General features: G+C 41.6%; 4 protein-coding genes and 1 long non-coding RNA gene across 28 annotated transcripts; 2 read left to right on the forward strand and 3 right to left on the reverse strand.

The window, feature by feature from the left end:
* Window positions 1-14,823: 14,823 nt before the first annotated feature.
* On the reverse strand, window positions 14,824-20,882 carry LOC132592652 (uncharacterized). The gene is made up of 3 exons (XR_015947857.1): window positions 20,744-20,882; window positions 16,868-16,971; window positions 14,824-16,485 (listed from the first exon to the last, which is right to left on the reverse strand). It is a non-coding gene; the product is annotated as an uncharacterized LOC132592652 (long non-coding RNA).
* Window positions 20,681-130,616, forward strand: MTUS1 (microtubule associated scaffold protein 1). 11 transcript variants are annotated; one of them, XM_060278831.2, is made up of 16 exons: window positions 20,681-20,799; window positions 51,343-53,489; window positions 55,912-56,098; window positions 64,507-64,692; window positions 73,832-73,966; window positions 76,734-76,838; window positions 78,401-78,451; window positions 105,170-105,390; window positions 118,339-118,405; window positions 121,206-121,420; window positions 121,793-121,898; window positions 122,145-122,218; window positions 123,166-123,261; window positions 125,461-125,577; window positions 126,816-126,913; window positions 128,173-130,616. In XM_060278831.2, the coding sequence occupies exons 2-16, from the start codon at window positions 51,423-51,425 to the stop codon at window positions 128,387-128,389; spliced, it is 3,942 nt and encodes a 1,313-aa protein (XP_060134814.2). In that variant the 5' UTR covers window positions 20,681-20,799; window positions 51,343-51,422; the 3' UTR covers window positions 128,390-130,616. The 11 variants fall into 11 exon arrangements, with proteins under 11 accessions (XP_060134814.2, XP_060134816.2, XP_088515211.1 ...); XM_035112825.3 differs by lacking the exon at window positions 20,681-20,799 and adding an exon at window positions 20,957-21,081; XM_035112824.3 differs by lacking the exon at window positions 20,681-20,799 and adding an exon at window positions 20,958-21,232.
* A 502-nt stretch (window positions 130,617-131,118) lies between these two features.
* Window positions 131,119-150,575, reverse strand: PDGFRL (platelet derived growth factor receptor like). The gene is made up of 6 exons (XM_035112834.3): window positions 150,172-150,575; window positions 147,111-147,390; window positions 138,796-138,947; window positions 137,022-137,315; window positions 135,413-135,552; window positions 131,119-132,077 (listed from the first exon to the last, which is right to left on the reverse strand). The coding sequence occupies exons 1-6, from the start codon at window positions 150,227-150,229 to the stop codon at window positions 131,889-131,891; spliced, it is 1,113 nt and encodes a 370-aa protein (XP_034968725.2). The 5' UTR covers window positions 150,230-150,575; the 3' UTR covers window positions 131,119-131,888.
* Window positions 150,576-154,310: 3,735 nt separating this feature from the next.
* Window positions 154,311-203,292, reverse strand: SLC7A2 (solute carrier family 7 member 2). 14 transcript variants are annotated; one of them, XM_088659160.1, is made up of 13 exons: window positions 194,191-194,349; window positions 193,063-193,200; window positions 174,531-174,921; window positions 172,192-172,347; window positions 170,793-170,958; window positions 169,587-169,723; window positions 167,265-167,487; window positions 164,293-164,429; window positions 162,359-162,461; window positions 160,717-160,919; window positions 160,095-160,261; window positions 159,138-159,246; window positions 156,228-158,055 (listed from the first exon to the last, which is right to left on the reverse strand). In XM_088659160.1, the coding sequence occupies exons 3-13, from the start codon at window positions 174,904-174,906 to the stop codon at window positions 157,856-157,858; spliced, it is 1,977 nt and encodes a 658-aa protein (XP_088515286.1). In that variant the 5' UTR covers window positions 174,907-174,921; window positions 193,063-193,200; window positions 194,191-194,349; the 3' UTR covers window positions 156,228-157,855. The 14 variants fall into 14 exon arrangements, with proteins under 14 accessions (XP_088515285.1, XP_088515286.1, XP_034968724.3 ...); XM_088659159.1 differs by lacking the exons at window positions 193,063-193,200; window positions 194,191-194,349 and adding an exon at window positions 203,084-203,292 and having other exon boundaries at window positions 154,311-158,055; XM_035112833.3 differs by lacking the exons at window positions 193,063-193,200; window positions 194,191-194,349 and adding an exon at window positions 203,197-203,292.
* Window positions 203,293-219,657: 16,365 nt separating this feature from the next.
* On the forward strand, window positions 219,658-257,713 carry MTMR7 (myotubularin related protein 7). The gene is made up of 14 exons (XM_035114210.3): window positions 219,658-219,939; window positions 228,447-228,569; window positions 229,502-229,664; window positions 234,366-234,523; window positions 235,414-235,542; window positions 238,437-238,571; window positions 241,847-241,979; window positions 245,564-245,673; window positions 246,723-246,848; window positions 247,371-247,420; window positions 247,923-248,123; window positions 249,810-249,941; window positions 252,622-252,748; window positions 255,024-257,713. The coding sequence occupies exons 1-14, from the start codon at window positions 219,916-219,918 to the stop codon at window positions 255,387-255,389; spliced, it is 1,977 nt and encodes a 658-aa protein (XP_034970101.3). The 5' UTR covers window positions 219,658-219,915; the 3' UTR covers window positions 255,390-257,713.
* The last annotated feature ends 1,227 nt before the right edge of the window (window positions 257,714-258,940 follow it).

A 258,940-nucleotide genomic window follows, 5' to 3' on the forward strand; every position in this document is an offset into this window, starting at 1 on the left:
TACACTGTGATATTGAAAAGCAATCCAGTTCCTGTGGAGCTTTTGCTAAAGGCAGGGATGGGGAACTTCAAGACCTGGGACAAAAATGATCCCTGCACCCCAATAATGGTTGGCTTGCCCAGATGGAGGATTGAGAGGGGTGTAGAAAAAATTAAAATTTGCATTTGCTGCTCTTTCATAGTTTTCCTCTAGCTTAGGGCAGTCCAACACATGGCCTGGGGGCTGCATGCAGCCCTTTAAGCCTTTTTTTGGAGGCCCTCAGTAACATTACACCCACACCCACACACCCCTGCAGCCCTTGCACAGCCTTCCCAAATCTGGGTAAGGAGGCTCTGGATCAGGCACCCCCAATCTGCAGCCCTCCAGATGTTTTGGCCTACAACTCCCATGATCCCTAGCTAACAGGATCAGTGGTCAGGGATGATGGGAATTGTAGTCCAAAACATCTGGAGGGCCAAAGATTGGGGGTGCCTGCTCTGGATGTTGGGAAGGCGACATGAAGGCTCTGACAGGGTCCTCAAGTCCTCCCTCCTCCTTCCCAAAGTCTAGTTAGCATTTTCCCAGCTTTCGGAAGGAGGTGGGAGGGCCCTGGGGCCCTGCCAGAGCCTTGCACCTCCTTTCAAAAACCCAGCACCTTGCTTAGCCAACTTTGGGAAGGCAGCACAAAGGCAGCAGGTGGGGGTGTCAAATTTTGGCCTGGCCCCTCGCTCTCCCAAGTGACAAGGCTGCTCCGAACTTCTGGAACGAGGGTGGGGGCTATAAAGGGACCCCTGACCATTAGGTCCAGTCTTGACCGACTCTGGGGTTGAGGTGCTCATCTCGCGTTATTGGCCGAGGGAGCCGGCGTACGGCTTCCAGGTCATGTGGCCAGAATGACGAAGCCGCTTCTGGCAAACCAGAGCAGCACATGGAAACACTGTTTACCTTCCCGCTGTAGGAGTACCTATTTATCTATTTGCACTTTGACGTGCTTTCGAACTGCTAGGTTGGCAGGAGCTGGGACTGAGCAATGGGAGCTTACCCCGTCACGGGAATTCGAACTGCCGACCTTCTGATCGGCAAGCCCTAGGCTCTGTGGTTTAACCCACAGCACCACCCATGTCCCTTGATACACTTGAATCCCCACTTTACAAGCAAGCATGCTTATGAAGTATGGAAGCCTACCCTTTGACACTCCGAACTGAGAATATGAGAGTAGCTGAAGCATATTAAATGATAACTTCTCCACATTTAGTGGTTGTAGTCCTCTTTTTTTGGTTGTGCAACAGCTCCACAATCAGACCAAATTCAGATCTGTCTAATTCAGATCTTAATGTGTTATATCCACCAAGCTCAAGTATATACCACTCTTTGTACATGAGTGCGGGAAGAGAATGTTTTGCTGTTGCTTCCTGGTTTCCTTCCCATTCCTTCTGTAGGGTAAGGTGCTATTTATACAGCACACGCTATTGTGCTTTAGGAAATAAAGGCGAGTGGTTTTGTGATTAAAGAGCTGGCGCAGGAAATCTGGATTCCGGACTCTCCAATATACCGGTAGATTTGTAATTCAAGGCTTTGTATCTTTACTTCAGTATGAATAAAATGGGACACAATGCTTCTTTTACATGGAATTGATTAAAATTTGGTTTGGGAATGGTTGCAAGAAACTGTTTCAAATGTTAGCTTGTGGTATGCATATGAACCTATACAGTGCTTCCCCCCCCCCCTAGAAAAATAGGTGCCAGTACTCAGCATGAAGTTGTTACAGTAAGTGTCACACTTTTTAACAACAAGAAAATAGGTACTGGTACTGCGTACCTTTGAGTACCCCCTGAAAAACAACAACACACCGAACCTATACTGAACGTTCAAGATTCATCTGATAATTGTTCTGTTCATGAGTTCTTGCCCCGATGATACAAACTCTACAGCTAAGGAATTTGTGGCTCCTTCAAATCTAAGTTCCTTACAATGTACGTACCACAGAAGAGTGCAGTAGGAAGAATGGAAGGAAAACAATGTTGTTGTGATTATATAGCACCCTTCAATAGGTATTTTGGTTCACAACCAACAATAAAACACACATAAAAGTGTAATAAAATAATAACAATGTAGTGAAATAAAAGCAGCAATTAAAAAAATACTGAAATCTGGACAGATGTTTCATGGCATGGGGAAAGAAAAATGGTCTCTGCCTGTCGCTGAAAAGTTAGCATCGCAAGTGCCAGGTAAGCCTCCCCCATGGGAGAGTATTCCATGGGTGGAGTTTGATCATCCAAAGGCCCTTTCTCGAGTCATCACCTGCTTCACCTGAGCTGGTGCTGCACCTGAAGATCCATGTAATACACCAGCTGGTTGATATTAAGAAAGACCCAAGCCATATTGAGGTTTAAAGCTGAGCACCAGCACTTTGAATTGTGCTTTGAAGTTGGGCAGGCAGCCAGTGCTGCTCTTCAAGAATCAGTGAGATGTGCTCCCTTCACCTGATCCCAGCTAAGAGCCTATAGCGGCTGAGTGTTTGGCAATAGCTGATGTTTCCAAACACTTTCCCATCCAACTTGGAGCTTAACAGAGCATGGATAATTGTGACCAGGAGAGTTCACACAGCTTGCGTGAAGCTGCTTTAGCTAGTGAAACACACACACTTGCAGCCAAGGTCACTTAAGCCTCCGGTGGTAAAATTTGGCTCTAGGAACACCCCAGTCAATGAACCAGATCAGAACAGGAACAAGGGAGCTTGCTTGATATTGAGGCAGACCCTCACATAAGCTCTCCAGGTTTTCAGGCAGGAACACTTCACAGCTCAACAAATGTCATAGAGTCTGAATCTGAGACCTTTTGCATGCAACAACAACAACAACAACAACAACAACAACTTATTATTTATACCCCGCCCATCTGGCCGGGTTCCCCCAGCCACTCTGGGCGGCTTCCAACAAAACATTAAAATACAGAAATCCATCAAACATTAAAAACTTCCCTAAACAGGGCTGCCTTGAGATGCCTTCTAAAGGTCTGGTAATTGTTGTTCTCTTTGACCTCTGGTGGGAGGGCATTCCACAGGGTGGGTGCCACTACCGAGAAGGCCCTCTGCCTGGTTCCCTGTAACTTGGCTTCTCTTAGCGAGGGAACCACCAGAAGGCCCTTGGCGCTGGACCTCAGTGTCCGGGCAGAACGATGGGGGTGGAGACGCTCCTTCAGGTATACTGGACCAAGGCTGTTTAAGGCTTTAAAGGTCAACACCAACACTTTGAATTGTGCTCGGAAAGCAAAGCATGTGCTACCTCCTGAGAGCTAGAAATGTTTCTCTCAAGTGTCCATTGCGCTTTCTTTCCTCGGAGGAGAGGGTTCTATGGCTGCTCAGTGATGCTAATGCTCCAGTGACTTATAATGTGGCCCTCTTTGAGCTGGCGGCAAGAAAGATCAGGAAGAAGAACCTGGACAAAAATGGCAGACAACTGCAAAGGGGATTCCGGGGTCTGAATAGGAGAATATTGTGCGCTGTGTGGAGTCCCCAATCTGCACATGATCTTGATGGTTTGGGCAGTGGCTCTGCTTTTTATATGCAGTTATATAGTTAGATTAGGGTTACCAGATGTCCCCGTTTCCCAGGGACAGTCCGCGGATTTGCAAATCTGTCCCTGAACAAAGTCCGTCCCCGGATTTCATGAAATGTGCCTGGGAAACGGCACCCTGCTCTCCTGGAGTAATATGCAGCTGGAGGGGTGGGAAGATAGTTTTCGCATAGGCAGAGGTGGGGGGGGGAATCGAAGAGTGCGAAAGAAGGGCTTTGCACCTTGCCCAGCAGAGAAACCATGCACCTTGTGCCCCTCCTGGGCAACGGTTCACCACCCGCCCGTGACTCCTGAGCCTCCCACAATCTCCTTCCCCCTTCGTTTTAAGAGATCGCAGGTGGGTAGGAGAAGTTTGCACTAAAATGCTGGTGAATTTTGAGCAGGTTAGTTTGTTGTTATTGTTTGTTTTTAATGCAAATTGCAGGTGAAATGTGGAGAGCTGGATGAGGAAATGAGAGATCCTTCCATTCATAGCGACAGGGCTGGAGATGCGGCAGTGGTTATGCCACTCCATGATGGTTTGGCCTGTCAGTCACTACACCAGGGGTAAGGTCAGCAAACTTTTTAGCAGGGGGCCGGTCCACTGTCCCTCAGACCTTGTGCTGGGGCCGGACTATATTTTGAAGAAAAGGAAAAAAGAATGAATTCCTATGCCCCACAAATAACCCAGACCGTCCGCGGGCCAGATTTAGAAGGCGATTGGGCCTGATCCGGTCCCCGGGCCTTAGTTTGCCTACCCATGCACTACACACCAACTCTACTCATCTGTTAAGTTATTAAGTGTTCCCCCTCCCCCAAAAAAGGTGATACAAAGGTGATACAAGATCTAAATGAAAATGAGATCTAAGAAGACATTCCTTTCCTTGCTATTGCATTCTGCCTGGTATTAATTTCCTTCCTCTAAAAACTGAATTCTTGCAGGGCTGCCAAAGAAAGATCAGCTTACACCTTCCAGTGCAGGAAGGGAGACACACAACACCTATAAAGTGCACAAGCGTGAATTTATCCCTCAATACCAAGATCACATAACTGAAATGGGGAACATTGAGAAATAACAAAATAGAACGACCTGTCATTTGTGATTCAACAAAAGGCATTATCTTAGCCTGTTTCTAATCTTCGTCTACAAAAATCCCTTTAAAATTTGGTTATGCGACGTTTTAAAAAGATCAAAACAAACAGACAAAAATGGTTAAGCTCCATAAAGAATGAAAGAGTAGTAATGACATGCTAATGGGTGAATTAACTCTAACATTCCATTCCACAAACCAATTAAATTTGGGCTTTGGCAGATTTGTAGGCAGGGTTGTAAATAGGGTAGGGAGGCATGCACTTACACATCTTTCCTTTATACATTCAGAAATATGGAAACATGAGCCAACTTCCCCCCCCCCATGCTCAGGGAAATGAGGTGTTCAAGAGGAGCAGCACTCCATCATCAATTAAATCAAATGCTTGATTTAGGGAAGACTTACATTTTGGGAAATGGCTTCTTTGCTTCTTCCCAAAAGGTTTGGCCGCTTCTTAAGATATCATTGCCAAAGTAGGCATAAAGGTTCCTGAGGTGGGAGTTTTCACTGACATTGGGACACTGGCCACCATTTTGAATCAAGATTTGGCATGACTTTTTGGTGTGTCAGGTCCAATCTGCACTGATTTCAAACTAGTTACAAGGGTTCCCGAGGTGGTGGCTGCGGTTTTCATCAATGTCAGAATGCTGACCACCATTTTGAACCCAGATGGCAGGCCAAAACGTGACATTGGCATGGCTTTGTCCATTTTTTGGTGTGGCAGTTCCAACCTGTGTCCAGCCTTTGAAGATATTGTTGCCCAACTTGGCAGAAGGGTTCCCAAGGGGGAAGTGGCAATCTTCCACAATGGGGAAACAAGCCACAACATGGCTCAACAAAAACGTGGACACTGGCTTCATTTATATCCCACAATCCACTTTGTCCAGGCAAGTCACCTTGATTTTAATAGGACTATTACACAGTAAATGTCTTGTGGATTGCAGTCATGATTATACTGACTGGTTTGCTAATTTTGAGGACACAGGCCTTAGTTTCCTTGAGAGCTGAGAGTCAGTGTGCTTCATAGATTCTTTCCCCCCCTAGAAGTCTCTCCTAGATAGGACCTGACAATCTTACTGGCCACATGTAGCTCATAGCCGGTGGCCAGGGATGATGGGAGTCCAACAACCTCTGTAAGGTCACAGATTTCCCATCCCCGGCTTAAATCCACACCACAGATTCTGATGGATTCTAAAGGAGACGAGTGCTAGGAGCAGAATAGGCCAACGCTGAAGCATATTTTGTAGTATACTTAGTCTAATAATTAATCCAGTCCTGCCTCTGCTTCTACTAGCCCACCTAAGTCTTAATGTACTGTATATTCATGTGGCTCCCTTATTAGTAAGGATTACTAAGGGCTTTGATCCTGTATCGTTCTGAACCCACTCGATATAGGAGTGTCCTCAGGTTTTTTAAGTGGTTTGGAAATTTTACTTTTCTTATAGTACTGTTGGCAACAGAGCTCACTCCATCTGGGGATCTATTCCAGCTGTTGGTCCGTTACAAACAGCTTCCTCTCCTTGCTGGCCTGAGGTCGATGTTCCAGGTCATTGACTAACCCTCATTTCCTATGTGGTAACAAAATTGTATTCCTATGGCAGCTTCCCTCTCATTTGCCCATTTTAACACACCAGGGGTGTAACTGCCCATGTATAAGTGGCATGCGAAAGATGACCAAGCATGACCAAAACATATCACTTGCACAACAGGGTGCTTTGCTCATGACCGCTCTTTTTAGAGAAACTATTCCCGTGGAAGCAGACTTAGCCAATAGTCAGATCCAAAACAATGGTAGCCTATAGAAAGAGTTTAGCCTTTTATTACCCAAAGATATGCTTTATTAATGGGCAATGTCCATAATGCAGGGAATGAACTGACTGGTTGTGGTGATGATGGGTAATAGTCATTTCCTGCTTAGTCTTTAGGAAGAATAAACCAAGATATGAAACCTGTAGAATCCACACTTGTCCAGGCTTGCATGCCTGCTATTGGCTTCTTTCTTTTTTGTTCTGCTGAGTTATCTCTCCATCTTTTATGTATATTCTCCTCAGGGCTTTCAGAAGGCCACACACTCTTGACATAGGGGAATCTGTGCCCTCCAGATGTTGCTGAAATACAGCTCCCATACTCTCTAACCCTTGGATGGCTGGTCACCAACAACTTCTGAAGGCCACCAGTTCTCAAATTATATTCCAGAATGACTTATGGGGTGGGGTGTGTCACTGGCCACAAATAAGGTTGAATGAGTCACTGGAATATTTTATTTTCCTGCTGTATTTTCACTGGGTCAAACGATCTTCTTCAGATTTCATGCTGCCTATAAGTAAGCTCTGTGCAACCCACAATGCAGAAAGCGGTCTGGCAAAACTTCTCAAGAAAACTGTCTGTCTTTTATTACCGAGACTAGCATGGTGGCAGCTACCAGGGCTCCTCACAATGGGCCTTTCAATTACCAAAGTAGGTAGTGGCAGGAACTAAGTAAGGAAAGTCATTATGACAACAGCTGAGGGTTTTTGTTGTCGTCGTTTTGATCTATATCGAAGTTCACGAAGTGAGCATTCACAAAGTACCTGTGAATTATTTATCTAAGCCTGGACTTTAAACTTTAAAAAGAGAAGACGAATTCAAGAGTGATCTACAGGTATCATTGAAATACTTAGTGGTAGGTTACAGTTGCCAGCTGCCTGACTGTTGCCTCTTTCATTCCACCTACAGTATCTCCTTTCACCTAAGAGTACGGTATTTGGAACACCAGCCTCCAGAAATGTAAACTGAGACCCAAGAGGAGTCAGTTTCAATAAAGGTTGCTCTGTGCTCTGTTTTTTGCCCGCTCATTTCAATGCAAACCAATCTTCTGCTCTCTGCAAAAGGGAGCCCTTCATCGAGTTTCTTTCATCAGTCATTCAAAGCAAAGGCGTTTTAGTTTATGGTGGTTTGCCTTTAAAACTGATGTGACAGGTAAACGCTCAACTGCAACGGATCACCAGCTCAGCTTCTAAAATATCCTTTCCTTACAAACCCTACAATTACAGCTGGAAAGGACAAAGCACAGGCAGAACTATCTCTTTTAGCACAAAAGAAGCCGACCACTAATCATTACCTTATCACCATGGTGGTGTGATGAGATAAGATGGCAGCGGCTCGGAGGCTGAATCGAGTTTCTCAAGCCAAAACAAAATGGATTTGCAGCAACCATAAGCCACCAGCTTTCAGCTCTCCTAATTATTTGTGTTTTCTAGGATGCCCCATCCCCCTATGGCCAATTTTGTTAAATGGCAGGGCTGGACCTGTTGCCCCAGCCTCTTCTGGGGAGGAAAATATTTAAACACGACTGGCAACAGGTTGCGTGGGTCCAAATTATATTTGACAGTCTATTTCCTGCAGTTACTCCCCAGAGGAACGCTCTACCCATGTGTTCCACAATGGAGGCAGAGGGACACAATTTCCTCCCATTCGTCAGAGCAAAGGTAGAATGTGAAAGTAGGAGAAGCCTTGGTGCCAACCGGTTAAGGTTTAATATCCACTCTTTTCAGCTAGGCCTTATCTCCATCCACATCAGGAGATGTGAGGTGAAGAAGACACCCAGCAGCAATCTGAACAGCAACAACCACCACTTCACGGGATTACAGGAGTGCATCTTGATGGTGCTAAAATAGCTGCATTGGTTCTTAGTGCATCTCTGGGCACAATTCAAAATGCTGGTGGTTGCCTTTAAAGCCCTACATGGCTTGAGGCTGCGTACCCAAAGGGTACCACATTTTCCAGGAATAGGAAGCTGGTGGCCCTCCTGAAATTGTTGAATTATAACTCTTTCATCCCTGCCCATTGGCCCGGCTGGCTGGTGCTGTTGGGAATGATTCATGGTACAAGTGTACTTGCTTGTTTTGGGGGGGGAATACATTTGTAACCTCTCCCAAATGTCACATTGTCATGAAATATTTCGTCGATTCCTCTTGATAGTCCTTATTTTTAGCCTTGATATTTAGTCATTTTAAGTCAGCATTTCTATTCCACGGCTGTTTTGTTTAGGAACAGTTTATGTGACACACACAGTCCATTGTGCTCAGTGTAATAAGCCAAATTAAAGGGACTTTCGGTCTGCTGCGGAGGGAATGGTGGCATGCTCCGTGTCGTCCGAGTAAAGGATGACACGGTTCTGGCTGTCAGGGCTCCGGGGGCGAGCACTAGGGCTAGGCGCCCCCCGAAAAAACCCCACGGTTGAGTGGGGACCCCAGGGGTCCAGCAGAGCGTCAGAGAACTTGCCAAAACCCCAACCTCTTCGTCGCTGTTTCTGTGAGGAGGAAAGGGAAGAGAATTGAGTCTGCTCACGGCTTCATCGCACCCTACAGCTGAAGCCACATGCTGTCACTGTAAGCAGTGGATTTTAAAATTAGAGGTAAAAGCCAAATAAAGATCCAAATAAGAAATTAGGTATAAATTAATTGATTTGGCAAAACGGGAGCAAAAAAAGGAAGTCAGCTTCCGTTTTCTGTGGACAGGCTCTGCAACCCCCCCTCCCCCAAACCCTGCTTGGACATGGATATTTAAAGGGCAGACCTGTGCCTGGAAAGTGCAGTGCAAAAGGAAGTCTGGATGAACCTTTAGTAAGCAAAATCTCCAGACGTGTGATGAAATTACAAGCTTCAGAACAGACAGCATCCGAGGTTTTTTTCTGGATGACTGCTGTTCTAACAGAAACAGAAGCTGAAAGCAAGTTTGGAGCCACTAGATAAATGCCTGAAGGAATAAACTGTCGGAATCTTGAAGTTGCTGAACGCTATGGGACTGGAAGACACTTTGACAATTTTGGTCTTATTCCAGGATCTGCTAGAGTCAGTGTTGTAAGATGGAGGAGGGGTTATCCTGGGTACTGCTGTGCTTTATTTTGTAGCTCCACCTTCCTTCCTTCCTTCCTTCCTTCCTTCCTTCCTTCCTTCCTTCCTTCCTTCCTTCCTTCCTTCCTTCCTTCCTTCCTTCCTTCCTTCCTTCCTTCCTTCCTTCCTTCCTTCCTTCCTTCCTTCCTTCCTTCCTTCCTTCCTTCCTTCGCCAACCCTCGTTTTACAGCATCCTTACAGTCTGATCGCACTGGGGGAAAGATACACTGAATGCAACTGAGGTTGCTTCCAAGTATGTGTGCTTCGGATCAGAGCATTAGGGGCACTAGGTTTCTTCTCTCTGTCTGTATCTTCAGATTCTTAGGCTGTGTTACACACCATGCACTTAAACAACACAGACACACAAAATCCTGGGCGCTGCAGTTTACCCATCACAGAGCTACACTTCCCAGCACCCTTTACAAACTGCAGTTCCCAGGATTTTTTGGGGGGGGGGAGCAAAAGAACTTCCCAAGGGATGCCCATCTCACTTTTTGAAAACTATGAAGAGAAGAAGGATGCTCTTCATCCAAAATTAAGGGCTTTAGGATTCACTTAAATATTGAAATTTGCACTGAAATTGATGGGACTTGAATATGCCAAGTTGAAGCTAGATCACACCTCTTTGCATTTTCACTGCAATAAATCTCCTTTGCAATGATTCTGAAGAAAGCAGCATTAATTTGAGATGGACATTTTGAATGCATTTGAATGAATATTATAAATCTTTAATACTTCATGATAGGCAAGCAATGTACTTTCATGTAGCTTAATAGCCAGGGAGGTTTCAGAAAAGAGCTTCTGTTATACTAGAAGTTTGAGGGAGCTACAATTAGTCTAATGGCTAAAGATTTATAGTTTTTGTGGTCATTGGTCTATTGATTGTAATACTTGCTGCTGTTGTTTTGAATATTAAGGGGTGGGGAATATCCTTTACATTCTCAGTGTCCAATCCATTCTCCAGTTGTCTAGGGCTGAAAGAGTTTTTGTTTCTTGCCATAGCTTGCTATGGGCACCCCCACTATAGTAAAGCCCCTACCTGAACTACGGGTATTAGGGGGAAAAGTACATTTCTTTTATGAATAATACATTTGTGGGATTCGCTGGGGGATTACATACAAAATCTAATGAGAAAAGTATTATTTAAGACTATGTTCCCAAGTGCGTTTAAGATGGCGTGCATCCCACTAAATTCAGTGGGGCTTCTATTATTATTATTATTATGGTTGTAAGAGTTACCAGTGTGTATGGGATTAACATGGAGTAACTGTAACGAAAAAAGTATCTGCCCCAAAGAATGTACAGTCTAAACATACTTAGCTGCAACATATAGAATATTTGTGCCTCTCTCAAGTTTTGCTTTATTCCCCCCATGAGTAAAACCATGGGTAATTTCTCTGCACACCTTGAACACTTATTAAGTGTTGTGAAAGGGTAATAATACTTCTAATTGGCTGATATTTTTTCCTACTCATTATCTTTATTCTTTCCAAACCTCATATTTTTACTACATACTTTCTTTCTCTTGCAGATGTTCCTTTCAGGTTTTTTCTTCTTCTTTGTTTGGATTGCTTTGCCTGTTTTGAAATCTGTTCTGTTGTATCTCTGTGAACCTTCAAGACATTTTTTTTTTTAAAGCTTGCTTCAGCCGGCATTTTTCTAATTGCACCATTTTATTTCTTTCCTCAAAATTAGTCCCCTTTCCCCTTCTTCTTTATATTGTCTTCACTAATTCCTCACTAAGCTCTTGGGCAGGTTATTGTTCTTTTATAATTCCAAGTTATCATGCAGCACTACCCTAAGCATCTTATTCAGAAATATATTCCACTTGGGAGCAGGGCTTGCTCTCAATTAAGTGCAGTCACAGGTTGTTTAGTCCTTTAGTTATGTCCGACTCTTCGTGACCCCATGGACCAGAGCACAGGCAGTCACAGGTACTTGACAATTTTTATGCATGGCAGCTGAGGGCTGGATAGATTAGCCTTGCATATAGCTTCTGGCCCATTTGCTTCTCTTAACATAGGTCCCCTTTAGAAATCATTTTAACTGAACATTAATGATAATCAGCACTCATGTCGTTACAAGGATGGCTACACACAATCATTCCCTCAATACTACTTGCTCCTACTAAAGTTTTGAGCCAGTCAAACTTATTTCCTTTGCATATTACATAGGTTTTTAAAAATTGATTTTTACTGTGTTACAAAGCAAACAGGTAAACAGGAAATAGTACATCTATTGTCTCCACTTTCAATTCATATCCCATAGTTTGATGCTAAAATCCTGTAACTTTTCACACTGCAAATGTTAGCAAAAAGGTTTTGTCCTGCTTTCGTTGCACTATAGTGCAAATGTGCTCCTGCAGACAGCAATAATTGTTAGCATTAGGGAAGCACTGCAGAACAGCTAATAAAGTGGAATTATTGTCTACTATAAATCCACCACTAATGCACTATTATTGTGTTACTGACCTGTTGCAGAATATGCTCACATGCCCCCCCCCCAAATGTCTGGAGGGGGCCATACTTTTGTATCTTAGACACTGTTATGAAAGCTTCTTTGCTTAAAATCACGAAAGGATACTCAGTGCAAGGAAATGGTCTGAATTCCTACCTTCTTTTCACAAGGAAGGCTGCCAACATGCCCTCCCCTGTAGACAAAGCATTTTATATGCTCTTTCCAGACTTAGGTGAACTTTGGCAACCAACCCATGTGCAATAATATGTTCTTCCACACTCCTCTTTCCCCAAGTAGTAGGGTGTTCAAGGCAGCTTCAGATGACTCTCATTCCTTATCTGAGCTTCAGCAGGGCATTCAAAGCATTAGATTCAAAGAGCACCCTAGTCACAAAAAGATATTCTTCACCATTGGTAGTATAAACTTATTCCACAAATAGACCTGTGGGTTAAAGAGAACTAGATTTGTAGGGTGCATTCTTGTTTGTATGATTTATAATTTTAGATTAAGGTTTTTATGGTTATTGTAAGCCACCCAGAGGATCTGGTTATTGGATGGCATATAAATACTAAAAAGAAATGAATAGCAAATTGGAGTATTGCCTGGAAACCATACGTAGTGAGTTTCTCAGAGGGAGAGCAGCATAAAATTGTAATTATTAAATGTGTGCACATTTAGTTAAGATATATATGGCAACGCCAATCTCTAAAACAGAGGTAGATAACTTCTGGCCCTCAACATTATAAAATCAGCTGACAGATTGCACACTACTCATCAGTCCCCTGAAAAAGTATGGGCAAACAGGTGCATTATCGAAAGGCATCAAAAGGTTAACACTGCCAGTATCAGTTGTATAATGACAGCAGGGAGGGTGGAGTTGCACAACTGAGGTGCTACTACAAAGAAGGCCCTATTCCAAATAACCGCACAATGAGTTTGCCCAGTGGATGGGATCAAGACAATATACAAGTGCAGACAGCTCTGAGGGGGACTGAAGCCAAAATTTGCTTTGAATAAAAAGATTATGCACTCATTTTTTCCTGTTCTCTGATCTGAAAAGATGCTGTCAGACCAAAAGCTCTAACCCTATTTTGCCAAGGGGGTCTTTCAGGACACATGACTTCAAGTTCCCTTGTCAGTTTTATGTGCTTTAAAGTCATTTTTTTAAAGAACAAATATTACTGTCCTTTCCCTATTAATATAAGTAATAGAGGGAAGACAATAAGAATGACTGTGCACTAAAACTGTCAGATGAGATGGCTTGGAGGAAGATTGTGTAAAATGAGATATTTAAGGGGGGAAATAGAATGTGACAAGCTTTCAAGCCCTAAAAAATCAGGTAATATAAGGCTATCTTTGCACTAACCAAGACAGAATCCTTACATTAACACATTGCACACAGGAAACCATGTTTCAAACAGTGTGGCCCTAATATTTATAATTCTGGTTAATATGGACTTTGCAACCATGAAAACAAACTCCCCAAGTTAATAATGTGTAATTGCTCTTGCTGTAAGGCATAGGTGGCTAACTAATGGCCCTTCAAATGTTGTTGGAATCCAGAGCTCACCATCCCTGATCAGGGGCCATGCTGACTAGAGCTCATAACAGAGCTCAATGACCTCTGGAGAGTCACAGCTTGGCATCCTTGTAAAGGCAATGATTTTTATGGAAACAATTTGTATTGCTGCAGGTAGGAGAATGCAAATTCTGAATTAAAACTGAATTCTTTAGCAGGTAGACTAAAAGGGAATACAGACAGCAAGGATGACTAAAAGTCATTCCAGAAAGTGGCATACCCCAAACAGGGGAAAGGGAATAGAAAGATTAGCCAGCACTTCACCCTCAAAATGAATGCTCTACAACATTTTTACAAGATGTATATTGTATGCAAATGACAACTTGTTCTGTGTTTCTTGTTTTGTAGAAGAAATATAGAAACTTATACTGCAGGCTTACTTGTGTGTGTTTAAATACTATCTTAAGGTCAATGAGGCTTTCGTCCAAGTAAAACACTGATCCTAAACACATTTACTGGGAAGCAGGTCTTGTGGCTTCAAATGGAATTTAGATTCAACTCAAGGCCTTCAAGATCTAAGTGTAGATGTGTTTAGAAGAGGTGTTATTTGGGTTCCAGCATACTACCACTAATACATTGCAACATGATGAGTAAAACATTTGCATTTCTAAACCAGTTTCCTCTATACCTGCAGCTTCTAATCTCTCCTCCTGCCTGATAAGGATCTTATACAAACTTGAACCCTGAATAATCTTACACCAGCAGGCATTAGTCAAAAGTTATTGCCTTATCTGCTATGTACTTTTGTACAGTTTGTACTATGATCCAGAAAGTATGTGGTGTGGGTGGCAAATAACAGCATCAATGCAATTGCTCCAGCTCTTTGCAGCACTGTTTTGCCTTGACCCCAATCTCCTACACATAAAGGGTTAAAATAATGATGCCCAAATGATGGTGTTTGTATCTCTAAGGATACTCAAGAACCCATGGATTTGAAAACACTACTGTAATGGTTGTTTTACTCCCACATTTGCAGCATCTTATCCCCTCCACCTTTTATCCTTATGCTTGCCTACCAGTCTCTCTGTCCAGCTCTTTATTGTCTACTACAACAACAGGAGCGCTAAGCATTTGCAGAAAGAGATGCACACTCTGTATAATATATTGTAGATGCACTGGTTTTACCTACAAAGACAGTGATTTGGGGCTAGGATGTCTGAAAACTGAGTCAGTACCGTCTACACAAACTGGCAATGGGTTTCCAGGGTTTCAAACCAGGGACATTCCCGTTACAGGTAGGTAGCCGTGTTGGTCTGAGTCGAAGCAAAATAAAAAAATTCCTTCAGTAGCACCTTAAAGACCAACTAAGTTTATATTTTGGTATGAGCTTTCGTGTGCATGCACACTTCTTCAGATACACTAGAAACAGAAGTGTCAGACCCTATATATATACAGAGGGTGGGTGGGAGTGGGAGATGGGCTGATGGGAGTGGTAAACCTGTAGATGGATGTTAATGGCTGCTGATGGCTGCAATTAGTCCTGGGCTGAGGTGCTAAAGAAAGCTTGATCATGCATAATGAGATAAGAATCCGATGTCTCTATTCATCCCAGGTGCTTCCATGGTTTTAAGCTTGGTAATGATTTCCAATTCAGCAACTTCCCTTTCCAGTCTATTCCTGAAATTTCTCTGTAATAAAACAGCTGCTTTGAGATCTTGTATAGAATGTCCTGGGAGATTGAAGTGTTCTCCTACTGGTTTTTCAGTCTTATGGTTCCTGATGTCAGATTTATGTCCATTTATCCTTTGGCGTAGGGTTTGGCCTGTTTGTCCAATATAGAGAGCTGAAGGGCACCGTTGGCATTTGATGGCATACACAATGTTAGAAGATGAGCAATTAAATAGTCCTGAGATGGTATGTTGGATGTTGTTGGGGCCAGTAATGATGTTGTCCGGGTGTATGTGGCAGCAAAGTTGGCATCTGGGTTTATTGCAGGCTCCGGTACCAGTGTCCATGTTAAGTCTGGTGGTTGTATTATTGTGGGTGAGGAGTTGTTTAAGATTGGGTGGCTGTCTGTAGGCAATGAAAGGTCTTCCTCCCAGAGCTTGAGAAAGGGAGCTGTCATTGTCCAGGAGAGGCTGTAGATCTCTGATGATGCGTTGTACTGTTTTAACTTGGGAGCTGTATGTGATGACTAGTGGTGTTCTGTTATTTTCTTTTTTGGGTCTGTCTTGCAGCAGGTTCTCCCTAGGTATCAGTCTGGCTCTGTTGATCTGTTGTTTAACTTCATCAGGTGGATATTTTAGTTCTAAAAAGGTTTGCTGTAGATCTCTTAGGTGAGATTCTCTGTCTGTAGAGTTGGAACAGATACGGTTGTAACGTAGGGCCTGGCTGTATACGATGGATTGTTTGGTATGTTTGGGATGGTAGCTAGAAGCATGTAGATACGGTATGTTTGTCGGTCGGTTGGTTTTCTGTATAAGGTGGTGTCTATACGTCCATCCTGTATTTTTATAGCAGTGTCCAAAAAATGTATTTCTTGCATAGATTGGTTCATTGTTAGGTTGATGGTGGGGTGAAAGTCATTGAATGTCTGGTGGAAGGTTTCCAGGGTCTGTTGTCCATGTGTCCAGATAATAAAAATATCGTCAATGTATCGTAGGTACAAGAGAGGTTTGAGTGGGTAGGAGTCTAGGAAACGATGTTCTAAATCTGCCATGAAGATGTTGGCATACTGTGGGGCCATGCGGGTGCCCATGGCTGTGCCGCTGATCTGGAGGAACATTCCCGGTCTAACTGGAGATGTTGGGGATTGAACCTGGGAACTTCTGCCCACAAAGCCAGAGCCTCCAAGACTCTATTTTCCAGGGACACCCCTGATTTAGAGAAGCTGTCCCGGTTTATGATTTGATCCTGGAATGTCCCACTTTTCCTTAGGACGTCCCTATTTTCATTGGAGAAATGTTGGCGGGTATGGAATTATCCGACCCCTGAGCCGTCTGAAGGCAATCCTGTATAGGGAAGGTTTTTTTAAATGTTTAATGTTCTATTCAGTGCTCCCCCCCCCCCCAAAAAATGTTTAGGATTCCTACTCATATTGAAATACTGCCTCTCAATGAGCACTGGTTCTATTATTTTTTAATGTATTTTGGAAGTTGCCCAGAGTGGCTGGGGCCACCCAGTAAGATGTGTGGGATATAAATAGTAAAATTATCCTTGTGGGATGTCCCTATTTTCATTGGAGGGTATGCAAAGCAGATGCTTTACCACGGAGATATGGCCCATACAATCTGTCCACCCACTGCATTTGTTCAATGCTGGAGGCCCTGGTGTGCATTCCACCACCCTCAGAAGTGATTGGGAGCGAAGAAGCACCCATATTATGGAACTTACTTGCTAGGAAAGGGTGGCTGGCTCCCTCTCTTTTAAGCTTTGACGTCATGATGGCTTTTTCTGTTGGAATCCATGATCTATGTGCAGCTTTTCTCCACAGTAGCCTGGGAAGACAGAGCAACAGGCGAAAGCACTTCAAAAGTTCACCGGCTTCAAAAGTTTTAACATTTTCTAACTCTACTGTTGGAGGCATTGTGCCTCTGAATATCAGTTGCTGGAGATCACAAGCAGGGAGAGTGCTAATGGCCTAGTTGAAGGTTTCTCCATAGTCATCTTCCTGGCCCCTGTGAGCCCAGGATGCTGTGCTAGATGTGCCTTTCACCCGATTCAGCAGGGCTCCTGTTAAGTTCAAGTGTTCTGCTAAGCCCTTTTTATTCCACTGAACATTTAATGGCAGTTAATAATTATTTCTCCCTGTTCTTTAACCTCTTTTAACCTATGTTTGTTACATGAGACTGTATTTTTGTTAGTAATATTTTGTTAGTTATTATTTTGGTAATGCTATATTTTGGTGTATTTCAGTCATTTTGTGAGATGCTTTGAACTTATTTATAAAATTAAAGTAAGTGGGTAGAAATGTCTAAATAAAAACCCCAGTCCACCTTCTGTGTCAGCATTTTTGGGCTATTGGGGGGGGAATGCATTTTTGTTTCAAAATATATTATGTTTAGCTGTTCAGTTTCTGTTAATTGGTTAATTGGTTCTCATGGGAAACTTACAGATTCTGACTTCACACAATTAACTCAAGGCAGTGTCAATTTACTCTTGGCAGAAAGCCAAGGTCTGCCTGACCTAGAAACTACTCTCTCTGATTGGTTAACGACCAGCACTGAACTCTGTTATCTAGGAATGCTAGCACAGTTGGTTTTTGTTAGGTGTTAGGAGTAGAAGTGCTGTGTATATGGTTGGAGAGAGAAAGGATTTATTTTGCTTTGCTTTGTATGCAGAAACTCTGCTGCTTTTATTTTCTTTTAATAAATCCTGTAAATAGTTATTCTGCGTCTAGCCGACTAGTCATTTCCACCTCAACTAGCTTCTGCGCTGTGCAGGAAAACTCTGCTACGTTTGGGCTAAAGCCACTAGAGCTATGCCTGACACTTCAAAATTCTAAGATTAGCAACCACAGAAACACGAGAAATTCCTTTTTGTCTTCCAGATTTGGTGGAATGGTCTTCACCAACTTCAAGTTAGAAACTGAAGCTCAGATACCACGTTCCTTGGGTGATGATGTCTCTGCCACCCTTCATGTAAACAGCAGTGGACTAGTGTTAAAAGATCTATGTGATGTATTTCCTCTCCTTATGAGTTTGCAGACAGGTGATCAAGCAGAGCTGACCTTTAAGGCAACAGATGCTCTTCTAAATGTAGGTCTACATCTACATCTTCAGGTGCTAGCTTCACTGAATAGCCTGCATGAGCCACCTAGTTAATTTAATGCCCTGTAAGTACCATTTTCATCAATGCGATCTGAGTTATGTGTTTACTCACCAAACAGGTATGCATTCTCATGATGTGACAGCTTCTCTTATGGTGGTTTTTTGTGTGTGTGCTTTCTCTCCAGAGCAAACCATAATGAAAGTAAACATAATTTCCTTTCATGTGGCAATAAAGCAAGACGGCATTTAGCACAGTCCATTCATCTTTTAAAATACTTGGATCAAAGAGCACAATGCCCTCTTGACGTGCTCAGCTCAGTTACCTATTCATTTAAAGTAGTGCCAAGTCACCAATGTTCTCTATTATTAAGTCTTCCATGGAATTTAGATCCTGGATTGATGCACATGGAAGTTACCTTGAGTAGGGGGGAAAAACCTCCCCTATGTCTATTTAGGTGTCCAGGTCTAACAGAGAACAAATCTCTTGTCCCTGTAATAGTTGGGTACAAGACGGAATTTTGGAAGAAGTGGATGAAGTGGAATTTTGTCATGTATTGGGTGGAGAAAAGTTACATCTGCTCAAATTTGCCTCTTTTTTACAACAATTAAATGTACAAGAGCCCCAATCCCCTTTTCTATCTTGTCAGTCAGCCTCACTGGTAACTTACCATTTAATGCCAATAGCATACTAAGTATAGCACAGCGCCAAATACAAGTGGCATGATCCCAGCTTAGAAGATTAAGGCTGACAGCCTGGTCCATATTTTAGGCTGCAGTCCTAACCTTATTTACTTGGAGGCAAGTGCCATTGAGACCTTGGGAGCTATTGCCAAGAAAACACAGGTCAGGGCAGGCTGTTATTCATCTTCTGAACAATTCTGGGACTTATTCCCAATTTTAAATATTGTAAACTGGTGCTTAGAGATCATCATTCGCAAAAAGAAATCCCATGCATGCCTGCTCAAACGTTCCATGGAATCCTGTAGGGCTTACTTCCAGGATTGCAGTCTGAATGACTAAGCAATCATGCATGCCCATGCTCTTTATTGCCAGCAAAGCCCAAAGCAGATTTTGAATCTCTGTTTCCTTTTAGGAACTCGTGTATGGTTTGACACATTAAAAAAATTCTTTTTATTGCACCTTCAAACCACTGTGGTTTTGTGTTTTACCACTTCTTGCTGTCTACTTTCATAATCAGCAGCAATCGGTTTTGTGCAGTTATGACTCCAGATTCTTTTGTGTCAGTAAATGCCAAACCTACTTCTGTTCTAAGGGGATGAGTTAGCTGCATCACTGCAATTCCCCTGGGAGAGGCACCAACATTGTTTTCCTGAAGGGGCTCGGTTTAATTCATAAACTATGGAATTTGCTCCCACAAGACAATGGCTGTGTTTTGCCTCCATCTTGTTGTTGGGAATCCCAGATGTAGAGGACACTAATGGCTCAGGTCAGGGGTGCCAACCTGAATAAAATATTGAGGGGGCAGGTAAGCCCCCCATAATTTATCACATGATGTGGTGCACACACTATTTGAATGGCAAATAGCCATCAATTTTTTTGGGGGGGGGCTGGCCCCCTCAAAAACTTTCATTGGGGGAGCCAAAGGAACCTTAGAACCATAGAATCATAGAGTTGGAAGAGACCACAAGGGCCATCCAGTCCGACCCCCTGCCAAGCAGGAAACACCATCAAAGCATTCCTTGGGCCCTAGAAGTTGGTTCCTATGGCTCATGTCTTGCTTGTGGGCTTCTGCCTGTGAGAACTTGAAGCCAGACTAGATGCTACCCTCCGACATTTCTCCGATGAAAATAGGGACAGTCCCATTCCATAAGGACATTTTTTACTATTTCTACCCCTACATATCTGACTGGGTTGCCACAGCCACTCTGGGCAGCTTCCAACATATATAAAAACATAAGAAAACATTAAACATTTTAAAAAAAACCCTTCCCTATACAGAATTGCCTTCAGACAGCTCAGGGGTCGGATAACTGCATACCCTCCATGAAGGTATCTGAGGAAGTGTGCGTGCACAGGAAAGCTCATACCTATGACAAACTTAGTTGGTCTCTAAGGTGCTACTGGAAGGGATTTTTTTATTTTTTTGTTTGCATACCATCCAACATTTCTCCAATGAAAAGAGGGACACCCTAAAGGAGAAGCGGGACATTCCAGGATCCAATCGGAAACCAGGACGGCAATTAGAAAAATCAGTAACGTCCTCTTGGAAAATAGGGACACTTGCAGAGTCCGCCTTTGCCCTGCTCTAACAAAACTTTTATTAGCCTTTAAGAGCAGGCAGAAATGCAGCCAGTAGATGAAGCGATGGGGTATATGCCTCACCTGGTCAAAGGCTGTCGGCTTTGTTAAAGTCACAGCAACCGAGGTGGGCGGGAGTGGGCTCTGCGGGATGCGACACCCAGGAGGATCGATCCCCAAAGCGACACAGAACAAAGTGTACGGGTTTGTCCTGCGGCGTTTGCGCTCACGTGTGTCTTACTTGTTCGAGGGAGAAGCAGAGAGTCGAGATCTCTCCCCGCTCCGCTTCTGGGCCAGGTATTGAGGAATGCCGTGACGTCACCGGGGGGGGGGGAGGAAAGGCAGGTGCTGCGGCTCCGTCGAAGAAAGTAGGCGAGGAAGGCGCTCCTCGGCTGGTCCCGGCCGGTGCTGAGCACGCGCACTGGGCGGCGAGCGGACCCAAAAAGGGGTGGGGGGGGGGAAGGAGAAAAAGAAGAGCGCGAGAAACCCAGGGACGAGGAGTGCGCGCACAGACACACTCACATATCCAGCAGCTGCCTAAGGCGCACGAGGCGAAGCGTCCCGCCGCCTCTGCGGAAGGTAATAAAGCGCCACTGCAGGGCTGCTGCGCTTCGGCGGGAAGCTCGGCGAGGTGAGGGGGGCGAGGGGATGGCGGAGGAAAAGGGAAAACTGAACGCCGCTCGTCTCTTTTGCCCTCCGGCTCCTCAAAGCTGGAATTGCGGCGCAGCGGGTAAGCGAGAGAGAGAGCGCGGACTCTGAGCCTGAGGGGAGCCCCGAGTCCGGGGGCCGCCAGAGCCGCGGTTGGGCTTTTGTGGGGCGTGAGGCGCCGCCGCTGCACTTCGCGGGCGCCGCGGGAAAAGGTCGCGAGGGAACTTTGGGGCGCCGCAACTTCGGGTGGGTGTCCCGCGTTTCGAAAGTGCTACGGCAGTGGGGTCTGAGGCGAGATTTATAGATATATGTGTGTGGAAGAGAGTCGCTGTCAAGTTGGCGCGAGGAGCTGTGGAGAGCTTCTCCTCGTCTCCGTCTCCCCACTCTTCCCCCCCTTCTCCGTGGCCTCCCCCATTCCGGCGGGGCGCGCGGCTGGGCCAATGGGGAGCGCGGGCGCAGCGGCGGGGGTCTCCCCATTGGCCGGCGGCCTTGGCCTTCCTGCGAGTTGCTGGACTCCAAGTCGCTCTTGCCCTTTCTTTCCCCCTGGCGTTTTGCTGCTGTTGGCGCCGGCTCTGGCTGGGCTCCGCCTCGGCCGCATTGGCCCGCCGGCATTCTGCGCCTTCTCTCCGCCCTGCGCCCGGGAGGGAGGGGGAGGGAGAGACATGGCTTCACTCCCCCCTCTCTCCCTCCCCCCCCCCGCGCCGCCACCCGCCAGCTTTAGCTTGTGCCAGGCACTTAAGGGGAAAGTTGGCAAGGATGTCGCAGCTCAGGCCAAAGGGTTCTCTCTCCTGGCTGATCCCTGTTGCGCCTGCTCTGTGCTGCGAGCCCTTCTGCGAAGGGAACCTGGCGCGGGCTGTCGCTGATCAGATAGGGAGAAATCGCATTTGCGGACTCCAAAGAGTTTAGGCAACAGGCGTCCTCGTTTCATTGCTTGAGGGCCGGTGGGGGCGTTGCCGCAGCTGACAGTAGAAAAAGCCTATTAAGTTTTTTTCTTCTCTCTTGAGTTTTGTGCTTGATCTTACAGAATGTGGAAGGGATGCCTGATGCCCCTGGGTAGCTGCTGAGAGGTTTATATTTCACATTTCAGACTGGTTTAAATCTCCAGTCTGAGTGTTCCTTTAAAAGGAAAGGAAAGTGCGTTTCTTACATTTGGCACATCTGTAAAACCGATATCTAGTAGAATGTACATCTGGCTTTTTTTTGGGGGGGGGGAGTATCATTTGCTTTCTGTTCTGCCTTAACAATATGATACACAGATAGGTAGGCTCAAAGGTGCTTCTATTCGTTTGGACTTTGGAAAAACCCCTTACGTTGAACTTATTTCAAGACCTTATGGATTGTTTCACCTTCCTATCTGTAAAACAGGATTACTGGTTGGTTTGTAGAATGCTTTGAAAGGATGAATGGGACCCATTACTTTGAAACATTCTTTGTGACTCCCAGCAGCCTCAGGCAGCACAAGCCCAATGGCCAGGGATGGTGAGAGTTGTCATCCAGCAACATCTAGAATTTGTTATTAAGTAAAACCTTCTCACAGCCTACCAAACAACATAGCAGGATGTTAATCCCAACAGGCTTAGAATAGCATGCTATTTACGTGTGCACAACAACATTGAATGTTTGTGTCCTTAATATCATGGGTTCTGCTTTGGTTTATTTGCTTTTCTCTTTTGGTTCAGGAACTTGATCTGGACAGATTTGTGAATGTCTCTTAATGGGTCCCTAGCCATAGAAATCTCCTAAGGAAGGAACAACTGCTAAGGACCTTTAAGGCACACTGCAGTCAGAAATCTCTTTTCCTCACTCAGCCCCTCCCCTTCCCCCACAGTATTCCTGGCATCCAATTGTTCCTGTGCTGCTTCCTCTCTGCTAGGCTAATGTCTAGTGTCAGGTTTTCTCATCACAGGGAGAACCACTCTAGGGCTTGTATTGAATATCCCAGTGAAAACTACCAAGTTTATAGGCTAATCCTTATATGCTGTCTGGAGGGTGACCAACAACAATACCTAACTCTCTGCTGTTTCTCCCCCCTGCCCCCCCACCTCACTTACCTACGGTAGCAGTAGACTTCTCAAGGTCTGCTGGGCAACCAGAACTGCTGAACCCAGAGTGAAATCACCATATGTGTGTGTACTCATAAGGTAACCAGCTTATTCTGCAAGCCAGGTGAAGCCTTTCATGGGAAACCCCGTGCTGCTCTATTTTAATGCTTCAAACTCTGAAACCATCATTGAAGCAAGCGGTTGGAATGTCCATGCTTTATTGTTACAAGAGAAGCACTCAGATGTTTGTCTCAGTCAGACAGGCCGAACAGTGTCAAGTAGCACTCTGGCTTTTTTTCACATCCCGGAAGAAATGTCCTTTCTTTCTCCTGCGCAGACAGTTGCATTCTCAACACTGACCTCTCTTTGGTTTGCTAAGCATTCTGCACTGCTGTGACGGTTAGTATGACAGGAATAATGATTGGACTGCAGTTCCAGAAGGACAGCTAGAGGCGGGGGATCCTTTAAACTTCTCCCTTGAGGGGGAACGGCAGCTGCCCCCCTTAAACGAGAAGTGTGAGGAAGCCCGCACCTCCCCAACTTTGCAGCCCCCATCCTGCTCCTGCTGGTGTGCAAGCAGGAGCCAGATCAGGGCTCTCTCAGCTGGGGAGGGGAGCACCTTAACGGAGCCCCCACACTGCCGCTCGCTCGTGCAAGCCAGTGGCATGTCAGGGGCTTAAAAAAACTGCTTGGCTGAGGTGAGGGCAACAGCGCCCTTCTGCTGGTATGAGGGCAGACGATGGCGGTTTCACTCAGTGGTAAATCGCTGGTGAAACTGCTTGCTGCCTTCTGAGTCCCTCTGCCTCCAGTGCCTGGCTGCAGCTTGTTTCTCCCTTGGCACTGGTAGCAGAGGGATTCAGAAGGCAGCAGTTTCACCAACGATATACCTCTGGGTGAAACTGTCATTGCGGTCTGCCCCTCATACTAGTCTTGGGCGATATATTGATATATCGCCCAGGCCTACTGAACACCCAGCCCAAACCCCCTGATGATCTCTCCCAGCGGCTTCATATAGATGTTAAGAAGCATGGGAGAGAGGACAGAGCCCTGAGGTACCCCACAAGTGAGGGCCCAGGGGTCTGAATACTGCCCTCTCAACACCACTTTCTGGACATGGCCCAGGAGGAAGGAGCGGAACCACTGTAGAACAGTGCCCCCTCAGTTCCCAACCTCTCTAGATGGTCCAGAAGGATGTCATGGTCAGTGGTGTCAGAGGCCGCTGAGAGATCCAGCAGAACTAGGAAACAACTTTCACCTCTGTCCCTAGCCCACTGGAGATCTTTGACCAGCGGATCCAAGGCAGTTTCAGTCTTATGATGAGGCCTGAACCCTGACTGGAAGGGATCCAAATGGTCCGCATCCTCCAGACATGCCTGGAATTGTTCAGTAACCAACTGCTCAATCACCTTGCCCAAAAATGGAATATTTGAGACTGGACTATAATTGGCCATAATGGCTGGGTCCAAAGATGGTTTTTTAAGAAGTGGGTTTGTGAAGACTCTGTGAGGGAAGCATTTACCACCCCACAAAGCCCATTGCCTGGCTTGCTTTTATGAGCCAGGATGGGCAAGGATCAAGGAGACAGGTGGGTGGTTTCACTCATCTAAGCAGTCTGTCCACATCATCGGAGATAACAGATTGAAATTGATCCCATACAACCTGACTAGTCAGAGCTCTATCACTCTCCTACCCCAGCCCTGCCCCTATGGTGTGGTCTACCTCCCTTTGAATCTGAGTGATTTTATCTGCGAAAACCTTTGCAAAGTCACCACAGGAGATATTTGGGTCCTCACTGGACCCTGATGGTGAAGGTGGATCTGTTAAACACTGGGCCACTTGGAAGAGTCTCCTGGAACTATTTTCTGCAGATGCAATAGAGGTGGTGAAGAAGGTCCTCTTCACTGTCGCTATCACCACTTGGTAGACTCAACATTGAGCTCTAACCTGTGTTCGGTCTGATTTGGAGTGGGTTTTCCACCACCGGTGCTCTAGCCGTCTCAATAGTTGTTTTATCGCCCTTAGCTCTGGGGGAAACCACAGAGCCATCTGGGCTCCCTGCAATTGGAGAGTGCGCTTCGGAGCCAGACAGTCGATAGCCCTGGTTAGCTCTGCATTCCAGCGGACCACCAGGGCATCAGCCAAAAGGCCACCAGAGTTAGTTTCTCAAGCTAAAACTGACACACACAGTTGGTATAATATAAACTTTTGTAATAAAGCTGTCTGAAGATCAATAGTCATCAACCTGGTTGGACATGAGATGCACCTTTTTAGTTTTTAAAGGTCTTTCTTCTCTCATCCTTTCTCACCCCTCTCTATCTTTTCTGTTGAAATTTTTTATTTGGTGCTGGAGAACCCAAACCGAAAACAGTTGGTTGGTGCCACCAACTGTGGCTGCAACCCACGAGTTGAATGCCAATGGTCTGATAAAATGTCCCCAAATAATTGCTTTGGAAGGTGAACAAGTACATTTTTTAAAATGTCCAGTGGTCAGGACTGATGGGATTGGAAGTCCAATGACAATCTGGAGTGCAGCAGGCTCCTCATTCATGCTCAAGTGGGAAGCATGCAAAAAAGAAGCCATTGCCTTTACAGTATTTCAATTCTTGAAATTCAATTCAAGAATTATTTTGTAGTGTGTAATGTGACATTTTCATGTCAAAATGGTTGATGTTGGCATTGCACCGATAATTTTAACCTCGGTAGTTGAAGGTAAAAGTACCAAGGGGCATGGTGAAGAAGAGGTTGTAATTGGAGGAGTCATTCATAGTTATTTTTTTTGTCCATCTTGTCGGTAGCTGCCGGTCCAGGTACTGTACCTATTCTCAGAGTAATCTGTTATTAGTTACTTACTGTGGCCTTTAGCTTATTATTCAGAACACCCAGGACGGGTGTTTTCTTGTGGGAATACTTGGCCAAACAATGAAATGTTTTGTTTTGTATGTGTTTACTGTGTGAACTAAACATCAAACCTTAGGTGTCTTGTGTTTTCTTCAACAAGAGCAGGCATCATTTGGGCTGCTTAGTTGCCTCTTTTCTAAAAGTGGATATAATTGGAAAAAATAATTATTACTTTGCAGAAAATAATTACTGCATTGGACAAAATGTTGGTTAGGTGTAGGAATCCTTGTCTTTCTCAATCCTTCTCTCCCCCCCCCCTCTTTTTGTGGTATTTGACTTCCTCTCAGTCAAGGACCGTAACCTTGACCTGAGAGAAACCTCCATCAAAACATAACTGGATTAGCCACACAGTTTAAAGCCTGCCTCTCTTTTTTAATGCAGAGAATTTACATGTTGTGACTTGCTAGTTACTATAATGTGTTTTGTGACTACCCAGATTTCCAATAAAAATGGGGAACAGTAGAGTGTTTAGTTTCTTTTAAGAGCATGGGTGTCATTTTGAGGTATGCAGAGATCTGCTGGAGTCTTGCATTAACTAAATCTCACAGTGGTGGATGATGTCTCAAGACAGGAGTGGGGCTCCCAAGAGCACACCTGCATGTGTCAAAGTTGTGAAGAAGTCTTGGCTATTAGTTATTCTAATTTCCAATAGTGTGGTAACACTAGTCTGTGAAACAACAACAACAACAAGTCGTAGAAAATGTTGGATGTTTGTTTGACGGATTCCTTTGTAATAAAGGAAGAAAATCAGTGGTATGAACATGGAAGTTTAAATACTGCAATTCAAAACACACGTATAATTAAGTATCACGCCTCTCAACTTGTGATGTGGTTAAGCTCATCTAGCTTTGGAAAGATGCTCAGTAGTTTCAAATGCTTATACTGTACTTTTGTTTCTATTTATACAAAACACTGCTGGCAAAAAGAGGGGGACTGGAAAGTTGAATTCTGACACCGTTGTGCTGTGGTCAAGGAAAGGTGGTGTGTGAATGATTTCTTGAGGTTGATTTAAAAATGAAAGTATTTTAAAAAATGCTTTTTGAAACAAAGCATGCCCCAAGCAATCAATGGCCCACTAAAGAAATGTACAGGACAAACTCGACTGCTTGGAATGAGATGATGAAATCCCTAAGTGCTTTGCTTCAGTATGTTGGCATATAAAGTGCCACTGGGTTAAACGTTTTCCAGGCATCACTTGTAAAGTTTTTTTTGGGGGGGGGGAGGGAATCAGGTTACATTATAACAGATGTTTAATAAACCTTCATTGCAGAATGTATGCACCAATGAGCAGATTGTGTTAAGGTAGGAAAAAATATGAATCTCTCTCTCTCTCTCTCTCTCTCTCTCTCTCTCTCTCTCTCTCTCTCTCTCTCTCTCAATAGTTTTATTTGCTATTTGTATGGGAAACCTATAGTCAAGTTTAAGTCTTACAGAACATTTCCTTTCCTTTCTTGCCTTAAAAAAATGAAAGTTAATTGGTGAGCTGCCTGTGAGACTGCAAGCCTAAGCATGTTTGCTTGGAAATGAACCCCATTGAAAGCACTGGGACTTGGTTTTGACTAAGCAAGTTTCTTCTGCATTTGGCATAAAGAAACAACTGAAGTATTTGCATGATGAGGTATGTGTGCCTTTTTGATTGAACCTATGAATATGTAAAGTTAGTTGATGATGATGGATGCATTCCAGGGGTTTGGAAGCTACATTTCTACAATGAGTAGGTTTAAAAAAACCCTAAATTTTCTGCTTCAGTTGTAGTGTGTGATCTGTTCAACTACAGTAATCAGTTGTAACTGGTTGAGTACAAGGTGTGGGTTTGGGAGATTTTTTTTTTCAAAAGCCGAGGTATAGTAGAAAAGCCTTTGACTGTGTTGTGCTTTAATGACTGTGGAGCTTCTGGAATTGGAAATTTAACTGTACTTGTAAAATACACCCCCCCCCCTGTTTCTCCGAAAATAAGACACTGTCTTATATTTATTTTCCTCAATATTTTCGGGGGATGTCTTATTTTTATTACGCGTCCAGCCTCGTCGCTTCCTTGGCACCCTCCAGAACTGCGCCTATCACTATGTCTTATTTTTGGGGTATGGCTTATATAGCGCAAATGCTTAGAAATCCTGCTATGGCTTATTTTATGGGTATGTCTTATTTTAGGGGAAACAGGATATATATTATATAATATAATATATGATATGATTAATATAATATAATATAATATAATATAATATAATATAATGTCTTTCAACAAATATCTCCAACTTATTGTGCAGGGCAGTTCCAAACAGGAATACAGCATTTCAGCTTATTTGCTGCTGAACTTCAGGGTGGTATAGTAGTCACAAGCTGGGCACTTCCCCAATTCTTGGAGACTTCACAGTGAATACTTTTTAGCAAGTTGAAACTCATACTGGTGTTTCCATTTGAAACAGAGGCAGCTTTTCATAGTCAGCCCCAGAGTACTGTACTCTCATTTCCTTGGGTGCACAGGATTAGGTAGAACCAGCTAGGTAAAGAAAGCTTGCTTACCACAACTCCATGGATTTATTTCACTTGCATGAAGCTGTTGGTTAAACACAATAACCTTCATTGTGGGTTGAGGCTTTTGCCTGAATGTGTGAACTACATGTCTTGGAGTATGATGAAATATTTGTGTCGTTGGTTCGTTTACTTTAACGCATGCAATTTTCCATGATGAATATGTAGATGTGAACTCTCAGATTTTTACAGAAGAAGCTGATGTCAGTCATAATATTATGGTTAGCAGATTGCATCTTAGAGATCAATGCTTGAGGAGAGTACTGTACTAAGAAAACATTCTGACATTGAAGCTACATATTGGGTTATGCTGTTTTGTTGTAGGAAGCTGCTTCTCTGATGGGATAGAGTTATTGACTGCAAAACGATTGATTGAAGTTAATGGGATAATGCCACAGAAATGATTACGTATTTACCACTACTGAAATTTCATGTTGCTAGAGTAATCTTCAAGTCATGTGGGGTGAGGAGAGATGACATGATTGGTGCGGAGGTTAACTTGGGAACTCTAGAATTCCCTTAAGGGCATTTTCTTGAGTGATGGAAAGTGTTCTCCGGGATATGGAATGGTACCAAATGTTAATGAGGGGGAAATGGCTGTCTTTTGCTTACTCAATCAATATAGATTTGCCTTGCATTCTTGCATTGCAGACTGGGGGAATTCAAACATTGATCCGAGCATTGCTTTTAAACGTAAGGAGAGCCTGCTGCATCAGGCCAGCTTCTCATCTGGTTTTCACACTTGCCAACCAGATGCCTGTGGGGAAACCCACAAGCAGGATTTGGGTTAAGAGCATTCTCGCCTCCTGCAGTTTCCACCAACCAATATTTAGAAGCATTACTGCTGCAACTGTGGAGGCAGAGCATAGTCATTATAGCTAGCAGTCATCAATGACCCTCTCTTCCATGAATTTGTCAAATTCTCCATTAAAGCCACGTGTTCCCATTCATCCTTCATTTAAAGTCCAAGGGCTGAGAGCCAAATTGCATTACTGCTGAGAGGTATGTGTGACGGGGAGATACAGCCATTTCTATGTACATGTTGTATATTTAGGTAAGCATGTAAAATGTGCACAAGCTTCATGTTATCCTTGTAAGAACGTTAAGAGTCATGGTTTAATATATACAGAAACTAAATTGTATAATGTAGTAACTATATCAACATCTCATTGCGCTGTTGCTTGGACTACATCTGATAACTTCTTTTTAAAATCCATGTTAGCTAATGGCAGTTCTGGGTTGCTTCCATTCAAGTGATAACATAGCAGTCAGTGACTGCTATAAGAGAGCACTATGTTTTCCCATTTATTTTCTTGTTGGGAATCACTTTTAATATAAGCAGAGTGTTTGGTACTGTTATTCCTGCTTCTTCCTAAATCCCACGCTTTGCCAAAGGAAATGAAAATGTTTTCATTTCCCAGTGCTTTTTCAGATGAGACTAGTTACTCAGAATGGTTGTAATTCTCACTTCAAGCATGCAAAGACCTCTCTTCATATCCCAGAAAAGTGCAAATTATGAGAAGAGGGCTTTTCGTCATTACTTCTTTGGTGGTCAGCAGGAAGCATACCTAGCTGTAAGTAATAATAATAATAATAATAATTAATAAATAGGGTATGGTGGTGATTATCATTCCCACCATGGAGACATAGCATGAAGACATTGACATCTCTTTGGCGATCACTCGTAGCTGAGTAAGATTGTCTTCCATAAACAAGGTTTTAACAATGAGTCCGTAAGTGACTGTGGAGGCCAATTATGGATCTACATGTCCTTCCACAGTGGGGACATTGGTTTCTGGGCAGGAGTTGATGACGGTGTGGATTTGCCAAGTGTGCCTTCCTCTTAGCATGTTTCTCCCTTGCGTCCTGTGATTGAGTGTCTTCAAAGCCCATGACACCTTTGGTAAAGGCTGTTCTCCAACTGGAGCGCTCGCAGGCCAGTGTTTCCCAGTTGTCAGTGTTTATACTACTTTTTTTTAGATTTGCCTTGAGACGGTCTTTAAACCTCTTTTGTTGATGACCAGCATTACGCTTTCCATTTTTAAGTTCGAAATAGAGTAGTTGCTTTGGAAGACGATAATCAGGCACCCACACAACATGACCAGCCCAACGAAGTTGATGTTGAAGAATAATTGGTGATCTTTGCTTCTTCCAGTACACTGATATTAGTTCGCCTGTCTTCCCAAGTGATGTGTAAAAATTTTTGGAGACACTGTTGATCGAATCTTTCGAGGAGTTGGAGATGGCGTTTGTAAGTGACATACTTTAATGGGGAACAGCATGTTGAAGGTTGCAGGTTCAACCCTTAGCATCTACCACTGCAGGAGTCAGACTGTGGAAAGAGCCCTGTATGAAATCCTTGGGAAGACTGAACAACTTTGCAGAAGCAGGATTGTAACTTGATGACGGTGAAGGTATGAATGAGCCCATCAAATTGCACTTGTGGCTGGCAATACAGTGCAATCAGAGTTGTAGTTCACACTTTTAGCTGACAGTGTTTAGCTGCTGAGAAATCCAGCAATGTGTATCCATGTTAGAACCAGCCCAGAGGCCCTAACTACACGTTGCATATGCATGCATGTAACAAATGCCCAGTGGCTGGTTTCTCATTGAGAACCATCATGGTGTAGTGGTTAAGAGCGGTAGACTCGTAATCTGGTGAACTGGGTTCGTTTTCCTGCTCCTCCACATGCAGCTGCTGGGTGACCTTGGGCTAGTCACACTTCTCTGAAGTCTCTAAGCCCCACTCACCTCACAGAGTGTTTGTTGTGGGGGGGGAAGGGAAAGGAGAATGTTAGCCACTTTAAGACTCCTTAGGGTAGTGATAAAGCGGGATATCAAATCCAAACTCCTCTTCTTCATCATCAGGTGGGAGATTCGGAGCAGATAAAAGTGACACTTTATCCTTTCCCTGCACTGTGCTTCTGAACCCAAGCCACTTCCCCTGCATAGTTTCATTTTTTTTTAATGGTAGCTTACTTACACACTTACTGTATTGAATAATAAACAAATCAGTTCAGAACAAGAACTTTAAACTTGGTGATAAATAGCTTTCTATTTTAAAGGGGGGGGCTAGGAGACAGATGCAGACAAAAAAGCATGTTAGCAGGATTCCATTTGCTTCACACACAGAAGAGCCATTCACCAAGCTCTTTAGTCTTCCCAACCGGAGGAGCTGTACATGTCCCTAACTAACATATTCCTCTTGTCTCTACTCCTTTTCCCTTCATTTCCTGACAGAAACCCCCATTGCATTAGGAGAAGGAACTAAGACCAGAGCTGTAGCAATGGGGAGGGCTAGGCAGGTTTTTTGCCCTGGATGAAGCCTGCAGAGGGGTGCCACTGAGGCTCCCAACCCGTGTGTGTGTGTGTGTACACAAATGCATGTGGGGGGGGGCAGCGGCGTAGCTAGCCACTCAAGTGCCTGGTGCAGCTGTGTGTGTGTGTCCTGCAGCTGGGGGGCGGGGAGAGCCAAGCCTCTCTACCACTTGGTGCCTCTCTGCTGCCTCCCCCTCAGCTGTAGGGCAGCTGAGGGAGAGGCAGAGTAGGCAGAGGCAAGTCCCACGCTGCTGTTTCAGGCAGCGCGGAACCTGCAGGCACCTAAGCTGCCGTGTCACTCCTAAAAAGTTTTGTGAGCCCTTTAAAAAACAACAACAACCTCATTTTGTCACCCCCTCTGTGATGACACCTGGGATGGACTGCACCCCCACACCCCCTTCCTCCATCACTGGAGGGCCCCACACTGGGTCTTTGACCCGAGTGAAAATAAGCCTAGTTTCGCCCCTAAGACTTACAGCTTCTGAACTATATAGACCACCTCCGATCTTGCATTCCAAGCTCACTGCAAAATAGTTCGGTAAAATTATAAGGGAGGGGGCAACCTGCCCTCCATCCGTGTTGCCGCAACATTTTTGCCAAGTTTTATTCATTTTCTAAAATGTAAATAGTGAAATTCATTGTCTGAATTCTTGTGACACTTGTTGAAAAATTGTAAAAGGGAGTAAGTAATAGCCAAATATAAACTAGATGACTTTCTGTTGTTGATTTAAAAAACCATATTTCCTGTTCCTGAATTTACCATTTTTCATGCTTGTTGGCTAGTTCCCTCCTTGCTCCAAGATGAATGGTGGAATTATTCTTAATTCCTAGGGAAGGTACCCAAATTCTTGTCATTAGCTACCCCCCAGTTTCACTGTTAATACAGCACTTTCCTGTACTACTGTTTCTCCCCCCTGCCCTCAAATCTTATTCTAATTTAGGTACCATTCTATTTTAGTCAGCTGTTGTGTTGGTGCTCTTGCTCACTTTTGAATGGCTGTTGTTGTTTAGTCGTTTAGTCGTGTCCGACTCTTCGTGACCCCATGGACCATAGCACGCCAGGCACTCCTGTCTTGCACTGCCTCCCGCAGTTTGGTCAAACTCATGTTCGTAGCTTCGAGAACACTGTCCAACCATCTTGTCCTCTGTCGTCCCCTTCTCCTAGTGCCCTCAATCTTTCCCAACATCAGGGTCTTTTCCAAGGATTCTTCTCTTCTCATGAGGTGGCCAAAGTATTGGAGCCTCAGCTTCACGATCCGTCCTTCCAGGGAGCACTCAGGGCTGATTTCCTTAAGAATGGATAGGTTTGATCTTCTTGCAGTCCATGGGACTCTCAAGAGTCTCCTCCAGCACCATAATTCAAAAGCATCAATTCTTCGGCGATCAGCCTTCTTTATGGTCCAGCTCTCACTTCCATACATCACTACTGGGAAAACCATAGCTTTAACTATACGGACCTTTGTCGGCAAGGTGATGTCTCTGCTTTTTAAGATGCTGTCTAGGTTTGTCATTGCTTTTCTCCCAAGAAGCAGGCGTCTTTTAATTTCGTGACTGCTGTCACCATCTGCAGTGATCAAGGAGCCCAAGAAAGTAAAATCTCTCACTGCCTCCATTTCTTCCCCTTCTATTTGCCAGGAGGTGATGGGACCAGTGGCCATGATCTTGGTTTTTTTGATGTTGAGCTTCAGACCATATTTTGCGCTCTCCTCTTTCACCCTCATTAAAAGGTTCTTTAATTCCTCCTCGCTTTCTGCCATCAAGGTTGTGTCATCTGCATATCTGAGGTTGTTGATATTTCTTCCAGCAATCTTAATTCCGGTTTGGGATTCATCTAGTCCAGCCTTTCGCATGATGAATTCTGCATATAAGTTAAATAAGCAGGGAGACAATATACAACCTTGTCGTACTCCTTTCCCAATTTTGAACCACTCAGTTGTTCCATATCCAGTTCTAACTGTAGCTTCTTGTCCCACATAGAGATTTCTCAGGAGACAGATGAGGTGATCAGGCACTCCCATTTCTTTAAGAACTTGCCATAGTTTGCTGTGGTCGACACAGTCAAAGGCTTTTGCATAGTCAATGAAGCAGAAGTAGAAGTTTTTCTGGAACTCTCTAGCTTTCTCCATAATCCAGCGCATGTTTGCTATTTGGTCTCTGGTTCCTCTGCCCTTTCGAAATCCAGCTTGCACTTCTGGGAGTTCTCGGTCCACATACTGCCTAAGCCTGCCTTGTAGAATTTTGAGCATAACCTTGCTAGCGTGTGAAATGAGCGCAATTGTGCGGTAGTTGCAGCATTCTTTGGCACTGCCCTTCTTTGGAATTGGGATGTAGACTGATCTTCTCCAATCCTCTGGCCATTGCTGAGTTTTCCAAACTTGCTGGCATATTGGGTGTAGCACCTTAACAGCATCATCTTTTAAAATTTTAAACAGTTCAGCTGGAATATCATCACTTCTTTGAATGGCTACGAAGTCTCTAAAGTGATGCCAGCTTGCTATCAACAGAGGTGAAGTGTTCGTGCAAGATTCAAGTATTCTTCTCTGAAAAAAAATATACTAGCTGCTTTGTGTTAATCCTGTGTGTCAACAGTTCAGTGTTTGTTGGACACTTTGGGAATGAATAAGGGTGAACAAGCTGAGGCTTGAGCTGGACAAGATGGAAGTACCGTGTGTCAGGAAGACAACTGATGAGGATGGAGTTGCACTTCCTTAAGCTAAGGACCAAGTCCATAGCTTGGGGTCCTTCTGAGCTGAACACAGGTGGTGTCTGTTGCTAGGTGTGCCTTGTACCCATCTAGGTTAGTACAACTGATATCTCCCTATGTAGACACATTGGACCTTGCCGCCGTAGCCAGGTACTGTAATGTGCTCAGGGGTGTCAACAGGACTTTCTGGGTCTAGACTGTATGTCATTTGGGTCCTCTGCCCCACTCACAAACAAGGACACAAGTTTGCATAGTTTTTATTCGCTTTTGTGGGAGGGGTGGAGCCAGGTTTTTTTCTCGCTTCTCCCCGGCCAAATGGCTTAGGTGACGCAACTTACCAGGAAATATGACACTACTAATGTGAGCTTGTTGTGTTGTTGCATTGCCCACATTACTTTCCAGCAGATGTATATTTAGAACATTAAGACAAGGGTGTCGCCCAGCAAAGTACCTTGGTTGACAAACGCCTTAGCAGTCGAACGTTTTGGCTCCCGAACGCTGTAAACCCAGAAGTGAATGTTCCGGTTTGCAAATGTTCTTTTGGAAGCTGAATGTCTGGCAGGGCTTCTGCAGCTTCCGATTGGCTGCAGGAAGCTTGTGCAGCCAATCAGAAGCCGCACCTTGGAAATTGAACATTTTGGAAGTCGAACAGACTTCTGGAACAGATTCCATTTGGCTTCCAAGGTACGACTGTAGTTCTACATTGCCTGGAGTAGCTCAGTTGGTAGAGCACAAGACTCCTAATCTCAGAGTCATGGGTTCAAGCCCCACATGGGGCAAAGGGTTCCCACATTGCAGGGGGTTGGACTAGATGACCCTCATGGTCCCTTCCAACTCTACAGTTCTATGATTCTACTAGCACAAGGCTTTCCACTTGCTCCTCTCCCTGTGTGCCTCTGCATCCTTCCCAATTGTGTTGTGGAGGGTTAGAGGAACCCCTGAAACAGATTTAGGTAGGTGAGTGGGTTAGAGAAGAATGAATGTGAGCTCTATTGAACAACAAAAAGTCCTTGTGCTAGAGGAACTTCTTCTTTGGATAGTGCTCAATGCTTTTTAAAAATATTCAGTTGTAGGCTTCCTGCATATTTAGAAAGTCTATATGAGGAGGAGAAATAGGAAACATGGGAAATGTGCAGGGAGTGCATGTCTGCTGAGCATTTTCAGTATTATGATCAGGATACTTTGTAAATATGGCCAGGATCCAAAGTAATATGAAATTAGCTGAGTGAGCCAGAGATGGCTTTAGAATTATTGACGAATAGTAGCCCTCAATTCTTTTGTATGGTGAACAATTCTGAAATTGTTCTGAGTGGAGTTCAATGAAGGAGAAAACATTCCACAGGGTTAGTGCAATATAATTGTAAACATTTTCCACTCATACATTTGTATGAAGTATAAGTATACCCACTAGGAGTACAAATTAACATCTGGTAGGCTGCATTTCAGTACATGCCTGGTGGGTACAATTTCTTTATTTAAAAGATTTATGTCACTTTTTAGCCTCACAAGATAACTTCCATACTATATTCAAATGCAAAACAACAAATAACCAGAAAATAAAAATAGTAAAACGATCCATAATAATATTTGCTACGGGTAGTAATATTGCAACATAAAGGTAGCTGATGGCATCAACAAGGCTTAGTTGCTAATTTTGTTGCCAGAGGATCACTGCAAATGGAAACTGGTAACTCTGTGATATCACACTGGCATTTGCTTCATTTTGAATATTGGGAAGCTAACTAAACTAAAATCAGCAGGAAGGCACGATTGCAGTCACATCGAGCTGATTTCTTAGGCTAGTATATTGATGAGAGAACACTTCTGTAGAAGGTCATTCAATAACACTGGTGTAAGTTATATTTATCACTTGTGTACAGTATAACAGACTCTGGTTAGAGTAAAGCTACTATTAATACTAACTAGTTATTTATGTACAACATGAGGGGACAACAGTTGTAGAGAGAGGAAGCTTGTAACATCACCAGTTCTCTCCCACCTTGAGTAAATGGAAGCTTTCCTCCCAGTACAAATTGCAGGTATGTTTATCTCCCTCACTCCCAAATCCAGACCTACCTCCATTCCAGACTCCTGATATGGACCCTTCCTCTCTACCATGAATTTGGGAAAGAAAAAGTTTGCACTTGGCCCATAAACAATACAGATGTAATTTGGCCCTGATTTAAGAACCACTTAAGGATTTCCTTTGTCAGCATGATTGTGTAGATGTGAAACACCCCTATTAAATTGTAATAAATTAAACTGGTTGAGCAGGTTTGCTGCCATCTTCCATCTACAAAGTCCTGCTTCTAAACTTGTTGAAAGCAGCTTATTCACACGAATTGCTTTTATGAAGCATTTATTTATTTATTTATTACAAAAATGTTGCAGTGCGATATGCTCCTTGTTGAGGATTTCAGCTGCTCATTTGAATTCTCCCCCTCCTCTGGTTTCCCAGTAGCTCTGTATCTTATCCCTACCCTTGCTTTTCATAGCCTATATTTTGTGGCCATTGAACATGGTTGGTCCTTATTTTACCTATTTGGGAGGGAGCCCCCCCTTTTCATTTTTTCTAAACTTTTTTTCTTTTTCATGTGCAAAGCTTGGGATTCTCCTGAGGCTGCTGGTATTTCCCTCTTGTGTGCAGGTGCTGTTTTGGCTATAGAAGTAATAGCACTCCCAGTCAGATGATGGGAAATAGTGGGAATAATAAATATGGATCACTAAGGCAGAAAATAAGATGAAATATCTGGCCTTTTGTGAATGTTTAAAGACATATACAAGTATTATTCTCCTACTGGTATATATTTGAAGTACAGTGGTACCTCTACTTACGAATTTAATGCATTCTGAACTCACGTTCGTAAGTCGAAAAAGTTTGTAAGTCGAGTCCCATAGGAATGCATTGGGAGAAAAAATTCGTAAGTCGAAGCAACCCTATCTAAAAATTCGTAAGTAGAAAAAATCCTATCTAAACCGCATCCAAGATGGTGGACGGAGCTCCGTTCGTAAGTAGAAACATTCGTAAGTAGAGGTACCACTGTACTGTATAAGGTTAAAAATTATCATAGAATTGTAGAGTTCGAAGGGGCCCTGAGGATCACTGTGCCTGCAAAGTTTGAAGAAGCCTGTTGACACACTGAGAATATTTCCCCGGTGCAAGGGCCAGCAGTTGGCAGCCCCAGGGCCAAACTTACCTATCTAACCCCCCCCCAAAAAACTCAGTGACAGATATATTGTTGAGTAACATGGTGGCAAAAATACTAAACACCAACCACTTGCGGGGGTGGGGCAGACACTTTTAGTCTCCATTCACTACTTGTGGTGGTCCTCCAACAAGTCAAGATGCTGAGCAAGACCATTTAAGGCAAATACTGTACCTATTCAGCTTGGCAAATGTGTCATGAAATTCTACTCAGTATTGATCGAGAGCAAGATTCCAATGTAAAAGTTAGCTGAGTAACAACTTCAACACGTTTCAGGATACCAAAAAAATAGACCAGAGGCAAATAATATTTCATCCAAAATCACTGCTATGGAAGGCAAATGCGCATAGTGGCCACAAATTCAATCCATTCAGGATTGGCATTGGCATTGTCCATTAAAAAAAAAATCCAGCTGCAGCAGACTTGACTTAAACTTGCAATAACTTTTGTAATAAGACTTAACACAAAGCATACTATGTACAGAACACCACACCAGAAGGAAAAGAGATAGAAAGAGAAAGTGAAACCCAGGCTTCCCAGTTTAAGCCAGCTGTACCCAGCTTCTCTGAAGGAATAACCCAAACATCATGAATCTTCTGCTTGTTTCTTTCGTACAGAGAAGCTTCCAGAACCCTCTTGAATTAAGTAGAATAGGAAAGATCTCTACACATCAGATCAATACTTTCTGCACTAAGAAATGTAAACTGACAAAACGAACATTTTTTAAAAATGAATTTTGTATTTATTTAGAAGTTCAAATTGACTCTTGCCAGTAATTCAGGACTTGCGAGTTAAAAAAGAAATGAACTGATGAAGCTCTTACTCTGAAAGCAAGCAAGACGTAGCTGATGCACTAGACATTGTTTGTTTAACTGTCCTTTATCCAAAGATCCCAGGAGAACCTGAAGTTTGCAATGTGACATTCTAGAGGGGTTTCATGTATTCTATTATCTTCTGCTACTCAGTGCAAATTATCTGTATCCTTGAAGACTAGGAAGTAGCATAGGAATGTAGATTGTGTATTAAAAGGAATAGGAATGTAGATTGTGTAGGGTAGATTGTGTATTAAAACAAAAAACAAAAAACCTAGCAGACTATGGACCTTATTGGGGTTTATGACATCAAGGCACTGGGAAAATATTGATAGTGGAACCATTAGAGCAGGCACCCCCAAACTTCGGCCCTCCAGATGTTTTGGACTACAATTCCCATGCAAGTTATCCATCCATAGGAATGGACAACTTGCATGACTCCAGGTGTTTTAGAACTACAGTGTCTGTCGTCCTTGACCATTGGCAATACTGGCCGAGGCTAATGGAAGCTGGAGTTCAACAACGTCTGGAGGGCTGCCAATTTTCCCTTCCTGGAGTATTATGGTTATTTATTACCCTCGTATCAGAGTGACTAGGGAAGGTAAAATGCAAACAGATAAAATCACAGCTGAATACAAAATCCATAAAATGCAGATAGTCTTGTGAGCATATGGCTTTTACTCACTACCAGTAGTAAAATGGATCATGATAAAATGGATCAGCTTTTTTTTTTTTTTTTGCTGTAGGATGTTTGGGTAAGGTGTTCATGGAATACATTATCAAAATATAAGTTTTAGGCCATATCTGTGCTACAAACCTACATTTGCTGAATAGGCCCAGTACTTCTCCCACCTCACACTCAAGAGTTCTGTGGACCATAGTCAATTGAGAATGGTTAATGGCCTGTCATGCACTTCCTGTGGTACCCTGCTGCCTTCAGTTGCAGTAGAGAGGATGCTGTAGAGGATGCTGTCCATTCACCAGTGATTCAGTTGCAGGTCCAATCAGCTCTGAAGAAGAAACTGGGAGAGTGGGGACTATCTTTTCCTCTGCCACAGGCAGCAAAATGTCTTTATTTGCTCTCTCTGTGTGTATGCACACCCTGAAGCAGTCCTTTGTCCCATTATTATTATTATTATTATTATTATTATTATTAGTTGTGACCGACTCGGGGGTTGCGGCGCTCGTCTTGCGTTATTGGCGGAGGGAGCCGGTGTACAGCTTCCGCGTCATGTGGCCAGCATGACAAAGCCACTTCTGACAAACCAGAGCAGCACACGGAAACGCCGTTTACCTTCCCACCACCTATTTACCTACTTGCACTTTGATGTGCTTTCGAACTGCTAGGTTGGCAGGAGCAGGGACCAAGCAACGGGCGCTCACCCCGTCGCGGGGATTTTAACCGCCGACCTTCTGATCGGCAAGCCCTAGGCTCTGTGGTTTAACCCACAGCACCAACTGTAAACATATTGCAATGTAATTTTGTGCCATTGTTCAGTTGAATGTTTATATTAAATACCAAGCAGCCCTAAACACTTTGAGAGGATAGATGAAGTATAGCTTCCTCTTAATATGTCTGCTTTCATTCAATTTGAGATTTGTTTATATCGAACAGGTAGCAATTATGTAGAAATCTTTTCTGTTCTGAGTATTCTGTTCTGTATACTTTTACCCCTGCAATGTGATTGCAGGGGTAAGAGTATACAGTACTAGAGATAAATCTAAATCTGATGCTGAGATTTGTTGGTAGTTGGCAGGAGTCTTATTTTCTATTGTGAGAAAGCAAAGCTGAAATTCTCTTACCGCACTTTACAATGTTGTTCTTTAAGTTAAGGCATTTTTATATTGAGGTCGGAGACTCTGTATCCAGATTTATTTCAAAGCAAGTGTGTTTAAGGTCACAGCTCTGGTTGGTATGTCTACAAGATTATTATTTATAATGTTGCAGGGAGAAATTGGTGTAAAATAGCATTTTCCAATAATGGGTAGTTGTAGCTTAAAACCTTGCCGTTAAAGAAAAGACTGTCAACTCTTTAAAGCATTGCCTCCTATCCATAAAAACATGCAAAAATGGGCATGCTTCTGAAAGTGCTAGTGTTGTGACTCTCCTTGGATGAAACTTTATTGGTTTCCAAGGGCTGCTCTGCGCCACTAAACTACTGTGTATAGTTCCCTCCTCTCTGATTCAAAGGTGGTTTTTTTTTGCAAATCGTGCTCTCTGTCAGTTGCTAAGCAACATGGAATGCTAATAGCCTACAGCTCCTCCCACAGCTAAATGGCTAACCAGTTGCTCACTTTCACAAGCTGTGCTTTCCTTTTACTGTAAGTAAAGTTGTAGGGCTTGCAGGATATGTACATGCCAGCACCCTTCAAAAGCCACAAAAGGCTTGGCAAGAGCAGAGCGGTGCACTACTGGCAAACAACTAGCTCTTGATGCTTGGTTGGCAGCAAGTCCCAGGAAAATCCTTCAGCTAGGAAAAAGTTACTAAACTCTGCCCTGTCCTGATCTGTGAATGCAGCACTCGCATGACAGGAGTCTTTGTGAAAAGTCTGCATTTTTCCTTTTGTCTTAATGGATGCTAGGAACTGAATATGCATACCGCCGCACAAACATGGTGAGTGCCTTACTGCATTTATTTTAGTTCATGAGGAAATGGAAGTTTATTCCAAATGCAAAAAGTTTATTTTTAAGTGCTAAAAGTCAGAATAGTTTTCTTGTGTCTGGTTCATCTTATGGGAACTTGTTTTGGCCAAGAGAATATATATATATATATATACTATTTTTGTGTGCACACTCGTAAAGTATCTAGTAAGTTTTATGAAAGCCAGGGTAGATTGTGTATTAAAACAAAAAACAAAGAACCTAGCAGGCTACGGACCTTATTGGGGTTTATGACATCAAGGCACTGGGAAAATATTGATAGTGGAACCATTAGAGCCTTCCATTCTTGAGAGCAAAAACATTTTAATGCAATTGAGCAGCTGAATACACGCTTGCAATGAAATAGCTAGATGGAAGTCAAATGGGGAAATAGCAAGTTAGTAAATGGAGTAAAAGATCTCTCTTAAAAAAATTGTCAGGTTGGATTATAGGCATTTTTATCTGTGTTCTGCTTTCTAACCGCAAGTGAAACGATGTGGTTTTACATGCCGGATGAATGTAAACACTACTGTCACAACAACTACTAGGAATTCAAGTGCTTAACTGTGTCAAGGATGCTTCTTGCTTGCCAAAGTAGAAAAGGGGGAAGGGTTTGTGTTTGTGCCTGTGACTTTTGCTTGACTGGAATGTAGCCTAGTATACAAAGGTAAGAGGCACACCTACTGTTCTGCCATTTTTTGGGCTCTGGCCCCACCCACCCCTAACATGTGCCCCCCCTGCAAGTTGCCTATGAGGGAATGTGTCCATTGGACTAAAGAAGGTTCTCCACCCACGCTTCAAACTTCAGTTAAACTAAACTATGGTTTCAATGTGCATGTGTGACATACTAGTGCACCCTGCTGTAATGATGTTAAATTCTCGAGAATAATCTTTTGGAGAATGTTCTCGAATTTTCTCGATTAATGAGAATATTAGAGAATTTTCATTTAAAATAGGAGAATATTTATTTTAATGCATTGAAAATGATATAATTAGTTAATATACATGTTTAATCATGGGTAAACCTGTTCAGATGGCAACCAAAAACTAAATAAAAATATAGAAACGTCAACTGTTTAAATCAAGGCCACCTCACATGCTGTTACACATAGTTTTATAGGCCTAGGTACTTTAACTGTATAAAGCATTAAAGCTACTTTCTGTAAAAATAAATAAACCACACTGTATGGCCAAGGGTATAGAATTGCTAAGAATAAGGTCACACCAAAATAGAAAAAGGCTATTACATATAGTTAAAATACATACGAATTCAAATGTTCATCAAATTAAATGAATAGCATTTTTTTTTAAAAAAAAATGTTTTCTGTAGCTCACATTTCAGAACTCCCAATGGTGAATGACACAATGCCCAGTATTGTACTGTAACTGGATAAAAATAAAATAAAATAATTCATTACTTACACTGGCAATATCACAGCTTGACTTATTATTTACTAGATTTTTAAAATGTGAGTTGTAAAACTGGTTCTTACATTAGAATTTACAGTCTGTGTAGAATATTCTTCAGAGAATTTTCTAGCAGAGAATATTCTCGAGAATATTCTAATTCTCGAGAATTTTCTCCGGAGAATATTCTCACCTCACATCACTACCCTGCTGAAATCCTAGGCACAATACTTTGCTGCTCTCCAATTCCTGTGTTGTCAGGAAACAAGACATGGTCTCGTTTAGCACGGCGCCCTTGTTAAAGTAAATATAATATTGGAAGAGAAAAAAGATTAAGCTTTCTATTACAGGGAAATAATCGTTATGTAGGTTATTGGCCAACGTCTAAAAGATACCAAGCATCAGAACAACCTGGCCACAATAAGGAAATTCTCCTCTTGTTGTTCATTTTCCACCTTTCCATTTTGATTCTCTGGCCCCATATCTGCACAAACTTATTATCCCAAAATACAGACGTGCTTTTACACTTGCAAGACTAGATGTTTTGCCATCTGTGGACTTGAGAGTCGATTCCAAAAGATCATGCCTGAGAAACGTCTTTGCCCCTGTGGAGACGGTAGCACCGAAACAGTGGCACATGTCCTCCTGTCTTGTACTCTCTACAAAGACCTGAGGAACGAGATCATCACCCCACTCATAATAACCATCCCAGGGTGCTAAACTACTGCCACAATGTCCTTTCTTCTATCCGATCAAAATGAGCAGATAACAGCAAAGGTTGCTAGGTTCATAGCAGGGGCAATCAGAGTAAGGGCCACTAACTGACTGTTGATTCAGGACTTTAAATTGTGTTCTTGCTTATCTGATATCATGTGATGGCAGGTGGGTGTGGCTTGGCAAAACTGCCTTATGGGCCAAATTGGGAAGCCTTGCAGCCTTATTACACCTGTGGGTCATAGGCTCCTATTACATGGGCTTGATGTAATCTGGTTTCCCCAAGAGTGACCCATACCTGAAGGAGCGTCTCCACCCCCATCGTTCTGCCCGGACACTGAGGTCCAGCACTGAGGGCCTTCTGGTGGTTCCCTTGTTGCGAGAAGCCAAGTTGCAGGGAACCAGGCAGAGGGCCTTCTCGGTAGTGGCGCCCGCCCTGTGGAATGCCCTCCCATCAGATGTCAAAGAGAAAAACAACTACCAGATTTTTAGAAGACATCTGAAGGCAGCCCTGTTTAGGGAGGCTTTTAATGTTTAGTAGATTATTGTATTTTATTTTTCTGTTGGAAGCCGCCCAGAGTGGCAGATGAGTGGGGTATAAATAAATAAATTATTATTATTATTATTATTATTATTATTATTATTATTATTATTAATCAATTCTTAAAATGCTGTGTGCTTTTTAAAAATATAGTATTTGTTCTTGCACTCCCAAGAAAGGTGTCTCTGCCACTATCTCTGTGGTTTTGAAGCCCAAATCTCTTCAGATGTATGGGGTTTCTCGTGAGTAGGAAAGTAACACTCCAGTGCTGCCAGTCCTCACTAGCTAGACATAACCTGTTTATTCCCATTCATTCTTCTTGCAGATTTATAGTACAGACCCAGTAGTGTATGTGTGTGGTTAAGAGGATATTGAGTATACAAAGTGTGTAGGCCACTTCCTGCGTTCCAATTTTTAAGTATTTTATTAAGGAATCAAATTACAGTAAGGGTAGAAATGGTTGACAGCTTATATTTCAATGCAATATTGCCTTGTGTCTAATCCTTACACTTTATAGGTTCTGATTGCCCAGGGGTTCAGTTCTAGCAGGGAACAGGTAGAACTGTGCTCTAAATATTTTTAAAAGCTTCATTATAAATATTGAGGTGGGTGATGATGATGATGATGTAGTATATGCCGCCCATATGACTGGGTTGCCCCAGCCACGCTGGGCAGCTTCCAACAAATTAAAACACCGCAAGACATCAAACATTAAAAAACTTTGCTATGCAGGGCTGCCTTCAGATGTCTTCCAAGAGTCCAATAGTTGTTTGTTTCCTTGACATCTGACGGGAGGGGATAGTTGTCAGGCAAATGAAAAGAAACACAAGGGAACATTGTTTAGTAGGCTTATTCATGATTACTACTTTCAAATGCTTTAATATTTCTGTGTGTTTTCAAATGAGGTAATATTGCATTCTGGATAATTGTAAGCTGCTTCCTGCGTGACAGTGGCAATGTAGTACAGATGGCATGTACAGCTTGATATCTCTGAAGTTTCACATGCCTCAACATACTGCTTCCGATACTTATATTAAGCCAGAATTTAAAAATGTAACCTACTGTAATGTGAATGCCTGCCTGTCTGTGTCTTGGGCTCTTTTTGTGCAAGCGCTTAAAATTAGCATCTTGCTGTGTGGCCTAGATGGGTTCAGATTGTGTGCAATCTAAATTAAAATGCACCCTGCTTGATATTTTGAAGAAGAAAACGTTCCTCTCTTGTTCTGGCCTTCCCAAATAATTGGTGTTCCTCTGCTTAAAGATTGGCAGTGGTACAAAAACACATTAGCAGTAGCTGCTGAAGTGATAGTGTTAATATGAATCAGGTGTTTGCTTTTTAAAAAAGTAGTCTTGTGCCTTAATACAACTATTGATCTAAATACCCCAAGCCCTAAATCTAAAACATGCTGTGTCTCTCAGACAGCACCTACGCAATCTATTTGCAACTGGAATGCAGACAGTGAAGTGTCCCATGCTTCCAGCACAGTTATCCAATTTGCATGCTTCTCTAGCCTAGATATCTGGAGAAAAGTGCCCTCTTAACTAGAAATCCATTGTGGTTTGCAAGTGCTGAGTGTGGCAGGAAGTAATTGGATAGGGCAATGTTAACCCTTAGTTGCTGTGTCTAGAGATACCTATTACATTTCTGCTCAATAGGTAAAAGTAAGTTTGCTTCAAGATGCTGTTTTCTAAAGGTAAACAAAACAACTCCTAAGGTAATTCTACTCAGTTCATAATGGGATAACTGATTAGCAACTGCCTAGGATAAAACTAATGGAATAAATGCTGCAGAAATAGAACATGATCTGTACTGTGTTTGTTACAGCACTGCAAGTCAAGAGATGCTACTCTTCTCAGATAATTTTTTCATCTCCTTTATTGTTTTATTCTAATGACAAATTTTTCAGCTTCGGTGACTACTGACAATGAAAATGAAGTGAATGCATCAAGACAGTACAAACATCTAGCCGAAGCTTAGTCCGATAAAATGTTGCTATGTACTACATAGAGGACTTAAAATTTGTGGAATATTAGTAAATAACTTGGAACATCTGAAGAAGTGCGCATGCACACAAAAGCTTATACAAACTTAGTTGGTCTCTAAGGTGCTACTGGGACGCGGGTGGCGCTGTGGTCTAAAGCACAGAGCCTAGGGCTTGCCGACCAGAAGGTCAGCAGTTCGAATCCCCGTGACAGGGTGAGCTCCCGTTGCTCGGTCCCTGCTCCTGCCAATCTAGCAGTTCGAAAGCACATCAAAGTGTAAGTCCAGCGGGGAGGTAAACAGCATTTCCGTGTGGTGCTCTGGTTCACCAGAAGCGGCTTAGTCATGTTGGCCACATGACCTGGAAGCTGTACGCTGGCTCCCTCGGCCAGTAAAGCAAGATGAGCGCCGCAACCCCAGAGTCATTTGTGACTGGACCTAATGATCAGGGATCCCTTTACCTCTACCTTTTAAGGTGCTACTGGATAATTTTTTTATATACGGTATTTCAACTGCCTCAGACCAACCCGGCTACCTACCTGAATTTGGAGTATCCTGGTAACACATGCTGTGCTCTTGTAAATGCACACTGCCTCCTTGATTTATCCAAAGAATATATTGGCAAGATTTTGTCAAAGGAACACGAGGATCATTATGATTATAACCTTCCTTTTAGCATGTGCACGATAGTGAGATGCCAGTCGCTCTGGAAGGTTTTTATAATGTACATTTGATAACGTTTGTAGATGTGCTAAGTTGAATGTGCTTGGTTTCAGTTTTTGGCCCAGGGGGAACAAATGTCATGTTTTAGACATTTCCAGCCTAGAAGGAAAAATGTAAAAGCAGGAGGAGAAAATATAGACTTTTCTTTTCAGCACAGTAGAAACTTGAGGGCTGTTAGAAGCTCATATCTCTCTTTATTAAAAATAAATCTGGGGGTGTATGACTGCAACGAGGCCCTGAAGGGAATTTTCATGAGTTTCCTGGGGTCCAGTGGACTTTCAGCACTATTGTGCAAAAAGTTTACAGATTGGATGGATTTGCGTTTTATTAGATAAACATAAAATAGTTTCTGGCTGACTCATGGAGGAGTTTGTGACTTTAGTGCAGCTTCTAAGTTATTGAATGTTTTTGCAGTTTCTCTCTCTAAAATGTAAAAAATACTACTGCCGCCAACATAAATCGAGACCTCTTGCACTGTTGGGGTATTGTTCTTTTAATACTTAATAGCTAGATGTGGCGTGCTCAGAATGGTTGTGTAACTTCATTCCAGGAAGCCATTTACAACTCTTATAAAACTGGGTGTTTTTTTGGGATTCCTGACTCAACACTGCTCCCATACAGATTTTTTAGGCATTGCTGTGGTATGCAAACCTCTTTATATCTGTGTGTACTACACTGGCTCTAAAATGTTTAGATTAATCCCATGTGTGTGTGTGTTCTTTGTTGTATATTGTTATAACGCTTGGATTCTTACCATTAAAAGATAAAGAATTGTATTTGTATTGTGGGGGTGATGCAATATGTGACTTTCAAGTTGTGATGTGTGTCAAATCTTAATAGGCTGTGTTGTTTACCAGGATATCTCTCTTAATGAAACATTCAAGCACTTCTCTGTATGTTTCTGATCAGAGCTGCATAGTTCTAGGCAGCCAACGATTGCAGCATGTCCAGTCCTAGCCAAGCCCCTAATCAGCCAGAATTTCAGGATTAAACCTATTTCTTACTGTGGTCACAAGCTTTGTTGTGTGAAGATAGAAAATGGTGCTCTGCAAATGAGCCACTGCCCTCCTGAGGCACAGGAGAACCTTTGCAGTGTTCATGCAATTTTCATTTATTTCATTTCCTCAGACTTTTGTAACACTGCAGTGATCTGTGCTATGCCTGATCGAGGTGTTCAATCCCCTGTGTGTCATCTGTTGGCTAAATGGAAGGGCTGCAGTAAAATAAACTTCGAACTCTTCAGGTGTTTCATTTTAAGTTACCGAAACACTCTAGCATACTGTAACATTTACATTGCCTCTGTTTTCTGCCATGGGCATTGCAGAGCGATGCCTGCTAAGCATCAAGTATCAATAACGAGGGCCTACCAAAACAAACTGCTGTTGGGAGGTACTCCCAGCTTCTGAGTTTCATTCTTCAGAAACATCATAATCCTGAGCCAGAGTGTCTCCCAGAGGCAATAAAAGACTTTGGGCAGGTATATTATAGTTAAGGATGACTAAGCATACCATCAAGCCATCCTGATTTTATTTGAATGTTTTGTTTTTCCTGCTGTAAGCCTTCAGGGAAAGGTGGATTAAAAGTTCAAATAAACAGAGTAAGCAAGTGATAACGTTGCCGCCGTGCAAGGGTATTACAGTATTTCCAATAGTGTTTCAGGAAATGTTTGCCATAAGAGTGCCTTGGTCAAGTCAACAATATATAGTAGATGTTAGGGATGATACACCAGATGGACCTAAAGTCAACAGGGTGTAACGCAGTGTAAGCTTCATAAATACAGTAGTGCCTTGGGTTAAGAACTTAATTCGTTCTGGAGGTGCGTTCTTAACCTGCAACTGTTCTTAACCTGAGGTACCACTTTAGCTAATGGGGCCTCCCGCTGCCGCCGCGCCGCTACTGCACGATTTCTGTTCTCGTCTTGAAGCAAAGTTCTTAACCCGAGGTACTATTTCTGGGTTAGCGGAGTCTGTAACCTGAAGCGTCTCTAACCTGAGGTCCCACTGTAATACTAAGCAGTAAGTGTGAACTTGTGGGTAGTGTCATATACTCCCATCCTAAATAGGTTGCAGATTCAGGTCATCATCAGTCGCATCTCTGGCTTTTTTTCCATCCAGTGATGTTTAGCATCATGAAGTTATAGTCCAGCTACCTCAGGGTTGCCACAGGTTCCACATCCCTAATATAATGGGAAAATACAGTGGTACCTCGGGTTACAGACGCTTCAAATTACAGATGCTTCAGGTTACAGACTCCGCTAACCCAGAAATAGTACCTCAGGTTAAGAACTTTGCTTCAGGATGAGAACAGAAATCGTGCGGCCATGGCGTGGCGGCAGCGGGAGGCCCCATTAGCTGAAGTGGCACCTCAGGTTAAGAACAGTTTCAGGTTAAGAATGGGCCTCGGGAACGAATGAAGTTCTTAACCCGAGGTACCACAGTAAAGGTAATTAGAAGGATGGATTGATTTCTGAACTTTTTGCGTGCACCTAAACCTTTGGGTTTTTGGGGTGTGTGTGTGTTGTACTGTATTAAGACTGACCTGAAGCATAATGGGACGATAAATGGAGACAGAAATGTTAGGTAAAAGTGTCTCGGATATTCACGATGAATGGATAATGATGGATTTGTTTTTTGCCTGCTTGCTCTGATTACTGCGCACAATACTAAGAGTCCCTAATGAGTGAAATTGTAAAAAGAACCTAGCTTTGCTTGGAACGGCTTAATGAGTGAGGGGATAGATGCTCTGGCATCTTTGGAACTCCTGTCAATCAGAGGGTGCTGGAGGAACTCACTCTCCAACATTTTGGATCTTGAGCAACCACAAATGGAAGAAAGTTCGCAGAAGGAGAATCCCCCTTCCTCTCACCCTATGCCCCCTGTAAAAAGGTCTTGGGGGGGGGCAAGGGAGCCTCTGAAAACTGTGGGATGAGGGTGGTGCTTGGGTGGGAGAAAATATGGCTAAAATTGGAACAGGTTTCATCTTTGACATGGATATGCTCCAAACTGGGGGCTATGTACTGGTCCATTGAGTAAATGCAACTTGGAATGAATGATTAGAAGAAGAGCCTAGCAGGTATTAGAAAACTTACATTAGTTTCCAGTGGCTTTAACTAGGTTGAGAGCAGTGCCTATAGTTTTATACTCGGTTCTTGTTTTCATCAGTTCTAATGTGTACCAATTCAGCTACAGGTAGGTAGCAGTGTTGGTCTGAGTCGAAACAAAATAAAAAAATTCCTTCAGTAGCACCTTAAAGACCAACTTTGTTAATGACTGCAATTGGTCTTGCGGGGGGGGGGGAGATCAAGCTTTCGTTAACAGTCATCAACAGGTTTACCACTCCTATCAGCCCATCACCCATTCCCATCACCCCCCCCTCTGAATATACATAAGGGTCTGGTTACTTCTGTTTCAGTGTATCTGAAGAAGTTGGCATGCACACGAAAGCTCATACCAAAATAAAAACTTAGTTGGTCTTTAAGGTGCTACTGAAGGATTTTTTTATTTTGTACCAATTCAGCTGACGAAGCTTTCTTCGAGTATTTGGTTTCAGCCTGCCAGTGAGGGACACATGAGGTATTGTGCAGACTGATGCAGTGAGGAAAAAACATATACCTGACTACAGTGGTGCCTCGCTAGACGAATTTAATTCGTTCCATGGGTCTTTTCTTATAACGAAAAATTCGTCTAGCGAATGCCATAGGAATGCATTGAATTTTTTTATTTTTTATTTTTGCCCATAGGAACGCATTAATTGAATTTCAGTGCATTCCTATGGGAAACCGCGATTCGCTAGACGAATTTTTCATAAAATGAATTCGTCTAGCGAGGCAACCTCCGCTCGAAAAATCCTTTCGTTAAGCGGCAATTTCGTTAAGCAGGGCATTCGTTAAGCGAGGCACCACTGTACTTGTTTTATATGTATTTTAAACAAAAAACAAGTTTCAAACCAAACTGCTGGAAATATCAAAGCAATATTGTAGACTTGTAGAAGAAATGTGTAGGCCTAGCTCTCAAAAGCAAATGTTACAGGATACAGTGATGGGATCCACACCATACCTTTAAATCCTGGGAAGTGAAGTTTGTTAAGGGTGCTGGGAATTGTACCTCTGTGTGGGATAAACTACAGTTCCCAGGATTCTTTGGGGAAAGCAATGTGCTTTAAGTGTGTGATGCAGATGTAGCCAAATGTGCAGTATTATTTGTCAGTGCATGCTGTTGAGAAAAGTGCTTTACATTTTTTAGTACCTACATCCCCACATAGGCTGTCACCCTCCAAGTATGTGTTAATGATATGTTGTAGGGTTTTAACTACTTGGCATGAAGTTCTTGGTTTTTAGTCCTCAAGCCTAAAACATGCTTGAACTTTTCATATCAGCTGCATTTTATCTTGTTCTAATTTTGGTCAGGTACCAGGGCTGTTAAACATTAGTCCTCTTCCTCTTCCTCTCCCCCTCTTCCTCTTTTAAAAATGGGCCCTAGCACTTGTTTATTCCCCTTTCCCCAAAAGGCAGCTGTAGAGGCCCTGATCCAGCTTAGGACTTCATGAAAGGGAAGCTAACCATTTCCTGTACATTCTCAGCCAACGCAACACCCCAAGCTGCTATTTCCCTAAAGGGAAAAAGGAGGTGGGAAAGCAAGGAGTGTTCTCTAATTTTTCCATATGTTCCATTTCAGGTCAGAATTGGAAATATACTTGAAAAGTCCTACAATTCCAGAAAACAGAAACAAAACTGAGAGAAGCTTTTAAAAAAGTGATGGAAAATGCCTTAAATCCTGAGCATTCTGCAAATTGGGATGAGGACAAGCTAGAAACACAGTCAAAAATGAACATTGAAAGCATAGAGAAACAGGGCTTGCAGCCTCCTATAATCATCAGGGATGAAAATGGCAATAAATATGTGTGTAACGCCACGACGTCAACCTCTCTGAATGGCGGCCCTGTTAGCCACTGCCACCAAGAACTGGGACATGAAGACTATATCGAATTTAAGGATACAAGTGAGGCAGATATTTATTCAATTCCTCAGAGCTCTGAAGCAAAAGATCTGCAAAAGACTGCCAGTGACTATATCTGCATGGGGACTTCAGATCTGGAGGCCATGCACATCCCTTGTGCAAAGGAACAGTTTTACATGCATGCCTTCAATCAGAATTTCCAGGAGCCAGAGAACCCTCTCAAAGAGGGTCTTGCAATAAAGAGTATCCAGAATTGCAGTATGGAGGAATCTGTGCCTTATTGCCAGGCAGACGTAAGGCATCCAGTGCCCCTTGCTGCTGTGGAACTAAACACAACTACTGAAATCCAAGATGAATTAGATCATGCCCACATGAAAGAGGAAGGTGCTAGTTCAAGTAGCTCTTTCATTACCATTATAAACCTGGGGGATACTGTGGGAAGCAAGTGTTATGAGGTGGGATGTGCCCCTCAGATGCCTGCATATTCTGGGGACACTTGTGAAACTGTTGCTTACACACACAATGCTGATTCCCCTAAGCTAGATGCCTTTGGCAACCCAAATATGATAAGCAACATACAGCTAGATAGCGGAGTGTTACCTACTGCTCATTCACTGACAGGAGATAAGACCACCAATTATATAGATTTAGTATCACAGAGCAGTGAACAGCAGGGAATGCAGGATGCAGAATGTGGTGATTCTTGCTGTGGGAGCTCACCAGAAATGGAACCATTTAATCTGTTCAATGATGAGCACAAGAAATATATGCATAGCACACCTGAGCATGGTGAAGCTGAAACTGGAGTTGATGGCATGTGCCCTCTAGTAATTGAGAGCTTTGATGAGCATTCAGAACAGGAGTTTGACAAAGACAGGGAGATCTTGACCAAAGCACAAAATATTTCTAAAGAAGATCAGGTTTTGCTCGAAGGACATGATGATAAAATGTCCGAGACGCTACACTGTGATATACCGAAGTTAGAAAGTGCTGATCTGGCTAAGCCTAGTTGCCATGTGACTTTTGTGGTTCTTAGTCCCTCAGCTGATGAGCACAACTTGGCTTCTCCACCTCCTGAAGCAGGGTCAACAAACAAAACTTTTGTTGTGTTTGCTACCTCTGATGAAGTTGGTGATGGAATTTCTAAAGGTGAAAAGAATGGCCACTTGGCAAAAGAACACCCCAGGAGGACACCATTGAAAAGTAATGCTGAACGAGTTGCAGTTAAATTGCCAAACAGGTCTCCCTTTGCAGCTACCATAACCAAAGCTAGGAAAGCAGAGATAGTGAGCTTTCCAAAACCAAACTTCAAAAATGTCAAGCCAAAAGTTATGTCCAGGCCTGTGTCTCAGCCAAGAGAAAGTAGTGCATCAAAAGCTGCTCAAAGATCTCCTCAGCTGTCTACAGCTTCCTCATCCTCCCCGTCATCTTCCCCAAGGCAACCACCCTCTTCAGCTGCAGCATTGAGGAAAAAAATAGACTTGGATAAAGGTACAAAAGCAGAAGCACCAATGAATAAAACTCTCAAGCAACATTTTAATAAACACCTTCCTAGCCAAGCTGTGCATGCTGCAACTCATTCCGAAAACACTTCCCACAAGGCTCTAAAAACAACAGTGTCGAAGCAGAGCATGGAACAGGTCGACAAAGCAAGATGCCCTAGTTTGACATGCTCCCTTGTGGCAGTTACATGCTCCCAGAACTCGGGTGGGACAGTGAGCGACAAAATGGATAGTGCAGAGTCTTGGGAGCAGCCTTGTGCTTTGCGTCAGATATCTCAAGGGGAAGAGAAGCAGAAGCAGAATGGCTTTTGTGGGATTCCGGCAGAACAGTCTGCAAAAGATACTGCAAACAAAGTTCTCTTGGTAAGTTTCTTAAAACAACAACTTAAATGTGTCTTCAGGTTGTTTCCAGAACATGGACTGCATGTTTATTGAACTCAAACCTCTAGCATTTTCAGCATATAAACACATGGTGATAGCTGCCTTTTTGACTTTACAGGCAGATTGGGTAAGCAGGTAGAGGATTTATTACAAATATTGGGTATGGTGGTTTTTAAAACCTGACAGATGCAAGTCAAATGTGATTTATGTGCTGCTGGTAAGATCATAATGCTCCTAGTAGGTATTATGTGTGGCAGTGCCCAAAGTGGCGCAGGATCGTTCTTGGTGGCTCTTTCTTGAGGCAATTCCTTTCCCTCCTCTGCTTTGCTTATTTAGCCTTGCAGTGAGAGACTGCCACCCGGATGCAGCCTGTTGAAAATTTTATAATGCATGTTCACTCAAAACTAATGCAGGACAGCTTGTTTACAGTTTTCATCCAAATACCCCACCAATCGTACTTGTAACCTCCTGTTTATAGCTAGACATAGTCAGTTTGTTTGAAATTTGCAACTAGTAAAGCTTTGATATGAAACTATATTGCAACAAAATACAGCCTCTTTGCTTTCAGTTCCAACATTATTTAGTTTATACCAAAATGATCAAAACATCTTCACATTCTAGAACTGGAAATCTTGTTGCAGGGGCAGGGCAGTGTAGGTGTTGCTTTATCAAGCTCTCAGGATGACAGTTGCTAGCGATAATATTTGTAGAAATGTTTTCTTTTCAGCACAGCAATTAAAGTATTGTGCAAGAGCTGACTTCAATGAGAGACTTTTGAAAAGTTTAGGACAAACTTCCTGAAACCAGTTATAAAGCATATAAGAGTGTTTTCATCTCTGGAACTCTGGATTTTTTAAATATAATTTTTAAGGGTTTGTAGGCTTACTCTTTTGGGACGCAGGAGGCGCTGTGGTCTAAACCACAGAGCCTAGGGCTTGCCAATCAGAAAGTCAGTGGTTTGAATCCCCGCGATGGGGTGAGCTCCCGTTGCTTGATCCCTGCTCCTGCCAACCTAGCAGTTTGAAAGCACGTCAAAGTGCAAGTAGATAAATAGGGAAGGTAAAAGGCGGGAAGGTAAAAGGCATTTCTGTGCGCTGCTCTGGTTCCCCAGAAGTGGCTTAATCATGTTGGCCACATGACCCGGAAGCTGTACACCAGCTCCCTCGGCCAGTAAAGTGAGATGAGCGCCGCAACCCCAGAGTCGTCTTCGACTGAAACTAATGGTCAGGGGTCCCTTTACCTTTACCTTTAGGCATACTATTTGGTACAGATTCCCCAGACTTGAGTACATTGGTCTTAGTCTTGGTGTTGGTATTTGATTAAAAATTAAAGTGCAAAGTGAGATCAGACCTTGCTTCTCCTACAAGTTCTTTGCAGAAGACTCTGAGAATAAGTGAGACCTTCCGTCACTTTGTGCTGGGGTTGGAGAAGGCAGTGTGAATCTCTCTAGGTCCTTCTCCAAAGCTCAGCATATAGCATATGCACATGTCAGAGGACTGTTCATGTTTGTGTGCGCACGCTGATAGCAAATCGTGGCTTGTTACAAAGCCAAACCAAAACATTTGGATCCCTGCTTCTAAACAGGACCATTGAGTGAGAAAATTACCTTCCTTGGCTCCACTAGTAGGTTTGCATAAAGCTACAACCTGTCTTTTACCGGTAATTCACAAATTCTTAAGTAAGATGATAATACTGAAATAATAATGTTATGAGTGAAGGACTACTCGTATAGGAAATCTGTCTCAACTCCTGCATTGGTTTCATGCTTTTACCTCTGGATTGGAGGTTTTGACTTTACTTGCGGCTTTGTAAGGTGAGGAGTGGGGTTGGGTTGGACAGGTGCACACAGGGATGATGGGAATGTTGTGTGCCACATTTTGTCCCTCACATGTTCAGGCTGTGCACCTGAAGAGAGCTAATGTCAAAACTATTATCTTAGCTCTTGTTCAATGGCACCTCTTAACATCCTTTTAACATCTCCCCCCAAAATTTCATTTGAACAGTTCCCCTGATCCTTGTAGAAGCAGGGGAGCTTACACTTTCACGCAATACATTTTTTTTTTAAAAAAAATTCATATCATGATTAAATACCAGAAGTGATGTCCATAATCTTTTGACCACAGCTGTTCTGTCTTTCTAAATTAGAGCATGTGGGTGGCTGTCAGCAAGACAAATGTTTGCCTGTTGATGTTGGGATACTCTTAATTTGAGACAAGCCTTCAGCTCATGTTCAATCCAATGATTCTCCATGAGCTTCTCTCCATTATTACCTTAATGCTCCACATTAAAGTGAGGCTTATATCTATATATATATCTATATTGCTTATAGATTCACTTTGTAGTTTGATCATGACTGCTTGTTGTTGTTGTTTTTTTACTCCCCACATGCTCCTGAATCATATAGGTTTCTTTGCCTAAAGCAGAGGCAACGCAAGGGCAAAGTTTACCCAAGGACAGGCCTGTTGCCGTGAGGAATATGCCGGCCTCCAAGATTGCATTCCGCTCCAGGAGAGGAAGTGACAGCAAAAATGGCCACACATCTAAAATTTTATCTCCTCCAAGAGCAAGAGCAGTCCCGTCGTCAAATTCTGGTGAGAAACACTTTCGTTAGTTGCCTGTTTTGTGTGGAATGTCCCATGAGAGTGCATTGCAAGTAGCCCAATTTTGGAATTCTGTGCCTGTGCGAAATGCTTCCTGCACGTCAATGTTGACGCCAAGTCACAGCTGGTCATTTCCCCTGGATCTCCTCAATTTTGACTTTTCAGCTGCAAAATGCATGAACTCCTAACCCTGTTCCACAAGGAAAGAAATGGGAGGTTTTATTCCTTTAGATCTGTAGTTGTTGACTGTCCTTTACATGGAGCCCCCCCCCCCTTCCCCGGGCATGGCAGTTCTTTGGAAGTAGCAAATCTGCTATGAGGAGTAGATGGGTCGTGCATCTGCTGCTGGCGTGTGCTGGGGTCTGTGCAAATGGACTTTGGTCATGAGACCACAAACTCCTAATTACAGCAGACTTGCTTTTCAGCCATTTCTACGATCTCTGCAGAGATCAGATTATTCTAGTGGCAATTATGTGGTCCTTTCCCCCCTGTTCATAAAAGCTTGTGTGACTACTGGTGCTGGAGTTGGAGGAATGCAGAGTATTTTATAGCAGTAGAGGCTGTGTAGTTTGCCCCGGAGCCCAGTCATGTGTGCATGCTTTTAAAGTGTCTTGTCTATTTAACCAGTTCCCATCGGTAGCAGGATTGTGGCATGTAAGCTTTCCTATTATCCCATAGTCCCAGTTAACTTCCTTTTTTCCAAATATGGCATTTATGCAAAGACGGAAGTTTATCATTGCTGCCAATGTTAGCTTCTCTCATGGGGAGGATAATGGGCTCATTTGCTGGGACCACAATTTGAAGGGAAGTGAATAAAGCTGCTCCCTGTATGCTGCAGTTCTGATTGTGGACCTGGGGTTTCATTTTATAGAATAAAAATAAACACCTTAAATGTATACACATACTGTAAACCCATCTATTGATGATCTTTAGCAAGTCTCCAGTCTCATTGGATATACTTTCTCTTATTGGAACCCCAAGATCCACCAAACATGGCCAGATGCAAAAGATATAAAACAGGCATCCCCAAACTGCGGCCCTCCAGATGTTTTGGCCTACAACTCCCATGATCCCTAGCTAACAGGACCAGTGGTCGGGGAAGATGGGAATTGCAGTCCAAAACATCTGGAGGGCTGAAGTTTGGGGATGCCTGATATAAAATGAAAGCACAGCACATTCTGAGCCTAGGGATCTATTTTCATCACCAGAACTGAGCCCGCAGTGGGGTGGAAATGTCCTTCTCTTTGCTGTTGCTATTGCTAAACAACTGGGAATTGGAAGCCCCTGCCAATCTACTGCAAATCACCCAGGGATCTACCAGTAGATCCTGAACTATCTTCTGCCCACACCTGTTCTAAGAATTGCAAACTAAAAAGTCAGTCTGGACATGTAAAGTTAATTTAGAAAGCATACCATCATTTTAAAAGCATGCAAAACGACTAGTTACCCAGAAAAACCAGTTTTAATTGTCCTGACTTTCCCACCCTCTTTAAAGTGAGAAAGAACCCAAACTAACGTAAGTTTGTTATGTGTAAACAAAGTGCTGGTGATGTGAAAAATGATTTCTCAGTCGTTTTTCATGTGAGCTCCTTTGTAATCCTGGGTGTTGTTGCTTTTTGTTCTTTGATGCAACCAGACTTTTTTTTATCCTTCCATACATACAAAATCTTATTTAGTGGGAGGTAAGCATACTGAAACAAAAAGGAAAGGTTTTTTTTTGCTCTTTCAAAACAGTAATTTATAACTTCACAAAATCCACCAGTTTCAGTTAACTTGTGTCTGGAGGAGAGAGCTTCTCAGCCAGTGCTTTTCAGAGGGCGGGGGGGAAATATGCAACATAGAAAAAGCAAGTTCTTGGTGTCCATTGAGTCTAGCGAGAATAAAATCTTATGTGTACGCAGCCAAGTCTTTCTGGAGCCTTCTCAGTTTTCTGTTCTTAAAGGCTTTTTATCTGAGTAATCATTATCTGATTAGCGATAATGATGGGTGAGTGTCTTAGTTTCAGTTTCAGAGCTAGCTGCTCCTGGCATAGCACACTTTCCCCTCACTTAATGTAAGTGGAATTCCAAGCTAATAAATTGTTCTCCTCTTTCTTAATATCAATAACTTTTATTTGTATCGCATTGGTGAGGCTTGAGGGATGGAGGAACTTTAAGCATGTCTGGAACAGAGTCTTGTCACTGTACAGAATGTTTTCTCCATGATTTCAAGTATATAAAAAAGAAACATGAAATAGGATTTTGAACAAATACTCTGTCATTTAGCATCAGTGCCAAAGGTCATGCTTGGTTGCAAGCCAACTATAGATTATCTGAGTCATTCTTAAGAACCTGAATTGTGGCATGGCAAGACCACAGCATATACATGACAAAATTGTCAGGGAATTCTTGAGTGCCATGAATTTCCTGCTTCTCCATACCAAGTCATGGCCACACTTACATATCTGGGGGGAAAATATCCTCCAAACAATCTTCCATTGTTCCTATTTTGAGGAGGACAGGAGGTTGGAGATGTGACAGAGCCAAAAGCAGAAGGCACTAATGGTTCCTGTTTCCCTGCAGTATTATTACATAAGAATAATTATTACATAATACAGTTGTACCTTGGCTCCCGAACGCCTTGGGAGTCTAACATTCCGGCTCCTTCTTTTGGAAGGCGAATGTCCAACAGACCTTCTGCAGCTTCCAATTGGCTGCAGGAGCTTCCTGCAGCCAATCAGAAGCCGCAGTTTGGAAGTCAAACAGACTTCTGGAACGGATTCTGTTCTACTTCTGAGGTACGACTGCAATACGTTTATTGACATATGGCTTAAAACATACTTGATGAAGAGGAGAAAATATTTGCATTAGCATAATTTTAGCTGTTCTTTCCACTAAGGTGAGTCTGGCAGGAAGGGTTTGAGTAAGCTCAAAGAAGAGTTGGGGCTTGTACATTCAGGAACAAAACCCCATCGTCTGTGAGGCTTTACAGTAGCCATGTGAATAATTAAGGGATCATCCCCTGCTCGGTTTGTCAAGCTCCTCTTCCAGAAAGTATCCTGTGGCAGGGTAAAACTCCCATGAATTGGGAATGGAGTCAATTTTTATGGATTAATTGAAACAACTTTAATTGTTCTTGTGTTCTTCTTCTTGTTCAAATCCTTTCTGAAGATGGAGTGCCTAGGAAGGCTCAAGCCCATTCCCAGTTTTTCTTTTAAAATAGTCAGCTGCGGATGTCTAACCACTGGGGTGGTGGTGAGCCCCCAATTATAATCCGTCAATTTCAATATGTACTATTCTACTTCTCTTGCTAAAGGCCGAAGTGCTAGAAGGTGACAGGCCAGACACACTTCTGGGTCTGCTTAGCACACAGCTCAGTTGTGGAATGGGAGTCCCTTTCATACTGGTGGAGATAAGAAAGGCCACTTCTCAATGTGCAGGGCATCTAGTTCAACACTGGAAAGAAGAAAGGGCAGAGCCCAGGCTGTGTAGACATCATAGTGCTAGAGATGGAGGAGAAATTTGATTTGATATGAATTTAAAGCCAAATCTATCAAATCCACACTTTCTGAAACAGTATGTGAACTGAAACACAGCTATCCTTTGAAATTCACACTTGCTCGATGCAGTTCTCCAACCAATGTATTAAAAAATGCATATATTTTGGGGGGAGGGAAACTGTGCATAAAAATGAAAATATTAGTAAAAATAGCTTACAAAATGCACCATATTGGAGGAAACTTGCTTGCAAAAGTGTGTATTTCAGTCAAAACTGCCTATAAACATGTGTTAGGAAAATCCATTAACTTTTTAGTGCAGGTTTTTCTTGCAAATCACTGCAAAATGTGGAGAACCGAATTTAAGATTGGAAATAAAATGATAAACTGAGAGAACCAAAATGGACAGACCCTTCCTTCCTTACTGTGTGCTGAGTGCTGAGCACTGAGCCACAGACTGGTGGCTGAGGATAATGCATACCCAGTGATAAAAGTGATTCAGGAGAGATGTATACTCTGCCTTGAGCTAAGTACTCTCCTATGGTAGATGTGTGCACAATTTGTTGCGAGGTTGTTTGAGAAGTAGTTGCTGCACACCCTAATTGAGTAGGCAAATAGTGTTCTCCGTTCAAAGTTGACTTAAAAAATAACACACACATCCCTGCTTATACTGCCATCAAGCTTTTGCACTGCTAGCAACAAACCCTTTAATGTGGTTTGGGTTTCAGTTGCCATCCTTTATAAAGTAAACTGAGAGGAATTAAATCCAAACATGTCATCTGGCTTTTGATAATGTTGCCTGTAATTCTTTCTTTCATGATGGCCGAACAGTTTGGCTTAAACTGTGGCCCAAACTAGACATGTGGTGTTTATCTTTCCTTATCTTTTTAAAAAATAAATAAATATGTGGCTTAGGGAGGATGTGAATTGGATTTTTTTTGTGGTGGGTTGTGTAGTCTTTTCTCCTCTGTCTGATTTTTCTGTTTGAAATGGTCCCTTCTAGCTACTTTTCTGCCTGTGGAGGGGAAATATATAAGGACTTTATTTATTTCCCTTGGATGGAAAATCAGCTGGGGGGAAATAAGCGGTCCCCCTCCACATTCCTCTGCCGAAATTCAAAGCCTTCCAAGGTTGCTTTTGGCTTGAAAAAAAGTAGGAGGAGATGCATGCGATTGCATGTCTAGACTAGGTCTCAATTAGTATTTGTCTAGTCCAGTTGTATATTTACTGTCACCAAATATATTAGTTATATTCAAAATGCTGACTTTAGTAGAAGCAAAAGAGCAAATTAAAAATCTTTGCAAAGCCCTCAGCAAATCACATCCTAGGATGCAACAATATCAGTATATCATTTCTCATTATTGTCCAACGGATGGCTTGGGTTCTCATCAGCATTGTTGAGTATGTAAAGTTAGCTATCAGCATCATAAACAATGAAGCAAGCCTGTTTGCAGTGGACTGTATTGCAGGATGAAATAAATTATGATTGGCAGCTGCCTAAAAAGTTCTGCCCTGACTAAGGTGCTGAAATAGTGTAAGTATTGCATTTCTCAAACAGCAATTTCATATTCTCCATGCAAGATTTGGACAGAGAAAGCTTCGGTTGATCTATTGCATACCTTGGTGTTTCTTATCTGGAAACTGGATCTATTACATTGCCACCAGCAAGAAAAAGCTCTAAAATGGGATGAACACAGCGAAATTTCCCCCATCAAACCTAATGACTAATCCTCTTCATCCAGATGTCAAATGTTTGGAAGCATTTGATGAGCTCGGAAGTTAAGAAGGCTCATCAATCTTTCTCTATTCCTTTCCAAAGGATATTGTGATGCCTGTTTGCACGACAGGGGGCTGAAAGTCCAGTGGCTGCCAAGATTTTTTTTAAAATGGCAACAGCAATCAAAATAGCCCATGTAAACCATTAGAGTTTAATCTAGGCGATTTGGGGTTTTCATTTTGGTTTTTTGTCACCCATAACTATTTTTTGCCAGGGCTTGCCTTGGCTTGAATCCAGAGAGAATAAGATTTCTGAATGAAGTTGCTCATACAGTGAGTTTCTACCCTATCCCCATGGTCTGATGCATCAATAGAATAGAAACAGGATGCTTGTTTTAATTATTATTAGGATGTAGCTTGTCCAAAATATATCTGCATTTAAAATTGGTCATGCACCTGTTTCTGATATACAATTCCTACCAGTCATGTTTGCTGATACTTGTGCGATTCCATTTTCCGTAGACTTCCAGGACATTGAATTGACAACATGTGTGTATGGTTTTTTTATTTTTAGATGTAGCATTGGTAAAAGAAATCCATATAATCTGCTGCTTATTTTTAAAAGTGTGATTGATCTTGTTATATGCGCCCATAATAACTTTGTTCCTGGAGCACATAGCATCTTAGAGTGGATTTTAGGGGAAACTGGTGGTAGGAGGGAGGGGGTTAAAACCCAACCTCTCTTGGGGGCTTCTACACCAATGCTATCATACAGTTGATGTAGTGTCCTTTTTTAGTCATGCATGCTACTTCTGCTTTCTATTTTTCCAACAGCAGGGTTCACTGTCCACTCATTTGACGATGGTTTGCTTGGATAAAGTCAGTTTAGAATGTAGGAAGAAAAAACAATGAAATAGCTATCTGGAAACACACACCCTCTTGTTTTTTTGGTCTTATTTAATTTTTTTAGATCCACTAGTAACATATTTTATTCTTGTTTTTTTTCCCTGCCAGACAAATCTTGTAATATCTCTTTGCCACTCCTTGAAGCATTCTGTTCAATGGATCTGTTCGAAATAAAAACAGCATTTTTGATAGCACCTCCATCTTAATAACTGATATTCTTCCTAACAATGAGAGGTTCATAATTCCAAATTTCTCTTAATTTCTGTCCCTATTTAAATATAATTGTCCTTAAATATATTTATATTATTGGGTGTAAACCACACTCCTAGGTATTTGACCTTTTTCTCAATTAAGATTCCCGTTCTGTCTAGTAACTCCTTTTTTACTTGATCTGTTCAAGTTGTTGTAAGTTAAAACAACTAGTTAACAAATTCAAGTAGTAGAGGATTTTCTTTTGGGAATTATGGGGCTAGAGTTACTTAAGCAATATCAAAATGTATTTTATGTATCTGGCCACTGCTGTCCGAGTGATTTTTGCCCAAAGATGGAAAGAAGAAAATGTCCCAACTAAAGAAGAATGGCAACAGAAGCTATTTAGAATACTCAGTAATGGCAAAACTTACTGGAAGAATAAGAAACAAAGACGATAAACATTTCAATATAAGAATGGAAACCGCTAGTTGAATATTTACAAAATTATTTTAAACAAATTGAGACATTAGCAGGATTAAAGTAAAAATGTGCAGTGACAGAAAACATACATTGATTATCTGGGATAAATAATAAACAGGGTTAACTTGGAAATTCAGTAAAAAGTAGCATAAATATAAGAAACCACAGAAAGCGGGGAGAGGGAAGTCAAGATATGATGTGTGGAATAATTTGAATCTTTGTTTGGTGTTGGTTGTAAAATGAAAAGTATAAATAAAAATTAAAAATAAAAACAAATTCAAGTAGTAAGTAAAACTGCAAAAGCTATTAGGGTTCCTATGCTATCTTACAGTGCCATCTGGTGTTGAGATTTGGCAGCATTGTGTTGTTTTGTTTTAATCGCCTTTGCCAAATTTGTGCTTTTGAGATTCTGTCTCTCAAACAGAACTAATCTTTTAACCAGCTGACTTAAAAATGGAATTGGGCAGCTGATGATTTTGCAGGAGACTTTCAGGGCATGAAATGCCATCATTTCTAACTATCCCCCTACGGTGAGCAACAGCGTATCTTACAATCCTCTAAACTCCCTGAAGTCTCATAGAGTTGGCACAGAGCTCTTGAATCTGCACACCTACCCCTCAGAACGAGTTAAAACCTGCACTTTTGCAAATATCTCCGAGCCCACTTTTGGTCCTTGGGACTGTTTCTCAGAAATGGCAGATAACTTATGTCATTAAATGGCACATTTAAGAAACTGGCGGTGCATTCAAGAAAGGTGCGTGTGGGTTGGGTTGTGGGTGCCAAACCCAGCCAGAATGGTGTGGAAGCTTGAGTTACTGGAGTTAAAACCTGCACTTTTGCAAATATCTCCGAGCCCACTTTTGGTCCTTGGGACTGTTTCTCAGAAATGGCAGATAACTTATGTCATTAAATGGCACATTTAAGAAACTGGCGGTGCATTCAAGAAAGGTGCGTGTGGGTTGGGTTGTGGGTGCCAAACCCAGCCAGAATGGTGTGGAAGCTTGAGTTACTGGAGTTGTGCTGAAAATGTCCTTGCCATTGAAAATTCCTTTTAGAAAGTACTGGCTGGGGAGCAGGGCCGTCTTAAGCATATCTGGCGCCGTGGCTCAAAGATCCCTCCGGCGCACCCCCCTCCCTGTTTCCCAGCGCGGCTTTCTGGCGGGCGCAGCGTGGTGGCCCGGCGCCCTGGCGCATTGCGCCACCCAGCCTTGTCTTAGAGCTGGCACTGCTGGGGAGACTACATTCAGATCCTCATACAGTCATTTAAGTTCTTCTAACTTATCTTGCAGGGTATTTGTAGGATAAAATGAAACCGCCTAGGTGTGCCACCCTGAGCTTCTTCCAGAAAGAACAAGAAACAATGTGATAGATGCTGATATTTGCCTACATTGTACATCCTTATTTTGGGACATTTTAACACAAAACAGCTCTCCAGAATCACACCTGTTAGCTGCCATGATTTTTAGCTTCTGCCACATCATGGTATTTTTTCTTATGTGTGTAGATCTCCACAGCTTACTAATGCCTTAATGAGACAAAAGCAAGACTTTTTTATTTTAAAAAAAACTGTTTTAGAGATTACTACTTTTGTAATCTTTGTTATTGACTCTCTCCCTTTTTATGCTGGCAGGAACAGAAACGTGTTCTCCCAAGGGGAGGCTTGCATCTGTGAAAGCCTTGCCAGGATCTTGGACCAGTTCTGCTAAGCCGAATCCCAAATCAAAAGTGCCTGTCAAAGGACAAGGAATACGGAGAACACCTAGCATTTCCTCTGTCAGTAGCACTCAGAGTGACCAAAGTACACGCAGCAATAATTGTAAGTCATTTTTTGTTAATCCATTTTTTGTTTATTTAGTTGAATAAAACCCTAAAAGGCTTAAATCTGTCCTTATGGCACTGATGGTGTTGTGACTGTCCTCATCCTTGAGATGTTATCCTAAATAACAGGTAGAAAACAATAACTGGAAAATGCTCATGCTGTTGGACCCCTGATGTTTGCAAATGTGTACCTATGTCACTAAGCAGGCGACACACTCCACCAATGGCGATGGAAATAACTTGTGGTTTAAGACTAGCTTTCATTGTAGGACGCAGTCTTTATGTACAACATTGTTCCTTTCTGATTTTACAGCAGGTGTCTTCGTTTTGTTAGGCTTTCAAATAAGTTGCTGCTTACGAGCTTAGACCAATTTTTACAAGCATGCTGTTTAAGTACCATTAAGGAATTAATACTAAACAGCCCCCTGGCAAAGCTTAACTGTTGCCTGCTTTGAAACTGCCTTAAACTGTAGGGATTTTTTGGGGGGGGGTGTAGCAATGATGCTACATATTGAAGCAGCTCAAATCTTCTATATGGAGAGGAGAGAAGAGATATTATGCTAAAACCTTGTTGAGCTGAGGAGGCAAACTGCAGCACAGCTTTTTTTAAAAAAAGGTTTATTGCATTTCCCTTTACTTCCTCTTTCCTTTCAAACAAATATTCCCTGTGTACTATTTTCTTTAAAAAACATTTAAATTTTGCAGCATTCATCTCTCCTACAAACAGATTGGCTCTGAACAGACAGCCATGTTGGGGTTTTTTTTTTTTTGGCTGCACAGTTTACTACGGTGCCTGACTCACCTAAGGAGGTTGTAAATGCTCCGTTCCATTTTTCTTATACTCTGTTCGTAACAAAGGGGAGGTCTTTTGCTTCATAACAAAGAAATGTGGTGGTCTCCTTTTCAGATTAATTGACGACTCTTTCTTAGCTTGATGGCTAGTTGGCTTAATCTGTTTTGTCTCCTGCCTTGAAGCTTACAATTTTTTTCCACTCTAATTCACTAAGAGCAAGCGTGGGGAATACGAGAGAGGGTTGAACATGGCTGCAGTCTTTCGGGCTTTGAGCTTGCTTTGATCATTTTAAATGACTATACCAGGAGGACTTCGCAGTTGCACAGAAACTGACTTTTCTCCTCATATTTTCACCAATTCTACCCTAACGCCACCGGCAGATTCAAGGAGCCACTGCGATTTTACCTTATTGACCTTGCTGGTAGTGGGATCTTACAGCTTTTGTATAATCCCTTTGTTAGCCACATTTACTGGGAGAAGAAGTAGGTGATCATCCTTTTTAACAATATATATGTGTGTGTGTGTATATTCAGGGGCAGAATGTGTTGACTTATTGAATAAAATGAATGTGTTCTGCATGTGTTAATTCTGCATTGCTTTTTAAAATTGTGATTTAGGGAGGAGGGAGGAGGGAGGAGGAGGAATGTGTTCAGTTTCTGTCTAACAAATGTAAGCCTGACCTGCCGTCCAGAGCTATCTGGGGGATATTTTAGCCGAATGCATTTCCAACTGTAGAGCTTTGTTGTTTGGATATTGCATCTCCCCCCCACCCCTTTATCTCAGACTTAATTTCACACCCACTCCTTCCCAAATATGTGTGTGTGTGTGTGTGTGTGTGTGTGTGTGTGTGACTTTACTGAGCACAGTTTGGAATCAGAAGCATCAACAGTGCATGGGAGACATCATACAATCCCTGTTCAGTAAAGCAGTTGGAATTTTAAAAAAACAACAGTGCATATCTGTAATTAACTGTAAAATAACCTTTTTCTTAAAGCAAGTGCAAAGTAACAATTATGTTGCTTTGTGTGCCCAATGCTTTATGTCATTCTCTCTCTCTCTCTCTCCTCTCTCTCTCTCTCTCTCTCTCTCTCTCTCTCTCTCTCTCTCTCTCTCTTAATGTAGTTTCTGCAGTGTGTGTGTGTTTTGAGATTGGGCTGCTCTTTCTTTCTCTTCCCCCCAACCCCTGCCCATCAGCCGCCGCCACTACCAGTTTTAAGGAAACTGCCTTCCCTTCAGCAATGGTTGAAACTGAGTTTATGCAGAATTTTCAATAGAACTGTTCTTGTGCTATAGTCAGGAATGGTGTTTCAGATATGCTGGAGAGGGCAATGAGATGAGGAAGGAAGAATAAGGCCGCCTTATGCATAACTTGTATCAGAACAGCATTATTATTTTCATTGTTAGCCGTTTTATTGGGGGAGGGGGACTGCTGAAGTGTCATGAACAAAATAAAATATACAGTGGTACCTCGACTTACGAACAACTCGACAACCGAATTTTTCGACTTATGAATGGGGGTAATGGCCGCGCGCTGACGAATGTCTCGACATCCGGGAAAAAACCGTGGCGGTTTTAGATGGGGATTTTTCGAATTTCGAATTTTTAGATAGGGTTGCTTTGACTTACGAATTTTTCCATTTTCAATGCATTCTTATGGGAAATCGCGTTTCCAATGGCGTTTTTTGACTTATGAATTTTTCGACTTACGAAGGTGCCTTCGGAACGGATTAAATTCGTAAGTCGAGGCACCACTGTAAATGAATAAAATCAATTAAAAACCAAATTTAAACTATGTACCATCCAAGAATACAGGACTATTTCTCCCTCCTCTCCACTAAAATATGAGTGTCACAGCAGAGGGTCACATGCCCCCAAAGTGTGGGTAAAATACTACTACAACTACTACTACTTCTTTATACCCCACCTATCTGGCTGGGTTTCCCCAGCCACTCTGGGCAAATCCCAGCAGAATGTTAAAAACATGATAAAACATCAAACATTAAAAACTTCCCTAAACAGGGCTGCCCTCAGATGTCTTATAAAAGTCAGATACAGTGGTACCTCTACTTACGAATAACTCTTCTTACGAATGTTTCTACTTACGAACGGAGCTCCGTCCGCCATCTTGGATGCAGTTTAGATAGGATTTTTTCTACTTACGAATTTTTAGATAGGGTTGCTTCGACTTATGAATTTTTTCTCCCAATGCATTCCTATGGGATTCAACTTACAAATTTTTCTGACTTACGAATGTGCGTTCGGAACGCATTAAATTTGTAAGTAGAGGTACCACTGTAGTTGTTTATTTCCTTGACATCTGATGGGAGGGTGTTCCACAGGGCAGGTGCCACTACCGAGAAGACCCTCTGCCTGGTTCTCTGTAACCTCACCTCTTGCAGTGAGGGAACCGCCAAAAGGCCCTTAGGTCTCAGTGTTCGGGCTGAACAATGTGGGTGGAGACGCTCCTTCAGGTATACTGGGCTTAGCCTGGTGCCTCAAAACGGACAGTGATGGCGCCAGACATGGAGAGCAGTCCACAGACTGGGAACCATTACAGAAGAAGCTTGAATGAATGATTTATTTCAGCTTTAAGCTCATATACACATAAAAATAGGCACGGCAAACATACTTGCTTTACAATTAATAGAAATAAATATAGAACTAAAAATATAATAATTACAGATAATATAAAATTAGGAAAAACAATATGGTAAAAGCTTTCAGGATTCATGTAACAATCCATTTCGCCTCTTATAGGACAGAACAGAAGTTAAAAATCTTGCCACTTGCAAGGTTACGAACGGATCAGTATCTTGCAATAATAGGGCAAGTTGAGTCTATACTGGACTAATGGACTCAATAGGTTTTTTCGGACAGCACTATTCAGAGGGCATGTAAACACTATGTGCTGAAGGAATTCCATCGACTGGTTATCACAGGAGCATAGAACCGAGACTTTGTCTTTAGAGAATCTGTGGAGGAGGATGTTGGAGGGGAAAACATTGAACCGTGCTTTAATAAATGCAAAGCGATGGCTGGCAATAGAGAGGGCTGATAAATAAGCTGGAACATGATGTGCGGGAATAACGCCCATATGCTAGGGGGAAACATACCCCCCCCAGCCCAACATAAAATTACGTTGCAACTCTGTATCATCCAATCTCTGATTGATAATTTTTTTGCTGTGGTAAGATCGAAAAAGAAGCACCTCTCTTGGATGTGGCACACAGAAAAGGGCCTCTGATCAGGGCCGTCTTAAGCATATCAGGCGCCCTGGCGACGATCCCTCCGGCGGCCCCCCCCCCCGTTTCTCAGTGCAGCAGGTGGGAGCAGCGCGCAGCACGGCTGCCACAGGCACAGTCTTTGAGGTCCTAAGATGCACTTTGAATTGAGCCTGGAAACTTAACCGTTAGCCAGCACAGATGTGCCAGAAGTAGTGTCATAGGCTCAGATTTTCTGGTCCCAGTTACTAACCTACTCTCTGAATTTGCCCTAGCTGTAGCTTCCAAATTATCTTCAAAGGCAGCCCCACATATAATGCATTGCAGTAATCTAACCTAGATCTTACTAGAGCATATACAGCTGAAGCTAGATTATATTAACTATTGGCAAGCTTATAAAGTGTGTTTTCCTCCTTGCAGTGGAACAGTTGTACTCTCAACAAATAGAGTAAACTATGTCTTCATTAACAAGACTGAGAATGACCATTGGGCTTGGAATTCTTACAAAAATGATTGTTGGCATTTGCACAGCAAATTTGTTATCTTGCTGGATTAGCTTAAATTATGACGAGCCTGGCATGTACAGATTTTGCCTCCAAACAACTCAGCAAGTTTGGCCTTACCTTAAGGTAGTCAATTTCTCACATAAGTATTGGAATAATTTTTCTTATTCTTTTAGTGATACAACAATATGGAAAGGTTAAGCCTGAAAATTAACAGGTTGTAGGGATCATATATATAGGGACCCAGGTGGCGCTGTGGTTAAACCACTGAGCCTAGGGCTTGCTGATCAGAAGGTCGGCGGTTCGAATCCCTGTGACGGGGTGAGCTCCCGTTGCTTGGTCCCAGCTCCTGCCAACCTAGCAGTTCGAAAGCACATCAAAGTGCAAGTAGATAAATAGGAACCGCTATAGCGGGAAGGTAAACGGCGTTTCCATGTGCTACTCTGGCTTGCCAGAAGCGACTTTGTCATGCTGGCCACATGACCTGGAAGCTAAACGCCGGCTCCCTCAGCCAATAATGCGAGATGAGCGCGCAACCCCAGAGTCGGTCACGACTGGACCTAATGGTCAGGGGTCCCTTTACCTTTTACCTAGGGATCATATAGCCAGCTTCTGTCTTGAACAGGCTGATCTGTCCATCTCGGGTAGCAGGATACACGTGGAAGATGAAAGTCTGGTCCATTTTTCTTGCTATATTTCCTGGCCACTGAGAAGGTACAGAAAATGATATAATCCTGAAAAATAAGCCAAGTCAGCAGCCTGCATGCTATTAATTGGTTATTACCATCCTGGCATAGGCTAAATCACTACTGAGGATGTTTGAAAATGATTTGATTTCACATTTCATTCAGGCATATTAGTTTATATTACACTGTGCTAATTCCCTTTGAACAGTATCTTTAAACACTGTTATGGTAACAAGATCCCTTGCAAAGACCCAGTGCATTGCTATCACTAAACTAGGTCAGTAGACCACTCTTTCATCATGATGAGTTCTGACATGCAGCAGGTCTTGCAGACTTGTAGCATCAGATCTGCGTTGCCAGCAAACATTTATTCTAAATGTAATTAAATGGGCCTTCTTAAAAAAACCAAAACAACAACAACAACATCGACATGCATTGAAGGTTTTGTGAGTTAGGGCCATGGGAAGGAGAGTAAATTGTGAAAGCCCGTTGCCTTATTTGACAGACTTGGGTTCCGCTTGACTAGACTGTTGTACTCATCTAATCTGAGCAAACCTGTTTGTAATATGGTTTTAAGTCAGCTGTGCAGGGTGGTGTTTTTTAAAAGTGTTATATTTTGGATTTTTTTTAAAAAAAATGTTGGAACTGTGCCATCTTGAAGAAATAAAGTGCCATGCTGCCTTTCCCCATATGTTTCTATCAATACCATGAGATCGTTATCTGAGTCCCATCTCTATGTGACCCCTCTGAAGGAGGTCAGGAGGGTAGAAATGAAAGAATATGCCTTTTCTGTGGCAGGCTCTCCATTTATGAAATGCTCTCCTTAGGAGGTCTATCTGATGCCAGCCTTGTCATCCTTTGGGTGGAAAGCAAAGGTGTTTTGTTTTCCCAGGCATTTGTGCAGCACTAATTATATAGTTATACAGTTAAAGCTTTTTTTAACTGTATTATTTCTGTTATTTTTATTTATTGTTAGGTTCTTTCCTTGGTTGTAAATCACTTTAGGTGGGAAGCAATACATAAATTCAACAACCAAAGCTAACCTAACAAAGTGTAATGATAGAAAAGCCTAAATGTTTTTGCAGCAACGCAACTGTATATCACCAAGTGCCACAACAAAGAGTGTTTGTACAGTGGTACCTCTTCTTACGAATTTAATGCGTTCCGAACGCACATTCGTAAGTAGAAAAAAATTGTAAGTCGAATCCCATAGGAATGCATTGGGAGAAAAAATTCGTAAGTCGAAGCAATCCTATCTAAACCGCATCCAAGATGGCGGACGGAGCTCCATTCGTAAGTAGAGGTACCACTGTAAATAATTTTAATACTAGAGCCACTTAACACTTAATAGAGGTTTGTGTTATTGTCTGACCATATGTTTTCTGTAACATTCAAAGGGGTTTTACACATCACTGTAAACATGACTCTGGGGTCTGGACTAGTTGAGTGGTTGATATGCATTGCTTGAAATGTGAATGTCCTTCAAAAATTATAGCATAGATTTGCGTGGCCAGTTGTAGAAACTTGGGAACCAGTTCTATTCTGTAATTTGTGAAGTATCTCTTAGTTCGTTCAAAATGAACATAGTGCGGGGGGGGGGGACGCATACCCCTAAACATTTTGTGAATTGAAGTTTGGCCTCATTGAGGGGTAGTACTGTATTTCAGTATGAGTAGGAAAATGAAATTACCCCTAAATATATTTTAAGGAAAAAGCACTAATCTACCAGATTCTTCTGAAGTGAGTGGCTCTTAGCTATGGAAAGTTGCATGCTAGCGCTTTCATGCCTTCTTTAAGAATTATTGTCAAAGGGTTTTCATCAAAATCCCATATGCTGTCCAAATGAGCAGTTTCCATTATTGTCCCACATTCTGTATAATGTCCATCCTTGTGTTAAAAAACACTAAAACACTAAACATGCAACATCACAGTGAACAATAGGAGCATAGTGCTAGGATCTTACTGTGACCATAGAGAAAAAGAAGTCTAGACAGTACACTGATGCTTCCTTCTTTACAGGTGCTGTTTTTTTTCTGTTTCAAGCATGTGGTGTCTGAGAGTATCCATATGGAGGCTTTCATGGCTGTCTGCTTGACGGTTGTTGTTTTTCCTTCCTAAATCCAGCAGAACTAAATTCCCTTTCCCTTTTCTTGGTGTTGCTTTCCCTTTCTACCAAGGTAAATTGCATTGGTGGAAAATAAGGGTGTGGTCTTAAAATAAAGTGAGCAGGCTTTTAAATAGAGTTTCGGACTAAAGAATGAACAATGTAGAAGTCCTCAACATAACTGGATTGCTGTAGTTGTCAAATACCTGCAGTAAGGGGGCTGGAATTTGGCTGCTCCTGGAAATGTGGCTGCACATCTCCTGCCAACCCTATCAAGTAGGGTTTCAATACTGGCGTAAATCATGATCTAGTAAGAAGGAATGTGAGCAGGCTGAAGTTACGCACAGGAGAAGGAAGGGGCTGTGATCTCCCATGACTTAAGAGATCAGGAATGTTGCATGTACACATGCCTTTATATTGCGGCAGAAGCTTTTTGTAGGCTCGAGCGCATTTCATAAGATACATGTTTTATTTCCTTGTGATCATGTGTAGTGTATAGCAGGTATGAGCTGCAAGCAGTATTGTTCCGGGATTTTTTAAATTCTTCATTTTTGGTTAATGGGCAGCATGCCCTTGGCTTTGCAATTTGCAAGCAAAGTCCCAGTGGGAGATACTTTTTTGCAGTATGTTAGAGAGGAGTGAAGAAGCATCTCAGAAAGTGAGTGCTATTTTCATATGAAGCAAAAAATCGAAAGTTCCCCCCCTGAAATGACTAATGGTAGACCTGGAGTTGGTGTGTTTCCTCCAGTTTCCTCTTCTCCACTCCTTAGTGGTGCTCAGAGCACAGACAACAGTGGCTCACTTTGTTTGAAAATAGGAATGTCCCAACAGGAAAAACTTTGTAAAAACTCTGCCTTGTTTCATGAGGAAGTTATATGGGGAGTGGTATGAATAAAGATGCAGAAGGGATACACTAAATATTGGGCAGTCTCTGAGATTAAGAAAGTGGCTATATAAGCTAAGTGGTAAGAATAATGTAATGATACAACTATAGTGCCAAATAAATGAATGGTCCAGGGAAGCAGAGCTATTGTGTAGAGTAACAGGGAAATTATAAAGGAACAACAATTTAGAGGGAAGAAAATAGATCTGTAGGAAGAATAATTTTGGAACTCCTTTCGGGAGTGTACTGTAATGAAAACGTGGTAGCTTGTCTCAGTACTCTTACAATAGCCACCTAAAGTTAGAAAATACATTATGGCATTGTTAAACCAGATACGCATCTTTTTGTATGAGGGATGCCTCCCAACAAGTAAGTGTTTGTGTGTTGGAGACTGGTGGATTGACTAAATCTATGTACACAAATGGAGCCTATGCATGTTACATTGCAATTATTTACACAACGGTTTTGTAGTTGTTTACTTTGTGTCCCTAGGTCTAGGTATGAGCAGTTCATCAACAATGATAGATGAGGTTCCAATTATTTACACAACGGTTTTGTAGTTGTTTCCTTTGTGTCCCTAGGTCTAGGTATAAGCAGTTCATCAACAATGATAGATGAGGTTCCACTTTCAAACTTTGTGGCACCTGATGCTGAGTCTATCTTAACACTGTAAGGAATACCAGATTTTAATGTGCCTGTTGACTCTCCATGTACAGATATATTTCTAACCACAGAGGATAATACTTGATACATCGGAAAGTGTATACCATAATAAATTTGTTAGTCTTCAAGCTGCCACAAGTCTTGTTGTGTTTGCTGCTGGACTATAACATCAAGATTTCTCTGATAGCAAAAAGAGTTTCAAGTGTTGAATATTTGGCATATTTTTTTCTTGGTATGTGTTACTTAAACTGAATTTCCTTATGGCTTGTATTTTTCCTTTATAGCTACAAGTGCCACAATTATAATCAGAAATGGAGAGTGGCCTTCGAAGTCGTCTTGTCAAAATAGCACAGCTGAATCCATCTTTCTAAAGCCCATTCCTAGGCCGAGAGTGCTTTCCCTAAAAAGCACCCAAAAAGGTATCTCATCTCTTAAGCTTCCTGACTTCACTTTTATTCAAGCAGCTCCCAGGTCCTGGCTGCCATTGCATCCTTATGAACTTCCAGCCTCCCCCCCCCCCCCAGACAGGAATAAATCTGGCAGGGGTGGTGAGGCTCAATTAAATCTTAGATCCCAGGCACTTGGAATAATGCACCCTGCATTGGCTGGCCTGTTCCCTTAAAATTTGCTCAGAGTGTAAATAGAGCCCACAGCCCCTTGCCTCTCCCAGAGAACATCTGATCTTTTACAACCCTGATCCTAAGCTGCAGTAGCATGGACCAGAATGACCTTGGCATGTGGGGATTTACAAGAATTACTGAGCTTGGTCACTATACACATCAAACCCAGAAATCAAAATTACACAGTTTTATATAAAATAGGAAAAAAGGAAGGACACAAAGGGTCAAAACAGAATACTGAAAAATAATCAGAGTTCTGTGGCTAAAAATTTGACTGATCCCAAGCTATTGGTTTGATGATAGCATAAGTGTTCTCAGTCTACTTAGGAGTCAAACAGTGTGTTTGCAGGCTCTACAATGGTCAGTGATAGAGAAACGTAGAGTTGTAAGGGACCACAAGGCTCATCTAGTCTTACCAATATATTTCCTGGATCCCTACATTAGGAAGGGGACGGAACCTGATGTGTGGTCAGAGTGTCTCCAGTGAAGCAGAACCCAGACATTTTGACAGGTAGAGGTTTGGCCTCCCTCTGGGATCAGAGGAAGATTGTTATCTCAGGTGTAAATCGTCACCGGGATCTCCCATCTCCCTGCCAGATAGTTTAAAATATATATCTATTATGGCTCTGAAGAATTTAGTGGCAAATCCATGCTAGCCTTGCTCAGGAGAAATGGAGGGGCAGGATGAGACCAGTGCCTTACATGACAAGCCCTACGTATTAGTTCTGAGATTTATGACCCTTGCAAGCTTAAAAATAGAAAAGGTGCCAGTGGCAAGAAAGTGGAAGAATGAGACCTTACCCACAATAACGGAGTGGCAAATGCTAATGCTTGAATATCTACAGTTGGCAAAGCTAACTGACTCAATAAGGGGATCATCAACACAAAAAGTATCGAAAGAATGGAGTGTTTACAAAAAGTATCTAAAAATGTACTACCCAAATAATTCTTTATTAACAGATATAGAATAACGTTTGAGAAGATAAAGATAAGAATAGGAAAAAGTAGAAAATGAAAGTAGAAAGCTTACAATGTAGGCCCGTGGCACAGAAAGAGTTTGATATTGTATATATAATAAGGAGGACGGGAAGTACCTAAGAGGAAAAGGAAACAGGAAGAAATATATGGATGGTATACTGTTCACATTGCGAAGAAGAATTTATCTTAGATTATGTATTCTTTGTATATTTTCTGTATATGCTTCACTGAAGAGAAAATCTTATGTTATCTACGTTATATTCATGTTATATTTAGTGATTTTTTTAAACAATAACGTTTATTTTTTAAAAAATAGAAAAGATGGGATATTTTAATTTTTAAAACCAGGCATATGTTTTGCTTCAGTAAGCAATATGAGGTGAGGAAGCTACCAAATTGCCAGCAATGAAGCACATGCTGGAACGTTGATGGATGATTGTCTAACTGTAGCTGAGGAGTACGTCTGCTTGTTTAAATACCAGCAGTATGCTAGTTTCTGTACAAACCATAGAAGTGCGTAGTCCCAGCCAAGACTTCTTACAGGTCACGCTAGGCAGCTGAAATCAGTGGAAGGGAAAAAGGTCAGGGGCTAATTAAATGACTGCCATGTGATCTCTTCTAGCACAAGATTAAAATAGGTGATAATCTTTGTGGGTGGGGGAGGAGAACCCTGAAACTATTGCAGCTGCATTTCTTAGCCTTAAATGACCGGGGGGGGGGGGGGCTGCCTAATGTCTTCATAATGATTTTTCTAAGCTGGAAAGCAGTGCTCTTTCCAGTTCAGGCCAAAAACCATTATGGTAACCTGGACAAGGATTGACCACATCTACCAAAAATCTCCGTAGGCAGAAGAAATATCAGTAATCAGAATTCTGAATATGGATCCCCCCCCGATAAATCATATGGAATGTTCTTGATCTACCTGGAAAACACTTGATCAATTGTGGCAGTATTGTCACAGAACCTTGATTAGTTCCAGGTGTGATCTGGAACCTAGCAGAATGTAGTCACTTCCGCTGACAAATTAAAAGTACAATTAGTTGCAGTCATGTGTGGAAGAGAGAAAAATCTTAGGGCTGTTTGGATGATACCTTATCTTTATAGTGTGTGTGTGGGGGGGGGAGAATAAGCATGCAAACCCAACATGCTCTCCTGAACTTGCTGCACGTAAAAGTTGGGTGGAGAGAGAAATACTATCCAAACAGTCTTTCTAGGCATTGTGGGATTGGTGTTGCTACTCTGTGTTCTCCCCCCGGCTACCCTTTGTAATTTCTAGTTGAATAGAAAGCATGATGAGACTGGCACCATGTTGAGCATTGTCCCATCTCAGTGCTGCACAACATGCATTTAGGCCTTCTAGGGGGAAGGGGGTTGACAGGGTGTGACAGCAGTTTATTTATTTTTTATATATACTTTTATATACTGAGTCAAATCATTGATCCATCAAGCTCGGTGGCGTCTACACTGATGAGAGTGGCTTTCTAAGGTGTCAGATGGTTCGTATAAAGTTTACGGATGCATTGGATACTTTCATTATATCAACGTCTAATTTATTCGTGGGGGGGTGTCCTTTTTATTATTTTTAAAGGAGTGAAAAGCAAATTGAGCTCAGTGAGCCAATGTCTGCCAAAATATTCTGGGGCACTTCTTCCAGGAAGGAAAACCAGAGATGCAGGAGGGAATCAGCAGCTGGGTAAAGTATTAATCCCATTTTTCTTTGCTTGGTGTTATAGTTAAGTTTATAAGATCATCTGTGTTATCTTCAACATCATTTCTATCCAAATGGCTCATGGATCAATTAACTGGCATGGTGCTTACTCAATATATAGACCTCTGTTAGGAAACATGACTTGTCTTGGATTTTGCAGATTTTGCTCAACCCTGGGCATCTAAGCACTGGTGTTGACTAAGGCAAGTGTACCTGTGTGTGTCCCCCCCACCACTTTAAAACTTAAGTTTATGCTTATTCCGCTGAGTGGAAATGCTTATTGGTGCATGTAAGAATTGTTGTATTCTATGATGGCAGTATCCATTTTGCTATTTGTTCCACCTAGGGATGCAGTGAATGTCCAAGACCAGGCATCCCCAAACTGCGGCCCTCCAGATGTTTTGGCCTACAACTCCCATGATCCCTAGCTAACAGGACCAGTGGTCAGGGAAGATGGGAATTGTAGTCCAAAACATCTGGAGGGCTGAAGTTTGGGGATGCCTGTCCAAGACTTTTCCTAAAGTGAAAATTGCATGTTTATATTTGTAGATAAATGTTGTGGATAAAGCAATAGGTTTCCAAACAATTATTACAGACCTGCAAAAACAGTGCTGACTTTCATTCATTTAAGTTAATTGTGCAGAACGGGGCAGGATTTTGTAAAAGGAAGTTCAGAATGATGCATAGCAGCATGAGGAACCATGCATATATTAAACTAATTTTGTAACCTCGTCTCAGAATAGTGGCAGTGGTGGTTTGTTTTTGTTTTTTTAAGATGCATTTCTTCTTGTATAGAGAGAAAAGAGAAAATGTGCAGAAATCAGGGTTTATGCTTTTAAACATGGAATAATACATGATAATGCTAACAGTGAAACAGTATGCAATATTACAGTTTGGAGAAGCCTGACCTAGTGATAATTGCATATTCACATTTGCCGATAACATACCATGTCACTTCTCAGCAAGGCAAAATGTATAATTGAGAAGATTTAGCATATCCCTGCTTCTTAAATCCACTCACTGTATGACCAAGTACTTTAAAAAATAATCTAAAGGGAGCCTGAAGAGTTTAAAGATAATCCACTTAAGCCCAAATATATACGCTTCATACAAGCACATGTAAAAGTTGCCTGGCAGCTCCTTCCTAGCTGGAGAAACTACTTTGAGTAGTGTGGGCAATAGTTAGCTGCCTGCAACTCCAGCCGTTAGTTATTTGCCTCAACCCTACAAATTTCACATGCATGGGTTCCCTCCAAACATGCATATGAAATCCTATGGTGGTAGGGAGTTGCCCGGGTGAACGAAATAATTTGGAGTAGGAGTACAGTCCTGAGAGGGGCAAGTGTCGTCGTCCCCCAACTTACTCACCTTCTAAAGTAGCATTTTCTGTGTTTTTTGTTTGGTATTGGTTTTATAGAATGAGCCATTGGGCTACATTTGGGTATGTTTACTTTGAGGAGCAGCTTGATCCATAAGGCTAGTGTGTGCATTTTATTTCCTTTTTTAAAAGAGTATGACAGTTCAAGTTACGTTTTTGTCTTTTGCAGGACCTTCATGGCAAAATGTACCTCAAAGTTTATCATCTGCATTCAGTTCTGGTGAGTTCAATCACTCCCTTTTGTTCTGAAAAGTATTGCGCTAGCAAGGTCAGGAGTCCAGTTCTGATCTTAAGTATATTTTATGGTGGTGTCCTGGGTGAAGCAGTTGGTGAAAACTTCAGTGCACCTTTTTGATATGAGACTTTTATACTGGTAGTATGACATCTCTGTTGTCCAAGCATGGGAAACCTGTGATTTTCCAGGGGTTGTCTTTATAATTTGCTACAAACAGAAGTTATGGTTCCATTCCCCACTGAGGGGCATATTGTGTTGGGACTGTGACATGGGAGGAAAGAGTTAACAACTCCACTGCAACTCTGGCCCTGGTTGGCCCATCCACATGCACCTGCTATTTAATCTCTACATCATGTAGGTGACAAGTTTACCATCACGTTGAGGTTGACATACAGCTTAGAGAACCAAACATACTTTACCAACCAGACCAGCTAAACTGACATTCTGAATTCTGTGTAGCATATAAGAAAGTATTTGAACTAAAATGCTGGAGTTGGTAGCATCTGATGTAATAATTTTGTATGTAATGCCAAATTATAATTTTTCGTTGAGCAACATAGCCTTCATATATTTATCTTTGGTTGTGATCTGCAGTATAGAGCTTAAGCCAGCAATCTGCATGTAGCAAGGTGCCCACTTGCCATTTCCAAGTTTTGTACACCTGCCTTCAGTTTTAGATCTCAGCAATAAATAATGCATTTGGCAAAACCTTCATTTACCTTAATGGTTCAGTGTGTCAACGAAGAGTGATGAATGGCATGTGCTGAATTAGAAGTGCTACTTATAACATGAAATGTTAATTATAGATGTCTTAGTGATACTGGATTCCTCAATGCATAGGTCTAAAAAGGTTCCTAGCGTTGTCAATTGGTCTTGAAGGCTTCTTCCTGTTGACTCGGTAGTTCAATGTTAATCATGATTTACTCAAACTGATTCTCTCTTTATTGAATCAGGATTAATTGGTAGACCCAAAATACTAATGGACGTGAGCAGACTAAGAGTTACTCTGTATATGCAGCATGAGACAAATATTTGCACAACAGTAGCTCTGCATATGTTAACCACATTCTTGACACCTAGTAAATGCCTCATGGGGCAGTGTTGCAATGATAATTGTATAGGACTCCATACAGTATTTAAGCATTATGTTTACATCTAGGAATTCCTGCATTGCAGGGGGTTGGACTAGATGATCCTTGGGGTCACTACCAAATCTACAAATCTATGATTCTATAAGATCAAAGGCTCCTGTAAATGATGGGAATGTTTTTAGGTAAATTTCACATGAAAAGAGTTGCTGTGTCTTTAAATTCTGCTTCTTTCGGGTCATGTACTCAGATATGATTGGATCCCCCCCCCCAATATTGGATTGGATGGTGAAGTTCTGAGAGCAGCTCAGCCGTTGGTGTGAAGGTGGAAGATTCAGTTAGGCAGTTGGCAGCTGTGGGTTGATTAATGAAAACGGGAGATCTCCTTGGAAAATGAGGATAGGAGCATTCTTGTACCTAGTATATATTGACTGTGAGGTCTGGGTTTACAGAGGAAGGTAATGTAAGGAAGTTAGCAATAAATTGGATTGTTTTGTTTGGATTCCTTCCTTGGCTTGGTTGGCTCTCTATAGAATGATAGGAAGTTCTTATTTGAAATGAGAACTATATACTGTACCTTGTTGCTTTTCCAGTGGGTTTGAACAAATTGTGTCTTCAAGGCAAAGGTAGAGAAATGCCAGAAAACCACAGTTGGCCAATTAAATTTTATTGGGCCTATCAAAAGTGCCACAAAACAGTGAGCAAACTCATGTCCTTCATTGGCAAAAGGTGTTAAAGGTGGGAAGAGAGAAAAACTGACTTCGTATTAACACCATAAAGTCTGCATTGTTATCAGTCTTATGAAGCAGTGTGGGAAGAGGTAAAGAGCGAACAATGTTTTTCTCCACAGCTGAAAATATAAAATCTAGCAATTCTCCGATCTGTCTCCAGACATAAATGAAAGATGGGTTCCTTGTGCCAGAGAGCAGCAGTAAATAGTAAAGAAAGATGAGTCTTTTGCTTGAGGCTGGAGACAGATCTAGAAAACAGCTAGGTTCTACCTTCCAGACCCCGTCCCTGCATGCAGCATGCTTAACCCAGGATGAGCCAGCAGATTGAGCTGGTTGATACAGGATTGGCACCCAATGTCTAAGCCAAGAACATATTTCATCAGTAAAGAATAAAGTTGTGACCTATTTAATCCAAAGAGCTGGCTTGTTGTGTCTTTATTACTTTGCCCCTGGTTTTGCTTGGGCATTTGCAGACTCACTGCGCCTGGGCCTGCAAATACTTCTTTGTAAAGAAAGATCTATCTTTCACTTGAGGCTGGAGACAAACCTAGAGAACAGATTTTATATTGCTTTGTTACTGTTCTTGAGGTCAGGAAGTTTCACAGCAACCATTTGTGTGTTTGTTTATTAAATTTGTATACTGCATCTGAAGGTCTCGGGGCATTATTTTAAAGGATGTAGAATGTTAATCAGCCAAAGGGCCTGATTATAGAGAAATGTTTTGTAGTGAAGGTGCCTGGCCAGCCTCCCTGGGGAGAGCATTCCGCAAAAGGGGGAGCCCCTGCAGAAAAGGCCCGTTCTTGTGTTTCCACCCTCTGGTCCTCTCCAGGGGTGAGGCACACAAAGAAGGGCCTCAGATGATGAATTCAGAGTCCAAGTCGGTCCTTGATATATTGTGGTCTTGAGCCATTAAGGCTTCATAGGACAAACCAGCACTTTTAAATGGGCCCAGAAACTAATTGGGAGCCAGTGTAGTTGGGTCAGGATCAGTGTAATATGCCAAGAGTGCTCCACAAAGCAGAAGAGGGCATTCAGGAGTGATCATGTCAATGGCTTGAGCCATTCGGATGTTCCAGAAGTTGGCCAGGGCTTTGACAGGAGCATCAGAGATATCAGCTGGATAATTCTGCAGAGCCATCTGTTAACCCATTGGATCCATTAGCCTCCAAGGATAGACCATCCTCATAGGTTCCCCTGCCCTCTGCAGAGGGGAAAAGGCACTGAAAGCCTAAATACCAGCAGGAAGTGATCTGACCATGACAAGGGGCTGATGTCAATATCCCCCCAGTTGAGAAAAGAAGGTCCAGGATAAGGCCTGCCACATGCATTGGGCCAGTAAGATGTTGGGACAGCCACATGGTGGTCAAGGCAGCCATGAAGTCCTGAGCTACCCCAGAGACAGTTGCGTCGGCATGGATGTCCCAACAGTCTGGGAGTCCTCAACACCAACTCCAATACCAGATCTGTCAGCTCAGGCAGGGAGATAACTGGGCAGCAAGGCTGGCGGCAAAGCAACCAAATCCCATATATGTCCTGACGGCCCGATGCCAGGAAGACACCCTCTATCCCCCCCCCACAACCAAACAGAGAGCCTGGAGAGAGAGAGAGAAATTCTGTAGACCACAGCAAGTCCCCCTCCCCAACTCTCAGGTCTTCTCTGATGCTGCACCAAGTACCCAGCTGGCCATATCTGGGTGAGACCAACTCCACCCTTTTCACCCACCCAGGTCTCAGTGATACAGAGCTCCTCATCCATAATTGGATCATGGGTGAGGGAGGTCTTGCTCAGAGCCGACCTGCGCATTTAGCAACAGCAGCCGCAGACCTGAGAACAACTGCAGTTCCCCAGGTCGGAGGAAGGGCTGGCACAGTCACTAACTGCCTGTGCTGTGTGCCCTTTACCTGACCTTTCCCATCTCCCACACCATACCTCCCCCTACCCTGGACCACTGCAATTGGGGGCCCATGGTCTCCCCAGCTCCTCTTTTTCCCAGGCACATATTACGCCCCTTTATTAAAAAACCAGCAAAACTCCAAAATGAAGAAAACAAACAAACCCGCAGATAAAAAGCTGTTTAAAAACAATTTAAACCAAGTCAAACAGTTAGGGCAATAAAAAACAACAGCAGAGTCCCCAACAGAAATCCCTAGACAATACCCAAAATTGTCTTTGGGTGTCGGGTAATTGAAGGAAAGCGAAGCACAGTCTTCTGTAAATCTGATGTTTTAGGTTTAGAGTCACACCTACATGTAGATAGATAACTGTTGACTTGTAGGTCCCTGCATGATGTGACATGTTGGCTCAATAGCAGATCTTTTTTCTTTAAAAACCCATCTATCTCTTCCTGAATGGGCAGGCTTCCTTTTTTTTATTTTTTTATTTTTTTTTAATTATATTTTTTATTAAACATTTTATCAACACACATACAGAACACAAATACAAAAAGTAAACATCAAAATACAGAAATACAAAAATACAAAAATACAACAAAAAAAAAAAAATATCATCTCTAATCCATTTTAATATTCATTGTCCTCTGGCTTCCCCAATTCCCTACTATCTGATTTTCTTTTTTATAAACTTCTGTAGCAGTTTCTAAATCATCCTTCTTACCCATCATATAGTCTCTTTAACACTTCAAAAATTTCATCTTTATATCATCTATCATATTTTCTCCCTTTCAATCTTCTATTATTTCCCTATTGCCTTAACTTCTTTATTTTCCTGGATGTTCAAAATCTAATTTTCAAATTCATACCCTATGTATATTTTAAATTTCTTCCAATCTTTTAAAACTTTGTCATTTGTTTGGTCCCGGAGTCTTCCTGTCAATTCTGCCAATTCCATATAATCCATCATTTTCATTTGCCATTCCTGCCTCGAAGGCAGTTCCTCTTTTTTCCAATATTGTGCTATTAAGATCCTAGCGGCTGTGGTGGCATACATAAACAAATTAACATCGTCCTTGGGGATTTCTTCCCCAATTATTCCAAGCAAAAAGGCTTCCGGTTTTTTCAAAAATGTGTTTTTAAACATCTTTTTCAACTCATTATAAATCATTTCCCAGAAGCCTTTTATCTTAGGGCATGTCCACCACATATGGTAGAATGAGCCAACATCCTGCTTACATTTCCAACATTTATTGTCGCTTTTGTGATACATTTTAGCCAGCTTGACCGGCGTCAAATACCATCTATACATCATTTTCATCAAATTTTCCTTCAACACAGTACAAGCCGTAAATTTCATACCCTTCTTCCACAATTTTTCCCACTCCGACATCATCACATTATGACCCAAGTCCTTGGCCCATTCAATCATCACTGATTTTGTTTGCTCATCTTTCAAATGCCATTCTAGCAACAAATTATACATTCTAGACAAATTCTTGTAGTCTGTCTCTAATAACTCCGTTTCTAATTTCGACTTTTCTGTCTGGAATCCTATTTTTTTATCTAGCTTGAATGCTTCATTTATCTGCACATACTGAAACCAGTCACTCAACCTATCTTTCAGTTGTTCATATGGCCTTAACTTAAAGTGGTTTCCCACCTCCATCAGGATATCTATTCTCATCCATATTTGTCCTTTTAGGTTTCTTTGCCTCAAGTGGTGAGATCCACCTAGGAGTTTTTCTTTCCAATAGATCTTTGTATCTAATCCAAACATTAAACAATGATTTCCTAATTATATGGCTTTTAAAACCTTTGTGTAATTTTACTTTATCATACCATAAATATGCATGCCAACCAAACGCATTATCATGGCCCTCTAAATCCAACAAGTCATCATTGTCTAACAAAAACCATTCCTTCAACCAACAAAAAGCTGCGGCTTCAAAATAAATCTTTAAGTCTGGCAAGGAGAATCCTCCTCTTTCTTTTACATCAGTCAAAAGTTTGTATTTAATCCTGGGTTTCTTCCCCTGCCAGACAAATTTAGACAGTGTCTTCTGCCACTCTTGAAAACATTTCATTTTGTCAACTATCGGTAGGGCCTGAAATAAAAACAACATTCTCGGCAATACATTCATTTTAACAGTTGCAATTCTTCCCATTAAGGACAATTTCAACCTTGACCATACTTCCAAATCTCTTTGGATTTCTTTCCAAAGTTTCTCATAATTGTCTTTATACAAGTTCAAATTTTTTGACGTCATATTAACTCCTAGGTATTTCACCTTTTTTGCACACTTCAGTCCTGTGCAATCCTCTATATTCTGTCTCTCTTGCAATGTCAAGTTCTTTTCTAGTACTTTAGTTTTCCCTTTATTTAACTTAAAGCCTGCCACACTGCCAAACTCTTGAATTATCTGCAGTACTCTCACTGCACTCTGTTCAGGGTTCTGCAAGGTCAGTACTAAATCGTCTGCAAAGGCTTTTAACTTATATTGTTTTGTACCCACTGTAATTCCTTTAACACCATCATCGTTCCTTATCATGTTCAACAAAACCTCCAGAACGGAAATGAATAGCAGGGGGGAGAGTGGGCACCCTTGTCTTGTTCCTTTCTCAATTCTTATCTCTTCTGAGACCACATTATTTACAATAATCTTAGCTCTTTGCTCAGAGTAAATACCATTAATCCCATTAACAAAGTTTTGGCCAACCTCCATTTTTACAAAATTTCTTTTCATAAAATTCCAAGAGATATTATCAAAAGCTTTTTCGGCATCTACAAAAATTAACATTGCTTTGGTGTTTATTTTCACTTCCAATCTCTCAAGAATATCTATTATAGTTCTCACATTGTCTTTCATATGTCTACCAGGCAGGAATCCTGCCTGGTCTTTATGAATTAAGTCTTTCAACACCCTTTTCAATCTTGATGCCAAAATACTAGCAAATATCTTATAATCCACATTTAGTAAGGAGATTGGTCTGTAATTTTTAACCTGAGTCTTATCCACATCCGGTTTTGGTATCAGAGAGATAAAAGCTTCTTTCCAAGTCTCTGGGCAGGCTTCCTTTGGATGCTGTCTAAAGCATGCACCCTCTTATCTTAGGCTGTGTACACAATGTTGAAAGCACACCTGCTCCGCCCCCCTACAATCATGGGAATTGCAGTTTAGCCCTCAGCGCTACAGTTTTGCCAGCACCCTTAACAAACTACAGTTCCCATTATTCTTCTTTGGGTGGGTGTGTATGGAATGTGATTTCAATATATGGTGTGTACACAGCTTTAATCATCATGGCCTGGTTTGCATGTCATGCTATGCCAACATATGGGACCATGCAGGCTCCTGGAGATGAAACTGGCATGCACTTGGCTCCTCCCTGATCCTATTTGCTGCAGAACTGCACAGAACAGCTAAGCAAACATTTGTTCTTGGTTAGAGCTGGTGAATACTGAGCGGAGACCTTAATCACCAGGTCTGGATGACACACTAAGCCAAACCTTGGCTTAGCTCAACACCAAAATGTACAGGGGGCGGGGGAGATAAAGGGCTGCAAGCACCTTTTCAGGAGCACACAGATTCATGTGGTCTTCCTAAGTACTGGCTTAGCTGTTGCCCATCACTAAACTGGGGCATTTTTAGTGCCATGAAACTGCACAACCAGCCTGACTTCCCTCTCTGGGCATTTCTCTCTCAATCCCATTTAAGTGAAGAATTTCATCAAGAACTCATGTAAACAACAGTAATACGTAATATCAGCAGAATCCCGGTGAAGGTTTTTGGGTTTTTTTTATGCGTCTGGTTAGAAAGTGCTAAAATGTGTAAGTGGCTATGATAGCTGGGAGTAAGCATATTTCAGAACTATGGAAAAGGATAAAAGGCCCCTTGGTTATATGAGGAATAATCTTAATCCATTTTGTGAAACATTAAATCTTCTCCTCTAGCGGTCTTGCAAGAGAATGAGATGTGTGACATTACTGGGTGATATGTTCAGCTTGGGAGACCACCCACTTCCTCTTCCTCCTCCTCCTCCTCCCCCTCCCCATCCCTCCTGGGTCCCTTCGTAGATTAAACATGAACAGTGTGATGTAATTCAGAGGCTGCTTGTCTTCTGAATCACAGAGCAGTTTTATTCTAAGGGTGAGCTTTGTTTTACATCATCTGGTGGGGAAAGACGCTGCCAGCAGCGTTTATATTGTGGATATAGTGTCTGCCTTCTTGGATTCTCCTGGCTTTTCATCCGTTTGTGGAATCTCGGTGAAGAACCAAGGGGAGGTGGGGTTTTTTTTTATGTACTGTGTGCTTGTTTTTCTTTTTCCTCTGGCCAACTACTGCATGGCCTCAGTGCTGAGTTACAAAAATAGTATGTGACAGTACATGGAGACATTTTCCTGCTTGGTTTTCTTCCAATTGCTCTGAAGACATGTTATGGTCCCCGAAATTCTCCTTATCCAACATGCATGTTCGTCTAACTGCAAAAGGGTTGCTACAAAATCTTCGACTTCCTGCTGGATTTGGGAAAAACACAGTTATTTTTCATGCAGGTTGGTAATTTTTCTCTATGTATGGGGGACATCTTGTCTTGTTTACTTCTGCTGCTGTAGCAGTTAGGATTTGTTCAGAGTGCTGTTTCCTTCTTGCAGCATTAAACCTTAAACTGCACCATGTCAGACAAATTAATCACCATTTTCTTAGTGTGTGCATGCGTGCGTGTGAGAGGGAGAGAGAACAGAGGTCTGACAGATGTGTAATCTATTTATAAAGTAAAGAATGTGATTTTAGGATCAGGTTCTTAATTTTTGTTTAATTATATGGCATATAGATTCATATGTTCACATATTAGAAATCAGACTGTATTTTAAATAAAGCTGCCTTCTATACAGTTCTGAAATGTATTCAGCATAATAAGCAGAATGTGTTCTAAATGGAATTCTGAGAGATTATTGCTGAATTTGGACAAAAAAAATAATCTTAGTTCTAGTGCACATAGATAGGCAGTAAAGATATAGTAAATACTGTTCCTGGAAAGAAACAGATAAGCATAATGTATTCTAAATGTGACCTAATTACATCTGTATCAACGCTTTTTGTACGACATTGTATATCAAACAGAAAAATGTAGAAGCTTTCTTTTTATACATACTATTTTTGGAAAGCATAATGTTTCAAATAGTGCATCCAGAAAATATGTAACTGAAAGTCCTTTTCGGAGTTTAATCATGTCTCTGTCACCAAGCAGTTTTAATGCGCTCTGTTCATAGTGTGTTTTTGTGTCTCCCCCTCACTTCTCCTCCCCAGGGCATTTCCTTTTCAGCCTGGCAACTAATAATCTTTCGTAACATCTTAGTCCCTTGGGTATTTCTGACATGCAATTCAGGATGGCTATGCATGCCTGCTCTCCGCTCCCTCCCCCCCCTCCTCTTTGTGTGTGTATGTGTGTGTGTGTGTGTGTGTGTGTGTGCGCGCGCGCGCTTAGCACAGCAGTCAGAATGATCTCATAATTCAGGGTAATTGTTACAGTTCAGATGCTTCATAGGCAAGTGAGCTATCCAAGCATTAACATGTGTGGCACAGCTGAAGGGAAACAACAAATATTTTTATTGGAATATAGGTAGATATGCTACTTAACATTGCTACTAACCAACTGATGTGTAAGAACTCAGCTGCAAAAAACAAACAAACCCACAACCCTGCAAAAAAGGTGTGTGTAGATTGCAATTGACTTGATAGCTAGGTCTGAGTTTTGTATGTGTATACATGAAAGCTCTTGTGCACGTAGTTCTGTACAGTAGTCTGCTGTTGTACATATTAACTGCACATCCTTCTTAACTGGAAGTAAAATATTTAAAAAATGCCCTAATATCAAGGCTTTTCTTAATACAGTACGTTTACATGCAGACCGTGGAAGATATCCAGGTTTTTAATATCCCTGTTTTCACTGCATACATGCCTCTTTTATGTGCATGTCACATAGGTCTTGGAAAGCTGGGGCTAAATTTGTTATATACAGTAATTGGCCATGTAGCTAGCTAGCCATATTTTGTTCCCTTAATCACATAGATGGTCAGTAAAATCTGTCTTCTGTGGTAGCTAAGGTTAAAGTGCTTATTCTGCTATGGCTGTAGCTAGAATACTTAACCGGAGAAAATGGTTATACAGTACAAGTAGCTGGAGACATAAGCCTTTACTGGCAAGCCAGTGCAAACATTCAGCAGCAATGTGGAGGTTCTTTGCACCAAGAACATGTGAAAGACAGCTCATGAGATATGGGTCAAAAATGGTTGACTTGTATTGTATAATCCGAGCTGCAGAGCTCAACATTAAGTCTATTATAAAAATTTTGCATCAGGTAAAGCTCTCTCCCCACCCTCAGCTTGATTGATCTCAGCATGGTGGCATAAATGTTCATGGAAATGCTTTAAGAGGAACTTCTTTTTTGTGTGTGTCATATCTGATACTCTTAGCCCTTTAACAATAGGTAGCATCACCCAGTGGAAGAAATCATAGTTCAGGCATAGGCAAACTCGGCCCTCCAGATGTTTGGGGGCTACAACTCCCATCATCCCTAGCTAACAGGACCAGTGGTCAGGGATGATGGGAATTGTAGTCCCAAAACATCTGGAGGGCTGAGTTTGCCTATGCTTGTCATGGTTGATTGCGTGAGTTTTAGTTGATTTAAAATTGCCTATAAACAAGAAAGAGAAAACCATTATTTCATTATTGTTAGATGATGATGATGCCGCATTACAGACACACATCTTGGAAGAGGCACTCCCTTTTGCATGATGGAGGAGTGGAATGCCTCTGCTACCTGTGGTTTTTTTGTAAGTACATGTCTTAAAAACCCACAATTTCCAAGAATTAGATGCCCAATTATTTCGGGGTGCCTTTTAAATCTCTTAGTTGCTTAATAACAAAACATTGCGTACCTCCTAAGGCACGCAGTCACTTTAACAGTGGATTTTTGGTGCCCCCAAGATGCATCAGCAAGAAGACGCTGTGCTTCTCCCAGGATCAGCCCAGTTCTGCTTTGTGTGTCAACAAGGATGTAATTGAGGAGTTTCAATATCACCATCTTGATGGAGGATATTTGGTACAGCCTTGCAGCTGTGATATATGGACCACTATGTGTCTTTTGGGAGCTAAGCACTGCTGTAGAGAACACACCGACGGCTTTCTTCCTTTCACAGGAGTCACATAAAACAATTGGCTATCCTTGCCACCACAGCTAATGTTGTGCTTCTCCACTAAAATGGGACACAATACCTGTTCATCAGTCTTCTGTCAGAAAAGGAAAAGGGAAAAAGAAAGGTCCATCATATAGGGCAGAAGAGGCTGCAAAAAGCTCATTATGCAAATACTATGGCCCAAGTTTGCAAGTATAAATTACCCAGGTTCTGCCTTAGGCTTGAGTTCCTTTATTTTCCCCTGTCCTCCTCTTCCTGAGTAAGCAATATGCTGGATTTTTTTTGTATATTGAAGCATATTGTATGAGTATACTGCTGCAAAAGCTGTGTCCTATTTTTAGGGTTACATAACATATTCTCCCAAATGAGATCCTTAAAAGGGGGGGAACCCTTTTAAGGCAGCCTAGAATGTTGTTGAGGTTCTTGATTTTTTTAAACTTCTCTAAGACATGTATTAGTTAAATGTGAATTGTGTCTCTGATTATTTATTATTATTATTATTATTATTATTAATTATTTATTATAGATAGGCATCGTTTGTTGCCATGAAAGTTAGGCGAACAGATTCTAATCTTTGTTTTGAACCATATGGGCTATTTTCCCCTCAATGTATGGTTTCCCTGTGTGAAGACTTGCAATAATCAATAAGCTGTCCATTCTCAGTACATGTCTAAACAGCTTTCTGTCTCAAAGCATACGGAAGCAGTGACTGGAAAGGGATTGGATCCCTACTTAACATGTAGTGATGACCATTTTTAAAAATACATTTGTGCCCTCACCAACTTGAAGTAATGTTTATATTTTGTACTTGAGTATAATGAATTCTTACCCAAGAAAACAAGCGTACAGCAGCTTGCATGCACCATGAAGAGCTTTGTTTAACTTTGAAGTGGTGCAGTCAACAAAAAGCTCTAGACCAGTTCGGCATAGGAGTATGAGTAGTTATGGCACATCCATTATGCAGCAACCACTCCTAGCAAATGCAGGCAAATATTGGTTGCAGCCATTAAACTGAGATGCTGTGACTGGTATAAAGTGACACCATGTCAGAAGCTGTGCTCCTTAGAAAAATTCTTCAAGTAATGCAGTATCTATCAAATTGGTCGGAGCTGGCATCACAAGAATATAACGTCAATGGGACTCTTACTCTCAAATTAGGAGTTAGTCTCTAATCTGTGGAAAGGTAGGAGAAGAGGTATTTGTTCCTGAAGAGAGCTTATTAGCAAGTACTAACTATGTAGTAATATGAGCAGTAAAAACTCAAGAACAGCAATATTTAAGAGGCCATTTTCTGTGTGAAGGGGAGCAAAAAAGATAGCCTCTGTACCTTTTCTGGCTAGCAGACCAGATCCTAATTTTCCTGATGCCTGAATGTTGATGCCAATGTCGTATTGGTGGTGTTTTTGGTGAAAAGCCCTGCTTAGGGATGTAGTTTGCTGTGTCATTTTTTTGCTTAGCACTTGGTCTCAAATGGATGACCAAGTGTGAGATAGTTTGCATAGTTTGAGATCCTCTGGGTGGACTCTACTCATTTAGAGGTTCCTGAACTCCAGGTGTCTGGGTCAGGGTGGTTCAATCCCTACCATTCACTGTGTCAGATATCATTCGTGGACCTTGATCAAAGCTGGCTTTATGTGTTTCTCAATGCTGGATAGTTTGGACCCAAAGGCACATTTTGTTTTTAGGGGCACTCCCTCTACTCAGATGTTTGGGGAACATTATGAAACCAAGAGCACAATAGTTTTACTATATTTCCAGGTTCTAGACCAGAACTTTCCAAACTTTAATATTGGTGACACACTTTTTAGACATGCAACATTTAGCAACCCAGTAATTCAGTTTTTACTAGTCTGGGAGTTTTTACTAGTCCGGGAGCATTTGCATGACACACCTAAACACTGCACACACTAACAGACTAACAGAGGTTTTCAATCTTTTTGAGTCCACGGCTCCCTTAACTAAGTACATTCTTTCTGGGGCACCACTGTGGGGCTCAGAAGCCCTTGCCTGCAGAGCTGGCAGCCTCTCACCCTTTTTTGAACACCCTCCCTCAGTCTCCTCTCCACTCTCCTTGGGAGTCCTTTAGGCAGCTGCTGCTGCTGCTGCTGCCCTTGTCTCTGAGCTGCCACTGTTGCCCCAAAGAGAGGTTCCTCCCAGAGGCACCATTCACCTGTGGAGCTTGTAGCCAGGGATGCTGCAACAAACAGCTGTGCAAACCTTTGGGAGGCAGAGATGCAAAAGGGCATCAGAGGAAGGAGGGAAGGAAAGAGAGACAGGGGCCAGTGTTGCCTGCAGCACCCCTGACCAGCTTTCAAGGCACCCCATGGAAATAAACAACTATCTGGCTTTTAGAAGGCACCTGAAGGCAGCCCTGTTTGGGGAAGTTTTTAATGTTTGATATTTTATCATGTTTTTAATATTCTGTTGGGAGCAGCCCAGAGTGGCTGGGAAAATCCAGCCAGATGGACAGGGTATAAATAATATGTTGTTGTTGTTGTTGTTGTTGTTGTTGTTGTTGTTGTTGTTGTTGTTGTTACCCAGGTCTGTGTTTCCTTTTGGGAATGAGGCACAGCAGAGACTGTGGTGTCTCTGGTATATGGTTTATTTACATACATATGCAAGATATGGCTTACATGCATGAAGAGGATACTTTTAGATCCTTGCTTTTTGTCATCTGGTTTCTGGGCTTCCTCGCCAATTGATTGGTGGCTCCTGAGAGGGAGGGTGGGAGACAGTGTCCCAAATTTCACATTAATGGGAATGGAAGCTTCTTATTCATTCACCATGGAGTTGAAGTAGATTTGAAGCTACTTGTGTGTCTTTTCTCTCCCCCCCCCCCCCGGCTAAATTTTGGTTTTCCTGATCTGCAGATAATCTAATACTGGAAGAAAATCCACTGTAAAATTTCATGTCACCCCACTATGGACACCCTTGGAGCAAGTAGCATGGTTGGGCTTTTTTGTATTGTTTTGCATACTCACTTTAATAAAATTATTCTCAGGTAAAGGCTATGTTACCACTGTCTTAAACTATAGGGTCACCAGTGTTGGATGGCTGGGCAGGCTTTTGCCTAATTCTAAAGGTATCAGAGAGAGTGGAGGTTATTTAGTTTCCTTTCTGCCATAGAAGTAAAACTGCTCTATTTATTTATATTGTGGACAGTTACAAGTCCGGCTGCAGGGTAGGGGCTTTCTAGCCCTAAGTAATCCCTTGCTTTGTTTCTCTGTTGTGGTAGTGCCATCAGCAGCTGTTTGGGATTCCTACCGATGGGGAAAGGGTGATTCAAAGCCGATTCAGGACAAGTGTCTCCTTGTATCCTAACTGGCAGATGCCAGAGTTGCTTCAGTGCTGCAGGTAGACTTTTCAATATGGCTACCTATTCTGTGCACATCACGGTCACCACAGGTTGGGAATGTGAGCATCGCCCTATGGATGAAAGCAAAGTACTGAGCTCAGTGTTTTTGGGCAGCCGCTCCCTCTATTGGACTTTGTTCCAATTTACCTTCTCTCTTGGACCTTTCTTCTCAGCTAGTTCTTGACCATGCAGAAGTGTGACTAGGACACCCTGGTTTTGTGTGTGAGAGAGATCTATTTTGAAGCTGCTATCATAGAAGCAAGTTGTTCTGTAACAGAACACTTGGCATCCTGTCTTCTCTCTTGCCACCAAGTTTTGTTGCTGCCCTAAGCCACTAACAGTGCAGTTCTGTAGATGTCTACTCAGTTGAGTTCAATGGCACTTAACACCCAGGTAAGTGGGTATAAGATTGCAGCCTAAATTAAGTTCAGTTGCCTTTTTAGGCTTGAAGCCTTGCTTTTGGCATGCCACCTGAGATATTTTAGTTTTATGATTTGAATGCTGTTCCTAGTTTAGAAGAGTTACATGCACAGGCATCCAAAAACCATTTGTAAATGTATTTCTGTCTCGGAAGAACGGACCAATGTGACTAAAGTGAAGAGAGCAAGCTTGTGAAATGAGTCATCCTTTAATTAAGCATTTAGCTTCTTTCTTTTCTGCACCTCTAATCTGTATTGGCCTTCACCAACATTATGCACTCCAGGCATTTTGGACTACGGCTCTCATCATCCCTGGGCTCTCATAATCTGTTGGGTTGTGGTCTATAACATCTGTAACACAACAGGTTGGGGAGAAACTGACCTATACCAAAAGGCTATGGCATTGAAAGAGCCAGTGTGGTGTAGTGGTTAAGAGTGGTGGATCCGCTCCTCCACATCCAGCTGCTGGGTGACCTTGGGCTAATCACACTTCTTTGAAGTCTCTCAGCCTCACTCACCTCAGAGTGTTTGTTGTGGGGGAGGAAGGGAAAGGAGAATGTTAGCCGCTTTGAGACTCCTTCGGGGCGGGATATCAAATCCAAACTCCTCCCCCCTCCTCCTCTTCTTCTTCTTCCAATACCATGAGGACATGGGAGTTGTAGTCCAATACATCTGGAAAGCAGCACCAGGGTATGGAGGAGGGAGCTTCAGAGTGGAAGCAATTTAAGCAAAGGCTTTGATTCACAGTGGATGGCGTGACCTAATACCGGCTGCACACTGCAAGTTTTTGTTGGTATCCTTTCTCTATTGCCTGAACCGTCTGTTGCTACCCAGGGGCAGTGAGGATTTTAATCCTTCCAGGGCTTTAATTTTGCAAAGCAAGCACTTTTAGTGAGGCTTAGTAGACTAGATGCTTTTGATGTCTATTTTTTCACAGCTTCATCTTTAAATAGCCTCTAAATCCACTCTGCCTTGCCCCTCTGCAAGATTTAATATATTTGTATGATTTGAGCATACTTGGCTTAATCTTGGACCTCAGACACGAACAGCTAAATCCATGCATCCTCTTTTCTTTTCTTTTCTTTTCTTTTACTATTTCTTACTTCTTAAATGCTGTCTGTCTCAAGCTCTGTACTGCCACAGAACTCATAATGCTATGCCATGTTTACTCTAGGCAGTAAAAAGAAGAGGCATCCATATTTTTATAGCATTTTCATGCCACAGAAAGACACAGTCACACAGTCTGTGTTTTTAACTTTACAGCTACCTTCTGTGTTGCTCCAATGGCATTTTCTGTAGCATGTTTAATTTTGTTTTGAAACAAAGTTTGACAGTCCTGAAAATCAACATGGCTAAGAGAAAGTATTTTGGTCATCTTTCCCAGTATTCATCATTTTTGCATCGAATTAAAAGGCTAAAATATTAAACATTAATGTATATGAAGGAGGCAGTATCTTGAGCAGCGGCTTTTTATGTCAGGGCTGGTGGTAAGGTTTCACCACCTGCAGCCAGGTAATAGACTACAGGTAAAACACAATCCCTGGAATATAGTTCTTCCCAGATTCATGGCCCAGGTGTTCCATTAATACATATTTAATCAAATGTATGCATGTATTGGGAAAACATATGAGCTTTTATTTTAGTAGTAGTAGTAGTAATAATAATAATATATTATTATCATTATCATTATCATTATCATTATCATTATTATTTATACCCCACCCACTCTGGGCAGCTTCCAACCAAAGGTTAAAAATTCAAAAAGATTATAAAATTATGTAGTTGAAGAGGGAAAGTATTCTGTTTATGTTGGGTTCTGTAGTATTTCACAGCAAATTTAGGCATTTGCGGGAGGAATGAGATTCTGAAATATCAGTCTTATCAACCTGAGTAAGAGGTTTTTCCTTAGCTCCTCTTTGACGTAAAATACACTTAGTGTGGATTCTGCACTTTAAGTTGCACTTAGGTCCTATCTATGCAAAAAATTAACTCCACTTGAAATCGGTGATGCTAACATCAATACCAGTTGCAACTAATTTATTCTGGATCCAAATCAAAATATGTATATCATAAAGTGTAGGCAATTCACTGCATGCTAAGCTTCAAAATAATATTCCAACCTTCTGGTTCTTATGCTGTAGTTTCAAAAACAGTCTGCAGAAAGCTGCAGAGAGAGATTGCTGACCTATTGATAGTCAGATTTAATAAACTGATTTTTTTTTTATTTGAGGAAAAATCAGAAGTATTCGTTTTGCAGGGTTGTGTGTCACAGAAGATATCTTCTAAGGACGGAATGTCGTATGATACCTGCCATAGACAGGCTTTTAAAAGTGCATTTATGTTAAAGATAATAAGCTGCTGCTCAATTAATCAGGAATAACTTTTTAGTCAAGCATATTTTTAATAAATTCAGTCTGTTTTGGCTAAATATTGCAGTATATAACAGACAGTGTATTTGAAGACACAGATGGCTATTCATCAGGGGACATGTATATCTAAGATTAATAGGATCAAGGGAATAAAAACAATGTCATGGGGTGAACTCACTGCAAGACCGGTTTCTCCATTTATTTAATTCCTAGCTACACCTGCTTCTGCAGCCCCATACTAATTAATGAAGTGGTGAAGTTAACTAGATTAGAACCTGTGTTTGTCTTATTTCTTTCTGGGAAAACTCTTCCCACTTGGAAGGCATACTTGGGTGCACATATGTCTGTAATAAACTCTTAAAATTATTATGTTTAATTAAAAATGATTCCAAAGTGCCGTAGGCATGGGGGGAAGGGGAAGCTTGTGGTCATGGGCTGTCTGGTAAATAATGTCTTATGAGCCTTAATGTGTGTTTGTTGCTGCGGCAACACTAGTCATGCTTCTGGGGGCCTAGAGTTGACTTTCTCAGTGCTCACAGCTTGAAATGTTTGAGCAATGGTGAAACCAGCCTAGTAAACATGTAGGCATTGATCACTCTAAAATGGGAGTGACTAACCTGTGGCTCTCTAATCACTTTGGCCTCCCAACTCATCAGTTCCAGCCAGTAGTGAGAACTAAAGAGGAAGGATGCCCTCCACAGCTTCCTGTACACTGTTGCCTTCAGCTTCCTGCAAAGCCATAATCTTTACGCAATATGGTAGAGGACTGAAGATAGCAGAATCTTTACCTACTTTTTCCGTATATGAATTCTGGAGGAGAATGCAACTTGCATTCAGTCACATGGCTTCTGAACATGGACGAATGTGGTGCTGCCACATTACTTGATCTGCCACTACCGATGCAAGTCATATTGTCAAAGAATCACATTTTAGAACAATACTGTGCTGCAACTTAGATATCCCGAACAGTTATCCTGAAACAATATTGCAATTTGCATTTTCAATACCCATTAGGTCTTAATCAGCTGATTTGTCACCAGAAGATGTGTACATTTTCATGTCCTAAAGTGCTTACAGCAAATAAACAAAATGCTGTATGTAGGAAACAGTATGCCTGCAATCTAAAACTGTGTGTACAAAGAAGAAAGGGGGAACAATTGAGGAAGAAGATGGATTTTGGTATGCCTGGGTGAAGAATGAAGTTTTAATAATTTGGTATGGTAGTGTTAGAAGTCAGATGATAGTTGAACATTGAAAAGTAGGCACCAATTAATAGAGGGAGATGGGTTTTGGTTGGAGAATGGGAAGAAATTGGTTAGGAAGAAAGGTACCAGAAGAATGAAGATTAATAACTTGAGGAAGCCGTATGACAGGCTGATTTATTGAGATGTAACACTTCCACAACAATCTCTTCAAAAAGTGGCCCTAGCAGTATCCAATTCTGGGTACTACTTTAATACACACAACATTTAGGAAAACAATATGGGTGTTCTGGCAGTAGGAGGTACTTAAAAATCTCTGTCCCAGTACATTTTGGCATTTCTGAAAGCAAATCTAGTGTTGAGCATTGGGACCTGGTTGACTTGCAAACTTAAAAAAAATACAATTTTGGGGGAAAGGGTCAGCACATAGTTGATTATTTGAAAATGTGGGTAATAAATACAAACGATGCCAGCATATAAGTGCTGTAATTCTCTCAGACACTAATTTTGTATGCCATTATGTCTGCCTGAACATTACCCTGGGGTAATGTTGTGCTTAATGGTGGTTAGTGGTCCCCATGCGATTTATGCTTCATCTGAAGCACTTGTGCAACTAATTTTGGAATCAGTGCCTAAAACACATTATCTACCTTATATTTAAATGAGTAATCCTTTCCTAATAAAGACAATTTCCTGTTTGTTCTGTGCTACACCAACAAATTCCTGTGAGACCTGTTTGGAATTTGAGATCAACATTGCAAACACTTGTTCTAATCGGCCCAAATTTTTAGTTTCAATTTTTAGTCCAGAGCACAAAGATGATGGCCTTGATGTTATCATTACACCATTCAATGCACCGTCTCTTGAGATCCTTAGTACAGTACTTGTTTTTGTTAAGGCGTATTTCTTTTCAAATTCTCAAACCTATTTTGAATATGTAGGATTAAATTAATTATTCCTACTTTTAAAATATTGAACCATGTTTTAAGTGATACTGCAGGTCTCACTTAAATATTGTGTGCTCACAATATTAATGATTACTTTGGAAACAGAACTCTCACGTCTTTAACGCTTTGGCAGTAATTGTACGCTGGCCACATCCTGTTTGATGTAAATGCAGCCTTCCTGAATCAGCTGAGAGTTGGGTGTCTATGACTGTGCCACACGTGGAAAATAGCTTCCATAAGTAAAATGGGATTTCAAACTTATTAGTCATAGTTGAATTAGTTAATCTTTTTACAGGCCTTTAATTTATACAGTGCTATTAAGATTTGATTCGAGATCTAAGCATCTACCATTGCTGTTGCTAGCCCTCTCGCCAGCTGTCTGTTTTGTATCCATTATCTGCTGTAGAAATGTTTCGCAAGTTTTTTCCTGTCCTAGTTTAATTAACTAGTCTCTTCCTGAGGTCTCCTCCTGAAGCTTTGTCTCAGGCTGTAGTTGGCGGTTGAGCAGCCACACAGAGATGGAGGTGGATACCTATAAAATGCTTAGGTTTCAGTACTGTTTGCCCCAGGTTATAATACACCTGACTGCCGGCATTCTTGTTGTGACATACAAAACCATAAGACCATTTTCATATGATTTGCCAAGCATGTTTCTAAGGGGTCACATTTGAACTGAGATTCCTAAACTATCAGGGACAGGTGGTTTGGTGTGCTGAGGGAACTGCATTTGTCTGTGTGCATGACTACAAATGCATACAATACTATAAATGCATGCAAAAACATGCCCATGTGTACATTTGCACACAGGCTCATGTGTAATTGAAACACTGCTTAATTTTAACTGATGTACATCCTGTGGTTCATTTCTTCATCATACCTTTTTTGTAGCTGTAGACTTGGGAGAAAAATATTTTATAATAAATAATGATGTTCACAGAGCCTAAATCTATAATACATGTGGAATTTTAAATGTTCTGTATGCTAGCAACTTTACAGTTTAATTATTCTAGCTAAATGGTGCAGATGCACCTAAAAGTATGGCTTTATCCAGTTAGGTGTGTTGCTCCTTTACCCATTCTGATGGGTTTCAGTTGTTGCGAGGTGACTTACATGGCAATCCTGTAGCCATTCACCTGAGCAGCTTACTTCTGAGTTGACATGTATTGTTAAAGATAAGTGAAATGCCAGCTCTGGTGGCCTCAAAGTCATCAACTTGAGCATCATGTTCAGATAATAAGGCAAATTGGAAAAGCAGAAGAAAAGCACCTGTGGTTAGTTACCTGTGATGGATTCTTCTTTACTCCGAAGGGCAAATTCCTATTAGATACATCCTATACTGCCAAAAGAAGACAGACAAGTCATGCAAATAAGAGAACACCCACATGCATTCTTTTGACTAACACGTGGATTGAATGACTGAGAGTATCTTTTCAGTAGCCTCCTACATGAATGTAGCAAAGGATCTGATTGGTTTGGGTGTGGCCATGTTGAGCATCCATTGCACAGGTACATTCTTGCCAAGACTTGCAGTTAAGCTGAACTTCAAGGACTAGGAAGATGTGCTCCATTCATTTCAAATGTCTCTATCCAGCCACACTGGCGACAAAGAAGAGAGGGTCTGAAGAAATTATTTTGTTGTCTTCTCAACAACGAAGCTCTTTTTTGCAAGATTTGGAAGGCGGGGACTAGTCAGTTTGTGTTTTTACAGTAATGGAGAGCTTAGCTGTCATCCCGGGAGAACCTAAGTTTGTCAACCATGAGGTGACAGAAGCTGAACAAAAGGAACTTAGCAACGCGGCAGAATCCAGAAAAGAAACTGGAACAACTTTAGATTTGCAGAAGATCCAGCGGACAATTAAAGATGACCTTGTGGCAGAGATCAAGTCCAGCCAGCTGGAAATAAAATGTGTGCTTGAGGATATCAAGAGAGCCTGGATGGAAATGGAAATGAGACTGAACACTCAGGTTGACATGGTGACCCTGATGAAGGAAGTGAGCCACAATCTGACTAATATTACAGTGCTTCAGACACTGAAGAGCCCGAAAATGTCTGCCAGCTTGACTTGTGTTGCCACAGATGATAAAGAACAGGCATCCCAGTGCATGGGTGCAGAAGTTGGAAGTATAGACAAGTGGGGAGCAAACTGTCAGAGTGGGGGGAATGCAGAGAATCCTACTTTGGGTAAGAAATATACAACTGTAATAGTTTTGCCTGACTGACATCACTGCAGACTTTTGAAATTACAGCTGTTTCTCCCAGGAGAAAAATTCCTTCGTTTAATTATTTGAAAAACAATGTAGTAGCCTTGTAATTCAACTATAATTTTTAGCTAGGAAAGTAGGTTTGGGTTTTTTTTGGGGGGGGGGTTGCTCTAAAGAAATGTTTGGAAAGTAACATACTGGGACGTTGTAAGGAGTTATCTGCAGGGGGGAGATTAACTTCTTTCTACAACCTGTAGTGTGTTAGAGTAAAAGGTGCTGGAATATTTCATGGCGAGTTCTTGTTTTAAGCAATGCCTACTGAGCTTGTCAGCTGACTCAGACAAGTGCTTTTGGGGAAATGAGCAATAGATTAAGTATGCCCCCTTGTGTTGCCTACAGGGTATGAAATTGTTTGCAAAACACCCTGCTAAGTGGAATGGCTCTCTGCTTGAAATACTGTCAGATCTGCTAAACTGTGTAAGCAAGCTGAGGAACCAGATATTCACATGTTTATTAAGAAGGAAAGACAAAACCGGGAACTGATGTCATGCCAGTTTGAATTAGATCTTGACTTTATGCTGACAGTCTTTGTTCAGACTGCACAAATATATTGTTTTGGCCCAGAAGGAATCTCTCCAGAAGGTAAGGCAGTGATCCTTAGCTGGTGTCCAAACATCTTTGTAATTCAGTAAGCCATACTAAGATTTTTAAGACACTTGAAGGAGGTGGTGCTTGTTTTTTGTTTAAAAAATCCCACCTGCTTGAAATAAAAACTTTTAGTAAATATGACTGTGAATTGCCTTTAAAAAAACTTGACATGAAGTAGGTTTTACATACAAGAGAAGTGCAGTAGGAGCCAAATTTTATAAATGGTGGCAGGTTTAGTAGACTGTGTTGTGAATGCAAATGAGAAGTCACAAGTAGTGGTGGCTTGAGAGTCAGGGAGAGTTTTCAAGCCTGCTGTTTTCTTTGGGTGAAAGTAATAATTGGATTGATCATCAATATTTTTTTCTGCTGAATGCTTGATTCTGTGCTCCTATTCAAGATTGATTATTCAGCACCCTTTGACCCTATACCTATCTACAGGATGAATTTCCCACTTGAAATAATTTACCAATACAAAAGTGTGCCTTGTGATTGAAGAAAACATTTCTTTGTCCTGTTGGCACTTTCCTCTAGGGCAGTGGTGGTTAATCAAGCCCTGTAGATGCAGCTGAACCACAGCCCCAGTCAGCATGCTTAGTGCTCAAGGATGATGGGAGTCATGAGTCGTAATAAGATCTGGAGAGCAACCGTGCTGTAGGGTTAGTTCAGAATCCAGTGGAATTGGGGCTTTTCACAAGAACAAGGGAACAGTGTGCTTGCCTGCTTCCTAACAAGAGGAAAACTTAGCATCTTTGAAGGACACCAGGAGACTGCAACACTAAATCCAGTAAGAGGCTGTGCATGCATTGCCATTTACTCTGGCTCCATTGTGCTCCCACCACTGGTGTTTGATGTTAACCATGACCCATAGCTACGGTATCACGTAGTTCCTTGAGAAATACTGCAGTGTGGTGTCTCTGTCCTCAAATGAGCTTCTATCCAATTTGAAAATACACTTTTGCACTTTAAAAAAAGAAAAAAACTACACTTTGCAGTTAAGCTGAGGCATGCACATTCAAGACGGCCATTTCACACGAACAGGCAACAGCTCCATGAGCAGGAGTTGGGTAGGGGTGGTTGCAGGCACAGGGAAGCCAAGTGATGTGCATTGGTTGAAGACACATCCCTGCCCGCTTTTGTGTGTGTACAGCAACATGCAAATGCAACTTGAAATACAGTGGGGGGGGGGAACAACCTCACTTTGTGTTAAGCCACAAATGTCTACCTAGTTAGACCTGCAGTGGTTCTCAGGATATCAGTCAGTTTTGTAGGCAGCTATTGGGCTGCAAGAGGTATTCTGACTGCTGTTTTTTTTAATGTGTTGTTACAAAGGTTACATGCCACCCCCAATCTCTGCTGAGCGGTACCATGATTCCAGGGGGTTCCAGTGTCGTGTTTCTGTTGGGGATCGAAATGCAGCAGAGCCTGCCATGTCTTTAAGAAATATGGTTTATTCTACACGTATTTGCACAGGAAGCTTTCACTGGAGGGAGTGCAGAGGTTACAGCATTCACATCTCCAGAGGGGTTTGTTCCCCGCAGCAGTGCAGCCTTGGGTGCCGAGACTTCTCCATGTCTCTGTCCCAGCCTGCCTTCAGCCAGCCCACCAAGATGGTTCTGACCTTCAACTCCCTGCCTCTCCTTCCCAGCAAACCGCTTGCCAAGCAACTCCTCCCCGCTATTCCAAGCCCAGTTTTAAAAGGTGAAAATATTCCTGTGTGACACCATGTCCACGTTGCCCTGGCAAACCCCCACCCCCATTTCCTGTAGGGTCTTTTGTCTTGTAGATGGCTTAATGCAACGGGTATCATCTCCCTCTGCCCCTCTGGCAAGAAAAATAAGCTCAGCCTGTCAGCCCTGATTAAACCACAAGACCCAAAGAATCTAGAGAGGGAAATCTGGCACCGGGGATCTAGGGGGCGATCCCTGTTCCCGCAGTAACCTGTAACACTATGTATAAAATATATTTACTGCTCTAGTAGATGGATTATGTTGTTTTCCTGTTACCTTTGTTTCATTCATACTCATGAATATACATAACTAATAAATTGCGGAAGGGGAAGATGAAATGACTAGGTATCGTATAGGTATTTTTACCAAGTTAATTTTACAGTAAACCTAGTCCTAGGCAGTGTTTACATCAGTGGCCTTCTCAGTCTGTGCACTTAGCTAGCTAAGCTGTTTTTCCAGAAGGTCATTCCATAGTAAATGGGCTTAATTTATAAGGTTCCACATTGTTTGGGTGATTTTTTGGGGGGAGGGGGGTCAAGGGCTTTCTGGCACACAGGTACATAAAAGTTCTAGAATTAAAATTTAGTCATCTCTGGAACACAGAATGATGCAAACTTTTAACGAATTCAGCTCTTAACTAGCCACTTAGTTATTTTTATCCATTTGTCACATATAGTAAGATACCAATTTATGAAGCTAGACTGAACAATGGTTGTTGTTTTTCTGTGCATGTAAATTAGCTAAGTAATAAAATGTTCCCGGATCAGTCCAAATGTAGTTTATACAGTTGAAATGAGTTGAAAACCCAAAATAATGTCCTCCTCTTAAGAATGAGCTGCTCAGATCTTACAAGTAGCTCAAAGGTACCCACCATGAGCTACTTACCCAAGAGGGATGTTCATTTGTAGTGATGGGCTTATTGGATATCAGCCAGGTTAATACTGTCTAATCTTGAGCAATAAAGAGCAGATTTGACTACTTTTAATCCAACCAGAGAAGGCAACATAATGGTCAGAAGAGCTCATTCCCTCACTTTGCATCTTGTTTGACCTGATGATCTCTTCTTCCCCTTGTTTTTGAACCTAGATGGGTACCATGCGGAAACGGACTTCAGGGGCAAGGGAATGTTGTGGTGGGCTGATTATGGCTTGAAATCTGTATGCTTCTTACTCTGAGTGTGTACTGTAACAGTACAGTACTTCACTAGGCCTAGAGTGTTAAAAGCCTTAAAACTCTTTCTATGTATTTCTTAAGATAGACAGTATTGCTTATCACAACCATCACAATAGTCTGCTACTCACCCATCTTCCCTCCTTACGTGTCCAACCAGCTCCTTTTTGACACTAAGGATATTATCCCACAAAGTCATCCCATTAGGACAATGACTTTTGCCTGCGCAACAAGACTTCTCCTCCTCATGTGCTCCTCAAATATGTTCCAGAGAGTTGAGGAACCTCTAGAGCAGATTCTTTTATTGGGGGAGAAGAGGAAGGAAGAGCGCAGAAATCCTTGTGCTAACAGGACGACTTTGGAAACAAACCCCCATTTAAAAAGTTTCAAATTATCTATTCAAACAGATTAAGGGAAGCCAGTGCATTAAGTAACTTTGGAAAGAAAGTTCTTGTTTTGAATGTTGTCATAGAGCATGGGTAGGCAAACTAAGGCCCGGGGGCCAGATCCTGCCCAATCGCCTACTAAATCCGGCCCGCGGACTGTCTGGGCATCAGCCTGTTTTGACATAAGTAGAATGTGTCCTTTTATTTAAAATGCATCTCTGGGTTATTTGTGGGGCATAGGAATTTGTCCCCCCCCCCCAAGGTCTGAGGGTCAGTGGACCGGCCCCCTGCTGAAAAAGTTTGCTGACCCCTGTATAGAGCCTCTAGGGCTGTGGGTATATAACAGTGGCAAGAGCATAGAAATTGAAGGAATATTCCTACAAATGTGAAACTGTTGTATATTTATTTATTAGTACAGTATATGTTATGCTAAAAAACACAGTATTTTTGTAAGGGCACCTGCCAGAAACACGAGAGAAGTTGCACCACTGGGGAATGTTGCTTGATAAAGCCATGTTGGAAATTAATCTTTGGAAAAACTGAGCAATACATGATTGCCAATTAATCAGCTGTGGTACTGAGAGCACCCAAATGTTTAATGTGGCTTGTTAGAAATGATTGCCAATGAGCAGAGCATAGTAGTGAAAATCCCAATAACGCTTAGCAATGCTGGAATTGTAGGAAGGAGCACAGTGTATACCCTGGTTTTATCTTGCCCACTTTGTTGTTTAGTCGTTTAGCCGTGTCCAACTCTTCGTGACCACTATCTTTTTATATATTTCTCATGTTTGAATGATAAACCTTTTAATGGGCTTGAGAGGTCCCTTAACTTCAAGGTTTGTGTTTTTCATTATAAAGCTGAGAAACTCCGCAATTAAGAGGGAAAAGATTGCTAAACCTAGTTGGAAGTGTCTATGTTTGAAAGCAGAAATGGTAAAGCTGTAATTTGCAATGGGGGGGAGTGCCTGTTGTGCAAATCTTATGTTAAATATGCCATTAAAATTGCTTTGAAAATGAAATTGAGCAAGCTGTTGCATTTGAGATTGCAACATTGCCAGTATAGGCTAGAAAGGCTCTGCAATATTATGGTAAGCTTTTTAAAATAGAAATGTATGGGAAAAGATGCTGCTAGATCAGGCTAATGGATAGGCTTCAGCATTTATTACAAAATATAGCAATAGAACACTAGCTGACAACTTGTCAAACTACAAATAAGGAGTCTTCCTTGTTTTGAAGTACTTTGCTTCCCGCAGCTATCAAAGTAATGCCCAAAAGCACAACTTTGACAAAGAATTACTTGATACGCTTAATTTACTTGTACTCTTGACGTTTACGACGTTCAAAGTTGTTGCTTCTTGTTTCTGTGTTCTGCAGTTGACAGGGGCAAGCAGAAGAGTCCCAAGAACTCATTCATACAAACCCGCAGTTCATCTATCGAAGTACATTCGCCAGAAATAAAACAACATGAGTTGACACAATACAAAAAAAAGTGTGAGAACCAAAGTGGACTTATCCAGCGATTGAAGAAATGCTTGGGCATCAGTCATCAGAAATTTGAAGCATTGGCTATTGTGATCCAGCACTTGGAGTCTGAGGTAAAGTTAGTTCAGAGTTTTGAATGCACATTTAATTATTAGTATTGCTTGTGTTTTACATCTTTTCTACATTTGATTTGATTTGTGCTGAAAAAATATCTAAATATGAAGGAACTTGGATGTTTATAGGCTTTTATTGTCGCACGCCACCCCAATTTCCAAGTGGGGCAATATTTCAGGGGTTCCAGGCGCTTACCCAGGGTTCGTGTTTCCTTTGGAATGAGGGATATGTATATGCAACCTGAGATTACGATGGAGGGGTTCTCAGCATCAGTACCCGAAAGTGGCCATGCTTCTCCCATAGCCCACAGCCTTTGATTCCAAACAGGGATGAGGCATCTCTCTGTGTGTCTCTGGCTTCCCAACCTGCTTCCTGCTTCCAGCTTCCAGCTCACTTAACTAAAAACTCTCAACTGTGGCTTTTGTCTGTCAATTTGAGAGAGGAGGGCCTACCCGTTTGTTATCTGGCACAGAGCCACTTCCTTTGTTACCTTAATGGCCCCATACTTAAAGGGCCATTACCAATAAACTTGTCTGGCTGTTTCAACCATTTGAACCCTTACTTAGATTTCAGCACTTGCTAGATCCAGGAATTAAAAGAGTTTCAAGCATGCTGCCTACCTGCCATAAATAATAGCACTATAATAACACAATTATGCATTCAGGGAATATTTGAGTATTGATTCTCCACTCCTCCCTCCTCATAGGTTTACTCAAATTGGGAAATTCTACCATAAATAGATGTTGGTGTATTGCCTAGCCCTGGATAGTAGGGAAAAGGCTGTCTTCAGATGATGGGTGTTCATTCCTATGTTCCATCTCAGAACAGGAGAAGAGCAAGGAAAAGGCATCACTCCTCTTTCACACTGTGTGTATTGGGTGCTGTGTGAAATCATGACGAGGAGTATCTGAATAGCCCCACATACAGATTAGGACAGGGGTCCCCAAACTTACCTGGCTTTGGGCCGGATGCCCGCCGCGCCGATTGCGTGGTGGGCGGGGGAGTGCGGGAGCGCCCGGCTCTGTATGCCCATGCGCAAATGCTATTTCTGGCACACTCCTGACCTGGAAAGTGCCGGAAATAGCTTGTGTGCATGTGCAGAAGCCTCCTCCGACACAGAAGTACACCGGAAATGACGCTTGCGCATGCGCACAAGCTATTTCCGTCGCTTTTCCAAGTCAGAAGTCGGCAGCAGCACCACGCCATGCCATGCTGGTAAGAGCGGGCGGCGGCAGCGGGGGTTCCCGGGGGCCGCATAAAAGAGCCTTGGGGGCCGTATGTGGCCCCCGAGCCATAGCCTGGGGACCCCTGATTAGGAGAAGGCAGGTGACTGCCCATTTACTGTAAGGGCTATTATCTACTGAGAGCATGGAATATTTCGAAATACAAGGCAAACAGGGCAAACAGGTCTGCAATGTGTTAAATGTGTTTAAAACAACAACGCATACTTTGAGATCTTTCATGGTATAGTATCAAATGATTAAATGCATAACTGCGCACTGCAATTAAGTAGCATGCTGTGTGTATGAGTTGTGATTTGAATGCCTTTGTTTTTAAAGCGTAAATTAGCTCTGCACAGCTCTTGCCAGTTATATCTGCTCAGACGATACAGAATCTGACATGTAATTCTTGTAAATGTTAAGTACGCTGAGAGGAAATGGTCACAGACTGCAGTGCTATTTGAAAGTTTCTTTTTCTCCATATTGACAGCACTTCATCCAAATTTACCTTTTAGATGGTTTGTAACTAACCCTGAAAAGTTGAAAGTTGTTATGTCCGCAGCTGTAAGCCAGTAAAGTTGAAGCTTTTAATTCTAAATAAATATCCCAGCTTTCGGAATTTTGGAATGCTAAAGTTACCCATTCCTACTCTGATAAAAGAGAAATTGGATTTTATTTTTTTTAAGTTCAGCATTATAAGAAATAAGAATGGATGATGCAGTGTTGTTTACTTTTCCAACTGATATATGCAAAGAAAACCAATCTCTTAAATAAAGCAATATAAAAGCAGTCAAGTCTTGTCTGAACAGGAAGAGCATACTAAGTACACAAGCTATTTTGAAAGTTAATTATCCTTAATTATTCGTTTTACCTGGCTAGGCTAGACACTTAGTTGTGTGAAATAAAATTAGCAAACATCTTAAAGGCCGAAACTGCATAACTTTTTTTTTTTAGGAAGCCAACCATTAACACATCTCAACTAAACTAAATATGAAGTATTGTCCTTACAGCCTTCATTTCCCTTTGCCCATGTTTCTCCCACTACTTCCTCTTTTCCCTCATCTTTACCCACTGCAAACTCTTCTTTACATTGGCAGTGTTCTGCTTCTCCTCTTCCTTTCAACCCTGTTCATCTATAATATACAGTACATTTACAGATATGTTTGTTTTAAAATGCACCCAGCTGAAAGATGTACAGTATTTCTATATGGGTGAATTGGGGGAGGGGGGATATAATTACAACATTTCCCCCTGGTCTAGATCAGTTTTGGATCTCTATTATTATTATTATTATTAATTATTACACACACACACACACACACAACAGGCACAGGAACCTTTGGGCAACATCCTCATTCCTACCTATAGTCATTCCAATCCTTCCCATGTCTGGAATGCATGGCTCTCATTTCCCATTACTCTGGGCCTTTGAAGCATGGATATTTCCCGATGTTGTTTTTCCCTCCCCAATGATTCAAATCCACATTTTAGTGATTGATCCATGTAGCTCCAGGAATAGCAATGTGGAAAGCCCTCCCATTGGAGGTCAAGGAGATAAACAACTACCGGCACCTGACATTTAGAAAACACCTAAAGGCAGTCCTGTTTAGGGAAGTTTTTAATCTGTGATATTTTAATGTATTTTGGTATTTTCTGGCAGCCGCCCAGAGTGGTGGTGGTGGGGTATAAATACTAATAAATACTAATACTACTAATAATAGCAATGTGCTCAAGTCTAGCTCTCTGAGCCTCGGTTCTGAAATGAACATTGCCTTGTCTCTCAGAGTTGTCCTTAGGGTGTGACTATAACATACTTGTAAACTACCGTACTTGGCAGAATAGATTAGCAGCATTGTATAGGCTGGGCGGTGACCTTTCCGTGAGTTTAGTTTAAAGATCATTCGTCTCATGGAATCTTACATGCGAAGGTGCGAGTGCCATCTTATAGTCATGGGAAGGTCTTCAAGAATGCAGAACCATTATCACCTTGTAGTTTGCAAAGTTAATAGGATTTATTTATTTATTTTACCCTCTGTGCTGTGTTGGTCAGGAGGACCCACTATATTTCATTGCGAGGCTATATTCAGAAATGTTGTTTACAATGGTGAAGATGAGTAGTACTCACCCTTTGGTAAATGATGGGCTATTTTCCTTGTTCTGGGCGTTTTGTTCTTTCACTGGCAACCTGGGTTTTAATAGAATTTCTCACCAATTATATTTCTCTTAAATGCATACCTTATGGATTGCTTCAAGCCGTATTTTAGCAGCATATGCAGTTGACAAGTTTTAAAAATAAGATATGTAGCACTGCAGTTCTGAACGCATTAAATGCTTGGCCAGATGCCAGTGACCTCTGAGTGAACTGTTGATCCTCATGTAGCACAGTTACTTGCAAGCATTAATTTATTATACAGTGGTACCTCGGTTTATGAACACAATTGGTTCCGGAAGTCTGTTCATAAACTGAAGCGTTCATAAACTGAAGCGAACTTTCCCATTGAAAGTAATGGAAAGTGAATTAATCCGTTCCAGATGGTCCGCGGAGTAAGCGTTCATAAACTGAAGCATGGGTGTAATTGGTTCCAGAAGTCTGTTCATAAACTGAAGCGTTCATAAACTGAAGCAAACTTTCCCATTGAAAGTAATGGAAAATGAATTAATCCGTTCCAGATGGGTCCGCGGCGTTCATAAACTGAAAATTCATAAACCGAGGTGTTCATAAACCGAGGTTCCACTGTACTTGTCACTAGTCTCTGAATGGTTAACATGCATCATGTTTTGCTGGTTGACTTTTTCAGGCAAAAGTTGATGGAATTTGACAGTATCTCATCTATCGCTTTGCTTTTTAAAACCTTCAGATCAGGGGTAGGCAACCTAAGGCCCATGGGCTGGATGTGGCCCAATCGCCTTCTCAATCCGGCCCACGGACGCTCCAGGAATCAGCGTCTTTTTACATGAGTAGAATGTGTCCTTTTATTTAAAATGCATCTCAGGGTTAATTGTGGGGCATAGAAATTCGTTCATTCCCCCCCCCCCCATATAGTCCGGCCCACCACATGGTCTGAGGGACAGTGGACCGGCCCACGGCTGAAAAAGGTTGCGGACCCCTGCTTCAGATTTGGGGTTGTGTGGGTGATAGGGCAGGCAATTCCAATGAGCAACACTCATGCCAAATTTTAAAAGCCTGCTTATTCATAGAGTAAATTCATAGTGTTGTAACTGTGTTCCCTTCCCAGTTTGTTTTTCAGCTATTTGTTCATGGAGAGCATCAACAGATGGGGTGGGGCAGGGGGAAATAGATGGCAAATTGTAAGAAACAAAAGGAAACCAAAGAAATTGTCTTGTTTGTGTCCAGGCTTTGCTTAATAGATCCTCCTTATCAGAAGCAAGAGGTTGTTTTTGTTTTAGTTTTCGATGTTGTTTTAAACCCTCTTTACACCCTGTTTGCACTGGTCTGATCTTCTAAATATTTCACTTTACTGATGAGTTTTATATTATGCCCTTACATAGTCAAAGCAACCAATAAATCTCTTGTGCACACAAAATCCTAGTGTAAGTTTATGTAGAATTATGTGCATCTAATTGATGAAAATCATCTGATCAACTACTTTTATTTATTACTTGGATGATAGACTTACGGCTTAGACAAGAGGAAATCTTTTGCACTTATTATTGACTCATTTCATACATACATCCAAGGACACTATGTCACCTCATTTATGCTAAGTGACCAGAACTTTTTCAGAAGCTGGTAGCTCTGTTTAGCTTGATTGACCCTTATTTCCATTCCCATTAAATCCCAAAGAACATGGACATAGCCCTATTTCTTTTCGGCGTGGTTTCAGCTTTTCTTGAGCCAGGGTGATGCAGCCTTCCATGAATAGCAGATTTTGAAGGGCAGCAAAGATCAACTATTGCTACCACTATGCATAGCTGCCAAGTTTTCCCTTTTCTCGTGAGGAAGCCTATTCAGCATAAGGGAATTTCCCTTAAAAAAAGGGATAACTTGGCAGCTATGACCACTATGGGAGGTGCAATTTGGATTTTCAACCCCTACAAACGAAAGAACCCTGACATAGGGTGAAGCAAGAATCCTGCTGCCACCCACCCACTTCTCTACATGGGGGGGGGGGGGGATTTGTCTATTTTGTATAGTCATGTGAGTTACTATATTCAGTAGTCAAGAAACAGGTTTAACTTCTCATCTTTTCTTTGTTTGAACTTGGCTTTAATGTGATGTCATCATTTAAATTGTTGATGAAACATAAGACTTCAAACTGGTCCATTATTTTTTCGTGGGAATATTTGCATTTGAAACTGCCTAAGTATGTCAGGAGTGGGAGATAATATCAGTTGAGTATCAAGATGGAAAACTTTCAGGAATAATTTTATTTTCTTAAGAATAATAATTGCTTGAAACGCTTCGTTCAAAGGTGTGTTATGCATTTTTATGCTGCCATGCACACTGGTTTTGAAATAGAACAATTGCTGGACCTTCTACTTGAAAAAGCAATGAGGTCACAATACTATATTAGTGATGCCTCTGTCGTCGTGGCAACTGTTGATGTCATCACCTTTGTCTTTAACCTTATACTGGGAGAAAGATTGAGGTGGGCTCATTGTTTCCTAAACATAGGCTTTTAATTAAAACATGGCTGGAAAAACGTTCAAACATAAATGCAACTTCCTTGAAATAGCTTTTTAAGAATGTATAACAACTTTACCCCCAGAGAACATGGGTTTGCCTGTTCTCTTGAAAACACACTCGTCAGATCTGTAAAATACAATATTAATTGTCCATGAATTTATTGGGCCATTCAGAGCTCGTCTTGCCTATTATGTTAATACTTTTTGCACAACTCATGGGTTGCAAACTAGTAAAATTCTTTAAGGCCTGCGTTGGAATAGATCGATATGTGCCTCTGAACTTAGTATCCGTCCACAAGAAAGAGGTGGTAAGTTTGTTGCAATAACTGCATTTTGGTTTAAATACAAACCTTTTAAATAGTAATTCTAAACATGGCAACTTTTACAAGGCAAATATCATTCCTCCATATGTTTGTACCTAGGTTTTGTTACCATGGAAAATAACAAACAACAATATTTGACTTTCACACATGGAAAGATCCAACCCCCCCCCGGTCCTGCAACCCCCACAAAGACCATTGGTTAATACAGGGGTATCTTGCTCTTTTGGAGACACACACAGGGCTATAACTTCCCTCTACAGTGGGATGGAGAAAACAGTGGGATGGAGAGAGAAAATGCCTCTCCATCACTGGAGTCAAAATCTGTATCTTGACACATCATGTCTTGCTCTCCTATGATACAGATGTAAACCACTTTGAGATTTCTTGAAATATAAGGTGGTGGAGGTAAATTTATAAATACATGCTGTCTTGCTGCTCAAGAATAATGGCTCCTAGCCACTTATTTGTGGAACCATAGGAGGCAAATAATGCTAGAGTGTCTTCTGTTCTATCCAGAGGACTTCCTGCTTGCTAGTTTTACATGGTTTACTTCTTGACAGGATTTGGGGAGAGCTGGCTGTCAGGCTCCGGGGATTCAGCTCCCTCCACTTTGACTGTAGATAAGCAGGACAAAGCGAAAAGAATCCCTTACCATTTAAAGCAGGCATAGGCAAACTCGGCCCTCCAGATGTTTTGGGACTACAACTCCCATCATCCCTAGCTAATAGGACCAGTGGTCAGGGATGATGGGAATTGTAGTCTCAAAACATATGGAGGGCCAAGTTTGCCTATGCCTGATTTAAAGAGTCTTTAATGATCACAGCAAAAGAACAAAGCATCCATTCTCGGAATAAAGGTGTTCCCAATTAAGGATTCCATGCACTTCCCCCCAGTCACTTCTGTCTTGCAACCTGACCATGCAACCACTGTTTTTTGTGTAGCCACCTTATCTGCTCTACGTGACCTTGGACTGATATGCTGAATACTTTACAGCGAGAGAGAGTCTGTTAACTCTCTCTCTCCCCCAGTTCTTCTTCTCCTAGCTATTCACCACCCAGTTCTTCCCAACTTTTGTCTTCTGAACTATGTCCCTCTGCAAACCACTGTTCCAAATCTATACTATCCCACAGCTCCTGGGCAGCTTCAGGATCCTGGTCAGGAGCAGGGAGAGGGGGAGGGGGAGGCTCCCACCATTCCTCATCAGAGCAGTACTGTACTCCTCAACCTGGTCTCTGACATTGGCTATTTCTTGTCCCTGATTACACAGGGAACTCCAAAGAGCTAGGCAGCTTGCAGGAGATGAGGGGGTGTTGTGTTCCCAGGGATGTGGGAGGCCTGAGAAAGAAGAGGAAGAGAAGACAGGTGGGATTTGGGGTTACAGGCATAGAGGGTGTGGAATGCATGTAAGTGGAAAGTTGAATAGTACTATGATATTTTTTTACAAAACATCCTATTATAAAAACATTTCAAACACAGTAATCTTTTGTAGTTGTTGCACAGACGTACAGCTATTTTATGGCAGGTATCTGAATCAGCAGCAGCGATGAACTAGGTCTGAACCATAATGAGGTGTGCGTATTTTCGGAACACCGTTTTACGAAATGCAAAACGGTTGGCATGGGAAGAAGGTTTGGGAGATGAGGCAACCCATCAGAATGGCTCTCTTGCATGGGATATAGTTCAATTTGGATGCCAATAGTGGTTCTTCCTAGTGTATTACTTTGACAGGGGTGCTTATTTGGCTGCAATTCCCTGCGCAAGAGAGTGATGGTCTGGTTGCAGTAGAAACAGGAACCATTTTCCTCTCCTCAGTAGCTCCCCAGTTTAGTAACACAAACAGAGTTGAAACAAATCCACAAAAGAGAGGAAGGTAGATTTTGTCTACTGATTTTTGGTACCATCCTAAATTGTGGCTTTTACAGCTAAAATAGTACAGTACCTCACAAGAAGTCAGTGTAGCACTTCGGTAAACTGCTGGTCATTCTCTCTCCCCCCCCCCCCCAACTGTGACAGCCAAGGAAATAGTAATGTCTTCCCATGATTAGCAGTGTGCATGACCTATTTTATTGATTGGAAATGTTTGCACATCTTTCAGTTTTCTGGAACTTGCTGATGCTGCATTCTTGATAATTAATTCTTGCCTTCACAGATGATCAGGCCCTCTGCTTTCATCATATGGTCACACCGTTACTGTCAAATGAATAGTTTTAAAAAGTAGGAGAAGGAAATAAAGTAAAAATGCACTGTGGGGGAACCTGATCTAGTTGGGGGATCCCTGGAGAATATTATGAAACCTACTTCTACGTTTTAAATCCAGATTTAAATTTCCTCTTCTATATTATCCTTTGGAATTTTGGTGAATCACTGATGTTTAGCCAGAGTTCTGCCAAATGCAAACTTGTGATCTGCAGAATTTTGAGGCCAGATCTGAATTATTATAGAATACTGAAATTAATGGCGCACTGAATAATGGAAATTTGAAATAGAATTCCCTTCGCTCCCTAAATAGGCTTCAGTTTGAATTTAGTGCAATAACCTTTGATGCGCTTCAAGAAAAGGAAATATGCCACAGCAGCAACTGAAAAACAACAACTGAACAATTTATGCATTCAGCTTGTTTCCAGTAGCAATACTGTTTACTCATTTTTATCAGTCCATGTTTTGCACACTAATGTAAATGTGTGTACTGGGAAAAATTGAGAATAAGCCTAAACAGGTTTTCAAGACTGTTAGTTCTATGAGCTTGAGGTGGCTTTAGGACTATCTTTGTTTTTGTTTTTGTTTCCAAATAATGCCCACCCCCTTTAAAAAACAACTTGTAGTACAGTCGTACCTTGGTTCTCAAACAGAATTGAGTTCCGGGAGTCCATTCGACTCCCGAAACCATTCAAAAACCAAGGCACAGCTTTCGATTGGCTGCAGGAGCGTTCTGCAGCCAATCGGAAGCCGCACCGGATGTTCGGCTTCCGAAAACCATTCGAAAACTGGAACACCCACTTCTGGGTTTCGATTATTCGGGAGCCAATTTGTTCGGGAGCCAAGGCATTTGAGATCCAAGGTACGGCTGTGCAGCTGTGTGTGTGTCAGCTCTCAAAGAGAATTGTTTGCCTGTGGACTGCAGGACACTGAATTGACAGGATTACTCCTTCCCCTGGACTGGGTGGGCAGGGTCTCCCCAAGCCTTTCACAACCTCCTTCAGCCATCCCACCCTTCAGATCAGCCCTGCCTTTGGTCAGGGTAGGATGATGTTTTTTCTCTGTGGAGAAATAATTATTTAGTGCTTTCCCCCCATTTTGTCGGCTTTCAGAAAATTTGGTGGGGGGGGTTGGGAGGGGGGGGCTTAGCAAAATTGCTTGCATGAGTTTAAGCTAATCTTTGGATCCTAGTCTGAAGCTTCCACAAGTCTGTCTGTGGACTATGCCCCCCTTTTAGCCCAGTAAAAGTTTGTGTTGTGTGTGTGTCTGTTCTGATTGAAGCCGCTTACATCGACATCTTCCCTTTTCTGCTGATCTATTTTATTAAAGTATTTTAGCCAGATTTTTTTTCTGTAGCTCATACTGGCAAAAATAATTGGTTCCGTGCAAGAGAACCATCTTAAAATTTGTATATCCAATATTGACCTTCTAGATACTGGGCTGTCCATGTGATTCGCTTAACAGTAATGCTTTCTTTCCACCTAATGGGTGGATCCATAGACTTATTGCCCTCAGATTTCTAAGAACAATGTCCTAATTGTTGGTCTTACCGATGGCTAGTAGGAGTGGCTGGTCACTAATCGGGTTATCAGATAAGTGGATTTTTCTCATTTGTGAGCTTTAAACCAATTTGCAGTTGGAATGAATGTTCTGAATGTAACAAATGTATTCTCAAGGTGGGGCTTTCTCTTGTCTGTCTGCAGCAGGCCAGTTCTTGCTCTTTGAAATAAAACTACCATAGTCCTTTGTATACATGCAACATAAAGAACTTACTTCTATTCAGTAATAAAAAAATTTCCCCATGCGTCCCTGTTTTATATACAGTATAGAATTTAGAGTATGCAAAATGCTAAAGAGGCCTTTCCTTCTACAACCAAAACTTACCTGTTAATTTGTCACTGATATTCCTGGTTCAAGATTGGTCATGCACTTGGGGAACAGAGGAAGAGAGATGCACTGAGGGAAGGTTACCCAAAGAACTCATGGCCAAATTTCTGAGGCTAGATTCCAAAGTTTATTTTGACAGTGCAGACTTGACTAAATGGCATTACGAGTTTCGCAATATAAATGATGATCTGTAGTTTCTAAGGTAACAGAGAGCCATGCTGGTGTGTTAGGGAAACAACTGAAAACTAACATTACGGCAATACCTTTGTGAGGCTGGCCATCTGTCATGGATGCTTAGTTGAGATTCCTGCACTGCAGAGGGTTGGATTAGATGACCCTTGGGAGTCCCTTCCAATTCCTTGATTCTATGAGAAGCATCACATTGGTGTTGTGGTTAGAGTGTTGGCTCTGGAAGACCAGGGTTTAAATCCCCCCTTATCTGTGAACTTCATTTGTCAACTTTGAGCTGTTTAACATGTCTCAGCCTAACATACCCCAAAGGGTGGTTGTGAGAATAAAATAGGGGAGAACCATGTTTGCCACCTTGAGCGTTTTGGAGGAAATATGAGACTTGGAAGTTCAAAAATATGTTTTTATAAAGTAATACGCAGGCGTATGAGTTCCCCATAACTTTTCAGTCTGCATGTCAACTCCACCCTACAAAAGGTGGGTGGGCTGGTGTGTGTGTTTTTTTTAACCAGTGATATGATTTTTTATAAATAAATAAATAAATAAATACTTTATTTTTGAATGTCTATTTTGGTAAAAGCTAAAAATGAATGAATGAGTGCAGTTTTCCCCCAGCAAATATAAAGATAGATTTGGTTCTAGGTTTTAGCCTTTGGGTATGGACTCGACAGGGTTGACTCAGGCCAATTACTAAGTAATCTGCAAAATGGGAATAATAGCAAGTGGTCTAAATCATAAAAGAGTGCTTGTGAGGGCAAACCACAAAAGTGATGCTAAAATATTAATGTATATATAGCTTCATTAAATGTAACAGGAAAAAGATGGAAGCAATCCCCTTGCCCCCACTGTTTAAAACCGTATTGTAAGCTCCTTGGGAGCAGGGATTTGACTATCCTGTAGAAGCACCAGGTTCACCGAAGAAGCTACATACCAAATGATAATATAGTCGTACTGGCAAGGTCTGTATCTTCTCTCAGCTCCTTACAATTCATGCCATGTTTTCTTCTTCTATAAATTAAGAGTGAAAGCCTAGAATAACTAATTCAGAAAAGCTAAAAATAAGATCCATTGTGTTCTTTCCTCTCTTCCACCCTTCACTTGTACCAGCTGATATCTGAGTAAGTGGCAATCGATCTTTATAATGTCTGGTTCTCATTTTTCAAAAAAAAAAAGAGAGAGAGAGAGAGAGAGAGAAAGGGCTGTGGCTTTAAGTAATCGCTGGCTGCTTGTGCCAAGTGCAGAAGCTGCAGTGTCTGCTTCTGTGTTGGGAGGAGAGACCAGTAGAAGAAGTACGGTAACTGCAAAGCACAATGAAGCCGAGCTGAGGCAGTGTCCAACGGAGCGCTACCTAGCTGTGAGTTAAGTGTGGGCCGACCAGTTTGGTTTGCGGTAGTTCCTGCCACCTGTACATGCCTGCTACGTGGATGTGGGGGCCAGAGAAGCAGCTGGGGCCAGAGAAGCTGGACAATGGGCTGCTCCAGCAGCAGAATGTGCCTGTATTCTCAGTGTGCTGCGAAAGAGGTAATTGGTATTTGTGCTGTAGGTGCTCTGCTGGAATAACAAAGATTTTAAAAGCAGGGGTTTGCTGCAGGCAAGGTGAAAAATGGTTCCAGCAGCTGGAGGGAAGGAAGGCTGGATCTGGCGACCTCTGCAACGTTCTGCTCTCCACAGCGGTTGCTGCATCTTGGAAGCAGATAGCATATTGAAATGCTCACACAGCGTAGATTTATTATGTGGGTGCTGCTTGGTTCTTTAGTTGGAACTCTTTACTGGGGTGTCCAGAAACTTCTTTTAATACGGGGTTTGGCAAGTGGGAGTGGAAAGAAAAGTAGTGAAGTATAGATTGCAGGCTAACTTTGCGCTAGCAGCAGAAGCACTTTGAACTCTTAAAGATGACTGTAATTTTGGTGTTTTGTGCAAAACCTTGACAGGCACAGCAGCTTGCAGCTGCCATTTAAATTTTGCAATGAGGCTTTATCAGTTTGTACTAGCAGGCTAAGAGTATTCTGTGCCTAAGCTTATGTTTACCTTTGTTACAAAGTACATTACACGTATTGTTTATCCCCAATGATGTTCTCGCAGTTATGGGTTGGAGGCAAACATCATGCATCCTGGAAGGTTACTTGAATGCTACTTAATACACACTGTTTATTTAATCCTTAGCACTCCCACCCTTCTTAACTTGCAAACTAAGGTTTTGTTAACTTTAAAGTAAATTGTGTACCTAACTAAAACCCCACTGAAGATTACTTTAGCCATCGGCAGAGTTCTTATTGCAAGTTACGTACTTCCTTAACTCAGGGGGCCATCTGTGTTTTTCTAACGTTATGAAGCTGTTGTCCTGGATGATTCATATCTTGGCTTCACTTTCCTGTTTCTTGTCATTCTACAGATAGCATGCAAGTTAAGCATTGGCAAATGCTGTATTTTCTGTTTGGAGTGTTCACTAACATTCCATGTGTGTCTGTGTTTTTTTTCCCCTCAGAGGGAGGAAGTGGTAAAGCAACGTAAAGAGCTGTCGATAGAACTTGTCAATCTTCGTGGAGAGTTAGGTAAGTGCAGGCTTGTGTGCTGCCCTTTGCATTTTTTTTTAAAAAAACTTAAACGAATGCAGCGGCAAAACTGATTTTAAGACATATAGTATTGAACCAGAACAATCTAATTCCCTAACTGTACTCTGTTCACATGTTTATGCTCTGCATTTCTCTGGAGTGTTGTCTGCCTGACCCTTCGGTTCATCTAATTCCTGGCACCAACTTGAGTAAGCCTACCAGAGCAGCCTCCTGGAAACATGTGTCTAATGGTCAAAACATTTACTGGGGGTGTCTCTTCAGCATGGATTTTTTTTCTTGTTTGCCTAAATGGTTTTGCAGACATTTATCCCACATTTTGCCAGGAAGCAAACCAACTGTAAGAGAGTGCTATATCTTACTCATTGCCATGTGTCATTCTGGGCTCTGGTAGACAACAGGTTTGAAATGAACTTGGGTGTGGGTTAATTTTCACTTACAGTAATCAGATTAAATGGTGCAAGGCAGCATAGCCGATGACCGTAATGCTAAAATGGTGAGAGATGGGGTATATGGTTTAAATTTGCCAAATGAGGGTTGCCTCTTAAAAGCTTTAGAATATTTGATTTTTTGATGGGGAGATTGCTGTGATACGGTGTCTGAAAGTAAGAGATGTGTGCTATTTGTTCATTTTGCTTCAGGCAATAATAATAATAATAATAATAATAATAATAATAATAATAATAATATGCTGCCCATCTGACTTGGTTGCCCCAGCCACTCTGGGTGCCTTCCAGCAAATTAAAGCCCATTGGACAGCCCTAGGCAAAATGCTATCACTTGGCCTCCATTTCTCTTGTAATGTGGAGGCAAGTCTGGCCTACCTTAGATTTGTTGTAAAAAAATCAATCAGATGATGAATGTGGAACACTTAATAAAGTGCCATCTATATAAATAGTGTATTTGATGTATTGAATCTGTGCCTGTGAAATGTGTTTGAAGTATATACTCTTCGTTTAATAACAGATACACTTAAGCCTTTTTTATTATGAGAATAATTACTTGTCACATTCTTAAATCAGGGTGAACGTTTTATTTAAGTGGTGGGTTTCAGAAGAAATCTTTGTGTATCACACATTACAGTTAGAAATGCCCACTTAGCGTTCAGTTTGCATTTGTAAAATGCTTCAATCATAACAGGCCTTAAAATATTTGGGCCTATTCTTAAGGGCTTTGTGGCCTACTGCAATTTTATCTGCTGGGAGCTTGCAATATGTTAGGCGAAGAGCCCTTTTTGGTTTGGCGCCATGGATGTCGTTGAAAGGTTTTTGTGTAAAACCATGTGCATAAGCTTAATTTCTTAAACGGGTTACTTTCCAAATGGGAGCTCTGCTGCTCTGCAATGATGCACTAGGGAGAGTGAAATGCTCTTTGCGCTAAAAATTTCACACACATGAAATAACTTCATATTGGGTAAGCAGAATGATGTGTGCAAATGCTATTGATCTTCTCAATCTAGAGATCTTTCGCTCCCCGCCTCCCAATTTTTAATATGAAGTCTTTACAGAAGTCAGAATAGTAATAAACCCTTAACAACTTGGGCAAGGCTAGATTACCGTAAGTATGACATAGGGGGTTTTTGTGAGCAAACTCTGGCCCGCTTTTGAAAGAACTAGTGCTAGGAAACTAGGGAATACATGGGAAGCAGGAATAGGGGGAGAACATGTTTGGGGATTTTAAAATATAAAACTGTAGGGGAACCAAGTTGTCATTGATTCACCTACTTCTGGCATTATTGAAAGGAGAGGTACAGTAACAATGGTCTTAAGATATTATGGCCTTAGATGAAACCGAGCTCTTTGAATGATGACCACATAGAGTACTTGTGCTTATCTGATTAGTTAGGCTGCTTTCAGATTATCAGTGCACTAGCTTTGGTTTGGATAAATTGAGGAAGCAAGAGGGTATTTTTCAAAGAAAGAAAGAATATTCCAAAATAGCATATACAGCATAAACACAGTTAAATACTATAACACGCTCTTTCGAGCGAGCGAGCTATATATATCAAAAATAACCATGTGTGATAAGTCAGAAGTCCAATTTCAAACAATGGTCATTAAAAGATGTGTGCATGTAAGGGAAGCATCAGTTAAAATACCAGGGAAAAAGTAGCTGTGGACACATAAAAAGACACAACAATAGACATCAACACACATGTCAAGCAAACTTCCTGTGCAACTTTTATAATAGTCTTCTGTACAGTTTAATTTTATATAAAATTTCTGGAAATTTAGATGAGCATTTGCAGAAGGCAGACATCCTGAAAGCTCTAGGAGAAAAAAAACCTTTAGCTTTAAAAAAACATTTTAAGATATGGGACTTGAATCAAATGTTATGGTCTAGAACAGGCATCCCCAAACTGTGGCCCTCCATATGTTTTGGCCTACAACTCCCATGATCCTAGCTAACAGGACCAGTGGTCGGGGAAGATGGAAACTGTAGTCCAAAACATCTGGAGGGCCAAAGTTTGGGGGTGCCTGGTCTAGAATTTACCTAGAAACAAGAAGCTGTCTTAAACTAACAGTCAGCGACTCTCCAGGATGCCAGTGATGAAGACCGAACCTGAAACTTCTGCCTGCAAAACCTGTGTTTTCTCACAGAATTAGGGTCCTATCCCTGAATACTATAGGGCTGGAGGAAAGGAAGAAACTCCCCATGTGTCATCAAGGATAGTATTCTGTTGAAGAGGGCTGTGGCTGTGCTTCCCTAAAAGAAGTCCTGTGAGCATGTGCTTGCAAAACCATTTTATTTACATAGAACGTCACTGCATTTCTGTCTTCAGTAACCGCTTCTGCAGCCTATGAGAAATTGGAGAAAGGTAGACATGAACTACAAGCAGCTTACGAAGGATTTGTGCAGCAGCTGAACCAGCAACACCAAAGAGATTTGTCTGAACTGGAAGAAAGGCTGAAACAGTTCTACACAACAGAATGCAAAAAACTACAGAGCATCTGTATTGAAGAAGCGGAAAAATACAAAGCACAGCTCCAAGAACAGGTAGGCAGGATGGAAATTGGGCTGGGATTCATCTCCTGAATTTCTTAAGCACAACTCCTTTCTTCAGATACGAAGTAAAAATTGGCAAAGGAGATAACCCTTGCTCATGATGAATTAAGCAAAGGTCTGTTTCATTAGATGTATGGAGCGTCATCCTGAACTGGCAGCTCTGTGTATATGCAGATATGTGGTTAGGGTGGGGGGGACGAAGGAATTGAGAGGTGTAAGGTTGAAGGGAAACAAAATGCAAAAAGAATGAACAGTAATAATTACATAAAATAAAATAGCCGCAGTGGCAATTAACAAGGCTGTGGTGGTTGATATCGCAAACATCCTGGCACATGGTAAGCGAAATATGTGGTTGTTCCTCAGGTCGACAACTTGAATATTACACATGAAAACTTTAAGCTAGAGCTTGAAACCAGCCATACAGAAAGGATAGATGAGCTGAAGAGGGACCACGAATTGTCCTTTACAGGTAAACTGCATAGCTTATCTGCTTTGATGGTACCAAACACATTGCATTATTGCTGTGAGAGAGGAAGTTTCCTTGCTTTGCTGCTAAATATATTTATTGTTTATAATCCTGGCAGTGTGACAAGAGGTCAGTACCTTATTAAAACTTCCCTGCCAAAATAACAATGAAAACCACACGATGCAGGTATTGTGAAGAAGTTAGGCGAGTACACTTGTGCAATGTTAAAACTCTATAAACATTTTTCAGAGCTCAAGAATGCCCAGGAATTAGAAAGGAGGACACTTGAAGAATCTCTCCAAGAAAAACAACTACTACTAGAGGTCTGGAATTTCTCTTTTGCTTACTAAGCCAGTGGCAACTGTAACATTGCTAGATTTAGATGCCACCACAGTGTCAAAGTCAACATGTACCTTGAATTTGTAGAACATCCTGGAACTGTTGCCATAGGCTAGCCCACCCCACCCATGAGGCAAGGTGAAGCAACTGCCTCGGGCAGCAGGAGCTACAGGGGCTGCAGATCCCAATACAAAGGAGACCTTTATTCCCCTTGTTCCTGATGTAGATCTTCACTCACTCCTTCCCTGGTCAGGAGAGGAGTGCCAGGTATCAAAATGTCTTGGGCCAGCCCAGAGTAGCCACAGGTACCTTCAACTTGATCTAAAACTACATACTGTTACAAGTTTGTGGGTGCTGGACATTTCTAAATTCATTGATTCAGTAAGTGTTGGAATTTAATTAAGATCTGGGGTGTTAACACTTGGGTGCCAGGCCTGTGTGTGTATATCGAACTGTGTGCTAGACACTTATGATCCTTTGGAATCAACAAGTGTTAAAAGCTAAACAAGCCATGCTAGCTTCCTGTGTGAGGTGATAGCCTAAGGCAGGCACCCCCAAACTTCGGCCCTCCAGATGTTTTGGACTACAATTCCCATCATCCCTGACCACTGGTCCTGTTAGCTAGGGATCATGGGAGTTGTAGGCCAAAACATCTGGAGGGCCGCAGTTTGGGGATGTCTGGCCTAAGGGATGAGCCATTTAGACAATGAGCAGGACCTTTCCCTCAACTGATAAAGCCAGGGTTTAGAGTAAGAAGTTAGGAGTTGTGACCAAGACACAAAACAGGCGGAGCATGATCGCTGTTTGGAATCTTCTATGGAAGAGGCAAGACCCTTTTGGGGTGTTGATACTGCAATTTCCTAAAATGTTACCTGGCTTCATAGCAGAGGCTCAGGTCTTAAGTTTTAGGTGTTTTTTTTTAATCTTTTAGAAAAAGATTAGTGAATTGCAGAGTGAAAATGATTCCCTGAATGAGAAGCTTAAGTTGGAAGAGCAAAAACGCACAGCCAAAGAAAAAACAAATATTGTAAGTATTGACTTGCTTTTATAATCCTCCAGAAATAGCCTTTTTTTGTGGGGAAGAGAGGGAGGCTGGGATCTACTGGGTGAAGGGGAGCTTGGAAAAATAATGTCTCCTCTCCCTCCATGAGTGAAGGATGCCTCCCTGCTGGATCAAAAACCTTTGTGCTTGTGCAAAGGGGACAAATTAGGATTCACATTGTCTTATCTCAATTCCTGCACTGTAGCCTCACTGTTAATGTTCCAAACATGAATAGCAGTTACAAATGTTATGGATTTAAATTATGAATGGCTGCTTGACCAGGTGTGTTGCACTAGGACCATTGCAGTCTTGGTTTTAAGAGAATGGTGTAAAAAGGTTGACGGATCCTAGTGTTATGTAAGCCTAATTGCCATCACACTGCACATGTGGTGTATGTGTGTAATTAAAATATACATACTTGCTGTGTTTTTACATGTGTGTATACACATCCACATAGCTTAGCTGGTTTTCTATTTTTAGCTGTGTGTTTTTTAAACGATGACATCCTGCCCTATGATTTCTGGATAGGAAGATACTATGAGCCTTTGAACCAGGTGTATTACCGTATATGCTGGCGTATAAGGCGACCCCCTACTTTTCCAGTCAAAATATAGAGTTTGGGATATACTCGCCGTAACGAGTATATCCCAAACTTCCAACGCACACCAAATAAAATTTTTCTGTATCTCTTCCAGGCACCGAGGCAAGTGGGGGAGGGGGAGAGTAAGCGGCTGCCTCTTTCTTTCCATGCAGGGAGGAAAGCCTCTCGCGTCCCCTCTTCCCGCAAGGAAAGAAAGCGAAAGCCGCTTACACGGTCGCCGCATACGGCAGGGATGCGGCCACAGCCGTTTTGAGCTCCCCCCACCGTATGCGGCGACCGCAGATCTTATACCCAGCATATAAGACGACCCCCAACTTTTGAAAAGATTTTCCTAGGTTCAAAAGTCGTCTTAAACGCCGGAATATATGGTACATCATTTTCTTCTGGGTCTACAAATCAGAGTAGTGGTGCATTTTCTGCAGACTGACTTACTGTAGTTTTCAGTTGGAAGATCTGGGGGTGGTGTGTGCAGAAGACGAATAAGCATTGTCTTTCTCCTTAAACCCAAAAGCTGTCAGATGTTTATAGTCTTACCTGCACCTGGACCTATGTTATCTGTTCCTATGTTTTTGGCTGTTACTTTGAGCTACATTAGATTATCATCGGGACTCTCTCTTAGCTCTTGGGTTTACTTTTTCCCTTTTATATGAGGCTGCATTTTTAATTTAATTTTGATGTATGTAATCTTGTTGTTGAGTTGTATTTTAACCAGTTGTTTTATATATGGTGTTAGCCGCTCTGAGCCCAGCTTTGGCTGGGGAGGGTGGGGTATAGATAAAAATTTGTTATTGTTGTTATTATTATTATTTTGCTACTGGTCATTGTTATCAAGATGCAAAGAAGAGCCTGCTTGACATGAGGAAAGCGCTGGTGCAATTAGATGCATACATACTAATTGTTGTTAGAATTATCTCTAGGCAATATGGAACTGAGTAATGTGTGCACTAAAATCTTAATTTATCAATATTGTATCTGGCATCTCTCAATAACAAATTTAATTATCTGAATCAGTATTGCTTGTAAATTAAAAACAGTGTTTGCATGCACCTCTAGTTAGGATTATTTAGAATCTATATCAGCTGCTTTTTTTCGAGATCGGATCTCCATACTTTTCAAATATAAAACAATTCTGGATAGATTTAAACAGACAGATGTGTGTGTGTACATTTTCATTACAAGATGACTTTCTGTGGTTTCAAGGTTATAGCCCATTTGAAGTTTTTATTGTTATAGGTATATTTTACCTTGGGATAGATATCCTTGCGCGTGGTTTAAAAATACAGCAATATACTAGAAAGTGACCATCTTTATCACTTTTTACAGCTATAAAATAATTTCACAAGAGCTGTAAATACATTTTTAGAGCATTTGTGAATGTTTTGTTTTAAAGAGACGTCTATTCCTTCATACAAACAGCTTGCGAGTTTGAAGTTTTTTAGATGTACCTTGGTGTGTGTGAGTGTGTGTGTGTTTGGCTAAGGAAATCTCTAACAAGTCAATATTTACAGTCATAAATTAAAATATGTTTGCTATGCATGGCAACCTTGAGGGGGCCTCCATTAACTTTGCATGTCATTTTGCAGAAAAACCCTCAGCTTATGTATCTGGAACAAGAACTGGAAAGTTTGAAAGCAGTGCTGGAGATCAAAAATGAGAAGCTACATCAACAAGATATCAAATTGTTGAAGATGGAAAAACTGGTGAGCTTTTTCTTGGAGTGCTAGTCTTCCAAAAGCTGGATTTGTGCTGATAATGCAAAAGTAAACACTGTAGTGATAAATTCAAATTACTGAGGAGTTAATAAGGACTAAAACTGGAAACATAATACTCCTCTGTGGAGCTAACGTAAATTAATTAGCTTTAACTAAATAAGTTTCCACCACAAATTACAGAACAGCTATGAACTTTTGCAGTCCATCATTCTCTCTGACTCAGCCCTTCCCATCTATCATATAAAGATAGCGCATCACGAACCTTTGTCAGGGTTACTGAAATAATATGTGGGGCCCTTTGCACACTTAAAATATTGAACATTTGAAACATTCTGAATAAATCAGCTACATGGTATAACAATTCTGCTCTATTGATGGGGAAAGAGAATGTAAATTGAGGGTGTTTATGCAAACTTCTATTTCTCTGCTTAATATCTGCTGGAGTAATGCAGATGCAGAGCAGAATAAGCAATATTCTGAACAGTGACCCCATACAGGAAACTGAGAATGGTGGTTTCAGAGACAGAGAGATGTGCGCCTCCCTCTTTTACATGCTTTTTAAAGTGTGACAAATTATGGAAACCTTTTGCTGTGCCAGAGGCAGGAGGAGCCAGCAGGGTGTGTCATCTAATTGGCAGCAGTAACGCTGGGCAAACACCATAATAATCAGGGACATTGAGATCCCAGGACAGTGGGTGCCATTGTTTCTGAGATGATATACTGGTCTCAGAGCACATGTAAATAAGTTAGGCTTCTCGTCTCCAGAGTATGCGGAGGAACAGCAGGGCTAAATAGTATTTGTAATTTTAGAGATTTTTATACTGCCCTTGATCATTAATTCCACAGCATTTAATTCTTAAACACAATACGTTGACCATAAATCCAGATTGTGCAGCCAGAAACATAAGGATGCTGAACAAAAGTAATTGGAAGACTCCGGTCAACTCTCCCATTTATTTATTTTTCAATTATAAGGTGCTTCTTACTAGTTTAACAAGACAGACTCGATTAGTGCAGGGTGAAAGAGGCATTTTATAAGTTTGTAGTAGAGAATTTATGCTTGAGCTCTGGAGCTGTAATAGCAAGTTTTCTTTTAAAAAATAAATGTTTGTGGTAGATTTTGAGATGTTATTTTAAAAATTGGCGCAATAGGACATCCTGGCTTCATCTAAAATAAATCAGGCCTCCCCCTCCAGCCATACATTAAATCTGCACATTTATTCAAGGTGGAGAACAACACAGCCTTAGTGGAGAAAATGAGAAAACTTCAGCAGGAGAATGAAGAATTAAAAGCCCGGATGGACAGACACATGGAGCTTTCCAGGTAATTCTAAAATACTTGTTTGAGTTGCTCTTGTAGTTTAACAGCTGCCATCATTCTCCGTTTGGGGGTGCGGGTTAGAAAGTAGAGAGAACGCAAGTGTAATAGTATAAACTGCAAGCTACCTTGAGCCTATTGCAGGTGGGGCGTGCCTGCGGTAAAAGGAACAAAAGCAGTCCACACAGCATTTGAATGCGGACGTACCTAGTTAGCACAATTTCTTAATAGTTTCAGAGGGGCATGCGTAAGGACAGTTTTCAAGAGATTCTGCTTCACTACTTAATGTACAGACAGCTTTGAAGAGCCACCGCATAGAGAATTAGTACCGTACTACTTGATAAATGACTGAGGTTTTGTGTCCCCGCAGAAGAGAAAGCAGCCTCCTTAAGCTCTTTATGCTGGATTTGTGAAAGTACTTGCTCAGACTGCTTATGTTTGGAGTTAGACTACTAGTCTTTGGTGGTAACTTTTTCTGAATTGTGGAAGAGTGTAGCTTTTAAAAAGGAGGATCAGATAACTACTCTTTCTCCTTTTGCTGTTTCTTGTGTCTTCAAGAAGTTTGCTCTCCACTCCTTGCTGCAGGAAGCTAAATCTGTTAAATCCATTGCGGGGAAAGTGGCTTGGCTTTGCCCTTTTGTAGAATTACGGGGATACCATCTCTTAAGGGCAAGGATGTAGACCAGGCAAGCTCTGCAGTTTGCTACTCCATCCTTATCCTTGTCCACGGAGAGTTTCCTTGCACCACAAGCAGCTGAGTGGAAACCACAATATGGTCACATGATCATTCCCTCTCTAGCTCGAGGTTGAGTGCTGACAGGACTGGAGCCACAACAAAACCACTAAGGAGGAAGTAAGTTACCTGCACACACGAGTGAACTCTCAGGTGTGCAGAAATACAAAACAAAAACCAAAGAGAGCAAAAAGCAACCACCAAACAGCCCAGGGAGACTGCCCAGTGGCCCTCAAGAACCACAGAATTCTAATTGTTGGATAGGAGGGAAAAAAACATCAGAGACTAGGAGAGCTGTGCTGCAACTCTCACCACCACCAACCATTGGCTATGTTGGCTGGGACTGGTGGGAGATTTAATCCAGCAACCATGTCTGTTAACTCTGGAGAAGGCTGTAGCTACCTGAAATCCTGAACAGAAACACCTTTGGGGAAAGAGGGTACACTGCAGCATATTGTTGGTAGTCCAACTTGTGACTTGCTAATACTCAACCTAGACAGTAACCGTCTGCTTTCTCTCGCTCTCATAACAGGCAACTTTCCACCGAACAGGCGGTTTTGCAAGAGTCTCTGGAGAAAGAATCAATGGTAAATAAGCGCTTGTCAATGGAAAATGAAGAACTTCTGTGGAAGCTACACAATGGAGACCTGTGCAGCCCGAGAAAACTCTCCCCCAGTACTCCCCCAATGCCTTTTCAATCGCCAAGGAATTCAGGCTCCTTCTCCAGCCCGACGGTATCGCCTAGATGACACCACTGTGAACGAAGAGACACTCTCCATACAGGCATTTCATTTTTGGTCTGCAGAACTAAAAAACATGGATCGAGGGAGCAAAGAGCTATATTAGCTGCGTGTGATTGAAATATAACTGGAAATGACTGTCATGAGAAATGGCTGTAACGTAATGGGAGTTCATGGCTAGAACTCGAAACAGTGCATCTCCTTATTAAAAGAATACAAAAAGACTTCAGTGATAACTTCTCTGAACATTGTTGCACAAAGCACTTAAAAGAGCAAGGAAAGTCTTGTTCGTTTTTTTGCCTTTTTTCACCTAACTCTAGGGAGAAAAAAAATGCTCAGGGGCTTATAAATAAAAGATCACAACCTTTAATACGTTCCTTATTATAGACACCTTGAGACGCTGAGAGTGGCATGAGTGAATTGAATGTATCACACGGTGAGTGTGTTATGTGTGTGTGATGCAGCCACCTTTGCTATGTATATTATAAAGGACGAAAGCTGAAGAATAAAGTGACATGTACTTCATGAATAAAATATTGCCATTATGCATGTTTCATCATAGATTTTTCCCTTCTCTGGGACTAAGGAAAAGCTGCCGCTTGTGCTCTACGTTTTTCCTTATCTCTCTGCTTCAGTTTAGTCAAAGGATGCTATTTTTATTTGATTTTTGTCATTGTCTGCCTACTTGCATAGTGGAATTTAAGATGAGACCGATAACCTCTCACAACACAAAATGTCATTCAAAATATTTTTAAGCTTCCTAGATAACTAGGTGGGGGGGGGAAACCCCGTTCTTATATAGTTAATGTTCTTCCCTCTCCTTTTTTTAGATATCTGGTGGTAGATAGTTCAGACATGCAACCTTTCCAGGGTGACGACAGCTGTGGAGAATAATGGTTTGATTTGACTTGAGATCACAGGATAGGAAATATATATATATTCAGGCTATGATTAGGATAGAACAAGAGGATTGGTTGTGTTCTCATAATGCACTAAGCCAAACAGCAAATGTGCAGGCTCCCAGGGAGGAGCCAAATGGCTAGAAGCTGCTCCCTAAGAGCCCACATGTTCATTCAGTTTTGCCTAGTCAAGGGTTTGGCTTAGCATTTTGTATGAATACAGCCTTTGTGTACAGCTGCCAGTAGCACTTCCTTGCATTGTGAAGAACAAACATCCCAAACTGATAACTTGACGATGTGCACTTTAACCAATTGGCTGCAAGACTCTGCATTCCCCCATTTCATTTAGCATGAGATTTTCAGGAATCCGAAAAACAAACACTATTTTGCTGACATGATAGGTTGAAGATGTCTGTGTCATAGGCAACATTCAGTGCTGCATTACAAATCTGAAGATGACTCACTGCATGTCCGCTTCTGTTAATGACCTGTTCAACATGTATTCTTGTATGTACAAATGCATTCTTTATTATGGTTAAACACTATCTCTGCTATCAGGTCTAGATGGGACTGTTAAGTGCTATGGTACCGTCATTTCTGTTGAATAATCAACTTGTTAATCAAAGTCTGATGAGATCATAGGGTTGTAGCTGATACGACGGTTGTGCAAGTGAGAGACTTCCACTTTTGCAACTGGACTTGCCCATCCTCTCCTTTCCACTGCTGCCCCCCAGTACCCTCAATCTGCTTGAGGGTTGGAGGCACTCTGGAGCAGACTTTCTGGGGGCACAGAGGGATGCAGGGTTGAGGAGTACAAGGGGAAGGCATGTTGCACAAGTTAAGACTGACCCACACATGCAGTGACAGCATTGGATTCAACCCATAATGGTTTGTAGCAAATATGTTGACAATTTGAGAGCTAGGTCTTGAGATATCCTTGTCCCCTTTAATAAAACTGAAGGAGCACTGGAAAAAAAAACGTTGTTAAACTTTGGCTCCAACAGCAGAAGGTTTTTAGTTATTACTTACTGAAATATTACTCTGTAATATGAAAAATTTCAAGGATGAATTATTTTAATTTTACATTGTGTAACGTGTGCCTCTCCTGTGAAGCATTTTGCCTGCCCAAACCCATTTATGGCACTGTATGTAGCTAGAGATATCAGCACTTCTAAATAAACTGTTGTTCAGAGATTGATTTATATAACTATGAAAATCTGATATAGGCTGAAACTTGGCTTAAAAGTATGACTTGGAGCAATTTCTTTGGCAAGGTCATATTTGATTATATGTACTTGAGTGTTGAAAATTAAAATAAATTTTTTTTACTGGTTCAAGACTCTTGCCTGTTTAGACATGAAAGCAAAAATACTGAGGCTAAAGAGATATTTTTACAGTTATAAGCATAACATCCACATTCTGAGCCATTTATACAGAAGAGGCTTCTGTTTTAGATTGACCTTGTGCACAGTAATAATAAGATTGAATAAGCTGCCACAAAGTGTTTCATCGAATCATCCGGCATTCTGTATTGCTCAAAACATACAGCTGCTTTAGAGGATAAAACTTATTAAAAGATGTTAGTTGTTTTTGTTCCCCTTCTACAGAGGCTGGATGAGTGCTTAATTCTAAATGCAGTTACCAATAGAAATTATTTGAATTCAATTTGAATTCTACATTTTCTTAGAATTCTTTTGGTGCTTGGTGTGATCAGCAAAAGACCTTCACACTGAACATTAAAACTAGATCCTTCTATGTAAACAGCTTAGTAACATGCAGTAAGTCATGCCCCCTATATAGATATAAGAAAACTACTTTTAATATTAAATCTACAAATGCTTAAAACTTGCAGAGTATTTTATTTGTTTGATACGTATTTTACAAACGACAACATCAACCATTTAGGCTGCAGCTGTCTATTATACCTAAAGATGGCATATTAAAACTCACATATATTGTACTGCAATTTCTACAAAACGTACAGCAATGACTAATTCTGCAGGGGGGATAAATTTTACAGCGCAAAATAAACATTACATTCCAAGCTACCAGGAGACATGTGCGTCTATGTTACAAGTGATATTTATTTACTTTTCATGTGTGCAAATTAAAGCGCAAGGCTAATTTTAGCGTTAACTTAGCTAGCTTTTATCTCTTAATGACAAAATAATATTGTGAGATTATGGCTTTGAAATGTATATTTCCTAAAAAGTGACCGGAGTTATATTTAATGCTTAGCATTTATATAGTGCTTTAGTGTTCGGCATGTGATGGAGACTTATTTTAGCACCCTTTTGCAACCAACCCTGTGTGGTAATTCAGTGTTTCCATAATGAAGATAGGGTGGTCATTTCTCTAAGGCCACTTTGAGTGGGAGAGGCAACACTGGGTGATGGATATTCTAGTTCCTGGCTCAGTTTCTAAGCCCTTGTGCTACACTTGCACAATAACCCTCATTTACAACCACATGCTTGCATTTGTGTTGCTCTAAGGTAAGAATGAATTATATTAAGATTTGTTTCCACTTATCTCAAGTTCTGAAGGCAAAGCTAGCCAGAAACAGTCCAGCAATACATTTCCTGTTCCGTCTTGTCCAAGAGCTCAATATGTCAGATGAGTTCAACATAGGCAGCTACTGTGGTCTGTCCTCGAAGGTTCTGAGCTATACAAATGTAGTTTCCACCATCAATGGTCTCAAAATCTTCAACAGTAATAAGGCTCTCGGAAATTCTCGTGGTGTGACCAATTCCTCTGTTGATCAGCCTCCAAGAGTCTTGGATAACCACAGGCCTTTCATACTAATGATTGGAAAACATTTAACATGAGATAGTAATCAGAAGCATTTCTGTAAACACAGCACTTAATTTTATTAACAGTAGTTTACTTGCTAGCGTAGGAGTTTTAATCTGAATGGCAGAGCTATTGCGGAAGATGCCGAAGCTGCTGGTTTTGCAATAAGAATCCCAGCTGTTCCCATACAATGAAAGATGTGTTTGCTGCTTCTAGGGCTGTCTTGTTTGTTTCTGCCCTTTTAATATGAAGAGGGAAATGTCCATTTAAGGCTGGCATCCCTTTGTATTCATGCCAGATAAAGATTACTTACTGGGGAATTTTAGCACCTATGTGTGACGTACAGCCAGATCCTACCTAGGCACGTTTAACTGGAAGTAAGGCCAGCAGAGTCTGACAGCAGATTACAGCCTTAATACAACATCCTCAATACTTCCTTAATTGTATTTTGTCTAGTTTAAACACCTTGGGGAAAACTGGTCCTATTATTTCTTTTGGGTTCGGGTACTTGGTATATAGCCGAGTCTGGGACTCACCAGTGTAAGGTGATCAAGGATGTAAAGATTTAAGTCTTTTAAATACCATCTTTGAAAAGTTAATTGAATCCATGCAGTAGGCGGAACTTCAGACATTTGGTATGTAGTCATGCCATCTGTTTTGTCAAGACTTAAAGTGGTTTTAGTGGGATTTATGCATGAGAGATCATGGGGCAGAACTGTGCCACTTCAGGCACAGTTGTGGTAAAAATATTCAAAATATCCAAGCACCATATTGCAAAGGCACAACAGAATCTACCACCTCTCAAAACCAGAAAGAGGCTTTGGAACAAATTGCATTTTATCCTAATGCCCACTATCACCACACATAATGTAAAGCATATTCCTTGTCTACTCATGTAGTTAACTTTATAGTAGTCCTTTTGTTAGGCTTTTTGGGTACAGACTTATCCAAAACATGGATGGCCAATTTTGGGCCAAATCAGGCCTTTGTGTATAATCTTTCCAAGCTAATAGTGGCAGGAAAAAAAGATTACCAGTCAACGTTACCCTCTGCCTGCATCGTCAAGACTTCAGCAACTTTGTAGCTAATAAGCTTTGTTTTCACGCCTTCCAAAAGTTCATGCTAGACTTATTTGCGTGGGTACAAGACAAGGGTGCCCTCTCTCTCCTTTGCTTTTTATATCGGTCCTGGAAGTCCTGCTTGACAGGATTAGAAAAGATGATGAAATAAAAGGTGTAACTGTAGGGAAGAGACAATATAAACTTAAAGCCTTTGCGGATGATTTGGTGTTAACTTTACAAGATCCAGAGTCCAGTGTTCAGAGGGCTCTGGAAGTTATTCAAGAGTTTGGAAGGGTAGCAGGTTTCAAATTGAATAAATCCAAAACTAAAGTACTAGATAAAAATTTGAATAAGGAAGAGAGAGAGAAATTGCAAGAAACAACTGGTTTATCTTTTGTTAAAAAAGTGAAATACCTTGGAGTCTATATGACTGCAAAAAATTTAAATTTGTTTAAAGATAATTATGTGAAATTATGGAATGAAGTTAAGAAGGATTTAGAAACGTGGACCAACCTGAAATTGTCTTTATTGGGCCGTATAGCAACGATTAAGATGAATGTATTGCCAAAGATGTTGTTTTTATTTCAATCATTACCAATAATTGAAAAGCTGAGTTGTTTTAAAGAATGGCAAAAGGTGCTATCAAAATTTATATGGCAAGGGAAGAAGCCAAGAATCAAATATAAGATATTGACTGATGATAAACAAAGAGGAGGCTTCTCTCTACCTGATTTTAAAATTTACTATGAAGCAGCTGCCTTTTGCTGGTTGAAAGAGTGGTTTACATTGGAAAACGCTGATATTTTGGACTTAGAAGGTTATGATAATGTTCATGGTTGGCATGCATATGTGTGGTACGATAAGGTTAAGGCCCATGGAAGTTTTAAAAGGCACATTGTTAGAAATTCACTGTTCAAGGTTTGGTCCAGATATAAAGATTTATTAGAAAGAAAAACGCCAAATTGGCTCTCGCCCTTGGAGGCCAAGGTTCGCAAAAGATTAAATATGGAGACCGGTTGGTTGAAATATAGAGATTTGTTGATTCAAGATGGAGACCAAGTTAAATTAAAAACATATGAGGAGTTGAAAGGTAAATTGGATGATTGGCTCCAATACCATCAGATAAATGAAGCGTTTAAAATGGATAGAGTAATTGGCTTTCAAATTGAGAGGTCAAAGGTGGAAACAGAATTGTTAGAACCTAAGACGAAAATACTCTCGAGAATGTATAAATTGCTGCTAGAATGGCATACAAAAGATGAACAAACTAAAAATGCTATGATTTTGTGGGCAAAGGATGTGGGACATAATATTATGATAGAGGATTGGGAAAAGTTGTGGAAGGAAAATATTAGATTTACTGCGTGTAGTTTATTAAAGGAGAATATAATGAAAATGATGTACAGATGGTACCTTACACCAGAAAAGCTAGCAAAGATTTACCACAACAATGACAATAAATGTTGGAAATGTAAGAAAGAAATAGGTTCATTTTACCACATGTGGTGGACATGTCCACTGGTGAATGACTTCTGGAATAAGATTTATAATGAACTTAAGAAAGTGCTAAAAGGCACATTGGTGAAGAGACCAGAGGCATTCCTAGTGGGCATTGTAGGGAAGGAGATTCCCAAGAGAAAGGTATCCTTTTTCATGTATGCCACTGCAGCTGCGAGACTGTTGATCGCTAAATACTGGAAGCAGCAAACGTTACCAACGATTGATGAATGGCAGATGAAGATGATGGAATTTATGGAATTGGCAGAGATGACCGGACGAATCCGCAACCAGGGAGAACAAGCAATTGAAGAAGAGTGGAAAGATTTTAAATTGTATTTAAAAAAATACGCTAAAGTAATATTTTAAGAATAGAAATTAAGCGGTAAATAAATCTGTGGATTAGGTAAAAGAGGTTATTTTAGAATAGAAAATAAGAATTTAGTATTAAAAGTGAATATTTAGAGGTAGAATTTGCTAAATTGGAAGTGTGTTTGAGAAACACAGGGACGGGAACCCGAGGAGGTCCCAATATACACTGTGATAAAGATAAGTTATATAGTTTTCTATTTTTTCTTTTTTATTTTTTGGTTTTTTCTGTTTTTCCTGACTTTTGTATTTTTGCTTTTTTGTATATCCCCCATCCCTTCTAAACCTTTGTAAATCCCTTTTCTATTGTGAAAATCAATAAATATCTATTTAAAAAAAATAGACTTATTTGCGTGTTCATAATTTTCTATTTTGGTTTTTTTTAAAGAGAAATAACAAAACAAGCAGCAGTTTACCTTTTGCCCTGGATAGATCCAATTAAACTCCACTTCTACATCTGGCTCCCCCAAAACTGTGCACAGAACACTGATATCATCACCACCTTCTGCCGTACTAGATGATGCTTTGATTGTAGTTGAAGGCGGGCCACTAGGGACTGGTTCAAAGAGATGGGCGAGAGACAATAAAAAGCGATTCCACATTTTTAATAGCCTACCGGGGTTGCAGATAGACCAGCTTGACTTGTAGAAATCAGCAAGTGAAACTTCCACAACATGGAAACCAAGATCACCAGCTGCTAATAGTTGCACTCAAGTTACTGACAACAACATTTACGCAGGGAGTAGGAAAAAATATTGACAATTTAAAATTCTACTCAAAGCCGATTTTTAATTCATTATTGCTCAACCCCACCCAACAGACACACAACTCACAAATTAGCTGCAATTGCTGTTTGGGGGCAAAATTTGTGGGTGCAGATATATTACTGTAGTATTGGTTTTAAGTGTTCTTTAACATAGCTTGTGGAAAATGTAGGTATTGCATAAAGATAACAGAACTACTATCTTCCGCCTCAATTTCAAAGTAGATATATGCTCGAGGTTTGGAAAGTTTCACTATGCTGATAATTTTACTTGGCTGACTTCAGAAAACACACTTGAATGTAAAATAAAAAAAATTCCTTCAGTAGCACCTTAAAGACCAACTAAGTTTTTATTTTGGTATGAGCTTTCGTGTGCATGCACACTTCTTCAGATACAGTGAAATGGGAGTTTCCAGGCACTTATGTAGAGAAGGGGTGGGGAGGGGTGGGGATGGGGGATCCCCCCTCCCCCTCCCCACCCCTCCCCACCCCTTCTCTACATAAGTGCCTGGAAACTCCCATTTCACTGTATCTGAAGAAGTGTGCATGCACACGAAAGCTCATACCAAAATAAAAACTTAGTTGGTCTTTAAGGTGCTACTGAAGGAATTTTTTTTATTTTACTTCGACCCAGACCAACACGGCTACCTACCTGTAACCAGAACACTTGAATGTGTTTTGCTTGTGGTGAAGTAGCCCGAGTAGTTTAGTATAAACCTGAGTACCTAGGTAGTTCACCATAAGGTAAAACAAAGGTAAAGGACCCCTGGACGGTTAAGTCCAGTCAAAGGTGACTGTGGGGTTGTGGTGCTCATCTCGCTTTCAGGCCAAGTGAGCTGGCATTTGTCCACAGGCAGCTTTCTGAGTCATGTGGCCAGAACTGATGAAACCGCTTCTGGTACAACAGAACACCGTGGTGGAAACCAGAGCACATGGAAATGCCATTTAACCTTCCCACCACAGCAGTACCTACTGTATTTATTTACTTGCACTGCTTTTGAACTGCTAGGTTGGCAGAAGCTGGGACAGAGCAACAGGAGCTCACCACCGTCGCGGGTATTCAAATTGCCAACCTTCTGATCGGCAAGCCCAAGAGGCTCAGTGGTTTAGACCACAGCGCCTCCAGCGTCACCATAAACACAGATCACCACTGTGTTAACCTGTGTGGGAAATTACTCAGGGCCAGTTTAAAGCAGTGTGTCTGAGAGAGTACAGTAGAACTACTTTGATGTTAGACTGAGCCGTTCAGTTAGTTTTTTTACCTTCCACATAAAGCAACTGGTACTTGATGGAAATCTGAGGCGCTCCCCACGATTCTGCTCTGCAGTAAACCACTCCCTTGTGATCGGATGTTGGATGCTTATAGATAAAACCCTTCTTCACGTCATAAGTAATGTTGGTTCCATCCACTTGGATTTCTTCGGCTGGAAACTCCTGGTGCAATGAGACCTTCACTGACGGGCTGGTCACTCGGCAAGGAACTACCGCTGGCTTATCTGGGTTGAGGTAGACAACTTCAAAATAACTGGCAGAGGGCACAAAGAGCTCCCCTTTATCTGTATGAAGAAGCAAGGCAAATCATGCACAGTCATTACCATTTTAACCGACACCATAGCAAAAACATCAATAATGGGAGAAATGGTTTATTAGCAGAATTCTGATTTTGCCCAACAAGTAACCTTTAAGAGTAGTTTTATAAAAGAAAATGAAAGAACTAATTGAAATATATAATGGCTTCATTGCATCTCTAATTTGCGTGTCCCCTGTAAGCAAATGCCTGGTCTATCTCAGGGGTAAACAAACCGTTCTTGGGAGACTAATGAGCCTTGTGAAACACCCCCCCCCCCCAAAGCCACATGAAGAATGACATACATGAAAAGTGGATAACAAGTTGTCCAAGCCTGACCTAGTGAGAGAAGCAACCATAGTACCTCTGCAAGAATTATGTTTTCAGTTGTAATTTCAAATACTTAGCAATTGAATTTAAACACTAAGCCCTAAATCACTAAGCCTTTATTGAATGTGGCCATGTGCTCAGCAGGGCCTCTCAGACTGCAAATGCAGGCTCCATAACACATTGCATGCAGTTTTAAAAGAATCATAACAGCGTATTTGGATCTTCCAGCATAAGTCTCTAAATGGTGACTGCATTTCTGAATTTTAAAAATAAGCAGATCTTTCCAAACTGAGCTATTGTACTAACTTCACCACCTAGAATCCTCTACTTCTGATCAGAATCCGTACTGGTAAATTGCTAGGTTGGCAGGAGCTGGGACAGAGCAACGGGAGCGCACTCCGTCCTGTGGATTTGAATTGCCATTCTTGTGATCAGCAAGCCCAGGAGACTTGGTGATTTAGACCACAGCGCTACTCACGGCCCCAAATCCGTACCGATCATGATTTGTAGACTTGGTATCCTAGTTCAATCACCACTCTTTAGACAGTGCATTTTCACCTCACATTATTATATTGCTTATTCATTAGGGACACCTACCCCCCCCCCAAAAAAAACCTGGTACCTGCCAGATGTCTCATCAGCTCCAAGCAGAACATTCAGTGGTCAGGAAAGAAGTAGTCAAAAACTTACAGCTCGAGGAAGGCTGCATTAAGGGATGATGTGCATGCAGTGACTTTTTAACTTCATCCACTACTGCACACCTTAAATAACCATAATGCGGCTGACTGTAAATTTTTTATACAAAACAGACAGCAGGCACTAATTAACCATTCCTCTTTTTTAACTTGCTTTGATCTCCAATTAAATATTTTTACTGTGTAAACAAGCTTAAATAAGATAATGTATCACCAAAAGACGATGACTGATTGCAAACCCAAATACAGCAGTGCTAAGAAATGAACTGCTTTGAAAAATGAGCATGTAACTAATGAGCACAAAAGAGGTCATAATCTGCACTATCAGAAACACTTGCTGCCCACTCAATACAGGGATACCGTGAAGTGCAAAGATTGGGGGGGGGGAAGATAGCATTAAGGAAGGACCTTTGTACCTTTGGGAGCAATGATCCATTCCATTACCTGCAAAAAAGATGTACGTTGAGCCCGTTTTGGTCTCATCCTTCTTGCAACTGTAGCCACTGCATTGCAGGAGCCAGCAGCTGTATTGACCAGTGTCTGCTGCAGTGGCATTTGTCAGAATCAGCTGCCCATATCTGTCATGTTGCCTGATGCTAGCAAGGACAAAGAGAAAGCACAAAGTCAAAGGTTATGGAGGACCGTTTCAGTCCAAGAGCTGCATTGGTTCATAGCCAAGTTTAATGGGGCAACATGCTAGTGGTGGGTGGGGTCAAAACGAAAGGGGATGTAGCCAGAGCTGAAACACACAGACACACATACACTCACTCTGCATGCATGCATACCGCTACATACATACATACATAGAGCACACACAGTCAGCACCAAGGCCTAGTTCACATGACACACCAAGTCAAGGTTTATAAATCAAGGTCCGGTTAACCATAGTTCAGAATGATGGTCTGAACTTGGCCCTAATGGCGCCAGTGCCAGGGAACTTCTACCTACTGTGCAAAAGGTGCGCCAGGAGCAAGAGCCACCACCAAGGTTGTAGCAGGGAGAAGTGGAGATGGGGACTTGGAGCCCATGTTCCTTCTCTTCAAGATACTAGCAACCAGTGTTAGAAACTGAGAAATAAAAGCCAGGAGCAAAATGGCACCTTAAACCTAGGTTATGGGCACAAGAACGGAATGTCTAGGCACGCTTTTTTTATATATAGCAAGAAGCTGAAAATGAATGAATTGCAGCTAAACTCTTATGTTCATTTTTCACATGGTCTAGTCCTCATCTGAAGACTGCAAAAAACGAAGCCATACTTCCCATGCCCACCCCCTTAATATTCTTATGGGGGTCCCTTCTCTAGTCCTCAGAGAGTAGCTAGAAGTGGGGAGGCAGAAAAGGGTCCTCCTTTCGTTCCAGCAGTGGCAGTTTTAATCTGAAATCTTAGGCGCAGTAATGCTCTCAGAGCTCAGAAACTGCTCGCATTAATGAAATTCCCTGTTGCAAAACGCTCCAAGAACAATGGGAGTTTTGAATGCTGGCAACAACAGAGGGAAGTGGACACAGGCCAACCTCTACTGCTGGACTTCAATATACAAAACACCCAGGCAAGGATGTTGGAGAATTCTAACAAAAACGGAAATGGTAGCAGAAACTGCCAATGTTTGCTTATTCATCACATGCTCAGAACTAAAATCAATCCAGTAGATACAATCAATATTCATTGTTGGTGTTGCTTTCAGCCCACACAATATAATTACTACCCGCCTCCCCTGCCATATGTATTGCATTTCCTTTGCATTGAAATGAATGGGATGGAATAACGTAATGACATAATGTAAAAACCAAGCACATTTACTCATCACATGTGGTAAGGAGAATGAGACATAGCACCACAGATGCTCCTAATTAAATGTCACTGGTTAATACTGTTGATGATATTGATTTATGGGATCAAAACCAGTGTTAGAAACACAGATATATAAATCTACGATTCTACATTGCTTGACTGTAGTTTGCTCTTACAACAATTCACTTGCCCCAGAATGCAAGAAGGAGAAACACACACACACAGTGAAAATAGTACAAACTATGGACTAAGGCAGAGCTTTATAAACTGTGACCCAAAAAACTCCACGTAGTTGCAACTGGACCCATGCCAGCAGCAAAACGCGCCTGGCTAATTTCTAACACTGATCAAAACATAAATATTTTGCAAGTGTTTGCATGACCAAAGCAACAAATACCATCATACAATTTATTTCTGCTTCTTGGCTCTTGATATAAGAAAGCAAAGGCGATGTCAGTAAGATTGCATAGGGCAGCGTTCAGTTTTTCATGTCTTTTTCCAGGACACGTCCTCTTTTTCATGGGTAGAGTCATCACAGAGATCCATAGTTAAAAGTAGAAGTCGGCAAATGTGTCCTCTTTTTTTGCTCTTCAAAATATGGCAACCCTATGACATATGCCCTGGGCACTATATAAAAAAACTATTATTATTATTATTACTACTACTACTACTACTACTGTTATTTATTAAATTTCTATATTACAACTGAGGATTAAAGGGCAGTTTACAATAGAAAAACACAAACATGCACAACACAGCAACAAACAAAACCAACAACCTGCCCCTCAACACACACACAGTTTAAAAGGCTATATAGGTAGTTTAATTAGCCAAAGGCTAATTGAGAGGGTGTGGTCCTTAGGTTGGTTGAGATATCTAACGGGGTTAGATATGGTAATTTGAAGAGAAGATGATCTCTTTCCCAGTTGTGTCTCTATATATTCAGCACACAGGAAGAAGAAAATGGGGAGCAACCCCTCAGCTGTTTACTTGTGATTCTTGCTTGGCTCCTTGCTTATCTTTGGACCTCATGGGAAGGGGCTTGGCTGGTGGCAGCCATGGGATGAATACTTTTCATGAGCCCCTTTTGGGGAGCTAATTGAAAAGTGAATAATGTGACTGTGGTTTAGGAATACATGCCTGCAGAGAAAATGGTAAGATATTCAATGTTGAGTATCTCAAATACAGAGCAGTTGTGCCTGAAGAATTTTGACTCCCCCCCGTTATCACAGTCTGCTAAATATCGTTAGAGCACCATTGAATGAGGCAAATTAAGGTCAGAATTAATTAGCAAACCACAGTTTGATTGGCTCAACTCTCTCCACACAATAAGCTATCCATCAAACCCTCTACATATAAACCATCCAGCAGTCAAAATAACCAAATAACTTCCTAAGAAAATCCATACTGTATCCCTAAGGAAGCTAAATAATTAGAACTTTGAAAGAAATCAATCTGTTCCAGAGTTTCCTTTCCACCAACATATGCCCTGATTCAGTTCATCCAAAGCAAAGCTAGTTCTATTCCGGAGATGCCAACATATATTCCGGAGATGCCAACATATAAACCATACCGAGAAAAGTTGTCCAAATACCTATACAACCTGGGATCTATTTTTGAAATGTTAGTTCCCATGAAGAACCCATTAAATAGCACAAGATAAATTCATATGTAGATTTATCAGTACTATACAGTGGTACCTCTGGTTGCAGACAAGATCTGTTCCGACAAGATCTGTTCCGAAAAATCCGCAACCAGAGCGGCATTTCTGTGCATGCGTGAAATGTGCAGAACGCTTCTGCACATGCGCAAACAGTGCAGAACGGTTCTGCATGTGTGGCGAAACCCGGAAGTAAATACTTCCGGGTTTGCCGCGTTCTTAACCTGAAAAAATGCAACATGAAGCGTTCGCAAGAAGAGGTATGGCTGTACATGAAAGCCTAGGTGTGCTTTTTAATTTTAGGCAAACATTGTGCTAACACAGAGTTTGATGTTGGGTGAAACTTTAAAAAATCATAGAAATTTCAGGGGGGGTCCTTTTAAAGGCAAGTTTCTATCTCATATGCTAGAAAGCCAGATGTACATGAAAAGTTTCTACCACTTCGGACCACAGTTTCAGAGCCCTGCTGCATAGTTTATTGTCTCTCCCACTGATTAGCAGAAGCATTAAGATATTATGCAAAACAAACAAGGAAATATACTTAATATGCACAATTTAGACACATTGCAGAATTCAGTTTTCTCACTCCAAAATTTAGATTACTGTGGTATAAAATTTCCATTTAAAAGCAGAGTATAAAAAAACACACCCAGCCTTGGCCATATCAGTAGCTACCAGCTTCTGATATCTAAATTATGTGCAGCCTAATCCTATGCTTATTTACTTAGAAGTAGGGTCTCAGCAAGTTGATCGTTCTGAAACCAGTTCATTGGACTTCAGTGTTAATCTGAAAATGGTTCGAATTTCTGGCGCAAAGGGTTTGAACTGCAACGGTCTGAGGAGAAGAAACAGAATGGTATCTGAGTTGTTTGCTTGTTTGTATCCATCAACACAAAAAGCCAGCTTTAATAGAGGTCTTAGTTCCTTAGGTCATTAAAACAGCCTGCAACCCCCTGCTGATTAATCTGTTGTATCGGCAACTGTCTAGGATGCTAACTGTTTTCTGATTAGCCTGCTCTCCTCTTTAAATGACAGTAGCTCAATTCAGAACTTCTTGCACAAGACCAGATGGTCCCGCTGTGCTGGCATTATGGATATACTGTCTGCTTGAGACTTACTACCCTTCGCCACTCCTTGAGAAGGCATAAGGTTGGGTGCAAGTCTCCCCTTCTGCAGCTCAACAGCATGTATCCAGAGACACATTTGTTGTTTTGCATGAGTGAGGTGCAGCCATACACAGTGGAGAATTAACCACCTATGAGTTCTTTCTCAAACATTTACATTTCTGTCAGAGGCTAAAACAGTTGACTAAAGCTTGCTTCCTGGTAATGAATGCTTTGTAAGTCAAAAGCTTGCATGTTTACCAAGAAAGTTGGAATAATAAGAGATACCCCTTAATCTGTTTTCTATGCCCATGAAGATTGCCTTAATTGGTGATGAGCTTATCAAAGCATTGTACGTACAGCAGATCCTGAAAAACAGGTGCACAAATTTCAGACACATCCCTTTCTTTCTCAATGCAAGTATGTCGCTAGAGAAATGCAAAATGTGGCAATTGGCAGAAACTGCTCCAGTTGCAGTCCGTGATGCCTAATCTTCTAAAGACTGAATGAATGAATGAACAGAACATTAATAAGAAAAGAAGTAGCACTTATATGGAGAATAAAGATGGAGGAAACAAAATTAATCCTCACAATATTGATAAAATATGCCATAAAGCAAATTAATATTACACCCTTGCATATTCATTTGACTAATGTCACTATTTACAGGAAACAGGCACCAAATGACTAGATGCTGACAAGTACAGCATCTGAAGACCACTTTAGCAGTCGTCAGAAGTAGCACACATTGAAGCAGACCATTGGAATAATAGCTTTGCAATCCAGACAGACAGATGTGGAAGAAGACATCCCAGAATAAAGACCACATCTGCACCATACATGAAAAGCTCTCTTTTATCAAGTTAGCAGTCATGGCTTCCCTCCCAATAATCCTGGGAACTGTAGTTTAAAGTGCTGTGAACTGTAGCTCTGTGAGGAGTAAACTACAATTCCTGGGATTCTTGAAGAAAGGCATGACTATTAAAGTGATAAAAATGTGTTTTTAATGGATTTGTGGATGTGACCAAAGACTCATATTCACCATTTCAAACAAGTTGACAAATACCAACTTGGAAGGAGGGTAGCTGCAGTAACTTGGCGTTTGTAGGTTAACAGATCATATGCTTAAGGAGTAAACCTTGATGAACATATATTAATCACCCTATAGTAGAGTATCATCCTGCATTTATGCTTCTGAGGGCTACCCAGTTCTGCAAAGGCCAAGGGTAGATTCTAATCATTGGTTTGCAGGTTGAATATCACGTGCTGCCAATCTATATCATCACACAAATTGTATGTGCAAGTAGTTACTGAAGTAAGAACACAAGGATACCGTAACTAAGGAAATAGAGTCAAGGGCAGTTTCCCAACGAGTCAAGAGCAGTTTCCCTATCTTGATTGAGATGTAGCCAAAACTACAAGGAGATGAAGGGTTTCGCCCTCACAGACTCTGGGAGAAAAGGTACTATTACAAACAAGAGTGATGAAATTCTTGATATGGGAGCTTGGAGATTTCTTAGTGCTGAAAGAAGCAAACAGATCAGATATGTTATTAGTGTCATCAGTTCTTGCTGAAGAACTAGTAGTGATGATGTCAAATCAGCTTAATACCTCTTTGCAACAGAAAAATGCAGCCCAACACCACAAGCTCTGAATGACCTGGGAAACAGTGACAAAGACGATATGCACACCATCAGCATGATAAGAGATGGACATCCTAAATGTTGCTTCTGGGTTTTTTTTGGAGACTGCCTTCTGTTCAGACCACTTTTGTGACAGAAAGCCTGCTTATAATAACAACCCAAACCAGGGCCATTATAGCCCTTGAACAGTGGGATATTCTGTTAAGATTCCACCCCCACCCCCAAACTCGCAATAGTATTATGGTATAAGTTTGGCAGGCCATAGTCTACTTCATCATGTACATGGAATGTCCTCTTGAGTTGTAAGGTACACAGGGGTGCAGAGAGAGAAAAGGAGCAGCAGCGTCAGAGGGACATGAAGTAGCAAAAATAAACACGGGGATAATTACAATGAAGTTTAGATGTATGCAAAGTAATTAAAGTGACCATTCACAATGCAATGTAGATAAACATCCTGGCATTTGTAAGTTAATAAAAACATACGGGAGATCTAGTTCACAATTATAACTTTGTTAGCACTTATGATGCCACAAAACTTTTTACTGCAGCAGACTAATATGGTTACTAACATGGGGAAACCCAGCCAGATGGGCAGGGTATAAATAATAATAATAAATTATTATTATTATTACTACTCCAATCGTTCCCTGAGGAGAGGGATTGATTGTTAAACTACTCAGGGAACTATAGCTCTGGGAGGGGAATAGGGGTTTCCTTACAACTCTCAGCACCCTTAGAAAACTTCATTTGAAAGTTCAGTATTTTAAATGGGTAGCCAAATGCTGAGACTACTGAAGTACTAAAAAATACTACTGAGTCCTCATTTCTATTTTACCATATCCTTCCAGGACATCAAGCCTTGGAAAAAAAGATCTTCATTTGTCAAAGTACCTCGCTTACTTTTACAGTCAGGCATTTCGGCATAATACTACACAAACCCATTAAAAGTACAGTCAGTTCTGCCTTTACATACGGTACTTATTAACTGCCTCTGGTCAAGACTATGTGACAATAATATTTCTGGTGAAATCTGCCATCTAGTGGTCATATATGTTGCAGCTCAGTTAACTGCATAATAAAAACAAGACCATTTGGAATAATTGCAATAGAATCATAGAGTTGGAAGAGACCACAAGGGCCATCCAGTCCAACCCCCTGCCAAGCAGGAAACACCATCAAAGCATTCTTGACATATGGCTGTCAAGCCTCCGCTTAAAGACCTTCAAAGAAGGAGACTCCACCACACTTCTTGGCAGCAAATTCCACTGTCGAACAGCTCTTACTGTCAGGAAAGTCGTCCCTCTGGATACGTAAACTTCGGCTTGGGAACGTGGCAAACCCACATGTGCAGAAGCGGCGCCTCCAGATATGGACTTTTCAGGTTGCTGATAGACCCCCAGAATGAATTAAGTTTGTATCCAGAGGGTCCACTGTACTGTACTGCATCTGGCCAACTAATGTATTTTCTAACTTGAGTGTGATAGAAGTTCATCAGAGATAGAGGGATGTTGCATCTTGGAAAGGGATGGCATTTTCTGGCTACCAAGGTCTGTAAAACCTCAAACACTTCTTCCATGCCATTATTTAAATTACATTTCAGAGTAATTGGTACTTGTAGCAAAAGCCACAACATCTATGGCAATGAATTATATGAGCTTTCTTAAAATCATTATCCCAATGTAAGATACCAATCACTATAAACACAAATAGTGCTAACCATATATATCGAAGTTTGACTTACACATTTTATTATTCTGCAATGTATTCATTTATTTCTAATAGTAATTAAAATTTGGTGACTCTCCTAGGGAATCACACACACACACACCCCAAAAAAATATGTTCACGGTGAGGAACATAACTTAGATAGGGGCCCTTGTCACGCAGCTAAAATTCATCTACACTTCTATCTTAAGAATGCTATTCTGTGTAGAAAACCCTATCTTGCAACAGCAGGTGCAGGATGTATCTAGAAAAAAGCTTACTTCACATAGTTTGCAATATGGCAAGCTAAAAGTAATTACAAATAAAGACTACTTTCCTAATCTAGTCTACAATGTTAACAAAACATTCTCCTCTTGTGATAACATCAACCTTTTATTGTTATGTATTTCTTGGGCAGATGGGAATATACCCAATAAGAAGCTTACATCTGAGTTAGAAAACTAATTTTCTGTAAACCACGTGTGTGAAACAAGACTACCGCTGCACTCCTAAATCCATTCAGAAGTCCTAATGAATTATTTGGACTTACTTCTGGATAAATATGCACATGATAGCACTACAGCTACAATTCTTTCAACAAAGAAGTTTCCAGATATTACATCTGAGCAAAAGCCCCTGTCCCCTCTATTAAGCTTGAGTTCTGTTCTAGGTGAAATTCTCTATGGAAACTGAACACTGGCAATGGTCTGTCATAAATCCTTCTTCTGGTCTGAAATCTTTTCCCCTTCTCTATACATTCCAATATATTTTACCAAAGGGACATCAACATTTGCATTGATTAAAAAAAAACAGTAAAGTTTGGGCATAACTTTATTCCTTTCCACCTTTCAAAGTCTTACCTGACCCTGTTGTGATCTGAAGGATGGCTCCATTCAATTTTATTTCCTTTACACCGCAGTTCTAAATTTTGTCCTGCAGACAAGCTCAGAGTAGCAGCAGGTTTCTGAAAACGCCCCTTATCCATCACTTGTGTCATTATGGAATGGATCTTTGGAGAAGCATCTGTGGATTCTCTCTCCTTTAGTTTGGGAGTTTTGGGTTTTACTTTTTTGTTAGCGGGTTTAATCCTGTTTTCTCCTGGTTCCTTCGCACGCTTGTTCTTTGCAGGCTGACCAATAGCTATCACGAGAGAAGAAGAAGAAAACATCATGCTCTATTTTGGGTACAAAATTTTTCCTGAAAGGGGTTTTTCACCTCACATATGGAAAGGAATCTAGAATATCCACAGTATTGACATAGGATTAGCATTTGTTACCAATTTATTTTGAATAGGCCAAGACAGCACGGAGGGCTTTTGTGTGTATATACATCCTGTTCCAATTTTTGTTAGTTCAGGATGCTCACCAACAGGCAATTTTAAAATCTGCATGGATTTAAATTAACACATGCAAATAAGCAATTACTAGGATTAGGTCTTCCCACGGGATAAAATGACACTTCTGTGTATAATCAATTATCTTTGCCAGAAGCTACTACTCTTAGTCAGCATTCATTTGAACACATAGTTGTAGAAAGAACAGCTGAGATTATAGGTTTGGAAGTTGTCTTAGAATTTTACAAAACTAAACTTGGTTTGTGCATGTAAAACTACTTGTAATCCTTAATTCTAATGTTTTTCCAGGTAATATATTCCCCTTTTAATTAGTACTGTATTATCCTTTACGCCGGCTCCCTCGGCCAATAATGCGAGATGAGCGCGCAACCCCAGAGTCGGTCACGACTGGACCTAATGGTCAGGGGTCCCTTTACCTTTATCCTTGTGCTAGTGCCTATAAATGATTCCATGGGGAAATACTGTGTTTTGGAACAGAAACACAAATTTCACCTGCAGTGACTGATCTAAGCAAGCTCATTCATGTATTGTTGGTTACTTGATACTGTGATAAATATGCCTATTTGACAATCAAGTTGAACAAGGGCCACAGAGCAGGGTGGGAGGGCACATCTGTACTGGGCCTCAAGCTATCAGGTTTCGTTTCTTAAAAAGACAACAAGAAGGAATTTCCTGGTTCATTTTGAAGATGGTATTCGGGCCTCCTCAGGGTAGATATGTCACCCTAATTTTAGTCTCTAGAGTCAAACAATTGAGAAGGACTGCCTGGTTCATTATGAAACTCCCCCACCCCCCACATGTTCCCTAGTAGAACAAAAACAGGAGAGAAATTCAGTATTTTAGTGCAGCTGTGACTGGACAGTAGCATGCCCACCCAATAGCAAAAGCAGCATGCTGTTTCCAACCAAGGTTTAATTTCATGCAAAAAAATGACACACACACACCCTGCGTATACAAGCATTAAGAAAATCATATCTATTGTTGGTATATACATCTTTCAGGGCATTGCAGTTGCCCAGTTGATGTAATCCAGTTTCCTTAAAAAATATGTAGGGGTACTCTCATTTTCCTACCTGCCACCAAACTCAGATTCACAAAATGTGATTAAATTCTAATTAAGACCTGTATGTGCTGAGCTGTGTGCTAGATATGTCTAGTGCCTTGGAATTAGCAAGTGTCCAAAGCTGTAAGGGCTGGAGTCAGACATAGGCCAGGAACAAAACTGAATCACCTGAGGCCAGTGAAGTTAACTTTTTATTCAAGGAAACGCTTCTTTGAATTAATTATGAGTTACTGATGTTGCTTAAATGTTTAATTAGGATTGGCAGTTATTTTAGTTTGGGTATAACAGTAAACTGTTTATTATTGTTATTGGTTTCTATTGATTTATTGCTTTGTTTGTTGTTTGCATGGGATATTTTGTTTTTTAATGTTCGATGCTTTGTTGTGGTTTTTTGTATGTTGTAAGCAGCCCAGAGTGGCTGGGGGAACCCAGCAAGATGGGCGGGATAAATTTTTAAACAGTATTTATTATTAATTATATTTATTATTATATTAGGGGGGAGGCAAAAAGACCTCAGCCCCTAGGAGTGGTGCAATGGTTAGAACACCAGACTGAGCCTAGACACCCATATTCAATACAAACATGCACCCAGAACCAAACTGATTTAATCTTTCTCTCAATACATATCAGATATGGAGCATGACCACAGCAGAACAGTTTAACGTCCTGCAACTCAATCTCAAAATTAATCCCCCAAAATAGTTTTGGTAGACATTTCTTGCAATGTGACAATATTTTCTGCACCAAGTATCACAGACAGGCAAATAATATTCCTCAAGTTACCTGGATTGGACATTTGGGCATCCTAACCGACTAATAAAAATCGTGTGAAGTTATTATCAGATACGAGTCCCTTTGATGCTCATGTGGAGCTTTAAATGCACGACTGTGCCAGGCTTTGCACACACCGATTGATCATCTCTTCCACTGGTGAAAATCGCAAATTTTACCAGGATGCTTTACGCCGTTACCCTACTTTACCTCTAACTTCGAACCTTAATACATTATTACATTAAAGTAACACCATGCGATATTCCACAACATATTAAAACCTTAATTAAAAAAAAAACAAGTTTTGGGGTTTGTTGGTTTGCTTTCAAAGCTATGTGTGTGAGCTATGCTGAGCAGCACAGTCCTGTGGTAACTAAATGGGGTGTGGAGAAAAACAGAATAAAAAAACCCCACGTCCAAATTCTCAGCATTCTTTCCCGGGGCGAGGAGGGGTGGCAGCAGCAGCAGCAGCAGCTATAACGGACTCCATTAATCTGAAGCACACTTGCTTAGCCAGGAGAAGGAGGCGCTCTGCCAAGTGGCGGGAAAGGCGGCAGAAACTGGGGGGGGGGGGGCGGCAGTTCTCCCTCGCCCCTCAAAAAGTTTTACAAGTGTGGCGTGGCACGGGATACACGCCATGGGGTGGGTGGGGGGCTTAAAGGGTGTTTTTGAAAGGGATGCTGCTGAGCGTTGGAAGGCGGTGGGGCGCGCAAGACACGCAGCAGCGACTCACCATTTTGCAGCGTTTGGTGGAACAGCAGGAGCCCCAGCAGCAGCAGCCATGGCTTCATAGCGGGAAGGAGAGAAGTTGGCCGGCGAAGGGGCCCGTCGTCAGCTCGGGAGGGCGGGAAAGCAGCGTCGGCGGGAGGAGGCCGAGGCAAGCGGCCCGGCTCGACTGAGGCGGTTGTGGTGGAAAAGCAGCCTTTTCCTTTCCCGCCTTCAGGCCCCCCGCGGTGCTGTCAGTCATTAATAGCGCTCGTGGCAGCGACGCCGCCGCCGCTTCAGGAGCGAGTTTGTGGAGTTAAGTGGGTTGGAGGGCGCCCCATTTTTTGTCAGCGGGAGGGTCTCGCCCACCTCCCCACACGCGTGAGCCTTGCCCTCCAGCTATCTCTCCTCTTCAGGGGCGCATGAGAAGAGGGTGGTGGTGGTTGTTTTCAATATCTTTATTCCCGCCAAGCCTGCGTCAATCCCACCCACATTGGCCCCAGCTGAGCTGGGCTAGGAGAGGCGCCATCAGTGTCCGCATGGCACCGGCTCCTGGACAACACCTGTTTTTAAGCAGCTGTTGAATTTCTGGTGCCTTTTATGGACTACATTAATGAAGGGGTGTCTTAGTGCCCCGGCAGGAATGGTTATTGCAGAGTTTGGTGCATAAGCCAGTGTTTCCCAAGCTTGGGTCTCCAGCTGTTTTGGGGACCATAACTCCCATCATCCTTCGCTAGCTAGGGATGGGAGTTGTAGTCTGAAAACAGCTGGAGACCCAATTCCCATCATCCAGCACTAGCTAGGAATAGTGGGAGTTGTAGCCCCAAAACAGCTGGAGACCAAATTCCCATTGCCCCTTGCTAACTAGGAATGGTGGGATGAATGAACAAGAACTTTATCTGCGTTAGCCATCGGCCATGGCAACAAAAGAGCGTTACGATATACACAGAACAAAATAAAAGTCGATTATAATAAAATACAGTTTAGGATCCTGAATCAGCAAACAGTGGACCTCATTCTGATTGTCCCAGCTAATAACCTTGCAATCTTTGCTGTCACCTACTCCTCTTGATCTGCCAGGAGAAAAGACACTGGCAGTGGTTGGAGGACCTGGGATGGACAATAAGAGGGGTGATAATCTCGTTCCTCAGGTCTTTGTAAAGAGTGCATGCCAGGAGGGCATGTGCCACTGATTCGATGCTGCCACCTCCACAGGGTCATAAGCGTTTTTAGTGTGAAATCTGTTGGAATTGTCCCTCAAATACAGCCGAGGGCAGTACATTCAGCCTTGCGAGGTTAAAAGTGTGTCTATATTTTGGAATTGCTAGGTTGTGCAGACAGGGTGCCAGAGAATCAAAGTGGGAGGTGGAAAATGGTCATACCATGGGCAAAATTTCCTTATTGTGGCCAATTTATTCTGACGCTCAATATCATTTAGGCATTGACAAATTAGACTGCTTTACTATACTGTAACCCACAGTGAGGAGAGTACCGGTATGTTATATCATGGTTGTCTCCAGCACTTTGGAAAATTAAAAAAGAAACCTGTAGAACATGTACAACTTTAAACTTTATTTTAAAAAATGTAGAACAAATGCACAATTACTGTCAAAAGTAGCTTTTTTTTACAGTGAACAGCAGCAGTATAAATTTCTTAGTCTACAGTAACTGCAACTTATGAACATCAAAAAAACAAAAGCACCAAAAAGTATTTTATCTGTCACACATTCTGAACACATTTTTACATTAATTTAAAAAATCTAGCAGATTATTAAACATTATCTTGACTGAAGCTAAAATGCTCTATCTCCATTTATGTGCACAGACAGCAGCAAACATAATACATGGTAATAATGACTAAAATACAGTATACAAATATATACAAAGCACTGTTTTTATAAAATCTTAAAACACCCAAAATGTGTTTTTACGTGCAGAGACCTTCCGTGGTAGTTCTGCAGACCTGACCCAAATTTCCCATTGAGCTCTCTGGGAATTTTCCAGAGACAGAAATAAAAAAGGGAGGGATCTTTAGAAAGAAACTGATCTACTATCCAATCTTATTGATCAGAAATTAGTCCCACTGCATTGAGTGGAGCTTACTTCCAAGTGAATAGCTGTGGGATTTCAGCCTTTGTCACATAGTTAAAAGAACTTTGTATTTCTAGAACTATCTTCTTTTTTATGAATATGGGAAGAAAAATATTTTTGAACCATAAAAAATGTTTGGGCCTACCAAAAGTGTGGGAGACCTACATAAATGGCCACTGAAGTTAGGGGCAAGCTAAGAAAAGCATCAACAGAACAAAAAACTAGAAAAGTGAAGGGACAGCACTGTGCTGCGCAATATAGCTCCAAAATTTATCTGTGCTTTTGTTTCAGTCAGTACTTTCTCCTTGCAATTGCTTGTTTGAGAGGAGGGTTTGCAGGGAGAACATTCTTCCCAAAGAGTATGGTATGAACTAATCCACAGACTTGCAACCAAAACGTTATATTCAGTAAGTTTATTTAGACCCAGTATTTGGTTGTACATTGTATTTTCAAATCCCTCTTACATTCACAGCTCTTTGGACCTGAAAAGAGCATAGTCTGTGAAACCAGGTACAATTAAAGTGAGCGGTAATAGAAGCTACTAATTAAAACTTTGGGGGATGTGAGAAAAAAATGGGGGAAACAACTATTTATTTTGCTTATCTTTGGCCATAGGTTAGTAATAGAACTGTTACAATTGCAAGTCTTCAGGGTTTGGGGAAAATTTAAAAATTGCCTTTGGTTATATAGTGGAGCAAAACTATTTCAATGCTCAGTCCTAGAACTCAGTGGGTGGGCTTCGCCCAGCTTACATTACAGGGCTTTCGAGGCTGAATAATAAAAAACCCTTGCTCTGAAATCTTTGGAGGAAAGGCAGCAAAGAAAAAGCACCACCAATCAGAAGTGCAAGAGATAGAAGTAGAACTGTAGACCCAATAACCCAATGTAGCACTTCATGTGTGTTCAGATGCATATACAAATCTCTTCTGTGCCATTTACCGCCCCATCATTCCCATGGAAAAAGCAAGTCTATAGGACCATGACAAAGGAGCGGGTGACTGTCTTTCTGTATATCTCCAGTTGCAAAAACAGACATATAGGCAGTATCTAGCTTAATAATTTTAATAGCTCTAAACGTATCAGAACCTGTGTGTTTGATTTTTGTTCTGTCCCCCACTAGCCCAAGTATCCTTAGATCACCCATGACAAAATGTCAGACCTGTCTGCATTGAAGGCATGTGAAGTTGCTCCCTCCATTGGAATGAATGAGAAAGCCACCGCATAGGCAAGGACTCAACACAATAAAATCCACACAGAAATCCTGAGCCCATTTTTTTAAACTGCTGTAAGAGGGTTTGAGAAAATAAATGTCCTTAAAGCCTTAAATTTAATTCTGTTTATCAAAAAGAATGAAAACACTTATCTGCTACACAACACACACTATACGACGTGCAGCAGGGGTGGGGGATTTTTTTCAGGCCAAGGGATAAATTCCATTCTGGATAACAGTCCAGAGGCCATATACCAGTTGTACGCATAATCAGAGACATAAGTGGGTGGATCAATAAATGTGAATTTTAGCTTTGTACAGTAGGCTAGTTATCAGAGTTCGTTCCAGCCAAGGCAAATGCCCTTAAGTAGAGTTCAAAGCAGATCTAGTAAGGGTTGTGCCCTGGAGAGTCCTGAGGGCCAGATAAAAAGGTCTAGAGGGCCACATTTAGACTCCAGGCCTGATATTCCCCACCCCATTTTACAGAGTTAAGCGATAATCCAATGCTTCTGTAGATACTAAAAACTGCTATAATTCTTGCAATGTTTATGCACCATCTGTATTTCCACCAGATGTTTATATATATGCATGGGGTACAAATAATCCCTTTCTCCCGTGGAAGTTCTTTTGATGGAAGGAGTCTTTTCCCTTCATGGAATGGAACCTTTAGGCCCAACCTACAGTATACATAAGTCCTGAACCCTCTTGTTGAAAATCTAACATTCTGTTCTGTCTCGTTTAAGGCTTGGATAAGTAACCTGAGCCCCCAACATTTTTATTAAAATTAAATAAGATATGACAAAAACTGACAAAACGTAGAAAACCTTAAAATAGTTATGAAAACAGTATTGATTATCTCTTCTGAGTTTCTGTTTTGTTTTTTAGTACACACAGTAGTAACGTTTTTCAAGTCGTAACAAAGGTGATTGCTATTCATCACTTAACAACTTTTAAGGACATCCATATTATAATGCCTAAAGAGATAATGATTAGCTACAAACCTGACCCGTGGAAGTTTGTTGTCTGCTAAAAAGATCTGCATTTTTCCCATTGTAATTTTTGTTGCCTTTGAACTTTGTGATCTCAGTTACAGTATTTACTAAAATTGACTTTTTTCAATAATACAATTGTTTTAAGAAATTATAATCATTCATACGCGCGCGCGCGTCCACACACACACACACCTTTTGTTTTTGGGACATTGCAAACAGATCAGTCAATCAGACCAATAAGCTAAAAACTGCTGCAATACTATCTACATTCAATAATGGCGGCAATCAGGGCACCCTCTCTCATCTTAACACAATTTCTCACATTCCATATATTTCATAATTTTTCATAAAAGTGTTCTTTCAGCTATTAATATAAGATTATACAAAAAAGGCAAGATAAAATATACCTCCTTTACATTTTAAGTCAAAGAACAGTGCTGCCTTATCTACAGTTCCTATCAAACTCAGTATTGTTAGGCTGACATCAAAAAATTACACATAAGCCAAGTCAGATAGGGGCGAGCAATGTAACAGATTTGTGTTTCCTCCTTATATACTTATTCTGCAAGAATCATAACTAAGAACCTATACAGCTCTCTCTCTCTTTCTCTCTCTCTCTCTCTGTGTGTGTGTGTGAATTTGTATCTGCATCTGGATCTTCCACCTCTCACTGTAGACTTTGGACATCTCTCTCTCTCTCTCTCTCTCTCTCTCTCTCTCTCTCTCTCTCTCTCTCTCTCTCTCTCACACACACACACACACACACACACACACACACACAGCATTCCCACCTGGTCACCCTTCCGTAACATCAAAAGCCGGCCTTACTTTCCTTGTCAGACTTAGAAAAAAAAACCACCCAGTGTACTTAATATGTACTTATTTGCGAATAATAATCTCATTAGTATTTTAATACTTGTGCAGGACAGCTTTCCGGGTCATGTGGCCAGCATGATTAAACCGTTTTTGATGCAACGGGATGGAAGCCGGAGTGCACAGAAACACTGTTTACCTTCCTGCTACAGCAGTACCTATTTATCTACTCGCGCTGGTATGCTTTTGAACTGCTAGGTTGGCAGAAGCTGGGACAGAGCAACGGGAGCTCACCCCGTTTGTGTGGATTTGCACCACCAAACGCCGGTTTCCTCGGCCTGAAAAGCAATATGAGTGCTGCAACCCCATAGTCGCCTTTGACTGGAGGGTGTAGAGATGAGAAAACTGTTGACAGAAAAAGCATTAAATCCACAGTCTTGGATTGATTGTTTTTCTAAGGCACTTTTAAAAAGAATTTTTGTTCCCAAACCCCTCTCCGAATCCTGAAATTTTCAGCTTTTTAAAACATGGGTTTCTAACCCAACAGTTGCGATGAAACATTTGACAGATTGTTGTAACATGGTCCCAACATTCATAAACTAAAAGGCATCAGGTATATTGTAAGGTTATCATTCCTCTGTTTCCTGGAGAAGAAACAGCCACAGCCCCTATTTTTTTTCTTGAGAAAATAAGTAAATGAATGCTGCAGGACAGTTTTGCTTCGTTTTTCTCTTTGGCTTGCTCTCACACACATACATATGCTGCTTCATACACAAATTAATGTGTGGAGAAAACACACGTGTGCCAGAAATACAACTTGCCCATCGGCCACAATGCCAAGTTATGACTGTATACATGAGTGATAATAATGTAACCAAGATGATCTTTTGGTGCATATGCCTGCCTCAAATTTCATTTATAAAATGTTATTTCAAAAAACATAACTGTATTCTTAAATGTTATTTGAATTAGATTTCTTTCTATTCTTTTTTTACTCCACTCTCCCCTCCAAATACCTGTCTCTTTTAAGGAGATGGAACACATTCCCTGAAAAATCTAAATTTCTGTTCATGATTTATACAAAAATGTTAGCTAAGTTATGACTACAGTAGAATCCACTGAAAGAAATAGTACCTCCTGCAAGGGCAAAAAATACACAGTGGCTGAATTCAATCCTCATCATAATCCATGTTATATTTATTAAGTGCAGCCTTGCAGGCTGGAAGCTTTCATGGCTATTTTTATTATTATAAATTGTTCTTTAGAGCTGCAGCTGAACCCTAAACCATGGTTAATCTTAATTATGGTTTGTTAAAATAAGCCAGCTTAACAGCTCATGATTTAAATTTAGTCTATTTCAAACAAGCCACAATTAAGATTACTGACAATTTGTTGGTTTGGGGCAAAAATGCTCTGCTGCGGTTACTCAAAAGCAGAAGTTCAAACTTCCAAATTCCATCTTGTGGCCACGCCAGAGAAGAGGATGAAAGGGGAGAAGCATACAAGCCCGAGGTTCACTACAGCTTGTCCGCATCATAAGCAGCCATGGTTTACTGTGATATCTGAATGCAGCCAATTTATGGCCGACAGTTTCATTTTCCTTAGTTACAGAAATTAATAAATATACTTGGTGGACCAGAGACTCGGAAGGTACACAGTTCATCAGTCAATGGACCTAGGGCAGCTACTTACAACCTCAGAGGGTTTACACATTCAGCACTAACACAGGGCAATTCCATAGGTGCTTGAAAAACTGGGACTTGAAAAATTCCCAGTTCCCCAGGCACATGCTGTTTGCCACTGTTCTGAAGTTTCTTACATCTTAGGAACCACGTAGCGTGACTTTCTGATTCACCGAGAAGGAGAACTTGGAACACGACTGGTAAAAGGTAATTTCAAAACATTCTATATGGAGCTGATCCATATGTTAGGCATTACAAACACTGCTTTTCAAAAGGATGTTTTTGGCATACATTTGCATATACAGTGGTAGCAAAAATTTAACACTTTTTAAAATAGAGAAGCACTACATCGCAATGCAAAAGCCTGCCAAGTTTCTGCTCTGTGTATACCCTATGTACTCATCTGGGTAACTGGCTTTTTAAAAAAGTTTTTTTCTTCTTCCCTTTTTTAAATTTTGAGAGGCTAAACAGTTTAGCTACCTAGTTATTTACCACTGCTACGCACATTTTAAAAAGACAGAAACAAGAAAATGTGTCCCCAATAACACAAACTAAAATGGTTCAGCTTCCCACCTTTAAACATTCCTAATTATATAACATTATGCCAATTCAAGTTGTAGGATGGTGCACTAAGGAAATTCCCAACATTTTTAGCACAAGAGGCAAACAGGAGTTTGTTCCCCTCCACTTCCTTGGCGGTTTTTACTTCAAGCAACCACAATTTGAGGTAAATCTTCACTGGATGAAATATCTAGCAGGCCATTTACACCAGTATTGTTTTCACAAAGCACAAGTATGTTACTGCTAATCTTTTGGGAGCAAGTGTTTTGGCATTTCAACCCCCCGCCCCCCCCCAAAAAAACCCACACAACTACATTCCGATTCCATTACACTACTCGTACACAGCATGGTAGTTAGCAACCATTAACATTCACTTGTCCTTTCATGTGTAATAAACTGAGCACTTTCACTTGCATTTTCAATCTCGTTTGCTTCTTTTACATAGTTCTTTTCTGGCACTGCGCTTTTTTCGGAGCAGCTGTCGTCCTCATCATCTTCATCTTCCACCCTAGGACGGCCTTCCACACTATGTCGGATGCCATAAGCAAAGTAAATGAAGAAGCCTTCCAGAGGAGAAAAAGAAAGGGGTGTAAGTTTTCTCAGTTTTGTCATATTTCTGTAGCTCTACCCAAGATTACAAAAACAGAATACTCGTTCAGGTCTTGGTATCACTTGCAGTCATAGGTTTCTTTAATCCACACTAAGCTTCCATTCTAGTACAGTGGTACCTTGGTTCTCAAACGCCTTGGTACTCAAATGCCTTGGTTCCCAAATGCCGGAAACCCAAAAGTATCAGTAAGTGTTCCGGTTTTTGAACATTTTTCGGAAGCAAAACTTCCGATGCAGCTGTCAGCTATTGTTTCCGGGGCACCTGCACCAATCAGAAGCTGCACCTTGGTTTTCGAACATTTCAGAAGTCAAACTGACTTCCAGAACAGCTTAAGTTTGGTGCTTTTGTTTTTGCTATTTATTTTGTGGTTTTGTTTTTGAGGCTTTTTCGGTTACTTTGTTTTTGTGACTGTGTGGAACCCGGTTCAGCTACTGATTGATTGATTGTGTGACTGCGGAAATGGATAAAAGCCCCCCATCCAAACAATGACAATCATCAGTGCAGGTAAGAAAAATATTAAATTGATTTTTTATCATCTACAATACTTCCTTATTTATTTTATAGTATAGTACATTGATTATTGCTTTCATTTAATGGATCAATGGTCTCGTTAGATAGTAAAATCCATGTTAAATTGCTGTTTTAGGGGTTGTTTTTAAAAGTCTGGAATGGATTAATCTATTTTGCCGTACTGGACTTCCGGAATGGATTAAGTTTGAGAACCAAGGTACCACTGTATTACTCTCAAAAATTACCGTATATACAGAAATCCCTCATCTTACGTGGCGTTTCAGTTCCAAGACGTATGCAGATGTGCACAAATTGTGTCCAGTCAAACCTTTGGAGCTGCTTCTAGAACCTGCATGCTGATCAGGCTTTGCCCAGCAAGCAAGGTTAAGAGCCTAAATGCTCATTTTGCACCATGTCTGCTTGGGTCACCCAGTATTAAAATAGCTTTTAAGCTTTGGCACTTGCTTAGGGGGAGGCAAGAAAAAATTCACAACAACATTCAGCTACTCATCCAGTAATACCTACCAATCGCCATCCAGATGCTAAACCGGATCCAAGTCTCTCCACTTAGTTGTACCATTAAGTAAATATTCACCAAGATACTCAAAGATGGCAAAAATGGCAGGAGTGGAACCTAAGGACAATTTTTTACAATTCAGTGTTTTTGACAAATAGCCAGTGTGTCATACTTTTAATTAAATTTGTAAAGGGGCTCTACTGAACTGACACATCCATATTTCAAAAATAAAATAAAAGTTATAGGGCAAAGTGTCTTAGTCTAGTTGCAATGAACACATTACCTACTTATGCTGCATTTTAAATGCAGAAGTAATGAATTTAATTTCGATAGGCCTGCAACGGGAGGGTGAGGACTACAATTTAGTGGTAGTACACACATGGGCTACACAAGATTTTATATGTGCACAAGGGAAAATAGGGAAAGATAAAATAAGAAAAACGGATCTTGTGGCCCACCGCTTTTGCATTAAAAACCAACTTTTTAAAGATCTGCTGCCCAATTAATCTTCAGTCAATCAAAAGATTGTTAAAAAATTAAATTCATCTAATCTTACACGTTTCAGCTGCAGTAAAAATGAATTCTCAACTCTTTCTACAGTCCAGGCCAAATTTGCAGAAGAACCACTATTTTAGCTTACCACATAAAGCAACTTTAGCACTATATCAGTCAAGTTCTTTTTAAGGCCACAGCTAACTTAATAATTCAGCTGAAAGGTAGCCACTAAAGCAGGCATCCCCAAACTGCGGCCCTCCAGATGTTTTGGCCTACAACTCCCATGATTCCTAGCTAACAGGACCAGTGGCCGGGGAAGATGGGAATTGTAGTCCAAAACAGCGGGCCAAAGTTTGGGGATGCCTGCACTAAAGCGACAGGGTGGTAATCTCCAGAAGGGCAGCTAGTCACACAGCCCCAACCCCAAAAAACTGTTTGTGAGGTTTTGCACTTGATGCCACACTGCTTACCATAAATGCTACTTTCTGCTGACTCTGAGGTTGCCTCCAGATGACAAGTACAATGGTGATAAACAGCACTGAAAGTACTGCAAAGAGACAAATACTCCAAGGCTCCAGATTGGCAAGAAGATGAATCCCGTTGGTGGCCAGAATGCTTAAGCCACAAATCAGGAAAGCTAAATAGAGGCAATAAAAGTAGGGGGGACCCCAAAGAGAGTATTTCAAAATCTCAAATGTTTATGTGGCATAAAACTTCAGCAATAGTGACAGGTAAAAACCAATACAATCCTTTGTTTTGAATTAGGCGGTCAGAACAAAATTAGACTTGCAGTCATGTCTACACCAATTAATCTGGGATGCAGAGGCCCCTCTCCCTCTTTTTCCACAGTTTTCCACACTTGAAATTTTGAACAGGTTCAAAATAATAAGTGAATCTGATCTGTCATTTTGTTTATATGGAATATTGGAATATGGAATAAATGTCAGTTGACATTTCCAATATAGTCCAAGCATAGCTGCCAAGTTTTCCCTTTTCTCGCGAGGAAGCCTATTCAGCATAAGGGAATTTCCCTTAAAAAAAGGGAGAACTTGGCAGCTATGAGTCCAAGTATTTAGATAGCTTTTGACTTACCCAACAGACATACAAGAAAGCTAACCATGGTGGCAGACTGTTCCGTGGGCAAACTTGATGGATTAATCAGTGTTTGTAAGCTGAAACTGTGTCCTGGTACCATACTCAGTTGAGATTCATTCGTACTTTCTCTCTCTGATCCCGCAAGAGCTTCTTTTTCTGCTGAATATTTTGGTTGTTCATAGTTTAAACTGGGTTGGTACCTGTTTGTGTGCGCGCGCACACACACACACACACAAATACATTTGTGTAAGGTAAGGTTCACAGAAAATAAAAATTAAAGGCACAATGTATTATAATCTACAAGGCCTACAGCAACCAAAATACATGACTCTATATTTTGAGTTGCATTATTGCACCATTTATTTAGTTAATGATATTTAATTCCGGCAATAGAGCTAGAGCTGCCACCAATACGCAGTCCTACAGTCACTGAAATCTGCATATTACAGTAAGGACATTAAGGTCCAGATTCTCTTAATGTTTTAAAGATGCACAACAAGTAGGGAAAGAAGCCAGCATCAGTTACCCCTGGGGAAGTATTGGGCATCGCTGCCTGAAGAAGTCCTGCATGTCTTTGGGCAGTGGCACCCAACAATGCTGGCTATTACTGTACACTGCCTAGCCTCCCTCCCCACCCCCCAGGAAAGACCAGATGACCATTGGGCACCACTGACTGAAGGCAGCCCATGTGTCCTAAGGCAGCATTGGCCAGCAGCACACCCCTACATAAACACTCAAGCGCTTTCCTTGGGAAATTGCAGAAGGGTTGCCTGACAGGTATGGGGACTGATGATGACCATTTCTAGCCTAACCAGAAAGGCCAATATATGGTGAATCACTTCATATGCATCATAAAGTGATCTATCTCTCAATAACTGCACCACTGGCCCCAGAAATCCCTCAATATGGTAAACCCATCAGCCCCAAGAGTAAAGCACAACCAAAGGGGCGAACTCCTTGTCCACAGGAAATTTATAAGGAATCGGAGCTAGGATTAGACCACCAGAGACAGGTCTGCTTTAGTAAACTGAAGATGCATGGAAGACAGAATTTACACAGAAGATTTATTAGGCCAGAGCTATTTTAAGAAAGCATCTCTTTCTAGCTTAGAGGTTCCTTAGGGTTAAGCATTTCTCTTTCTCTAGCTCCGAAAAGGGAACTATTATTCTCTGTGGGTCACTTATTCCATACACAGTACCAAAAAGGTACACATAATAAAACAGAGATATCCAATGTGGTGCCCTCCAGACATTGCTGAATGACAACTGCCACCATTCCCAGGCAGTGAGGGATGATGGGATTTGGAGTCTAACATCATATGGAAAGCATTAAAGAAGCACTTAAAGGTGAGAACCACTATGCAACAGAGCTGTATTTCAAAGAAGTTGCCCTAGACGCCAAACAACTTTTATTCTCCCATTCCTCTGTTTATAGCAGTAACTAAACTTGTACAGCAGCAGAATGTGAACTTCTACAAAGTACTAAGGTAGTTGCTCTCATGCACAATCTGCATTTGAAGGGTATCCTGTCTGTTTGTGTAACTTCATGTTTACATAACTTTATGGCAGAAACAAAAACATTTAAGGATTTAGACAACATTACCTTACAAATTATTTAATAACCCCAAATTGGAACTCACCTAAGAATGAGGACACAAGCTGCTACTAACGAGTATGCAAGAAGCGTACCAATGGACATCATATCTACTAAAGCTTTTAGGTCAAAGAGAAAAGCCATCAGAGCTAGAAAAAAAAGACAAAGCAGAGCTAGTATTAAAAACATGTCTGTATTAAGCTGAAAATGAATATTTGCTACCATCTCCATTAACATTTAATGCTTGCCCTTAAGGGTCTTTAAAACGTTTGTACAATTTGAAGCAAACCATTGTCTTATAAACATTTTATGGCCCAAATTAAGATTTTAGTAATACAGTAGTATTTTATAACCATCAGGGGAAATGAGTTAATTCCCCTCTGAAATTTAGTGCCATCAGGGCTTTACACAGTAGTTTCAATACTTGGCTTTCACATGAGACAATGGTATAAATTAATTTTGCATGACAGACACCATTAATTTAAATACATGCATAGACATAATAGGCAAAATAAACTGTGGGCATCTCCCGTGCAATAAAATGGGAGTTAGGCAAGCTGTTTCTGGCTCATATCTCATTCATTTTAATAGGGCAGAAATAGGAAATGTTCCTGGTATGCTGTGCCCATATCAAATCTTGCTTATTTTCTGTTACTACACAAAGCTCATGCAATGAATTAAAAGTGTTGAGCTTTCAAGCACTCATAAAAGATAATCCCTCTTTAAAACAGTGTTAAAACTAAGCAAAAGTACCGTATTTGAGGGCTTATGCAAGGCACAGATAAAAATGTTTTTGAAAAACAAAACGAAACCCAGTACTGTACTGTTGTATTCTGCAGAGGTAATGCTAGCTACCTGCAACCAAGGGTTTAAAATCAGTAGCCAGTCTCTAGCAAAACTATTTCCCCTTCCCAGGCTACAATTATTCATGGTATGGCATGTGAGTCAATGCAAACCATGGCTTATGTCCCTCCAAAAATGGTCTGCAATCCTACTTCAGATCATAGTTTACAAGGGGACTATGCACTGGTGCACATTTAATGTGTAACTATGCTTAATGCTAGGAAGTCATGATTTTGAGGGACACAGAGATGTCTTTACAGTGTCTATTTCAGAGGGGCAACTTGCTATTGGTTCAGTTGTATCACTTATACTTTTAACTTAAAACTGTTTAACCTTCATACAATTATATCACTATGAATAAACAAAGTAGCTTTAACATATTGAAAAGTTAGAAGCTATCAGAGGTATGGTTGCATTTTCATTTGAAGTCACAGAAAAATGCAACCAATATTTGGAAGACTGCACTAAGTCCACAATTTAAGAAAATGGTTATTCTCTAAATTACCTATCCTGACACCTCTGTCTATCTGCTTTCTTTTTTTGCAAACTTTAGCTATCAAAAGTTATTATATAAGCAAAATATAATTAGCAGTTATATGTTGGTATTGACTTGTATTAAATATTTAATCTTAAAAAAGGACATTTAATCTTAACACCGTTTAGAATGGAGGGACTAGATATTAAATGTGATATTGGCAGGGGAGAGGAATACTTTTCATGCTACATTTGCAGTTATTAAATTGTCAAATATACTTTAAATAACATATTAACTACAGAGGAAGTGTATTAACTATGAAAGGCTGGGATGAAAATAGTCCAAATGGCAAAATTCAATGAGAGAGCAAGGGCGTTTGATAGCTATTCACCCACACTTCCATCTTTGCATATGCATAATAAGGTACCATTGGTCACAGCAGAGAAAAGCTTTGGAGAAGTCCTCCAATGAGCTTGCTGCTCCACAACCAGCACCAGCACCAGCACCGCCACTACAATTCAGAATTGTTGCTTCTTCTGATTAGTCAGCAGCTTTGTCCCCAATTTGCATGCATAGAAAGTTAGCAAGCAGGCTAACATAAATTTTGCACGTGAAAACTGGGTTCAGGTCCCAGTTAGGCAAGACCTGCTTTAAGAGCTTACCGGAGATGAGCCCTGCTGTCATTGTGGCAGCAACTGGAGACTGCCTCTTGCTCACTTTGGCAAGAAATCTAAAGAGTAAACCATCTCGTGCCATGGCAAACAGAATGCGGGGCAAAGGGAACATAGAGCCCAGAAGACTAGAACAAAAAAATTTGGTTGTTCAAATGCCACAGTAAGAATATTATGCACTAACAGACAATCCGAAACACAGACATGGGGGAAAGGGAAACTGTATGTGTAAAATGCACTTCCAATAACCAAAAACGAGGCTTGAAACAAGACACCCAAGGTTTAATGGTTGAACTCTTGAGATTCACATTTTATCATTTGAGCTGCAACTGCTTCAGAATCTACATTTGATCATGGGTGAAGATGTCCCTTTTCCTGATAATAAATCCACTTAGCGCCTCACCTGCTACAGCACCTGATGACAAAGTAGCAACAACAGGAGTCTTCGTTTTGGGATTGATACGAGCTAGACATTTGAAAAGCAACCCATCCTCCGCCATAGCATAGATTACACGTGGCATTGGGAAAATGGATCCAAGGAGACTGGATAAAAAGCAAAAGAACATGCAACATGGCCAACACAAAGTCATGCAATGCATTAGAGCAAAGAAAGAAAGAAAGAAACAATGCCAATTAACAGCATACGATACCAGAAATGTGGGATGGGATGGAGATAAATTGTACATGAGACACACTGCAGTTAAGACAGAAGTTTCTTCAACCATTCAATTAATTTTTATATACTGTGTGCAGGCTTTTTTTAAAAAAAAATGCACAGAGTACTTTGCAGCCTTTATGGTCTCTTTCAAACACTTTCAGGGATCACAGAATGTATTTGTCTGTATGGAGCAACACCCTCACCTTCTTCACCACAGAGATCACATTACATCTGTCACAGGCACGAAGATTTCCTCACAATATTTGGAGGAGTGGAAACTCAACTGCACTTTTCTACTTGGGCATTGCAAGGTCCTCACAGTAAAATTCTTGTGTCGTTATTTCCTATATCCTCTGAAGAGAGGTTTGTTTCAAATCTAATTAAGCGATCTGTCCTATGCCAATGATTAAGGCAAAATTAATATTCCTACTCACATTTCAAAGATAAGCTGCTGACAAGAAACCTCCAGATTTGCAGAGCAAGGCCACAAAATGTTAGATTAACCTGGTGAATTGTAATGGTAACTCTTGTGGTTTACTTTTTTTAATTGACTGAAAAATCTATCAATTTAATTATTACTATCTTAATGCTATATATTACACCATTAGTCACTTGTGATCATGTGATTTGTTTTATTTATGATTTTTAGAATGCCTGTAACAGTTGTACTCAAAACTGAAGAAAGTTGAGCCTTTACTGCAGTTTCCCCCCCCAAAAACGGTATACCAGTAGAAAACATGTAGTAATACTTGCAATGCAATTAAGCGTTACCAGCACCTTGAATGATTGCACCACGCAGCAGGATTGAAACAGGCAATATCAGAAAACACTTTTTTAAAATGCCAGTAACCAATTATATCATGTATTAAGTCATTTAAGATTAAAACTTCATTCTTGTTAAGTACCTCTTTGCCCAATCTGTGTTCTAACGGAATTCTCATGCCAAATAGGATCGGGGAAACAATCAGACAGACCCAGTAATCCAATCCTCCTGGACTTGGTCTGGATTGGGGTCTGCTCCAGAATCTGCACACTGCCAGATTCCCAGGTATTTTATGGGTTTTTTACAGGGAGGCCCAAGGTCTGTGGTCCTGCCTGCTCTCTTGTAAACATTAATCCCATTCAGCTTGTATGCAGTGCCCCTGCTGCAACAGACCCATCTGGAAGCACTGGGACACTATCAGGAGACTAGGGGTGATATGTCTACATTTGACAAAAGTGAACTAAACATGACATCTTACTTAATTTGCTGCAGGATGCTAAATAGGTCACAGTGTATGATTAGGGTTGCCAGACTCAGGACTTCTGTGCCTTTAATTGCCCTGCTCTCTTTTGAGTCTGGAAACCAAAGCAGACCCTTTGTTTAATTTCCAAGCAAAGGGTCTGCTGGTTTCTCTTTAAGGTTTCCAGACTCAAAAGAGAGCAGGGCAAATAAAGGCACAGAAGTCCTGTCCTCTATTGAGTCTGGCAACCCTATGTATGCTAAACTGTAAGATTTTAAATGCCATTTCAGATAAGCAGCCTCGGCATTGTTAACAAAATAAGCATATGCAAATGTTAGGAAGCTTGTACAGCCCTGAGAAGTTTTAAAAACACTGAATCCCTGCACTAAATGCTTGCTTGAGCAATTTGCAATTAAACCACATTTACTTCAAACTGAGTAGGACAGGAAGGGTGGTCCTAATAATCGTGGGGGTCTTTTCCAACCTTATGATTCCTATGGTAAAGCCACTTCAAGTGGAAACACAGCCAGTGTAAGTGATTTATGAAGCCCAAATTAGATGCAGCTTCTTTAGTGCATGCTTATATTTAGAAATGCAGACACTTTCATGATGAATTTTGGATCGTTCAGACAAAATTGAGCATAAGGTTTCTGCAAAATTACACTTCCCCTGATTTTACACCTAAATTATGCTAAAACATGCATTTTCAATATATGCTTTAAAAGAAAAAAGAAAAAGAACCTGAGCCTGGAAAAAGATACTTAAATATACTTTCATTACCCACACTACTACATGTATTTTAATATTACTCCAGTGCATTCTTAACAATATTCAACAAATATTATGGTCAATAAATTGGCACAGGCAGAAAGAGATGAACTTATGAACGTAACTTTTCCTTTCACAAGGAAAAAGTTCACAAAATAAGAACTTAAATAGTTGACTTACACAGCTGAGCTACATTTGAGCAATAACAAACTACATTATTATTCTAAACATCTCTGTTTAGCAAACCTAATGAATCAAAACTTTTTAAAATAGCTCCATTTTCCTAGCAATGACTTAGTTTTCCTTATTTTTACCTTGTCGATAAAGCACACAGAGATCCCACTGCTACAACATATTTCGCTGGGCCCCATCCGACATACTCAAAGGCTACAGGGAGAGGACTTTTCTCATCGATTAAATAGTATGGCATCATCAGAGTTAAAGCAGCTGAAACACCAAAGTAGGCCAAGAAGCAGACAAGCAAGGAAGTTACAATCCCAATAGGTATGGCTTTCTGGGGATTCTTGACTTCTTCTCCTACGGAAAAAAACGACAGATTTTATTCTTAGTGTGAATAAGAGTACGAAAGATGGGAAACAGTGAGATTGTGTGTCCAGTTGGGCAAAAGACTTTACTTTTTATCTAGCAGGAGTACGGAAAAATACAGATGCTCCAGATGGGATCAGGTTATTGGTCTAAATTGAATTCTGTGTGATTTGTGAAGATAAAAACAAGTATTATTGGCCCGGGAGGGGAGATATTTTAAAATACATCCATTTATATAAACACAGCAGCACAGTCCTATGCATGCTGATTCAGAAATAACTGCTATTGTGCTAAGACAGACAGACAGACAGACAGACAGACAGACAGACAGAGAGAGACAGAGAGAGAGAGAGAAGGAGAGAGAAAGAAATGGGTGGTGTCGTCAAACAGGTAGTGGAAAAGGGATAGTGGACAGGTAAGCAAAGCAAAGGGACGCAGGTGGCGCTGTGGTCTAAACCACTGAGCCTTGGGTTTGCCAATCAAAAGGTTGGTGGTTCGAATCCCCGCGACGGGGTGAGCTCCCGTTGCTCAGTCCCAGCTCCTGCCAACCTAGCAGTTCAAAAGCATGCCAAAAAAGTGCAAGTAGATAAATAGGTACCACTCTGGCAGGAAGGTAAACAGCATTTCCCTGCGCCGCTCTGGTTTCGGTGTTCCGTTGCGCCAGAAGCGGCTTAGTCATGCTGGCCACATGACCCAGAAACACTGTCTGTGGAGCAGACAAATGCCGGCTCCCTTGGCCTGTAAAGTGAGATGAGCGCCGCAACCCCAGAGTTGTTCGTGACTGGACTTAACTGTCAGGGGTCCCTTTACCCTTCCCTTTTAAGCAAAGCACAGAGGCACTACTACAGGGTCACCAATAACACCTTCAAACCAGGTAAGTTAAAAGTGCTTTGTCTGATAGGATTGGTCTGTGATTGCAATGAAAGTTCAAACAATTGCTACAGGCCAAAAACAAACAAACAAACAAACAAACCTGGATACAGGGAGTGAGGAAGAGGAAATGAAAACATAGCTCTTTGGTAGAGACTTGTGAATTCTCTAAGCCAAGTGAGGGAGCAAATGGTGTAATGTAGGAGTAAAAAAGCTACCATATAAACACTGTATGCTACCTCTGGCCGAGAAAGCAGGTTTTAGAGGTTATCAGTGTACTGAGCCTACACATGATATTTCCAATTATTAGGGGTGGCTGAGCATGAAGTCACAAAGTAGAACTTAATATATATGCCTTGGAGAGGCAGATAACATGGTTCTTAAAACCTATTTAATGCGGTTTTTAGAACATGCAACAAATTAAAAAGGAGGACAAGATGTCTCTCCTTTGGCCTATGTAATTTATGTCAATTACGCATTATCATGCTGAATGGATTTTTAAAGTGCGGCAAGAAACAGATCTTGTCATTCTGTTTGTGATCCAGAATGAATGGGGCCGGAGTTGGTAAGATTTTCAGGCCAAGAGAGAAATGAACAAAGATTGCATCAGAGTGTTTGGTGGCTTCTGCTCTGCATCAGTAATGGGATGACAGAAGAAGAGCAAATCCTATGCATGCTTACCTGGAGTAATAACAGAGGTTGCCAACATAGTGCCTGTGGGCACACAATGCACCCACAGAGACCCTCCACAATGGTCACAGGGTTACCTCCACCTTTCCCCTGCTGAAAATTAGGCTTCAAAGAAGCATTCTGTTGTAGCCAACAGAACAGGCTGCAGTGTGACTGTGCATCTCTGTGTGTCCATTTTGCAAAAGTGCCCACAGGTCCAAAAAGCTTAGTGACCTGCCTACAGACTCAAGAAAAAGGTCTCTTTCAGCCCTTCTACTGGAAATCCTTTTAACTGGAAATGCCATCAAGTGAAGAACCAATAGGGTTGCCATAGTCCGGAATTCCCTGGACTTTCACTTTTTGAAATGTGGCAACCTTGAGAACAAAGATCCTTTTGAATGCAAAACATGCACTCTAGCATTGTGTCTGCAGGTCTTTCTCTAAAATGTATAGGATCATGCTATAGGAACACAGTGGTTTTACACTACAGCACCAGCATGTGTAAATCACAACTTCAACTGCATGACCCCTTTTTTTTTAAGGCAGCTTACCAGTTGTTGCGATGCAATCAAATCCTATAAAAGCATAAAAGCAGGTTGCAGCACCAGCCAGTGTTCCTGTAAAGCCATATGGCATGAAGCCACCAACTCCAAATGCACTTGTCACATTTTCAGAAGATGACAGGTTTCTAAAAACACAATTAAATAATAATAATTACGTCGTATCCTGTGTGGGTGAGGACAAGATGGTTGGACAGTGTTCTCGAAGCTACGAACATGAGTCTGACCAAACTGCGGGAGGCAGTGCAAGACAGGAGTGCCTGGCGTGCTATGGTCCATGGGGTCACGAAGAGTCGGACACGACTAAACGACTAAACAACAACAACATCCTGTGTGGGCATGGGACTTACAAACCCCATATCATAACTTGAGTGGTTGGGTGCACAACAGTGGCTCTCAACATTCACACACACAAATTTAATTGTGCACAGGTGTTTTTATTTTTTGGTTTGTTGCCCTTTGTCCTGAAGTGTCAGAACCGCCCCCAAGTACATTTAAAGTCTCGATGCCGTGGCTGTTCCCATACGTAGCACAGAAAGATATGAGCTGACCATGGAAACAGTGCAGGGTTCAAAGCCCAATGCACACTGAAATTGCAGGTTTGGACTTACGCACTGAAAATGTCAGGACATTTAAACTCACTTTTAGCTACTTATTGCTATCAGAGGGATTTTGCAGCTCTGCGACAAGTTTCCCCACGTACAGATGTGGTATTTAGCAGTATTCACTGCATGAAAAATGAACTGCCTATGAGGACCACAATGAACTAGCTTGTATGATGATGTTGGCCTATTAAGATGAGAAATGCACAAACCCTTTGCCTGCATTAGCAGCTGTTTTGCTTTTCCGTTTTCCCTTTTGAGGTGATTAAATCAGGAAGCCTGTAATTTACCGCTTTCCTTTTTCACCCCAAACTGGAAATTATGGTTTCCAGCTTTGGATCAAGCCAGGATATTACAAACAAAACGTGTCATTGAAAATGTCTCACTTCTGGCCGAAAATAAAATAAAATAAAATGCTTTCCTCACTCTCAGTTGACAATGCAACTGTTAGTTGGGCATCAAATTTAAAATGCTACATTAATTTTTTTATTAAAACATGGATAAATTCCATCACATAATTTATGGATTATTATGCTCCAAAGTCTCCATTCTGAGCAACCAAAGCAATAAAGCAAACAAAAAAACCCTATATTACCCTATGTATACTGTGTAGTTTATAAGAAATTCTTCAGTTTTCTTCCAGTTCTGAAGATCGCCTTTCACAAAACCAGAAGTCATCACGAAGAGGAGGACCAAGATGTTAACAGCAGTGAAGATTTTATTCACCCATGCAGATTCTTTGACTCCAAATGATAATAGGCCTATAAAACAATATTTTTTAAAAATTGAGTAACATAATTACATGTTAGCATTTCTAATATTATGCTGATTACAATTTGACAATGTTTCATTTACATGAGCTATCTCATAAGGCTGGTTCACAGACACACCAAGCTGGAAATTCTGTACGCACAAAAAGCATTCAAGTCCATATTTTTCTCTGTGGATGTAAACATGACCTCAGAATAGGAGATGAGCTCCTCCTAGAAATCCCTTTCTCGGGTCAAAAGCAAATGGCTTTATATCCACCAGCACATGCACAACACAACTCTACATGATGATGGTTATTTTTCAATTCCACGTGACCTTCGAGTTAGGGGGATTGTTGGACTTGTACATGTGCATATACCTGTGAAGACCATTGCATTGTGCATGCAACAGGCAACATGCGCATGAGCTTCTTACCCATTATGAATATGAGATTGCTAGACTAGTGAATGTGTGGACTAGCCGTGGCTTAACAGGAAAAGGCAATAGTCCAGAGCTCAAACTTATATCTCTAACATTAAGTCTATTTTTCTGGCCAAAAGCAATACAATTAATATTATTTTTTAGAAGACATCTGAAGGCAGCCCTGTTTGGGAGGTTTTTTAACACTTGATGTTTTTATTATGTTTTTAGATATGCTGTAAACTGCTCAGAGTGGCTGGGGAAACCCAGCCAGATGGGTGGGATATAAATAAAACAACAACCATTTATTTATTTATCATTGCTACTTCTACTACTACTACAAATATAAACGATATGAAGAACAAAGTTATCTAACCACTCTTGCTAACTTTTACTGGAGCAGATTAATCCAGTAATGAATATGTTTAAAATAAACCTTTCTTCAAAAATGGGCTGCACTGGATTAGAATTTTCATTGTAATTTCCTAAAGGTTGTACCCTTGTATGACACATATCCAGCACACGCACAAACATTTCCACAATTAGTTAAATAAATTATAATCTAGAATTGCAAGGATATGCAAGTGTGATCTCCACTGGAAATTAGGATATCCTAAACTGAGGTATGAAGATATTGTTCAAAAGGAAACAAAAGTGACAGAATAAAAACTAGAACCAAATTTTTTTGGCCCACAGGTTGATAGAATTCCTAAACTTGCAGATATGTCATGCTTGAGGCTAAACATACCCTGCCATCGGGGCAGAATTTTCCCCTTAACAAAATTATGATAATAAAAATGAATATTAAGTATATATATTTTTACCTGCTAGGAGCAATATAAGGCAGACTGCAAAAAAATCTGGGTACTCTGCTAGACCAGAATAATTCATTCTGAAGTAGGTCCTGAAAAAGTAACCAATTTGTTTCCCAAGGAGTTCATCAAAGGTACCACTCCACGCCCTTGCTACACTTGATGTACCTTAATGAAATGGAACAAAAACAATGGACATCACAATGCGATTATCAGAATTGTAAAAGACAAAACCTACATGTATTTACAAAGCACATCAAAATGCAAGTAGATAAATAGGAACCGCTAAAGCGGGAAGGTAAACGGCGTTTCCGTGTGCTGCTCTGGTTCGCCAGAAGTGGCTTTGTCATGCTGGCCACATGATCTGGAAACTATACGCCGGCTCCCTCGGCCAATAATGTGAGATGAGCGCGCAACCCCAGAGTCGGTCACGACTGGACCTAATGGTCAGGGGTCCCTTTACCTTTATTATATATTTAATGTGGAATCATTAAATGTGGCTCATATCTGTGCTCTTCTCTATTCTGGATGTGGTTTTGTGTTATGTTGCAGCCTTGTGCCCCTTTTTAAGGTTGGTAATAAATTTCTATTTTGGAAACAATAAATCCCCATTTGGGAAACTGCAGATGACTCACATCAGATAATATGGTTTTTTGGAAGAGACTCGATACAGGCCAGAAGGTTATTTCCAGCTGCTACCATGAGAAATTCCTCATTTCTAAGTTGGTTTTGATGAAGCAATGAAATGAGATAGTATGTTGTACCTAGTGCTAATTCTACTCAAAGTTGACACACTGAAATTAATGAACTTAAGTCAGCCATTTCCAGTAAGTTCAGTGGATCTACTTTGAGTGGGAATAGCATTACCCCCCAATTTCTGAAAATCTTGTCAAAAACTCTACATTCTTCTTAGAATACATGCTTCACAAGGAAATGTGCATTTTCAGTCTATTTAGTGCTGCTTCTTTTTTTCTCTCTTTTTTTTGCTACAGCACGAGTTCATTTTTCTACATGCTATGACTGTATTTCAAGGGTACCCTGTTGTTGCAATGCATTGTATTGTTATTTCTAGCAACAACATTGTACCAACTGACAGCACAAACAGTTAATTTATTTAATATTTACAGCAACCAACTGGGTGGAACTGTGAAGCGTTTTCCATGCAGAGCATCCCAAGAGATATAGCCATGTGGAGGAAGCAATGCCTAACCAATCATGTCCCCCAGTCCCAGCTGTTGCTTCCTGGCAGCAACTGAGAAATGGACCTCGGCACTTGCCTAGTCCCGGATGCAAATTCCCAGCAGTTATTCACATTAACACAGAGTAGGAAATTGCTTCTTTCATACATGCACATTCCCAGGACCACACTGGTTGCTCTGTGCGGTGAGAATTTCAGGAATAAGCACGGGGGCCTCATATCCGATGACAATCTGAGAAACTCTTGCTGCTCTGTCTTCAAAAGGAAGATGAATGCTGCACCACACACCCAACATTATTTACACAACGGTTGAAGACAAGAGAAACCAAGTACAGTAATTGTTTTAAGAATTATTATTATTAGCAAAAATTATTCATTTGCAAAAAAAATAATTATCTCTACCACTATTTAGAAAATATGCTGGATGTTTGCAGTGACATCAAAGGCTTTGTCCTCTTTGTCAAGAGAGGCATGTCATCAAAAGCAATTTGGGGATTGTTTGATGTTGCTCTCAGAGAGCATAATTTTATCTCTGGAATCTACATGTGACTTGTGCACAAGTGTGGCATAGTAGAAAAAGTGTTGGAGTGGGACATGGGAGACCAGAGGTCAATTCTCCACTAGCCATTAAGTAAACAGGTTGACAATGGGCAAGTTACATCAGCCCAACCAACTTCATAGGGTAATTTTGAAAATAAAATGCTGAAGGTGAGAACGTACACTGCTCATTCATGCCTCAAAAGTCAAATCATCATGCAGTGTACACCAAGAGAATAACTAATATGAGTACTGTTCATTTCCTTTGGTTTCCATAACCACTACAGGGATCCACACCCTATTCTTGTGCTTGAAGAACCTTTTTCCTAGCCCATATGCCATTCACCTCTCATCATTTCAATGCATTGCAATTCTACCCCCTTCTCATATTGCTGGCTGCTGGATATTGTCCCATTCACACTGCTGCCAATAGCCACCAAAAGGTCAGGAACACTTAGAGCATATCCCCCCCCCAAAGTGTTCTCCCTCTCTCTCTGTGCACATTTATGCATGAAAGCAAAAGATTACTCCAGTTATAAACAGCAACCAGGAGACAAAAGCCAAGTAGGCTGTGGTTAGCATTTTCTTAAGAGCCTCCGAGGTCTTCCAAACTCACCAATGACATAAGACAAAATGAGATTCCAGCCTGTGATAAAAGCCCAGAGTTCACCAACAGTGACGTAAGTATACAGATAGGCAGAGCCAGTCTTTGGAACGCGAGCGCCAAATTCTGCATAACAAAGCCCTGCCATCACGGAAGCCAAGGCTGCTATGAGGAAAGAAACTACAATGCTAGGTCCGGAATCTGCTTTTGCAACTTCTCCAGCGAGGACGTAAACGCCAGCACCGAGGGTGCTTCCTACTCCCAGGGCAATAAGGTCCATGGTGGATAAACAGCGACATAATTTGCTATCTTCAAGGCTGTCCACAGTGACGATTTTTCTCCGCAAGATGCACCGGGCAAACGAGAAGACTGGTCCACAGGTTATCATTCTGGATGAAGGACCCTGAAAAATGAGAGAGATTACTGCATTTTGTGGTCCTCCAGGGTGGCATCTGACTAAGTCAAGAGTAGATCCAGTGAGATCAATGATGGTAGAAGTCCCATTTCCAATAAGTCTAGTCAATGCATGAATTGTTCAGGTGCCACCCACAATTTACATGTAATGAAAATTACACTGTTTCATTCACCAGATAAAAAACTGCATAGCACAGCAATGCTCACCAATGTGACATTGCAGCAAGGAGTCACTGACTACAGAGCCCTATTCATTTTGCACAAATTGCTGCTAAAATACGCTCCTATCCCAAGGTGTAGAATAAACTGTATTTCATTTTAGGTACAGACTTAAAAAAAACCAAACTAATTCAAACTTTTTTGTGAAATCATGAATCTCCTGAATTTTATATCAGTAATACTGTCTAGGTCACTATGCTATTTAACTTCCTGTTGATTTTTTATATAAAAAACCCCAACATTCAATTTTTAATCCATTATTAGTTTACTCTTTTTATGTCCGTGGTATACTCTGAAAATGTTGTTCAACACATTCTTGTACTACTACTAAATACCAACAACTTAAAATCCAAGTTGTTACCTCTTTTCCAAAGTATACCATATTGCACAAAATTTAGGATGTCAGTAGTTACTCATTCATTTAGATAGATAATTATTCCTGCTTTCTGTGGACAGGTTTTATTGCACCATTTACTTTGCTGCTCCAAAGGCACCCAATCTAGATTACACAAAGCTCGCAACACCCACTAGCCCCTGCCACATGAGAGCTCCCTCTGCTCTTGCAATAAATTGAATCTCACCAGTCTATGCATTCCCACCCCTGCTAATATAGCTTCATGGGAGTTTCTATTCTAACCTTCACAATCTTAACTAAAAAAAACCCAAACCAACTATACCCTCTAACTTCCTTCAATTTATGTTCCATAACCCACAGAGCCGTCACAACCATAGAATTATGACTTGTTGGAAGGGACCCTGAGGATCAAAGTCCAACCCCAGCATTGCAGGAATATGCAGCTATCCCATATGACAGTCGCTTTCAACCAGTGTGCTGTGGCACCCTGGGGAGCCTTGAATGATGGTCAGGGGTGCTGTGGGCAACACTGTTCCTCTTTCCTCCCCCCTCCCCCCCGATGCCCTCCTGCGTCTCTGCCTCCCAAAGGATTGCAAAGCTCTTTGTTGCAGCAGCCCTGGCTACAAGCTCCCCAGGCGAAAGGTGCCTCTGGGCTGGCCAGGGGGTGCTGGTTGCCAAGAGCTGAGGTGGCCTTGGAGTAAGCAAGCAAGCGGGCGAGGGAGCTCAGCCAGCCACTCCACCAGCCCTTGCTGTTGGGAATGGACAGACAAGTCCCAGGTCCCTGTGGGGCAGGGTGGCAGCTCAGAGACCAGGGGCAGCCACTGCAGAGGACTCCCAAGGAGAGGGGAGAGGAGAGGAGGGGGGAGCGAACACTCCACAAGGGAGGGTGTTTGGAAAAGGGTCAGGGGCTGCCAGCTCTGCAGGAAAGGGGTGACATAACTGGACTCCTGAGCCCCACAAGGGTACCGCAAAAAGAATGTAGTTGGTTAAGGGAACTGTGGACTCAAAAAGGCTGAAAACCTTGTGGGGGTTGAACCTGCAAACCTGGTGTTATCAAGACCATGCTCTAGCTAATTCAGCTAGTCCTAGCCCATAGCAGAGTCCTATGAAAGTACTACAAAAGTCACAATAAATATGCAGTTAGTTCTGATGCCTGCTACTCGGGTATCTGTTCTGAACACAGCAGGTGTGGAAGGGTATCACATTTTGCAGCTTTTGAAAGGCAATACTTTTGCAGGTGAATACAATTGCTATTGCAAGCTTCTGCTGATAATATGATTGCCATTTCTGATTAACTGACTCGTAAAATACTTGCCAACAGGGCTTGTCCTCTAACTTTAAAAAAAGGAAAAGAAGGAAAGATAGCAACAGCACGCATGTTAGAGCTTGTAAAGAAGTTTTTAGAAACTAAGCCTGGAGATCCCAGCCTTTTGGGCCCTGTTGTCCCAGTGCCCTCAGGTGCCACACTGGGAACCCCAAAGCAAAGCATTCTCCTCCCTGCACCTTCCAGCTTTATCACTAGAACAGCTGCCCATTAAGCTGCAGGAGGAGAAAAGACAGCCCCAGATGCTCAATTATGTTAAAACCTTTTTGAAGATTGTCAGTTTTCATCTATGCTGCATTTAAGTATCTTTGCAAAATTCCAACAGTGCAATCCTTAAGGTGTTTACTGAGAAAAGCAGAGAACCACCAGAGTTTCAGACATTCCCCTGAGGAAGAAAATGCCCCCCCCTCCCCGTTTCTATCTTTTTAAAGCATTCAATATAGTTTCCAATATAGTTTGTACGCTTAAATGCCAATTCCTGCCAACAAACCATTTCAGTGAATGTTTTCCAGGCTGCAAAACCTCTACTTCGATACAGCCCAAGCTTTACTCACCCAACGTTCAGCCCAAGCTTTACTCACCCAACAATAACGTTCAGATTATATGAATTCCTGTATCTGTAAGTGTAGGCAGCAAATGGTTCAGATTGATTTTACTTAAACATCTGCCTTAAAAGTAGAAACAGGGAGGTGGTGTGGAGCTGCTTGCTGATAGGGGGTGGAGGAAAAGCAGCCACATGTGATTGGATGACACTGAGCGTGCCCACCTATTTGCCAAACAAAGGAGGAGGGAGCTTTGCTATTCGTATAAGTCATTCCCATTGTACATGGAAGGCGAAGTCACTTTGGCTTCTTTCCCTGTGGAAACTGGGCATATGTTATACTGTATACATACTCACAAAACTAGTTTGGTAACTTGGCATATCTAACAAGGAAGTTTTGATCAGTTTAATTGGTTCAATCAACTAGAGCTATGCATTCAAAGCTCAAAGATACAGTGGTACCTCGACTTACGAACGACTCAACAACCGAATTTTTCGACTTACGAATGGGGGTAATGGCCGCGCGCTTACATATGTCTCGACATCCAGAAAAAACTGCAGCCATTTTAGATAGGGATTTTTCGACTTACGAATTTTTAGATAGGGTTGCTTCGACTTACGAATTTTTCCGTTTCCAATGCATTCCTATGGGAAAACGCGTCTCCAATGCCGTTTTTCGACTTACGAAGGTACCTTCGGAACGGATTAAATTCATAAGTCAAGGCACCACTGTACACGGGAAAATGTTGTTTACACCTGGCCCGAAGACAAGGATAATGTGTCCACTGGAAACAAAAGCTGTTCTGCCAGCGCTCACATCCCGATGCACAACGTAGTTCCTGCTCCAGGAAGCATTACACAGAAGCCTACCGCCATGTACAGATCTCCGTATCTGGATTAGGGCATTTTATTGACATTTCTCTGGAAGGCCCAGTTGGTTACAGCATGGTTGCATTCCCATATGGAACAGCTGCATATTCCTGCACTGCAGGGGGCTGGACGAGATGATCCTCAGTGTCCCTTCCACCTCTACAATTTTATGATTCTATAAACTGAGAGTGTCAAATTTTAACCCGCAAGTGTTACATAAGAAAAGCTAGAACTAGTTTCCAGCAGTGTGTGCCCTGAATGTCTGCACAACAGCGCTTCTACCAGCAACCCGCTGCGCCTAAAGGACGGGCCGCCGGAACGGATTATGGTGGTAAGTAGAGGTTTCACTGTATTATGCTTCAGAAATGAGGCTCCAAGTCACAATCAACAAACCATGGTAGAACAATGGTAGACATGAGTTCACATACGAAGCAGAAATGTGATGTGGGGAGTGGGTTAAAAAGAAACAGCACATTTCTCCCACATTCCTCAGTCCAGTGCTCCAGACACTTTAATTTACATCCTATCTTTCTTCCATCATGAACCTCAAGACATGAACTGAGGAGTTTCCAGATGGCTTCTTGTGTAGGCACATCACCTGCTCAACTTCCACATAGTTGCTTAGAGGGGAAAGTAGGTCTAGAATGGCAGGTTGGTACTAGAATGTTTTCCCTCTCCCCATTCCCTACTTCCATCCGTTAGTATAGCCCGTGAAGCCCTGCACCAGCTAATAGCATCAACTGAATTGTTAAAGAGAGCTAGAAAAGAAACACTCCCTGTGTTCTCAAATGCATCAGTTGCATATCGTTCAAGGATATCACTGTGATCAGTCATACTGATGACTTGTATTTGTGTTATTAGTAGGTTGGCCTTAATAAAGAAGTAATTCTACAGCAATCAAGGAATAACTGTAAGTTGGGAGGGGAGAGAAATCCTAACCTCAGTTGGTAGAGCATGAGACTCTTAATCTAAGGGTCATGGGTTTGAGCCCCAAAGTTTCCTGCATTGAAGCAGGTCCCTTCCAACTCTGATTCTATGGTCTAATGGGCACTCTTCTAACTTATGCAATGCTATGCAGTGGTACCTTCGGTTACGAACTTAATTCATTCCGGAGGTCCATTCTTAACCCAAAACCGTTCTTAACATGAGGCACAGTTTTGCTAATGGGGCCTCCCGCTGCCGGTGCGCGACTTCCGCTTGCATCCCTGGGCAAAGTTCACAACTAGGAGCATCTACTTCCAGGTTAGCAGAGCTCGTTAACCAAAGCGTTCGTAAGGCAGATGGTACGTAACCCGGGGTTCCACTGTACATGCCTTCTCGGAAGTAACTTCCATTGAGTTCAATGCAGTAAGTGGGTACAGGATGCAGTCACAGGAAGCCAAACTTTAGACATTGTTTCCCCATAAGCTGCAGTGATAACTGAAGTTTACCCAAGCAAATGATCTCTTAACTATGTGTTTGCTTTTACGCAGTACAAGGCAAACAGTCGGTGCAGTGCTTAAAGTTGCTGTATGGCACTGGTGCTCGCAAAACAACCCAGCCACTGCACATAAACCCTGAGTGTGTGGTATTGCAAAGACCTTGTGAGGAACAAAAGAGACACATGCAGTTCCACTCCTCCATCAAGATTACATTGCTGTATAATAACTTACAAAACCCACAGTTTTATTCCAACATGCTTTTAAAAAAATTAAATACTGCCTCTTCCGTAATGTCTTTAATTCCTGTAATTTTAATATATTTAACCGTGTTTTATTTGCATTTTTCCAATACATATTTTAAAATTGAGACCTGCCTTGAGTAGCTTTCTGTGCAATATAAATTACTGTAATAAATATAGAAGAAAAAATGTTGCAAAGCCACAGCAGAACCACTCTGATTGATATGCACATCTATGACCAAGGTGGCCTCCAGAGACACTTACCTAGAATTAAACATCATTGATTTCAACAGAACAAATGTCCTTTTGATGGCAGTTGTAGGCTGCCATCCAGACATTCACAAGCAGCCACTGACTTTAGCGGACCTGGAATTAAGCAGCACACACCACAACTTTCCTAACATGCCACACATGTTAGTGAGCGACTCAGCTTTGTCCCTCGCCGTGCTTGAATTCAGCAAATAGTCACAGATCAAAGCTCCTACTTCTGAGCAGATGTTTGCAATAATACCAACAATGTTATGGACCGTGAGAAGGCTGGGTGGAAATTCCTCCGAGCAATTTCTACATATTTAAAGTAATAAAGGGTGACATGACCTGGCAGGAGAGCCCCTCAGTGTAGGCAATCTCATTTCAAAAATATCCTTTAAAACATGTAAGGGAAGGTGAAAAGGAGAAAGAAACGCAGCGCCTGCTTTCCATAAATGATTAAAAAGGTTAGCCACAGCAAGACTGAGTTGCTCAAAGACCAACCGCCATGAGGCATTGTAGAAAGAATGATACCAAGGCCTTCATTCCCCCCCCCCCCATTTACATCCCACCCTGCTTCCAAGGAGCTCAATGCAACTTATATATGAGAGTTGATCCCCATTTTATCACAACCTCCCTGTGAGGTATGTTAGGTTGAGAGAAGCAACTGCGGGAAAGCTAGCTGTGCAGCAAACATGGTGCAAATAGGCACCTGCACCCACTTCCCCCTGGTTTAAGCTCAGCATTTTAATCAACATACGATAGTGGTTATCAGAATTGGTACACAAGGCCAGACTGCTCAGTCCCTGTGTTATGCTGAAGCCTATTACAATACTGGATAGTTATGTAACTGCAGTTGTAAGCATGTCAGAGTCTCTTGGAAGCTCTTAAAGTCAATTATTTCAATAATGTTTGATGGATTTCTGTATTTTAATACTGTATTTTGTTGGAAGCCACCCAGAGTGGCTGGGAGAACCTGGCCAGATGGGCAGGGTATAAATAATAATAAATAATAATAATAATACTTATTATTATCAATATTGGTTCAAAGGAGAAAGGGCCTTCTCCTATGTTCAGTGAATTGCAGTAGTGCCCACACAAACCACAGTGGTTTAAAACCACTAAATGGCACACGCTTCAAAGAGCTAACTTCCTGTACTTGTGGCATTTTTTAATCAGATCTGTTTAAAATCTGGACACCATCAGGTAGTAGATCATGTATTCTCAAGTGGTGTGGATATTGCAAGCTTAAAATGCAGCTAGGTCATTCATTTTCTCAATTCAGATTGAAGCTAATTGGGGAGGGGGACACATCAAAATGCAGTATTTTGTAAGAAGTGATAGGACAGAGATCAATATGGATTCTGGCTAATAGCGGTTGGAGACTGTGGATTCAGAGTAAAATGTTCACAGCCCACATTTCACGTTCAGGTGTCTTTTTTATGAACTATAATACCTTAGAGGCTTATAATGGAAGAAGCAGGATCTGGAATATGTGCCAGGAGTCAAGACGATCAGAAGGCAAGAATTGCAGAACACTGCAAGAATCAGGACCAAAGAGAAAGAACAGAAACATTACAGCTCAGGTTAACCATGTAGCTCAAGGCAGGGTCAACTGGAAAAGGAAACCTGTCCAGAAAGATCCAATGGTGAGATTGGGTGCGTGTAATCGGTCCAAGGGACGCAGGTGGCGCTGTGGGTTAAACCACTGAGCCTAGGACTTGCCGATCAGAAGGTTGGCGGTTCAAATCCCTGCGACGGGGTGAGCTCCCGTTGCTCGGTCCCAGCTCCTGTTCGAAAGCAGTTCGAAAGCACATCAAAGTGCAAGTAGATAAATAGGTACCACTCTGGCGGGAAGGTAAACGGCGTTTCCATGTGCTGCTTTGTCATGCTGGCCACATGACCTGGAAGCTGTACACCAGCTCCCTCGGCCAATAATGCGAGATGAGCGCCGTAACCCCAGAGTCGGTCACGACTGGACCTAATGGGAGGGGTCCCTTTACCTTTAATCAGTCCAAAAGGCATTTAACCAAAAAGGTTGCAATGGTTCACCACCTAGGGCAGAGTGCAGCAGCTCCTGACAGTGGTGGGGTTTGTGGATTTCATTAACCACCACCACCACCCCAAATGTGGTTTCTGGATGAACTTTCAGTTGTGTATCTCCTTTTGGAAATCAGTATTCCTGATGCCTTACAAATTAGTTCACTGAAGTCAGAAAGTACCATTATCTACTGTATTGGCCCAAATATAAGCTGCACCTGAATATGAGCTGCACCTTTAAAAAAAATTTTTTTTGGGGGGGGGAGAGAGAGAAAGACAATACCCGAATATACGCCACTCCCTTAAAATTTCGCAGGCACTCACACCCGTTCCGTTTTACCATATGTCTGTTTCAGCAGCGATAATGTAAAAGCCAATTTTTGTAAGGTCACGAATCTAAGCCACACTTTAACTTTTCACGGTCAGAATTTGGAAAAAAATGAGACTTATATTCAGGCCAATATGGTAATTTTAACATGTGAACCAATTCCAGCATACCGAATTGGCAGCACTTTGGATATTACTTGACAGTATTTTTCTTGGTCCAGATGCTATGTAGAAAGACTCGATTTGTGTAGCAATTTCTACTGCTTCTCAAAGGTTCTCTAGGCATATTTCCACAAAGATCACATGAAACTTCCAAACCCTCTCTCAGTGAACAGGTTCCTAGGGTCTTCTGTCTTGCATTGCAATCATCTCTATATATTGCAAACCCACAAACTCCTCACATCTACAGTCAATTCTGCAGGGAACTCTTCTTTATTCCTCCAACTGCCCGTGAACCCAGGCCAATATAATGTGCCCTATGCAAAACTATAGATCTAAACTTTAAACCTTGAATAAGTCACTTACTGAGGCATATTATGCCGCACCAGCAGGACTGATCTGCTAGACAAACTGTCAGTAATCCCTCTTTCTTCACAGCATCTTTGTAACTTAAAGTTCCAAGTTGACTTTGACCCCATAACTCATGGGGTTTTGACATTAATCCTTCTTAGAGGTATACCAATAATAAGAACCTGATCCCAGACACTGAAAACATATTGGGGGTAAACTTATTGCTTAGCTATCCAATCTTAGTCATCTTAATCATCTGCCTCATAAACCTCTTTGGCTAGTTCCAGCAAGCCTTTTTTACACCAAGTCTCTAAATTCTGCATCTTCTGCATCTGGGAGAGCTGAAGGCTGCTTATACTTGCTTTGAGGAACAACTCCATGCTGTATTGGTTTACTTACAGGTCCTTCTTTTGGTGTCAGGATGTTCTGATTTCTTCCAACGATTTCTTTCAAGAAGCCCCATCTTGTCTCACTCACCAGTTTATTTCCAAGAAAACAACTACCTCACTTCTAAAACCAGAGTTAGATATCCCTCTCTTTTCTATGGGGTGAGAAGTCCAGGGACAAATGCGGAAGTGCTTAGCTTGGTCCTCCTCCACACTGAAAATTCATGGTGTCCTTTTGCAATACTTGCTTTATTCACATTTATACACATGTGGGTGGTGGCCCCCAGATGCTGTTGTACCACAATTCCCACCATCTCATCCCCAGACACAGTGGCTGAGGCTGATAGGAAGATATTTCATATCAACTCTTACGTTCCTAAATCAGACTATGAGTCCTTCTAGCTTAGCACTGGCTCTACAGTGACTGGCAGTAGCTCTCCAGGTTTCAGACAGCAGTCTTTCCCTGCTCTATCTAGAGATGCCAGGGATTGGATATGGGACTTTCTGTATATAACATGGTTGCTGAACTATGGTCCTACCCACATAAGAGTGTACCAACATCTGTAAGGAAGCCAGGTTTCCCACACCTGCTTTAAGCCATGGTGATAAACTCAAGATTACCCAGATTTAGAACACCGTGGATTTAAATCCTATTCTCATGTTGAGCAGAAATACACACTTCAAAGTTCAGAAGTACTCTTTTGTGTTCCATGCCACAATGTAATGAAACAGATTGATGTAGTTACTATGTCAAACATGAAGGCATGTTTCATGTCAAACATGAAGGCATTTTTTCTGCACAAAATCTTACTTTCACCAAAATGTCATTGGAAGCTTAAAATACCAATTTATAGTACAATTCAGTTTTTACATGGAAACACACAGTTTATAAAACGCTTTCTCAGAAAAAATACCCAAATGCAAAATGCCTTGAATGTGTGCAAGATGAATATTACTAAAATAAGCCGAAGTTCTGAAATTAGTGATGGCTAGCTATGAATTTCAAGAGGAGGTAGATTGTAATCTTAATGTTATACAGAACTGTTGCATTTGATAGGACTTCAAAAAAGATTTAACACATGCAAAGAGATAGCTTTGCTTTCATGGCAGGATATAAACAGCATTGCCGTATGAATTATCAGTGCAAATAGAATGAATAAAATAGTACCATTACCTTACTTTTAATATATATTTTTATCCAAATCATGGGTTGATATTCTACCTCAATTGAAGTATGCAGTTTGAGATACACATGATATAAAATCCCAAGCAGCTACCACTCACCAATTTTCTCAAGTCGTCTTTAAGAATTCCAATTCTCTGTGGTTTTATGCGGGAAAAGATATCTTGAAAGTTGCTGCCTAGTGCTATGCTAGATTTCAAAAAAATAATCACAACAGCTTACTTATCTCTGGTGGTAAGTAGAGGTTCACCAAATTACAGACAAGGTCACAAAAATATTTCACTGGATGGCAGCGTCAAGTCTGTAGAAAGGAAGGATTAATCCCTTTCCATAGACAGAAAATCCTAGGAGCTATAACCGCTAAGACCAGTAACTCAATCTGGCTTTCAACGTCTCTAAAATTGTTACAGAGAACTACTACTATATATCATCCTCCAAACTCCAGATGTTCCCAAGCAAGCTGAAGCAACTACTTATAATTTTGTTGGCAGCCTCAGCTCCACCTCACAACAGTGATTTTCCTTTTTAAAGGCAGCCTGTGGGTGGAACTACCATTTTAAAGGCATAGGCCTTAAATAAACTCTTGAAGTCAAAGTTCAATAAATCCACCTGCGAGCAAACAAAACAAAACAAAACCACCCTATCTGTAGTGAGGATTGTGTCAAAGGTAGCAGGGAGTGAGAAAAGCTTAAAGTTAAAGCAAACTCATCCTAGAGCTGGCAGATTTAAGCAACATAAAATGGTAGCAATCAAATGCATCAAAATATCCTAGCCAAAGGTTCGGGGGCCAGCACACACACACACACACACACACACACACACACACACACACACACACCTTCCTGAGTCAGCTATGTTCTTACCTTTGTACAGTGGTACCTCAGTTTATGAACACAATTGGTTCCGGAAGTCTGTTCATAAACTGAAGCGTTCATAAACTGAAGCAAACTTTCCCATTGAAAGTAATGGAAAGTGGATTAATCTGTTCCAGACGGTCCGCGGAGTACTTAAACTGAAGCGTTCATAAACTGAAGCGAACTTTCCCATTGAAAATAATGGAAAGTGGATTAATCTGTTCCAGACGGGTCCGTGGAGTACTCAACCTGAAGCGTACTTAACCCGAAGCATGGGTGTAATTGGTTCCGGAAGTCTGTTCATAAACTGAAGCATTCATAAACTGAAGCGAACTTTCCCATTGAAAGTAATGGAAAGTGAATTAATCCGTTCCAGATGGGTCCGTGGTGTTCGTAAACTGAAAATTCGTAAACCGAGGTGTTCATAAACTGAGGTTCCACTGTATATAGCTTTGATTTAGTCAAGTAAGGATTATTTTTGCAACTACTTTCCCATTCCATGAAACTGGATCCAGATTGCCCCAACAAGAGGGTTCATGAAGACAAATTTCACAACTGGTAAACGTAGCAATCATGGTGTAAGAAGGCAACAGGGTAGTTAAGTCTTCAAACTTTCCGCTACTACACATGATGAAGCTACCATTGGGACCTCAATGTGGAAACAGCCATAGGATGCCAATATTTTTTGCACAAAAGGGCTAAGACAAGAGGCATCTTCTCTCAAGAGCTGTTGTTAATTGCCCCATTGCAACAAAACTAGAAAGTAAATGCTAAAATTTGCAGTTACATTGTGAACATCCTTGCGTTGTTTGTGCCTCATTAGAAACATACTTATTTCCATTTACAATGAATTGGGAACCTGGGGACGTGTTTCAGGACAGAACAAACCAGAATTCTATGCCAGGGGTCTTCTGTCACAGAGAAATAATCAGTATACAGAACATTCAAGTCTCCTCTTGTGAAACGCCACTTCCCTTCCACACAGCAACTGCAGGTTGTTTCATTCTAAACCCAAGGGAACAAGATTTGGCAGAAAGTCTTCTTTCTGCAGCCTTACACTCTCATCATGTTCACAGGGACATGCTAGGGTGGGGAAGGGATTCAGTTACTGCAAATGTGCCCACATTTCCTGTGCTTTCATGAAGAGGACAGGTCTGCACTTTGTGCCCTAGCTCTATAGATGTATTTAGACCACTACTTTCCTGCATTTCCTTCCATTTTCACCCTTTGGAAATCTATGACTTAGGAACAAGAAGCACTACAGTCCTGCCCTGAGCAACAAAACCTACCTACCGACATCAAATGTAACTCAGCACAGGATTGCATCCCAAGCAAGAGCCATTCAGTGCTATGAACTACGTATGTGAAGCAAGTGCATTTAAAATAGTTGTAGCTCCCTGTCCTAAACTAATGACTAGGGACCAAACTGACAGTTCTGGATTTATTGCAGAGAAAGCCAGTCACATATGTCATTGCCAAACAACAGGGCCACACTTGTATTAAGTGCTATTTGTATCCCAATTTTAAAATTAAAATTGCATAGAATCATAGAATAGAATCATAGAGTTGGAAGAGACCACAAGGGCCATCCAGTCCAACCCCCTGCCAAGCAGGAAACACCATCCTGACATATGGCCGTCCGTTTAAAGACCTCCAAAGAAGGAGACTCCACCACACTCCTTGGCAGCAAATTCCACTGCGGAACAGCTCTTACTGTCAGGAAGTTCTTCCTAATGTTTAGGTGGAATCTTCTTTCTTGCAAATTGGCTCTATAAGCAATTTTGACCCCAAAAAGGGCATCCAGAGACACACATTCACCTTTCTGAAATTTCTGTTATATTATGTCTCCATCCCATTACACAACTGAAGCTGCAGACAGACAGATGAACGCCTGAGGGACCTTGCTACATACCCTGACCGGTGGTATTAAGACCAGGAAGAAGCCCATTCAGTCTCATTCTAACTTTCAGGTTGATGTTAAAAATACAAATATTTCATGTGCAAGGCAACAGCTTCTTGTTATACAGTGTTGCCTCAGGTTAAGAACTTAATTCGTTCTGGAGGTCCGTTCTTAAACTGAAACTGTTATTAACTTGAGGTACCACTTTAGCTAATGGGGCCTCCCGCTGCTGCTGTGCCGCCACCACACAATTTCTGTTCTCATCCTGAAGCAAAGTTCTTAACCCGAGGTACTATTTCTGGGTTAGTGGAGTCTGTAACCTGAAGCGTCTGTAACCTAAGCTACCACTGTATTGGAAATATACTGCTTCAGAGATTGTTACTACTAATAGCATCAAAAAGTAGATAAGTTGTTAACAAATGCTACAGACAACTCCCCCCCCCCCCGGCAAAAAAAACTGGATCCCTGAGTAGTCCCACATCAATATGTGTTAGAAAGCAAGTGACATGGATGGCCCAATACATTTTGTTGCCTGAGGTGAAACAGAAAATGGCGCCCTTCTTCTCAAGTCAAGATGGATTCTACCCAAAGCCTGGCCAAGCTATTTTGGCATCTCAGGCAGGAGACCACATACGCTAAATGCCTTTCAGTAGAAGGGAAAAAATGTACAGTGGTACCTTGGTTCTCAAATGCCCTGGTATTCAAACAACTTGGAACCCAAACACTGCAAACCCGGAAGTAAGTGTTCCGGTTTGCAAACTTTTTTTGGAAGCCGAACATGCTCCATTTTGAGTGTTACACTTCCATTTTGAGTGCCACATTTCCGTTTTGAGTGTTACACTGAGGTCTGTCTGTTTTTGCAATTTATTTTGTGTTTTTGTTTTTGTGGCTCTTTTTGTTTTGTTTTTGTGACTGTGTGGAACCCAGTTCAGCTACTGAATGATTGATTGTGTGCCTGCAGTACATTGTTTATTGCTTTCATTTTATGGATCAATGGTTTCATTAGAGTAAAATTCCAGTTAAATTCCTGTTTTAGGGGTTGTTTTAAAAGTCTGGAATGGATCAATCCATTTTGCATTATTTTCTATGGGAAAGTGTGCCTTGGTTTTGGAACGCTTTTGTTTTGGAACCGACTTCCAGAACGGATTAAGTTTGAGAACCAAGGTACCACTGTATTACTAATTTATTTATTTAAAAATTATCATCATATAATGCTTGATGGTAGAAAAAAACCCAAAGTGATAGAAGTTACTAAAAGTCTGCTGTCCTTTCATGACACCTAAAATCAGCTCCCTGGCACCTGCCTCATTCTACAACCGAAAAGGAAGCCCTTCTACTTACTTACTATGTCTTAAATTGCTTTTAATAAATAACAGTGTTTACCTCTCCCCTAGAGGTTACCAAGTTTCCACTGCAATCCCTTGGGCAAGATTCTACCAAAATTTCTATTTCTAGTTTGGTGCCACTTTGTTACCTCTGTGAAGAAATCGCTGACAGGAGGGCGTGATTAATTCTTATGAACCCTTTACGCCGAGTTTTCCTAATCATGAGGCAGCCACCCACCTGATCGGCAAGTCTATTTTTATGTTCCTTTGAGTGCTAAAGGTGAGAGGGACCAACATTTGGTGGCTTTCCACTTTGCACTACTTCCTAATTTTCCTCTACACCCTTCACTGCCACTTCAGAAAGGTGCCCTCCGTCAAACTCTCTAGCAAGCACACATACAACCACATCTTAAATTCCAACAGATTTATTATGGCACAAGCCTTCACGGGCAAGAGGCCACTCTGAACTCAAAAGAGAGCAACAGCATCTGACAAAATATGTTGCAAGAAACCTTATTAGCTGTGCTGAATTCAGTAGACTTAGGTTGTTTTTTTATGTGAGCGTGCTTAGCATTGCAAAGCCTGTGTTGCGATTAAGTTTACGCTGCATCCGTTTCATTAGGAGTTTAGCCGCGACTAGTTAGGTTGTGCGCCTTGTGAAGGTTTGCATTGTGTGGGACACCTCTCCCCCCTATGAAAGAACAAGGATGCATTTTAGGAGGGCTCTAGGATTCAGTACCGACTGGGAAAGTCAGGTAGCATCAGTTGCCAAGAATGCCTTTTTAACAGCTTGGGCTGGTATGTCAGATGCGATTCTATCCGAGGAGGTCTGACCTGACCACACCGATCCATGCCCTGGTCACATCTATATTAGATGACTGTACTACACTTTATGGAGGCTGCCTTTGATGAGAGTTCAGAAACTTCAAGGGGGTCAAAAACGGAATCCCAATAGAGACACGGTGACACCGTTCTTATGCCAGTTTCATGTCCAGGTCCAATGTAAAATGCTGCTAACTGGGCCCATTTTAAAGCACTGCATTTGACCTTTAAAGCCTTAAACAGTTTTGGTCCTAAGTTATCTGTTGGATTGCCTGTGCCTGCATAATCCTGCCCCATGCATTGGGACCATCCTCAAGTAGCCATCCTCCTAGGTAAGTGAAGGAGGTGCCCATGAGAGAATGGGCTTTCTCCGTGGTGGCCCCACAGTTTACGAACTCTCTCCAGATTTGAGTCATACTGATCTGCTACAGGGATCTCAGAAGGCTCTGAAAATGCCATTTCTTTATATTAACCGTCCAGTTAAAATAGTTGGTACTGTGATTTTATAGTTGGTACTGTTTCATTTAATCTTTATGGGATTTTTTTATCTTATAAAAATTAGTCATTATTCGCTCACACTGTGCTTTAAATGTTGTAAGCCACTTTGGATGGGCTTGCCTAGAAAAACCGCTTCAAAATACAATTAAATAAAAACAAACAAACAAATAAAGTGTATTATCTTCTCTTTAAGGCATTTATGTGCCTCATAGCTGCTGCAGGTATGCATTCTATTCAAATCAGGCTCTCATGGCCCCTAGTAAGAGGGAGAACTGCTAAACAAAAACGTTGCCCAGGATTTGTTCTACTTGCTGCATTTAGCGTGTGATTGCAAATTAATTCTAAGCCTATAATATACAGAGTGATTCAATTCTCCAGAAGGATAACCTTTAACATTAAAAATTAGACACCCGACCCATTTGCGCACTAGCAGACACCTAATCCATTTCTGCGCATTTAATACATAAGATGCCTTGTCAAAATAATATAAAATATCTATTCTGAAGTCGAAGAAACACTTATTTATAACCGAGGCAACTAAAGCCAGAGAGTTCCATTTTCAGGGCGCATTCTTTACTTTAAATAGCACTAAATGTATCAGTAACAGGGTCTGAAATACTCTCTCTCCCCTACCTTCCCCTTTACTCCCCCCTCCCCATCTTGAAAGCAATATTACTTGAACATCCAATTTTCTGGACAAGGTGGAGAAAGGATGGGAATGCAGGTGGATGAAACTCATTCATTTTAACTGCTGCAAGCAATTGGTGTATTTGTGACTACGCTTCCCCTGCCACAACGGTTACCCCCTTGTGAAACACATTGGGAACTTGATCAGAGATTTTGGAACTGACCATGCAATGGCTGCGTCAAATGACCTTCTGTTAACCCAAGCATATGTTGCAATTTTCTCCACCACTTGAAGTATTTGCTGTGCAGAGTACATACAGCAGGGCAGCCAGGACAGTGACATGTGGTTTGCATTTGACACAACAAACAGTCAAGCACGGCAGTTCTTTTCTTCTCTCCTTTTCTGAGGCGCAGTTGGTAAACATTCCGCAAACCATATGCAGTTTTCTGGAAAAATAATGAAGGCTGGAGCTCCTGTTCCGTAGCGCTACGTCTCAGCCAAGTTAGCTGCCAAACAATGGGGTGTTTTTTTCTGTTGAAAGGTTTATTTTAATAAGAATTATCAAGTACAAATGTAATTGAAACAATTGTGAATGCAAAGTTGGGCTTTGGGTAAGAGCAAGCGGAGAACAGGACCCTCCTACCAGTTTAGGGAAGTCCTCTTGAACTCACATTCTTGGCATTCATTTGAAGCACTTTGTACCACTTTGTACCATTTTTAACAGCCATGATGTCTCCCAAAGCATCCTGGGAGCTGTAGTTTGCAAAGGGTGCTGGCCTCATAGAGCTGCCAAGTTCCTCTTGGTGTAACTCCCTTTACTATATATGATGGGACAAAACATTCCCGTTTCCTACAAAGAAATGCTGTTGTTCCTCTTGGCTGCTGCTGCTGCTGCTGGACAGATCATAGCAAGAAACTTCAGCTGGATCAAAATGCAGCAGGAGATATACTGGCTGGGGTTCCACTTAGAATTCATATTTAAAAAGCTGCACTGGTTGCCAGTTCATTTTTGGGTCCAGTTTAAGATGGTCACATTAACATTTAGTTCTAAGTGACTTGGTCCCAAATATCTGGAAAACTGCCTCCTTCCATACAGACTCTCTTAGATGTTAAGCTCAACAGAGAAGCCCTCTTGGCAGTTCCACTGCCTCAGAAGGTTGGGTGGTGGCAATAGATTGGTGGAGCAAGCTCTTAAGTTATGGTTTTCCCACCCCAGAAATGCATTTGGCACCATCTTATTTTCCTGGTTATTATTTGTTTTCAACTTATTTTAATATTGTATTTTTAAAATAGTGTAACCCACCCGGGGACCTTGTACTGAAGGAGGAGAGGAGGTTCTAACTGAGATGTACTAATTGAGATGACGGTTAGCTGTCATTGTTGTCCTATCATACAAGGAACAAGAGCAAAGCTGGGGGGAAAACAAATTAAATTATAATTTTATAAATTTTATAAATAAGTGGAACAGATGATACTGGAGTGTGGTAAAATCATGAGTGACTACTGGCTATATTGATGTTGTGTTTTATGCTGTTTTTAAGTTGTTTTCAATCAATATTTTTATATCTGTTGTTAGCCGCCCTGAGCCCAGTTTTTAAACTGGGAAAGGCAGGGTATAAATAAAATTATTATTATTATTATTATTATTATTATTATTATTATTATTATTATGGCTCAATCAGTAGAGCATGAGACTCTTAATCTCAGGATCATGGGTTCGAGGTGGCTGGACTAGATAGTCCCTTCCAACTCTGCAATTCTATGATTCTATGATGACTGAAGTACCGTAGCACAAAGCTACTTATCTCAATCTTACCCAACCTAGCAATGTTAAGACCTTCCAAAGAGTCTACTGTAGTGTTTGGACATGTTTAAAAACTGAAAATTGCTTTGTAAGAATGGGAAATGCAATAATGAACCTAACGGAACACAAAACAGCATGGGTTTTTTTGGTGGTTTTTTGGTCCACTTTACGAAAAAGAGCAGTTGCAGTTAAGAATCATAACAGCAGAGTGATTTCACACCTGCCTTCTCTGCTATTCAGAGACTTAACACTCAACTATGATTTATCATTACATGGAGAAGTCTTGGGCTCATGCTCTTCCTTTTCCTCCTCCGGCATGGCCACAAGGAGAGCATAAGGCAGGGGCGCAAAACCTATTTCAACCCAAAGGTCACATTCCTTTTTTGGACAACCTTCTGAATACCACATTCCAGTGGTGATTAGAGCAACCAATGTATATTTTAGCTTTATACAGCAGGCTAGTTTCCACATGCACTCACACACCCCTCTCTACCCTCCATCCGCACAAGCACTTTCCCCTCTGGCTTCTCACCAACAGTATGTGGCCCCTGGGAGGATGCCCAGAAGCGAATCCAGCCTTCAGGCTGAAAAAGCTCCCCACCAGCCCCATACTAAATGTTAAAGCCACAACCAACCTTTGCTTTCAAGCACCGCAGTAACTGACCGCTGTATTTTAATTCAAGTTTTAAATAACGTGGTCGAAAGGATCTCCCTTGGGTGGGGGAAATGGCCCGTTGTGGTATCAGTGAACGATGTGAGAGGTTTGACAATATCTGAAATGCAATATCAGCAGGGTCACTATAGTGATTAGGATATTTTTTTTCTTTCAGATTCTTTGCAACACTTGGCCAACATCTTGGTTGACATAAGAATCTGAAGTCTTCATCTGCAAATACTTTCAGATATGTTACTGAACATAACAGCAAGACTCTTTTGTTCCTTGAAACTGAAGCAACCTGCATTTTCCCCTTTTACGAAATTTGAGTCCAAATACCTGTTCCTAGAGTAAGAAGATCTTGACTGAGTTCACACATAACACTAAGCTAAACAATGATTTAGCAAGCCTGACAGGCCACATTTAGAAAATTGTGACCACTTTGCTCCTTCCTTGGTCCTGCTAGTGCAGCACTACTAAAAACGTTTTACATGTGAACCTGGACTTTTGGTTTGTATCACCCAAGTAAACCAAAAGAAGGAAACACAACTTGGCTACTGTTTGTGGATTGTTTGGAACAAGACAAACCATAAGTCTGGGTTTGCACATATAATGGTAAGTCAAACCATGACTTAGCTTCTAATAGCAGCAGGAGCAGTGCAAAAATCCGGTTGCAGGTTGGCTTAAACCCTGACATATAAACCCTGACATATGTCCTACAAATAAACACAAAATAGATCACATTTTCCTGATACAACAAAACTTTATATTGCAGGGGAAAGTTGTCATAATTCCAATCTCAAAAAGGGGAAGAGAAGAAATTTTATTCCTTAATCGCCCTGAATTGGAAAATGCTAAGTTTTCATAAAATAAATATTGAAAACATCTTAAATAAGTTAAGTAACACCATACCCCATGTTTAAATTGTACTCTTTGTCAAATACAAAAAGTACACAAATTTGATACACTAGCACCCAGATTAAAACCTTGATTTTTCAGCATCTCATCTTTACCTGAAAAAATTAATGTTTAATATAAAAATGGTTTTTATACCCTTTTAAACATGAACAAGGTACTAATTAGAATGAATGTTTTTTATTCTACTTACAGCAGGAAAACTGGTGAACAGTCTCAGAAACCATTATGGTAAGGATTTTATATCACAAGTGCAAAGTCCAACGTGTGACAAAGTTTTGGTACTAGATGACCCATGAAAAATCCTGATAAAATCCAGCAGAGGATGATTTTGGACATCTGTCAAGAGATTCTGAAAAAGATTTCCTATACCCAAAACTCAGAGAGGACCAAATTATAAGAAAATTTTTATTGATTTCCATTTAAAAATCACAGTGCACAACAATAAATCACAATATGCAGAAGTACACACAAATAAGGATATATACCTCGTCTAACAAGCTCAGGGACGACGAGACAAGGAAAAAGATAAGTCAGGGGAAAAGCTATAAAAAAGAGGGGGGGAAAAAGGGGGGGGAAAGAAAAAAAAAGAAAAAAAAGGGGAATAGAAAAAAGAAAAAAGAAGGGTTGAGGTTTAACTTCCAGTTACTTCTCTGTATCTCATCAATTACATTCATTTTCATGACACGATTCTTAGTTTATCTACAGCATTGGTCTTCAGATGTTCTGTTTTGGGCTCAGGTATACTCTGCTGGTTGGCTTAATTATTTATTATTTAATTTGATTCTAGGTATTCATAAAATATTCTCCATTCCTTTTTGGTTTTCTGTTTCATCTGTCCTCTAATCCTTCCTGTAAATTTTGCAAGCTGTGCATATTCTTTCATTAACGATTGCCATTCGAGTTTGCTGGGTATGTTGTTATTTTTCCAAATTCTCGCTAGCAGAATTCTTGCCGCCACTATTCCATACATCATCAGCGTTCTGTTAGCGTTCTTTACATTTTCTGGTATTATATTCAATAAAAACACCTCCGGTTTCTTTTTAAATGTTATTTTTGTCATTTTCTTAAGTTCCTCATAGATCATACTCCAATATTTGTTTATCATGGGACATTTCCACCACATATGTATCTGTGTACCTGCTTCTGTTCCACACCTCCAGCATTTATTGGATTGGCTTTTGTACATTTTGGCTAATCTATCTGGTGTTTGATACCACCTGTACAACATTTTTAAGATGTTCTCTTTTAGGTTGTAACAGGCGGTAAACTTCATGTCCTTTTTCCACAGCCTCTCCCATTGCTCCATGAGAATGTTATACCCAAAATCTTGGGCCCATCTCACCATTGATGTTTTGGTTTGTTCTTCTATAAGGTCCCACTCGAGCAATAAATCATATATCTGTGAGATATGTTTCCCTTCTTTATTCATTAAGATTTTTTCAAATTTAGATTTTACTTTAGCAATACCCAATTTTTTGTCCTCATTAAATCTTTGATTTATTTCAAAATATTGGAGCCATACCGAAAGGTGATCCTTGATTTCCTCATATTGTTTCAATTTAATTTCGTTTTGATTTATTTCCAATAAGTCATGGTAGGACCAAATTAATTGTGCAGGCTTACACTCCTGTCACTCCAGGAATTTTAAAGGTTGTCTGGTGCAATTTGACTATCAAGCCTTCTAGGTTTTCATTACTCTGGTATTTTGTTATTTAACCATCCTTGATATTTTACACTCCATATACAAACAATGCCCACATCTGCATGCAACCCTAAGCCATAGTCAAAGTCAGTAAGCAGACAACAAACTATGACTTATTTTTGTTAAAAAACCATACTTAAGCACTGCACTGTATTCAGACGCAACACTAAGCCATGGCTTATTAACTACAGTAATGTTCATTTAAACCAGGGGTAGGCAACCTAAGACCCAGGGGCCAGATATGGCCCAACTGCCTTCTCAATCCAGCCCGCAGATGGTCCAGGAATCAGCGTGTTTTTACATGAGTAGAATGTGTCCTTTTATTTAAAATGCATCTCTGGGTTATTTGTGGGACATAGGAATTCGTTCATTTCTCCCCCCCCCCCAAAAAAAATACAGTCCGGTCCACCACATGGTCTGAGGAATGGTGGACTGGCCCATGGCTGGAAAAGGTTGCTGACCCCTGAATTTTAAACCATTGTTCAAACTAGGTATATAAAGTTCAAAAAAGAGTGCATAAAATTGCTGTTCGATTCTCTCACATCTTCTTGTTGGCATCCGTCTGTCTCAGGAGACTATGGAAGAGTGCGCCTTCAAAGTTAAAATCAAACTGCTAGAGAGTTACAGTGCCTGCTGTAGCTGTAGAGAATGATATGGGAAAGACATGTTTTTTATTGCAGGTAGGGCAGATGAAGGCATCCACAATGGCTACCCCTAGTTTACTACTAGCACTTCACCATGATTGAAGTAGGCTCTTTGGATCCCAGCCATTATTCCTAAGTCTTGTTAAAGTTTTAAATACAGTGGTACCTCGGTTTATGAACACAATTGGTTCCGGAAGTCTGTTCATAAACTGAAACGTTCATAAACTGAAGCGAACTTTCCCATTGAAAGTAATGGAAAGTGGATTAATCTGTTCCAGACGTGTCCGCGGAGTACTCAACCTGAAGCGTACTTAACCCGAAGCATGGGTGTAATTGGTTCCTGAAGTCTGTTCATAAACTGAAGCGTTCATAAACTGAAGTGAACTTTCCCATTGAAAGTAATGGAAAGTGAATTAATCCGTTCCAGATGGGTCTGCAGCGTTTGAAAACCGAAAATTCGTAAACCGAAGTGTTCATAAACTGAGGTCCCACTGTATATAGAAGGGAACAGCAGCATGGTTGGAACTGTCCAGCTTAACTAGAGAGACTGCTGTTGTGGTAATCGAAGCTAAAAGCAATAGTGACATACTAGAAAAGTGACTTTCTTGCTCACACAGATGAAACTTTAATCAATTATGGTTGAAAAAATATCAAATATAATACTGGAGACTATCAAAGCAACTCAGAATACCTTCTATGCCAGTTGTATTGAAATTACACCAAAACAATGCACTAAGAGCAGCAAGAACCTCCAATTTTCATGCCATGCTTTCTCACCAGTCCACAACACTCCAGAAAGGTCCCACTAGCTACAAGGGATAATGGGAAATTATCAGATATGATTTTCAAATCTGATTTAATTAGGTGGGAGGCACATAACAAAAGGAAGCAAGTATGAAGCCTTGGTTTTCAGCAGGTTAATTCTGCATCACTCATCCGTGGACAAGAAAGTGCATCGTCAACAGTAATTTAATGCAAGTTTTGTTCTTCTTTTGTATGGTTCACTGAACTAAGTGCAACCCCATCTGTCACTACATAGGGTAAGAAAAACAGCCAAACTGATAGAAATCTCACTTCAACATTGCTGAAATCATGTTCTTCAGCGCCTAAATAAACAACCATACACCATAGTTCTAAAGCCAGTTCTATATCTAGATTTCAGATGTTCATCAAGAAAAATAAAACTATATAAAACTAACATTTATCCAAATTATATTTACACTTAGAATTGTTTTTATGAGAAATAAAAATATATAATTATATACCGAATAGTATGGTCTCAAAAGTTTCAGTTTCAACAACTTCACCTGTCCCAGGTAAAGGTAAAGGGACCCCTGACCATTAGGTCCAGTCGTGGCCGACTCTGGGGTTGCGCGCTCATCTCGCATTATTGGCCGAGGGAGCCGGCGTACAGCTTCCAGATCATGTGGCCAGCATGACTAAGCCGCTTCTGGCAAACCAGAGCAGCACATGGAAACGCCGTTTACCTTCCCGCTGTAGCGGTTCCTATTTATCTACTTGCATTTTGACGTGCTTTCGAACTGCTAGGTTGGCAGGAGCTGGGACCAAGCAATGGGAGCTCACCCCGTCACAGGGATTCGAACCACCGACCTTCTGATCAGCAAGCCCTAGGCTCAGTGGTTTAACCACAACGCCACCTGGGTCCCTAATATACTGAATAGTATGGTCTCAAAAGTTTCAGTTTCAACAACTTCACCTGTCCCAGACCAGGTGTGAATCCAAGAGAACAAAATGACACAGCTCTGCTTTACATTCTAAACCAAGAAACCTCACTTTGTGTCTTGATTTTGAGATATTGAATCACAATCAGTAAAAACACCCTTCACACTTTCTTGCTACTTGCTTCTACAGAATTGCTCAGGGTCAAATGACAAAACACACCATAGGAGTGTTCTTGGAATACATTTTACAAAAGGATTCCTCTTTGCAGGAATATACAAAACAATCCCTATCCCAAGTTGTGCAGTGTTTTGCTCTGTTCATACGGTACGTGTTAACTATGGCTTGATGCTATCTTTTAATGAGGCTCCATTCTTTCCAGGTGCAAAACAATGGCAAAAGAACAGGGGGTAATGTTTTGTGAAGTGTTATTATCAGTTGACAGCACCCATGTCACATGTGAAATCTCTACAAGTTAACCACAGCTAACTTCTATTGAAATCAATGTGACTTAAGTTTACTATTATTCAAGTCCCCTTCCATTGCTTTCAAATTCAACTTAGCTGCAGCCAATCTTCGTGCAATATTCATTATTAGGTTGCATACAAAATACTGCCATTCTGAAAGAAGAACCTTGAAGCCAGCAACCATTAAACCTGCAGGGTCTGTAGACATGGTACATTCCATGTTAGGTATTCCTTTCCCTACAGGGGCTTAACAGCTCAAGGGGCAGTGCTCCAGCAGCACCCAGTGCATCAATTGCATTATGCTGTTCCCACTAAAATATGTACAGGAATATGATTTGAACTAAAAAAAAAATCCATTTACATTTTTTCCTTAATAAAATGTTCCCTGTGATTAATATTTCTTTAACAAAAAGAGATGGGTGGGCCTCTGTTGTATCTGGTACTTTCATGTTATTGCGGCTGCTCTTATTAGATGTTTTACACATCTGCCAGGCATCTCCAGAAGATGCAGAGGTGGGCAAAAGATAGATCAGGATCTGCTGGTAGAATTCTGTGGTAGATCACTGGGTGATTTCCAGTAGATCAAGAAAGATGCATGATTCACAACTGGGTAACAACAGGAACAAAATTAGTCTCCTTCCCTCCCTCAAAAAATTATACATTACTGGTGAAATTAAGAAAACATAGTGGTGAGGAACTGGACTGGATTGGAAGCCTTGCAAGTTATGTTTGGGTATTCAAAATAAATTCTTGGGCTCAGTATCCTACCTATATGTCTTTTGCACCAAGCTCTGGTTGGTGGATCTTGGTGGACCTCTAATAATTACACCTGAAGTCTGCCTATCCCTGTCTTAACTTTGCCAAGTGTAAGAGATAAATTTAAAAATATAAGAATATTTGACAAACACGGTTGCCAACTTTTTCCTTACAAGGTTCATATGTGTTAATAGCTATGCAACAAGCTAAAATGTATACAATGAAGCATTTTGTCCAACATGCATATGCAGTCAAGGGAAAGCTTCACCTGTTGAATTTCTACTTGTGATGCAGCTGTTTAAGCACCACAATTCTGCCCGAAATAAAGTTGGCAACCTTCCTCAAAAGCAAGTAGCACCAGTTTTAAACAGAATTGGTTTCCAAGTGCTCATTAATTTTAACCAAAGCAACAGGGTATACAACTCAGTAAAATCAATGGCATGACTCCCATATACTCTTAACAGATCTGGAATACATTCACTGTAAGCATCTTGCATAACATGGTTAATGAACTTTTAACTACTGCAACATTTTCAGATATTTTGGTTTTTTCATCACAATGGGGTGATAAAACAAAAGCCCAATTCCATTATCAGTTTGTTTAACTAGACAGAAACACTATTGTCACCAGTCCTGAAAGATGCAAAGCACTTTCTCCTGGCCTGTAAATACGATACCGTACTTACCTAAAAAACAAAATGTGCAAAGAGGCCCTGCTAGGAGTGAATGCTTGCCTTTTTCAGCCCACGGTTTCCACTGAATACAAGCTGTTCAAGAAAGCTGCACCAGCTGCTTGCTTTGTTGAAGCACAGCCAATTTAGCACAGCTTTCAGATTCTGCTCAAAATTTCTTGTCAACTGACCAAAAAGTGCAAACGTAGGAAAGAAGGGCCCCAGCAGGGGTATATGACACTGACTTGTGGCCTGAAGAAATGTTCTTTGGGTACATAAGTGGTCATTATTTAACACCCTACTGCTTGCTGCAGAAATAAAGCAAAACGCAACACATGTAAACAAACACACACATGCACAAAGTGGGCGTTAGTTATGCGCATGCTAATTACACTACTCTGTTCACTTCATGTGAGCGTTAAAATGCATGTTGCAGTATAAATAATAGAATATGATGGCGCAAGGTTTGATGCAAGGGCTACATTATGCTGCAGAACTGATCCATTTGTTTGCCCTCCCCCAGAAGAAGAGAAGACTGAGCACTGAAAACACAGGAAAGATATTATCTCTGAAAATCTTTCAATAGAGGACAGCCGTTTCTGTGTACACTGCGTAGTAGCTCCACAACAAGGGCAGGTAATGAAGCACTGTCAGGGGCTGTTACCGTCCTATTTGAATTGTTTTCCTTACTATTATTCTTCCTTTCAGCAACCTAGCAGGGCAGACATAGCCTCAGCTTTCTCCCATCTAAGGTTGCATCTACATAGCACAATATGAAGTTGTGCCAAACCGAGAGCAGCTCTATGCCAATTGCGCAATGTCAGAAGGCATTTCTAAGTTTGGGAAGATGGACAACCAAGAGACCGCCGTCAAATATTCCATTAAGTCAAAGAGCACCCTTGTATAGTCCTAAATTGTTGTGGATCTCTAATGATCTAGAGCAGACCATGCACAGTTCATCATTGCCTGTCAAGGAATAAATTATACTAGAGCATTACTAGAAATTGTGAATAACACAGGACTGCCACACTAAATGGCAGCCCTGTATCAAATTCTCCTTGCAGTGTGTAACAATGGACACATGTGACATATCAGATCTCATTGTTAGTTTTCCCTTACATACACACCACAGCAGAAACAAAGGATGTGTTTGCAACCAAGGGCACACACACACACGGTACAATGTCAAGTGTTTTCATTCCTGCGTATTATGGGGTTTTCGTTTTTAGCACAGTCCCCTTTTCCTCATCCAATTTCACCTTCACACATTTACAAAACTGGCCTAGGTCAGCTTGAGTTTCATGCTTGAAGCCTGAAAGGATTTCCACTCATTTTCACAAGCCGTGCAGCTTATCTGGTCTGGGGATAAATCAGGGCTCCCTATGTTTTTGGTGGCCAAATTTATGCTTGCCAAAGACCCACCACCACACTGAGCTTCAGAGGCATAACAGAGTACCTCCAAGGACCAGTGCAATTTGGAGATCCTGCAATTTGGAGATCCTGAAAGTAGCGCAGCAGGTTTTGACGATGGCATATGAGCTCTTACAACAATGCTGGCAAGGGGGGGGGGGGAGTTTCAGCCACCTTTAAATCACACTTTCAGTTAGAGCTGGATGTTTTGGTGCTTTACCTTGCCCAGCTGAGGCAAAGCCTGAGAGGTTTAATTTTGCAGTGTGTACGGCAGTGCATTCCTGCCACAGTCTTTGCATGAATGGCACATACTGTCATGAGGTAAAACTATAAATATACATTGCTACCAGCCTGAACCAGCTCAACCCAGAAAATGTGACAGAATCAGCCCCCCACCCCACCCCAAGCTGTCCTTTACAACATCAATAACACTAACCAGGGATAGCAAACATAAACAACCAGGGAAAGGAAAAAGAGAGAGAACGAGGGAGCTTGCTAGCTTATTTTTAGTTTGCATCCTACTAACATACATCTTCCTTTTTGGGCTCCCAGAAGCCCCGATTCAGGTTTCAAGCCACTTTGTCTGGAGTACTCTAGTCTACGGGCCCCACTGCAGCTTCTTCCGAGACAAGTGGCTTAGGAACACGCACCCAGGTAGTAAGTGCTTCAAAATCAGTAGAAAGTGCAATCGATATGAACGTTTGCAAAAGGAGAAGGTACTACGTACTACTAAGGTCACCACCTTTCCTCCTGGCAAGATTCCTGAATCTTCTGCAGGCGTCAGGGTGGGCAGAGACTCAACAAGCACAGGCGCAAAATTTCACTGGCGGGAGAAGAGGCCCTCACTGAAGTTCGCCTGTCCTGCGGCTATTAATGGCACAGGGGTTGCTCTGAACTGGGGGCGGGGGGGGGGGGCGAGGAGCGTGTGTGTTATCCTTGCAGGCATCTCTCTCCCACACACAACAGTCCAGCATAGACAGCTCAGTTGGTCAAAGCAGGCATAGACAAACTCGGCCCTCCAGGTGTTTGGGGACTTCAGCTCCGATCATCCCTGACCATTGGTCCTGTTAGCTAGGGACGGTGGGAGTTGTAGTCCCAAAACATCTGGAGGGCCGAGTATGCCTATGCCTGGGTTAGAGCATGGTGCTGACAACACCCAGCTTACAGGTTCGGTCCCTGTATGGGACGGCTGCAAATTCTTCCCGGCTAGATGGTCCTCGGGGGTCCCTTCTGACCCTACAATACTAGAATTCTAATGGACCAACACTGGGATAGAGCATAGTGCTGACAATGCCCAGGTCGCAGGTTTGATACCCGTATAGGGAAGCTGCAAATTCATCCCAGCATGGCAGTGGGTTGGGCTAGATGGTCCTTGGGGTCCCTTCCAACTCTACCATTCTATTACGGCAGAATGCGATAATTAAGGAAACTTAGCAAGCTGCCCACATGCCCGAAGTGCCAACTAATGCACACACGCCCGACACGGCGGCGGCGTCGACACCACCCACCCTTCCATATCGCGACTTCTGCAGGGGCAGCGATGTTGCCTAGAAAGCGTCGCGCGCCTAAAAGGAGATCCTCCCGTCCCGTCCCGTCCCCTCGCGAGGAAAAGTAACCCATTCCCACGTGCACTGGCCAAACAAACGCGCGGCTTGCAAAAGGGTATCCCACACATACACACACCCTTGACGGGAAGCACACACACACACACCCCAAAAAAACCAACCAGCAACTCGCTTCACAATCTGCACACCTCACAACAGCTCCAGCTTCCCGCCAGTTCCAGAAAAGACGCCCATAGAAGGAGGCGGTAGCGGGGGAAGGAAGAGGACCGAGAGGGCGGGAAAGAAGGGGACTTCCACTCACTGGAGCCGGGCGGCCAAAGGAAGAAGAGGGCGAGCGGGAGGGCGAAGTCTCTGGAGAGGAGCCTGTTGCTCGCTTGCTGCTCCCCGACGAGCCGCCTCGCGCGCGGGAGTTTCCCTCAGAAATAGCCCCCCCCTGTACCCCGCGGCCAGCCCCCTCCCAACTTAGAACGGCCGAAGCCCCGCCCCTCCCCAACGCCTCCCTCGCTTTCCACGGGGAGCTCGGTCTGCGCGCGGGCCCGCCCAGCTCTCCCAGCCAATGGGTGGAGGAGGAGGAGGAGGCGGCGGCGGCCCTTTGCCGCTGCTTGCAGACCTCTGGAGCCTGGGGAGCGGGCGGCAGGCAGCCAAGGTGCCGTCGGAGGGATGCGCCGTGCATTTCTTCCCCATGCATTTCTTTGGGGAGGGGCGCTTTGGAGCCCGCACGCGTCGTGCGCGCACGTCGGGAGGAAAAAAGCAGGGAGACGGACGGACACACAATTAAAATGAATTGACTTGTTGAAGGCCTGGAGATTAATAGCGTTGGATCAGTCCTGTGGACATCTTGCTTGAAGCTGCACTGAAGGTGCAAAGGCTGGGTCTGCGCGGTTGCGACCCAGATGCGCGATTAGATGCTGCAGATCTCACCGTATCTCCTCAGAAGGAAGTCCTATCAGTGCCGGATTTATGTACTGTATAAGCTAAACAAGCTATAACTTAGAGTCCCACCATAGCTGCCAAGTTATCCCTTTTTTTAAGGGAAATTCCATTATGCTGAATAGGCTTCCTCGCGAGAAAAGGGAAAACTTGGCAGCTATGAGTCCCACTCTCTTGGCCCCCAAAATTTTAAAAGGAAAAAAAACCTGGATGTAAATTTCCAAAATATAAGAAAAAAAACAATTTAAAGCTTAATAATTATTTCACTATTCATATACTTCTTAATTGTATTTTACTATTACAGGTAATATACTTCTTAATTGTATTTTGAACCCTGGGCTCCCAGGTCATAGTCTGGCATTCTAACCACTATACCACACATCCTTCCAGAATGGCTGAGGCTGCTTATCTGGTTATTTTACTCAAAACAAAATAAAAAAAAATCCTTCCAGTAGCACCTTAGAGACCAACTAAGTTTGTCATAGGTATGAGCTTTCGTGTGCATGCACACTTCTTCAGATAGGTGCTAAGGTGCTACTGGAAGGATTTTTTTATTCTGTTTTGACTGCGTCAGACCAACACGGCTACCTACCTGTAACTGGTTATTTTACTGTAAGGTGAATCAGAGACTGGCCCTATTTAAAAATGAAAACTAGATTACAAACAAGTTTCTATGCAGTACTGTACCTGTATTTCTTTTCACCCTTATATACAATACAGTGTTATTTGTATAGAGGGGGGAAGCCTTAAGGAGAGAAGAAGGGCTACATGTTAGAATGTTTGCAATATATAGTCTTGATTGAGCAACCTTGCAAAGGTGCATCCAGTCTTGTGGGGAAACCAGCTTAATTATGCAGCTGCTTGGAGAGCTTTAACTCAGGCATTTGTCAGGCTTCATTCACTACAAAACCCAAAATCTGGGATCCCTTCAAAATGGGTGCCAAAGTTTTGAAGTTGTTTTGCAGCACTTTGCAGTGACAACCCCGTGTTTTGCAGTGCCCTACAAATGGAGTAATTGATACAGCAAACCTGGGTTCATAGCTAATGCCCCAAAACGGAACATTGTCCGATTCACTCTACAATGGCAAAAAACTTTGGCAAAAAGTTATGCAGCGTTTTGGTTACCCTTTGACCCCAGGTATGAGTGGCTATTATTGCTCCATTTGTGGGACATTGCAAAATGTGAGGGTTTCGCTACAAAATGCGGCAAAATCTTTGCCAAAGTTTGATGCTACTTTGGAGTGAATGCTGGATTTTTGCTGCAAAACTGCAAAACAACTGCAAATTTTGGCAGCAGCTTCAAGGGGATCCCAGATTTTGGGGTTCATAGTTAATGAAGTCCATTTGTCCCCCAGTCTGCCACATACTCTATATCTGTGCATAGAAGGGTTAGCTAAAAACACACTGTCAGATCTAATTGGTCTAAAAAGCACTGCTCTAACATACTTCAAAGGGTCCTTTTGACTGTGCACAGCAACTTAGAAGGATTACAGTGCTTACCCTTTCAGTTAAAATTCTTTTTGTCACGAAAGATCAGACACTAGAAGCTCTCAGGTTTAGCCTAGACCGATTTTATCCATACTATTATAATCCCTTTGATAAATGTTATACTGCATATTTAAATCCTTTGATGTACTTCAGAGTTAACATGAGGTTTCTTTCTCATGCATTCTATGCAGCACCCAACTGTTAAAACAAAATATGCCGTGTTACTGTGCCTAAATATTTTTATTCCTTTAAATGACTTGTAATCCTGTCACTAAACTCTGCCCACATTTCCCCTTGATTTCTGTCTGTAATGATAAACATACAGTTGCCAGCAGACAGTCTGATTGGTTTACCCACCCAAACAAGAATGCAGGAAAACCGTTTTGCTGGTAAGAAAATATATGATTTACCTTTCATTAGTCAGCCCGCAGACCCTCTCTTACACCCCATACACCCCATCGCTGCAGTACCCTATTTCTCCATCCCATTTGAATCTCCCTGCTAAAGTGGTCATCAGTACTTTTTGACTGTGAGATAATATGTGCAGTTTCTAACATCACTATGCTATTTGAACTCTGGCCTTTGTCCTTCAGGCTAACAGCCAGGGAGTGGGAGGGTCGTTCCACTCATTTGCTTTCTAGGACAGAACCACTTCCTTTGTTACCTTAATGGTCCATATGTAGGGGCCATTACCAAGAAACTTGCATGGCTATTTCAGCAATTGAATCCTAGTTGGATCCAGGAATTGTAAGGGACTCTGGCATACAGCCTACTCCCCCCTGCCAAACTCAAAACACTATAAATCATGCCAGTGCACTGCAGGTGAGGGTAACTGAGGTTGAGAATTGGTGGCTTGCTTAAGGCCATGCAGGGAGTTCATGGTACTCTCTCTGTCTCCTAGACATTGCACAACATAAGCTAATTTGTGGTGATATGTTGAACCGGAATGACGCAGCGGATAACCAGGGAAAACATCCCTCTGCAGGGTAAAGTGTGTCTAACACCAGCAGGCTGCATCTGTTTAGCTGGGCCTCCTCCACCCCCTTCTCCACCCCTTGAGGGAAATGTTATTCAGAATCAATAATGTCTGCAAGGAGAAAATAATGTCAACCAGTACATCTCTTTTGGATAAGAAGGCAATGCCCTTTGGGGCATGCTACAAATTTATTTGGCAGGACAACAAGAGCAATTTTAAACTGGGCTGACTGAATCATAGCGACCCACTAGATAAATACAAGATTTTATTATCCAGGACAGTGTGTCCTTTAACCTTTTCTGAATATGCACACACATATTGTGGCAAAAAAACAACAACACCCTGAACAGAGACAAAAACCAAGTACTGTAGTGTGAAATAAATTTTGTGAAAAGATCTGCTTATGGATTCTATGCGGTTGGTTCGAAAAACCAAATAAGCACATAAAATAAATTGTTGTAGCTGCAACTTATCTCCATGTACTTTGAAGCAGTTCTGCTGTTTCTGCTAGGATTACTCATGAGTAAGCAGGTTTCAGATTGCAAGCTGTGGAAGGCGAAATCAGTTTGCACTAGATTTTATAAATGTCGGCTACCTCCGGTAAACATGCATAGACCTAGACTGTAAATATCACAAGCCATTGAAACTAATTATAAGACATTAACAAATGTGTATATTTGCCATTAATAATCAAGGGTAGTGGTCAACTGAGTTTTACTTAGAGTAGACCCATTGAAATTAATGAGTGTAACTTAGTTATGTTTATTAGTTTCACTGGACTTGCTGTCAGTAAAACTTAGTTGTAGACCACCCTAATAATTTTCCCACAGTATCAAGTGTTGGTGTATATGAAATTTGGATCCCTCCCCTGAGCCCACCCTGACGTATATGTTTGTTTTTTTTTCTATTCAAAATGTGCAAATCATTCCTTCCCATAGAAAGAGAACAAGAGATGTATTGCATGGTTTAGCAGATAGGCTTGCAGTACACTGCGTGTTTTGCAATTTAAAGTACCCCTGGGAATGAAAAAAGGAGGTTTATGAGGGGGGTAGGGTAACAGGAAAGGTGCAATCATCATCTCGCCAGAGACAGAGCAAACAACAGTAGCAGCACATGTGTAACACATTGAGCAATTAGGTATTTTTAAACATAGCTCGAATCGATGCAATGTCATTGCCAATGAAGCTGCACAGACCCACCTAGGTAGAAGGTATAATTTTGTATATTTGTGGGCTTCAATAAATGGCTTTGTTGCTGCAGCTGCTTCCTACATTCAAACTCTGCTAGCTTTCTGCTGGTTTAAAACAGTGTTTAAGCAGGAGCTTTTCATTTGATCCAAATAGCAATGCTGTCTGAATGAATGCATCTGTGTAGAGGGCAAATGTGGGCTGAGATGATGAAGCAAGAAGTGATGATAGGTCGAAAACAGGTGACGATGTACTAATATTTGCCCTCTCTCCCACAATAGTTTAGTTTAGCCTCCCTCAATCTTGTGCCCAAACAGATATTTTAGCTGTGCTGGCTAGGGCTGATGGAAGCTGTAGTCTGGAGCAAATGAAGGACTTCAGATTGGAGATGGCTGGTCTAAAACATGAGGTTAGATCTCATGCTTTCACCTGAGTGTGTCTCTTGTCTAAATGAGTCATTTGAATCCATCTCTTCTTCAACTTCTCTCCATTTGTGACACTCTATGGCCTGGATTGCCTAGGTCAGGGATGGGACCTAGGTTGGTTGGATGGCACCTTGTATGCCTCCTTCCAGCAAGTCGTGCAGCCCAGCTGGTGCCAAATGTATTATTCTGCTTTCCTTTGGAACACATCAGTGAGGCTGGGGCTGGTGGTGGCGGGTCTTGTCGTTTGGGCAGCCCAGGACCTCCACACACACTGCCCAGGCTAGCACCCCAGGGAGGTCACTTTGTCACTGCTAACACAGCGGTTTGACTTCACCTGCAGAGGTGCACTCCATTGTCTCTCAAGACAGATGGATGCCAACAACAACTGTTATCCTTGCCAAAAAGATTGGCCACCATTGTTCTATTTAACTTATTGTTTCTTTACATTCAACCACATTGTTATAATTGTTTATTTTTGTTGTTGCTGTTGTTGCTATTAGTATTCTATGTGTACGTATATTAGATAGGTTGCCTTAAAAAAAAAGAAACAAAGATGAAGGAGCACATAGATACAGAGGCCATCTTTGCAGAATCTTCCCATCTCTCCCATCTTGTACCTCTTATCTTTGGTGGGAAATTAATATGACAGTCATTGTCCTTGTCAACATTTCTCCCAGCTGACAATTGAGCACATCTGTGTTGGAGAAGTCATGAGGGATTATCAAGATCAGATTGTGACAGTTTTGTTGTTGTTGGGCTTTTGGGTTTGTTTGTTTTTTTACTATTGCAAAGAAAAGCTGATATTTGAACGAGCGATTCCCACAGGAAAATATACCCATATCAGTTGTGAAGGCCAAGGAGCCTTGGTGCCCTTAGAGAAGAGTGTATAAATATATAGTTTAATGCTCTTTTCAAACAAAGTTTGACATTTGTTAAGAATATTGGGAAGCAAGTTGGCCAAGTCCCGAAGGTCTATCCCAGCCAACAGAAGGTCAGAGTGAGAAACTCATTGCACTAAAAATGAAGAACATGTTCTTTAAGAATTATCCCCAAGGCAAGTCATCTGAATGCTGAAGGTTTCTAATGGCAATGGGAAAATGGTAGCAACAGTTATTAAGATATATAATCAATCTGACCGGCCTGGCCAGGACACCTTTCCTTTTATATCTTGCATGTTCATTGCAGTATCTGGGCTTGATGAGGCCGGTGACCCGTCCTGAGGAATCACACACCTCCTTCCCAAGCTAGTGAGCCCCACCTGGGATGTGGGTCCTTGCCTGCCTTAGCCTCCTAGAGCATACCTCCCACAATCCTGCAATCAGAATAATTCAACCAAAATAACCAAAATCAATGAGGTCCATGCTGTGAAGTGAATTGATGGGGGGAATTCAACTCTCCCATCTTCTGCGCCAGCTGCCAGCCACATGCTGTGATCATGCCTCAAGGTAAGATTGCCATATTTTGAAGAGCAAAAAAGCAGACACGTTTACTATTTTTACAATCTTAAATTGAGTGTGCTCTTCCTCCTCCCTTCCCTGCCTCATTATGTTATTATTTATTTCCCCCAAAAGAAGTATTTCCTTCCTCTTTTCTTTAAAACCATTGTTTAAGTTATTGGCTTTCCCAGAGTTTTTGTGGTGATGCTGCAGCTGTACCATCCCAGAGATGGTAAATTCAGCAACAATGATGTCCATATTGGTGGAGAAATTACTTGGGAAGGGTAATGTGCATATTTCATGCTAGATTCAGCCTTGGTCTTTCACTGATGCTTCTGCTGTTGTTTTGAGTTTGTTTTACTTTATTGTTTTAAATGTAGATAATACAAACACAGGTAATATACAATATATCATTATTATTTTCATGTTGCAAATAAAATCTAAGGGCTAACTTTTACAGGGCATCTAAGGGCTAACGTTTACAGGGCAAGTAACAGAAATAGGATATAGAGAGTATAAATTGTATAAATTGTGTCCAAACACTGTCTTTTTCTCTTTTACAGGTACTGTAAGTGGATTGCATTCAGTTCCCTTAGCTTAGAACAACGTCCCAAAAAGCCAAGAAAGTTAACAAAGTAGAGTTCAAACGAAGTTGGCTTCTCTGTCCTACTTAGAATGCAGAGGGCAGATGATAGCATACTGTATATATATTATTATGAAAGCTGCCTGATAAGGTGAACTGACTTGTGATTTTGCTGCTGTTATTAGGGACTAGAATATTATCACAATGATATATCTGAAGAGAGGAATACATAGATTTATCTCCAGTATTTCTGTTGCAAATGTAAATGAAGCCAACTTTTCGATAACAAATACTGTATATGTTATTTTAGATAAATCCTGGAATCCTGAAGTGGTCTGAGCAACATTACATTTTGTGGGGAATGACCCACAGGAATGTCTTTGTGGGGTTTGGAAGGCAAAGCTTCAAAGAACAATAAAAAATTCAAGAACTGTGAGAACTGCTTAGGGTGAAGACTCTCATACAACCATCTCATACAACCATCTCAATACACTAAGTATAGTTTTTCAGGGCTGTTGATCAAAGTCATGTATGTGTCTTCCTGCCTGTGGTGAGCTATGGTAACTCATGTGGAAAAGAAGGCTACTTTTAGTCCTGAAGTCTGTGTCCAGACAGCAATAGTGGAGGTGTTATGCAGAGAAACATGAGCAGGATACTGCCATTGCTATCTACAAGGACTGTAGCTCATTGGCAGACCACCTGGTTTCCAAAAGAAGGTCCCAGGTTGAGTCCCTGACATCTCCAGATAGGGCTGAGACTTTTGCCTGAAACTCTTAAGAACTTTTGCCAGTTAGTGTAGACCAGGCATCCCCAAACTGCGACCCTCCAGATGTTTTGGCCTACAGCTCCCATGATCCCTAGCTAACAGGACCAGTGGTCAGGGATGATGGGAATTGTAGCCCAAAACATCTGGAGGGCCGAAGTTTGGGGATGCCTGGTGTAGACCAGGGTTTCTCCCAGACTTGAGTCTCTAGCTGTTTTTGCACTGCAGTTCCCATCATCCTTAACCACTTGTCCTGCTAGCTAAGGATGCTGTGTGTTGTAGTCCAAAAACAGCTGGAGACCTAAGTTTGGGAAACCTGGTGTAGACAATGCTGAGCAAGATGGACCCAATGGTCTGTCTCAGAATAAGATAGCTTCCTATTGTGCTCAGGTCCTGCTTATGGAGGAAGTATTATCATTGTTCAATTGCACATACTTCCTGAGTTTCAACTCTTAGAATAAATGGGTTTTTTCCCCTTCCAATTATAAACCAGCAAGAATGTTCAGGCAAAAATACTTAGAAGTTAAAAATAAATAAATTCCACAGCTTTCTCGCTAATCTTTTCTGTCATGGAAGTTGGCAGGCCAAACAGCACATCACAGGGGAAGAAATGTGTCATGTCACAATGTTTCATTAAAAGTACATGGGAAAACCCTTCATACAGAGTCAGGATAAAAATAGGAAGCCTTTGAGTTGGAGTGCATGCTTGTATAATTTTAACTCATAACTAATTCTTGCTTTGTGTTGCCCTCTTTACTTCTGAGTGATACTGGGTAAAATAACTCTTGGAGTGTTGCACACATGTGATATGATACATGTGATACATGTGCGTTCCACATGCCTTGGGCAACACACATACACATGTCTTAGTTTCCCACAAATATGTGAAACTTCACTTTCAGTGTTGTCTTCTTGGAAACATCCAGTTACGAGCCCCAATATGGTTTCTCTCATAACCTTTATTCTGCAAGGAACTCTGTGTATGCTCCGATACCTGACTGCTCAAGCAGGGATCTGTCTCAAGCAATGGCCTCGGCGGTACAGTGTTTCTGACCCAAAGTGAAACTTCAGGTTTGGACAAACAGAGCGAGATGAGATAAAGGTCTGAGGTGAGGCTTGGCACCCTGGACAGCTCCAGGCAGTGATCAGCTTAGCAACTCAAGAAGAGCAAAGCTTGAATGTTGTTTCGGGAGAGGTCAACAGCAGACTGAGCCTTAAATAGCTGGTACAGGTCTAGCTCCGCCTTCCATGGGAGCAAGCTTGTCCATTAAAGGGGCCCAACCTGCTTTAGCAGCTGAGTCAAACACAGCAGGGGAGATTATGGTTCTGAGGTGCGGGCTACTCCATATAACCTGTCACATCCCCCCAAAAGTTTGATCCCAGGATTATGACCTCTAACTCACTAAGTTAGATTCATTTCATTCATTCTTTCATTCATTTTATCTACTGATGTATTTTGATATTTTATCTTTTGTTGTATATTGCCCTGGGCTCCATTTGTAGGAAGGGTGATTGATAAATGTAATAAACAAACACTGATGTCTCCAGAAGTAAATTGCCAGAAACATGGCTGTGCTCAGAAAAAGGGATGAATCATATGTGCATACTTTGTTTTCCTCCCTTGATACAGGTTCCATCATTATTCAGGATGTGTGACAGGGACAAGGAGATCAAAACCACACTTGCACTAAAAGGTTTAAAGCAGTATCATACCACTTTAAGCAGCCATGGCTTCCCCCTAATAATCATGGGAACTGTAGTTTGCTAAAGGTGCTTAGAATTGCTGGGAGACCCCTATTCCCCTCAAAAAAGCTACAATTCCCAGAGTTCCTGGGAAGGATTGATTGGAAAAACACTCTGGGAATTGTAATTCTGTGACGGGAATAGGGGATCCCCTAACAACTCTCAACATCCTTGACAAACTACAGATCCCAGGATTCCTTGGTGGGAGCCATGGCTGTTTAAAGTGGTAAGATACTGTTTGGAAAGTATAGTCAGTGGCGGAGGAACCCTCTCCGGCACCTGGGACAGGACGCCAAGGGGCAGGGCAAAGCGCCCGGCGGCGCACGCACGATGTCCGTACGGACTGCGCACACACGGCATCCCATATGGACTGCGCATGCACGGCAGCCTGTACGCTTGCTGTGTGAGAGGCAGCCCGTACGGACGGCACACAAGAGAGGCAGCCTGTACAGACGCCATGTGAACGGCGCCCATAGTGCCCTCGGCCGCTCTACAGCTGGGGGAGGGTAGCGGGTCATCTTGTCACCCCACCCCCCGAGTGGTGCCCGGGGCGGCCTGCCCCCTCCATACTCCCCTGAGTATAGTGCAGATGAGTTACAATTCACCATTTTCAAATTTATTCTGCCAGGTACTCTTGATACCACTTTTCACTGATGAAATTGCACATCAAGACTGGTACGGAAGGAGATAAAACACAAGTTTTAAACATCTAATTAGTCAAACTATAGGACATAAAGGGCTCTGCATTTTTGAAAGGATGTGAATTGTCTAAGCTGCATACCAGTGTTCTAAATTAGAAATAGCATTTGATAACACCTTTGGTTTGACATGTATTTTTCAGCACTTCATTTTCCTTCATAGCAAAGCCATTGCTGCTCAGCAAATCTATGCTGGGAGTGAGCTTTGAACCTAGATAAAACTATCCTAATTTCAGTAGCCGTCTCCTTCCCACCATATCTCTGAAATTTTGGTTAACATTAAAGGAAAATGAATTGTATCTCTGCATTCAAACATGCAGGGAATGATTAGTTATGTGATCCCCCCCAATCCATCTTAAACTTCCTCCTCTTCTTGGCTGAAGAAGTGGAATACTTTTGGGAGTAAAGATTGAAAATTTCTCACTTGTTTTGTGTAAGGCTCTCTCTTTCTTTTGCCTATGATCTTTGATTAATCAGCTGTATTCTTGGAAATCTCAAGTGCTTCTCTGTATTTAGAAGATTAACACTCCTTCATCAGCCCATTTGAGTAGATGTGGCTGACAGAACTTTTAAGAAGTTAGCATGGCGCTCTTAACACCAGCGGGTGATGCCAAGATAAGCAGTCCCAAACTGTCTAGGAGAATCACAAGGCTTGCCGGGGTCAGCCAAGAATTATTCTAACCCTCTTACAATGACAGTCAGTTTTAATTCCAAAAATGTGACATGTGGGGCCTGATTTTACCTTCTTTCCCCCAGGGGTTTCTAAAATAATTCCATTTACTTAGGATTCCTGCCACTGAAGAAATTTTATTTCATTTTTAAATGTCCTGTTCATAATACTGTTACAAAAGCCCAGTGCCTGCCCCTCTCTCTGCCAAGCAGTGGCAAGAGCGTGAGGGGTAACAGGCACACATACAGGGTCTGTATCCCTTCGGATAATAGAAGACATGGCATAGACTGTCATGCTTTAAGAAATATGGTTTCTTCACCTATTTAAATCTTCAGACTGCATGGAGGGAGTTCAGATCTTACAGCATGGCCCATAGCATTGCAGGCAACCTTTTCTCCTTCCCTGCCAAGATGGATCTCAGCCTTACTTCCTCCTCCTTCTGCCCAGAAGCCCCTGCTTCAACACTCCTTTTCCTGTCCCCTCAAATATGTACCCCAGCAACCTTTGTAATATAGGGTGGCAATGACCAGGGCCAGAATAATCCTGGTCAGGCCATGCAGGCCCTAAGAGCAAGAGGAACTCCATTTTGTATATTCAATTCTAAATCTCTCTGTCTCTGATAGAAAGCAAACAGGCACAGCATGTTTGCACATCTAATGCAAAGATCTAACCACACACAGCACTTCTAAGAAATTCTAGCTAAGCCACACTTTTGTTCCATCCTGTCTAGCATAAACCACAAGAGCATATCCTGTAGAAGCTACATTCTGAGGGGGTGGGGGTGGGTAAGTTTTGTTATAAAAGCACTCTGTGTATGCCCATGGGTTGGGCAGAATGATGAATGGTTTTTTCCCTACTGCTCCATATTGTTTTGCTGACAAACCAATAATAAATTTGTTCAACTGCCTGAGATTTCGTCTGGTCAATTTGGGAAGCCAGTCATCCACCTTACATTGTCATCCACCTTACAGTGACATCTGACTCCCCGGGCCAAAGGATCCTTCTATGGCTCATCAAGACCTTTTTGTAATGCTAACAGGCCTGCTCTTCCCCCAGCCAGCCAGGCTGGTTGGCATAAGCCACCCCAGGAATTCCTTTGCAGCTTGCATTCTCCCTTCATACTACAAATAACCAAAATCCTGGTATTTATTCATTTCTATAACCCTACTATTAACAATGGGTTGCCATCCATCCTGAATACAGATTTTGGCAGCAGCATCTGAGTGGAAATCAGTCAAATGTCTGGAAAAAATTGGCAGCCCATGTTGGCAGTGCCGTTTCATTAAAATAGTTCAAAAACAGCAACAACTTTTGGCAAAACTAAAAAAAAAACTTTTCCAAAAAAACATTTTCTGTCCCGATTTTCACTGTTTGAAATATGGCAACCGTAAACAACATATTTTTTTATGTAGCATTTCAATCTGCTTACATCTGGTGCCAGGTAAGCATCCCCAGGGAGAGCATTCCACAAATGGGGAGCTACCACCGAAAAGGCCTGTTTTTGTGTTGCCACTCACCGGGATTCCTGGGAATGAGGCAGATGAAGAAAGGCTTGGTTGCAGGATCCGGTTCAATTCATATGGGGAGAAGCAGTCCTTGAGGTACTGGGGTCATGAGATGCCTAAGTCTTTATTGGTCAAAAATAGCAGTCTAAATTGGGCCAGGAAACTAACTGATAGTCAATTAACTTCTTTAATACTAGTGTGGCATAGTGGTTAGAGTTTTGGACTAGGACCTGGAAGCCCGGGCTTCAAATCTCCACTTAGCCATGAAGCTCACTGGGTGACCCTGGACCAGTCACTGCCTCTATGGGCAATTTATTATTATTATTATTGTTGTTGTTGTTGTTGTTGTTGTTGTTGTTGTTGTTATTATTAGCTACCTCACAGTGCTGTTGTGGGAATTAAATGAGGGCAAGAACAATGTACACCACCTTGAGCTCCTTGTGGAAAAAGGTGGGTTATAAATGCAATAAGAAAGTAGATAAATACTGAGAAATAGTTATCACTCTCTAGCACTTTGCCAATCATATTTAAAGTTGGGAAGGCTCTTTTTCTTTTTTACCCCATCCTTTATTCTAGAGCACAGGGTGGCAATCGATCATTAAAACGAATAATCTAAAATACGTCAGAAATAAATATTATTCCAGCATAATAAAATACTGCAGAACACGACTACAGAGTAATTTGCTAAAGGGCCACGTACACCTAGCATAAACAATTAAGAATCAATGATTGCCATGAAATTCCCATTTGCTCTGGAATCTTGTCAAATGCAACAATATTATTAATTTAGCCAAACATGATGACAGTTTTCTATCACAGAGATAGGAACAGTTTTCCATTTTGGTGTCAACTGGTTTCCTTCATTTCACTTTCTTTTTCTTTTAACCATGGTGAAAACACCAATGAATAATTCTGAAAGTGCATGTTAAATGTTAAACTAAACACTGTGTAGCAGAGTTAAAGGTTGTACGTTTTGAGAAAAACGGACCTACATGAAATGAAAAGGAAAAAAACTTACCTCGGGATCAATGTATCATGTGCCACTTCTAGATAGACCCAACTAGGGGAAAAGTTTTTGTACTCAAGTCAAGTGCACCATGACGAAAAAACATCAAAGAAATGTGATCTACAAAGTCACATTTCTTGGAAGCTCCTGAACTTGAGCCTGGAAACAGATCCAATAAAGCAAGCATATCAGTCATTTGACTCTTAGGCTAGTCGCTACCTTTCAGCTACATTACAGGACTGTTGTGGACAAAATGTGTGTGTGTGAGGAAACCATCTATGATGCCTTGAAGAAAGGGCAGGATAAACATATAAATAAATATTAGATCCACCTTATGGCCTTCATCTTAAAGAATGCCTACACCATAGCTGCCAGGTACCCCGTATTTCCTGGGAAGCCCCCGTTTTTACTAACCGTTTCCTGGAGGTCTCCTGTTCCATCTCCTCTCCTGTTAATTTCCCTTATTTTTGTTCCTGTCGGTGGCCATTTTTCTGGTGCCGCTTTGCCCATCTATGGGCACTAGAAAATGGGCGGTGCCGACACCGGAAGTTGCGTCTACGCACTTCCGGACATGCATAGACACGATTGTATTTCTAAACCACTCTTCATCCCTTAGGATCCAAGGGTCTCTTTCATAGAATTGCAGAATTGGAAGGGACTACGAGGGTCTTCTAGTCCAACCCCCTGCAATGCAGGATCTTTTGCATTCTGGGGCTTGAACCCACAACCCTGAGATTAAGAGTTTCATGCTCTACTGACTGAGCCACTGACTGGCAAACAACAATCAGATAATTAAAAAAAGAGGGGGGGGGGAAAGCCCTGAGCACTCTGAACAGGGTTTCTAAAGAAGATCATAATTGTTGGGCAGGCAAATATGAGAGGCCTCAAGTACCATGGGTTCCAGATGTTTAGGTCTTAAAATAGGGGTAAGGAAACCCGTGGCCTTCCAGATATTGTTGGTTTCCAGCTCCATCAGCTCCCCTCAACATAGCCAATGGTACGTGATTATAGCAGTTAGTCCAACAACATCTGGAATGCCGTAATTTCTGGTAGCAGAGCAGTCAGGATGAATGCTTTGTACATATGTGTCCTGCACTTGTCCTCTTGCACACTTTCCCTGCAGAGCTCTGGCATGTTGCCTTTTAGTTCTCTGGAATACTTGGCAGCTCTGAGAGATATTGCAAAAAAGAAAAGAAAAGAAAAAAGAAAAGAGCAAAGCCAGGCCACTAGTCATGCTGAACTGAAAGCCAGTTACCGTAACTCCTTTTACTATTAAACAATAGTTCAGCATTGTCACGTTGCAATTTGTACAATTGTTCAGCAGTTATAAAATTTGGAAATAATTAATAGGGCAACTTTTCATTAGCTTGCTTTTTTATGAAGTCAAAATTTCCCCCTGAGAATCAGGGTGAAATCCTAAAGGATTAAATTGTTGTTGTTAATATTTATTCACTGCCTGGCTTAAAGTTCCATATGCAAGCTAGACCAGTCTCTGTCTTTAAGGAGTTTACCATTACAATCTAAGGATAACAACAGGAAAGCAGCAGAGGGAGGAGAGGGAGACAAGAGTGTAAATATAATTCATAATATAAAAAAATATCATTTGGAGCACTATTGAGCACTATTAGTAATTTTGGGAAATGTCTTAAAACATGAAGTAGTCTCAGACACTTTTTTGAACTGTTGATTGACTCTGCAGATTAAAGTTATGTTTTATGGAAGAGTGGAAGCAAATTCAGCTCCATGTGCTTATAGTTTGGTTACACTTGTAGATTAGGATTTAAAGGGATAAACCATAAACAAAATGGAATCTTTGGGTTTTGAGGAGGGATTAGCTACAGCATGTAGTTTCATATTAATACCACCAAAGCATAAGTTCTAGTGTTAGAATAAACCACTTTGTGGTTGCAAGAAATCCTTGCTTCATAGGCAGAGACTGCTATGTCAACAATCCTATGTAGTTGCAGTTCTTGGAATCGCCATAGATTTTTATAAAAATTGCAGCTGGATTAATTGTGCTTCCATTTAAATCAAAGGGGATTCTGCTGAAAAGTTTTCTATTTGAACTAATTAAAAAAACATTAAAAATGTGTTGAACTGTGGAACTATGAAAACTGAAAATGTCAGATTATCAACTAGCTATACTGATAGTCATGTTTGCATTGGTTATGGTTAACTGTAGTGAAGACGCAAATGAAAGAACACCACTTCCAATGACAGAGGAGGTATTTTCTGCATTGTTTTCGTGCCTTTAGAATACCCTACCCCCTGCAGGAAAAAAACCCCTGACTAGTTCATTACATAAAAACAACATGAGATCCTGGGACGTATTGAAACTGCTGCATGTAGTGAATTTTAACACATACGCACCATTCTTTCCCCTTTGCACACTTCAGACACCTGCAGTTGCGCTTTGAGAGATCTGAAATAACACATAGACAGCAATCTTAGGAATTTACTTGTAATGACTATCAGTAACACAGAAGAGGAGGTGGTTTTCACAGGGGCAGCTTGTTAACATACAGGCAAGATAAAAGCTGCCCCTTTTGCATCTGGTCACCCTAAAAGCAGCAGGATTATTAACTTTTGCTCCAGCCTGGGTTATGGGGGGGGCAGTAAAAATAAGTAAAAATCAATGAAAACCTGAGGTTCTGCCCTCCCTCCAAACAAAACTCCTGGTTACGCTCATGGCCCCTGGGTTTTGGTGCCACGTTTTCACAACTGTTTGGCAGGCTGCAACTTAACAAGCATATCAGAGACAGAGCAGATTTAAGATGTAGTTGCCGAATATAAAATGGAAAAATGGTATAAAGAGGTGTGGGATATAGCTATTGATGATAAACTGGCGTGCTATTAAGATGGGGAATATGCGGGAGAGGTGATTTTTGAGGAGACATGGAAAGTATTTGTAGAATTATTATTATTATTTTAAAAATTCATTTAGTTTTTCAGATTTTGAAATTGACAATTGTCAAACGACCAAATGTATTTGCAGGATTTGTCAAAACGGAAAGGGGTAAAACTATCGCAAAAAAGGCGCTGGAATTTTTGGCAGGTTGGATAGTTAGGATGGAAGGGTCTCGGGGGTGGGGCGCGCATTATTATTTATTATTTATCATTATTACTTTGTCAAAATAATAATTAAAAAAGATGCAGCCGCTCGCGTTTCTGAAGAAGAAACAGCCAGGCCATAATGAGTTGTGGGAAAACGTTTCACCAGACGGAAGAAGCCTTTCCTTCACGGGCTTCCGAGGACAACGAGGGCAGCACCTGACGCGAGGCGCTTGTGCTTTGGATGGAGATGGGGGGCGACGGGAACCCGGCAGCCTCTAGGGCCTGGTAGCTTCCCTCCAGCCGGGAAGCCTCGGGCTCCTGTGCGCCTCGGAAGCCGAAAAGAGCGGCATGGCAGCCGCTGCAGGAGGCGGAGCCAAGCGCTGACCTGGCGGCATCGGAAACAGAGACACCTTCTCTGGGAAACGCTTTCCACCCCCCACCCCCAGTTTCCCTCTGTGTTGAGGTAACGGCACTTAAGTCTTCATAGGGCCCTGTGACCCCCTCGGCTGTTGCGAGGCGTGTTGTGTGAGAGAGAAATCCTAGGGATCCGGTCGCCATGGAGCACATCCGAATGCCCAAGGTGAGTACCGGGAAGAGAGAGAGATGGATGCTCGCCTTTTGCATCCTTGAAAACGCCCTTTATTTCTCGCTTGGGTGGGCGAGGCTGGGGTGCATTCACACACCCCTCCCATAAAACAAAACAAAAAAGTGATTTATTTATTTTTTTAAAAAAACCTGTTTCATCCTTTCCTGGCTTTTCATATTTTTTTAATGCCATTGGCTATTTAAAGCAGACCTTGTATTAGGCTCAGAATATTCACCAGACTGTCTAAAAAATATTATTGCTTTTTTTCACTTGTCCATAATGCAGCAACCAACCCCAAAAGCAGGGGGGAAGGTGTCTTCCCCCTTCAACCCCCCCTCCCTTTTCATTCTGCTTTTTTCACTTTTTTTGAAATTAAACTGGAGGCCTCTGTCTGGCCGTGTCTTGGTGATAGGGGTTGTGGTGGTGGAAGAGACCCTACCCTATTGATCTTCTCCAGGCAGGTGAAAAATAGGATTGCAGCACACACAAAAAGGGCTCAGAATATGATGTAGTTTCTCTACAGGAATGAGATCAAGGTAGTGTTGAATTGTAGGAGAATGCTGAAGTTAAATGAATTCCTTTTGGCTGAATGGATGTGGAATGATCTATGGCGTTGAAGGGCTGTTTTGCAAATGCTGATGGTATATTATTAGCCATCGACTCAAAATAATGGCTTCTTGTTCTTTGGTCTTAATATCACTAGGCCTCTGACTGCCAGACAGGAAATGGGATATTTGATCCTGCTTAAAAAAACCAAAAAAACACTGATCCTGTAATTTTACCCCTTTTTGTATCTTAAACAAAAAAGGTTTAATTTATCACATTTATTCCAGTACTTCTGAGAAACAATAAGAATTATGTGCCTATATCTAGTAGACATAGCCTTGAGAGCACTCAGAATATGGAGGATTTTGTTCTTTTCTTTTTTCAAAGTGATTATGATGGGGAAACAGCATTGATATAGTCATTTTAGACAGGGTTGTGTCTGCTGGCAGGTGTGGGCTGGTTGGGCAAGCACACCATTTTCTTTTTTATGTTTATTTTGTCAACCAAAGACCCTCGACTTTCATTTAAGAAATCATGTTTCTAGCTCCTGAGGTTTGTTTAGAAAAGTTTGGCAATATTCCTACTCATGTCATCTTCCACTTTATTCTTCCTTCCTTGCCAAAAATTCCAGTGACTACTATGAATCCAGGAAAGACTACCGACTTGGATCAGGACCATTGTGGACCAAAGGGTTAAAGCTCCCACACCATGCTACAAATCAAATCTAGATCAGGTTCCCCCACAGATGCTATTTACTGTGTGTGTGTGTGAGAGAGAGAGAGACAGACAGACAGACAGACAGACAAAATGCCTCAGCCTCCTTTTCTACTGCTTCGTGTTGTTGATGTTGTAGATCAGCTCTCCAAAAAACATAGGATAGGACATTGGAAAATAGGGAGTAGTCCTATATGGAATGGGTCCATTAAGCACAATATTGTCTCTTATGACTAGCAGCAGTTCTCCAAAGTTTAATAAAGAGGTCCTTCTCAGCCCTATCTAGAGATGCTGAGACTTGAACTTGCGACCCTCTGCATCCAAAGCATGTGTTCTACCACTGAGCTACAACCTTTCCCTGGTCCAGCAACTTTACTTGTAAGAAACAAGTATTGATTGTAAATGATTATGAGCCATTAGTGTGGTTTAGAAAGAACATCCTCTGGGAAGCTGCTAAAAACTGAAATATCTACTGAGTGAAATAATCTTCTGTTAACAGGCTTTACCATAAATGGCAGCCAAAGGGGATGGGGGATGAAACCAGATTCCCACCTGGTTTGAAAATGCTTTCTGCGAACTTAAAGGGCAAGGAACCAATGGTGCTAAAGATCAGATTGATACCAAAGATATGAAGAAGACACTGCACTTAGATCACCACTTTTGTAGGCACATAAAGTGTGCTGTTCCTCCCATTTATATCATTGTAGCTATATATTGGCAGCAGAGCAATTTAACTTAATTTCCACTGAACATGCCAAATGAGTCCCTAGCGTCTGTGTTGTAATAATAGCACGAGGCATTCATTTTATGTTGTATCTGTTTGTTTAATGCAGCATTCTGGGTGGTCCAAGTTGTCCTCAAGTTCCAGTTTTTCCATGTTACTGAGTCCTTTTTTTGTTAAAAGTATTTAAGTTATTTCTGGGGGAAATGACATTTGTATCAATGTTCTTTTTTATTTTATTTTCATTTCCCACTTGAATGGGCTGAGATTAGCTCAACCTGTGGGTCTTCATGGACTATTTAGTGCAATATGAATTTGGGACTGACTCTAAAGTCCCCTTCAAAGCTCATCAGGCTACTACGGAGCATGTAACATGTGCAGAGAAGACATGGGTATGTTTATGAGTGTAACTTTGTTGGGAACAATATTACATGAAAAATGTTAGATCTTGGATTTATGTACACAGTAAAGCGTCCTTCACACATTACATTTTTTGTAGACACGCTTTACAATATGTTGCTCAAGCAATAACATTCATTCGTTGGCTGTCTAAGCAACCCTTCATCAATTCATGATCCCAGGGCAGGACTGAACACCCCCCCCCTACTAAAAATGTAACAATAAAATTTACATGCCGCTCATAAAACAGCAGATAATAATATATAATAGCACAATGTCGCACACATACAACAGACTGATTTATGACTCTCCACATCAGGTCAACTCCCTACAAAACGCTAATATCTACTTAACTAGTACCTAAAAGTGAATGGTGTAGCACCAGTCATTTATTAAAGGGGAGTTCCAGAAGTGAGATGCCATCGCAGAGAAAGCCCTATCTAATGTCACCATTAGCTTCGTTTAACAGCAGGGCAGTGAGAAGGGCCTGTTAGTAGAGGAAGATTTTGGCTTACTGAACTGCTGTGAATTTTTGACGGCTTCATTCTGCAATAATTGCAACTTTTGGACTGCCTTCAAGGCTAGCCTCACGTACCATACATTATAGCTGAGTCAGGAAGGTTTGTAGCTGCCACTTCAGTTTTAAAAAATATAAACAAACAAACAAACAAACTTTATCCTCTGATTATCAAACCAACAAGTTATTCTTCACTATATTGTTGATTCATGCTGGGAAACTGAATCAATATGCTCTTCTGTTGTGCCAGTTCCAGACCAGTTTTGTGATGTGAAAATACAGTAAACTAATCCATGGCTATATTAAGATGTTGATATAATTCTGGTGTCAGTTTCCTTATGTAAAAGTTAGACATGACACAAATATTTTCTTTTCTTTCCAAAGGGATGTCCGAGTGTCATGTCTTGACAAGTTCATTAATCTGTATAACATTCTCATGTATTTATTTTAAAATAAACAGCTGGCTACTTATGTCTCTCTCTGTGTGAGCATTGTTGCATCCTTGCACAAGGATTGTAGCTCAGCGGTACAGTCCATGCTTTGCATTATAAAGGTCCCAGGATGAATCCCTAACTTTTAGGTAGGGTTGCTGGGAATTTCACGGAAACCCTGTAGATGTGCTGGCAGTGTATCTGTAGATGAGACTAAGACCCCATACATTTAAAGAAGGGATAGCCCAGTTGGTAGAACATGAGACTCTTAATCTCAGGGTTGTGGGTTTGAGCCCAATGTTGGGCAGAAAAGGTTCCTGCATTGCAGGGGATTGGGCTAGATGACCCTTGTGGTCCCTTTGAACTCTGCAATTCTTTGATTCTGTGATTCTAGGCATTTTGCCACTTTAAATAGTCATGGCTTCCCCAAAAGAATCCTGGTGAATTGTAGTTTGTTAAGGGTGTGGAGAGTTGTTTGGAGACTCGTATTCCCCACACAGAGCTACAGTTTTCTGAGTGATTTAACAATCAATCTCTCTTCCCATAGAACTCTTGGAATTGTAGCTCTGTGATGGGAATAGGGGTATCCTACAAACTCTTGGGGCCCTTAATGAAATACAGGTGCCAGGATTGTTTGAGGGAAGTCATGGCTCTTTAAAGTGTAATACTGCTTTTAATGTATAGTACAGATGACGTCTAATAAGCTAGAACAGGCATCCCCAAACTTAGGCCCTCCAGACGTTTTGGACTGCAATTCCCATCTTCCCTGACCACTGGTCCTGTTAGCTAGGGATCATGGGAGTTGTAGGCCAAAACATCTGGAGGGCCGCAGTTTGGGGATGCCTGAGCTAGAAGGATACATGGTTTGACTTGATAGGAGGCACTTTCCTGAGTGTGTTCCTAAACTGTTCATTAAAAGCACAGGGATTTCAATCGGTTGTTATCACACACTTTCCAGTGCATATCCACATCACTTTCCTTATTGCAGAAAGTCTGATTTGGAGGGGGAAGGTGTCAGGTGAAGGACGTTTGTTGCACAAGAGTGCTGAATCGTCTTTAATTGCATAACCTGAGCTTGCTGATACCGGTAGGTGATAGAATCCCTCCTGAAAACAGTGACAGTGTGGAAGCAACCCCCTGTCTACAGCTCAGAGCTGTGCCTTTACACGGAAACCTTTCTAAGTGATTCTGGTTTCCTGTGTTTCAGTTCCACAAGTGGAGAGAAAGATAATTTGTGGTGCGATCTGGCTGACCTTGTTTATAGAGTGCTCTTTGTCCTACTTATTAGCACTTGGGGCTAGAAGATTCTCGTCATCTATTCAGTCTCATAACTTCCTGCTGTTAGTCTAGTGATGCGAGCTTGAGGTCATCTAAGGAAAAAGACAGCATGACTATTCCTCTTGGACACCCAACCGTCTCTCAGCTATGCTTCTCCCCACGCCCCCTCTGGCTCAGTGCTAATGTTTTTTTTTTTCTTCCTTAGCCTCTTAGAGTAGAATTTAATCAGGAATCTGCACTGTTCTCACTTGGAGAAGACACCAATCTAAGTCGCTAGTTTTGTGCTTGTTTTAATCAGATGTGTGAATCCTCAATTGTATAATCCTATTTTCCAAACAAGGTTGGCTGGCTGTAAGCAATGTTATCCAGATTGCTGTTGTACTGCCTTGCAACCGTTGTATGACTGGCAGTCTCTTGTCACAGTAACAAAACAAGTTATTGCATTCTCCATTCCTTTTTAAAACTAGATCCACAATCAAGGTTCATTCAACAAGTATAAAATATACTTAGGGGCACATGATGTCTTGGAACATCCAACACAATTTGACTGTAGCCATAAAACCTTCACAGGCATTTGTGCATTCAACATACTGTATCTTTGCAGCTAGCCTATCTTGAGGACTTGCCTATCCCTTTCCCAAATACAACATCCCTTTTCTTGAATGACCTCCCAACAGCCTTGTTCAGAAGGTCAGATTTTAAATTTATCCTCTGAAAGTGCCTTACATCTGTTTGCAATTTTGCATTCCCTTTATTTAACTTCTATATTTTGCTTTCTTTCCCTTTTCTCTAAAAAGTGTTGTGTTGAATTTGGATCTACTTTATATATATCATGTAAGGGGTTGCCTTGACAGTGTTCTGCTTAATGCCCTCTTTGCTACTTTTAGCCTATAGCAACCAGGGTCATAGGGGAAAATATATCATGATGGACAGACTTGGCTATTAATAAATACTTCAGTCAGTTGCGATTTGTGTGCGTACTGAAGGGACTTTGCACTCATCACCATGATCTCTGATACCTCTGCAATAGGGATGGGGAACCTCTGGCCTGAGAGCCTCCCCACTGGGACCCCCAAGACATGCTGACCCGCCCTACACCTCAGATTCTGAGCACACAATCATGTGGTAACAAGATGGCTTACGAATAATGTAGAAGTTGGATCCAAGGCAAACGACACAACCCAAGCACTGGCATATCATGTGGTCTTGCTTAAAATGAAAACAATTTTAAAATGTACAGCTTTGCTGGTATCTTACCCCATATCAAGACCACCTTTCAGTGAGAGTGGTTTGCCTCACATAACCTTACAAATCATTTAATGAAAGACCTTTCCTTCCATTTTTGCCCACTTGTTTGGTGCCCTGACCCCACAGAAAGTCACCACTTCCTTGCATTGCACATTTCTAAAACCAGAAATTAAAGCCAATTGCAGTTAACAATTGCAGTTCACTCCAAAATTTCACTACGTTCTTCGATGATGGTCTTCCAGAATCTGTGAACTACCACATGTCCATATCTCTCCTCTGAGAATTGGAGAGAATACTTAGAAGGTTTGACATTTAAGTCACATTAATCCTACAGTAAATAAATGTGACTTAAACTTCAAACCTTCAAAGTATTCTCTCTGGTTGCTGCCAATTTTAGTAGGTGTTTCTGCACAGTTTTTAACCATTGAGCACCATCTATAACTAAAGATTTAGTTAATTAATCAGTAAGATACATGTAAAATGTCAAAGGCTCCAGGAGAGGAGGGGCAGCATTGAATACGGGGGAAGGTGGCTACGAGATTCTTACCATGGGAGCACTAGATTGGCTATGCTGGTGTGCCTGCCCTGCCTTTTTCTACCACCTTGCTCCGACCATGTGGAAGCAGTGGTGCTGTAGAGAGGCAAGGTCCATAGCACTACCCCTAGCTGCTGGCCACTCCTGAAACGTATGCTCTCTTGAATGTTTTGTGACTATTTTGATTCTAATGTGCTCTTGGATTAGGGACTTCCATTCTGAAAATGATTGGTTGGATTTCTTTATTGAACTGAATTGTCTCCCCTTAATTTATCAAAAATGTATATTTACTAAAAATATATAACTGAAATATATAACTGAATATTTTTATTATTTAACACTAACTAGACTCCTAGTTGGTGCCTAGGTTTTGCAGTTTGTGTCTCCAGCTAAGTCACTATTGAACGTACATTGCAGAGCAAACTTTGTTCTTTTCAGTGCTCCTATTGGCCTAAAGTACTTTGATGATCTGGCACTAAGCTGCCTTAAGGGTGAATTCTGAGCTGACATCGCACAGTTTGTTTCTCCACTGGGAATGATGTGAGATGCACAAAAATAGTTCCCAGAGGCCAGAGCTTGCTAGAAAATCTGTGTCTTCAAAGTGGTTTAGTTTTCTGCTTTCTGCAGCCAGCTCTTGACATAGGTCACTGAAGAACTAGCCAAGACGTGGGTCTCATAAGAACCAGCCAAGAAGTCAGTGAATCATAATACTTAAAAAACCCAAAAAAACTGGGTCACGTCCTGGAGTTCCACTCTTAACTCATTTGTTACCAAAGCAGATTCTCAGTAGAGAAAAGGGCAAAGGATGAGCATACAGAAACACTCCATAGATCTATTTGGTTAGCTTGGCAGAAGTTAATTTTAGCTTGTTCAAATCCCCACCTACCTTGAGCGCTGAATAGGCTCTTAAAAACATGATAATCCTTTAGATGTCTTTATAGCTAGGTTGTGAATAATTGTTAAATTTCTAGCTGCTTTGTCTCATGTGGTGTGGTTGAGGTTGAATTTGTGTATAGGTAAGTATTTTACCCCTTTTCTATTTCAGAAATCCTGATACGTGTATGGAGCAAATACGACTTTAACTCATCTTTAGTATGCTTATTTAAAAAGGACAACAAAAGAAAAGTTCATTAGAAAATATGGGTGTATCTGCTGTAAGGCGCTGCACAGAATTATGAGTAATGTCACATCCAGTCAGAGGCAAGCAGATCCAAGTCTCTACCAATCAGATTTCATCTTGCCATTTTTACAAAAGTTGTTATTGATAGTTTTATTGAGATTTTCACAATTTTTATTTTGCAAAGTACAAAAGGTTGCAGCCACTCATACCTGTAAGTATTACCAGTGCTTTTTTTCTGGGGGTATGCAGGGGTATGCATACGCCTAAACATTTTGTGAATCTAAGTTTGGCCTCATTGAGTGGCAGTATTTCAATATGATTAGGAAAATGAGGGTACCCCTAAACTTTTATTTAAAAAAAGAAGAAAAGCACTGACTAAATGATTATGAACAATGGGTGGTATTTTACTTGGAGTAGACCCCCTGGAAATCATGAACATGACTAAATTAGGTACATTAATTTCAGTGGATCTACTTTGAGTAAAACATTGTTGAACGCTATCCATTGTATATAAACATGTAGTTTTATCACCCAATTTTAGCATGTGGTTATATTACTTATATTTGTTTGAAAACTACTGACTTTACTTTGGTTATGTTCTTTCTAGCTTGTGTCTTTGACTCTGTATTAATAAATAAATCTTGCCACAATTGGTTTTATATATAGTTTGATACATTTTATGTTAGTTTGTTTTTAATGTTGGATGGTATTTTTAATTTGTATATTGTTTGATGTAAACCGCATAAGCAAATAACAAAGAAAATACATAAATGAAAAGGAAATTTGGGATGCAATATTAATACTCTATTCTATGTCTTCTTGTCTCTTTCATCTTGCCACTTTTGAACAGTGGAAAAAGATTGGCATGATTAACATAAGTGGTTTCTTTCGACATAAAACCAGTTTCATAGAATTTTAGAGAAATTTTTATTTTTTATTTTTATTGGAAGTATTGAATGCTTGTTTATGCTCTCTCTCTCTCTCTTTTTTAGGTGGAAAACGTCCGCTTGGTTGATGGAATATCTTCCAAAAGGGCTGCATTAGGGACACTGTATCTAACAGCCACTCATGTGATCTTTGTAGAAAATGAGTCAGACACCCGTAAAGAGACATGGGTAAGGCAATTTCTATAATACAGCTCTGTGACTCCTATGAAAGTAATTTCTACAACTCTGGTTTTATTTTTATAACTGCAAAATGCTCTACAAACCTATGCTGAACAAATCAAAAGAGAGTGGATATATCTGTGAATGCATCCCGTAAAGTTCGCTAATTTGTCCTCTCTGTTGATTTTTAAAAGTCTGTGTGCAATGTACACAGATTTTTAAGTAAAGACTGGATTATATGTATGCATGGAACATAATGGGTATGCATAAGGAACTGCCAGATCATTGAGTTTGATGCAATGGCAGCAAATGTACCAGAGAAAGCTCAAAATCTAGGAATCTGCCTTACACTGAGTCCATCAAGTTCGGTATTGTCTACACCAGGGGTAGCTAATGTTATGCCCACTTAGATGTTGCTGAACCATGACTCCCATCACCCTGACCCTGACCATTGGCCATGCTGACTGGGTCTTGGGGACGTTATAGTCCAGGAGCATTTGGGGGCACCATGTTGGCTGCCTCTACTCTACAGACAGACAGCGACTGTGCAGGGTTTCAGACGGGACTTTTCCAGCCCTACCTGGTCAACAGGGCGCTTCAGACTGGAAATGGAATGCACTGTGTAAGTTTCATCTCTTCGTTATGGGGAGTTCACCACAACGCTGATGTAGAGCTCATCCATACTGGTTCAAGACTCTGTCTTTCTTCTGCTTTGCAACAGCATATTGTCCAATGCCTTGCTCCCTCTTTCACATTGTACATTGCATGGGCTGGGTTGTAGTCTTTTAAAGTTGCAAGTGTTTTGTTGCTGTTTGATTATTTAAAACATTTATTTATTATTTATTTAAAACATTTGCATCCCACTTTTCATTGGCAGAGTTCAAGGTGTCTATACACACACACACACAGCGCACAGTAAAAAAGTTGTTTCTCTTTTTCAGGTTCTTCACAGTCAAATCTCTTCTATCGAAAAGCAGGCTATAGCGGCTGCTGGTTGTCCTTTGCTGATTCGCTGCAAGAATTTTCAGAACATTCAGTTCATCATGCCTCAAGAAAGAGATTGCCATGATGTTTACATATCTTTAATCCGTCTGGCACGCCCAGGTATGGAATGGAAGTTCAGAAGGATACAATCTGGAAATTAGCCTGAACAAATGCTCTCTCTTATTTATCTTGTGGTGGACTGCTGTCATGCAGTTTGTAAAAAGAAAAAGAAAAAGAAACCTGATGCTGAGGGGAGGCTGTTATGATTCTCTTTCACCCAGTGTACAAACAATGCAATATCTGTTATGCTGTCTTTCAAAAAAGCTCTGTGCCATCTGATAGCACAGTTGTAGAAAAGGCATCTCCTTTCAGCATTTGATGATCATTTCATTCATCTCTCTTCTCTTTAGCCATTCATGGTCATGCTCTTCTCTGGTTTTGCCCATAACTCTCTGGCCATTACTTCACTATTTTCTTTCTCCTTTCAGGGAAGGTTCCATGGGACAGGGACCCTTCATTTTATTATTTTTAGTTTTTTCCTACCTAGCTCCATTAATCTTTTAATATCAAACAGCTGATTTAGAACTTTATTTCTCATCCTCTTGTTCTGTAAACCTTAAGACTGGGACTGAATTTAGTTTTAGCACAGCACTAAGGTGTTTCCTTTTTACAAATATTCAGAGGTGTAGCTGTGTTGCAGCAAAAACAACAAAGGATTTTGTAGACTGGAAAAGGTGCAGAAAGTGGAAACCAACGTGATCAAGGAGCTGGAGAAAGTCCCCTTTGAGGAAATAATAATGTGAGCAAGGAAATATGTAACGGTTTAGTGGGTGGTGCCTTGAAGCTGTGAACTTCTGGAAAGGTATTATTGAGGAAGATTTGAGAACTCTTTCTGCTTAGGTTGTGACAGATGGTTCTGGCGACATCCCACCATGTTCCTTTTTCCTGCCAACTGTGTCAAGCACTTCTAAGAACCTGCAAATATGAATAAGCTTTGCACCTCACACTTTGTGACTGAACTGTTGATAAAGCCTTGAATTGAAAATAGGATATTGTTTGTTCTAACTTGATCTAGCTGTGAGAGCTCCTAGCCAGTGATGTGAGCCGGTGTAATGGATGACTTTAATGCACGTTTTGGATGCTGGTGAACAAATACACGTCAAAATTCCAGCCAGATCTTTCTACTTGAGATATTTCCCCCCAGGTTAAATATAACAATGTACATAAACAGATGGAACAGTGTACATAAACCCATGCCATGACAATAAACAGATGGAGGCAGAAAAGTCTGAGTTCCAGAAACTGTTCAAACCCTGCCCTCATCTATTTTTTGAATTATGGTTTAATGTTCTGAAAGTTTATGGATTAATTTCCTCTCCATTTCTTGTATACATCACTCCTTTTGTACAACATAGATTACTAGTTGTATCAATCTACATACTCTAATCCTGCTCTAAAGGTAAAGGTAAAGGGACCCCTGACCATTAGGTCCAGTCGTGACCGACTCTGGGGTTGCGCGCTCATCTCGCATTATTGGCCGAGGGAGCCAGCGTATAGCTTCCAGGTCATGTGGCCAGCATGACAAAGCCACTTCTGCCAAACCAGAGCAGCACATGGAAACGCCGTTTACCTTCCCGCTGTCTGTAGCGGTTCCTATTTATCTACTTGCACTTTGACGTGCTTTCGAACTGCTAGGTTGGCAGGAGCTGGGACCAAGCAACGGGAGCTCACCCCGTCACAGGGATTCGAACTGCCGACCTTCTGATCGGCAAGCCCTAGGCTCAGTGGTTTAACCACAGCGCCACCTGGGTCCCTAATCCTGCTCTAGTCACACTTAAAATGGGCATTTATGTGTGACCAGATGCACTTGACTATTGATTCAAATGTGCATCCCATTGAAAGCAATGCACTGAAGTAAGTTTTTTCACTAGTGCTACATAGACATGTTAGTCTGCAGCAAAAATATCAAACAGACTTAGGGCACCTTTTTTTTTGCTTGGGTTGAATCCAATTCTAGTTGGATACTCACAATAGAACCATTGAAATATTGTGGACCTGAATTAGTCATTGCCATTAATTTTAATGGATCTACTTTGAATGGGACATAGGTTGGCTACAACTCTTTGCCTTTAAGGTACTGCAAGATTTTTCTGTTTTGCTTTTGTGAAGTAAGATGGAGTTAGCGCTTGGATACACTTCCAGTGCCAAATCCAATTTGTGCTGGCTGTTCCTGAAATGGCAAGTAATTCACACAGATGGATTCACTTTTCTTCGTTATGGATGATACTGGAGAAGCTTTCGTAGGACGCAGAGACTTCATACCATACATGTAAAGCACATTTGTTCCACTTCCAACTGTTGTGGCTTCCCCCAAAGAATCCTGGGAACTAGAGCTACCGTTCATTTATTGCACTGACATGCATTGCTTTATGCTTGTTTACATGGGACTTCATTTACCATTTTACCGCCCATTAACTCAGTTTGGAGAGGTCCTTTTGGAGCACAATCTCTTTTTGTTTTCACAACCCCGAACAATTTATTATCATTAGCAAACTTGACAACTTCACAGCTCATCCCTAACTAGAGATTGTTTATGAACAAATTAAAAAGCACATGGCCCATTGCTGATCCTTGAGGAACTCCATTTCCTACATCCCTCCATTCAGAAAACTGTCCATTTATTCCTCTCCTCTGCTTCCTGCTACTTAACGAATTCCTGATCCACAAGAAGACCTCTCCTCCCATTCTGAGCATGTTGCAAGCACCTGTGTATAAGGGACTTAGCTGTTGCAAAAACCCTTTATTTGCTTTGGGTTTATCCCACACGACAATCTTGTTAGTCGTGTTCTGGCCATTTTATGGGACATAAATTCATAAAATTGTAGGGAAGGAAGGAACCTGAAGGTCACCTGCGACTGGTACCTTGCCTTGCCGCAAGCCTCCTTACCCTGCCCCCAGTGACAACATTTTAAAGAGATTAACCCATAACATCCAGTTAATTGTTTCCTACTGTTATAGAACAGGATGGACCAAAGCTGAATTCTCTCTGTTTGCTTCTGGATCTGCCTTCACTGTGGTAGGGTTCACAGGTGACCAATGGTAGTCTGATGTCAGGTTTCTGCTGGAAGATCTTGCTGTAATCTACTAAGCCATTTCCTGTAGATAACAGTCTAACTGCGTCAGTCCTCCTGAACATAAAACAGTTGGCTAAGGTGCTCTCCCCCCCTTATTTCATCGCAAGAGTGTGCGGTACACACTTTCTTTTCCTCGTTAAGGTCAAAGGAAAGAGAAGAGGCAATAGCTTAGCCGATCCCCACCTTGCCAAAGTGGCTGTGCACTTTGTAGTATAGAAATTGTCCTATTTAAATGTGAAGTTAAGTGAGGGAATAAAACTTTGGGGAAAGTTAGCAATAATAAAGTAAGGATAATAGAATTATAGTGCCTTATGCCATCAGCTGGGTTGGGATCTTGATCAGCTGATGGTCATAATGCTGTCAATTGACTTGTCAGAACACCATAGCTGCCAAGTTTTCCCTTTTCTTGCGAGGAAGCCTATTCAGCATAAGGGAAAATCCCTTAAAAAAGGGATAACTTGGCAGCTATGCGGAACACTTTTACTCAAAATAGTTGATTATGGCTATTTTAAGAAATTATATTACAGTTGGTGTATTCCTTTATTTTGTTGTTGTTGTGTTGGTGTGCAGTTGTTCTTTAAAAAATTTTCATCTTGTTGTACGTCTTCTGTTGTTGAATACAAAGGTGGCTCATAAATGTCGTAAGATAAAATTATAGTTGACCAGGTATTTTTCTTTTTGCTTGACTTGTGTTCAAACAATAAACGCCATCTAAGAACCAAAATGAACATTTTAATGCAATTCGCAGGGCTCATCGACCAATTTTATTTATTTATTTATTTGCTGCCCAAGTAATAGGTGGGCAGAGCAATTCTATGGAAGTGTGTTTCCATGAGAATCCATGCCAGAGCTCATGTCCACTTCATGTTGCCCTGCTGGCTCAATGTGAGTTGCGTGGGAAGTGAAGATGGCTTTTTCTTATTTCCCTGACATGATGTGTTTTGGTTTCCCTCTCTAGGGCTGGTTTAGTTCTTTAGGCCTGCAGTATGTTGAGGTACAAGGAGACTTTGGATCCTGCCTCAACATGCCTTCACTATAGGAGGCAGTATGAATACCATTTGCTTGGAATCACAAGTGGGGAGAGCACTGTTCCATTCAGGACCTGCTTGAGAGCTTCCCATAGGCATCTGGTTGGCCACTGTGAGAACAATATGGTGGACTAGATGGGCCATTGGCCTGTTCTATCAATAGAGTGGTAATGATGCACATTCCAGAGCCACTCAACTGGCCTCTGGCCACCTGTATGCTTGCAGCCCGTTACATAGTACCAGCAGGAGAAAAATGGAGCAAGCATGGCACATCAAACCAGTGGTCTGAGCAAATGAATCAAATGACATGTTGCTAACGGAACAAGTATACTGGATAAAACACAAGAGCAAGAAATGGATGGATAAAACATCAGACTCCCTGCCTGCCTCCCCTCCCAATCAGGGAAAAGGTTAGCTGTCTGCAAAGTTTGGCTGTAAAGTGTCTGGACAGACAGCATACAGAGCTTGTTTGAAATCCCATCTGGATTATTCATATACACAAGTGCAGTCCTCCCTAACGAATTGCAAGCTTCATTGGTTATCATCTTTGAAAAATGTGACAGCTGGCATAACTAAGCGAATAAAAGTTGGTATTTGTGATGCAATAATAATAAATCAAATGGATAAATAGTGTGTGTCTCTTTTTCCCTGTCCTTCAGTTAAATATGAAGAGTTGTACTGTTTTTCCTTCAACCCCAAGCTAAACAAAGAAGAGCGAGAGCAAGGTTGGAATCTGACAAACATGAAGGAAGAGTATAATCGGATGGGGGTCCCAAATAATTACTGGCAGCTGAGTGATGTCAATAGAGATTACAGGGTGAGTTGCTGCTACCAAAAGTGTGATACTTGATATGCAGAACACAAAACAGCAATGAACACTCACTATCCCTGCATTCCTCTGGTAATTATGTTGCACAATTCAGGCATGATTGTGGACTGATAAATCATGGTTTATGGAGTTGTGTGCTCATGTGCTCTTCTCTCATGCCTTCAGCTTTGGGTCTTACACCTTGGCTTGTTAAACCACAGTTTCCGTTGTTGTTTTTATCTTGATTCATAAACAGCACTTAAATCATTTCCGCTCTTTGGAAATAGTGGGAAAGTGGTTTAAAAGCCCGGGTATAGGCGTCAAATCCAGGTACAGGAGACTAGTGGTTGAGCTGCGTGGGAGTGCAGGGGCACATGGTTTGTTATTTGGCTGATAAACCATAATTTATTAGAGCAACATTGTGATGTCTGAACTGGGCCAGAGTACAAATACGTTGTGTGACACGATCTTGTCATGCTTGGTTTTGCTCCCCCTGTCATTCTGTTGAGTGCTGCTTCTGGGAATAAAGGAATTTTTTGAGTTCATTTAACAGAATTTTGAGTTCTTTACCAGAAAGCTTTCAGGAGCATGCAGAAAGGGGATATACAACTGCTGGTTTGGGTGGTGCATCAGAGCATGGAAAAACACCCAGGTCTAACATATAAAGCACTCTATCTGTTGATCTCAAAAAATATGGAATTTGTGTTTTTTGTGAGACAGTGCAAGCTTTCAAACTTTGTTCAGTTATTTTTTGCTTGGCCTTTTCTTAAATGTACTGAGTGATATGGGTATGACTATTTGTGAGGCCCTTTGAAATTATCCTTAGGTGGGTCTTCCAGAAGATCATGCTATGTTCTGCTTCAAGGAACTCTTCTTGATTTCCTTCTGCTTTTGGACAGGTCTGTGACTCTTACCCCACCGAAGTGTATGTGCCGAAATCAGCCACTGCCCATATCATTATGGGGAGCTCTAAATTCCGCAGCAGGAGACGTTTCCCGGCACTTTCCTATTACTACAAGCAGAATAATGTAAGTGTGGGACTAAAACTTTTCAATGATTTATTTCACTTGGACTGACTCTTCATTTTCTACTAGCTAAAAACCTTGAGGGACAAATGATAATTGCATCAAGCAGGGAGTTGATTACCTGCAATGCCCCTTCCATCTCTATGCACCTTAATATGCTCCTTAGCTTCTCAGTGGTTACAGGTAGGTAGCCGTGTTGGTCTGGGTCGAAGTAAAATAAAAAAATTCCTTCAGTAGCACCTTAAAGACCAACTAAGTTTTTATTTTGGTATGAGCTTTCGTGTGCATGCACACTTCTTCAGATACAGTGAAATAGAAGTCCCCAGGCACTTATGTAGAGAAGGGGTGGGGAGGGGTGGGGATGGGGAGGGGGAGGGGAGATCACTCAGAAGGGTGGTGGAAGTGGGTGATTGACTGACTGATAGCTGTTGATGACCGAAAACGACTGCAAATGGTTTCGCATGAAAAAGCAAGGGTTGAGATGGCTGAAGATCGCTTATCATGTATAATGAGATAAGAATCCGATATCTCTGTTCAAACCAGGTCCCTCCATTGTTTTGAGCTTGGTGATAAGTTGTAATTCAGCAACTTCTCTTTCCAGTCTATTTCTGAAATTCTTTTGTAGTAAGACAGCTACTTTGAGATCTTGTATAGAATGTCCTGGGAGATTGAAGTGTTCTCCTACTGGTTTTTCTGTCTTCTGGTTCCTGATGTCAGATTTATGTCCATTTATCCTTTGGCGTAGGGTTTGGCCTGTTTGTCCAATATAGAGAGCTGAAGGGCACTGTTGGCATTTGATGGCATACACAATGTTAGAAGATGAGCAATTAAATAGTCCTGAGATGGTATGTTGGATGTTGTTGGGGCCAGTAATGATGTTGTCCGGGTGTATGTGGCAGCAAAGTTGGCATCTGGGTTTATTGCAGGCTCTGGTACCAGTGTCCATGTTAAGTCTGGTGGTTGTATTATTGTGGGTGAGGAGTTGTTTAAGATTGGGTGGCTGTCTGTAGGCAATGAAAGGTCTTCCTCCCAGAGCTTGAGAAAGGGAGCTGTCATTGTCCAGGAGAGGCTGTAGATCTCTGATGATGCGTTGTACTGTTTTAACTTGGGAGCTGTATGTGATGACTAGTGGTGTTCTGTTATTTTCTTTTTTGGGTCTGTCTTGCAGCAGGTTCTCTCTAGGTATCAGTCTGGCTCTGTTGATCTGTTGTTTAACTTCATCAGGTGGATATTTTAGTTCTAAAAAGGTTTGCTGTAGATCTCTTAGGTGAGATTCTCTGTCTGTAGAGTTGGAACAGATGCGGTTGTAACGTAGGGCCTGGCTGTATACGATGGATTGTTTGGTATGTTTGGGATGGTAGCTAGAAGCATGTAGATATGTTTGTCGGTCAGTTGGTTTTCTGTATAAGGTGGTGTCTATACGTCCATCCTGTATTTTTATAGTAGTGTCCAAAAAATGTATTTCTTGCATAGATTGGTTCATTGTTAGGTTGATGGTGGGGTGAAAGTCATTGAATGTCTGGTGGAAGGTTTCCAGGGTCTGTTGTCCATGTGTCCAGATAATAAAAATATCGTCAATGTATCGCAGGTACAAGAGAGGTTTGAGTGGGTAGGAGTTTAGGAAACGTTGTTCTAAATCTGCCATGAAGATGTTGGCATACTGTGGGGCCATGCGGGTGCCCATGGCTGTGCCGCTGATCTGGAGGAACAGGTCATCACCAAATTTGAAGTGGTTGTGGGTAAGGACAAAGTGGCAGAGTTTGGTAGCAAAGTCCGCTGTGGTTTTATCTGAAATGGTGTTCCTTATGGCTTGTAAACCATCATTGTGTGGGATGTTGGTATATAAAGATTCCACATCCATAGTGGCTAGTATAGTATTGTTAGGAAGATTGTTCAAAGATTGTATTTTCCTCAGAAAATCTGTGGTGTCACGTACGTAGCTGGGAGCACTGATAGCATATGGTTTCAGAACAGAGTCCATATAGCCGGAAACACCCACTGTAATGGTGCCAATACCTGAGATGATGGGGCGTCCTGGATTTCCTGGTTTGTGTATTTTGGGTAGAAGATAGAAAGTACCTGGCCGAGGTTCCGCTGGTGTGTTTGTGAGGATCTGTTCTTGGATGTGTAGGGGTAGCTCCTTGACAATCTTGTTCAGTTCTTTTTTGTATGCTTGTGTGGGGTCTGAGTCCAATTTCATGTAAAAGGCAGTATTGGAAAGTTGTCTGTGGGCCTCCTGGATGTAATCAGTTTTGTTCATGATGACGACAGCTCCACCCTTGTCTGCCTCTTTAATTATAATGTCTGGGTTGTTCCTGAGATTTTCTATGGCTCTCCTTTCAGCATGGTTTAGATTTTGTTGTAAGTGATGCTGTTTTCTGGTCTCAGTGGTGTCAGTCTCTCTTCCCCATTGGAGTGAGAAGAAATGGAGGCACTGGAGGGGAGGCATCACTTACGCAGTTCTACAACCTCATATATTTGTAGTAACTGGAATGTAAGAGTTGGGAGATGCACAAGGAGAAAGTTCTTACAGAGCCTTTGGGGATATTAATGCTGAATCCTTTGCCTGGGTCTTGAATCATGTGTGGGAATGCAGTCGAGGTGCGTAATAGGTACTTCCTTGAAATCAGCAGATATGCTGGGGGAGGGGGAGAAGAAGAGAGCCTAGCTGAGGTTCATTTTATTTATTTCATAAAACTTATGTACCACTTGAGTGTAGTAAACCTCAAAGGGGTTTACAAAGCAGTTCTGTGCTTAATCCTGATATAGGCTACATTTTTACTTCTCAAGTGGCAAGCATCAGAGGGGTTTGTTTTCCATTTCTAGATGGTAAATTACCTTTGGTTGTGCTAAATGTGTTAACTTGAATATTTCTGTCTGTTTTTGTTTCCTCACAGGCTTCCATATGCAGGAGTAGCCAGCCTCTCTCAGGCTTCAGTGCCCGATGCCTTGAAGATGAACAGATGCTTCAGTCGATCAGGAAAGCAAATCCAGGAAGTGATTTCATCTATGTTGTTGATACACGGCCAAAAGTAAGAAAATTTGTACTCTGTGGTGTATGTGCTTATTTTGTGGTAGCTAATGCCGATTGCAGACTGACGCGTCTCAGAAGATCTACAATAGCATGCCTGTAGAAGTATGTCAGAGGTCATCTGAATGAATTGGATGGCACTGGGTGGCATTGAAGTGCCCTGTGAGCTTGCTGCTACAAATCTCAAAAGATGGAAATATGGTTTTGCTTAGCCCTTTTGTTGTGAGTTCTGGAGTTAGAGGAGCAGCGAACAAATAGTCCTAAGGCTATGCTTTATAAATTATGGGTTGCTGAAGCCGGTGGGGAGTGGCACTGGACCCAGAGGATGTTACATGTAGCTCCATGACCTGACACTGTGGCAGAATCGGCATCTTAGGAGCATGGCCCAACACTGATGTATGCAAGCTTATCGTATGTGTGTTCTTTCAAATATCTGGGAAAGGCTATTGCATGATTTGATTTCTTCTTCCATATTGCAAAATAAAGTACTTTTGAAGTAGAATGCTGTAGCTTGTAGTCATGGGCATCACCAGATTGTTGAGCACCCCCAACTTCCCTGATCGGGGGGCAATTCAGCAAGATTTGCTTTCCATTGAAAGACCAGTGCAGAGAGAGTAACTTGTGCAGCCAACTTCCCAACTCCAGTTAATGCCAGGTAGAAAGCATCAGGTAGTACAATCAGACTCCTTCCCTCTCCTTTGCCAACTGCTTGTCTCAAACCTGATCACTGCAGGTCAAGACAGCCAAACTTGCAGCAGAATAATTTTACAGCTGCCTGATGCTATGAGCTCTCTACATTGTGCCATTACTTGACTGGTAGCCATTCTGTGCTGTCACGGAATGCTAGCAAACATTCTAACTTGGTTATTATGGGCAGTTGCTATAACACCAATGCTGTAAATACAATAAGAGCCCTTGAACTTAACTATCATTAGGAAAGCCTTTCAGACCTGCAGTAGAATGCATTGGATTCTGGTGTGAGTTTTGTCCCAGTTTACTTGCACTGTGGTCAGAACTGCAAATCTGCCACTGATTTCTCTTTTTGAATGCATCTGAGATGCATCCTTATCTCTGATAGATTTGACAAAGTTAACATTGGAAGCAGAAGGGCCCAGGATGGAAGGGTCTCTTCTCTCTTCAACTTGTGATAAAGTTTGTTATTTTGTCAGTAAGTTGAAAATTTTCTTCTGCGCCTGCGCCTATGAAATCATAAAACTTCCTGAGTTACCTCACTTTTAAAAAGTGTTTATTACTAATTACCTCACCCTAGCAAATTAATGCAGGCCATCAAAAATTCAGCATCTGAGAGCCATTCAGCATATTTATGTAAATCCACTGCGGTACTGTAGAGATAGTGCCATCTTCTGGCTATATTGTGATGTTAAAAGCAGTCTTTGCTTCAACAGCACAAAAATAAATGTTAATGCAACTGGATAGGAAATAGCCATTGTATTTTATTTTCATGTTCTCCCCTTTTAAAGTGGCAACCATAATATATGGAGTGGGCATTACAACATGAGGACTGGGTGGGTGCTAACCACGATCATAGGTGCTAAGAGAAAAGTGTAAATGCTTCGTTGGTTGGAAATGCCTTCGTGATTATTTTGCTGCCAAAGAAGCAGCTGCTGTTTTAGTTTTCCAATGCCACTTGCATTAAAATAAGCATCCATCAATATACGTTACAGCCAGTTCTCAGCACGCCATCACATTCTAGCATGATTGGGGGGGGGGGGAATTGCAGCAGGCTTGATTTTCGCAATGGATATGGCCACCAGGAAAAATGAGGGTGTGCAAATCTAGACATATATGTACTTAGAAGTAAGTCCGTTGAGTTCAATGGGGGTTACTTTCCAATTTGCATCCCAGTTGGGTCTCTGGATCACAGCCCAGATAAGTATGGGATGGTAGTCCATATTGAGGCATAGGAATTTCCCTTCTAGTGAGTCAGGCTGTTGGTCTTTCTAGCACAGTATTGTTGATGCTGATTTGCAGTGGCTCTTCAGGGTATCAAGGAGGGGGTCTTAACCAGCCCTGTCTGGATATCTTGTGTATTGGAGCTGGAACCTTTTGTATGCCGAGCATGTGCTCTGCCACTGAAAAGTTATGCTTAGGGACCATGAGAAGTGGGTACCACACCAGGTGGTTTGGCCCTAACTGACAGGGATTGCGTGTGTATGTTTGAAATTTGTCTGAGATTCAATTGTGTGCCTGTGTCAGGCTTTGGGGAATCAGGTCACTCTCCCAGTGGCAGCAAAGAAGCAGATAAAAAAATGGAAGAGTCTTACCAATTAGTTTATTCAATAATCACAGCAAGAGACAAAGGAATGCAGTCTCTCTCTAGAAATAGTGTTGCTCCAAGTAAAGTCTCCCCCCTTCGTCTCGCCTATTCTACGTCAGTCCTGCATCTGCTAATCTGAGCCGTCTGCCGCTGAACTCTCTGTTCTACTACCTTCAATGCCCATCTGGTCCTGGAAGGGGTGGTGGCCAGGATTGCTTTCCAAAGACACTGAGTCTGTCAGCTGTCTCTCCCTTGGTGCTTCTTCTTTCTGCTGTTCCTCTTCCAATATTTCCCAGCTTCTGTCCTCTGCAGCCTCTGAATTATGCCCTTCTGCAAACCACTGATCTAAATCTATACTGTCCTCCTGTTCTCAGGAAGGTTCAGGAGAAGGGGGGGGGCGTCTCCCACCATTCCTCCTCAGTCTAGCCCCTGACAGCCTGTAGGCAGAGGACCCCAGGTATTCTTGCAAAATTTGATTGCTCCAAAGTGTTGCCACCCCATATTGCACCACAGGTTGTAATGACAACTGAGAACCAATTCTGGCACAGTAGTTAGGGTGATTGATTTAGTCTGCAGAGTACAATACTAAGTTCACATCCCCACTGTGCCACCAAGCTCACTGGGGAACCATGGGCAAGTCACTAGCTCTCAGCCTAACCGACCTTCCAGGGTCATTGTGAGGATAAAACAGAGAGTGTGCGTCTTGATTAGCACTTGGAGTAAGATTGGAATAAAGACCTGAGGGCTGAAAAATATAAGAGCCTATTAGTTCTCGCAGCTCAAACATCAAAGAAAGCTCCAATTTTACTCTGATCCCTCCTCCTGCCTGTGCAAATAGGTTTAAAAGGTGGCCTTTAGTAATTAGATATGCGATGGATATCTCCTGTGTTCCTGCTTTTGTATATACTGCATGCTGTTTCTTTGTCATGTAGCAGAATGAGCACCATCTCCTCTGCAGCTCCATGTTTTTTCTTTCTTCTCTGACTCCCCCTCTGCAGCTCAATGCAATGGCAAACAGAGCAGCTGGGAAAGGATATGAGAACGAAGACAACTACTCCAACATCAAGTTTCAGTTCATAGGTATTGAGAACATCCATGTCATGAGGAGCAGTCTCCAAAAAATGCTGGAAGGTAAACTTTGTGGTTTCCCCCCTCATCTGTGCTTTTACCTTGTGCCCTCTCCCATCTTTGACACATGCTTTTCGGTGCAGCGAGATCCTAAGGGGAGAGGGTTAAAAATGATCAGTCATCTGCTGTGTGTACTTCTGTGTTTCAGCAACAAATATTGAAAATGTGGACTTTGCCCTGTCCCCAGTGTGGTCCTGGTAGACACGGTGGTACCCTCAGAGAGCCCCCTTGGCATCTGCTGAGGGCCCCTACCACTGCCCCTTTACATTTTTATTAAAAAAAATTGTTGTTATTTGGAGGAAGCCTACGGTATTTTTATTGGAGGGCGTTGCCTTCTTTTTTGTTTATTTGCTTGAAGGGTTTTGGTGTTTTTTGTGGGGAGCATCACCAGTTTTTCTTCTGTGAAACGGGCACTTTGTAATGCCCGTGACAGTTATATAGATTTCAAAATGTGCTCCTGGGCCCAAAGTGGTTGGGGACTTCTGCTCTACCTGAGCACGTCTGCCCTCTGATCCAAAAAGACAAAATTTCCTGGGTGCATACCTGAATGAAATGAGCTGTGCACACTTGTGCTTTATATGATATCAGAAAGGGGAGTGTGAAGAGAGCTGTTCTTTGCAGAATACTAAAATTTGGGTGTGGGAATTTGCATTAAGCAAGTGACTCTGTTGTACATCAAAACCATACATTTAAAGCACATGGCTTCCTCCCCAAAGAATCATGGGAACTGTACTTTACCCCTCACAGAGTTACAGCCCCTGCACCTCTAATAAATTACAGTTCCCACAATTCTTTGGGGGAAGCAATGAGACATATTTCTCAGGCTCACCTATCTTGCAGACGTATTGTGAGGGTGAAATGAGATTAATCCACATATGCTATTCTCAGCCTTTTGGAGTAAGGGCAGGATACAAAAATGAGAATCATAGACTTGTAGAGTTGGAAGGGACCACGAGGGTCATCTAGTCCAACCCCCTGCAATGCAGGAACCTTTTGCCCAATGCATGGGTTTCGAACCCACTACCCTAAGATTAAGGGTCTCATGCTCTACTGGCTGAGTCATCTCGGTTCTGTTATGCTTCCTGATCAAGTAAATTAAAAAAATTGGACCGGTCATTATCTCTTCCTCTAGTATTCATAGTTAGCAGGGTTGCATTCCTCACCAGCCACCAGCTTTCCCTGTTGGAAAGAGAAATAAGGTCATCTTGTGAGTTGCTGAGCTTGCCAGATATTTAAGTCACACACAAACACAGCCACCCACTGAGGGTTGTCTCCTGTGCTTAGGGCCAGATCTGTCCCAGATTCTCCTCTTTGCAGACCCTTTTTATAGATTAATTCTTTTTGGTGTGGATATAACGGTGCCAGTGCAATCTAATGGAGCTTTTGCTTAGTTATTTAATTTCTCACAGTTGAACTCCACACCAGCGGGAGTTCTCTTGATGTCTGTATGGTTGCAGGCCTATAATTTAGGACTTTATGGACTTTGCTCAGTAAAGTGGAGAGCAAATATTGATTCTGATATGGGAGGAAGGCTCTATTTTGACTTTATCCTGCACTTTGCAAACAAGAGGCAGCCATCTCGGTTTGAATCCAGCCGCTAATTGCTTGTGCTCCCATCTGCATGGATACATAAATCATTGGACAGATTTCTTGCTGTCAACAGTGGGCCATCAGGAGTTCTGTGAGATGCCATTTTTTAAAATGGCCTTATGTGATAGATCACTGGATGGAAGGTTAGCTGAAAGGACTCTGGGTTAAGTAAGGGCATATGTGTCCAAGTGTCAAATTTACAGGTACCTGCAGAATATTTGCTTATCTGGCTAGGATTTTCTACTCTAGGAATAGCCAACATGGCATCCTCCAGATGTTGTTGGACTCCAACCCTCAGTCAACATAGGTAATGGTCAGGGATGATGGGAGTCAGAGTCAAACAGAATCTTCAGAGGATCACATTGGCTACTCTTGGCCTATTCCAACTGGGTGTGGCTCTTCAGGACCTTGGGCCCTTTCACATTAAACGACATCACTCCTGATCCTTTAGCTGCAGATGGCTGGGATTAAATTTGGGAGCTTAATCCTATGGGACAGATCTGGCCTTAAACTTGGGTGCTCTGCAAATTGGTTATCGTCTCTTCAATCCTTCAAGCTACCATTCTCCTGGCATTCTCTTTGGCTTTAGTTGAATTCCTTTAGGGTCTCCAAAGGTAAAGGGACCCCTGACCGTTAGGTCCACTTGCAGACAACTCTGAGGTTGCGACGCTCATCTCACTTTACTGGCTGTGGGAGCCAGCGTACAGCTTCTGGGTCATGTGGCCAGCATGACTAAGCCACTTCTGGCAAACCAGAGCAGTGCACGGAAACACCGTTTAGCTTCCCGCTGGAGCTATTTATCTACTTGCACTTTGACGTGCTTTTGAACTGCTAGGTGGGCAGGAGCAGGGACCGAGCAACGGGAGCTCACCCCGTCGCGAGGATTCCAACTGCCGACCTTCTGATCAGCAAGCCCTAGGCTCCGTGGTTTAACCCACAGCACTACCCGCGCCCCAGGGTCTCTAGCTTCTAGCTTATGACATGTATGATGCTACTCATTACAGTGGCCTTCTACCCCTTGGTTTTTTTTAAAAAAAACTATCTATGAGGGTCAATTTGCAGTTTGTCTGCTTCGTTGAATACCACCCATGGTAGGTAAAAAGCAACCCTCCCCCATGTTGCCTCCCCTCACTGCTTTTCATTTAAATAAAATCTGGGCTTTGTTATACACATAACAAATTTGTCCCTAGATGTGTAAGCAAGCATTCTGCAGCGTTGTGAGATTGTATACACATGACCTCTTATTTCAGAATCAAAGGAGACTGAGTACTTAGGGTTTTTTTTTTTAGTCCTCACACAGTCTAGATCTATTGCATATTTTCTGCCCCTGAAAAGCACTTCTGAAGAAACTGGTTTCATTCCAAAAATAAAAGCTCATTGCAGATTGATCCTGCATTACTCGATAGTGTGTGCATTTGAAGAAAGATGAAAACCTATTTAGGCACTCCTGGCTACAAGAGGGTGTATACACACCTTTCCCAACTCATTGTTGTGACCCTGAAGGCTGTGCTCCTTTATGTGGCATTGTATCCCTGTTAAATTTCTTCTGAGTACACCTGTATATAATTGCACTAAAAGCTACGATTATGCATGTGGGAACCAGCTCCCAGTCCTTTTTTGAATTCCCCTTTTTCATGTGCTATGTATTGGAAAAGACAATGTTCTTATTGTCGTTCTTATTTTTGCTATGTCTTCTCCAATAGCTCAGTCGTTACAGCATGAGACTCTTAATCTCAGGGTTGTTGGTTTGAGTCATTGGGCAACAGATTCCTGCATTGCAGGGATGGGACTAGATAACCCTTGTGGTCCCTTCCAACTCTACAGTTCTATGATTCTGTGTATTTTGTGGTTTTTATGTTGCAATTTTATGTTGTGAACTGCCGTGAGATCTGCAGATGAAGGCGGCATACAAATTTTTAAAAAACATTAATAATAATGACAATAACGTAAAACTGGCTATAAACAGAGTTCTTTACTGAAGCTGGTGTATTTTGCAGTTTGCGAGCTGAGATCTCCTTCGATGAGTGACTTCCTCTGGGGTTTAGAGAACTCAGGCTGGCTAAAGCATATCAAAGCCATCATGGATGCTGGCATCTTTATTGCTAAGGTGCAGTATGTACTTTTTAGAAATAAATTGGAATAGTGCTGATTCAGAAGACCTGGTTTTATGCTGATGGCTTGCTGCTGCTTTCAGGGATTTATTATGTAAGATATGTATATGGCCCAAATGTATTGCACTTTGAGGCTAGGGAAGTAGACGGTGTTGCTCTGTAACAAACAGGTACCATGTTACTGAAACAAATTGTGTCACGGGTCCCTGTAGCCCACTCTGTCCTGGCCAAGGTACCATTACCTATCCTGTGTACCTGTGGCTGTTGACACCAAACTCCCAACAACCAGGGAACATAGAGCAGGGGTTGCCAACCTTTTTGGACCAGTGGGCATATCTCACATTTTGAGAGTGTTCTGGAGGCACCAGTCACAGAATGGCTTCCACAAGCTATGTGGTACAACACAAAATGATGAGCTAGAGACCTTTTTTTTTTAAATGAAATTTTATAGTCTGGGACTCCTGCCCAAAGGCACCAGTGAAAGCCTTTGTGGACAGCATGGCAACCCCTGACACAGGATCAATGAGCTGATTTGAACATCTTGACAAGCTGTTCAAAGCCAAGATCTGCCCAGTGCATTATGTTGACTTGTAGAGTTCTTTGTTTGGTAACACTGGAACATAAGAAGCTGCCTGAGACAGAGTCAGATGATTGGTCCATCTAGCTAAGTTTTGCTTACACCAGGGATGGGAAACTCGTGTCCCTCCAAATTCTGCTAGACTACAACTTTCATTGTTCCTGACCAGTGGACATTCCAACAAGGACTGATGGGAGTTGGAGTCCAGCAACATATGGAAGGTCACAGATTCCCCACCTCTGGTCTCTGCTGGTCTGCACCCCATGTACAGGCACATGTTTCAGACAGGGGTCTTTTCAAGCAATACCTAGAGATCCTGGGAAACTGTAGCTGGAAACTTTGCAAATCCAAGCAAGTTGTTCTTTGAGTTGGCTGCACCAGTTTGACGTACTTCACACAAATGATGGAAATGTTACTGCTCTGCATTTTATTGGCTATATATCTCTTCAATGTTCCTCTGTATTTTAGGCTGTTGCTGAAGAAGGAGTGAGTGTTCTTGTTCACTGTTCTGATGGATGGGACCGGACAGCTCAGGTTTGCTCCATAGCAAGCCTTCTTGTAGATCCATACTACAGAACTATGAAAGGGTTTATGGTAAGCATGCTTGCTTTTGCAGAAAAAGGGGGACTTGTAACAAGCTGTGTAGTTACTTGTCTGTAGTTACTTGACTTAGTATAGCAGAGGCTTCCTTAACACTAAAAGTATTTTAAAGCTACTTTTAAGTATCTAGTGGTTTGGTTCTATGCGCTTCTGTGAGAGCAAGTGTAGCATAGGAGTAATGAAAGCTCCCTTATGCTGAGTCAACCATTTGCCCATTTGCTCAGTATTGTCTACTATGCTGAAGGCTCACCCACACTTCCATCTGACTCATGGCTAGAAAGCATGGGTCTCACCTCTTTTTTACTTTCCCCATTGGAGTTGCTGAACTACAACTCCCATCATCCTTGGCCACTTGTCATGCTGGCTGGGGCTGATGGTAGTTGGAGTCTGAAAACATCTGGAGGTCCACAGGTCTCCCACCCCTGCCTTAGACTGACACTGAAGATAATTGTCTGCTTTCTTAAAATGCATGTGAGCTTCTTTGCATGCTACTTATACATACCTTTCTCATTCTAGGTATTAATTGACAAAGACTGGGTTTCATTTGGCCATAAATTTAATCACAGGTAAGTATGGTTTGCTTTGTGTAGATTTCATGAGGCTACATCCAATGAAATGTGTTGCTACCATTGGGTATCAAATGAACAACACTTTCTAAATAATTCCTATAGCTGCGCCTTTGAGCTATGAGCTAAATCTTCCATAACTGTTATGTTGTATGGGGCAGCAAATCTTCAACTGAGGGACAGCAGTGGTTGAGCAATGTTTCAAACTATGGTGTTCAAACACTGCCTTGTGTATGACTACAGTATGTAGGCAAACTATTTTCTGATTGTATGCAAATAAATTGAGATGTTAGCTATTCAGGCTTGGGCTGACTCTCATGCCTCAGCCAAGGCAAACTTCAGACTTGGTTCTGAAGTGCTAGGAATGGCACCAAAGTAATCTTTTTCTTTTTAAAAATTATTTAAATTGAAGTTTAGGACTGGGCTTGCAATGGTGCAGGGTGTCATTCATTTAAAATGATCATATGCTATGAATTAACTTTTCATTTTGGGATTGTTTTAGGTATGGCAATTTAGATGGAGACCCAAAGGAGATCTCTCCAGTTATTGATCAGTTCATCGAGTGTGTTTGGCAGCTTATGGAACAATTTCCTTGTGCCTTTGAATTCAATGAAAGGTTCCTAATCCACATACAGCATCACATTTGTTCGTGCCAGTTTGGGAACTTCCTGTGCAACTGTCAGAAGGAAAGGCGAGAGCTGAAGTAAGGCATGCTTAGCACTTAAACAATACATATGCACAATAGGCCATTCAACCCTTGAGAGCTGTATTTCATTTAGATGAATGGGGGGGGGGGAACTGGAAAGTGCAGACTTGGCCATGAAAATCTTTTGCCCTCCATGTCCTAGTTCCATAAATTATATCAGGTTTCCTAGCCTAGTTAATCCCATATCTTTTGGACTACAACTCTCCAGTCAGCACAGCCAGTGGTCAAGGAGTTCTAGATGGAAGTCTGATAACATACCTTTGTTGAGAACAGAAAGGACCTGTGTTTTGCCATGACTTTGACTTCAAACGTCTCACGCTTGCTACAATCCTAGGCCTGCTGGACTGCTGTGGCTTACCTTCAGTGATGTTGGAGTCCTGCTCCCATCCACCCCTGCCAGCTTGGCTAATAGGAATTCAAGGGACACATGTTTCCCACCCCTGCTATATCACTTTTATTCATTGGCTTTGATTTAGAGTTGAATGTACCGTCTAGCCTAGGGGTGAGCAACATTTTTTCAATTCAAAGGCTTCGTTCCCTTCGGCCAGGGACTGGCCGGACACTGACGAGTGGGCACCAGCAGAAGGGGGTTGGAGATTGACTTGGAAGAAAGGAACCTGTAACAGCCAGGAAGCAAGAGTCAGAGGCAGGAGAAACTGCAGGTTTGGGGAGTGAAGACCAGGTGTAGGGGAGGAAGAGAGAGGTCAGGCTGGTGTAGAGTCAAGGGCTTCAACACCCCCTTCTCCTGTTCCCTCCAGTCAAGCTCCACTGATTCCCAGGACCAGGAGAGGATTGAAGAGGGAGGAGCAGAAGGTTACACATAGGCAGAGTCTTTGCCTGCTTGTGTGCAGCTTGGATTGGGGTTCAAGGGAGGGGCCTCTCCGTTGCGGCAACTGCCTCATTGGGTGCACACCTAGGTGTAGCTGAGAGACGTAGGACTGATGGCCCTGCCTTTTCCTAACTTGTAAGTGCACTTTTGGCAACATCATTGTTTCCCAAACTTGGGTGTCCAGCTGTTTTGGGGCTACAAATCCCACCATCCCTAGCTAGCAAGACCGGTGGTCAGGGATGATGGGAATTGTAGTCCAAAAACAGCTGGTGGCCCATGTTTGGGAAACACTGAGTTAATTCCTCAATGTGGACATTCCTTGCCTGACAGTGCCTTGACATATCATGTGGGAAAGCTTGCTCTGTATTCAAGTGGTGAGCAGGCCCAGAACAAAAAGTGGACTGAACAGCAGGTGCAACTTTGTGCAGTAGGCTGCATGTCAGCCATGCAAAAGGTAGCAGCTTCTATGCAAACATGTGTGTGCATGCGTCCCCCCCTTTCCACTCAAGTAAGTAAGAAGCACGATCAAAGGCCAAGGACAAGTTCAAGCCAGACAAAAGCACTCGAGGGCCAGTGAAGACTGCAGCCTGGGAAAGGGATGTGCCTTGGAGAGGGTTCAAAGGGCTGGGAAGTGAGGATTGGTGGGTCACTTTTGGCCCCAGGGATTGAGGTTCTCCACCCTTCCTCTAACCCTTCTCCATTCGGAATAGGGGAGCTTGAATCAAAGAGTACCCAGTCCAGAGCATTTGAATTCTAGCCTTCCTAACTAAATAGCTGCTCTCTTAACCTACTTTCACCAGTGTATTTTGGCTTGGGCTTGTATTCATGGACTTGTCTTTCAAATCAACTCACAGGATTCAAGAGCGGACTTACTCACTTTGGGCTCACTTGTGGAAGAATCGGGCAGATTATGTGAATCCGCTGTATAGGGAAGACCATAATCGGACCCTGCACCCACAGTCCGCACCCTGCCATTTTATCTACAAGTAAGTGACAATCTGGCCACTGGATGTTCTCTTAACAGAAAATGCTAGGACAAAATGCTGCTGTTTGTTTCCCAGGTTTCATTCCGGTGTATGAATAATGTGATAATGTTCCGTTTAGGAGACATAAAGCCATGTGGAGTTTTTTGCTAAATAGACTCTTCACTTGCATTGTATCGCTGGATTGTTCCCAGAAATAATGTCAATGCCAGTCCTGAAATAAATTTGTATTAGGATATCTGTTCTAAAAGCACCTGTTTCCATCAGCACCAATGTTGGGCATGGTAGCAAGGCTATAAGGCATGCACCTTGTTTATGTGGCAGGTATCCTGTGGTTTGATTTCTAACATCTTCCAGCAAATGTCATCCTTAAATTATATTGCATATTACACACACACACATTTTCATCTTCTCTCTTTCTCTCTCTCTTGCCTGTATACAGCCCTGTATAAGGAAGTTTTTTAAGGTTTAATGTTTTACTATGTTTTTATACATGCTGGAAGCTGCCCAGAGTGGCTGGGCCAGCCCAGTCAGATAGGCGGGACACAAACAAACAAATTAATAAGAATAATTGAAGTTCTCACTTTTAAAGTCAAATGCCTGTGTAGGACTTCCTTCCCAAATGGCCACTTACATATATTCCTAGATTTCTTGCTTATTTTCAAGTTTGTTTTTCTAGCCCCCCCCCAAGCTAGAATTTATATTTATTTTCTATGATCCTGTGGAATAATAATAATAATAATAATAATAATAATAATAATAATAATAATAATAATAGTAATAATATATTTCTTGCACTTCCAACAAAGTATAAAGGAACACACCGAAACATCAAACATTAAAAGCTTCCCGAAACAGGGCTGCCTTCAGGGCTGCCAAAAGTCATATGATTGTTTATCTCTTTGACATCTGACAGGAGGGCGCACCACAGGGGAGGCACAACTACCGAGAAGGCCTTCTGCAGCATAGATGGGCCCTGCTGAGGCATTTGGTACCCATGAACACCAACCACATGAAGGGGTCAGCTGAAAGGCACAAGACTTGTTACAGGATGTGGTGGGCACGCCTACAAGCTGATGAGTCATCACCAGCAGTCTGAAGAGGGGCCCTCCTCAGCACGTAGGGTTTCCGCCACAGGGATGGGAAAGCTTGGTTAATCAGAGGTCTTGTCCTCATGTTGGAAACTGACATGCCCAGAAGTGCCTTTCAAACTGAAGCAAATCATGCAGCAGGTGGGGCTGGCGTGCATGGCAGAGTCAGTGGCAGTGAAGCTAGCCCCACGTGTACTCTCTGGTCCCTTCACACGTTTGGTAGCTATGGACACCAAATGCCTAACGGAGCTGCAGGCTTAAGCCTGATGTGCTATGAGGATCGCTGACCCTGAAATGAGCACATCCAGTCCCCTAAAATTATATTTATGGGAATTTACAAATACAGTCATACCTCGACATCCGAACACTTCGACTTCCGAAGGTTTCGACTTCCGAAGTCGACAACCTCTGGAAGTCTTTTCGCCGCGCACGCCTGGCGCATGCACAGAAGTGCAAAATCACGCTTCACGCATGCGCCGACCGCACGCTTCGACATCCAAAAACCTCGACTTACGAAGACGACCGCGGAATGGATCATCTTCGTAAGTCGAGGTACCACTGTAATACTTATTATTGCTACAATTCAAAAGCTGAAAATCTGTTATGGACAAATGCAAATGGTAAAAATCAGAATCTCTCATTGGTTTCCTTTACGGGGTGTGCTGTTTTATTGTTCTGATTGCTTGTTCCCCAAGGAAATTGTTTTTTAAAAGTTGATTTTAAGCTAACATTGCCTCTTGAGAATTAAACTGAACTACTATAGATTTGGGAAAGGGGTGGTTGTGTTGACGGGAATCCACTTAGTGCTATCATTAGAACCTACAGCATTACAGAACCTCTTAAAATAGCTTCACAAGCCCTTTCTAAACAGCTCTATTCTGAATCCACCTCTGACTGTTACTTAACCCTGCACTGATCTGCTTATGCGCACGCAACAGACCGTTGGTTGCATGTAACCGGAGGAACTGGGCAACACGGTGGATAAGTATAACACAAGTTGTCCACAACATGTCTTTACAGTATACCCCACCTTTTCTGAGACTACTGTTTTCAGGCTGACCAGGGAACTGTCATGTAGGTAAGGTCTGTGACAATGACAGAGTAAACAAGAGTAGGTCATGGGGGGAACCAGCGTCTCAGGGTTATGTGAAGAAACACCTGCCTATACATCAGGTGTTCCTTCCCACTGCAACACGCTCATTGTTTCAGGGATCTTTTGCTTGCGGCAATTTGTGAAATATTGATTGCTCAACAGCTGCTTCATGCTGAAATGTGTCAATTTCCCAAACAGAAATGTCTCAGAAATCCAGGAATATTTTTTTTGAGCTGCATGGCTTTGCAGACTTCCATGTTAAAAATAGCCCCTAGATAGAAGGCAGGCAAGGATTTTCACGTGCCAACTTGAAATTTGAAGAACTTCCCCCCTTATTAAACTTGTGTCTAGTATAGCACAGGGGTCTGTGCTGGGCCTTAAAAGCGATCTTATACCCATTTAGGTAGAAGTTACCTCACAACTCAGTGGGGCACACTCCTGAATAGGCATGTACTGGATTTCCCTTTGCGTCCTGCAACTTCATTCTTTCGTTTTCCAGGTTCTGGAGTGGAATGTACAACCGCTTTGAAAAAGGGCTGCATCCGCGGCAGTCTGTTACTGAGTACTTATTGGCAGTGAAGGAAGAAACACAACAGTTGGAGGAAGAGCTACTGGTCTTAGAAGAGGTATCTTTCTTTATTACATTTCTATCCCACCTTTGGGGTGTTAGGACAGGGGAACCCCTCTGGTGGGGGAACATCTCATGCTCCTTCTGGGGTAGTTTGTCCACCTTTGGTCCCCAGCCTGCTCTCAGCTCCCACCTGTAGCTCCTGGAAGCTGTCAGCATGCGACTGGTTGGCTAAACCAGGTGAGGGTAGTTGATGGGTCTCAAACCCTCCGTGAGATAGGGACTTCCTCTGCATGTGAAGACTGGCTCTGGAGGACAAAACCAATAGTGGGTCCAAGGTCAATAAGGTGGTTTCTGCATGTGCTATAAAGGGGGCAGATGGGACTCATCAACCTGGGGTGGTAACCCATTGAGGAGAAGGAAAACTCTGAACTTACCTCTGCTGCCTTGTGGGATATCATCAACAAGGCCCAGCATGAGGTCTTGTTGTCTGGGCAGCCCAGGACCTCCATCCACACTGCCCAGGCTTGCACTTCAGTGCAGCTAACACAGTGGTTTGACTTCATCCCCAGGTACATGCCATTGTCTCGAGAGAGAGACGGGTGCCAACAATCCCACCTTTCCTCCAAGGAACAAAGGTGGTCTATGTGGTTCTCCTTCTCCATTTTTTATTCTTATAACTACCCTGTGAGGGAGGTTAGGCTTAGAAACTGGGACTCGTCCAGTGAAGGAGCTTTCAGAGTTGAACAGGGCATTGAACTCCCAGGTCCTAGTCAACATTCTATAACCACTACATTTCACTATGCTTCTTGAAGTCAGTGTGGTGGGCCAGCTTTGATCCAGTTCAACATGTGTGCGTTGCATGCAGCTGGTGGTCCCAGATGGGGATGTGTCCATCAAGCTAAACTGAGTCCATCATTGTGAAGATGCACCTCCGGCATGCAGATCTCCCTTTCTTGACTGGAGCACTTGCATTACCCCACCCCCACCAGCTAAAGCTAATGTTATGACTTTGGATGGATTGTTCCCAATGTCTGTCAGTGTTTATGGTACCAGCGAAATAGTACCAAATACTTCGCAATCCCTGATCCTGAAAGTGAAGAGACAGAAGACATTTTTTTTCTTGTTTTTATTATGATTTCCCATCCTCTCTCTCCTGTCCCCCCATATAATTGTATTGTTATTAGCTGCCATTTAAAGTGAAACATTTCCCCCGTGGTGACTTATAACATGTAAAACAATTACAAACTGTATAAAATATAAACAGCACAATCAGAGGTGTAATAGCATCAGTAAAAACATTTCAGATCAATATATTGCAGCCAGCAGTAAAACTACTGCCTGTTAAGCGCTCTCATTAAAAATTGTTTTTAGAGCCCACCTACACAAGACTAAGGAGAGAGCACAGAGGGTGTGTGTTCCATAGACATGGGGCCATTGCAGAAAAGGCACTGTCTTTTATATACACTAGCCTTAGCTTATTTTATGGAGACTGCACAAATGGGACCTCTGTAGCGGATCTCAAATCCCTGGCAAGTTCAGCTGGGCTTAGACAGACCTTCAAGTAGCTTGGTACCAAACATTTATGTCAAAATAAAAAATGAAGACTTGGGTCAGGAATGTCCTTCCAAAGATGAAAGAGAACCCTCCAAAAATTGGACCGTATCGAAACACATTTTCTCAGGCTAAGAAAAGAAAAGATGTTTTGCTTGGGGCGGGGGGGAATGGGTGCGAGTCAGTATTCCAAGTCTCCAGGGGAGGAAACTTGTTCCACTGCTCTTCATTTGGCCAGTCTCTCTCAATCCATTCCATTATATTTCATGTTGGTCTTCATATTTATTTTTCTGTTCAAAGCATTTATACTCATTCATACCCAGAAAGGCTCCTAGAGTGACTTAGATCAATAAAAGCAAGATGTTACACAAAAGGATAAAGGGATGGGGAGAGAAGAGGAAAATAATCCTCAGACACTAAATTTTGATGTTTATTGTAACCAATAATTTCATGCCTGAGTTTGCTTGCTTTACTCCCCCCCATCCTTTTTGACTAGTTAAGATGGAAACGGACTGTTTGCTGTTTTGTTTCCTTTATTTTAAGGCCTTGATGGCCCTTGAGAAATAATAAGCATAATAGGAAATAATAACAATGTTAATATGGGATGTACCGGTATATTTCCCTTGCTGTCCCCTTTTCCTTTTGTGAGGTGCCAGGGCAGGGATTGTGTCATTTTTATCGATATGTGAGTAATTCTGGGAGCTTTTCTTGCTGAAGAGCGGGATATATATGCTTTGAAAGATAGAAAAATGGGGAATGAACTGTTTCTTGTCTTGCAGAGATTGGCCAAACTTACAAGTGGGCAGTTGAATAATGGTGAGATAAAGCAAAAACAACAAAATGGAAGCAACGACTTTGGACATTCTACTTCCAATGACAGCATCGCTAACACTCCCCAGGATTACACAGGCAATCTGAAATCCTTCTCCTCCCGGAGCCCATCACAGGGAGATGAAGAAGACTCGGCCCTGATTCTTACGCAAGATAACCTGAAAAGTTCCGATCCAGATCTCTCTGCCAACAGTGATCAGGAGTCAGGTGTGGAGGACATGAGCTGCCGGTCCCCAAGCGGAGGGGGATGTTTGCCCAGCGAGGATAGCACCAAAGACCGTGATTCGGACGAAGCTGTTTGTCTTACTGTCTGAAGTGACAGCCAGTCAGTAGGTGACAAATGACTACATGTTGAAAGAGAGAAAAGTCCAAAGAAATAGAGTTGTGCACTTAAGGTACAGATGTAACATAGTTGTAAGCTAGAATCTTAACTGGAAAAATAACCTCTCATATTTAGCTTCTCCTATTTAAGAACAGTAATGTATTTATGGGATTGCTTCATCTTCCTTTAATAACTGACAGAGCCATACAGAACGGACAATTTCTATTTAACTTAGAATTCTAGTTTAGTGTTTAGTTGGTCGACAGCAGTACCGTTCCCAAAGAAGCTTAGCGAAAACATGTTGATGCATGTCATGCCAAAAAACAAAACAAAACAAAACAAAGACCTGTCCTCACCATTCCTGCAAATTAACAGCTTGCACTTTATGAATACAGCTGAACAAAGAAGTCCACTTCTTGAAGAGCATTACTGCATCCGTTCAGAAAGTTATAGTTAAAATAGTAAAAAAAATCATTCCCAGGTTCCTGGATTTATTCCAGGCATCCTCAAACTGGTGCCCTCCAGATAATTTGGATTACAACTGCCACCAGCCCCAGCCTGCGCAGGTGATGAGAAGACAAGTCTAGACACAGCCAGCATACCATAGAAGTCACTTGCTACAGATTCTTAAAAGGATCAATGTATTTTAATCTTTGTTGGAAGCTGCCCAGAGTGGCTGGGGAAACCCAGCCGGATGGGCGGGTTACAAATAAATAATAATAATGATAATAATAATAATTCATAATGATATTTAGAAAGCATTTCCCCATGTTAGATGGTGAGTATTGAGGCAAGGCTGTACTGCTGAGGACCACAAGCTTGTGCCAAGCAGGCCCAGAAGCCCCAATCTTCCCTGTCCCTTAGTTTTGCAGGAGGAAGAAAACAAAGATGAAGTTGTAGCTCAAATCAACAAAAGGCCTTCTCTTTGCTTTCCTCTAAGGGAGACACTTCCTTAAATACTGTGACCCTGATCCAGTTTTAGTTCCAGGTATAGCCATGTGTAACAACGGCTTCACGATCATGGATGCAAAGTCACATGCCCATGCATAATAAAAGATGCCCTGTACATTCTGGTTGGGTTTGTAGCACTGAGACAGCAAGGGATGTGAATCCAGGTAAATGCAGAGAGGCTGTTTATGGGGATTGACGTCTTTTGCTAGACTTTTGTCTCTGAGAACTCTGCTTTTATATCATTTTGGGGGTGGGGGGATTTGAAGATGATTGCTGCTTAATAGGTCCCCTGTACTTGAGGCGTATCTTTGACTTCTAGTTTGGAAGATACTGGGCTGTATTCAATGCTCCACAAGTTGAACTCTGCCTGTGCAACAAGACGTCTTCCCTGTGCATGTACCGCAAACCACATTTTGTTCCCGATTGTCTTACAAAAACAAGAGTTTATATTGGATTAGCTATCATGTGTACGTACAACAGTCAAACCCTGGTTTTAGTCTAGCGACAAAATAGGAAAATAACTCAAGATGTGGTTATTGAAAATATTTCCTGTTAAGGTATATGGAGCTGCAATAAGGTAAATGGGCTGCAATAATCCAGATTAGTTGGGTTTGGTTAAACTAAGTGATTTTGGTTACTAGTAGCAGAAAACCCAGCAGTCACTGACCCTGAGTAGATTCCTGTCACTTTTTCTTATGTAAATGTAATGGCTGTAGTTCACTCCTGGAGTGGGCGGCGAGGCAGTAGGACAAGGGACATATTTTGGGAGCAAACACTGTCCCCAATACTCATAACGCCAGCCTTCAGTGATAAAAACTTGGTAGGGATGCAATACATCTAGCAACATTCAGAAACTAGCAAGATGACTCACATTGGTTTTAAACATTCCATGTTTTGAAATCAGCACCCCACTTTAGAATCGTACATCTTTCTAAAACATATGCATAGAATACCTGATGTACATTCTTAATGATTTTTCTGGCTAGGAATGAAGAATTTTTTTATTTTTTCCCCAAAACTTGGAAGCATGGAAGTGCTATGTTTGTGGAATCACATGTGAAATACGGATGATGTGAAGGTGAAATCTTCTTAAACAATCTATACTTAAACAAGTATAACATTGTATACTATATTATCTTGTCTGTACTTCTAGAAATATAGGAGTTTGAAATATGAAAAACACTTAGTAAAATTTGTGCAGCATATTTTAAAGTCTAGTTTTGCCGCTAAACTCCTGATGGTTTTGCTAGGGATCCCTGAACTCTTTCGATTTAAGACATTATGGCTTGTTTTGTTTTTGTATCGTCTTAATGCTGCATTATACTACCTGAATGAAGGTTATTTCAATAATAAATACATAAGGACGCACAATTATTATACTCTATTGTTTATATTTAGGATTATTATAATTTTGGAAAAATTCAAGATATTCTTTTAGAATAAATGTTTGTGCTTTCATCAATTTCTTTGAATCCACAATCCAGAGGAGTGTACTGCTCAACTCTTTCAAGACACTAAAACCTGCCATCAGCTGCTTAAGGGGGAATCTAGCGCCACTCCTCCGCACTAGTTCAGTGGACTTTGAACCTTTTTGAACTAAACTCCCCCAATGGGTGGATCAAAGGGGTTGAATATTCTACTGTCATGTGCACAAGTGACTCACTGTTGGGGTGCAGAGATATAATTTTAAAACCCTAATGCACCCTGAGAAATGTGAAATTTGAGGTGGGTCTATAATCTGTTTTTGCACCCTGGACAAACTGCTAAGAACTTTTGGACTATTAATAGGCAGCATGCAAATTTTGTCTTACCTGCATGCTTTGTGTCCAAACTGTCTACTCTTAGCTGTAAAGCTATTTAAGTGCCAATTCAAGCTCCATCTCTACATGCCGTTGAAAGTTCAAAAGAGAACCAAAGCTTAGGTATGGCATGTCATGGTTCTGCTCAATAATATTAGAGACTGATTTTAATTTATATGTCCACCATTGACCAGGAGGAAACAAAAAATGACATATATTCCAAGATAAATATAATTCCAGATTAAAAGAAATGTACAACTGATGGGACACATATGGTGTTACAGCATACCTTTCCTCCTTTCAGAGAGCCATTCCCTCCACACAGTGCTTTCCTCTCTTCCTTTTGATTTCACTTCCACCATAAAGAGCATTTCATGGCTACTCAGTCCTCACTGACCTACTTTGCAGATAAAGCTGCTTTCTGTCTCCCTGCAAACTTCAGTGCTCCCTTCAGCATGCTGATACATCCATTGTTTCTCAATAGCCCCAATGGTATAGGTATATACCACCCTAAATAAAAGGTAATAAAACTTAATCTGTTAATTTCAATTAATAATAATAATAATAAATTAATTTATACCCCACCCATCTGGTTGGGTTTCCCCAGCCACTCTGGGCAGTTCCCAACAGAATATTAAAACACAATAAAACATCAAACATTAAAAACTTCCCTAAACAGGGCTGCCTTTGGATGTCTTCTAAAAGTCAGGTACCGGTAGTTGTTTATTTCCTTGACATCTGATGGGAGGCGTTCCACAGGGCGGGTGCCACTACTGAGAAGGCCCTCTGCCTC

Source organism: Zootoca vivipara, chromosome Z1 (genome assembly GCF_965207765.1).
Source record: "Zootoca vivipara chromosome Z1, rZooViv2.hap1.1, whole genome shotgun sequence".
NCBI lineage: Eukaryota > Metazoa > Chordata > Lepidosauria > Squamata > Lacertidae > Zootoca > Zootoca vivipara.

Coding starts and splice junctions, on each gene's coding strand:
- PDGFRL (XM_035112834.3), bottom strand. CDS start 150,229: ATGAAGCCATGGCTGCTGCTGCTGGGGCTCCTGCTGTTCCACCAAACG. Junction 147,391..150,171: donor CCACCAAACGCTGCAAAATG/GTGAGTCGCTGC, acceptor CTCTCGTGATAG/CTATTGGTCAGCCTGCAAAG. Junction 132,078..135,412: donor GGATCTATCCAGGGCAAAAG/GTAAACTGCTGC, acceptor TCCAATCATTAG/TATGAAAGGCCTGTGGTTAT.
- MTMR7 (XM_035114210.3), top strand. CDS start 219,916: ATGGAGCACATCCGAATGCCCAAG. Junction 219,940..228,446: donor AGCACATCCGAATGCCCAAG/GTGAGTACCGGG, acceptor TCTCTTTTTTAG/GTGGAAAACGTCCGCTTGGT. Junction 246,849..247,370: donor GAACTATGAAAGGGTTTATG/GTAAGCATGCTT, acceptor TTCTCATTCTAG/GTATTAATTGACAAAGACTG.
- SLC7A2 (XM_088659103.1), bottom strand. CDS start 193,389: ATGCAGGTTGCTTCAGTTTCAAGGAACAAAAGAGTCTTGCTGTTATGT. Junction 159,247..160,094: donor AGCAGAAAGTAGCATTTATG/GTAAGCAGTGTG, acceptor AATTGTCCTTAG/GTTCCACTCCTGCCATTTTT. Junction 158,056..159,137: donor TAGCATCTGGATGGCGATTG/GTAGGTATTACT, acceptor CTCCTCTGGAAG/GCTTCTTCATTTACTTTGCT.
- MTUS1 (XM_060278831.2), top strand. CDS start 51,423: ATGGAAAATGCCTTAAATCCTGAGCATTCTGCAAATTGGGATGAGGAC. Junction 125,578..126,815: donor TGTTGAAGATGGAAAAACTG/GTGAGCTTTTTC, acceptor CATTTATTCAAG/GTGGAGAACAACACAGCCTT. Junction 126,914..128,172: donor AGACACATGGAGCTTTCCAG/GTAATTCTAAAA, acceptor CTCTCATAACAG/GCAACTTTCCACCGAACAGG.